General features: G+C 41.3%; 1 protein-coding gene across 10 annotated transcripts; it reads left to right on the forward strand.

Annotated features, from left to right (window-relative positions):
- The first annotated feature begins 32,993 nt into the window (after positions 1 to 32,993).
- Eya1 (EYA transcriptional coactivator and phosphatase 1) lies at positions 32,994 to 181,402 on the forward strand. Of its 10 annotated transcripts, none has more exons than XM_052717817.1 (18): positions 32,994 to 33,191; positions 39,906 to 39,955; positions 41,504 to 41,631; positions 63,125 to 63,202; positions 73,578 to 73,647; positions 73,973 to 74,118; positions 76,873 to 77,010; positions 93,802 to 93,884; positions 94,282 to 94,468; positions 118,272 to 118,411; positions 120,390 to 120,473; positions 140,505 to 140,594; positions 164,976 to 165,034; positions 165,148 to 165,308; positions 166,214 to 166,328; positions 166,434 to 166,555; positions 169,793 to 169,893; positions 179,416 to 181,402. In XM_052717817.1, exons 1-18 carry the CDS (start codon positions 33,105 to 33,107, stop codon positions 179,494 to 179,496), a joined length of 1,920 nt encoding a protein of 639 aa, XP_052573777.1. In that variant the 5' UTR covers positions 32,994 to 33,104; the 3' UTR covers positions 179,497 to 181,402. The 10 variants fall into 10 exon arrangements, with proteins under 10 accessions (XP_052573777.1, XP_052573779.1, XP_052573778.1 ...); XM_052717819.1 differs by having other exon boundaries at positions 76,888 to 77,010; XM_052717818.1 differs by having other exon boundaries at positions 73,976 to 74,118.
- Positions 181,403 to 288,358: the final 106,956 nt, after the last annotated feature.

A 288,358-nucleotide genomic window follows, 5' to 3' on the forward strand; every position in this document is an offset into this window, starting at 1 on the left:
CTCCAAGCCATGGTAACTCTTTAAGGCTCTTCCTCTAGAGTGGGGAGGATTTCTAGGATGCTGCCTTGTGGTTGCCCTTTTCTATCCAACTTTACTTTCTGCCATGCTCTTCCACAGTGCTTCCCCCAATAGCTTCTTCTAATGAACTTCCGTGTGCCAATCATCTCAGCTTACTTTTTAGGAACCCTAGCTTGTGACATCTAGCCTCACCTAAGAAGGAACAAAGTAAAAATGAGTTTTTTCTTGCTAAATTTTTTGAGGAATAAGACATTTCACTGGGGTTATTTATCTAAATGAAAATTCAAAATCAGTTACACACAAATGTGGCACAGTGTTGCGATTTTTTTTCCTTTACAGACAGGTTGCTTCTTGCATATACAATTTGTATTTCTGCTTCTATAGTCAGGAAATGACTCTTTTAAATTTTGTGACGCAGAAGCGATTGCTTTATGGTCAGCATATTCTAGTGCAATAAAAAATTGACATGCCAAATTTTGAGTGTAGGTGTTTATGGGTACTTTATCCTAGGGAAATGGACCATGTCTTTTGTTGAATTCCCAAAGGAGTACATTACCCAAAAGAGGTTAAGAACAATTGGTAAAAAGTAAAATGAGAAGCAGAGCTAGGATAATGTACCAAGCATATGGAAGTCATGCAAACGCATATTGGCATCACTAGTGCAGGTGACTGAGATGTTCCTGCCAGGGAAGCAGTCTCTGCATGGGCAGCACCTGGTGCTGCCCTCACCACACCACACACCAGTGCTGCTGACTTGAGAGGAGAATGCCAGGACTCCTTTTAAGAGATTTTATTTTAAAAGTTAATCTCTTTGATTTTTCTCTTCTTGATTCCACTCACTTTCTTAATTTCCAACCTATCATCTTCGTAACCACTCCCTGTTCATCTCAGTTCCTTCCTCCTCCTCCTTCTGGGGCCTTCTGAAAGCTCCATGAGCACTCGACCACTGGCTGGGCTCCCCAGTCCTTTCATGACTTCTTTCTTTTAAGACAGTGTCTTTTTAAGTTGCCAAGGCTATGCTTGAACTCACTGTAATCCAGGCAAACCTTGAGTTTGGAGTCTTCCTGCCTCTGTCTCCTAAGTGTCTGGGATTACAGCACCAATGTCATTCCTTCTCTCACTGTGAAGTCGACCGCGATTCCTGTACCTGTGATGTTGGCCTTGTACATTATCGATTTTCAACCTGTTTCAGCTACTTTACACCAATCCCTCTGACCCCCTCCAATTTAAATTTGAAGTCCCCTACCCGGGCAAACTGCCATGGTAGTATTCTGACAGGGCTTTGGATTGGGATAGTGGAAGTGAAGAAGAATTGGGATAGAGGAAATGCTGAAATCAAACTTGAACATCAGGTATAGCATTGTGATGGTAGATGTGCCTGTGAAGTTGTTTCTGTAGAGGTTTAAATTATGTGGGATGACCCCCTCTGAATGAGTATAGTACCATCCCATAGGTGAGCATCCCAGAGAGAATGAAAAGGGGAGAAGGAGGAAGCTAGCCGAATCTCAGCTTTCCCCAGAGCCTGCTTCTGGATCTGCTGAGATGTGTGGAGTACTCAGGTACATGCTCTGAAGCACTATAAAACTCCACCATGACTTGCCCACCATGATGAACGGCTTCCTCAGACCCTAAGCCACAATACCCCTTTCTCTCTAAGCTGCTTCTTGTCAGGCATCCATAGCAACAGAAAGATGACAAATACAGGCAGGGACCATGATGACAATTTGAAAAGATGCTGTTGGAGGTGGCCATTTAGGTGACTGGGCACTCGCCTGGAGAAGCTTAGCAGCTTGTTGAGGATGTTATCTCCTGTTCACCTTGTAATTATGGAATGCTTCAACTATAACAGTAAGCATCCATCTCTCTGTTACATTTAATAATGCTCTCAGTTCCTGATCAGGTTTCATCTCACATCACCTGTCTGCATATATGCCAGTATCGGTTTGGAAAGAATCTCAGACATCATATTATTTCATTCCTAAATATTTCAGTATGTATTAGTGAAAGTTAAATATACAAATATCATAGCACCATATAAATTTTGTACCTAAAATAAGTGAATTATTCCTGTATATAGTTAAATGACGTGTCCTGTGAATGCTAATTTCTACCATTTAGCATGAATATTATGTATTTCTTTCCAAAGGTTTTAATAATAAAGGTTCATGCTTTGAGATCTTTAGTATCTTTACAAATCTATGTTTGCTTCTGTTTCTCTTCTTTTTCTCAATTTCTGTTGCTTGTTTTTCTGTAGCTTTGTTGAGGAATAGTTGATGAACAGAAATGTAGGTGTAATTTGATGAGTTTGGACATACGCCCACACCACCAGTTGTTAGAGAAATTTAGTTCATAGTTCTACGGAAGTTTGCCACAGCCTGGGTCTTGTTAGCCATCCCTTTCTCTTGTCTGTCTCTCTGCCACACTTATTCTTGTATACTGTCATTGGACCTGGGGTTTCAAAAGAGGAAAACATAGTTTAAGAGTTGAGAAGGGGAAAACAGCTAAACTCAGCTGCTCTCATAGAAGGTTGCAGTGATCCAAGGGAAAAGATCTTACCATTTTGATAAATAGTTCTTTTCATAAAATGTATACAGAAAGCTTAGACATACTTATTAGATAGTAAAGAGGGAATACACTGATGATAGAAACTTAAGATAAATTAAAAATATAAAACTATATGAAGCAAAGAGTTGTAAGATTTTGAGAGTTGAGATTTAGTCCGTAGGTGGGCCTTGTTTACTTGCCATCCCAACATTCTACCACTGGATATCAGACAGAGCACTGGAGGAATTAAAACAGCAGCAGCAATAGGAATCACTGTCCCTACATTCAAGAGCCATCTGCTTTAGAAGACGGAGTCCACTATGTGAACCAGTAAGAGAATGAAGTGTTAGTCACAATTCCCCAGCATTCTGTACTGGGAACAGTATGGCTTGCCAGAAGGAAAGTTCCAGTCTTTAATTCTGATCGGCTCAAGTTGCGTTCACGAAGCAAAAACTACCTAGGAAGAGGGAATGGAGATAAGTTCATGGGCTAAGGAACCACTGCTCTAACTGTCATCTCCTGTTTTAAAAAGAAAAATAAGAAGAACTGGTCTGGAATGGCCAGAGAGGGAAACACAACGAAGCTGAAAGTTGAGGTGTTACAAGGGACAAATCTATGCCCATTTGCCTTTCTACAGTCCAGATGGGAACCACGTCAGTACCTATAGATTATTCTTATTTGTTGAATGGTCTGGGACCTACCGTAATTTGGGGGACTTGTAGTAGACATTGTTGAAGAGATGATGTCCTTGAGGTGACTGTGAATATGGGAAATGAGGTGAGGTGCCTCTCCTTTCATTATTCTATCAGGTTTACAAAGCAGTGGCATTGTTTGCTTGTTGGTGACAGGGTCTCGCTTTGTGGTCCTGCATAACCTGTCACCCAGATTCTCCTCACACTTTGGGTAATGCCCCTGCCTCAGCATCTCCAGTACTAGGATTATAGATATGAGCTACCCCACCCCATAGCCATAGCTTTTAAACGTTTCAAACAGCAACTTACAGCTTTAAATGCTTTCCATCGCAGTCAGTACAGGTGCACATGTATGTATGAATATCAGTACACTGGAGAAGGATGGTGTACTAATATCCAATTAAGAGTGATGTGGGAGCCCACAGAGGTTTCCCAGTAAGAACTTACTAAGGGTCAGAGAATCTGAGCCTGCTTTACCCAGCAGGGCTGCGTAAGGAGATGATTTGGCCACAGGTGTGTTTACCAGGTGTTTGGAAGGGTCTATACTTGGCTGTATGGTGTGCTTTGATCTTGCAAGGGAGAGGTCTTTTGCCTCTCCTCTTGGCATGTTATAAAAAGCCTTTTGAATAAACCTTCGAGGCTGTTGGGTATTGATCCAGGCCCTCCCGAAGTTATCCTATGTCTCTGTCTTTCTTCTCATCGCTATCTTTCTGTCTATCATTTCTTTTTTTTTTTTTTTTTTTTTATTGGTGCCGAAACCAGGCCGGGCGGTGGTGGCGCACGCCTTTAATCCCAGCACTTGGGAGGCAGAGCCAGGCGGATCTCTGTGAGTTCGAGGCCAGCCTGGTCTCCAAAGCGAGTTCCAGGAAAGGCGCAAAGCTACACAGAGAAACCCTGTCTCGAAAAACCAAAAAAAAAAAAAAAAAAAAAAAAAAAAAATGTCTATCATTTCTTAATTCCTCTCTCCTCTACCTAAAGACCTGTTCAAAAAGTGGGAGCAGTTCATTTCCCTCATTCCAAGACCAATTAAAAAGCTGTAACCAGAACTTACAAAATCATTATTCACATACTCTTTTTCCCCCTCTTTTGACAGGGGCTTCAACAAAATTATTTATTATTAACTTTTATACATTTTGATTAAAATACAATTACATCACTTTACCCCTTCCCTTTCCTCCCTCAAGTTCTTCTTAAGTCCTCTCCTTCCAACTCCTTCAGTGCCCCCGCTCTCTTCTTTCCTCCTTGTTACTGTTACATAAATGTGTGTGTATGTGTGTGCACAAATGTATAAATACAACTGCTCAGTTTGCTCTTGTTGTTCATGAACTCAGGGCTGGATGGCCACTTTGTGTTGGAAACCAATAAGAGGACTCTATAATATTAATTATCATCGTTATTGATTATTTGTTATTGTGTGCATGTGCCTCCATGTATATGACATGGCATGCACATGGAGATCCGTGGACAACTTTGTGGACTCTATTCTCTCCTTTCACTTTTATGTGTGGGTTCCAGAAATTGATCTAAGATCATCAAGCTTGCATGGCAAACGCCTTTACTCACTGAGACATCTCACCCATTTCCTGTGGGTTCTTTTTTTTTTTTTTTTGGTTTTTCGAGACAGGGTCTCTCTGTGTAGCTTTGCGCCTTTCCTGGAACTCACTTGGTAGTCCAGGCTGGCCTCGAACTCACAGAGATCCGCCTGGCTCTGCCTCCCGAGTGCTGGGATTAAAGGCGTGCGCCACCACCGCCCGGCCTCCTGTGGGGTTTTTTAATAATTATTTTCCAGGTATGTTTGAAACCTATCCTTACACTAGCATTTCTTGCTGTTTTAAATGGACAGTTCTGGTTAGGTTGCTTGCTTTCTTAAACATGGAAGATTCCTAAATTGAGCTGAAGTATAATGTGCCTTCATAAGTTAGATGCCTACTGCCACTTTCTATCTGAACTCCTGGGTCTTTCTCAGTCACCATGCTAGCTGACTATAGTAGCCTGTTCTCCAGAAAAATGCAGTTTCCAAAGGTCCTTATCAATTTATAGTAGTCTTGAGAACAGATGCATTTTTAAGACATGAAACAATTCAAAGCTATATAAAGAAAGTTCATTGCCTTCCCTCAACCTTCCACCATCCTCATCCTTTTGAAGAACCACAAGCACCTGCCTTGAAGCACACCACCACCCCTTCCTCCATCTGCATTATATGGCTTTGGTTTTGTTTACAAGTGCCATGGCAGCATTCTTTTCTGAACCGGAAAGGAGACTTCCCTCTTGTAGACATGGACCAAGCTAGTTCTTTTTGTTTGTTTCATTTTTTCAAGACAGGGTTTCTCTGTGTAACAGTTCTGGCTGTCCTGAAGCTCACTTTGTAGACCAGGGTGGCCTGAGATCACAGAGATATGCCTGCCTCTGCCTCCAAGCTCTCCAGGATTAAAGGTGTGCACCACCACGCCCAGCTCCTTCTTTTAGAAGCAGCATGCAATTGTTAACTCCATAATCAATCTGTTCTTTTTTCTATGGGCAGATGATCAAACAAATTCCATTTTTGCCATAATCAATGTGGTGCAATAAAAGGATTTCTCTACAAGCTAGTCCTTTTTAATTTCCATATGATATATTCTCAAAAGTGAGATTTGGGTCCCCGTGCATTATTTCAAACTCTGAAGTTGCTTTTAGTAAAAATATTTCCAATCCATTGTGTCAACTTTTACTCTGCAATGTCATTTGTGGGATTTTTTTTTTTTAACCCTTGTTGATACAGTTTCTCCACAGTTTCACTAGCTTCTAAGGTGTTTGTTGCCTCTTGAACATGCACGTGTGTGTGTGTGTGTGTGTGTGTGTGTGTGTGTGTGTGTGTAGGATTCTTTGGTTTACCAGTACTGATGCATTTCTTTGCATGTGTTTATTGGCTATTTGTATTCCTTCTTCTGCCAATTTCCTGATTGAACAATTTGAATAATTTTTTTTATCAGATTGCATGTCTTTTTCTAATCAATGTGTGTTTTGCTTGTTTGTGATTATTAACTCAGTTTGGATCAAATATTATTCCCACTCTATCATCTTTGACCTCAGCTAGGCTGTCTTTGCCATACCACAGTTTAAATCCTTAGTGTACTCCATTTTGTTTATCTTCTCATTTCTAGACTTGGGTTTCCTATTTGGCCTGGGGGGAAGAAAATCTCACCTACTCGAAGCTTGTACAAATGGCACCCTGGTATTCTTTTTAATATTTTTTAAGTCATCCATGCTTGAGTTGTTAATCCATCTGGAATTAATTTTTATAAGAGTATGCAAGCAAAATTTAGATCTGCTTCTTTCCATCCAATTTTGCTTGCATTGTTTATTAAATAAGCCCGGCTTTCTCCACAGAACTGAAATACCAGAGGTGTCATAAGTTAACATCTTTATTCATTTGGATTTATTTTGAGTCTTTTTCCATTTCTTTAATTTCTATAGCTGTTCCTATGGCAAAAGTAGGCTTAATTCATCTTCTAATAATTTCTTATTTAGAGAATAAATCTTTGCCTTGTCCTTCAATTCAGAATTCCAGAGAAAGCCATGTTTTCATGCCTTTAATCCCAGCACTCCAGAAGCTGAGGCAGGCAGATCTCTGAGTTCAAGGCCAGCCTGGTAAGTTCCAGGACAGCCAAGGCTACATAATGATATCCTGTCTCCAAAAGGAAAAACAAACAAACAAACAACAAAAACAAAGAACTTCACAGGGTCTTCTTTGCTTGTTTGCTTTGAGACCGTGTCTCACGCAGTTGAGGACAACCTTGAAGTTCTGATCTTCCTGCCTCTACCTCCCGAATCCTGGGGTGTCGGGCATGTGTTACAACACCTGGATTCAGGGGACAATCTTGAACATATTTTATTTCAAATAATCTCAGAAATCATTTTTGCCTATTTTTCTCATTACCCCTCACTTTCAAGACCATTTAGTTGGAATACATTTTATATATGTTAAATTTAAACTCTTAAAATAATTTTAGAATATTAATCTTTCCTACCTTTGAACACATTAATTTTATTAACATGTTTAGGTTTATAACATTTAACAACAGTTTGGCTTTTTAGTTTTTTGTTTGTTTGTTTATTGTTTTTTAATCTTCTGCATTTCAAGTTAAGTTCATTCTTAGGTATTATGTAGCTTTTGTTGTTGTGAAAAAAAATTCTTATTTAATCTGGGTTGACTCTTATCACTCACTTTCAGTTCCTGATGGCTTTACCATCTTTTCTTTGGAGAGATTAAGGATACCAGAGTCACAGGAAAAGCTGGTTGTCTCCCACTAAGACCTAGGAGTTTTATATATCACATCTTTATGACTTCTCACCCAAGAGGGAAGAGATATGGGCTGAAAAGACAGGAATTTGACTATCTGATGTACGCGATTCTCACATGGCACAATCCTATTGAGTGTGCAGACTTGGAGAGAACCTGTACCGGTGGACTGAGCAACGAAGCTGGGAGCAGAGACTGTCCCCAGTGTTTACTAGAGGACAATTCCCCAGTCACATTAGTGACACCCACTGTTCATCTTTGTGTTTCCTTGAGAGATCCTGATAATTTGACTCATATGAATGCTGAGATAAAGCAAATAACATAAGCAGAAAAAATGTATAATTCATGAAGGACTTGCCAAAAACTACCCAAAAAGCAATAGCAGCAGTAGTAGCAGCAACAGCAATTGTTCGTTAGTAAATATCAAGCCAGGATCTATCACCATGCCCACGTTAGACAAAACTAGTATCTGAACCTTTAGACTCATCCTAGGAGTTTTGTTCCATGGTTCTTCCCATTTAACAGATAAACAGACCATGAAGCGGTTACACAACTTGCTCAAGAAGCTGTGGAAAGGGGCAACACTTAAAATCCAAAGAACCTGTGTCCTTAATCACTGTTAAGGGAGAGCGCTTCCCAGAAACCCCAGGGAAAATGCTAATGTGTGTATGCTGCTGGAGCCCACAGGAAAATGTGTAGCATTGGGTGATTTTCATACTGGGAGAAAAGTATGAAAATAAAGTCATTGTAGTAGTGAGAAACCAAGTGAACAACAACAACAAAAATTACTGTTTTAACAGTAGTTTAAAAAGACTGATATTACAGAAAGAAAAAGCAGAACTCAACCCAGGGCTCATGAGATGGCTCACAGGGTAAGAGTGCTCACGGCATAAGCCCGAGGGTCTTAATTCAAATCCCCAGAACCCATGTATATGAAAAGATGTGTGTGGCCGTGTACCTGTAACCACAGTGCTGTGGTGGGTATCCACAAGAGGATCATGGGTGCTTGCTGACTGCTAGCATGGCTTCAGGTTTAGTGAGACTCTGTGTCAAGGAATACAGTGGAGAGGGTTAGGACAATACACCTTATGTCCTCTCCGCACATTTTCATATATATCATACACACCACACACATCTTTATATACACCGTACATGCTGCACACATATACCACACACACACATCTACATGCACACAGAACCCTGTCTCCAAAAGTGAATCTAAAATCCTCAAATTCTAGTAACCGTTTAGCAGGTGAGAAAGACAAAAAAGGAAATTTTAAAAGATTTCCATGGACAACTCATTTCCTGTTGTTTTTGACTATCATTTTCCTACTCAGTAACTAATGAAGTTTCTTTACCATAAGCTAGGCCAAGAAATACCTTCTCCTTCCATCTTCCCATCAAGTGTATGTGGCAGAGCTCCGGAATCCTAGTGACACTGAGTTCTGTGTTTCTGTTCAGTGTGACACTAATCAAAAGCAGAGACATCCTTTATGTGTGTCTGTGCTCCTGGGGATTGAACCCAGGGCCTCACACATGCTGGCAAGTTCCTTACCATAGAGCCGTGTCCACAATTCTTTTCTACTTTTTATTTTGAGAAAGGGTATCGCTGTTTTTTTCCAGGCTGCCTCTGGATTCACTCTGTAGCTCAGGCAGGCCTTGAACTTGCACTTTTCAACATAGGCCTCTCCCGGAACTGGACCTGCTGTTCTACACCACCAGACTGCGCTATATACAGTGTGGGATAATCTTATTCTCTCCAATTTATTTTTTAATTTTCTATTATTTATTTATTTATTTTTGGGTTTCTCTGTGTAATAGCCCTGGCTGTCCTGGAACTCACTTTGTAGACCAGGCTGGCATCAGACTCATTGAGATCCACCTGCTTCTGCCTCCTGAGTACTGGGATCAATGGTGTGTGCCACCACCACCCAGCTAAAAAATATTTTTATTATTGTATCTGTATGGTGTTTTGCCTGCATGTATGTCTGTGCACCATCTGAGTGCCTAGTGCCTGAAGAGGCCAGAAGAGGGTGTGGGGTCCTTTGGAACTGTATTTACAGACCATTGTGAGCTGCTTGTGGGTTCTGGGAATTGAACCCGGGTCCTCTGGAAGAGCAGCCAGTGCTCACCCGCTGAGCCATCGCTCCAACTTCTTTCTGATTCTTATTCCTCAGGAGCTGAGGTGGATGCCACCTGGTTAGTAGAATCATGGTTCCTGAAGATTTTTGGGCCACCTTCCTGTCTATATCAAACCACACCTTAACCAGCTAAGTAACTGGTCACCAGCACCGTCTAGCCCTTGAGAGCCCCAGGTTTCTGTCATATCACCATAGCCAGCTTTTGTGCTTATGAACTCTCCTCCACTTGCCACGGACCCTGGGTACAGGATGATGATGGCTCTTGTTACAGGTGATAGCAGTGTCATCCATCTCTTGGATATTTCTTCATGTTTCATTTACTAGATGACTCAGCTCTATGATCTCCGGAAATCACTGGCATCAGAATAAAGTAGAAATCATTCATTGTTTCAAGTCTGAAGAAACTCAGAAATGAAATCTCAGGTGTTTTCATTTCTAAGTGACCTTGGATACAATATGATAACTAGCCCAGGCTAGCGTCAGCCTCACTATGTAACTAAGATGACCTCGAGTTTCCAATTCTCTTGCCTCCACCCCCTGGGTTCTGGTATTATAGAAATACCCCAGAACATATGTTTGGAGATCCAACCCAGGACATTATGCACACTAGGCAAGCCCTGTACCAACTGAGCTACACCCACAGCCCCACTTCCTCCCTGATGCTATTGTTTTAAGGTAGCAAATCCTCACAACCACACTCTTTCTTCTTTGTGTTCTCCATTTTTGCCTGCACTTACCTAGCTGGCTTCAAATTATTCCATTCTATCAGATTGTGTCTTAATTTTTTACTTATTTGTGTGTGTGTGTGTGTGCGTGTGTGTGTGCGTGCGTGCGTGCATGTGTGTGTGTGTGTGTGTGTGTGTGTGTGTGTGTGTGTGTGTGTGTATGTGTATGTGTGCCTATGCTCAGACTGTGACACACATGATGGTCAGAGGACAAATTGCTGTGGTGCAGGGATCCATGTTTTCCCTTCCTCCACGTGATCCTGGGGGCAGCCTTGTTGACAAGCACTTTCCCATTGAGCCATCTCACCAGCCTGTGTTACACCCTTTCAGGCTCTGATTGGCTATTAGAGAATGAGCTCTGAGTTCAGATGTCGTGTTCTCATTCACCTGTATTCTCAGGACTTGTCACAACATGATTCTCTTCAGGAATGTAAAAACGCTCACTGACATGGACTGAAATAACTTCTCCTATTCGATCAACAAACGCCATGCTAAGAACCACTTCATGCAGCCGTGAGGCAGTATGATGATGCCAAGTGTCTGACTCCGTGTGAAAATACCTGTTTAGAGTTATCTTGTGAGTTCAGACTGTCCTAAGATTGCAGAGAGCAACAGCTCTTCCTTTTAAAAATTCCTTTTCCTTGGCTTCTCATCAACATTTCTTTACACTGTCTTGAGCAAACCCTTTCTTCCTCTCTACTTGGCATTCTCTAGAACACAAGTTCTTCTAGTTCCATTTCTGTGCTGTGATTGAAAAAAAATACCCGGACCCCCCCCCCCCCCAAAAAAAAAAAAAAAAACAGTGGGGAGGAAAGTGTTAATTTGGTTTAAAATTCTAGGTTATTTCCCCTCACTGTGGGGAAGCCACAGAGGCAGGAGTTGGAGCAAACTGGCACCACCACACCCACCATCAAGAGCAGAGAGAAGCAAATGCATCCACACTGCCAGCTTGGAATCGGCTCGCTTTCTTCACTCTTGGACAGTTCAGGGTCCAGCCTTGGCAACATCCACGCTGCCTGCTTGTACTTGGCTTGTACTTTACTCTTAGACAGTTCAGGGTCCAGCCTAGGCAACAGTGTCTTCCACAGTGGTTTGGGTCAATTAACAATCACAACAGCTCCCCGCCAAAATGCCCACCAGCCAACCTGATCTAGATGATTCTTTATTAGGACAGTCTTCCAAATCTCTTCAGTGTTGTGTTGTTTGCATTGACTGTTGAAAGTAAAGTAACCAGCACTCCAGTTACCTTAATGTCATTCTGATTTTTCTCCCAAATTTGTCTCGCAGTTGAAGTTTTAAATTTTATCTTATGTGTATGGGTGTTTGCCTGCATATATGCCCATGTACCATCTGCATGCCTGGTGCCTGCAAAGGCCAGAAGAGGGTGTTAGAGTCCCTGGAATGGGGGTTACTGAGTCACCACGTGGGTGCTGGGACTAATCCCGGATCTTCTGGCGGAGCAGTCAGTGCTCTTCACCAAAAGGACATCTCTCCAGGCCCTGTCTAGCAGCTGCATTTTAACCAGTGGGTAAATCAGTTTTCCCTCTTAATAAACGGTAGAAGCTGATTGTCTTTGGACAACCATTGCACCTGCTGGATAAGAAAAATGAATCAGCTGGGATAAGCTCACGTCTCACAAATGTTGTTTGCTTTAAGTCAGTTGTTCTCAACCTGTGGGTCACATACCAGATATTTGTATTATGAGTCATAGCAGTTGCAAAATTACAGTTATAAAGTAGCAATGAAAATAATTTTATGGTGGTGTGTGTGTGTGGGGGGTCACCACAACGTGAGGAACTGTATTAAAGGATCGCATCATTAGGAAGGTTGAGAACCACTGCTCTAGGCAGTGTTGGTCATGTCATCTTTAAAACATGAGTTGTAATTGCAATATTTGAAGATTAATCTTGTAATTGAAACATGGATTTCTGGCTTCTCTAAAAAACTATTAAGATCTAGAAACAACACAACTACAGACCTGTGTGACAACAACCAACTTGAGTCAAGCTACCAATGACACACTAAGCTGAGCTTGTGTGTCCCATGCATGGAAGCCTGGTGCTACTCCGTCTTATTCTCTTTTCCTATACTGCCTACACTGAAAGTCTTGCAATTTGCCTGTCATGGCCTCAGTGTTAACTCTGCTCTGGGAGACTGCTGGTCTGAAATGTAGAGGGGCATCTAGATTTTTTTCTCCAGTGTGAGATTCAAAAGATGATGTTATAAAATAAACATAAGAATCTGACTACAAAGCTAAACAAATTAAGAGAGCTGCTGCTCCCAGAAAACACAACTGCATTTCTAAGTGGTAGGAGCATGATAGAGTGAAGTGTATTTTCTACAAAACCAAATAGGAGACTGCTCTATAGCTACCTCAATGGTGCAAAGTTGAGGATACATTTTCAAAGCATTAAATGGGAGTTTATCCACCTGATCTCTATTAGTTCTAATAAGAACCACACCGCTATGTGCTTTGAACAGTTCTCCTAGATGTTGGCCTCTGAATGCTTAGGTAATCAGAAGTAAAATGCAGAGCTAAGCCTAGCCCACCAATATTATTCAATTATAGTGATTTCAAAATTTAATAACTACAGTGCAAATATACTTTGCTGGAAGTATATGTTAAGTAAAGTCAAATTAACTACCATGTTCTAAAAAGAGATTGATGAAAACATTGAAAAGCTTAAGGTTGAGTACCCAGCTGCTGCCACCTCTGTCAGTCTCAAGGTGCCCGTGTTCCTCATCTTCAGGACCTGTACATTACCCTAGCTTCCCAATCATGGGGTTGCAGTGAGCTTCCAGCAAGACTGCTTGTGGGAAGAGGGTGCATAACCCAAAGCATTTCAAAACTCCAGGTTTTGCTACTGGACCAATGGATGTTTGTAACATCTAAAACACACCTTTAAATTCTATTTGTCAACTCTTTTCTCCCCTTGTACATAATTTTCTCCCAATTCTAGTTGTCCATGATGGCTATAGAGAAAATCAATGTCATTTCTTTGAGGGTTAGAGGCAAGTGTTCTATCATGCTGAGGCCTGGGCTCACTTGTTCATCTGTATCTTCTTTTTGGCTGTTCCTGAGAATTATTAAATAACAATTCTTAATTTATTCCTTTTATGAGAAAGTGGATATTGGTGTTGTGTCCAGAAAACCATTAGCCTAGTAATTCCTCAATTACTAGGAGTAAGCTACACAAATCTTTTGGATTTTCCTTCTTCAAGTCTATTAGTGCAGCTGAAGTTTTTCTAATCCTGCGCAGCTCCCATGACCCTGCAGCCGCTTGGACCCAAGTAAACACAGTAATTAAAACTGCTCGGCCGTTAACTCAGGCTTACTACTGACTACCTCTTACATTTAAACGAACCCATTAATTCTTATTTATGTTTAGTCATGTGGCCTGGTACCTTTTCTCAGTTCTGCCTTCACATGTTGCTTCCTCTGTGTCTTACTGGTGACTCCTGACTGTGCCTTCCTCTTCCCAGAATTCTCCTCTCTGCTTGTCCCACCTATACTTCCTGCCTGGCTACTGGCCAATCAGTGTTTTATTTATTAACCAATCAGAGCAACACATTCACAGCATACAGAGCGATAGCCACAGCATTTTAGCATCTGGGTTGACAAAAGAAAGTGAAGTATCTGCTTAGAACTGTGTCACTGAACATCCCATTGGGACAACTATTAATTATCAAATCAAAGCACCACAATGTGCAAGCCTTACTGGCTAGAACATGGACTCTTGAGTCCAACTCACTTCATGCTCCAGAAGGCATGGCTTCCTGCAGAAAGGTTTCTAGGACTTGGTCTTTCCCTTTGTAAGACACAGAACTGTCCAAGAGTATCACTACTAAGAAGAGTTTAACGGTGGTATTTCTATCAGTTTCATTGATTTGCTTCTTAACTCAAGTTCTTGACAAGCAGATAGTTGGCTAGTCAGAGACTGAGAAGACAAAAGCAGATCATAGTACCTGCCTCTCTATCACAGGTGTCCAACCACTGACATTGACATGACATTGTCATCTACAAATGTATTAAGCTACACTTACACCTATTCTGGGATGTACACAGCTACAGGCTGGACACACCTGTTAGAGGGACCCTTTGCAATGGAAATAATGGGGAAATCTGCCAATACAGTGCAGGATGGGGTGTTCTACAATCCAAGTCCTTGTAGGGAACTGTGAAAACAGGAATACTGATGAGAGGCACCCCACCTTGGCCTTTGGTGGTCAGAGGAGAAATCTAAGGTAAGTCCCACCAGAAGGGGGTCCTAAAATAGTCCCCAAGTAAATGACAGTGAGGCCGGGAAGGGCTCAAGTCCACTGTGGATCTTACAATGCTTGAAGATGAGATGTTTGCATTCTTAAAGCTTTGTGAGAACGAGTACACGGGAGGCAGACACACTAATTTTAACTAAATGACAGCTGAAAAATCCTTTTCAATCAGTTGGGCTCTCATTGTAAGCCTAAGCTTATCTTTTCGAGTGGCTAGAAAACTGGGTGCTCTCCACAGAGCTGGAGAGGATGATGAGGGTGCAAAAACACTGAAAACTGTGGACACGTCTCTGAGACGAGTTTTTTTTTTTTGTTTGGTTTTTTTCGTTTTTGTTTTTTTTAAGTAACATAAAACTAGCAATAAAGGGCTCAATAACGTTTGCTAAGCAGAAGTTAGCATCCATGTTCTTTAAAATTTGAAATATTTTAAGCATTTGGAAAATTGGAAACAGCAATATAGTTAAAGCACGCATATGCATACCTATTTGTAAAGTGCATTATTTCATTCTCGTGGTTGCCAGCTCTCTCTCCCTCTCTGCGTCCTTCCTTCCTGTTCATTTCTTTTTCATTTTCTACATTCACATCTCTTTCCTCCCTTCTTACCTTCTCTCCTCCCTCTGTCCTCCCCAAACTGTAACACGGATGTGTGAAAGTATCTTTGTCTTTCCAAAATGTTTTCACGCTCTGAGGAGAGTAAGATTTCCTCTAGCTCTGAGTTTACCAACATTTGAAATTGTTGGAGATGACAATTTTTACCAAATCAGAGTTGAAATGATATGTCATGTTAGGCTGCCTTTTCTGAAACTAAGTCTCATTTTTTAAATTGTCTATGAAAGGCAGAATGTGCTCTTAAAAAACAATGTAACTAAAGATGACAGTCACATGATCCTATACAGAAGGGAAGTTAATTAAGCTAAAGCACACCTTCTCACTAATATTATGGTCTGGGGATTTTTTTTTAAAAAATCCCAATGCCCTATTCATGTGTCTGACATGCCATACCTATTTACTTTTTATCATTCTTCCAAAATGCATTCTGATGTCAATTTTCTACCTACCTAATAGTAAGAATCAAAGTTGTTTAGTTGTTCCAGAACATTTGCGAGACCTAGACATCACTGTAGATTTCAGGTGCCGTCAGTATCCTGAGTCATGGTTTAGCTCTTAGATTGAAGCGTGAAGCTGCTGGATTTTGAAAGTACAAACTGCAGAGTCACTGAATTCTGTCACTGAGGCAGCTCTTGAGATATGTAACCCAACTGTGTCAATTTGAAGAATCATTTATGAAACAAGCATATTAACCCTTTACTGGTCAAGGAGAATGCGCCATACACTTGAAACAGCGTTGCTTATCTGTTTCCTATTAGTGTGTGCCTTTGAAAGGGATAAATGGCAACATTAATGGAATAAAAAGAAATCCTTCCAGTATAAGGTAATATTGTGTGATGAAATATATCAGAAATGAATGCAACATTAAATGTAATATGCTAATAACATGCATGCTTCGTTTTGGGTATAACATGGGCAGTTGGGCCAACAAGGATTTTTGCTCTTTAAAATTTGGATGTCTCTTTAGGGAGGAAAACCCAGAGATACTTTTATGTCCTAAACTGATGTATATTTTAGCAACTTGTAATGCAAAGTAACTCAATATTCTACATAATGATTTGCTACCACTGTGTAAGTACAACTCTAATTTGGGATAATATAATTTTAATTATGAAAATAAAGCTTTTATCTACTTTCATCTGGTTTTCATTTCTTCATTTTTATTATAAGATCCTTTTATAAATATTATGTAATTCATCTGTGGTTCTACTAAAATGCCTAGTTTTACTCCAGCAAGTGGAAGATCAGATGGTAGGCTTAATATCTATGTGCTGTTTCTTCTCATCTTGTATGACATTAGTAAAAATCAGAACAGTTGAGATGTATAAAGAAAATGCAGATTCATAACATGATTAGCCTGATGTAAAACAAATTTTCAAGTGCCCCAGGCTTTAACGACATTAGTTTGGATCCGTGCCCATATTGTGTATACAAAGTACTTTTTATGTTTAGCAACCTAGAATCAACCTGCTAACTAAAATGCCAATAAATCCCCAAATGACTGACTGGAGGAGACAATTGTAAATAATGTATGGTGAACAGGGAGCAGAGAGCATAGAGGGATGTGAGGAGTATATTGCAACAGCCCTGCCTTCCTCTAGGAAAACTAGAAAAACGAACTTCTTTTTTTACATTTGGGTATATGTGAGCATGGTGCATGAATGCCATGGTGTGTGTATGATGATCAGAGATCCACTTTGGCAAGGCTGTTCTAGCTTTCCACCATGTGGGTCTCAAGAACCAAACTCAGATCTTCAGGTTTGACAGCAAATCCCTTCACTTGCTGAGCTGTCTCTTGCTCTGAGGACGAATTCTTCAAAGCAATGTTAGACATGCTTCTATGTCTGTGCATGATTGGCACACACACCTTCAGAGAGCCAGTCTTAAAGACAAGAGTCTAAGGGTCAATATGATGAGCTCCCTTTTCCTCCCTGTTTCTCCATTGCTGACCCGATTGCTCCTGTGCCACTGCATCTGTGTGCACGCATTTTCACAGGCATGTCTCTGCCTCCATTCTCCTGTTCTTTTCATTCTGCGTTTTCCTGATACTTTCACAACCTTCCACTTCCAGGCTTCCACAAAATCACAGAAGAAATTGAAGGATATTTCCTCTCACATGGGCATACAGAAGATTTAAGTGCACCTGTAGTCTAGAGTACAGGTGTGAGCAGGCTAAGGCAGATACTGAATTTCTCTCTGTGTGTGCATGTGTTTGTTTTTGTTTTTGTGTTTGTTTGTGTGTGTGTGTGTGAGTGCGTGCGTGCGTGCGCACACGCGTGTGTGCATGTGCTAAGGATATACCATGATCTTGTTTTCTGTTACTATGGTGTCTATCTGAAGGTTTACAGGACATTTCAAATGACAGAAACAGCACAAGTAAAGTCCCCCTGAGAAGCACACACATTCAAGTTGCTGCAGGCAGTCTAGAGCTGCTCCTACAGAAAGTCAAACTGGTGATCCCAAGGCCATAGGGGCAGGTGACAGGATCCAGGCTCTGGACAGCTTATTGGCTGTTACATGGATTTAGACTCTCTTGTCTTTGATGGTGATATGTTGTCGATCATTGAAGGGTTTGAAGTCCTGGTCAGAGGTGGACTGCATTGCAGTGTAGGAAGTCTAGGCTTCCCACAGTGTGGACTTAAATGCTGGGGTGTGAGGACTTCAGTGGCTTGAATGAAAGGTCCCTATGGTTCCTGTGCTTGAATACTTGGCCCCAGATGGTAGAACCGTAGGATTAGCTGTGACTGGGGGTGACTTTGAGGTTTTGAAAGACTCACACCATTCTCAGTGCCCACTCTTTCTCTCTCATCGTTGTGGATCAAGATGAGAGCTCTCTGCTGTCCCAGCCCCCATGCCTTTGCTCCACCGTCATGGGCTCTAACCCATGAAACCATAACCCAATTAAATGACTTTTTTAATATAAATTACCTTGGTCATGGTGTTTTATAACCACAACTAAAACCCTAATGAATACAATGACAAACTGGGTAAAGGAAGTAGTCAAGACAGGGTGACATGGAGCTCAGGAAACAGAGTCGTGACATCAGCTTTACCTGGCTTTGGCTCTGGATAAGCAAAGGAAGAATCAAGGAAAAGCTGAATGATTTTAGTTTGTGTTGTAGGGGATTACACCCTTAACTGGAACAGAAAAACCGAAGCAGATAGGGTCACAAATATGAATTAACTTTGGCACAAATAAAGTACGGGTGGCATGAAGAAGGAGTCAAAGTGTGAGTTTACTAAAGGAATGCTGAGCCAGAATCTGAAAGACAGTAGAACCCAGAAGTTCTGAGTGCAGAGACAATACAAAAACACTGAGTCATTTGCTGGGTTTGGAGAATGGCTGCACATTGCAGGGCTAGAAGCTGGTAAGGGTGGCATATGCTGAATCATCTAGGGTCATTTCAATATTCTGGGGGTCTGAAGCTCACCCTCAACTCTGTGAGGAAATCCGAAGTGAGAGATAGGATGAACCTGACATGCTGTAAAGTGGGCATGCTGTCGGAAGGTTGCATTTGAGGCTCAGGAGAGAAGATGTTTGTTAAAAAATGGCTTGTACCTATCGTACACAACTCAGATGTGAAATCAAAGCTAATTCTAATTTTCACAATTTATTGTATCCTATTTCTAAGAAGGCAGTAGCCAAACAAAAACTAACAACAAAATCACTTATTAATGCCTATTTCAAGGAAACACGTCTTCAGTGTAATGGTCCTCTTTGGGTTGAAATTCTAACATTTCTGGATTTTCTAGACCACTTTCCTTCATCTTTCTCCTCAGGATAACAGAGATTATTCCCAGAGGTTCAGGTGCACTCATCCTGTTCTTGGTCCATCCTTGTATCTGGGGTGATTGTGAGGTACTAGATGTTTTCTTTGACCCAATAAAAATGTCATTCTCCTGATCGACTATGGTGAGCCATCTGTGGAAGTCGACACAGGTGTGGCTCCCCTTGTACCAGCATCCTGCTGGTCCCAACAGCAGCCTCCAGGTTCATGTGACCAGTTTATGATGCTTTTGTTCTCACAGGTGGCCTTGACATCACCAAATTTCTTTGCATTTTTATGCTCCCAGTAGAGACCCAGAGATTTTCAGTTGTCTTCTCTTGACCATATCAGAGTGAATCTTTCACACCCTGAAGAAGACTTGCATACAGAGAAAGAAATTCCCACATTCACCTGTGTTTTGGTAAATAGTTGTTAACACCAAAGCTTTGAAGTCAATCTATGGAGTATTTTACTTAAAAATGTGGCTATTTTCACAAAATAATAAATTTTTACTTACTTAATTAGTATACTCCTGAATTGAAGGGATTCAATCTTCTTTCCACATTGAATTCTACTTATACAGTTCCAATTATAATAAACAAGTTCATGCCAAAAGGAAGCAGTAAACTTCCCAATATACTAAAATGTTGACAAAAGACACATAAAGGAATTAAATGATTATAAAAACATACTGCCTTACCTGTCCTCAGACCTCATTATTGATAACAAAATCTCCTTTTTCTCATTTGTTCCCTTCTTTCTTCCATTCATTCGTTTGTTTGTTTGTTTGTTTGAGACATGGTCTCTCTATGTAGCCCTACTGGAACACCCTGTGGAGACCCATGCTGGCATTGAACTCACAGAGATTGAGCTGCCTCTGCTACCCCATGCTGGGATTAAAGACGTGTGCCACCACACATGGCTTTTATTCATTTCTTTATATTTTATTGTGAATATAACCCACATACACATTTTAAACCTTATATCTTAATTTTTTGGAGGTTAAGTATGATTAATGATTAATGCGAAGCAGGGTTGTTAGCTCACTCTTGGTTACTAACTGTTTGGGTTGATACATGGGATCTAGTTCCATAGTTTAAAGAGAGATTCAAACTTGAACCCCTGATTTAGGATGGGGATCTATTTAGAGAAGTCCTTTTAAGGTCTCTCTGTGTGGTCCTGGCTGTCCTGGAGCTCACAATATATATACTATGCTGGCCTCAAACTCATAGAGATTTTCCTGTCTCTGCCTCTCAAGTGCTGGGATTAAAGATGTGTACTACTCTGCTGGCCTAAATCTTCCATTCTTCACCACATGCCCAAATTTCTCTTTTTAGCAACTAGTGTTACAAACTGAAAGGCATTTCAAATTTTCTTCCTGTCTTGGATTTTGAAGTGCCACAAGTTGGCCCTCAGGCTTTCCACATTCTAGATATGTGCTCTACCACCAAGCTGTACGTTCATTGCTCTCTGTGTGTCTTATTAAAACACCTAATGGGCTGGAGAGATGACTCAGAGGTTAAGGGCACTTGCTGCTCTTCTAGAGGTTCTGAGTTCAATTCCTAGAAACCACATAGTGGCTCACAACCTTCTGTATCTGGTTTCCTCTTCTGGCCTGCAGGCAGAACACTGTATACATAACAAATAAACCTTAGAAAGAAAGAAAGAGAGAGAGAGAGAAAGAAAGAAAGAAAGAAAGAAAGAAAGAAAGAAGAAAGAAAGAAAGAGAAGAAAGAAAGAAAGAAAACACTATCACTTTTTTCATCCTCTCCAGCCTAGCCTCTCAGCCTAGCCTTATATAGAAATATGATGGGGGTGTATGTGAGGAGGGATCATACTCATGCAAAACATGAAGAATGCCAGGGAGTGTTTCCATAGGATATAGCTCTATTGTGTGATAGACGGTGCTATGGTTATCTCATGCACAGTAACTGTGGCAGATGTGGAATGAGGTCATGTAGGAGACAATGGCTAAGAACGCCAGGGACTTAAAAAAAGATGGAGTCAGCAGAAGAAGACCAGCCGTCATAAAAGACTAATGTAGAAAAAGCATCAAAATGAAACAGAATGAATTAAAGGGAAGTTCCAGGAAGGATTTCCTGGTGAGAATATTCCAAAGAAAGAGTTAAGAGCAACTTAGATGTAATTAAAATTAAGATGGCAAAATTATGACATCAGAGGACAAATATCACATGACCTCACTTTCATGAGGTATTCAAAGGGGCCAAACTCACGGAAAGAGAAAGTAGAATGGTAGTTGCTAAGGGTTGAAAGGAGGGAAAAAGGAGGGGTAAGAGATTAATCAGTACATGTATAGAGTTTCGGTTTGGGAATATGGAAAACTCTGGAAATGGATGGTGGTGATTGTTCCATAAATGTACTTCATATGCTACTGAAGTACACACTTAAAATGGACAGGGTAACATTATGCACATTTTACCTTAAGAAATGCTGCAATAAAACAACAGGTAAGTAGAGCAGCAGGTCTATCCTGTGGCCAGGGACACACTGGTAACTTCTGTGAGCCTGGCATCCACGAAGTGGTCATTCTCAGCAGTTCAGTTCTGCAAACAGGCACCATTTTATTTGCTTATACATTTGTGGACTGGCTCAAATGAGAAAGGTTGCCTGTTTATACCCCTTGGGGTCTGTCCCAATTTCTGTCAAATGGTAACTGGATTTGCTTCTCAGATCTGGTCTTCTAGTGGGCTGACTGGGAGGCAGAATCTTCTACCACATGACTAGCTTGGGATCCGTGATAGTCTTGATTGCCAAGTTGAGTGGATCTGGAATCAACTAAAAAACAAACTACAGGGCACTCCCAGGAGGAATTTTTTTATTAGATTATGTGAAGTGGGACGACCCATCCTGCATGTGGAAGACATCTTACAGTGACAGATAAAAGGACATGGAAGTCCAGATAAAAGGACATGGATGAAGGATGATTTGCCTTTCTTTTTGCTTGCCCCCAATTTCGCTGGCAAGTTCACCTAGCCTGTTGTTACAACATTCCTTTGCCAATTTTATTTTTACTTATCTGTCAATAACCAATACCTACAAACATATTTTAAAATACACTATTGTTATTTTTACTTTATTCAAAGTTAATTTCACATCGTTTCATTTTTCAGATAATTCTATAAAAGTTATGATAGGGAAAAGTCTCCTACTTTGCTCCCTGTTTCCTCTCCTTCCTAGAGAGAACCATTTCCAGCTCCACTCTGTCCTTTGTTGACGTTCCATGTTTAAGTACGATCTATCAACTTGTTACAGAAGATGGTGTGTCTCTCCTTTGTTTTGCTCCCTCCCTAACACATGTGCAGATCAGCACTCCCGGCCTGTCATCTTCCAACACGGGTATCTGATAGCTTTTTCTAGATCAATTCTTGACATTTAAATGACTCCATCTGTATAGAAGCTCTTACAGCAGCACGTACTGTTCTGATTTTTTTCTAAAATAGTGTTTATTTAAGGTGTAGAGTGTAATGTTTTGATGAATATGTATCATTAATATTGTCAATCAAGTAACTTATTTACCACTTTTCATAATTACTTTTTGTGTCAAGTGTATTTAGTGTCTACACCTTAGCACATTTTTATTGTACAGCTATAGTCCATGCATAGTCCATTAAGTCTCTGGACTTATTCACCCTATTCCTTGCAGGTTTATGACCTCTAACTCATGTCTTCCATTGCAAATTGTGGACACCACTTTTCCACTGTTTCGTGCAGTATTTTCCTTTCTGTGTCTGGTTTACTTAGCTTATATTTCCCTCTTGGTTCATTTACATGATCACAAATAGCAGGTTCTCTTAAAGCTGAAAAATATTCTATTATGTATGTTTTACCCATATATACAGTACATGCATAATGGAATAGACATTCATTGTATCTCAAAGATAAAATATTAAATATCTACAAACATTACATGTCAAAAATAACATGTTAATGGGATATTGATGAGGAGAAACCTGTACACTTTGTTGGTGGAAATCTAACAAGGGGCTGGAGAGGTGGCTCAGGGGTTAATATTACTTATTGCTCTTGCCGACTACCCAGGCTTGGTTCCCAGTACCCATGTTGTGTCTCCCAACCACCTTTACCTCAAGTTCCAGGGGATCCAATGCCCTCTTCTGATCTCCATAGGCACCAGGCACACATGTGGTATATATAAATGCATGAAGTAAAAACACTCTTACACATGAAGTAAAATAAATAAATATTTTAAAAATGAATACAACCATAATGAAAAATCATCAAAGAGAGATTCCCTCAAAAAATTAAAATTATAGTTTCACTCTTAGATTTTAAAGAACTTCTGTACTGTTTTCCAAAACACCTGTTTCAATTAATAGTCAATCAACAGTGGCCAATGGGAACTTTCCTTTTGTCCACACTCTGGTTGACACTGCTTCTCTTGATTCTTTAATAGGCATTCTAACAAAACACACCTCATTGTGTGTTTGTGTGTGGGAGTGTGTGTGCACACACACATGTGTGTTGTCTGCATATGTTTATTCATGGATGCATGTGCAATGAGGCCATAAGAGGCCATTAGATATTCTACTAGGTCACTCTCCACCTTATTCCCTTGAAATAGGATCTCTCACTGAACCAGGAACTAGTCTAGTGGCCAGCAAACCCCAGTGATCTTCCTGTCTCCACCCCACATGGCAATGGAGTTATAGAATTGCGTAGCCACACCCAGATTTTTATGTAGGAGCTGGGGATTTGAACTCAGGTCTTCATGCTCACATAACAATCACTCTTGCCCAATGAACTACCTCCCCAGCTCCCTCACGGTGATTCTGATTAGCAGTTCCCTAATGTTGAACATCTTTTCCATATACTAGTTGGCCCTTTTTATGCATTCTTTAAAACAAAATGCTTCCTCAAATCCTTTGCCCATCTCTTAATTGGGTTATTTGGTTTGTTTAATTATTTAGTTTCTTACAAGCTTTGGATATTAGCCCTATATCTGATACATCATTTGTGAACATTTTTTTCCAAAGCACAGGCTGGCATTTTGTCTTATCATTTCCTTTGTAGCAATTGTTGGTTTACTGTGGTCCCACTAGATTTCTGCCTCTGTTTCTCCTCTGAGTGTCCTATACAGAACTACAGTGTTCAGACCAATGTCAGGAACTTCCCATCTTATTTTTCTTCTAGGACTTTTATGTTATATAATAGGCATATAATATTAGTTAGGCCTTTCGTCTATTTTGGGTTGATTTTTGTGAATATGGTCAGGTAAGGGTCCAGTTCCACTCATGAGGACTCAGGCTTCACTTCTCTCCACTTTAGATGACTCTGTCATTTGATTTCTAATTATCACAGAAGTTCTCTTCTTCTATTGGCTTCCCAAGAAAAAGATATGAGGGTAATGGTTGTTTTTGATGTACACATATCTGAAAATGGCTTTACTTTAAATGATTAATTTCCTAAGTTTAGTAGGTTATACAATTCTAGATGGGATTTTATTTTCTTAAGGAATCTGAAGTCATTGATCTCTTTAAACTTCTGGAACTACATGTGGCAGTTAAGAAATCTGGTTATGGTCTGCATTTTCCCTCCAGGATGCTGTCAGCTCTATTTTTCTCCCTTGGTGTTCTGAACATTTTCGATACCAGTTGCTGGTGCACGTCTGTCCCTGTCTGCTTTGCCTGGTACTCACGGAACTCCTCCACTCTGACACCATGTTCTAGAAAACATTTTAGAATCGTTGGATGAATTGTGTCCTTTGTTTCTCTCCTTTCTTCCTAAAGCTCCATTTATTTGGATGTTGAACCACCAGAAGTATACAGCGTTTCATTATCCTGCTTCATGTAATTCTTACCTCTTCTTGCGCTCATGGGAGACTGCCTCAGTTTATTTTGCCAACTTTATTAATTTCAACATTTCTGTTACCTTACATTTTATTTCTCATGGATCTTTTCCAGGCTTTCTTCTTCTACCTCCTCTTCCCTTTCCCACTCTTCCTCCTTCTCCTTCTCACAGCCCTTTCTTCTCATCTTCCTCCTCTTCCTCCTGAGTGATAGGGATGGGACCTAGGGTCTTGCACATACTAGACCAGTGTTCTACCACCATGCCACACCCAGCTCTTTGGATATTCTTCATTTTTTATTTTGTGCACATGCATGCATGTGTTGGGGACACTGTTGTTACTTTCTTCTAGTTTCATGACTGTGGTGTTTCCTCTCAGTTTTCTTAGGAATGATAATGGAAGTTATTTTGATTTTCTCAATATTTGCCTCGGTCTGCTCTCTGTTGCTATTCATTTGTTTTTTTTTTTTTTTTTGTTTTTTTTTTACGTCTTAGTAGAGGCTTTCTTTAAACTCCTACTTGTGTTTAATTGTATGCTTACATTAAAGTTGAATTATAAATATGGACCATGGTTTTTACTTTGGGTGATCTGGTGAAGTCCCTTACAGGAAATGGCTCCAGATCTAAGAGTCTCAAATACTTCCCTTAGTGAAGGTGAGTCCAGGCTCTTGCCTTAATGATCTAGATGGAGCTGACAGTTCTATGAGCCTTGATGGGGAGGTTAGGGCTAAAAGAAGTGGAAGTGGGTATCATAGCACTTGATGTATGAATGGCTTTTACCTGCTGTGGACATGGAACACTCAACATTCCCTATGGCTTCCCTTGCAGTTCATAGTCTGTTCATTCTACTAGCTGGTGTGTGTGTGTGTGTGTGTGTGTGTGTGTGTGTGTGTATCTAACTGTCTCTTACAATAATTTGTAGCCAATCCACATTTATAAACTTGGGTTTCACTTACAGAAGTTCTCAGTACCACCAGCTCCATGTGTGATGTGTAAGGTAGGATGAAGTGGGTTTGTTATGTGTTGAATTGCTTTCTTGTCATCTACCCCCATTATTAACTTTAGATCCAGCTTTCTTGACTCTGTTAAGTCAGTTACCAATGGTCTAATTTTTTTTCCTCACTTCTAAAATTTGCTACTCTTCTCTTGTTACTTGCCTTCTGTGTCCTTAAGAATGTATGCTTTAAAAACTCTTTACTGGTCTTTTCTTTGGTTTCTATAAGAAGCAAAACTAAATACTTTCGTTGAGTCAGATACTTGTCCATTTCTTTATACTCTTCTGTGTGGACATGAGATAATTTTCTTAATGAAAGGATTCTGTCTTCTGTGCTCACTGCTTCCTCTAGTGTCCCCAATACCTAGTAAATACTAGATAGATACTAAGTATTTACTGAGTCCTACTTGGTAGACCAGCTGACTTAATTGGTAAGACTTCAGGATGCCATTGAAACTACAAATTTGGAAGGCTGGAGAGATGGCTCAGTGATTAAGATCACTGACTCCTCCTCCAGAGGACCAAGGTTCAATTCCTAGCACCCACATGGCAGCTCACAACTGTCTGTAACTCCAGTTCCAGAGGACCCGACACCCACGGCAAAACACCAATAAACATAAAATAAAAATAACAAAGATATAGTATTTTAAAAAAGAAAATAAGCCGGGCGGTGGTGGCGCACGCCTTTAATCCCAGCACTCGGGAGGCAGAGCCAGGCGGATCTCTGTGAGTTCGAGGCCAGCCTGGGCTACCAAGTGAGTCCCAGGAAAGGCGCAAAGCTACAAGAGAAACCCTGTCTCGAAAAACCAAAAAAAAAAAAAAAAAAAAAAAAAAAAAAAAAAGAAAATAAAAGAAACTGCAGATTTTGACAATGACATCATTGTAAATAGTTCTATAATGAGGAGTTTCAGACAGTAAGAAATTGTATTCTTAACTCCGTCTTCACTCCGTTGCGTATCTATTTTTTAATTATTTATTTTATATGTATATCCATGTGCCTAAATGTATGCATGTGTGCCATGTGCCAGAGGTTATCAGTTTGCCTGCAACTGGAGTTACAACAGTTACGAGCTGCCTGATAAGTGTTCTGGGAACTGAACCTTGGTCCTCTGCAATAGTAGCAAGCACTTTTTATCACTGAGTTATATCTCCATGCCCTCATTACATTTCCACGTTAATTCTTCTGGATTGTTTTCATTAGGAACTTAAAAGGAAAATGAACTGATACTCGGAAGCTAGAGGGCTTTAGGAAGGCAGTGATAGTTAGAATTAGCATACAGTATTTGATGGATTTTTAAAAAATGAACTTAAATCTCTTGTTTTGATTTCGTTTTCCAAGCGCAACGACTTGGGCCTGATGCAGTTTCTTAATTTTCTTGGTCATCCATTTCTTATTGTTTGGATCACAAATTCCTAGTGCAGTTCAAATAAGTCAATTTGTTTCTTAGAAATGTTTAAATTCTGGTTTTGAATATGAGCATAAGCGATGATAATGGCCTAGCCAATTCAGCTCTTGAGTTTCCATAAGGGAAAAGTATAACACAGTGTGTGGGAGGGTGGTGGTGGATAGAAGTACAAGCAATTTAGAGACATGATTTTCACCTTTCCAAACTAGGGTTATGTTCCACCGAGAAGCAGTGTGTACTTGCTTTACTTCAGTTAAGTAGCATTTATTGAGCACCTACTACCTGCATCAATCCTGAAAACTCACCATGTCCTCTCTAGGCCTTCATTCTCATGCTGTTTTGGTAGGGGATGGGATCTAAACTTGCATTCATCAAACTTATACTTAGCTGGGTTAAAGGTTATAGATTTATAGATTGTAATATGTGATTGCTAACAAAAGGCAAAGAGAAAACTCACCCTAAAGTCAAAATTAAAACCCACTTCAGTCTTTAGGGTATTTGTTATAGTGTAGTAAGGACCCTTGAGCATAGGCACAAGTTGGTAATTTAATACAGCTTAGGAAAAGAGCTTGAAATAGTGGTAGTCATGACAAGAACATGGCAAGCTAGGGTGGGAGCCAGAGCTCCTGCATGCTGCTTTGAAGATGCACGAATATGCACTATGTCTCATCGAGAATATTTCTCCCCTTTTTTATGTGTAGGTCGTTCGGAGTTGCAAACAATGGTCAAAGCAACCTTCAGTATTAGAGACTGAGGGGGGAAGCGAGCGATTCGAAGTTCCTCCTCTTTAAGAGTCTTGGTTAATTAATTATGAATGCATTTATTTCTGGGGAGTGAAGTCATCTGTATTTGTTTTCATTTTTAGATTTATCAGATATAATTCTTCACAAACAAGATGAAGACAACAGTGATGGATTTTTCAATGTGAAATGTATAAACTCATGTATCTATGTACATTATCTTTTCTTCTTAGACTTCCTAACCTAACGGCTCGGGTATTTGGGCACTTTTGATCATGGTCATAAATTCCTCCTTTCTGGGTCTGTTTTGTTTTTGTCCTTCCTTGCTTCATCTCCTCCTTGGCCCCCTCCCTTCCCCACTCACCTCCTCCTTGGCTCCCTCCCTTCCCCACTCACCTCCTCTTTGGCCCCCTCCCTCCTCTGGCTGGCAGGGCAGACCATCCGCTCCTGCAAGGACAGGAAGGAAAGTGAATGGCATTCCCAGGGGGCCGGACTAATGGGGGTTGTGTGGATCTTTCAGCAGGGCTTGTCAATGAGGATCAGGCACTGGAGGGCTCTTCCACTGGCACTGTGACCCCTTGGTAAACTATTTGTTTTTCCTTGTATTGATTAAAAAAAACAAGCCACCAGCGCTAATTCCCTGTCAACCAGAGCCTTATTTTTAAGAATCTTCCACATTTTCAAATACCCAACTCAAAAGATTCCAGGTACTCCATCTTGTTTAATCTCTGAAATTCAGGTAAACCAAGCTACTGATATCTTTTCACAAAAAAATTAAAAATCCCCCAAAGAAGCAACCTGAACCACAAGTTCAAATAATCAGTAGAATACTTCAACTATGAAACCACCGAAAATAAGCCTTTTTGTTTGTTGTGGGGATCTAAAGACTGAAAAACATTTCACCTTATTTATACGTTAGATCTGGATGGGTCCTCTCCTCATTAGAGCGAATGCCAGCCATTGTTTTACTTAGGCAGTAATGTTGAGTCCACCTTTCCCCCCTTCTGTCCCAGCATGCTAAGATAAAATTCAAGACCCCAAGGCAACTTGATCCCTGCCAGTATGAATGCAGCTAGACTTTACAGTTGAGAGAAACCTCCAGGTTGTATACCTATGGACGTTACTTAATAAAAAAAATAGCTAGACTCGTGGTGCTTCTGGCTGTGTTTCCAATAGCTGTGTGATTGCCGCACTGGATTGAGTTACCAGGCCTTTGAATTGTGACCTTCTGTCTGAAAAAGCTTCAGAGGTTGCCCTTCATTTTCCTCGGATTTGGGAGACTGGCGGGGGGGGGGGGGGGGGGATTGTGAAGGCAGCCCTACGGGTTATTTTTTCCCATACCTGTCAGCTTCTTTATAAAATAATAAGAGTTTCTTGATTTTGAAGACTTAAAACCAACCTTCACAGGCCTTGGAAAGCCGGGAGTCCAGTTGAGTGTAATTATTTCCACAGTGAACGAATCAAGTGTTGTGTTTATCATGGAGTAGCCATTGCAGTCAAAGCACCCACCCTCACTGGATAACTGAAATTAAGGCGGGAAAAGGGGAAGGAGTCACAGTGGTAAAGCAAGCCACCCACAGGGGGGTCTGCAAGGCTCTTCCTTCAGTGTTCAGAAAAGTTTTGAGGATATCTATAATCCCGACTTGAGGAGGATAGTTCACCTCTTTTAATAAATGATGCCAAAACACCCGTGCTTCCTGATTTGCTGATTTCAAGTTTAAGGAGTCCTCATGTTTTCCCCCATTGGCCATTTAATGTATTTGTGTGTTTGAACCAGTGAGCTAATTTACAATATGTCTTTATGAATAATCTGATGCTATAGAGTGATGTTGTATGATATGTATGACTACTATCTAGCCATATATGTATAGCTGAAATTATACAAACACACACACACACACACAATTTTAATATAACACACATCTTTCTGGATCTATTAAGTTTATTGCATTTTACCTTGTTCCAGTATGATGACACAGTCAGAAACCAGCAGTGTCTCAGTGCTCCATCTACTGTTTAAAGGTGACTTTGATCAGCTACAAAAATGAGGCAAATTCCCGAACAAATAGTATGAGGAGAAAACCACCCATCTTATTAAAAATCAAGATTCAGGCAGACATGAGGTTCCCAGTCCAGTGCCCAGCGCACAGTCAGTGCTTGGTTTCCAGGCTGACCCTTCCTCCTTCTGTGAGCTGCTCATTGTTACTGAAGAATTTAAAAACTGAGAACTCAGCTGTAGTGAAACCTAGAAAACCCAAAGCAAAATTTGCAGATCCTCTTACATGTTATGGGAGGTGCTGACAAGATTGGTTTTGCCCATGGCTTAGAGAGAGAAAAAAAAAAATGTTGAAGAGGAGACACCCCCGGCCCCCGGGTTGCTTCATGTCAACAGAGATCCAGTCTACAGTGTGGAAAGGCAAAAGAGCTTGTTGCTGAGATTAAACATGTGCTTCCAAGAACAATTATTTACATATTTTTGACAGAAGGAAGAAAAACTAACTCTGTTTGCCATTTTGGAAAATCAGTTGATTTTGGAAGAGAAAATCTATTGTGTCATATTTTTCTTAAAGTGCCTATAACACCCGTACTCTTCCCTGAAGAAAAAATAATAATAATTGCCACTGCCCATGCTTTCTTTATCAATACCAAGAAGTGCTATCCAAAGTTCGTACTAAGAATAATAATTTTTTAAAAAAACATCCTATAGGCAGTCATCACGACATAAGATAACAAGTTTTCCTCTCTAAATAAATAAATGGTTATGATTCATACATAAAAACCAATGTACTTATTACGAGGTCAGGAAATGGGTTCTATTTTCATACTGTGTTGGTACCAAGACTATAATATTTATGAAAATAATTTTCCATGGTACAGTTAATAGTTAGTAATTGCCTCCTTAAATTCACTGTTAAAAGCTATTCATGTTGGAGTTTGAATGGAAAGCATTTAGCAAATGTTGGTAGACATTTTGCTTGGTGGATTTAATATCATTCTTAAAATAAATAGAGGATGTTTTTCTTGGTTGTGTTTCAACTGAAGGGTACTTGGGAGCAGGACCCTCATTGTACCGTTCATCCCAGTGGGGAAAGCACATGTCATGGAAGGGACCGGTCCATAGACCAGTGAGCATCACCACTTCAACTATTCAGTTACCACCCAAAGGGGTCCACAAACAAGCTACCACTGTAGAGCTATGGTGTGGAGCAGAAGAAAAAGAAACGTATCAGGAAGCAGGGGAATTTGGAGTATGATGTTTTGGAATATTTTCTTTCCCATCCCTACTTCCAACAGTTTGAATAGTGAAACATTCTCAGATATTGTTGATTTTAATCACGTGAGAGGATAATGACAGGGACTTTGATTTGGGAGAAAAGTGCTAATTATACTGTGAAACTCACTGACATTATTCTTGAGAAACAAGGGGCTCTTAAGAATTGTAGGTGCAGAGGAATTAGGGCTAGCCCTGAATGGCATGGATCCTTATCCATTCAGGGCTAACAAGAAGAGAGGGAAAACACATCTTTTCCTGGAAACTTCACGGCCCGTCAAGCACTTCGCTGTCATTCCTGGAAGAGAAGAGAGTCACTTAGTCTGCCTTGGCCTTTACTTTTTCAGCGTTTCTCATGTGGATGTATTGAATCAGCTGTTTACTCCTGTAGGTTGAGAAATATCTTCCTTTGTATTATTCCAAGGACTCTCTTGCATTTGACCTTGTCTAAGGACGTTGGTTGATTTTTGTGAGCACATCTTTATTTAAAATTCTCTCTTAATCTAAAAGTACTGGAAACATTTATGAAAATGATAGACTTCTCCTGTCTAACTGGGAGCATATCCAGTCAAGAGCTTCTCTGGCAGATAAAACCTGTTTGGTTTGAAAGATCTTTGCATCTCTGTTAGTGTGTTTAAACATCTCATTCAGGCTGACCTTTTCAGCCAGCTTTCTTCAGTTTTCTTGTAATCTGTATGGCTGACTTAGGAAACAGTTTAGTTCTTTGTGGTATGTGATCAAGTTATATAATTAGAGTTGATGAAAATTTCATAACATTACCTTTTGATTATTTAACATAGAATAACTTATTTTGGATTCAAGCTGTATATGGAGTAATTACTATATATTTGGAATATGGAGTTAGTAACCAGACAAAATTTATAGGTAAACATGTGATTGTTTTCAATACATCTAGTTTTGCTTTAGAAAAAGGAAACTATTTAAAAGTGGTAAATATGCACATGGCTATTTCTTTTAACCAGTGACTACGCTGTGTGTCACATAATTATGAGGTATGAGCTATATTATTTCCATTTGTGGTCACATTAAATTCATCATATCTTCCCTAATTTTATTCATAATTACACGCATCACTTCTCTGAAGGCATCTTGTTTGGTTATTTAAATAAAATTATTGAATTTCAATATAAAAGTGCATGTAATATGATAAATTTGACTGTAACATAGGCAAGTGACTTGTATGTAAAGCTGACACAGTATTTCTGCTGCTTTAACTTTGTGTAGTTTGCATATTCGCCAATATAATCTTCAATGGATCAGATGAATAGCATTTTAACCATGCATATCTAAAATAATTTTTAAACTATGGGAAGCATGAATACAGTAGCTGAACGTAAAGTTTCAACCAGGGGTTAAATTTTATGTTTTCGGAAGCCTAGTAATAAATCTGAGTGCAGAAGAAGTCACTGTCTGGGTGTCTGATGTCATAAATAGAATTAACGTAGCATTAGATTTTACCTAACTACGATAGAAAACTCCATTACAGACAGTTTTGGTTCCTGCACATGTACTTTGGTATGTTGAAGAACTGATATTCCTGGTCTGTGAGAGTGGAGTGTTGTAGGTGGGAACATAACTCTATTTCTGCTGCATATGTGAACAGATCCAATAGCAATCAACTGTTTTCTGACCTGGCTTCCCAAATATGGTAGATGCCTAGCCCATGATTCCTTGCTGGTACTACACAAGATGAAATCCTAGGTGAGTTAGCACTTTAAGCTGTCTCTTAGGTTTGACAAAGTGCTCTTTTGCAAGCAATTTAGACTGACATCCTTTCACGGGGGAGAAGAGAGAACGCCTGTATGGAATTTTGGTCCTTAGAAGCCTTTAGTTGGGTTTGGTTTGCATCATCGGAATGGTGCTTTCATTTACAAATTGGCAGAGCTAAGGTAAGACCCTATCTATAGTTGATGTGAAGTTACTGTGATTTTTAATGTTTTTTCATACTAAGGTTAGAGCTTAAAAGAAGGGATACAGTTTAAAAAAATAATAAAAAGAGCAAATAGAATAGTGATATTGGTAATGACAAAATGCTTTCTAAAAATGAGCGCAAAGACGTTTATTTCAGAGTGAATACTAGTTTGGATGCATTTGCACTTAAACTGTGGTAAAGGACCCACAAGGTATTAGCCCATACAAGGGAGTGCGTTTTTTCAAGATTCCAAGTCAGCATAATGGCTGAGGCCCTGACTTGGAAGTGGAGTGATTTTGTGCCTAAAATGTGGTTTCTTAACTGATGCTCAACTCCTAGGTGAGTGTAACAGCTTATCACTCATAGATTCTGAATTGGTTAAGGTTAGAATTTTTTTTTTTTAAAGGAAAAGCTGCAAAGCCAGTTCCAGACTAGATGAATCTCTCCTCAAGACTCATTGAAAAATGTTAATGGTGAAATATTATCTGGGTCCTATCCAAAGAACTGAAGCCTTTGCCCTGCTAACAATCCTCGCAGCAGAATCGTCAGTCAGGCTTTCGTTGTTAAGCTGCTAATAGCTAACACGTTTGCCCATTCTCTCTCTGCTTCATGGAAACAGCTTTTTTATCTTCTCCAGACCTGTTAGTAGGTAGGTACATTAGGAAGACGTGTGAAAAGTATCCGGTTCCCTAAGTTTCGGGACCTCAAAAAAAACAACAAAAAGTATTGGAAAAGTGTAAAAGATAACGTGAAACTACTCCCCAAAGATCTTAATTGGGAGCTACTGGCGCGGGAGGATGTGTGTGTGTTGACAGCGGTTCCCACAAGTTCTTCCCCCACAGCTGTTTATTCAGATAGCATGGGGCGCGTCATTTACATAATAAATTTTTTTTTTAAGCAGCAAGGTTGAGTCAGTCCAAGCTGCTCCTCTCAATTGTTGCATTTAAACCAATAAGGTTAGGACAAGAGAATAGCTGTGGTTTGCGTTGCAAAAACAAAACAAAACAAAAAGCCCCGAGGCTTCGTGGGCAGACCTACAAGGCTGCGCAAACAAATCGGGGGGGATGAGATTGTGCCGTTTCTTTGTCTAGGCGTCTCAGATGCTATCTGCCGCTGCCGTTCGCTGGGGCGCAAAGCCGTTCCCAAACAGACCGCGGCGAGCTGATGGCTCCGAGCTTGCGGCGAGGTAGCGAGTGTGCAGGGCCACTTCCGACTGGAAACCTTCCTGCGGCTGTGCGCGGTGGCAGGGTCCTTCCTGGGGAAGGCGATCGCGCTCAGTCGCTCGGCAGCCCGAGACTGCAGCAGCGCCCGGGTACTGTTCCCCGGAGCCGGGCAATCCCCGGCCTCCGCGCCCCGCTGCCAGCCGCGCCGCAGCGCTGCTGAGAGCGCCGGGTTCCCGCGTTCCTGCCCAGCAGCCAAACTATGTCAGGAATGGAGGTCTACTAACACAGAAAACTCAAGGAGCACACTAAGCCGGTGGAGGCAGCAGATGTGAGCGCTGTAAGTACAAGCTGGGTGTTTGAAAAATTGTAGTGACCAAGAACAGCTGTCCGGTGGGCAAAGCCCGAGATAACAGGAGCGCTTTTATTGATGTTTTGATTTGTTTCCAAAGAAAAAGCATTATGGCTTGGGGAAAATGATGACACTTTGTTCCTGGGACTTTAGTAGCCACGGGGTTCAGTCATAAAAGTGAAATCCTTACCCTCCAAATGATCTGAGCCATTAGGATCATTAAAGGATCATTACAAATTAACTACTTTTGTTATGATCTTTATAAATAAGTAGAATGCTGGGTAAGGTTCTCGAAGGGAGATTATTTCGTATCTTTTCTCATTTGCTGCACTAGTCCCAGAATATTATTGTGTGGTGTTGAGCAGAGTGTTGTATCCGTACACAAATGTATAGATACTTGAAGTATACACAGTGGCGTATATTACAAGCGCTAGGTTGATAAATGAGTATACATTCCTGATGGGAAACACAGCAGATGAACAACAGACTAACAACCATGTTTTCAAGAAAGAAGCCTTTTTTTCTTCCATAACCAATTTACCAAACACTGTATTAAACAGGCTCATCTTCAGTACGTGATGCAATAAACCTTTGCACCACCAGCCCTCCTTCATGTATTTGTCCCTCTCTGGCCCTTTATGTGATTTGAGTGCACTTGGGAGTTAAAACTCCAGATTTTGAAACTTTTGGATAGCTGTATAAAGGATTGCCCTTCAAAATCAGCATCTGAATTGCTAATGAGTCACAGGCTTATACTTCTTGAGGAGTCTGGAACATTTAAGCACAGAATTTGCAAGAATTCAATATGTTCTGAACTGTCATTGAGTTTAGACAAGTGTTTTTAAGTTTCATTTCTTAAGATGGTCAGTGGCAGTTGGGAGCCATGGTGTGGTTGGAGAGGTTTGCAGCTGCTTTTCTAATGTGTCCTTCGAAGAAGGTTTTGTTTCATGCTCTTGTGAGTCTTTCTCCTCACTGTTTAGGGTTTGGGGACACGCATACATGAATAGTCATGCCTTTATATGATCAAACATTTGATATTTGACTTTCTCGATGCCTGAGTTCTCCTAAGGCCCGAAGTGTTTAGTAAGTAAGCAAGCAGCCGTGGATTTCCAGCCTTTGAAAACTCTTTGTGGTGACAGACAGAGAAGTCTAATTGAGCCACCGTTCAGCTTTAGAGTGCCAAATGAAGTCAACCGCTCTGTGAGTTTCACAGGCATGATAAATGATTTTTGAAAAGGAAAATTTCCATCGGAGTGTGAAAATGTATTTCCTAAGAACACAATGGGAAGAAAAGAGACCCTTGCAGCAGGAACAAAATCTCTTTTATCAGATAACCAGAAATATTTCAGTCAACATTGTCAATGAATGCTAATTTTGAAAACAGTCCTTTCTCTTTAAAGCTGAAGATAGGAAGGATGTGTTTTAAATACTTGTTTGTTTTGGTATCAGAAGGATTATGTTTTCTGATTTTCCTTAAAGGAGATAATGCAAAAAGCAATATGGGATATTACATTAAGATAATCATCACTAGCATTTGAGCATTCAGTTTATGGAAGCTTTGATAAGGAAATGCAGTGCTAACATTTGACAAACATCTACTTCTCCCTGGAAGCTCTTTCCCACTTCAGGGTGAGGGTTTTGTTTTTCAGGCAAGGTTTACGTGGCACCACTGAGAGCTGGAAATGTGGATGGAGGAGCAATGTAGCGAGACCCTATTCTGTTTAAGAAGCAGACTTATGGTAACAGCACTTTTTCCCCCTCCCTAGAAAATGCATTCTGATTAGAAAATTACCATTGTCTTTCAAATTGGGGAGCACACAGGTTGATCTGTGTCAGACAAAACCAGCTTGCCTGCCAGCTCTACTTAGATAGAAGTTCAGTACTTTCACTTTGAAAATTTCTTTTTAGTTTGAAAAGAAAAAAGTTTTAAATTATAGTCATTTTATAAAAATTGCTTCTAGCAAGCGAAAAAGCCCGTGGAAAACCCATAATTTAGACAAGTACCTAGATTTTATTTGCTCTGTGCTGCTCAGATTTAGAATCCCTTTCCATTTACAGTTTACTTTTCACAGGACATTATTAACTTTCTGGCTTCATACATGATCTTCTGTCAGATGCTTTTGATTGGTAATTTAGCAAAGTATAATAAACAGTGCAAAAGTCATGAATTTTGCTCTGTATCCTGAGCTCTGTGGTAGGGAAAATGTGATAAAATGTGTACCTTAAGTCTTGTTTGATGATCTCTCAGAGCACGTTTGCCTTCTGGAAATAATTTCTGGGGTTGAAGAGCATGGTATTAACAGATTTAATGTGGCTATTCAATGGATTGACGAAGTACTATGTGAGGTTTAACAAAATGAGAGAGACAAATTGAACATCAACAAAAGTTACATCTGTGAAGAATTATAAATTTAATTAGAAAAAAGGCAAAGTTAAAAGACCTCATTAACTAATCAGAAGTCATAGTTACTAGTGTAGGAGTCTTGAATTTAAATTCCAAGGAACTCTGTTATCTTTTTTCTTTCTATTTTCACAAGTCTGGCAATATGCGCGTTCTATGAAGAGTTTTTTAAAAAGCATTAAAATGAATGACCTTCTTGTATGATGAGATGATCATTCATAATACAATGGGTACTAAATTTGTACTCCTGAGAGTATTGGAATTAAAAAATAGCAGATTAGAAGATGACAAGAATTACATTGACTTTACAGATAAAGCAAATAAGTAAACATACTGGTGGCTAGCAGAACTTTTTTAGAAACCACGAACTCCAGAACTTTCTTTTGAATGAAAAGAGCCTTCATTAATTATTTTTGAAACACATTGTGGTTTTAGAGCTTTAAATGCAAAAAACTTTCATAGACGTTGTCAAACATGAGCGGAAATTGCCAGCCATCAGAAATAGGTGTCCTTTTTAGATAAGCCATTGAGGGAGCAAGGACGTCTCCCGACTGTACTGTAATCTTGCACTGCACATAAAAAAACTAAAAGCATGTGAAGTGTAGCATTTTGTAAACTGTAACTAATTTCACTCACATCTGTGTCTAATTGTTGTCTGCATTCGCATTCTTGAGAGTAGATTTATTTTTCCTGGACCACGATGTGGGTTCAGCTGACCAGCCTAAGTGAGGATTAGTTGTTTTAAAGTTATTTTGATTAAAGAGTCATTTTTAAATACAGTAACACACAACACATGGTTTAAATAATCCTTGAGACACAAAAGAATATATCTGAAGTACACTTCATGAAAGGAAGATCGTGGGGACGGACTTTTAAAACCTGCTCTCTGAAAGTACAGTAGAAACTAGGCTGCCAGCAGGAAAGAAATACGTGGTTAAGTGGCATTTTTTTCCAATAAGGAAATGCGTTAGAATAATTCTTATTTGTCGGTTCTTTTTTATTATTATTATTACCAAGTTTGATTAAAAAACAAAACCAAAAACAAAACAAAACTGAGAAACGGTAGGTTTTAAACTTCAAATACAAAAACAATGAAGTTTTCAAAGAATACAATGAAATAAAAATTCTATTTCTGAGATTGCACTTTCTAGCTGATTTTGCAATGGGGATATATTTTAGCATCGCACAGTAAGTATGCTTTAACCTACTCTTACGTAATTAAGCCAAGAGAGTTCTTAAGATGAAGTCCGTTCTCACCTATAATTTATTCCAGGTGTGTAAAAGTAGGGGCATTTTATCCTTGAAATACATTGCTGCAGTTTCTAAAGGAAATCAATCTTGCGTGAGAACATTAATTAAAAAAAAAAACTGCAGAAACCTGTTATCAAATAATGGACATCTGCAGGCATTGAAGTTAGTAACTTCAGGTACTCAAATGTCTTACAACTTGGTTTTTGTTCTGCATGTAAAAAAAACAAAACAAAACAAAACAAAAAACGCATACCTAGAAGTTCCACGTAACATTATCCCAAGACGTTTAGACCGTCATGATGCTTTATTCTCGCTAGAAAGGTCGTGTTTCTTAATTTCATAAATCATAATTAAAAACTAGCAGGACTCAACAGAAGATGTTTAGGTGGATAACTTTAACGTCATTTGAGACGCTTCACTTCCCATCTGTGCGCTGCAGCCCTAACTGATGTCAGTTCAGGTTGAATGAAAATGCACATCAAAGATCTGGAATTCTGTGCCATTTTAAAAGTTAGGCAGAGTGCTCCTGCCTGCCTGCCTGCCCAAGCGTTGGTGGGAGCTTGCAAACCGACAGCAGCTGGGCTCACCTGAACCTCATTACCTGCTGGCCCTTCAAACTGCCTCTGAAGGGCAAATTAGTGAAGTTGGGCAGTGAAGTTACCCAGTTCAAATTTATCTGGAATCAAACCGAACATGCAGGCTGGCTGGGCTGGTGAATTAGAGTACTCAAATATGCATTGTACTTCAGTCTAAAAAATGGGACACACACACACACACACACACACACACACACACACACACACACACACACTTTCTTTCATGTTGTCCAGTGTAGCTGCATAAATACTCATTGGGTTTTAATTTGGCATAGTTTAAACAAGTACAGTGCTCAGTGCTGGGACTTTGGTTATGAAAACCTGCCTTTGCCTTGTGTCTTGAGCTGTACAGCATGGCCTGAAGTTGTTTCATTGACTCTTAAATGACAAATAGTAACTGGGAGAAAACCATCCCGATAAGGCTAGGAAGTGGTCAGGAGGCTAAGGGAGTGGGCGGGCGCTCTAGTTCAGCTGGCTAGAACAGAAGATGAAAGATCTGAGGATGCTGGGGGATTATTGCCTCAACTACTGCTGCTGTTAAACAGACTCATTTGTTAATAGCTATTTTTTTTTCCCTTCTTCCCAAGCACCTTTTCCAAGCTCTGGGGCGAGACTGCTTTGCATGTTGATTGGGGGAGGGGTAATCCCATTTGCAGCTGTCATAGGCCAGTGATGAATCACTAGCCCGTCATTTGACTGCCTGCCTTCCCCTCCTGACAAGGGGAGGAAGGAGGAGGACAGACCTGCAGGAGGAAACAACAGTTGAGCCCTCCACTTAAAGACACTATGCCTTTCCTGGCTGCCCCGGCCTCCTTTTTCTCTTTCGGTTAAAAGTGAGCGTTGTGGGACTCAGCCATGTGCTCTATGTAATTAAGAGCTGACACCGAAGCACACTTAACAACCACTTCTGCTTTTCTACCCCTGGCCACAGGTGCAAACACCCCACACCGGTTCCGATGTTGCTCCTTCCTCACGCTGCAGGTAAGGATTTTGTTGATAGTCAACATTTTTGTAGCTTACCTTTCTGTGACCCGGATCTATTTTTGTCTAGCATTTCTTAATTATTTCTATTAATAGCAACAGCCTTGGTTGGAAATGACTTAACAGTTTGTGTGTATGTGTGTGTGTGTGTGTGTGTGTGTGTGTGTGTGTGTGTGTGTACACGTGTACATGAGTGCCCTTGTAAAAAAATAATTAAGTGTACCAGAAAGGCATGTGAGACTTGGTTTGAGACAATTGCTCCCTGTTGTTAGGAAAACTGTGTGTGGAAGGACAAGTAGGAATTAGTGGATTTGAAATCAGTTCTTGTTTGAATTCAGATACTTGAGGAAGTAAAAATGGCTTATGGGAAGCTATTCTACATCTGATAACCCACAATCAATTTCAGTGTAGCCTATAAATTAAAATGACCCCAGGTAAGGTGAGGAGCAAATATCAGCATTATATATCTGTAACATTACTCCCCCTGGATTATTCATTTTTTAGAAAAAAATATGTAATTTTTAAAATATAGTGAATGTGCGTTAGGCATTACAGTTCGTGCTGTCAGCAAATGAAGCTGTATCTGAGCATCTAATTAGTGACTTTAAATAGGCCCCCTGTTCATGAATAAGAGTGGTAAATATCAGAAGTATCTGGTTCTGAACTTGTCTCTGAGTTGTGGCTGTTGTGCCTTCTACAGCAGAAGTAACTGGTGAACTTAAGGCCATCTGGGAGGCATTGAACTGCTTTTTATATGGTGAAAATGCAAAATTACAGCATGGCACAGAATTTTCTTCCCCCCCCCTAAGTGACAGCTGAGGCGCTCTGAAGGCTCATGGTCCCACAGACCCTCTGTGTGTCGGCCTTATCCTTTTTCAGTTGGCTACGGTGTATGTAATCCACAAAGCAAACAAGTGGGCCGACATCATGATGTTTTAATGCTGCATTTGTTTCAAGAGAAACAGAGGGACAATGAAGTCGTATGCCAGAGTAAACACATGCACCAGGACAATCTCACTCCCTGTCACCGGGCTGCAGGCTTCAAGTGCTTTATTTGGTTTGGAACCCATTAAATAACAATTGGGTGTTAAATTATAAAGGGAGGATTCAGTGCTAATTTATTAGATGAAACGGATTGCACAGAATAGTGATTTATTTCTGTTACACGTGTTTATGTATTTGCCTTTTCTTTTAGGAAAATAATGCTCCCGGGGATTGTTTTAATATAAAAATGACTTCGTGTTTTCTCCTGAATGTTAAAATAGATGTTGTCTGACAGTAGTTTGTGAATTCAATTATACAAGAAGGGGAAAGACTTTAAAAAACTGCATGTGACACTTTGGCTACCTAGGATGAGTGATGCCTTTAGTAGTACATGTGCTGAGAGGACTGAAGTCGGATGCAAGTTGAACTATTTCCAGTGTAAGAAGAGATACAATGGGACTTTTGTGCACGTGTGTTTCAAAGAAGGTGTCAAGTCATTAGCACATTAAATAGTGGTGTTATGAATTTGGTACATCTGTCAAACGCAAAGCTTCTTGTCTTTAGGTCTATGGAAATGCAGGATCTAACCAGCCCGCATAACCGACTGAGTGGTAGTAGCGAATCCCCCAGTGGTCCCAAACTCGATAGCTCTCATATAAATAGCACTTCCATGACTCCCAATGGCACGGAAGGTGAGTGTCTGTCTGTCTTGCTCTGCCCTTGTTTCTTCGACAGTGTGTGCCTTTTCACTGCTCGTGATCTCTGCCCTTAGAGTCACCAAACTCTTCCTTCTGTTTCTAAGGAATTTGACTTCATCCGTGGTCCCCATTAATTGGGAGTTGCAAATTCCTGGATTGTCACATTCCATAGACTGGTTTTATTTTAAGACATATATACATATACGTATTGAAGTATATACATGTGTATACACAAAATGCTTTTAACTTGGAATATATTTCTTTGTGTTGGTCTGCATGTTCCCGTCACATTATTATTTTGTATTGTTTTTCTGTATGACTACTGAAAATTTGGAATTATTTCATTTTATTTTCCATTTTGTTGGCAAATACAACCAAATTTTGAAAAATGTCAACATCAAACTGGATTACTTCGGATCAGCAAAGCAGTTTTGTGTCTAGTATTCCTGTGGCTTTGGCCACTATACTATAAACAAGAAGAGCCTAAAACTTGATACCTATAAAGTATGCAAGTCTGTTTGGCAAGTTTGTGTAACATTTATTCACTTTCTTGAAGAATGAGTAGTATACTTTAAACATAGCATCATAATTATTTTAATATAATTAGTACATATGAATGTTTATGTGAATTGTATGTAAATAGAAACATCTACTTCAATCCATGTATATTTCAATTTTAAACACAGAAGGCTATATGTATACATTACTGTTATGCACAGCCACTTAGGTGCTATGCATATTTTTATAACTCAGATGTATGGAAGGATACATTACATGTTGCATTACATTTATTTTGACCGAAGTCCATGGGAAAAATCTTCACTGATATTGTTGCTTATTTACATGTTACTAAGCCATAGGGTATTGATGGATTCATGAAATAAATATTATTGGAAGTTCAATGGATTATCCATGCTAGAATTCCATTCATAGACAAACCCTTTTCTCTCAATTCTCCAATCATAACAAACTTTTATCTCAGATTTAAAAAAAAACATAAGCATAATTGAGTTATGTACAATTTTTATCATTTTGGTGTAGTGTTTGAGAACATATCTGGGAAAGTCTTTTAAAACTTATAAAGCTATAAAATCCATATAAAAGGATAAAGCACAATTAATTATTTCAGATATAAGGTGTTTTGATGTTTCTACCAATAGTAATGATTTTGATGTACAACTGTTCTGTAGTTCTCTTTACAAGTAAATATATTCCTGTGTACTGTTTATGGAGAGTGGTTGTTGTCAGAAGGAGAAACTTTGGGCTGATTTAGCAACACGGTTAATCTCTGGAGAAAGCAGCTTTCCACTGGAAACTTCTATTCATGTCAATCATTAATCAAACTGAAATTTATGCAAAAGCCATTTTAATGTTTAAATAGAGAGTGTATACAGCTTGAACAGTAACAGCAAGTGATCAGTCCTGTCTCGTCTCTGGCTTGACTCTGTCTTCAGGTGGGAGCCTGTTAGCACAGACAAGGTCTGGAGACAGTCATACAGCTCACCGTAGGATCCTCCTCAGCTGGGCCCAGTAGATTGTCAGGGCGCTGGGCATTCAGTGAGAGGCTGTCCATACAAACCTGTTACTGTCAAGCTCAAAAAGAAAGCCACTTAAACAAGGAAGACGAAGCCTGTTAAACTATTTTAATTCATAAGATTTATTGATATAAGAAAAATGACAAAATAATAACATTTTATATATGTTAGAGTGAACAGGAGTAAGAGGTTTTCATCTTTCCAGGGGGTCGCTGACATGCCACCTCCTACAAGTAAGAGCCACCTACTGTTTAAGCAGAGTGCCTATATGTGTGAGGTGCTCCCTTGGATGGTTTTGTGTGAATGAGATGTGGTTTGATTTTAAAGAAAATGTGGAGCATCAACATATTTCTAAATACCTATGTCTCATCCATAGTCAGGAATATATTGTATATATATTTTGTAATATTTTTGTACAATTAAAATTAGCTTGAATAATAATATTCTAGATAATTTTGATAATTGCTTGAAACATTCAGTCTGTGAGACACTTAGAAAGTCATTTCCTTCCTTTCTTTCTCTCTCCCTCCTTTCCTCCCTCTTTCCTTCCTTTATTTCTTTTTTCTTCTTTGGTTTTCTGAGGCAGGGTTTCACTATGTAACTCTAGCTGTTCTGAAAGTCACTATGTAGACTAGGCTGGCCTTGAACTCAAAGATCCTTCTGCTTCTTGGCCTCCTGAGTGCTGGAATTAAAGGCATACATCACTACCCCTGATTCTTAGAAGTAATTTCTTATCCTTAAAAAAAAAAAGTTAATTGTACAGACTCTGGTGATGCACTACACCTCCACCATGAGGAAGATGGAGACAGGAGGATCAATCAGGAGTTCAAAGAGATCGTCAACCAGGGAAGTGAGTTCAAGGCCAGTGTGGACCACAGGAGATCCTTTCTCCATGGTAAAAACACCAAAACTCTTGACAGTTTTAGGTCTTGGAAATGAACTTTCAAGGTTCACTTTCGAAGGAGTACATAAGTATTCACTGAGTCCTCTTTTCAGGTTTGCTCAGTTTGCTTAAAGGCTATGGTGGGACACAATAGGATCAGAAGCCGAGCTAAAGGCTCACTAGACATTATTCAGAGCACTAAAGGAATATTTTTGTCAGTTTACTGGAAAATTTAGAGCATTTTTTTAGCCCAAAGCTTCAAATTATAGATGCAAATTTTCCTCATGATCTGTGTTATATGACTTTAGATCCAGATATATCAAAAAGTTCTAGATTATTCTTTGTGAATCAATTTATCATGCTCCTTTTCTGTTCCATCATATTCTTGTTTCATTTTTCTCAGCTACCACCAGAGGAATTGGGCTGAAAATTAGCAAATGTATTAACGTCTGGCAAGCTTCCCTGGGATATAGTCATTATAGATTTTCCTTTTCTTTCTTTGAGATATGATTTAGTTTGAAACCTGAAGTGTTTATCAATGAATTAGAGGACTGGGTAGGAAAAAAAAGAAATTCATTATAACTAGCCACTAAAATCATCACTTTTCTTCATTCTATAGCAAATACTTCAGTTCTCTGTACACACACACACACACACACAAACACATACCATGATAGATGTTTAAGTGACTTCCCAGCAGTCAGTTGAAAATAATCTCAGCTCAATTTAAATTAATCAAATGGCCAGAAAAACTTCCATACAGTTTACAGTTGGCTTTGACTGAAATTGGATTTTGGTTGAATTGGGTTGTCTTCTCTCACTCAGAGCCAGTTATTAAACTTCCTGCCACCACTTGTCCATATCACCGAGGCTAAGAAAACAGAAAATCTTCTGTATTAAAAAAACCCCATAGCTTCATCTTGAGAACAAACAAGAAGAAAATATAATGGAGAGGCAGAGGATATTAAGTTTCTTCTGAAGTCTGCTGCCAAATTATTCTAAGATTCCATGCTTGTAGGTTCTACACTCATAGACTAGTGCCTGTCTTCATGGTTCATCTCAGGGATAAAGACAGAAACACACCAAGCTCCAGCCTCAAGAGACTGTGCTTTTTAGTTTTCTAAACACAGTGTTCTTCGTTATAATAATTGAATATTGCATGTTGGAAAACGTTTAGCTCTTTGTATTTTTTTTAAGGCCAACATCTCTGGTTCTTGTTGCAAGTTGCTACTGGTGTTATCCAGTTTAGAAGTCTTTGAAATGTAGAACACAAGTAGGTAAACGTAGTTCATTAGTGACACTAGTGAAGACTTGACGGGCAGTGGGAAAGTGTTGTTGGGAGAGATGAGTTTCCAACAGAGTCAGTGAATATTTATTTCAGTTAGTGTTGAACAGGTTCATTCGGGAGACACTAGAGAATGTTTAAAAGCACCACCTATGCATGATCCTGAACATTTCCCCCTAGTCTTTTCAGTAGTCTTCTAAGGTACAACGGAATAGAAATTTCTTATGAAAGACATTAAAATATCACCTCCCTTCACTCTATAGCAAATACTCAGTTCTCTCCATGTGTACACACACACACACACACACACACACACACACACACACACTCACGCGATAGGTATTTAAGTGCAATAGTCCAAGTGAAAGTCGTCCCAGCTCAACTGAAATTAATTAGATGATCAGCAAAACTTCCATGCAGTTTGCAGTTGGCTGTGGCTGAATTTACATGGCTTGTCTGGTGTTATGTTAGAATATAATTTTGAAGAACTAAACTTTCGGGTAAAGTTAGCTGAATATCAAAGTGTCCAGTGTGAAAGAAAGGGGGGCTTTCTGGTGTGGGCATGTGCTCAGGCTTGTGTTGTGAAAGCCTTGTGTTGTATTCATGATGTGAGAAGTCCTAGCAAACTACTTTTCTTCTAGACCCAGAGCCAGAGCAACAAAAGGATTTTTATTTACACACCTAATTAGGGCCTTGTTTGCAAAGCAGGGATGTTTTCCCCCATCTTTGTTTTTTGTTTTTTTTTTTTTTGATTGTCTTAAATTCACAAGAGCTTGAGATGGATGAGTTCTATACTGCCAATTTGAGTGTTTATTTTTGGTTGTATGGGGCTGGGGAAGGAAGAAAAAAAAAAAAAGGAAGGGCTGAGTGAGGCTCAGAGCTGCAGTTCCCAGTTTCCTCCATTGCACTGTGCATTCAGATTCCAGCACAGGAAGCTTCTACTGAACCAGACACATGGGCTTAAATGATGTAAAAGCAGATGGAACTGGGATTCTCACTACCATCCATCTCAGGAATTCTACAGTAATTCAAATAGTAATTTCAAATTTGTGTATCAGATTTCCAAGATTGTGATCTTGAATTAGGTGGATAAATTGCCTGCATTTAAAATGTATTCAATTGTGTTTTGCATATTTCAGGGTGGTAGATTAATCCAATAACCCACATCTATATAACCAGAATCTATTTTAAAGTAGTTCTGTCATTTCCACAAAGCTTAGAACACTAGCAAATAATTGGAATTAGTTTTCTTCTCTGTATATGTCAGTAAAACGTAGTTCTGGCTGATGAGAGTATTTTTAAGGCATCTTGTTTACAGGAAGTCTTCTAACTCAAGTGAATGTGTTCCATTCGGGTTTGAAGCTGACCCTCACAGGCAATATTTGGGTATCTCTGCTTGAATATTCTGATGTCAATAGAAACATGTTAATCTAATTTCACCCTTGCTTACATTCTACACTTAATTCAGTTTCTGTGAGCTTAAGGGACACCATGAGGAAAAGCACTCCTAAAAACATTTTTAGAGTTTATTGATGGCCACAACATTGGCTTCTTAGAAATTCTTCTAAAGAAAAAGCTATGAAGGAATAAAATAATGAGTTAGAATTTAATATTTGCTATGTGTTATATACATGGAAATAATTCTCACATGTCTGTTAGTAATAAAAATAGCTGTTTAAGAACATTTTGTTGGTCATTGCACTGACTGTTCACCACATTTTTTTTAAATTAAATCTTCAGGAAATTCGTGGAGCTGGCCAGAAGGATGGCTAAGAGTGTGGGTTTGGATCCCAGTGGCATAGTGTGGGACAGATGAGCTACCATGACTCAGTTTCCCCATAGCAACAAATCTCACGTTAGGCTTGCCATGAGCATGTAATGTAAACCTTGTGACATATTTGGAACTTACTAAGCAAGAGCTTACTGTATCTATTAATATTAACTGCAAGACCATATGTAAATAATAGTCACTTCCATGCTATGATTTCTGTTCTACAAAGAAAGCTGTAAAAAGTTAAGCACCAAGTTTCAAGGCACATAACTTGTAGTGGGTATCAACTGGAATCTGTGCTGGTATTTGAAGAACTGCTGGCAGAATCCAATGCCTGGGCTTTGCATCACTGCATTTTTCTCTGAAGAGAATATATGACCTTTCTCATTTACTAATGTCTTTCTCAATGCCTTTCTCTGCGATGTTGGAGCCCTTAAACATGCTAGCACCTTCAGCATGGAGGATGTCATTCAGTAGTGAGCATCAGACTGCACACAAGTTGAGGGTGGAGACCTGCGATAGAAGATGGACTTCATGATAAGGATGACTGCTCAGGAGAGTTGTGTCTGCGATCTCATGTGTGGTTGTGGGAGAGTTCTTCTGTGTCTACACATGCCTAGCATGTTGCTTCAATTGCTTCACTCTGGGGGAATGGTCTCTAACTAGTTTTCAAAGCTTTCAACTTAATTACAATTCTGTCAGCCAGCCTCTGCTTGCTTTAAGCCTTTTGGAGATGAAAAGGCGATGTGAAACGACCCCTGCTTTTCATTACAATAGCCATTATTATATGCACGTTTGTGAAATTCAAAAAACATTTTTGCTACTGCTCAGAGTAATTATCTTCTACTTTGGGAAATATTTTTTCAGTGCATAGTGAAGTGGATGGTCCTGTGCCTTTTGGTGTTGAAAATCAGATGTGGACATATTTGTCAAGGATGTCACAGGAACAGCTACAAGTTATATGTGGTTGGAAGAGACAGAACGGTTTAGTTCAGAGAACTAATTGGGTGGCATGTGTGAACCAGTTGGAGGACAGTCTTTTTTCACCTGTCACCTGTTAATAAACCAGTTCTATTCTAGTAAGCCAGGGATTTGGATGCCTGTTACCGGGAGTATGCCCGGAGTTTCCAGGTACCTAGGCTTCTTATAGTTAGTGAGTAGATTTAGATTGCATATATTCAGACTGTGTTCAGTTCTTCAGCTGCTAGTAGAGAGTCAGAGCTCTGTGACATCTCTGTCCTGGTTTTCCTGTATGAGCAAAAGTGCATCTGCCCCCAAACATCTTGTCTTCTGGGAGAAAACTAAGTTTCCTTCAAGGAACACAGGTGAACTTTTAGGCAAATCCATACCTGTTTTAAGTAATTCCTGATTTCTTATAATGTTCAAGGATGCCTTGGTGGTGAACAGCATGTATGAAGTATGTGTACATGTGTGAATCTTGGAGAAACAGCCTAGAATACTTCTCCTCTCCTTGACTAATCCTGTGATACAAAAGAGAACAACCTACATGAAAATTTCCCTGGTACATAGGCAGGCTTCTGGGAATCTGGTGCCTGTGGTGTGACACTTTGCGTAGCCTTGGTGCAGTGGGAAGGGGCTTGGACCTGCCTAGGCTCAGTGTGCTGGGCTCTGCTGACTCCCCATGGGAGACCTTGATTTGGGGGATGTGGGGATGTGGGGTGTCTTGGGAGAAAGGGCTGGGGGTGGGAGGAGGGAAGAGGGGGGATCTGTGGGTGGTATGTGGAGAGAGTAGAAAATTTCTTAAAAAATAAAAATAAAAAAAAATTTCCCATTTTGCCATTTCTAGTTTGGGAAGGAATAAAGGTCACCTCTTTTCTAATTCTTTTGGTGACTGGTAGAATCCCCCTTTATGAAGAGAGACTCTAAGCTAGGAAAAGCTAGTTTAGGACCTCAAATGCTTATAAGTGAAAACTTAGTATGATTATGTTTGTGGCAATTTGCTGGATTTGCAGATTATTTTTTTAGTTTTATTTCATGCCTCCACTATCCATTACACACACACACACACACACACACACACACACACACACCAAAAAAAAAAAGTGGTGAGCTTATCCAGCATTCCAAGGAAGAGGGATGTTTAAGTAAGTACTCTCCACAATAGACATCAGAAACATTTTTTTCCTGTAAAATGAGACAAAATTCAAACTGTTTACCAATCTTACCATTGTACCTATCAATAATAAGAGAGATTTTAGAGGAAAAATTATGAACTAAATTGTCTGACTTCTTAACACTATGAGACTATTTTGATACCTGCTACATATTTAGTCATTTCATCCTCCAAATAATTTTGAAGATGAGGTTCTGCACCTGGTTTGAAAGCAGTTATGTGACCTATCTGCTCTCTTAGGGCACATGGACTGTGTTGGAGAGGAGATGCAGAAGCATACTGTGATTGCCTCAGACCTTAAGTTCCTGTTTCCTAAAACGGGGGCTTTGCCACAGCACTGCTCCCCTTACTAGGCGGAAAACCTCATTCTTGCTGACATTCTTTACTTGCCTGAAGGATTTTTTATATCACCTTATCTAAGATTATGGCCAGGATGAAAAGGTTATAATATCCACATATATTTCTCCTTTGCCCAGTGGAGCCCCTGGACTCCTTGAAGGCAGGACAGACTTGTTCACTGTCCTTGGCATCTGGCAGCTTTGGCAACAGGTATTTGTTGAATGAATGCCCTTGTTACTAAGTAAATCATGTAAATGAGGCATTACAGGAGTAGGGCAGCCATTCATATTCATTACAGGAGCAGGGCAGCCATTCATATTACTTATAACACATTAACTATCCAAGGAATTATTTAAAGCTTCATTTTCAGTGCTTTGGAAAGTACTCTTCACAGACCAGTTCACAAAGTGGTCATGTGCATGTGCTCTCCATCCAGTGAACAGCCACATGAGCATCCCTGGTAGCTTTTGATTTGAACTTCAGTAGCCAATCTGCACTTGACCCATAAGAACTTACTATTTCACAAGTAGAACTATTGGACTTTGAATTTTAGCAGTGATGAAGCAATTCCTACATAGTATGACAAAAGTGACGTAATGATAAGGCTGTTGGTATTAGCATCTTTAAAATATGCCCCCAAAAAATGGAAGCAAAAATTTTAAGATAGGGAATGACTAAAGGAGAACTAATACATCCACACTTCAGTCAGTGTAAAGAGCGTGCTATGTGTGACAATGTCTCTTGTGTGCAGTTGTGTATGCGTCTCTGTGTGTTGAGTATAGAACAGAGAGTATGGAGAGAGGAGACCAAAGTGACAGGCTGAGTGGGTGACGCAGGCTCTGGGTACCAGGCTCAGGACTTGGGCAGGTAAACAGAAGTGTTGTGACTGGGTCTGTGTTTTAAGCCATACACTTAAGTAGTGTGGGTGGTAAGAAAGGGCTCCAGAGGAGAAGTGGCGATGGTAATTTTCTTGAAGCCACGGCTCTTATTTATGTGGTGTTGTCTCAGCACCAACCTCAGGTTTGCCTTGGGAGGTAAGTAAGACAAGAGCAATACTAAAACTGAAGGAAAGTGCTGTTACATGATGGGAGAGCATGCCATTTACAGTCAGACCCACTGGGGCTCAGCGTCTCAGTTCAGCTGTTTATGTTCCATGTACCAAAGGTCGGTTTTCAGAAGCAGCAGAGCAGGCTAGAGGGGCCTTGAGGCCAGGCTGCCTCCACTGGAAGCTGGGCTCAGTCAGTCTCCAGCAGTCTAGTGGCAATACCTCCCGCCCTTTATTCAGGTCTGTGCAATCAAGATGGTAACAGGACCTACAGAGGGTACCTCCGGGATGGGTCAGTAGATTGAAAACAGTCTGACTTGCAGGCAGTGCTGCTGTCTATCGGCTGGTTTTGTTGCCTTCAAGCCTTCATTACATAATGAGGATTACCGATTTATTCTTGTTGATAGGACAATTAGCCTATGCAAAGCACTGAGAACAATTACCGGCATCTGCTGCATGCTGAAGACATAGTAGCTACTATGAAATAATGATGACTGTTGTGTTCTAAGGAAGCATGTCGAATGGAGCTGATACGGCAGTATCTCTCTCCATAGGGGGCAAGCATATTTGCCCCTGCTCTGGGCTCCTGATGCCACCTAACAGCTTTTGCAGGTACTCAAAGAGTCCTTGATGAACTCAATAATAGCACTTAGTTAATACTGAGTGTGAGTGAGGTGACTATGTGGGTGCTCCTGGGGCTCAGTAAAAGACAGGAAAGGGGTACTAATCATTTGGTGAGCTGATTGCATTTTGGGCAAATAAACCATTTTTCCATATTGATATGATTGAGGTTCTGAGTCTGAGCCAGCTCATCTGCTTCCAATCTTCAAACACTGGTTGATTTTTACCATCTGCTAATTTGCAACATATACTGATACACTTCTCCTTGGTGCCCTGGTATTGGTAGACTAGCCTGTTTAGTGCCACTCTCCAGTTATCTCAGTCTATATAGAGGAGTGGTCCAAGATGCAAAAACTCTACTTGGGGAACATTTGACTCTTCAGTAGATTTATAAAAGAGGAATTAATTGTAGCAGTGAGAAACTAGCTGTATGATCTCAGCTGTTACTAAACATCTTCAGGCTGTAAATTTCACATCTTTGAAAGGAAACAAGTAAAATACATGCCCTTTAAGCTTGTAAAGGAGCTGTTCCTTGCTTCCAAAGTGTTAGTACTTATTGGCCACACAAGAGGTACTTAACACATAGATAGAAACTGTGTAATAAATTATCACTCCTCTATTTTAAAAGCTACATATGCATTATTTATGTCAGAAATGGAAACTGCTGTTTTGCCAAATTCTTAGGATGGGTCTTTTTTTTTCTTTCTTTTTCTTTTCTTTCTTTTTTTTTTTTTAACCATTGTGCCATGTTTTTCTTATAACAAGCTAAAAATACTTAGCTTCCACTGTGGTTTCTAAAGGCTAGTATCTGTTAGGCACATTTAAAACCTGTACCCTTCAATATGGATAATTTTACTGAAGAGAAGAAAGAGGCATAAACAAACATGGATGCTAATGATGTGAATGATGAAATGTTTAGAAGAAATCTTTAACATATGCAACTTATTTGGGGATAAATGAAAAATGAGGCTTTTTTTGTTTTTGGGATTTTTTTTGTTTTTATTTTTGTATTTTTGAGAACAGATATAGAAAAGCATAATAGCCTTCTAGCTCAGTCACACAGCACAGCAGGAAAATGTAAATGAATGACCCCAAGTGGTAGGTTTACAGTGATTCATCCATTGGGCCTCCCGGCTTTTCTGCACCCGACAACTGTCATCATACAGTACTGGGACAGAAGGGGAACAAGCATAGTTTTTGTTTTTACTGTGCACAAAGCACTCTGAAGGAGTGTAGAAGTTGGACTGTGAAGAATATCAGCTGACCCCTGCCTTAAGGTCTAGCCCTAGCTCAAGGTCTGATTGAGAGAGATACAATTTCCAACCTTTTGGCAAAAAAAAAAAAAAAAAAAAAAAAAAAAAAAAAAAAAAAACCTAAAAGACAATGATATTGCAAAATAAATTTTGGAGACTAAGACCTTCAGCCCACGACTCTAGAGTTCCCTAGGAGCAGGAGAGGGAGTGCTGAAGGTGAGAAAATGATTTTAGTGTATAAAGCTTTGTATGTTTGTGTGTTTGGTAAGAACATTAGCAAGTCACACGTACAACATTTTCATATGTGAACATCTGCTACATTTGTTCAAATGCAAAGCGTTGTCATCCGTTTCACAGAGGTTTACTTTCTCCATCAACAGATTAGCAAGAAGCTATCATTGAGTTCTGAAATATTCTGGTGTCAGAAAGAAGGGCTTCACTCCCAAGGCTAGAAGCCACCTATGCAGACAAAAGAGCTCTTCAGCTTGCTAGGCTCTGGCCAAGCTTCAAGGAGGAGGTGGAATCCGAGCTGAGTTAGGAAATGGGTAGAAGTTGAATAGGTAGAGAAGAGCTGGAAGGCATGTGAAATGAGGGAGCGCTGTGAACAAAGGTAGGATAGTTTGGGGGACTGTGAGGAGACTGGTTGAGCTGAAGAAGGAACTGATAGGAGATAAGCTTAGGGGAGTCAAGTGAAGCCAAACTGTGGAGGACCCTGAGCATCAGGCTGAGGAATTTGAACTGCCTGGGCTGGTAGGAGAAGCCAGAGAATATTTTGAGAGAGGGACCAATACTGTGAAAGTGTTTCAGGTATTAATCTGGCACCATATCCGGGAGTATTTGGAATGAGAGGGAGTGAGCTCCAGGATAGTCTCAATCTGTTCAGATTTGCTGTGTTGGGAACCTGAGCCAGTGGGACAGCAGTGATAACTACAAAAACCAGCCAATTAGAGTTGTGAACAACCTTTCAAGGGAGTCTACATTTATTGTCTTATTTCTTTTCTAAAAGAGGGCCACAAACATGGGCTTCTGCATGAGTCACTGCGCGATGACACTCTAGCATGCTCTGCTTCCCGTGACTAACGGGTTTTGAAATCTCCTGCCGTCCTCCTTGACCAGGTGTGTTGGTTAGATTTTTATTACTATGACTAAGTGCCTGGCACAACTAGCTGAAAGGGAAGGAGATTATATTTTGGCTTACAGTTTCAAAGGTTTCATTTTGTGGTCAGCTGGCTGCATGTACCCGAACCCCAGGTGAGAGAAACCATCACTGTGGAAGGGGCAGGCCACAGCAAAATGATTCAGTTCATGGTGGTCAGGAGGCAGAGGAAAGGCCAAGTGAGGAGAAATACCTTTCCAGAGCAGACCTTTCTTCACCCATCTAGGCCCCACTTCCTGTCTTCCACCACCTCCCAATCATGCTGCAGTATTGTAAGTCTATCAAGGGACTGACTAAGGTGTTGATTGGGCAGAGTCTCTAGAATGCAATCTTTTCCCAGAAGCTCACCCACTAGCATCCACGTACTCAGTCCATGAGCCAATGGGAGACATTCTATACCATGTATACTCTCATGTTCAAGTTTGGTCAACATGATTTGCTTTTCATAAGGTTGTATAAGCTACTTTTAAAGAGTTAATATTTTTCTCCCCTCTTGGGAGACAGAGAAGATGACTTTAATATTTCGAGGATATCAAGTTGTAGTCCCAATCCGAATAAAGAGCAGCATCATTTTCTAAGTGAGAGTTAACCAGAAGCAAAGCACTGAGTTTATAGTTATATATACTTTTGATAAAAAAAAGTAACATGGCAGGTTAATGTAATGCAATGATGTGTTTTTAAAATCAAGCATATAAAAATGTAAATTTAGGAACATTTTCCACTTTCATTTACCATGTACCAATTTCACCTATTTTTCACCTCTTTTCATTTGGTGTCACTTGTTTCTTTTGGAACCATTTGGTACTGTTTTTAAAAAACATGTATTTTCACTTTAGCCTATGGTTTCAGAAAAAGACTCTTTAAATGGTTAAGTGATGTTATCATTGAATCTGAACCATTACACAGTTGTGCTTTTCCCTTTTTAATCTCTATAGCATAATTTCTGCCAAAGCTATGGTAATTTATTTGCCTGACTCCTTAGGAAGTCAGGAAGGGCACTCTCTAAACAAACAAAAACCCAAAGATAGGACTTGGTGATAATGAAACAATATTCATTTGGCAAATGCATTCAAAACGACACAAGTGTTTTCTGTGTGTCCTGCCCATGGGAGACTTTGGTGAAAGAAGCTGCATCTCAGTTCCTGCAGTGATAATTTGGGAGGGCTAAAAGCTGTCTGAGATTCCAGTGTATTTATAACTGCCTGAGCAGTGTGCCTAATGGTTTAAGTTCACTGAAACTCGTCTTCAGGAAGCATGCATCTCTGACCTTCTTTATCTGTTCCTTCTACACCTGCCTGGTTCTGTGAGCCAAACAGTGGCCTAAGTTATGTAAAGATAGAACAATTTAAAAATGCTTCTCCTGCTGTGAAAATAGTTATCATACATCAAGATGGGTAAGGCTCTGAAACATAAAATGGTGTAGAAGAGGATACATATGGAGATAAATAAATATTTTATATATATTCTAAATGTGTATATCTTCTATATATCATATACAATATAAATTTTATATTCTATATTTTATATATAGATTGAATATATATAATTTATTCTAAAGAAGGCACAGACACAGGTTTTGAAGTTCAAGGAGAAACAATTATGCCTGAGTAGTAGATTAAGGACAACACAGTAGTATTTTCAAACGAAACTTGGAGTATATAATTCAGCTTGGAAAACTTATACAATACTTACTGTGAGTGAGTAAGAGCCTGGCAAAGCTAGAGCTGGGAGGAAGTCATGGCTACTGTAGGGTAAGTGTCTGTATACAGGGACCCGTGGTACCTTTTTAGAGCACATAGATTACAGTGTCTCACAGAGTCAGGATGTTTCATAAGAGTCTAATGCATGATTATTAGGGAATAGAAACTTCATTCATGCCTATTGAGTACCCTCTAAAGACCTCAGTGCCAGAAGTATTATACAAACCTAGCCCACCAAAATATAAAATTGCCTACAGGTGTGAGAGTGGAGCTGCTGATCCAATCTTCCCAGTTTTATAAGAGGGAGAAGGTAATTAGGAAGGAGAGTGACCATGAAATTTAGAAGGTAAATGTAATAGATGACTGTGGTAGAAGTTAATACACATGATTTGTCAGCTTTCTGTCACTGTAACAAATATCTGAGGTAACTAGGTTATAAAGAACAAAGGTATGTTGTCTGTTTTCTGAGCCCATGAACAGGTAGACTCAATACCTCACCCCTCCGCCATTATTGGAGATAAAAGCCAGGATATTATGTAAACTAGGGAAGTGCTCTTTCAGTGTACCAGTGGGCTACATCATGGCTTTTCTCTTCCAGTGTACCAATGGGCTACATCATGGCATTTCTCTTCCAGTGTACCAGTGGGCTACTTCATGGCTTTTCAGATTCTGGTCAGGGGAAAGATATTTCATCATAACTAGAACATTTGGCACAAGAAAATCATTCATCTCATGGCTGGGACATTAAAAGAGATTAATAGTAGCATAAGTAAAAGTTTCACAACCTCCTGTAATATCACACTAAGGGACCATGTCTCCACACCAGCTTCTGAGGCATTCTTAAGACCCAAGCTACAGTGACCAGTAGTAGGATCTAAGGAATGAGGAGGCAGAAGGAGATAGCCAGGCTTTGTGACTAAAAATTATTTTATAAAACCTGAGCCCTTCAAAGGGAAATGGTGGTGATATGTTCGGTTAGGTTGAGTTTGACTTTAACCAGGTAACTGGTTTCTATGGCAACGTTGTGTGTGTGTGTGTGTGTGTGTGTGTGTGTGTGTGTGTGTGTGTGTGTATGTGTGTATATATATACATATATATATACAGAGATTTCGGGGCTGTCTATATAAAATCATTTTTAAAAGGCATGGTAAGGAAAATTATTGTGAAGAAAAATGCAGACAGGTGGGAAGGAGGTGAAATTGTAGAACCACAGGATAGACAAAGGCAAATGATCTGGGGGGAAAAAAAGGAAGAAAATACATTAGAAAAAAAGGAACTGTTGTTGTAGTAGGGTAACCAATGATTTAAAACAACTGTCAAGGAAAGGGGTTTCTTTAGAAGGATTAAAGAAAATGAAAACAGAGAGAAGTTTGAGCTAGGAAGTTGGAAAGGCCATCTAGGGCAGCAGCAGATACTAACCGGAGGTGCGGTAGATTAGAGAGGGAGTCTGCGATGAGACTAGAAAAACAGATACCCAGAAAACTTGAAGATTAAAGAAGACAGCTTGAGAAGAAACATCGTTGAGAGACAATTCATGAACATTTAAACAATTAGGAGAGGGGCTAGGGACAGAGCACATGGTAGCTTAGAGTCCAGTGCTCAGTTCTGAGTCCGGCAAACCAAACATTCAGGGAGTTCTGTCTGTGTCCCTGGGTACAAAAGAAGCAGCTTTGTGGGAAGTGAGCATCCTGCGAAACCAAGCAATGAGGTATCATCGTAAAGGATGCCCGGAAGAGATTCGAGGAATGAGGTAAAAGTAAGCCCTGACAGAGGAGGGGAAACTTCAACTGAACTTAATCTGCGGACATGTTTCAGGAAGAGGAAATATTAACACACTCTCAATATTCTCTATAAAATATTTGGTGAGGGCATATGGGTGGGACATGAGGTATGGTTTGGGAACTAAGCAAAGTGGGAAAGATTCCATGAAGATATTTCAGACACTTGACAAGAAATGGAAAACATCCTGTCCCATGATGGGATGGCTCAAGGGAATGAAAGAAGAAAGGGCCCTGTTGAAGTGGGATTCGTCAGCATGTTAACTGGTTCTGGTCTGTCATGTTCACTGCGTAGAACAGCTGGCTGAAAACAGCAATGAGAAGTTGCCCATCCTGTGATTCGAGATTGACAAAAAGACACTTGGGAACGTGAGACCACACAGCACATAGAGTGGAGACCAGACATGGCAGGCACTGGGTTCCACATCGGCCACATGAGGCTGATGAAGTTGGAGTTGGGGAGCAGACAGGGGTTTGGAAAGACTGAGGTTCTGATGAACGTTAAGAGTGAGTCTGGCAGAAGTGAAGAAATGAGGAAGATTAACGTGATGTTTCTTGGAGGTGATGCAGTTTTAGGCAGTGTCTTAGGGGGATCTCTTTATAGTCAAACTTGAACAAATAGAATTGAGAGAGGAAGGAATCACAGAGAGAAGCAGTCCCTGTGTGTCTGAGCTTATGCCAACCAAAGAACTGTGAGATGAGCTTAGATACTGTCCAGGGAGTAGGGAGGGGACTGACTGCTTCTCACCCAGCCTGCTGCCATTCAATGTCCACGTGCCTTTCTGGGCAAATTCATCATCGCACAGGCTGGCTCTCAGTCCAGCAAGCAGAGCTACCATTTGGGACTGAACTTGCTTTGCGGTTTTATTAATATATGGGAGAAGGATCACTCATCAAATGGATTGAGCACTTCTCTGATTGCCCTATAAGTCTGGAGATGTGTTTTCATGACCATAACATTTAAAGTTCATCCAGAAGTTGATGAACGTGGAATTAGGGTGCAAGGGGCTAGTTGGCTGATCATCACAGCTAATCTCCCCAGGCTGCAGTGGTCTGAAAGGCAAGTCTCCACTTACAGTATAGAAAGAGGCTTTCTTGTTTTCATGGATCAGCTTACTGTAAAGAATGCTAGAATTTCTACGTGTATTCTGAAATTTCTGGTCACTGCTGCCTCGTGCATCATCTTTCTCCTGCTGACCTGGTCCTTCAGAAAAAAGCATACGCTGATGATGGTAATAGCCAAGGCACTAATTGTCTTAATGTAATTGTGATTTAGTCCCGCCTTCTTGAGTTATTCCCAAGATGCCTTGCTTGATTTGATTTTGGCTTACCCTAGGTAAGGCCTCAGTGGTTGATTTTTCCCTTTAGAGTCTCTCATTTCTTTTGTAAGGATAAGCCTGACTTTAATGTGGAGCTTCTGATTGATTTTAACATTATTATCTGTACCTTAAAAAAATGCTTTTGGAGCCAGGGATGTAGGTTAGTGGCAGAATATTTTTCCAGCATGCAACTCAACCAGTGAAAATAAATATTCTGATTTCTCATTCTTCCAGAGATATTGTAAGGAGAGGATGAGTGATTATAAAATCATGGGCTCTGGACTTAGCTCATGGCTGAAATGGTGGGCCTGGTCCTAGTGCATGGCTGAAATGGTGAGCTCTGGTCTGGACCTAGCTCATGGCTGAAATGGTGGGTTCTGGACCTAGTGCATGGCTGAAAGGTAGGCTCTGGACCTAGCTCATGGCTGAAATGGTGAGCTCTGGTCTGGACCTAGCACATGGCTAAAATGGTGAGCTCTGGTCCTAGTGCATGGCTGAAATGGTGGGCTCTGGACCTAGCACATGGCTGAAAGGTAGTCTCTGGTCCTAGTGCATGGCTGAAATGGTGGGCCTGGTCCTAGTGCATGGCTGAAATGGTGGGCTCTGGATCTAGCACATGGCTGAAATGGTTATAATCTTAATTTATTTCATTCTCATCTGAGTATATAATACCCAGTAACAGATACCTTTATCCTAGGTTTATGTTCTTGGCAGTAAAGCTAGATTGAAGTGCCATTAGTAATAAGCTGTGACTTTTAACTCTGAATACCGCTGCTGGTGATGGTGGTGAACACTGTTTCAGCTCCTTCTTGATACCAGATCTTTCACATAACATTCTGTGAATCTCTATTTCTGTAACAAAGATAATTTAAAAACATGTGTAAAAAGATGATTAGGGCCAAGGAATTAAATTGTAGAAAGTTTAGCAGCGGGTGGTTAGATATTCTTACCTCAACACTGATGCTCAAAGGCGTTAATAGATGGAAATTTGTGGAACATCTGAAGGGTAGCAGTGGCACAGGACAGCTGAGATCTGGAGTGTGTGGTCACATGAAGGAATTTCTGAATGTCTTAAAGGACATCTATGAGAGACAGTTGCCCAGGGTGGGATGGCAGGCCAGAACCTGAAGCAGAAGGAAAGAAGAGACACAGGTGTGTCAGTAATAGAAAAAAAAAATACCTACTTTGTAGTAAACTGAGGTCATATGACAAGCAGAATGGTATGGGGGAGGTAATCCTGTAGTTAGAAAACATTGTTTATAGATTTTTGCCCTCTAGTCAGGAAGCGTAGATAGGAGAGCTGTTCTCAAATGTCACAGTACCTTCTAGAAAAAAAAAATCAGCATGTGGTACTTGAAAATCCAAAGCTTGGGAGAGGTATTTTGTTATGCCATTTGCAGCCTATTGCTGTGTATGATAATCCAGGTGAGATGGAGTGGGTCAGATTCCCATGGGCACATACTGCTTTTGTCTCTTTAATTCTTCAGTCAGTGTATAATTGGCCATAACAAAGCCAGAAATTGTTAGTTTTTTTTTTTTTAAGTTTTCCTTCGTGTGTGTGTGTGTGTGTCTGAACATGGGTTGTCTTTTCCTATCACTTTCCACATTGCATTTTGAGGCATGGTCTCTCACTAAGCCAGAAGCTCTCTGTTTAGGTTAGACCAGCTGGCTAGTGAGCCCTCAGAATCTACCTGTCTTCCCTCTCCTTTCAGCACTGAGGTTACAGGTGTATGCTGCCATGCCCAGTTTATGTGGTCCTGGAGATATGAACTCGGGTATTCTTACCTACACAGCAAGCCCCTTATCTGCCTTAGCCCCTCAGAGAATATCTTACATCATTAGGCCTCTGTTGATCAGAGTATTCAATTACAGGGCTGATATAATCATGCACATCCTGGTAGTTACTTCATGGACATCATCTCCCCTTTAACAGGGAGCCTTTTTAGAAACTGAATTTAGTGGGACTCTTTAGTTCTTAGTGTATAGATGGCTGTGTTTGAATAGTGCCAAAAGGCAATGATCTTGGGACCTAAGAGAGAATATCGTCTTCCCTTCCTTTCTTTCTTGCCTAGTTTTAATGGATTTCAGGAACAATTGAAGTTCCTGGTTGGGAGTGAGAGTTGCATTTGATTGAGTTGGATCATGCAGAGACGTAGATGTCAGGGGAATGGAGATAGAGGGGGTTTTGTTGTAGGTAAACTTTCTCAGAGTAACTGTATAGTTCAAGCTATAGAGTCACTGACCTTAGATTTGGCAGACTTAGAAGCAATTTGGACCAACAGCCTAGGCAGTGGAAGACTTCTTTCTTCATTTTTTCTTGATATCTGGGCAGGGGATTTCTACTTGAGCTCATCCAGGAAGCTCACTGGTCTGGAAGCTCTGAGGGTGGAACTGGCAGAGTCATACTTTCTAATCAAACCACAGATGGTCGCACCAAGCCTCAGCGGCCGCCTTCCAGCTCTAACTTTTTGCAAAGTGCTACTTACTTATTACCATTTCATCAAGCTTTGGTCACGGGGCTGGGAATAAAGGAACTCCCCAAATTAAATCCCAGTTTGGATGCTTCCTGGCCTCTCTGGTTTCAGTTTTTACACGTGAGAGAGACAACAAAGTGATGCCTGGCTAAGGAGTTTCGGAGACCTCGCAGACCTTCCCACATGCTGATAACATTCATGAAGAAGCTGACCCATAGTAGGCATTTTACATGGTCAGTCTTCATTTTACCACATTCCACCCTTTGGCTTAGCATATGGTGGTGGATCTGGAGTTGGGCATCCCACTAGTGGCCAGTCTAGAAAGTGGACTAGAACAATTGTCTGATTTAATGAGGGCATTGTGTCAGGTCTTTAAAGGAACATGAAGTATAATGTGGACATCTTAAGCATGAAACCCCTGTAGTTACTGTTGGCTTTCCTACAGCTGTGGCGATGTCGTGGTTACAAAGGGCAAGAACATTAGGTGGCCGGTGGCATGGGGGAGAAGGGAACGGCAGGCTTCTGTCGGAATGGATTAGCATCAGCTAAGACTTCTAACCCAAAACAACTGGCAGAAAAGTGAAAACTTGACTCAGAACTTTAGTCTCACTGTTGTGTGGTCTACATGAAAACAGTCAGGCAGAATGATTTCCATTAGTCTCGGTGTTTTGGGTTTTTTTTGTTTCTTTTTTGTTTTTTTTTTCTTTTCGCCTCAACTTTGTTTAGGAACCATCTAAGTAATTAATTTTTTTAAATGACTGTCTGATCCATCGACTTATAACGTTCATGTGAAAACCACTCGTCATATGTGTGTAACATGCTTAGGGCCAGGGCTTGGTCTGGATGAGTCCTCTGCCTGGTGTTTTGGAGAAATCAGTGACACTGAGACAGAAGAGCTATTTTCTCCATCATCTTCTCCCATTCCAGAATGTTCTTACTTTGAGGGAGGAACCTCTCTTCCTGAATACTCTATAGTCATAACCTTCACTTCAGGGAACACAGAGTTTCAGGTTGACTTTTGAGTATGCATTTCACCCCTGAAAACATGAAAATAGAGAAAAAGCCACCTTCATACATAGGTTAGGAGCATGCCAGTAATGGCACTCCAGAAAAGGGATTCCAAACCTAGGGAGGGGAAAGGCAGATGTTCTCAGTTCTGAAACATTGTGGCTTTGTTTGGTTGTATATAGTCATTGTGTCATTCTGTTAGAAGTAGGTTTAGTAAACATTCTATAACCTAAATCAGAATATTATTTCTCAACCCTAAGGAATTTTGTCAAAGATTATATATACATTTACAAATATATTATGTTTATGAATTTTTCTTCTCATACTATCTTTTGTCAATATTATTTTGAAATGAGAAAATTCCTTTTTTCTTCACTGTGCAAAAACATATTGATGAATTGGCCATATGAATGGCTTAGTGATAGGAGTTCATTAGCTTGAGGTTGTATCTGCACCATACTAGGTATCTAAGGAAGTGTGTGTGTGTGTGTGTGTGTGTGTGTGTGTGTGTGTGTGTGTGTGTGTAGTATGTATAAGCACATAATTGTTCTCAATCATCATAGAATCAGTTAGTCTTAAGGATGGCCACTTATTTCCTACTTCTTAAAACCCTTTTAAATCTTTCCTTCTGATTGCTTGGCTAAATAACAGATTTTTTAACAAGCACCAAGAAATAATTTCACATTGTATATTGTAAGTAATGTTTTCACTAATAAGTAAAGTAGTATATACTGAAAATGATTTTAATTAGTTTTGAAATTCTTCCTTTAAAGCAGTGGTTCTCAGCCTGTGGATCCGGGTCCCATATCAGATATCCTGCATGTCAGATATTTATACTATGATTCATGTAGCAGTAGCACAATCACAGTTATGAAGCAGCAATGGAATAATTGTATGGTTGGGGGTCACCACAACATGAGGAACTGTGTTAAAGGATCACAGCATTAGGAAGGTTGAGAACGGTGGCTCTGAAAGGTAATTTGTAACAGAAGGACTTTCTTACAGAAAAGAAACTTAACATGACAATTTTTCGAAAGAGAGTCTAGCAAGAAAATCTGACTTATATTCAAATGGAAAGATACTGTCTTATAAAATGATTTCTCAGCATTATTTAGGATGTTATATGTTCTCTCCTTTACCAATGACTGCTAACTCACTGTGTGATGATGTGTGCTTACTTTCGCAGTTAAAACAGAGCCAATGAGCGGCAGTGAAACAGCTTCAACAGCAGCAGACGGGTCCTTAGACAGTTTCTCAGGTTCAGGTAAGGAACGAATACTAGATTTTCCAATTCGCACTAAGCATTGTGTTTCCTACTTTATTATATGAGTCTATGTGTTTATGTAAATATATGAGTATTCACAAATACAAATGTAAATATAGCTCTCCTCCCAATCACAGACAAACAATTCTGGTGTTTGTAGTCCCTGTGAACTTTATACAAATAACGTTGGTGTCCAAAGGAGATAAAAGGACTTTTGTTCTTCATTCAACTAAATTACCTTTTATGCAAAGGATGTGTCTCCTTTTATTATTTGTATCATTTTTCCAATTATGCAAGTTTGCATCAGCAAAATGACTCTTCAAGACATCCTAAATAGACTTAGTTCCCCCAAACTTTACTCTGAAGGCCTATGTTGGGTTGACTCTGTTGAGCAATGTTATATTCATAGGTTTACATCACTCTCATATTAGTAGAGCCACTAGTAAATAGTACACATATCATGTCTGTCACAAGGAAAACACTCAGAAGAACTTAATGGTTGCAGTGGCTAACCATGAGACCCTTGCCATACACTTGACAAGCTACCCAGAGTGTTTTGTTTTATTGAAAAATGATTTCTATCAGAGACAATTCTTAAGTTGTATACTCTTGTTATATTGCCTACTGTGTTTTTGAGACCTATGTTTTAGAAGTGCTGTGCCTTCATAGATTTTTGATTGATGAGCTAGTTCTTAGAGTCACATATTTACAATTCACCGCAATGGAAAGGAATTATATGCACATATAAAATTAAGTATACATACACAATTTTGGCACTAATGATATTAGATGGAAGCAATAAAAATAAACAACAGAGCATATTATGTCTTATTCTTTCACAAAACATTAAATGGAATTTAGCTCATTCCGGGTAATGTGCTTTGTGCTATTGTAAATTCATAGGTGTAAGAAAATGGTCCCAGTTCAGGACGTAATGAGACAAACAAATGAAAAATTATCCCAGTACAGTTGGACAATAGCGGAGGGAAGACCTAAGATTGCAAGAGCACCCAGGCGGGCACCTAGTAGAGATCAGGCCAAGGCAGACTATTAGGAAAGATGTCCCAGATTAACACTCAGATTTAGGAAACAAATAGCAAAAAGTTCATGTGGAACCATGGAGGAGGACACTGACAGATTGGCTACTCTATGTGAGGAGACCATAGCCCAGAGGGCATGGAACGGTGGGAATTGACAATGGTCAGACATTCCTAATGGGTGCTGTGTGAGCAATGTGGATGTGCTACAAAGGGGTGGGTTCAGAGTCCAAGGACACCAACAAGATCTTCCTGGAGTTTATTTTAGCCTCTGTGCAATGGGAGACTTCAAAGGACAGGCTGATGCTTAGGTTCGTATTCAGTCACGGGTGCTAGGGCAGTGTATTTGAAGACACCTGAATTCAAGTGAGAGACCAGTTTAAAAGCTTTTGCACTAATTGGATTAAGAAATATTAAAGATGAGGCTGGAGAGATGGCTCAGCTGTTAAGAGCACCAGCTGCTCATTCAGAAGATCCAAGTTCAATTCCCAGTGCCCACATGGTGCCTCACAACTGTCTGTAACAGTTGTGTCAATGTAATTGTCAGGCCCAGGGGATCTGACACCCTCACACTGATGTATATGCAGGCAAAACACCAATGCACATAAAATAAAAAAAAAATACATTGTTTTAAAAAAGAAATCCTGAAGAGTCATTGTAAAATTCTGGCAATGGGAATGGGAAAATGAGGGATTCGATACATTTATGGAGCTTAAGTCATCCATGACCATTGGGCATTGGGTCAGTCAAGCAAGACAGAGAGAAATAGAGCTAGGCATGTGTAGAGCATGTTTGACACATCAACATAGGGAGTGTTGAATGAGATGTATGAGCTCCCTGAAGGTGCTAGGTAGATTAGGCACTAGAGCTCAGAAAGTTTGCAGATGGGAAGTTTGGAAGTATACAGGGTGGTAAAGTTAGTGGACTTTATTAAAGTTGAAGACATGACAATGGAAATAATTAGAGATGTAGAGATGAAGCAAGAATATTGAATTGGAAGTGAAAGCAGAGAATTTAAAGGAAACACTGTCTATATGGCAGATTCATTCATACACAGCCATTACTTATGTGTGTATGTATATACATGCATAAATACTTATGTGCAGTGTATATGTAGACACACAAATCTTAGTACTATGAAGTGAAAGGTAGGTTATATAAGAGTAATGTTCTTGGAAACCTGTGGTGAGGCACAGCTTTAGTTTCAACACTCAGAGACAGAGGCGGGTGGATCTCTGAGTTCAAGGCCAACCTGGTCTACAGAGTGAGTTCCAGGTCAGCCAGAGCTACACAGAGAAACCCTTTCTCAAAGAAGCAAAATAAAATAAAATAAAATAAAATAAAGTAATATCGTTAGTATAATCACACTTTTATTTTTAAAGAAAGGCAATTTCTTCGTTTGAATGTATTTCTTTGTGTATGGGAACAAGGGTGGTGTTTGTGTCTAAGTAGTGGGACAAATTTTGAATTTCATTTTTTTCTTTTTCTGCTATTGTTTATTGGGCACATGTATAGCACTTATAGATTTACAAAGTAGTATTTTTTAAAACACAGGTTAGATAGCATTTGCCACAGGGAGGAAACAAAATTTGAAGGGATTCTGTCCCATGATCGCCTTGCAGTCTTGACGCCTGTACCAGGCTATTCATCGTTTCTCAGTAAGGTAGCCCAGGAATAAGCGAGTCGTGAGTGCAGTCTACGTTTCCCCTGCAGTGTCTCAAAGAGGAGGTTAGTGATAGGCATATGAATGTGCAGAGCTGGAGGAGACTGGAGGAGACGCTGGGCAGAATAGGAAAGTACAGCAAGGCAGCTTCCAACTTAAAAAGTGGATAGACAGTGCGGTCACAGGTCCAAACAGAGCTAGAGCTCTTGAACTTGGAATATATGCCCATCGAGTGAGTTCTCCATTTACAGTGGTGGTTCTCAACCCGTGGGTCACCACCCCCACAGGGGTTGCATATCAGATGTTTATATTATAATTCATAACAGTAGCAAAATTAATGCTATAAAGTAGCAGGGCAATAATTTTGTGGTTGGGGGTCACTGCAGCTTGAGGGACAGTAATGAACTACAGCATTAGGAGGTTGAGAATCATGGCTTTAAAGGCTTAGCAACCTACATGAAGAGACATTTGGTTTGATCCAGAGTTATGAACTTGCCAGATAGGATGCAAGGGAAAGTCGAGGTAAAAGAATTGAGAGTATTTAAAAGGAGTAGCATAATTATTCATGTGTCCAACTCTCTCAATGGAGAAGATACAGCCCGACATCAAAGATGGAGGGAGCCCTGCATCTCGCAATGACGTTGGAAAAGATGTGAAATGAGAACAAGAGAATGAAAATTCTGGAAAGAAAAGAATCCCAACCCACCCCCAGTCTCCAAGCCAGTGAGATGCCACCACACAGTTCTATAGTTAGTTCTCCATACTTTCTTGCTTAGCCTTCGTCAGTACTTTAAAAATTATTTTTCATTATCTGTCTTCTTGTTTACTGTGTAGCTCTATGAGAACAGAGTTTCTTGGTATTATCCACACTTACATACCAGTAGCCATGATAATACTTAGTGCATTAGAGTTGCTCAATATATGTTGCCTAAATGAAGAAATGAAATGGCCAACGTTCTTGTGGTTTGAGACATGAAATGTGGTCTTGAGCCAGAGTAGAGATCCAGATAGAAAAAGAAGAGTTCCAGAATAATAATTTAGGAGCCCATTGGGAGATACTGTCAAATTCTAAAGCTTCTGCTCAGTGCAAGGAAGCATCTGGGAGGTTGTCATCATTGGAATGTTGGAGAGCTTTCATGAGCCCCAGAGAATGAACGGTTTTCCAGACCAGTAGAAAACAAATGCTTTGACGAAGCAATTTGTTGGGGTCTTTGTAATGCCTTGAGTCTCAGATACTTGGCAGCTGCTGCTTTGAAAAGACACATAGGAAAAACAGGTCCCTAGAAAGGGGCTGAGGGAAGCTGGAGGGATAGCCTGTTGAACCTAGAAACGATCTTATTTTCTACAGTCTCTATATGAGGAGAAAGAGGAAAGATGTGGGTGAGGGAGGGAGTGGGATGAGGGTCTAAAAAGCAGAACTCTGTGGAGACAAAGCTCTTTCATTCTCTCAGAAGATAGTCAACAAGGAGAAGGTGGCTTATGGCCACTCTGGTAGCGGTGGCAGGGTCACCCCTGTCTTATGAGGGGGGATTCTTTAGTGTCTTCCCTCCCACGCTCAGTGTGGGGACACTAGAGCAGACTGCTTAGTTTGCTGAGGCATGTGGGGGCCTTGAAAACTGCAAGGTTGTTCAGTGTGTTTGGAAACCATTGCGATGCTTCGCTCACTTACTCTTTACCAGTACAAAGTGATTCGTTAGTGTGAGCACACACATGCAATGAATTGTTGGTACTCATGCATGTATACTCACATCTAGGCCATGTTAGGAATGAAGGTCAGAGGACAGCTGTCAAGAGTCGAGTCTCTCCTTCGTCATGGGGTCCCAGGGGACACACTCAAGTATTTAGGCTTGGTAACAAGCACCCTTGTCACCATTATCTGCTAGCTCTCTGTCCAGCCCTGGCACAATTATTTTAGTCATTTAAAAATTTGAAGGGCCATAGAGATTGTAAACAATGTGTTTACAAGACCTCTGACTAACCTGCCAGTCCCCACCCCCACCCCCCACCCCCGAATCAAAATTTGTTGCTAGTTGTTAGTTAAGCACCTATTGATGGCATCAGTCATACACAGTCTAGTGTATCAGCAAATAGAAGCTACTTAACAGAAGAGGAAACATCATGAATGATCCATATGGCTTACTTATTAACTGGTTATGAAAAGATGTCACTTTGAAGGTCTGACTCTGAAGCAAAGAAAAGTGATCAGAATCAGCAGAAGAGTTGTGGAGGTTCTTTTTTTAGAGAGGGGCTCCTGTGGAGGGGGACGTCTGAGCACAGACCACCATGAAGGAAGGAATGAGTTTTGGTTGGGAACTTGGTACCTTGGTTGGCACTTCGGGTTTTTGCACGATCTAATTTTTATCCTTAAAGGATCATTTTTTGGGAGGCTGAGGAGCTAGCCCAGCGGTAAAGTCTTTGTCCCTTGAGCTGGAAAGCACGAATTAAGGTTTCTGTGCCCCTGTAAAACTTCAGGCATGCAATCTCAAAACATAATGTGGAGAAGGTACTGAGGAAGACCTAATGTTGGCCTCTAGCCTCCCCACATAAGTGTGTGTACTCATATATAGGCACACACACACACACACACACACACACACACACACACACACACACACACACACCATTGTATGGAAAAGGCTTTATGGGGACACGGTAGGATCAGGGAGTTCAGCATTTCCCTGACTGAGAAGCAAGTTGACTCGTTTCTCAAATCTTCCCAGAAAAGCCAAGGAGTTGAGAGTCATGTGCCAGGATCTTGTTAGGGGAAAATTGTGAAGAAGAGAAGGACTGTCTTGCAGTCTAATGCATTTCAGCAAGGGCTCTGGGCGACTCACAGGTCTCCCAGCCCTGGCATCCTGTCAAGTATTGTCACTGTTCAGGAGGAGCCATTGAAACAGAGGCATCCCTGTACCTCTGCCGATAGACTTCAGAACCTGGCTGCATAGCCCTTGCCAAATGATGTCTCTTCAGTGCAGACAGGAGAGGGGCCTTCTCTCATTGCCATGTCAGGGATTAGATCAGAGCAACGAATGAGTGGGGCTGAGACGCTGTCAGAGTTGAGCGTTTTGAATTATCTTGAAGAGGGGACTTACTGTACTTACCATTCAAGAGCATATGAGCATGAAGGGCAGAGAAGAGTGAAAACTCATGTCTGTATGTTTGATCTGACTGGCAGAGGTGTGTAGCCAGTATAACAGGGCTGCCTTATGGAGTCATGGACTGAGAACAGGGGACTCCTGAGTGTCCTCTTGATCTGCTTAGGGAATTCTCATACTTGAGGTTGATATTTACTCTGAATTCTCCGCCACGGCAAGATTTATGGAAGCCTCTTTAAATGATGTGGAAGAGAAAGAATGGAATACTCACAAGTGTGCTAACTGTGAAGGAGGTACGGGTTGTCTGTGTGTTTCCAGGTCCCTCTGATTCCTGTCATTTGGAGTTGGTGAATGGATAGGGTGATGAATGGATAGGGTGACTGTTGTATCTACCCTGATAACATAATCTTCCGTAATCTCACTTGCTCCAGGTCACTCTGGTCCCAGCACACTAAAATCAATTGCAGTTCCTCGATTGCTGTTGGAAAAAGTAGTTTAGGCAATTAAGGGAATTATATCTGGTATGCTATATGGCAGTTGGAAATATATAGTGATTTTAGGTGCACTCAATTATGGGAATAGCAGTAAGTCTTCATGGCTCTTTACTAGTTCATAGAGGATACACTTTTCTCCAATTTACAGAACAAAAATATCCCAAGTCAGGCTCATTATGTATAGCCTAGAATATCAGATCCACCCTTCAGTTCAGGTTTAAAACACACCTTGCTTATGACTGCAATTTCATTTTATTTTTTATACTTTGTGTGTGTGGGTTCATATGTACATATGTATGTATGTGGCCATACTTGTGTCAAACGCACATATGAAGATCAGAGGACAATTTGCTGGAGTAATTCTCCTTCTGTCACATGGTCCCCAGGGATTGAACTCAGGTCCTTGGATTTGGCACCCCCAGTCTAGCTACCAAGCTATTTCATAGGCCAATGATCTCATTCTGACTATAGAAGTATTACTTATTGACAACTTACCATGTGCTACATAGATCCTACCAGATGCTGAGGAGACAGACATGAGAAGTCTCCAGCACCTGAAATTCATAGTTTGCCGAGAAAAGTAATAGTTACACATGAAATTACGCTAGCCAGAATGCATTGTGCCTAATGGTGCTTTGTGGATATGTGCAATGTTCCAAGAAAGTGCAGAGAAAGAAGATAAAGTGAAGAAAAAGTGACAGTTTAGTCTCTGTGGTGCGAGGCTTGTCAAACAGAGGGAAGGAGAGTGTGATAAGACAGTGGGCCTATCCTGAAGAACACTCAAGACAAATGTAGCATGGATGATGTGTACAGGAGTCCTGAAGTGCAGGCGGGTTGCATTGTACCAGAAAAGGGAGTGTATGGAAGCCTCAGTCTCCTACATCCTCTTCCAAATAATTCAACAGTCATTCCTTGAATCGTGTGAGTGGCTACAAGACTGTGAGCTTTAGGATGGATATGAAGTGGAGATGAGGCGATTCTCTGGTGGCAGTGGGGAGGGAGGGTAGAGGGTGGAGCATGGCTGCTGCAGTCATCTCAGTGTGAGATGAGGAGGACTTGACGCAGGGCTGGAGTCCTGGATGAGGGATAGTGTAAGGGTGAGCCAGGTCAGCAGGCTGCTTTAGGATTTGGGATGAGTGAATGGAAGGAGGAACCAAGATGGTGACTGGGGTTTCTAGTTTCTATATAGGATGTCAGAGGAATGTATGTTTTGGTGGAATAACAGGCTACAGATTCAAAGGCCAGTGTGCCTGGGTTCCCTATTCCTCTGTATTTAAAGATGTTATTTCTATGTATCCTGAATACCTCATGTGTAAAACATGAGTAAAAAAACATGAGTCAAACCATGAAGCATTTTCCTGCATAGATGGCAGGCGATGTTGCTTATTGAGTAGAATTGAAAAACAAACAAACAAATGAATAAAACAGAAGCTGGGAGAGAGCTCATTTTGTACTGTGTACAAGAATGAAGAGGTGTGTTTGATCCTACAATCCATGTAAAAAAATCTGTGTGCTTGTAATCTTAATCTTGGAGAGATGGAGTTAAGTTGACCCCTGGGACGCGCCAGCCAGCCTGCCTAATCTAATCAGTGAGTTCCAAGCAAATCAGAGACCCTGTCTCACAAAATAAGGTGGTCAGCGCCTGAGAAGGGATGTTCAAGGTTAACCTCTAGCCTTTGCCTCCACACACACACCTGAACACATACATGCACCTGTATACACATGAACATGCACACATGTGTACACACATAAATACAGAGAGAAGGGCAAGGTTAGGGACAAACTTGGTGAGAATCAGAGAAAATCATTTATTTATAGAACACGATAGGAACCACTTCATGTGAATTATCTTAGTCCTCACAGGGCTCATAGGAGGCCTAGAAGCAAGCATTGCTGCAGTCACCATGTGGAAGCTGAGAGTGACTGACTCGAGACCACATGACTTGACTTTCCACATCCCGGAGCCCCCAGTTCTCATCACTTTCCTACGTCGACACACATACACTGCATATACTTTGAACACACGTTTCCCTGACTTACAGTGTGATAGACAATCCTAGAATCCCCCGTTGTTTTCTTTGTAAAAACATGGGTGGGTGCAACTTACTGAGATCATCATCTTTTCAAGACTTGTGACCCAGGAATTGAAAAACAGATCTACAGCTAGAAAAGAATGAAGGGGGGCGGGGGGGTGTCTCGTGGCTTCTGTCACCAGGTGTCATTTGCTTTACAAACAGTTGTTTTTAATTGCGATCGTCCAGAGGAGATAATTCTTTCTGCAGATATTGTCTACTTCGTCCTAGGCCTCTTTTTATGCTTAGAGAAGGGGAGTGGAAGGGCTTGTCCCCACAGGTGGCCTGGACAACTGTCAGGCAGCCCTCATAATCTAAGTGTGTTCTCAGCAATACTTCCCTTCTGGAAACTGAAGCATTTAACAAATCTCCCTGCAGGGAGGATAGGGCTTGTCTTTCCGTGATTGTTCCTGCGGCATCAGGCAAGGGCCTTGGGTCCAAGCAGATATGCAGTAAGTGCCCAAAGCTAGGGGAACATGAACCGGGTTGTCCTGCCATCTCTTTCCTGTGGATTCTCTCCCTCCTAAGGCGACACCAGTGGTGGAAATCTGGCAGTGTGAAAGGCTGGAATGGCCCCAGATCTCTTTGCAGTCCCTGGATTAGCTCTCATTGGTTTGAATGGAGAAAGACAGCCCCTCTCTTCTGAGAGTCTAAGCTCTCTTCTTCTCTCACTCTTCTCCCAAGTACCCACTGGGAAATGAAGTGTGACAAGTATAAATGCGTTCCTCGGCAAATGAGAAAACACATGGCTCTCTGAGTGTGTGGGACTTTGCCTAAGAGTGAGAGAGAAATACGGCTAATATGTAACAGAGCCTCTGAAAATACTGAGGATTAACGGAGGAAGAAAATAACCATGTTACATTCCATAATAAGTGCACCCAAACACCATGCATTGTAGCCAGGGGAAGATTGGGAAGTTTGAGGGAAAATATGTATTCACAAATAAATATATATAATGTTATTTATAAGTAAATTGTCCTACTTTTAACAGAAGCCAACGTTTTAAACCGTTATACTATTGAAAATGGGTTTTTGCTTTTTTAAATTTGAATGAGAGTCAAAGAGCATTTGATAGAAGCCTGGTGGATTTCTGAAACATCCAGAGTCAAGAAAATCTGATTAAAAGAAATTAAGTTTCGCTTGATTGCTAAACTGCTTCTTTAAAGAAAGAAAACAAAACAAAACATCATTTGCTTGAGCATCCCAGTTGAGTACATACATCTAAGAGAGCAAGAACACACAGCAGCCCAAGAACAAACAGGCTCGGTTTGCAACCTGAGACATTAAAGATCGTTGTAGGAATGCAGTTTCACTAAACAACATTGTTAAAGCGACACAGGCAAACGTGAATCGTTCCCATTTCCCTCACAGGAGAGATTAGGCCGTGTTCCTTTTTAGTTCGGGTTCCTGATGTATATAGACAATGGGCCAGAGGACCGTTCAGCTTCATACCTCTGTTTCAGCCTGGCTTTCCCAAGGAGGACAGCACTCCTCACCATCAAAGCTTTTCGACAAGTATTTAAGGCTGCATTTATAAGTATTTATGGCTGTGTCTATGTTTTTTTAAGAGTCTATTTAAAATTAGAACCACTCAATCAGTGCCTATACATTCCCTGTTTTTTAAAGGTTTATTTTATTTTATGTGTGTGGGTGTGTTGCCTGCACATGTCTGTACACCACGTGTGTACATTGCCTGAGGAGGTCATAATGAGGCATCAGCTCCCCTAGAAACTGAGGTTACAGGTGATTGTTAGCCAATAGGTGGGTGGGTGCAAGAGATCAAACCCAGGTCCTCTGGAAGAGCAGTCAGTGCTCTTATCTGGTGAACCACCTCTCCAGCCCTCTTTGACTTCCTATTAGGGAGACCATATAAAATCACTACGTCTATAGATCACAGAGGTCAAATACCTGACGTCTCCTATGGTGTTGGTGTAGTTTGTGACAGGCCAGTGTTTTTCTCATGTTCAGTATTCTCCTTGGGTTCCTAGCATCACTGTGTTTTCTTTTTCCTCAGCTCTCGGGAGCAGCAGCTTTAGTCCAAGACCAGCTCACCCATTCTCTCCACCACAGATTTATCCTTCCAAGTAAGATATATTTTCTCTTAATCAATACATGACTTTTCTAAGTAGACTTTACCTTGTTCCAAGTCATGTCTGTGCCCATATTACGTCTTAATTTAAGCAAAAAGTAATTTTTGTAGAAGCTTAATGAAATACAATATATGCAAATTTATTTTAATCACCACCTGGTAGCACTGACGTACTCTGAAGTGCTTTGTCAATGCTAGTGGCAAGTTTGACTATAAGATAGACTCTTTAGCTGGAATTTGTGTTGTAGTTGTTCATTTTGACCTTGCATGTTTCCATCTAATGCATGGGCTTTCTATTTTCTGTCATTCCTGACAACTAGCAGACCATACCCACATATTCTCCCTACCCCTTCCTCACAAACTATGGCTGCATATGGGCAAACACAGTTTACCACAGGAATGCAACAAGCCACAGCCTACGCCACGTACCCACAGCCGGGACAGCCCTATGGAATTTCCTCCTATGGTGAGTCATTGGACCATTATTCTTACGGTGTATTCTGGTGGGCCTGTGTTGTGGGTTTGAGTAGTACTTCAAGAGTGTTGCTGTTGGTCCACTTCCAAAATTGTTGTTCGCCTCTTGCTTGCAATTCTGTATAATTCTTGCTAGTGAGCTTTGTAAGGACAGTGAACTCTTACCTTGAGGTCAGAGGTGATGAACAGATTGCCTGGGTCTTAGGCCCCTTGCTCTCCTTTCTCCCTGCTTATATCTGAATTTGGCATCAGAGCACTTGACTCTGGAATCCAAAGTATTTTTGTGCATATTTGTGATAAAACTTCTATGAATGAAGGCTTTTGGGGTAAAGATCCATTTCCTGTTTATCAGATGCCTAGCTATGATTAGGGAAGTACATGCAGAATTCAGCAAACTCTTGCCCTAAACCTAGGGGTGGTTCCATGATCGAATTTCAGCTTTATCACCCATTAGGAAAAGTGATCTATATATCGCCTCCCGGACCGCACTTTGAAGACGCGGATCAGGAAGCATTCAAAGCTCGCATGCTATTTGTTCCTTCCCACCTGGAGATTATCTTTATCTTGGTGTAACTTAACTCAATTGTGATGGGGTCAATACCTGTAAATTAAAAAGAAATCCAGCCAAATCCCAAAGTTCTATTTACAGAAGACTACAAATCTCAAACTACCTTTTCTTCAATTGAGTTGTAATTGCAGTTTTTCAACCAATTAAATGGGAATAGAAGACTACTAAACTGGGCATTTTACTAAGGGGGAAAAAAAACCACAGAATGATCAAGAAAAAAGCATGTGAGTGTTTGTAGGAAAAGACTAGACTAGGTCCTTCTGTAGGTGAGATCGTCCTGGCAGCTGTTACATTAACAGTGTTGGTTGAATACTTCCCACCAAACACTGGAAGAACTGCGATTCTGTTGAAGTTTTTCACCCCTCAGAGAAGCTAGACAACTTTCTTCCATTTACTGCTGCCTCTGGACCTCAGAAATTTAGCTCCCTATTAGTTTATTTATAGAAATAAGGTCTAACTTACATTTAACTCCAGGTACTGTAGTTTTATTTCAAAACCATCAGAATTAAATGACACTTTCTTTAAGGGCCTGTGGCCCCAAGATTTCTACATAGAACTGTGAAAATAGGGGGAAAAAGAAAAAAATGGGCATAGATTTTCATAGTCAGAATAGCAGAGAGGACAAAAAAATCAAGAATTGGTTACGGCTTAGATTAGACCCATCACTCATCTGCTCACAGGTTTCTAGGAAAATGAGTTCTCTGCCTGTGGGTAGAGGTTTCGGAGGAAGGTGTGGCTCTCAATGTTTTCCACCTCTTCTTGCTTCCCCAGATCTGTTTTCACCATAGCAGTTCCCCATGCTGAGCCTCTAACGTGGTCCAGTGAGGGCTGGGGGGAGGGTCACGATGCCCTTGAGTGGAGAGAGAAGGGGGAAAGTCCCTACTGATGACACATGGGAATAAAGGGAGTTTCTGGAACTGTCCAGCCACCTGTCTAGGGCACGTGTGTTTCTAGGGATAATTTCCAGGTTTGAGCTGTTCACTGGCGAAATTACCTGTACATAGCACATCATATTTGTTTTGACATGTTAAGACTGTACTAAGTTTTCAATGTTAAGGTCATTGTGAAGTACTCAGAAATACTCAAGAAATTAATGTGGGCTTTCTCAGCCAAATCAGATTCTTCCACTGCCTTGGGATAATTACCTAACTTCATTCTACCCATGAAATTCCCCTAAAATGGAAATAAACAGCAAGACTACTGTGTATCCTAGATCTTAAAAGATATAATTTATCTTCAGTGAAAACCAAGATTATTGAAAAATGTGAATTCTCTTGGCAAGAATGTTTCTGTCTTCCCTCTGTGGGGATGAAGGTCAGTTGTTCATTTTTACGACTGCCTTTAATTACAATTAAGTGCAGAGGCCTACCTCAGTGTTGCCAAGTCCCAGTCTGGAATTAGTGAACCAGCCTGGTGCTTTGAGAAGTATTTGAGGACTACAAATAATCTTTCTGTAATCCTATAAGACATCAGCTTGTGTTTACAGATAATATAATTTCAAATGTACTTTAGCCTGCATGTAGAAGAATCACACTTGAATATTTGAAAACTAGTAATGATAAATGGGATGCCACTGGCCACTTCCCCACGTGTATAGATCACTCTGCTGTTTTAGAAGTCCAATTCTTTGACATTCTGCTTCCTTAATTCTGCCTTTCCAGAAAGATCTAGATCCTCGGGAGAAGGTTCCCCATTGTTTGTATCCTGTGTTACTTCCTTTAACTTCAAAATGTCCTGTGCATTAGCCTTAAAGTTGGGGGGAAAAGATGGAAATCCTAGAGACTCTGAGTAGTCAGGTCTCAGGGCAAAAGAGACTTAGAGACTTGGGAACAGTGTGTTAGTCTTTTATTAGGGTTGTTTCTGACTGACAGAATGACCTACTCTAGTCAAATAACAAAATGAATTATGGAAATGATATACCTCTAGAGTTCTACTTTCTAGAAAGTTGAATGCAGGAAAATCAGAGAGAATCATGTGAATAAATGTTCAACTTTATACTTTTTAGAAGAAAAATTGAACTTGTGGTTTATAGCATTCAACTGTAAGCATCCACACCCTGTCTTCCTGCAGATGAGTTGGGGAGCATTTGTGACTGGGCAGCTGTGGGAGTGTGTGCTTGTCTATATTTACCAGCTTCTGAGAATGAACAGGTAGATCAGCTCTCACTAACTGATTTAGGTGCATTGTGGGCAGGCATCAAGACGGAAGGTGGATTGTCACAGTCTCAGTCACCTGGACAGACGGGATTTCTCAGCTATGGCACCAGCTTTGGTACCCCTCAACCTGGACAGGCACCATACAGCTACCAGATGCAAGGTCTGTATACAGCCTCTCTTTGCTGCTTTCCTTCAACTGTTGGCTGTTCACTTCTAAAGCAAATGTAATATTCTCTTAGCTGCAAGTTGATGAGGGAAGTGAACTGGGCCCAGAGGCAGGACAACAACACATTAGATCTAAGATCCTTCACCTGCTGCCCTCTGGATCAGGATTTCCCTATTTATGTGAAGGAATTAGATGAAATGATCTATAAGGGTGTTATTTCAAATGTTCTAGTTTTATTTTTAATGCCAAAGTTTCTGCTTTTGTTGTATGTTACCACTTAGAAAAAGAGAATGAAGAGTAAGCGAAGTCAGCCACATAAGAGGCTGTGGTGTGGTGTGCAGAATGCCTGGATATAGTGTAACCAACCAACTTTCCTAAAAGGGATGTTCGGTTTCTTCATTTTGGTGATGGGTGGTGTTGGGGGACAGTGCACTCTGCTCTGCAAGTAGAGTATGTGATGTGTATTGTCTCAATGATCTACCAAAGACCAAATCAAATTTACACAGAGCCCATTGTAGCTGCCCCATGGAGCCCCAAGATAATGCTTCCAAGGACCAGTAGGTCTCTGTTGGAAACTGCAGACAAAACACAACATAGGTGAAATTCACAGCTCAGAGTTGGAGGCATCAGAGCCTTTTCCAGACTATGCAGTGCCACTTGTAATTAGCAGATTTTTACCAGGCAAATGCATCTGTAAAGTTCTGGAGAATATGTTTCACATAATTAAATATTTTTATGAGACTTTTTTTTAACCAAACATCAACTTCACAAACTATTTTTGGTTTTCTAAATGCCAAAACAGTTACATTGACTCCTCAGTCCTGCTTCTCGTCTGAAGGAACTCTTTTTATGATTTTCACTTTTTATCATTATTATGTGGTTATTCTGTTATCTGTTGAGGATAATTTAGAAAATATGGAGAAGCACAAAGATAATTTTAATCATGTAGTCCATACAATTCTTACCATTCTTTTCTGTGTACATGCACCACAGGCAATTATGTTGCATAATATTGTTTGGTCATGTGCCTATTTTAAGTAAGAAATATATTTTAAACATCTTTTTACACCAGTAAGTTATTTTCTAAAACATCATTGTAGTGGCTGTGTGGTATTCAGGGGTACTGTATTTAGCTACTCCCTGTTTGTTATTGGACATTTATAACAATGTTATGCATATCTTATTTGTATTTTTAATTATTTCTCCTGAAAAGTGAAAGTGTGGGATTTCTAGGCAAATTCTTTCATACTTTCTAAGAATTTCTTATGTATTTATATGTATAAGGATGTATTATAGGGAAGAGCACATGTTGGTGTTTGATATTAACTTTGATTTTTTTATATGTGTTTTTTAAAACTAAGGAGATAAGACTGTTTTCTTCTACTCACTGATATTATTCATCTTTATTCAGTGATTTGTTATATTCAGGTTCTTAACTTTTGTATACTATTTCATAAGCATATTTTTAATTTATGACTTTTTTATTTAGTTTTTACCGTATGTCAAGTTAAAATTCTATTGGTCGAGATCCACTAATTTTTCACATTTGTTTTTGCATTTGGTATAAAAAAAAGGCTTGAATTGTAAAGTTTTGATATGTTTAATGGCTACAGAATAAAACAGTCTTATAGCAGACAGGATTTATTGGTAGAAGGAAGCTACTTATACGCTAGATTCCAAAACTTTTAAGCTGTCTTGGAACAGGTTGTACACATACTGAATTTCAATTGAGTAGGGACAGGAGAACCAAGAGGTGATGGAGACACTTCATTGATGAATTTCACAGACCTGGGGCAATGGAAGACATCATGCAGCAAAGCTCTAGTTGCTCTCAGGATCTTGTTAAAGAGAGAGACAACCAAATCCGTGAAGCCACTGTAGATGCCTCCAGACTGTGAGGGAAATAAACAGGTACTATGAGGCTTCCACTGCCCACCAGGCATCTGAGCCTGGTGGAGCAGAAGCATTGTCAAAAGACAGGAGACAAACGGAATGCCCTCCGAGACAAAAAGAAAGCCAATGTGAGCCTCTAGCAAATTTTGTTTTAAGACAAATGATTCTTAAAAAAATATTTTATTGTATGTGTGTGGGTGTTTTGCCTGCACTACACACATGCCCAGTGCCCATGGGGTCAGCAAAAAGTGTGAGGTCCCCGAGAACTGTAGTTCTAGACAATTGTGAGTCACCATGTGGGTGCCTGGGTCCTCTGGCATTGTAACAAGTGCTCTCAACTGCTGAGCCATCTTTTCAGCCCAAGACAAATGGTTCTAAAATGAGTGTTTACATTCTTTTATATTTCACTCTTTTAGTCATATGTTGTTCACTGTGTTTTGCTTCATTGTCAACCTATAAAGGATTAGGGTAAGGATTAGGATCTGGCCTTGGACCTAGATCCTTTGAGAAATAGAGATTGAACATTTTTTTTTTTAAACCGGCATGCATGAGGAAAGAAATATTTGTACTGTCAGATGGTTTTGGGTTTTAGAGCATTTTCACACACATACATATATACACACACAAATATATGGAGAGATTGATCTTAGGAATGAGAAACCATACATGTTTAGACATGAAACTTAGTATGTTTACATGCATGTTTAAGCTCCAGGGATCTGCCTGTCCCTATCGTCATGAGTATTGGGATTATTCCATGTCTGGCTGGTTTTACACATGTGTCAGGGATCTTAACAGGTCTGTATGCTTGTGTAGCAAACACCCTAACCACTGAGCCATCTCAACCATGTTCAGATGCCATGTGACACCTGCCACTCCTCAGTGAGTTTCTAATGGTGGAGTCTGTTGACTCAGAAGCATCTTTTCTGGTTTCTTTCTTTCTTTTTTGATTGTATTTTGACATACAGCCTTACCATGTAGCCCAGGCTAGCCTCAGACTTGTCATGTAGTCAGGCTAGTCAAGAATTCCTAATCTTCCTGCCTCAGGTTGCCAAGTGCTGGGTTTACAGGCATGTGCCACCAGAACAAGCCTAAGTATCTTCTCAATACATTTTTTAAGTTTAAAAAATTATTTATGTGTCTAGGTGTATGTCTGTGTGAGGGTATGTCTGTATGTAGGGGGTGGTAATGTCTGCGTGAGGGTATGTACATATGTGTGTGAGTGGGTAATGTCTGTGTAAGGGTGTGTGTGGGGGGGTGTGGGGGTGTGGGTGTGTGGGGGTGGTAATGTCTGTGTGAGGGTATATATGTGTGTGGGTGACAATGTCTATGTGAGGATATGTACATATGTATGTGGGGGGTAATGTCTGGGTGAGGGCACATACTTATGTGTGTTGGGGGGGTAATGCCTATGTGAAGGTATGTAAGTATGTGTGTGTGTCAGGGGGTAATGTCTCTGTGAGGGTATTTACATATGTGTGTGGAGGTAATGTCTGTGTGAGGGTATGTACATGGGGGAGTTATGGCTGTGTGATGATATGTACATATGTTGGGGGGGCAATGCCTATGTGAGGTTATGCACTTATGTCTATGCAAGGAGGTATGCACATATGTGTGTGTGAGAGGGGGTATGTCTGTGTGAGGGTATGTACATATGTTTGTGTATGGGGGGGTACCCATGGAGTCCAGAAGAAGGCAACAGGAACCCTGGAACTTCCAAACATGGGTGCAGGAACCAAACTCAGGTCACGTACGAGAACAGGGATCGCTCTCAGCCACCGAGTCTTCTCGCCAATCCTGGTACACATCTTACAGTATTTTTTTTTTTTTTAACCATCTATAAAATAACTTCCAAAGTTCTTCAAATTGTATTAATTTATAATGAATAACATTGCTCCTTTGCTTAATTTCTTCTTGGGCTGGGGTATAGACCGGATGCTTGCTCAGTGTGTGCAAGACCTCAGGTTTAATTCCCAAATGGAAGAAAAATGTATCTGCCAGCTAGAAGATGGGTCAGAATGTAGTTTAGCAATCTCAGGCATTTTTTCTAGTTTTCTCCTTCAGGAGGAACTTTTCAATCTTTAAAATATAGGGTGGGTCCTGAGTTAGCTGCTAGGATGTCATTGTTACCAGGAAAAACACTTTGGTAGTTCAGATGACTCAAGCAAGCTGAGGTGTGGTCCATGCTTCCTCTAAGCACCCTGCTGTCAGACTTGAAGAGAACAGGTGCCCATCACCTCTCCCCACACTTTCAGACTCAGTGGGATAGTGTAAAGATGTTAAAGCTTTGACCCTGGCTGCAGAATATGGTTCTGGAGCTAGGCAGCCTCCTTATGGATCTAGCCCTGCCATCTGCCTCCATCCGTTATCTCAGGCACGTAAGAAATGGCACTTCTCATGGGCACAAAGTGAGGTAGCATTAAGATTTTATGTACACATTACTCTAACCCACATGGAGTTCATTGTGAGAAGTCTCATGGTGATTTCTTACTGTTTCCTCTGTGGTGGTGATCAAGTGATCAATATTTTAATTATTATTATGATCCAAATTTTGTGATAATTCTAGTTTATCACCTACCTCACCTACCTCATTTCCAAAGGGGTAGGGTGTTTATGTGCGTTTGTATGAGTAATATATCTTATGTAATATTTATTATGTGCACATGTATGTGAAGTATGATTAATATTTACTGTATACAATAAAATATATTTTCAATCTTTTTAACCAACAAAAATTCCAATAACCAGAAAGCACAGAAAAGAGGAAAATAAAGCAAAACAAAACCAGAGCTAAATCTAAGTAGTGTTTTAACACGAAGGGACAATGACTGCTAAGAAGAATCGGGGTTCTTTGTGCTTGATACAAAAGGGGTGCAGGGATAGGGTGAGTAAAAGTAACCAAGGGCAACGAAAAGCAACTTGGACGAGATGAAAGGTTGAGTTGGTGATGATGGTGATGGGTGTTGGTGAGTGAGAACTGCAGGAAACAGAAGAGCTGTTGGCAAAGGAATAACCAGACTTCTAGTTACCCTTGAAGTCACATTTCTACTTGGAGGGCAAGGAAGAAGTGGAAGGACAAGAAGAGAAGGTGGCAGTCATTTAAATATCAAATTGTTTATCATTCAGAAGCTTGGGGGGAGGTAGGTATGGGGGAGTATGCTTGTAATCCTGACTGGGGATGGTGAGGCAGGAGAATTGTCTTGTGTTCAAGGCTACAAAGTAGCAAGGCTCATTGTGTTGTATCAGTATCAAGACTCATTGTCAAGTAAACAAAGGAAAAAAGAGCTCAGGAAGAAAGTGGAGATGTAATATGCTCTGCTGTGTGGAAAACTTTGATGCTCACCCAACAGCATAAAATTGCAATGACATTCAGTGAGCCCTTTAGAACATCAAGGGCTGTTCTGATTACTTCACATACATCTCAACCTTCCCAACAACTCTGAACAACATCTTGCAGAGAGAAGACTGAAAGCCTGAAGAACATGTGAGCAATCATTTAACTAGTAAATTATGAGTAGCTTCTCAAGAATGGCTGCTTAAGGAGAATGGCATAGCACTGTCTAATCCTGCCATGTTGTCCACGTTCACAGGGGAGGCTTTTGTTGCCACATGACCTTAAAGATGGCTGTCGGCATTGCCTGTGTCTTCTGAAGGTGGAATTGGTCCCAGAAGCATGGTCACATGTTGCACATAACTAGCCATATAGCTAGTTGCTTTTTCTGCTCAGAATTCTGGAGAAATATTTTTAGAGAGCCCCTTTCTGAGCCATGTCTGTGTTTGAACCTTCCAGAGCTCCTGAATAACACATTCGTTAGGCAGTGTGTGGCCTTTATGCACTGTGGGGCCTGGCATGCTGGGACGGCCTTTCTAGGTGTCCTCATTTAGTCCATATTGTTCTTCCTGGACTCCCATGCTCTGACATTTGGTACTTCTGTCATGGCAGTGGCTTCAGGGACTCCAGCACTTGCTATTTCCAGCTATCAGATCATTGTTTTCTATGCATTTACCCTAGAATTCCATGAAATAATATCTCTGCATTTGGAAAACTCTGTTTTTTAACCTTTGCTACAAGATCACTAAAAAATTCTTTTCCCACTTTAATTATTTCTTTTGTGATTTTAGTGAAAGGTTAGAACCTTAAGTTCAACTGAGGAAGACAATAATGTTCATACTCTCAGTCACTGTAGAGTTCACCCTGAGAAAATGATACCTTTGCCTGTTCCTTCTGACCTCTTTCTGTTTGCCAGTGTTCCTTTATGCCTCTGGGAGAATATATTGAATGATCTGAGGAGGCTTTTCTCACACACAAACCTTTTGTAGATGAACAGGCTTGAAGGGTTGGCTGGGCATCGACAGGGGGCTGGACCCGCCAATGATTTTCAGACACACAAAACCAGTGCAAGTTAACGTGATGGAGACACACAAAACCAGTGCAAGTTAACGTGATGGAGACACACAAAACCAGTGCAAGTTAACTTGATGGAGACACACAAAACTAATGCAAGTTAACTTGTTGGAGACACACAAAACCAGTGCAAATTAACTTAATGGAGACACACAAAACCAGTGTGAGTTAACTTGATGGAGACTCACAAAAACAGTGCAAGTTAATATGATGGAGACACACAAAACCGGTGCAAGTTAACTTGATGGAAACACACAAAAACAATGCAAGTTAACTTGATGGAGACGCACAAAATCAATGCAAGTTAACTTGATGGAGGCTCAACTGTGAAGAAACCTACCTTTCCAAGACAGCTTACTTCTGTGTGTCATAGACAGTCGAAGGCAACAACATCTTTATTCATATTTTTATCCCCAGCACCTAGCATTAGTATGTCTAAAATACATACATTTTTGTTGGTAGTAGAGAGATCTATGGCTAAGTAAAAGTTAGAAGGTAGTATCCATAGACTCTGGTGATCATCATTTGGGGGGAATGAATTTGGAATTTCACATAGTAAATTTTCATTTAATTTATCATCATAGTATATATTTAAAGCAACCTGTGGATTTTCCGGGAAGGATGTCAGGATTATCATGGTAGAGGTGTAGAATGTCTCACTGGGAGCCCATCCCTCCCCAATAGCCATGATGTTATGGGGTATTCCTGTCCTTCTGCTCTTAGGGAAGGGGTTCAGATTGCCATGAGACGTGGGAGGGGCTACAATGAAGGAAACACTAAATCTAGAGTGTGCAGGAACTGTTTCTTTTCTTTGGATGCCCTTGCTTTGGTAAAGGATTTTAAGTTCTCATTTGTGAGCAGTGTTTTTCTGAGGTTCAGACTGGTGAGGAGAAACAATAGATCAGGGCAGAAGCATGCGGAAGAGCACACAGAAGGGCACAGGAGCCCACCTCTCTCCACTCGTCCTGTGTGCGGGGCTGCATAGGGTGGGGTGAGAACGTCTCTGCTGTAGAGCTCTTCAGATGTACACATGCATTGTCCCAGTTTACTAGTCACTTAGACACTCAGAGACAGCCTGCTAAACCTTTGCATTTCAACTTATTTGCTCTAGAAATGGTATTTTCCAAGGGGAATTCTTATCAAAGATACAGTTTTAGGAAAATACATAGCAAATCTTTAAAAAGAAAATCTGTTAAGGTTTTTGAGAACTGTGTGTCCTGGCTCGATCACACAATAACGTTATGGTTGGAACACAGCCCTATTTTTAATTTTCCCCTTAATTGCTTTAATTCCTTTGCCTGTCACCTCATACTTATTTTTAAGTTCTTGGTTTTTTTACATCTTTTTTTCCCCTAAGTTGCTTTTTTAAAAAGTAACATTCCATTTCAGCTCTTTTGGCATCTTGTGTTATTTCAAGTGTTGAAAATTATACGGAAATCCCTTGAAATCTAGGTTTAGCAATAATTTGTGACCTTTACCAATTTTATTGTCTGTATGAGTTGTTTTTAGTTAAAATATATAGAAATATATCAGGAAAGATGAATGGATTACAGCCTTTATTACCTAAGTAAAAACTTTTCTTTGAAAATAAACTGGAAGAAAAGGGAAACTTGGCCCATTAAGATCCATCTTCTATGAAGGAGGAGGCCTTGCTTTTCAATGGCCCATCTGGCTTTCTGAGGTTTCCCCCACGGGCCCGCGCTGACTTCTGCCATAGAAATCGTGCCCGATGATGGACATAGCCCATGGCAAAAAGGCCAGAGAAGGAAAGCAAATGGACTTCTGTGAAAACCCACGAGGGACAGACAGCATCCTGCTTGCTGAATAAATGCTAGAAAACATTTTAAAATGTGGGCAGGACAGACAGGCCCCTGCAGGTTCCAGCTTGCTTAGGTTGCCTGGGATTCCGGTTTTTAATGTGAGCCCTTGTTCTCTGTGAAACAGACCTTTGACCTATGTGTTACTTTTTTTTTTTCTTTTTTAAAGCTTTTTGAAGTTAGAAATGGGCAAAATTCTCCAGGTGAAATCACACACAAAACAGAAATAAACATAGGCTGTGTTCTTGTTAACTAAGAGGAAGTAGTAGAGACATTTTAATGCAAGTCTTTTTGAGGGATGGTGTGTTTTAAAGGTACAATCATTTTGCACCTATGGGACCAGGAGACCCAGACAAGGTCTCCCACAAGGACTGTTTCTTGTTTGCTATGGTTGACAAAGCTCCACCCATTCTCTGTAGGAGAAAGGACAATGGAGGAAGAAGCCAGAGCCTTGTGATGGACTATCCCTGGGTGACTTCTGTCATTTGCCAGCCTAATAGAACAGCAACAGTAAAGTCTTTTAGAAATGAATCAGTTTGATTTCAAATTTAGCTATTAAATTTCTTATATGTCATTTTCTCTGCTCTTGGGGTGTGTATGGTTTTTTTTTTTTTTGTAAACCAGAATTAATCCCAATATTTTGAATATCTGAGACCCTGTCACCATTATTAATTCAGACAACTGAAAGAGTTTGCATGGTAAATTGGAAAATAGTGAACCAGAACACAGCGATAATGGCCTTCCTCCATCTTCTGCATTTGCTGTGTGAAGATGAGTATCCTATGCATTTGGCAACTTTGGAAATAACTCAGGACAAAAAGTAGAAATCTGGAAACATAAACATACTAAAAAATATAAGATGTGGGGGAAGGGTAGTCTGAAGCAAAATCAAGCAAGGCTGGAAGGCATTACACTACCTAACTTGAGAATATACTGCAGAGCTATAATGACCAGGACAGCATGGTATGGGCATCAAGACCGTCATCAGTGAAACAGAACAGAAGTAAACAGTCAACTAATTTTCAACAAAAGTGATAAGAATAGATGTTAGAAAAGGATAGTCTTTTCCAGTAAGTGCTGAGGGAGAAATTGGTCATTCACATGTACAAGAATAAAGCTATGTTTCCTTCTCTCTCACTATATACAACAATAAACAAAGTGAAATACAAACATAGGTTACTATTACATTCTGAATTTGAAGACTTAAATATGCAAGCAGAACATATTTTCCTCAATACACTTGTGATATGCCTTCAGCATCTAACTTAACAGAGTAAATAGCCTCCTAGGCATTTATCTGAACCATAAGGTTGGTGTTCCACTATGCTGTCAATAGCTGAAACTGCAAACTCCGGCCTTCACATGCTCATGCACTCCACACAATTTGTGCATACATACAAATTACATGTAGATATACATGCAAAAGAAACATAGCTAATGAATTTAAGAAATCAGGCTCATGGAGCAAAGACTGGGAAGAACTTGCTCAAAACTGGTCTAGGGAAGAGATAAACAATAATATTAGTGAGCCAGGGTTCCCAGAACATAGTCAGTACACACAGGAATAGTCAAGGAAGGTTATTGAAAAGACAAAGATTATCTAGGCCTTGAAGAACAGGGAAAAATGAATGATGGGGAGAAACATTAATTGAGGGGAACAGGGCCACAGTAAGTTTTCAGAACAGTTTTGACCACATTCTGGATAATTAATAGAGTGGGCCATGCATGGAGAGCCTTGAGAAACATCTTAGATAAGATCTGTCCCAGCACCTTATCCCAACTCTACACCCTCAAGTCCAGCCCTCATATCCAGACTGAGATGCACATGTACACCTTTACATTTATTGTAGCTCCTTTACTCTTCCCAAGCTTTGGAAGGAGAATCACAGCATTTTGTGGGTCCTGCTTTAACAATATTGACATGTTGGACATTAGGATTCTAGGATTTTTCCGGTGCCATTTCTCTTCCTGTGATTTTTTTTCCTTTGAGAAGTGATCAAGAAACTTTCATTGTACACCTCCAGCTTCCCTTCCTGCTTCTCTTTGAAGCTTTCTTTTGCTCTCAACTCTTCCAGGGGTGGTAAAATGTGCTCCCTGCTCTTTCTGTGGAGTGCTGTACTTCTGTGCCAGCCTGCTTGGCCTTCAACCCCAAGTTGAGGCAGCCCCTGTCCAGGCTTCTGGTGTCTCCTCCAGCAATGCTAACCCATACTTTTCTCCATGGCCCTCAGGAGTTTGTGGAATGTTTAAGATGTGTTGATGGAGTAGAACTTGGTTTTGCAATAAGAGATATAATCTACTTATTCCATAAATAGTCTCAACATTAAAAAGAGATCAAGGGACAGGAAAATGTGTGTTCTTTGCAGATTTTTCTGACGGAAATGACATTTTTCAATGATTCTGAGCTAGGAAGGAGTCTTCATGACAAAGAAAGTATGGATTTTCACAGTAATAAACTCTTTTAGTAGATACAATTTTCTTAAACTATCCAGTAGAAGGTGTCCCCTCCACATCCTCCTGAAGTGTAACTTCACCAGAAGTCACTGAAAAGTCACCTAAGCCAACTTCTCCCAAACTCCTCAACTACGATGGGTTCTAAGAAAGGATTCTTTTCACCCTGGGTGACCTTCATGATTTTATGTGAAATAAAGACAGAAAACATTTCGCCATAGAACATCTCTGATACCTTTCACTCTCCCAGCAGCTCTGTGGAGTCTAGTGTAGAATTGATGCTGAAGTCTGCAGAGCAGCTATCATCCTGGGGCTTCCTGCTCTTTGTGATCTGTAGCTCAGCTCAGGCACAGCTGAACTCTGTACAGGCTGGTCCGATGGCTCAGTGCAGGTGCTTGCCGCCAACCCTCACCTGCGTTACATTCCTGGGATCCACCTGGCAGAAGACAACCAGTTCCTGCAAGTTGGACCTCCACATGTGCACTCTGGCACTCAGGTGTGCACATATGCACACATGATAAATATATACATACATAAATATGAAAAGAACCACCAGTGCCCCGCACAGGTTCTGCAAATGCTTGAAGAGTATGATTGCTTGCTTTGTGCATAAAGACAGTTAATCTTGGTTACATGTTTTTGAAACAGTTCCTAGAATATCTAGTGAATTTGGTGCTGAAACACGGTAGTAAAACTCAGATTCTGTGGAATTTTGGTAACATATAGGCTTTGAGGTTAGACAACAATAACCTTCTACCCTAACTGCTGGGATTTCTGGATCTGGGAGGGTCTCAAATAGGCACCTTTCAACAAGGTCTCCTGATCACTCAGAGGTCATTCACCAACTGTATTTTGATTGCAAAGGTTCAAATATATAAGAAAACACTCTTGCGACTCAGATAGTCAATGCACTATGGACATGAAGGCCTGCATGTTTAGAACTGAATGGCTTGATGAGATGCAGTCACACCTCTGCCACATCTCTTATAACTCCAAGGGTTTTCTGCATGTGTAAAATGAAATGTTACTATCTCCCTTATGGGTCTATCTGGAAAGGGTGATTAGGAACAAACTCTTGATTTGGGCATGTGCAGGATGAGTCCTCAGAGGGTTTGAAGTTCTGTATTTGCTGTTGTCACTTTCGTAGGACACCATGGGAAGTTTTCAATGAATTTCCAATTCCCCATAAATCCAGACAAAAATAAGAGGCAGAGGAATAGTAACTAGACTTTAAAGTCAGGCAGGCATCTGGTTGAAAGTCACTGTGACCCCGAGATCTGTAGTACCTTATCCTAACTATTATTTTATCTGAAAACTTAAAATATTAACCCTGCCAATATCAAGCTATGGACAAGAAAGATGGCTTAATAGTAAACCCAGCAGTAAAGATATTTGCTGTGAAGCCTGAAAACCTGAGTTCATTTCCTGGGTTCCATATAGTGGAAGGAGAGAACAGTCTCTCACAAATTGTTCTCCAATCTCTAATGTCCACATGCACATATGCACACACGAGCACGCGTGCGCACACACACACACACACACACACACACACACACACACACACACACACTCACACACTAAATGTAATAAAAACATCAGGTTGTGGCATGTAAATCATCTAACAGAAAAATGGGAGTTACATATTTTTCTTAAAAAAATGTTACTATATCTCTACATATGTTACTATCTGGATGTTTTATATGTAGGGTGTAGATACTCCTGTTTTTATAAACTCAAGCATGTGCATAACCTTTTATATACTCCCATCTCACAGTGAAAGGACTAACAAGTATAATTAGTACTTGTTTGTTTATAGATGGATTAGTAGAAATTAGCTTAAAATACTGATAGTAAGTCACGGATGTGATCATATGCATATACATATATACATGCTACAAAGACAGGCTCATTAATAGGTGAAAAAGTAGGTAGATAAATGAAAGACAGAATGATCTAGGCTTATGCAAACAGAGGAGGGAGAAAAACGAGGTAGGGGACTTTGTGAGGACATGGGTTTCTAGACCATGTGGAATTAAGTCTGATAGAAGGTGGCCAGTGTGTGACTACAGAAAGGAGGTGTGATGCCGAACGGCATTAGGAGAACCACATGGTGGCTCACCAGTTAGGCTGGAAAGAGCATCTGGGGAGTGGGGCTGGGACTGCTAGGAAGAGATCAAACAAGTACAGAAGATAAATAGGGACCAGACAGCTGAGGTCTAATAAATAAGCCCCACAAGGAGCTTGACTTTATCCTGGGGGCAACTGGGAGCCACTAACAGTTACGTTTCAAGTGGGGGGTGGTGACGGGATCTGCCATGCTCTTTAGAGGAGGAGTTTGCCACTTCCACAGGACAGCAGCAGAGCACTGGACCAGTGAAAGCAGCTAGCAGACAAGGCTGTGGCTGACAGCAAGTATTAGCAGCCTAGACTCGAAGCCACCCTATTTGCCCACGTTCTGTGAGAAGCCAGGTAGAGCAGCCCTGAGACCTCGCTTCTAGTAAAGCAAATATGGTCTGAGCCCCAGTCCCTAGGAGGTACACCTTTCCCTGAAGCAAGTGAGATCCTTTTGGAAGTTGCATTAAGTCCCTGAGGCCACTGGGGTGCCATTAAACTCCTGCTTCAGCACACTGAGTGGAATGGAATCTCAGCCTGCAAATGAGTATAACTGATGTTGGCTTCTAGCGAGTGTAGTCTTAGAAACAGCGTACGTCTGGAAAGTCACTTGGGTACCATTTGGAGTAGTGAACTGTGATTTACTTGGCCCTACCCTAGTGGCCTGTATATGCCAATATAGCTTCCATGGTCTTTTCTGCTTTGTTCCAGCAAATAACTTATGGAATGAAAATATCCATTTAAAAATATATTTTCTGTATCTTATTCATTTTCTTGGTGAGTGGGGATTATGGAGGTCAGTATTTATTGCCCAAAAATGTGTCATTTAACTGAAAGTAGCAAGTCATAACCTAAAAATGTACAGTTTAAATTAAAGCTACAGGTCATAACCCAATGTATTTTTTCTTATCGACTGTATATAATAGCTGAAGTTGAGTAAAGTGTACTTTTATACAGAAGAAACTTAGACTTATTTCAGAAGGAAATTTTAAGTGCTTAGTATTTTTATCTTTCTCTGCATATCACTGTCATTATTAATTATTTGTTCTCTGATGTACAAATATAGAAGGAATCCTACCCATGAGATTCGGTGTTTAAAAAGCACAGTAAGCTTTAATCCCAGCACTTGAGAAGCAGAAACAGATAGATCTCTGAGCCTGAGGCCAGTTTGGTCTACCTAGTGAGTTCCAAGCTAGCCAGGGCTATGTAGAGACAGACCCTGTCTCAGAAAAAAATAAAGCCATATAATCATCCTGATACCTCCTGTGTGGTCCCAGTGTATGTTATAACCATCCTTTTATTCCCATAGAATCATCAGTACGAACCCAATACTTACTGTTCAATGAGTATATGATTATCCTGTGCAAATGAACATTAACATTGATGCTTGTTTATTGAAACTGCAATGTTTGGAGTATTAATAGTGTGAAAGAGTTCCTTGGCCAGGAGAGGTGTTCTGGAAACTTAGAAGATGTACTATTCTAAAATATACAAAAGAAGAAACCACAAACATGAGTCTGTGTGATGAGTGCATTTGAAGCTACCTTAGGAAGGGTGGTCATTGTACTTTCTGAAATACTACTTCACACGATGTTTAAGAAGCTTCTTAAGCAGGATTTGAAGATGAGGAAATTATATTTTAGAGTAGGTAGGTGAGCTGTCCAGAGTCCAGACAATTCTTAATTTATGCATCAAACACTCTATTCTGGCCTGGGAGGTGGCTCTATCCATAAAGCACTCACCTAGCAAGCATGAGCTCCCGAGTTTGGATCCCCAGAACCCATGTAAAACATCAGCATGGTGGTGTGCTCTTCTAATCCCAGTGATGTTGAGACTGGAGGCCAAGAAAGAAGGAGGCCCCGGCTTGCTCGGCAGCCAGCCTGGCCTACCCAGCAAAGTTTCACTTCAGTGAGAGACCCTGCTTCGAACAAAATTGGAAGGTGCCTGAGGAATGACATTTGGGGTTGTCCTCTGACCTCTGTGCACATATATGCATGACTGCACATCCCCAAGTGACACCCCTACTGCTGTGTTTTCTGATTGTTAAGCCAATATTTAAATGTTCAGTAGCAAGTAAATAATAGGAGAAGCAACCACTGTGTGTTAGTCATGAATCCACTTGTAAGCAATGAGCTCGCATTGAAGACTGTGTGATCTGCCTACACATTTGGTGTTTAGCCCACTCATTTGCTATACAATGTATCCTCTCAAAATTGCCCTTTTTTTTGGTTTTTCGAGACAGGCTTTCTCTGCGTAGCTTTGTGCCTTTCCTGGATCTCGTTCTGTAGACCAGGCTGGCCTCGAACTCAATAGAGATCCACCTGCCTCTCTGCCTCCTGAGTGCTGGGATTAAAGATGTGCGCCACCACTGCCCCACTTATTTTTTATCCTAGAAACAAGACAGGTTCTGAGTACAAAATTTAGAAATGTACATTGGCTTCATAGATATACCATGACTGTGATTGACTGCTTCAGAGGAAACATCTTAAATTTTTTTAATATACCATGACTGTGATTGAATGCTTCAGAGAAAATTCTTAATTTAAAAAAAAAATCAGATATTATGTGTGCCTGTGTGAACCACAGCACACATGAGGAAGTAAGAAGACAAACTGCCTCTGTCAGGTCTGTCTTCTACCATGTGGTCCTGGGGACCGAACTCGGGTCATCAGCCTTAGCAGCAAGCCCCTTTACCTGCTGAGTCACTCCTGTAGCCCAATTTTTGTACTCCTTAACAATTTTAGGCTTTCTAAAGTATTAAAAAATTAAATAATTAAAAGTATTTTTGTTGTTCCATTTTGTACTTTCATAAAAGAACATGAAAACAAAAATCTCATGTCAACACCACCACTAGCAATCTTTATTCTGTTGCAGAGAGGCACCCCTGAAGGGTGGGGCAGCTCTGCTTTGTTGTTGGAAACAACACTGTAGAGCATCTTTGCTAATGAGCTTCCTACATAAACCCCTTATTTTTCCCTAGAGTAAAATGTTGGCAGTAAAATTCTGTGTATTGCAGTGTATATCACACATCTTAAACACACACACACAGCTGTTCATTTCTGAGCTTGATCATTTTTAGAAATTTAGAGATGCTTGCTAGTTAGACCATTGAGTCGTGTTTTTGTGTGGCACAGCTCAGTGGTAGCAAAATGAATGATGGAAGGGACGGACTCCGTGATGTGTGTGCACAGCGCCTGCTGTTCATTGACGGACAATGTGGACGGCCAACCAAGACAGGGCTGCTCTCAACCACACCTGTGGCAGAGAGATCTTCCTCTTTCAGCTTTGTATGAAGAATTTCAAGTGCTGCTGTTTATTCTCCCATGAAATAAAATAATGAGAGCCTGCTCAGAGGCCCATTATGAGAGCCCCATTAATAAGGACATCAGGGAGCATTTTAAGTCCTTGGAAGTAACTGCAATACAGTTTCTGAGCTATCAAGAACCTTAAGGTTCAACTAATATGATCACTTTATTTTATTTTATGGAGCGAGAACAAATATTTGTTAAAATTTGCTAAGGGAAAATAAGAAAGAACTCATGAGAGTGGAAAGGGCTCCAGGGAAGAAAATTCTCCAATTGTGTTTTGCATATTTCATGAAAAGACATGAAAACAGTGTGTTTTGTAGGCTAAAATGGAAAACTCATTGGCTGATATTTTCACACAAATGCATACCTTTGATCTTAGTTTTTTCTGAATTGCTTATGCACTCTGAAATTTAAACTTCTTTACTATAATATAGTACAATTGAAATGGTCAACCATTTTTTTTTAATATTTATTTTTTGAGTTTGTGCGTGTGACATGCGGCGGGGGGTGGGGGGGGAGGCAGAGGGGAGAGATTGCGAGAATGTGGCTTCCAGAGACCAGAGGCATTGGATCCCCTGAAGCTAGGGTTACTGATGTAGGAGCTGGGAACTGAATCTGGGTACTCAGGAAGAGCAGCACTAAGCCATTTCTCCATCCCTAAAAATGGCCAAATACAATGTTATTGATGACGGTGGATTACAGTGCGAAGATGGAGCTGATTCCACCCCTGCCTTATGGAAATGACGTTCTCCTACGTCACTGAGTATATCACTGAACAAGATGTCTTTCCACTCTGTTCCAGGTAGCAGTTTTACCACATCATCAGGATTATATGCAGGAAATAATTCACTCACCAATTCCTCTGGATTTAACAGTTCGCAGCAGGTAATTTAATTGAGAATTCAACTTCTGAAACATTTAAAAATACAATATGATTTTACATAAAGGACGGATTGTTTGTATTAAGCCATGAGAACTTTCTTAAGCTTTTTAAGCATTTTTTTTCTTTATACAATCTCTATCGCAGTCATTTATGTTGAGTCTTACAGTTTTCAGATGGGTTTCATTTTGTTTGTATTGGGGCATAGAATGGAAGCTATGAAGAATGTCTGTGACCTTACCTAAAGCTTGCTTGCAAATCTGAGCTCATGAGGGAATATGTACTTGCTTATATGAGTTCACAAAAGACATAGAAACACAAGCTTTTATGACTTTACTTTGCAATGTAGGAAATAAACAGTAGTGCTTTGATGGACGACTCTCTTGTGCTTTGATTTGGTAGGACTATCCATCTTACCCCGGCTTTGGCCAGGGTCAGTATGCCCAGTATTATAACAGCTCCCCGTATCCAGCACACTATATGACAAGCAGTAACGCCAGCCCAACAACACCATCGACCAACGCCACTTACCAACTCCAAGAACCACCTTCTGGCATCACAAGTCAGGCGGTCACAGACCCCACAGCAGGTAATCACGCGTTTTACTTAGTTCTGGCTCAATTCTTAGGCTCAACTGCAATTTTATGAGGTTATAAACTCAAGCAGTGGGTTGCGCCCTTTTGGAAAATTTTCATAAACACTTAACTACTTTGGACTGCGCAATCGTGGCACCACCTTTGTCATTGTTTATTGGTTTGAAATTTTTTTAATATAAGGTATGTAAACTTCTCAAACGTGAGAGATTTTATTAATTTATTTGACAATAATCTCAGTTTTCATGCTATAGTATACATAGCACATAGCCTTTAGAAATGTACTTAGAAATAACTACTTATTATTATTGATAACTAGATATGAGACTAATTTAATACCATATATGGAATATCCAAATAAATTATAGTATTTAGGATTTAACAGTTTTTATCATTACATAGTGTTTTCCATGATAGCAGTGCATTGCTGAAAGTTTTTTAAAAAATGAAAAATTTCAAATAACACCAAAGGGAAATTGTGTGGACCAAGAAGCCCGGCCCATCCTTCCCTCTCAGGGCATACTGTGGATTGTGTAACAGTGTGTTTTGTGTGGCCTTTTTCAGACTTCTGCCCAAGGCCTTGCAAACAAGTGCTTCCCCATCTGTGGCTCTTTTTCTCCTTCGTCTTTTCACTTCTTTCCCTGTACTGGTTTCTTCTTTGGGGGACAAATGACCCTCAGCATTATGTGTTCACCTTCCTCAATTAACCTTCTATTTCTGGTATTTTCTCTCAAACCTCTCACTCCATTGTCCTAACTTGTACAAATGTAGCCCCCTATTTCATGGATTATGAGCCCAGCTGTTATTCTCCCAAAGTAAGAGTTTGTTGCTGTAGACATACAGAAGAAATTCAAAGAATCCCTTCACTAAGTTTGGGGCACTAACTTGCCTTTCTTGCTACTCTGAATGAAAAAGAAACTTTAGTGGTTAAAAATTCATAACCATGTGAAAGAATTAGAATGATTTATGAAATATTACCTGGTGACTTTTGAGATAGAGATAAGTATTGAACTTAACAAATGTATACTTTTATCCAAATCATTTCGGTGTGATTCATTTTCTTCTGAATGATGGAGTCTATTGAGCTAAAGCCAGCATCCTGTAACCCTGGGAAGCTGTAGTGTAGCTTCTGCCTGGTATGTGTCACTAGCCTTTCTCTGTCGTTACATGCATGTGGTCCTCCTCTCAACCTCCAGGACAGCTGTTTTCACCTGGTTCATTGACTTCTTTGTTGGAGTGAACACAGAAAGATAACTGGCAAGGGTTTTTGTTCGTTTGTTTGTTTGTTTTGTTTGTGAAGGAAACATATAGAGATCCATTTGTTTTATACTGTGCATTTTTAAATAATATTTTTATTCTTTGAGAACTCAATGTATTTTTATCATATTTACCCCAAACCCTTCTCAGATTCATCTCCACCTCCCCATTCATCCAACCTCATATTCTCTACCATCTCTACCTTTGTCTGTATTTCCATCTCTTTAAGCCCTGCAAATACAATTTGTGTTGTCTGAATACTCTTGGGGTTGGGGCCTGCCTGGAGAGTGGTAGACCCACCAGGGTCCAGATCTTTAAAGCCGACTCTCCCTCTTCCAGTAACTATCCAATGCTAATGTTTCTCAGACAGGGATAGGGCTTTGTGCCCAATTTCCCCAACTCCATGATGGGATTTTTGTCTGGATGAAACTGTTCAGTCTTGTGCACACTGTCACAATTGCTGGGAGTTCCTCTGTGTAGTTGCCCTGTTGTGTCTGGAGAATACTATTTCCTTGGAGACATCCACTAATTCTGGCTTTCACAATCTTTCTGTCCCTCTTCTGCAATGACCCCTGAGTCTTTAGGAGAGGAATGTGATGCATAGGTCTCATTTAAAGCTGAACACTCTGTAGCTACTTATTCCTGATACCTTGACAATCTGGGGTACAAGTGTTTGTGTATATGTAAGTTTTTCACTCATTTGGGGTAAATACTTAGAAGTATGGTTCTGGATTATATGCAAAATTATGATGGGTTTTGGTAGAAACCATGAAACTGCTTTCTAAGATGACTACCATCTTGCTTTCTCACCAATGACATTCCAGTTGCTCCACATTCTAGTCAACATTCCATGTTGTTGATATTTTGGATTTTGGCCACAATCATAGATTTACTGTGGTATCTTGTTTTCATTTGCTATTCTCTAGTGGTATATGTTCCCATGTGGAACATGTTTTCATATGTACTGATCAGTACTGTTGTCTGCTTTTAAATCAGATTGTTTTCCTACTGTTTAAATAAGTCTTTATATGTTTTGGCTCCAAGCCTCATGATGCATACATATTTTACAAATGATTTTGTCTAGTACGTGGGTTTCTAGTGACAGTATTTTTCACAGAGAAAAATTTCACTCTTAATGAAATCTGCCTTACCAGTTTTTTTCATTAATCACCTTTGATATTGGATCAAAAATTTATTGCCAATCTCAAGATGGTTAAGAATGTCTCTTATGTTACTCCCTGTGTGGTTTGGAGCTTTGTATTTTACATTGAAGTAGTAATCAGAATTGGTTTTTGTGCAAGATGTCGCAAGACTGTAGATCCATTCTGTTTTACATGAGGAGTTCCAGTTGTCCTGGTATCACGTAAGAAGACTTTTCTCCCTTATACCGCATCTGCTCCTTTGATAGACATTAGCTGACTGACAAGAATTTCTGGGCTCTGTTTTCTGTTCCTCTGATGTCGATTCTCTCTTTCCAGTGTATGTTGTCTTGATCGCCATAGCTCATCAGTAGGTCCTCAAGCCAGAAAATGTCAGTTTTGTGACTTAACTCTTCTCCAAAATTATGTAGTCTTTTCAAAGCTTTTTGTCTCATTTAAACTTTAGAATCAGTTTGTCAATATTCATAAAGGAAATGTCTAGAGTAGTGGTTCTCAACCTTCCCAATGCTACGACCTTTTAATGCAGTTCCTCGCCGGGCGATGGTGGCGCACGCCTTTAATCCCAGCACTCGGGAGGCAGAGTCAGGCGGATCTCTGTGAGTTCGAGGCCAGCCTGGGCTACAGAGTGAGTTCCAGGAAAGGTGCAAAGCTACACAGAGAAACCCTGTCTCGAAAAAAAAACAAAACAAAACCAAAAAACAAAAAAATTAATGCAGTTCCTTATGGTGTGGTGACCCCCACCCAACCCAAACCATAAAATTATTTTCATTGCTACTCCATAGCTGTAATTTTGCTACTGTTATGAATCATAATGTAAATATTGGTGTTTTCTGATGGTCTTAGGGAACCTCTGTGAAAGGGTCATTTGACCACTGGAGGGGTCACAACCCACAGGTTGAGAACCACTGGTCTAGACTTTCACTTAGAATTATGTTGAATTTCTAGATCAACTTGGTACAAACTAGTGTTTTGACAATACTGTATCTTGTTATCCATGGGCCTGGCATATCTTGGGTTTCTTCCATCTGGATGCTGTACTTTCCCTCAAGCTGTTCCTGTAAATGTCCTCTCTCACTCCCCCTCCTTTCTCTACCTCTGTCCTGCTGACATAAATGATGGTGTGTGAGAGCAATAATCTTATTTGTCACTTTTTATGTCTTCACCCTGGTACGATGCCTTATTTCAGAAGTTGTTCTTTCCCCTCTTAAGGGAAGAGGATCATCCTTAAGTATTGACAAGGGGGACAGTTGTCATTTGTGAACAAAGAGTTTATTTCTTCCACCATACCTATGTATTTCTCAGTTTGCTTTTGATTAGCTAGACTTTCCAGTGTAGTGTTGAATAGGGGTGGGAAAGGAGTTGACTTCTTCCCGTCTTTATTGTAAAAGCAAAGCATATAGTTTCTCACTCTTTTAGTGTGAGGTTAATTGTATCATTTAAAAATATATTTGTATTATTTCTTTAACATTATATTTTGGTCATATTTAATCCCCACTAACTCCCCCCCATAACTTCACCCATAGTCACTTCACCTCTCCCTGCTGTAACTATGTTTTCTTTTTGAAAATAATCCATTGACTCCAATTAGTGCTGTTCTTATACTTCTGACTATGAGGCCATCCAGTGGAATATGGGCACTGTCAGTATCTTTAAATGGCCTTTAGCAAGAGAAGAACCTTCCCTTTGACTCTACTTTATCATGAGTGGGGCTATTGGGTTTTGTCAAGTGATTTTTTCCACATCTGTTGAAATGTTTGTAACTTTTCTTCTTTAGCATATTGATGTGATGGATTGCAGTTATTTCATTTTCCAATGATGACCCAACCTTGCATACCTATGATATTCCCACTTGGTCATATTGTATAATTCTTTATATACATTTTTGGACTTGGTTGCTGATACTTTCCTGAGAATCTCCACATTTATATTCATGAGAGATCCTTGTCTAGTTTTCATATCCTGTGATGTACTTGTCTGGTTTTAGTATTAGCATAATGCTGGCCTCATTGCCTAAGCTGGGAAGCATTCCTTCTGCATGTGTTTTCTAGATGAGTACAGAGAATCCAAATAGTTTGTTCATTAAATATTTGATAAAATTTACTAGTGAACTCATCTGGGTCTAGTGTTTTCTCTTTGGATCTGTAATTAATTCACTTATGAAGGTCTGTTTAAATTATCTGCTTTATGGGAGTTTCGGCAGATTGTTTTGCTCAAGGAATTGTTCCATTTCACCTAGTCTACCTAATTTGTGAGCGTAGGATTGTTTATAATATTACATTTTGTTTCTGTTTACTTTATTTTTTTGAGACATGTAGCCCCAGCTGACTCCAAACTCTTGACCCTTGCCTCAGCCTCAAGGGCAGTAACCATAGACATATGTACTCCTGACTCATGATATTTTTATTGTTACTTTAATAGCTGTAAAATGTCTAGTGATGATTTTCTTTCATTTGTGGTATTAGCAATCTGTGCATCTTCCCTGTTCATCAGGGTTAGTCGGGCTGTGTGACAAATTGTTAACTGACAGGTTAGTAGGGCTGTGTGACCAAATTGTTAACTGACCAGTTAGCCAGGCTGTGTGGCCAAATTATTAACTGACTGGTTATACTTTAGAAAAGGTGAGGCTGTTTGTTTCTTTCCTCCCCTTCATTTCTTTTTAAATTTCATTTACTTTCTCTTAAATTCTGTAACTTTCCTATTTTTTAATGTACTTTTGATTTGATTGGTGATTGAATGACTGATTTCAGGTCCTCTGTCAGAGTTAAGTTTCCATCTAAGTACTGTTTTGGGGTTCTTTTTTTAATTTATTTACTCTAAAATATGTTTATATAATCTTCCATTGAAACTCTTTCTTTCAGTGCATTTATAAGAAAGAAAAATCTGAGAATTTTGATAGTATATAATACTTTCACTAGCTACAATCACTCAATTATTCCTCTCATCAATTAAATGGCTTTCTAGCATTTGAGAAAGTGTGTTGCTCCTATAAAGAAGGGTATTCATAAAAAATTAGAATTCCATTATCTGTTTTTAAAAAAACTGCACTAAAATCAGCTCTGTATTTTCCTGTGCAATCCCAGACAGAAAGCAGTGTCAGAACCAAATCATGATGGTTTTTAACTTTAAAATGATAGCTAGCACTTGTTTTCAATTTCTATTTAAAAAGACTTTTTAGTAGCTCAAAATTTTTCTTCAGTGTTTAAAATGTAGAAAGATGGGAAAAGAACTTTTGAGGTGTTTCATCTATTGCTAGTAGCCAACTTAACATACCATCTCTTAGGCTTTGGGGTACAAATTGTACAATCTTGTACTAAACCCTTCAATTAGTGTAACCAAATATGTGTTTTCAAAAGAATGTATAAAAAGAATTTAGTAACTTGAAAGTGTTATCACAAAGGAACTTTTTAAATAAACTGACTTTTCTCAAAGGAGAATCTAAACTATTCTTTAGTATATGTATTCTTTAATATATATATTTTTCCCACATGAATCAGGTAGAATATGGATGTTCATTTGAAAGCCAGCTGCTATTCCCTGTTAAGTAATTTGTTTTGAAAATATACTTCTTGTCCCAAATCTCTCAGAAGAGTTCCTACTAATTATGGCAACTATCTTCATAAAAATACATAAGCAAATATACTCAAATGTAATTCATGAACTTAGAGTTTTAAGTCCATTATTACACACAGCCCATGGGTCCATTCTGTTTGTCCCCATCTTCCAGGTTTGTCTAATGTTTTTGATGAGTTGACTTGAAGTCAGAAGGTATTAGAGAGTCAATTTTAGTGCAATGGATCCTAAAGGCACATAGCTCTTTAATGTTCAATAAACATTGGGTAGTGAGCTAAGAATTTGTGGCTGAATTCTTAGGAAAGAAATCTTTACTTACAAGTCTTGTAATTTTTTTTTCTTTTTTACTGCTATCAAGCAAATCAGAGTGACAGAAAAGGGTGTGTGGTGAAAAACACATTTGAAGCTAATGTGAAATAAAAGCCAATTGTTTATTTATTAAGAGTGAATTTTACTATGAATATCTTAGAAATGCAAATTTTTTTTTAAAGAAATGGGTTGAACTCTCCCTTTTGCACTTACTGACCGCATGCAGACGAGTTAGTAGCTAAGGTGATGTGCAGGAACCTTGCCAATATTGAATTTCAAGCGACAGAGGAAAAATCAGTGTAAGAGGGAATTCAATATGCATGGGAAACCATTTGTTCCCTCTGCCTCTTTGATCCCTGCCAAGGCACAAGAAAGTAGAGCAAAGGACTTGAAAAACGGGACAGACCTTTGCAAAGCCCAGAACTCTGTGTGACAGGCTGAAAAGCTAAACTGCCAGACATCTCCCCATAAACGCAGGAGATGCAGGTCTGGTATCTAGGACTGAATATGCCTGAGAGTGCTGACTGTAGAAATCATACTGAGGTTTGCAATAGCATGCACCCCACTCCCTGCATGCCGGCCATGGCCTGAATGGTTGGAAAAATCTGCAGGCCATACTTGCTCATTTTTAAAGATGCCTGTAGACGTTGGAGAAGTTTGCAATTTGTTCAGCTCAAGAATAAACCATTCCAGTGAAACAATCTCCACTAACTTTTTTGGAGACATTTGTCAGCAAAACAAATGTTTGTATCTAAAATAGCCAGGCTATTAAGATGTGAGAAAGGGAAACAGATGTTTGTGAGGGCTTGTTGGATTTGTGTGTCTTGATGGCATTGGTTTTCTCCTCTCTGTTTCCCCAGAGGACATGCAATGTTACCCTTAATGAGACTATAAACTACAGGGAAATAAAGTCCACTTTTTGTTTTACAATGTCAAAATATAATAAAAATAATTTTATCATTTGCAAATTTTGCACATTGTTTCCAATTGAGTGTGGAAGGGGGTTGCTCGCGACCACCTGTATTAGGTGTGCACTTGGAGAGTGCAATATAAGAAGTGCAAATTCAGACGTAGAGAAATTATCCATTTCCTGACTCACTTTGATTTGTCTAAGTTTTTTCATGAGTTCACCAAGAGTCAGGACAGCTTACTGAATCACTTAGTACACTGGAATCCAAGGTATCATCCTCAGAATATTTATATGTAATATAAGTCTTGTATATTAATAATCCAAATAAAATCATATACTGTTAATCTAATTAAGTTAAACATCCCAAACACTCATTATTTCAGCTTCCTTCACAATGAATTTTGTATTTGAAATATCATAAAATGCTAAGCATCCTGCTGGACCAACACAGATCCATGTAAAGTGGGGTTGGTTAGTCAGAAGACATATGGTTATTTGTGTTCACCATCCTTCTGCTTCATTTAACTAGAATCAGATAGTTTAATAGCAGATTTGTCTGTTTGCTTTTTGAAGGGCTAACAAACAAACCTCTTGCATGCTAAGCAAATGTTCTACCATCAAACTAACCCTGATCCAAGTAAGTGGGCTTTGGATTAAGTGTTAAAGGTATGATTGGTAAGTTGATATCTAAACTTATAAACTCAGTTTGATGGATATTTTTTATTACTGAGCAGTAATGATGCATTAACATGTACAAAATGAGGAAAAACCCAGCAGTGTTTACAGAGAAGAGGGAGTCTCCCCTTACCTTCCGTGTCCTGGCCTGAGGTTGCTCTCACCAAATACAGATGGTCTTTTGCTCCCATCCTTCCGCATTCAATCTTTTTCTTTTTCTCTGAACAAATTATCTTAATTAATTCTCATCCAGCTGCATGAAATATGGACAGGGTAGACACTTGTCCAAGTTTCATAGATGAGAAAGCTAAGATGAAGTCAACGTCAGTGTGTCACACCAGCTCTAGACCCTTGGCTTCAAGCTGGTGCAAGAACACAATCAGTAAAGCATGCTGCTTCAGAGAGCAGCTGGGTCTGAGCACTCACATGGGAAGAAAAGGGAAAATATAAATGAAGAATCCTAAGAGGCTACAGCTATGTTACAGTTTCTTAAGTCATTCACAACACTCAGAAGAGACATCTACATTGGGGTATTCTGTTGAATTCTGTCAAAGGTTTGAATGAGCACCCACCCCCACAGAATAAGGCAGGCTTTAAGTTTCTGTGTGTTTTAGAGTCTCAGAGTTCTAAAATTAGTGTGTGGGTCACTTGCGGCCTCTTCCACTTCCTCAAGTGTGTCTCATTTCCTTCTTCTTATGCTACCCACCATATTTTGTGTAGGGAACAAATGGTCATCTCTATTATTTTCTTCCCTTTTCCTTCATCCTCAAGAGCCCCATTCCCCACCTTGCCCAACTGTATTTTTACTTTTAAAAATTTGATATCTCCAGGTCATGATTGATAAGCACTGAGTGTAGATATAACAAAGAATTCTATCAAGTAAAATGGAAGCCATCCATTTTAGGGTGAAAATGGAAATCTTAGCATCCTAATTCACTTTTCAACACTTTTGGAAATATTAACGATGCCTTCTGAAAGTTTGTCAAGTATCTTCTCCTAAAATTAAAATCAAGTTTCTTTAGGACCATTATTTAGGAAATTTTGCTGCTTCTCAATTCATACTACTGCTACTATTTAGGGGTACACTTTCCGATTATTTTATATTGGGTATACAGTTTTTCATCTGAATTAGAGGTTGAATTTGTGATCATCGATTGATTTGGACATCATATCTGCCATTTTTAGTGAGAAAGTAGATTCTGAGTTTCAAACTGATGGAAAATTATCTAGAGTACAGTTGTATTGTAAATCAACAACTCTCTTGTTATCTATAAACCCACTTCATGTATCTCACATGAAGTAGTTGGGCAGCTACTAACTATAAACCCAGGACTGTCTTCATAAATTCCTTTGTCTAAGGTCATCCATCAACTTATTGAATACATAAAAGGAATCTAGAAAGATTAAATTTTCAAAGCATCTCAGGCTGTCCTCATTGGAGTCTCCTGATACATCCTGAAGTGGCTGCCTTGGGAAACAGAGGGGCATGGCATGACCTTTCCCACACAGCTCAACCTTCTAGCAATAGAAATGGATATTCTGTTCTTGCAAAATCCCAAGGGAGAATAAGTTAGGAACATGAGTTGTAAGGTCTTGTTACAGAGATCTTTCTGCTTTTTGGGTTTCCTTCTATACTTCTAACATGATGATGGTCACTGAGAATGAATATAATATACCTTGCTTCCCTGACTATAATTATCTGAGTACCACTCTTTCTACCCACCTAACATCTCAGCCAGGAAATATCCCCAAATACCTCTTGGGCACTACACTCCCATGGAGTTCAATGTAGAGTAACTGAGCTGGTAGATGGGCACTTGGAGATGGTCTAACTGTCCCTGGGTTTGAACTCTGAGTCTCCCATTTACTCTTGGCAGGCCACGAGCAGTAGATGTTTGAGTTAAGACTAGTATAGTTTAAGCATCCCTTACATGAAATTATAGAAGCCAGAAGTGTTATGGACTTGACTTTTCAAAATGTTGAAATAGCTGCAAGTACATAATGAGAAATGGTGGGGATAGGCCATGTCTAAGTTGGTTTAATACGTTCCTTGTATACAGAGTCTAGAAGTGGCTTTAAATAATGTTTTAGTGTGCCTGAAATCCATCACATGAGGGTATAGGTGGTATTTTCCGTTTTGGGATCATGGTAAAAAATAAAATATCTTAGATATTTGGAATATTTTTCATCTTTTGGATTAAAATTCTCAACTTGGGTGCTCTTGTTTGTGATGAAATGTGACTGCACAGATGAAATGGACTGATTATCAAAGTATCTGGCATGTTCTAGACCCCCAGGTGTTCCCTTCCACTCATGTATCCAATGGGGATTTGTAAATGCTTGTGTGACAGATGCCATGGTCAGAGCTGGGGCTGACCATGTGTGGCAAGAAAAAGAAATTCTGAACTCAAGTCACCAATGAGTTCTCCTTGCTTGAAGTTCGTTAGTACTGTGCACAGTACTCTGGGGTTGTATCAGGGAAGCCCACAAAATGCTACTTATCTACACATAGAATGATGCTCAGGACTTGCAGCCAGCATCTGAACTGTAGGAGGAGAATGACAGACATTTTGAGCTTATCAACAAAGTGTTAGGTAGTGGGTAATGGCCATACTACAGAAAAGATGATGCTTTCTTTAGTCACTAGGGTGTGACTGAGGCGTTCATTTACCTAGAAGACCTCTGCTAGTGCCTGTGTGAAAGGGGCACATGGTCACCAAATACAAACAGAGAAGTCAAGGCAGCCCTTCACAGTGAATTCAATCAGTATTGATTGATCCTGGACTGCTGATTTACTATCTAACACCAGTCAAGAAGTTCACATGCCTTTAGTTGATTTCATACAAGAATTTATGGGAAGATTCTGCTTCTGACAACCTAAGTTGTCAAGATTTCTTTAAGTCTTCTATCTTTTCATTTTGTTTTGTGTGGGGGTGGGAGTTCATGGTGGGGTACATGCGTGAACGTATGTATGAGTACATGTGTGATGTGTGGAGACTAGAGGAGAACATTGGGTGTTCTGTTCGATACTATCCACTCTGTTCCCTTGAAACAGTGCCTGCCATTCTGAACCTGGAGCTAGACTCATGGCCACTGGTCCTCATCCCCTCTCCTCCCACAGCATGAGTGGCCAAGCTTTTCACATGGATGCTGGGATCTGAAATCAGGTCCTCACACTTCTGCAGTTAACGCTCTTATCACTGATCCCGCTCTCCAGTCCTAAGACTTATATTTTTTGATAAGGTAATATTCGCTGAAAATCTGAAAAAGAAAAAAAGAATGTAGTCAAGGCTTTATTGAAGTCCTTTTTTCTTTTTCTTTCTTTTATTTGCTTTTTTCTGCCTTCCTGTTTGCCAGGCTCTGATAAAGGGGAAAAAGGGATGAGGGCTCCATGTTTATATTTTCCTGGGAATAGTGTTATAGGTAGCTGTGAAGGTTGATGGCCTCTTGCCCTGGCGTCCCTGGGAATCCCAAGTACCTTTTGAGGAATATCATAGGCTCCCTTAGGCCTCTGGCTTTCTTCCTTGGACTCTTCAGGGCAATGCCATGTGATTTTCCTAAGAGAGTATAATTTGTCTCTCAGCATGGCTAACTTTAATGTCTCACTCAACCCAGAAACTAATAACTACATTGCAAATAACTGTTTAGAGCCAGTGAGATAACTCAGTGGATAAAGGCACCTGCTGCCAAGATTAACAATCTGAGTCCGATACCTAAGACCCACATTGTGGAAGGAGAGAACTAACTCCTTCAAGTTGTCCTCTGGCTTCCCATGTGCCATTGCCAGTACTGATCACAAACCCTTGGGCACAGAAACCTGTGTGGGCCCTATCCCCTGGCATCCTTTCCCTTTCCTTAAAAAAAAAGGAGGAGGTGGAGATGGCTCTGTCAGTACTGTCAGTAAAGTGCTTAGAATCCAAGAATGAGGACTTGGATTTGATCTTCCAGAGTCCAAGTGAAGAGCTGAGTGTGGTGATGCACACATGTAATCCTGGCACTCAGGTGCTGACTCTGGGGAGGTGGGATCAGGGTGATCGATCCCTGGTGCTCATAACAGGTAGATAGCTCTGAAAACAGAAGCCTGAGCTTAACCTCAGGCTTTCATGCACCTACACGCTTGGAACACACATTCATGGGGAAACGCACGTGCTCTAATATTTTAATAGGTAGGTTATTGTCAACCTTTCTTGGAAAAGTAGGGTGTTAATCACTCAGAAAGTAAAATTAAAAATAAAAATTAAAAGTGTTTTATTCAGCAATCACTGAGTTCTCTTTAAGCTCTTGAATTTGCATATTGACTTACAGCTGTGGGACTGAATACTGTCACCTCTTTGGATAATATGCACACAGACCAGTTAGAGTGTTGCTATATGTTAGTCAGCTTCCCGTCACTGTAACAGGCTACCTGAGAAAGATAAATGTATGAAGAGAAATGGTTTATTTGGACCCATAGTTTCAACAGTTGTCGTCTATGATGTGTTGGCTTTATTGCTGTGGGCCTGTGGAGAAGCAGTGCATCATGGGTGGTATGTATGGCGGGACAAAAAGCACTGTCTGAGGAAGCAAAGTGAAGGAGAAGAGGGATATAGTCCCACCATCTTCATTGAGGGCAGTGACCAAGACCCCATCCCCGGAAGGTTTGGTGATGCTGCAGATGTGGTTCGGTGGTCAAGCATTTGCCTAACATGCTTTAGGCTCTGGAATTGTTCCCCAGCACTGCAAAATACGAGAAAGCAAAACAGTTTTGACAGCTTCCCAGTAGTGCTACCCTGGGGACCAAGTCTTTAACAAATGGGACTCAGAAGACACTCAGTAGTCAAACCACAGCATCATTTACTGGTAGCCTTCCAAGAACAGATGCTGTTCCATCCTTTCTTCTTTATGGTCAGAGCCCCAAACCTCCTTAACTCAATACTTTATTTTTTTAAAGTGCATTGTCTATGGTAAAATGGATCCCAAATGTAAGAATGGAAGGATTTTCAATATAAATTTGCTTTATGTGTTACCCTACCCTACACTTCCTTCCTTAGTGCACTGTGAGGACTGTAGGATTTGCATGGGGTTGCTTTTCTCCTCCAGCCTCCTTTAGGGTTTTCCCTACAGCACGAGTTTCAGAAGTTGTTCCTCTAATGATCTCCCTGGATTCTGCTTCTGAGATAGATAACCATTACAATAAAAGACTATATTTCTCTTGAGATATACTTAATTGTGCTATTAAATTACATCACTCTGTTCCCTGGTCATAGAGAACATGAAAAGCACTGTTTCCTCTACAGAGAAATGTGAGGATTTGCAGATGTACTTCAAGGGGGCTGAGGATGCAACTCAGAGATAGAACACTGGCCTAGCATGTGTGAGGTCCTAAGCTTAATTGCTAGTACACTCCTCACCAAATAAAAAGAAAAGAGAGAGACTGAGACCAAGACAGAGTCAGAGAGAGATAGATACACAGAGAGAAAATTAGAGAGAGAGAGAGAGAGAGAGAGAGAGAGAGAGAGAGAGAGAGAGAGGTGCAACAGTATCTCATGAAAATGAGATCAAGCTCTCCTTACATTGAATATTCATTTGGGTTTTGTGGAAATAAAGAAATTACAAGGTCATTCCCTGACCTCAGAAAGATTTTATCAGTACAGAAGACAGCCATGTATTTGATGAACCTAAAAGAAGTTGAAATGTTGGAATGCAGCTCTAGAAGAAGAAACATGGTCATGAAGAGTGCCTGAACAGAGATTTCTCATTTCAAGTATTTGGAAGGAAAATAATAGAGAAGATGACATTTGTCCTCAGCGTTGAATGATGTCTGAATGAGAGACAGACAAAGCGTAGAGAGGAGGTAGAGGTTTCAAAGTAGCAAAATAGATCATTTATAAATGGGCTCCAGGACAGGGCATGTTGTCTATCAGAAAATGCCTGAATTTGAATTTCATCAAAGGATGCAAGTAGTTTGAACTAAGAGATCACATTATGATCGTCTTTACAAACAACACAGCCGAGCCCAAATTGATGACTTTGAAGAGTTAACATGAGAGCAACACAAAGGTGCTTGAGCAAAATACTTCCTTCCCTGCATCCACTATGTGATGTCTTCACAGTCGTATTGTCTCCAGTTTGCTGCTGAGGCAGTCGAGGAAGGACAACATCCAGATAATCCTCTGAATTACAGATGAGCAAGCCTGCTCTGGAATGTCCACAGGCTGTGATCTCTGTTTTATAGGTTGTGTTGTGCACTCTCAAAACAACTTGAACTAATCAGTTGTCCATGTTCTGCCCTTGGTTGATGTCCTGTCTGTGGCTCATGCTAGCACCTTTACCTTTTACTAACCAGAATCTATGAGGCTACTCACATACCTCTGACCAGTCTGGGGTGGAAGTAATCCTGAAGTTCAGAGAGAGACCTGGACTTCAGTCCTCCATTTCCCAACTCTAGCATAACCTCAAGGTCTCTGTCTAGCTCTATACTGTTGGAATCTGCCGAAGCAAGAGGGTGGAAGTGAACCAAATGTCTTTGCTGTCTCCTGTCAGATCCTCCTCAAATAGAATGAAGATACATCAAAGAGTGCTTACTTGGGACATACTTCTCAAGAAAAGGGTTAAATAGACCTTATGTGTGTGTTGGGGGGGGGGTTGTTATCAATGATGTGTATTTGCTGTGTGAACCATGGACGATTCCCCTACCAGGATGTTAAAATAATGTATTTGGGACCTCAGTAGCTTCTAGGCATAATTCTGGACCTGGAGACTTGATGGTATGCAAAATAAAGTAGTGGTTCTCAGGAGCTTCTGTTGGCCCAGGAAGACGGAGTAGATGATGAGCTGCAGTCACACAGGCCTGGAAAGATGAGCAGCTGGAGAAGGAATGTAGAGTCAGGGCAGGCAGCCTATCTGGGAAGACTTCCCTGACTAGGTGACTTTAGTGAAGGCCTGAAGTTGGAGAAGGAGCCACCTCAGTATCTGTGGAAGAGTGTTCTGGGGAAAGGCAGCAGCATGGGCCAAAGCCAGGAAGGAAGACTGCATGTGGTGGGTTCCAAAAGTGCCTGGAAGACCAGGGTGAAGGAGGAGAGAAGTAGGGGTGAGGAGAGGGAGGTAGAGAGTTCATTATAGAGAAGTAGGGGTGAGGAGAGGGAGGTAGAGAGTTCATTATAGAGTAGTGGGAGTAAAGAGAGGGAGGTAGAGAGTCCATTATAGAGAAGTAGGGGTGAGGAAAGGGAGGTAGAGAGTCCATTATAGAGCAGTAGGGGTGAGGAGAGGGAGGTTGAGAGTTCATTATAGAGTAGTAGGGGTGAGGAGAGGGAGGTAGAGAGTTCATTATAGAGTAGTAGGGGTGAGGAGAGAGAGGTAGAGAGTTCATTATAGAGTAGTAGGGGTGAGGAGAGGGAGGTAGAGAGTTCATTATAGTAGGTCTTGCATGGGAAGCATTTGGGAGAAGTTGTCACCTTCACAGATGAACAGAGACGGAGGCATAGGAGTAATCTAAAAAGTGAGCAGGGAAACAGAAATACATCAGCAGTATGGAGAAGCTCTTAGAGCCAATGCATCAGCCAGTCATTCCCCTAAGTCAGAGCACTAAATAGGGAGATAAAGAGGAGACATGGTGAACTGGGAAGTGCCAGGCCCTGAGGTCCACTGTCAGCACAGCCGTGACCCTGGCAGCCATTAAAAACAAACCAAAACAGATGAGGCTTCAACTCAGTGGGAAAACATGTTTCTGGTATGCATGAGGCTCTAGTTCAGTCCTCAACAAGCACTCACCGGCACAAGAACGACACGGGGAAACCATTTCCTTCCATTCCCCAAATTCCAAGAGCTACAGTTAGTGCAGCTGCCTCAGACTGATTTGTTTCCAAGGCCATTTTTACAAAAGCGTTTTATATTAAGGCCCTTTTAAAGAAGCATTTCAACATTGTTCCACTTTTATTAATTTCAAAAAGTGGGGGAGCCGACGCAATGTGTGCATGTGCGTTTGGGCTTCACTGTGAGCACTCTGCTTCCATGGTATTGAGTCACGAGAGAATTAAAGTATGGAGTGCAGGCCACCGCTGATATTTCTTTGGGGTTTTAAGAGTGATGGAAACTTTGGGTTTCAATTTTGACAGTCTCTGGCCACAGAGCGTGATTCCAGACAGCCTTTCCCCCACCTGCCTTATGGGAAAAGATGACCATTTCATGTAATGTCTAGCAATGAGGGACATCTGTCAGATTCAACAGGGAGTTCTTTTAGAGTCAGAGACAAGTTCTCAGTGTGAAAAGCCTCCAGGTTCTTTCCCAGATGCCTCTTCACCCCGGTTTTCTGCTTTCCTAATAGAGTGAGCAAGACAATTAGCCTTGAGGTTTTCTTTTCTCAGAAACGGTTCACTCATTACCTGGTGGCATTGGTGTGATTATCTGCTCCTTTAGTCTGGGCTTGTGCCCAAGATACAGATGACTATAAACAACAGGGTTAGGCCCAAGAATAGTATCCATCTTGCATCAGAGGCATTAGGTATGGAGTGTATACCAGGCTAGTCTTGGAGACATGAGAACACAATCTCACATGTGAGATGAGTGTCTGATGCCTATATCAGCCCCAGGGATGTTTGTGATCGGCTACATTAACTGCTGGGATGGAGACAGTGAGAGCAGCTGTAGAAGGGGCTATGTGAAGAAGTCGTCTAAGATGCAGCCCGGCGGTGGTGGCGCACGCCTTTAATCCCAGCACTCAGGAGGCAGAACCAGGCGGATCTCTGTGAGTTCGAGGCCAGCCTGGGCTACAGAGTGAATTCCAGGAAAGGCTCAAAGTTACATAGAGAAACCCTGTCTCGAAAAACCAAAGGAAAAAAAAAGTCTAAGATGTTTACCATCTGACTCTTTTAAGGAAAAATTTACTGACCCCTGTTTAGAGCATTAAAAAAAGAGGTAGGGGAAAGAATGAATATCAAAAGTATGAAAGCTGCTATAATTTGGATTAAGTGCCCCTTTGAGATCCACATACTGAAGACTACTGAAGACTTGCATTGGTTGCCAGTTGGAGGAAGAGTCTAGTGGAAGACAGTTGGGCCACCAGAAATGGGGATCGTAGTCTCTAGTCCCGTCCTGTTTCTTCTCTGCTTCCCACTCACCTTTAGGTAAATGGATTTCTGCCATCACCTGGTTCTCCCACATGGGCTGCCACAGCCACAGAACACCAGGGCCAAGACTGGTGGGTGGGAACTCCTTACGTGTCAAATGAACCTTTTCCTTTACCAAGTTATTACATTAGGTATTTTGTCCCAGTGCCGTGGAGATAACTGATAGTCTCCATGCCCCACAGTGGCCCATATCTGACAGTCCCAAGGGATAATTTCACTACTATTGAGAGAATTTCTGGGTAATTTTTATCATTGGTAGGTTTTGTCAGCCCACCCCTGAAATCAGATGCAGTACCACTTACTGTAGTGTAATCGAACTCACTCCACAGAACAATATTCAACTTAAACAGAAACATGTCCAAAAACCTAATATGATTCTTCTGTCCGGTATCATCTTCACTCTTTTGGAAGAACCAAGGGATCTGTCATGTTCCTTCTTATGAATTAGAGTTCCCAGGCCCCGCCTTCTTTCTTTTAGCCTTCCTTGGGAGCTTGGTTACTATCTGTTCGAATCTATTTTTTTTTTTTTTCTGGTGTTTAGATTTTGAGAGTCTTGAAGTTCATTACCTCTGTATCAACCACTATCTAGGATTTACTTCATTTCCAACGATATGATATATTTCAAGGTCCCAGACTCAAGCATGGTTTAGGAAAGTGCTGTATTATGTTCTTGTAATCTAAGCCTCAGGTTAGCCACAGCTACAACACAATAACCATGCCCTGTGTTCCCTCAATTCAGAAAGTCTTCCTGGGGATTTTACACGAAGTTCTTCACTTCAGCCTGTGAGCTGTCTTATCTTTCCATACAGATTTAGGGTCTAGCAGAGATCACAGGACCTCTAGACACAGTGCCATTGTCCTTATGATGAGAGCTTCCTCGGGTCATCACTGTGCTCTGCTTCGGGAGCAGTCTTTCCCTCACTCAGACCAGAAATGAGCAAGGAGGGGAGGCTTCTGTCCTCCATGAGCACAGAAGCCTTCAGGAACCTACAATTCTGCTTTTATAACTCGCACTGGTATATCCAGTGCTCAGGGCATCAAGTTAGAGCAGGGATCCCCTGCTTTTGTAAAATAAATGTGAACACTTATCCCTAGATCTCCAGGGAGCCAACCAGGTCTCCCTGCTGGGCAGCAAGATACCACGTAAATAAAGGCCTCCATGAAGGAAAACATGCTTTAAGGAAATCTCAGACTTGGAAGAATATCTTCAAATATGAAAAGAGAGTTATGGTAATCAATCAAAGGATGTTTATGACTTGGGCTTGTATAGTTCGTGGAAGAAAAATAATTTTAAACAAATATTCACAAATACTTCCAAGATATGCAAATTAAAAATAAATTTTAATTGGGCATGATGCCCAAATAGCAATGCCTTCTTTAAAATAGGGAAGCCTTTGTGCATGAATAAGACTACCTTGATCTAAATTGATATAAGCCTTTTGAAAATGATTTGGCATTGTGTAAAAGCAACAGGTGGCAAGTTGAGGAAGGCATGAGGTATTTGGCCAGCACATAGCAGGAAATAAACCAGAAGGCTGCACTTCCCCCAGGAGACTCTTTATTTGTATGTTAACTACACTATTGCAGGGAGACCAAGAGCTTACTGTCAGGAAAGTTTGGCCATGGTGCATCCAAAGATAAGAGATCTTCAAAGCTCAACAGTCCAGGCTCTGTCCTGCGTTTGGTAAGTCAGGAGACTAAGATCCGGGAAAAATGGAAGTCACATCCCTAAAATCAATCGATTAAATTAAGATGAATTGGTCAACACTGTAGCAGAGAAGTAAGAAAAGAATCCTATAGTTACTGGTAGCTCTATACTTCTTTCTAAGCTCTCACAGCATACAGAAAGACATCCCACAGCAAGTTATGACTTGTAGAGCTTAGAAAGAAGTATAGAGCTACCAGTAACTATAGGATTCTTGCCTCCTGTTTAATTTTCTGCCCTCTCAAGCCTACATTATTAGCATGTTTACTCAATATCTCTCACTATAAGTCTATGTTACTGTTGGATTCAGTCTTATTTTCTTGTCTCTTAGCTGATCTGAAGCTTTTGACCACTTTCCCTTCTTACAAACTCCTTCCTCTCTAACCCCCTTGGTTTCCCTTTTCACAACCCCACCACTGTTCTTTATCCGTCTTTTCTACATAGGCTGTGTTTCTTTACATTCCTTCCTTTACGTTAGTGTCAACTTTTTCACAGCTTTAGTGGCCTTCCTGGACTGTATGTGGATGCCTGCAGCTCGTTAAACTTGTTATTTCCAATGCTAATCTTGAGGTTCCCCTCTTCCCTATAATTCCTTCTTCCTAAATCAAATCTCATCCTTAGTATTCTAGTTTACCCAGTTGCCAAATCACAGGCATGAATATCATCCTTGACTTTTTCCATATCCACTTAGTTAGTGATTGTGCCTTTTGATGGTGACTCAGACCCACCACTGCTCTTATGGCACCACCTGTATCCAGATCACACTCTTCCCTTTTGTGACCTACTGAATCATCTGCTCCTTTGTCTCCTATTCTTGGGTATAACTTGTCTTCAGCCTCCTGCCATCCAGGAGCTAAAGCTTCCTTTCCTTGGCTGAATTCTTCACGCATTACTCCAGCTTCCTTGTTATGCCCTCTGTAGACCCAGATCATACTGCTTTGTTTGTTTCTTTCTTTCTTTTGTTGAATTTTTCTTTTCTTATCCCTGATATGCTCCTATCTGGAGCACATTTCAATTCTTTCTTTACTCATGCATCTATCCTGATTAGAGTTATGCGGATGTCCTTCAGGGCCTGAAGAATTCCACCTTTCCCAAGTCATAACTTGCTGTGGGATGTCTTTCTGTATGCTGTGAATATGTGTTACTCTGATTGCTTGATAAATAAAGCTGGCTGGCCTATAGCAAGGCAGCTTAGAGGTAGGCAGGAAATCCAGAAGAGAGACAGGAATAAGAAAGGCAGACACAGAGGAGACGCCATCCGCCGTCCAGGGAGCAGCATGTAATGGCACACAGGTAAAGCCATGGAACATGTGGTGACAAATAGATTAATAGAAATGGGTTAATTTAAGATATAAGAGCTAGATAGCAAGAAGCTTGAGCCATAGGCCATGACCATAAGTTTGTAAATATTATTAAGCCTCTGAGTGATTATTTTATAAGCAGCTGTGGGACTAGAGTGGGAGAGATTCGTCCTGATGGCAGGACTGGGCAGGACCAGAGAAACTTACAGCTACAATAACCTTTCCCTTTGATTTTATCCCCTGTGCTTGTTTATGAGTCAATGAATTTTCAGCCCTCAAAGGCAGAATTTTGGCCAGTGCAACCGTGAATTTTGGTTCCTTAGTGCTGCAGCTAGGCCTGTGAGCACACCATGGAACCAGTGTTTCTTAAGGGAAATGAACGTTCTTCAGAATATTTTCACACCCACATCTCAGTGTGGGTAAAGCCAAACAATTGGAGACGGTTTAAAGAAACATGAGCAGTGGGTGGATTAGAAGATTAAATTAGCTGAGTTGTTTTGCACAAGTAAGCAGGAAGAAGATGTTAGAATCAGTAAAGCTGGTTTACAGTTAAAAGCATTTAATTCCACCCCATAGAGCACAAAGGAAGAGATTTTAATAAAACTAGCTTGCATCAATTTTAATATTATCTCCCTCTTAATAAAGAGAGGTTTCTATGTTGTGAAAATATATATCTTAATATTTAAAGATGTCAAACTGTTAATCTTTTAAGATCATTTTTTCTCTACTAGAAAAAAGCCTCAAAGGCTTTTTTCCTGTTTTTTTTTTTGCATAATTTTGGTTTTTTTTTGTATAATTTTTTCCTGTTTTGCTCAGTGAACTCAATAAACTGTATCTAGCTATAGTTTATTTCCAAAATATGACAATATTTTTTGAATTTGTATTTTAAAAACACATATACACTAAAAAGATAAATTAGTGGATGGTAAAAATAAATCTATGGTAATAAAAACCTGTTAGATATTTTGTGGACAAAATAAAGCAGTCTAGAAGTCCATACAGAAGTTGCCACTTGACCAGACCCAGCACTAGATCAGCTCTTCTCAGGTAGGCTCTTCCCAAAGCTGGATGGTAGATCTTATAGTGAAGGACTTAGATTACAAAGTTCATCTGATGCCAACTCTGCAAAATGAATGCTTCATATTGAAGCCATGGTAGAGATTGGCATGTGTCTGATTTTAGATGAGGGCCACCCAGATTCCACACATTGTGTGATGTTTCTTAAAACGTAAGGATAAGATGTTTTCTTCAAAAGTACAACTTTGAATCAGTTTGACCCCTTAAAATATATTCATTTGGAATCCATTATTCTCTCTAAAATACAGAAAAGAAATGTTTGCTTAGAATGTCTTAAAGAAAGAGTGCAGATGCCTTTCCAGTCTGCCTTTGCAATAGAAGAATGTTAATGTTGACTTAGAGGATGATTAACTGCATATTAACTGTGAGTGTTTGTGTGTGTGTGTGTGTGTGTGTGTGTGTGTGTGTGTGTGTGCACAATACATATATATGTGCTTGCTCTTCCTCCTTCCTCCTTCCTCTCTGTCCCCTCCCTTACAGTGAATAGTCCCCTTTGTGCTGTCATGTCACGTGTTTTTAATCCCAGTTTTGCATATGATTGAAAGCATGCAAAAATTTGTCTTTCTAAGTCTGGATTAGTTCTCATGACTTGATAACTTCCAGTTTCAATTTTCCTGAAAATGACATAATTTTATCCTTTTTTATGTTTGAGTCTAACATTTCTGTGAAATGATTTAGTTCAAAAAAATGAATCCAAGCAACTAAACAGGCAGATGTGTTGAGTGGAATTGCTTTGGACTTTCTGATGAAAGCAAGTAAGTGACTGGCTTGTATGTCATCCTGGTGATTTGTAGGTGGGGGAGTCCCATGGCTAGTTTATATAGGATACTTACCAATTTGCTTGTGATGGAGGAGGACGTGCAAATCCCTCCCCTGAGGTCTGGGAATCTGTGAATTGTTAAGATTTAACAAGAAATGCAGAGCAGGTTCAAGAGCATTAGAAATGGAAATGACTTGCGGAAGTCTGCTGCCCAGTGTCCTCTCTCACAAAGCTTCAGAGCAACATTTGTCAGTTCGGAAGTCATGGTGGTTCTCATGTTTTGATCTCAGAGGAACTGTGGTAGAGCTAGGACTGAGAATGAGTAGAATTAGGACTGAAAATGAGGTGGAGTTTGAACTGAGGATGAGGTGGAGTTAGGATGAAGGATGTACCTGTAAAGGCTGCGAGGCCTTCCATTGCCCTTCCTAGTTTTCTGTCTGGTAATGTATGATCAACAAGATCATAGTGAGGAAGAAGTATTCATATTAAACAGAGAGATTCTCGTCCTTATCTAGTAAAGGAATGTGGCTCAGAGCCATGTGGGTTGAGCCATCCCAGGGCCATCTGAAACTTGGGTAGAGCAGAGATTATCTGATGGGACTACAGAAGAATAAGAGGTGAGAGTGAATCGTTTTATTCATTCTGGACACAGGATAAAAACCTTCCTCAAAGTCCAGAACTGTTCAACTCTTCCTTCCAGCCTTTTTGGAGTTGTTCTTTATTTTGTAGTTTCTATGTAATTTTTCCAGTGGTTTCTTTGAGTTAGCCAGATGAGTAATTTTAAAGTTACGCCTGGTGTTAGATGTTTGCTTCACAGAGATTAAGGCACAAGAAAAGCCCAAGTAGGTATTAGACCAAGGTGGGCTTTGTCTAAAAGCCTGCTCCCCTTATCAGTTCACACTCTTATTCTCCCATAAAATGAGGGACAGAGTGGTAATTTTAAATTTTGGAAAGAAAAATCTGTCCTGTGACTCAGATTTCCCTGCCCTGGGGCTGGTTGTCTTTTCATCTTTCTCCATAAACCAGAATCCTGTTTGTAGCTGGGGGAGCCACAGCTGAATCTAATGTCAGGCTCCCCAGGTGGCCAGGGGCCATTCATGGAATCAGAGAGAAACAGTACAGACCATTTGGGGAAGGAGCAGTGGACACACTGGGAAGGAGCAGTGGACACACTGGGAAGGAGCAGTGGACACACTGGGAAGGAACAGTGGAGACGTTAGGAAGGAGCAGTGGACACACTGGGAAGGAACAGTGGAGACGTTGGGAAGGAGCAGTGGACACACTGGGAAGGAGCAGTGGACACACTGGGAAGGAACAGTGGAGACGTTGGGAAGGAGCAGTGGACACACTGGGAAGGAACAGTGGAGACATTGGGAAGGAACAGTGGACACACTGGGAAGGAGCAGCGGACACACTGGGAAGGAGCAGCGGACATACTGGGAAGGAGCAGTGGACACACTGGGAAGGAGCAGTGGACACACTGGGAAGGAGCAGTGGAGACACTGGAAAGGGACAGTGGGCACACTGGGAAGGAGCAGTGGGCACACTGGGAAGGAGCAGTGGACACACTGGGAAGGAGCAGTGGACACACTGGGAAGGAACAGTGGACACACTGGGAAGGAGCAGTGGACACACTGGGAAGGAGCATTGGAGACATTGGGAAGGAACAGTGGACACACTGGGGAAAGAGCACCAGCTCATTACAGGGACCCCAGGGAAACAGACACAATGCAGTACAGCCTGCTGTCTCACACCCTTAGTTAAAGTTGGGTGGTTTCTGACCACACAGTACTTTCAAAGCAAGTCTTTTATTCTCGTATCTCTGCGCTATTTACTAATGCAAGTAAAAGGCAATGTAGGCTTTAAGCTAAATGGCATGTCTTTCCTCTTTACGGTTCCCTGTGAATTAAAATAGGGCTGTTCTTGGCACTACAGTGGTGGGACTTGAAAATTCTTCTTATGTTCCTACAGAGTACAGTACGATCCACAGCCCTTCAACGCCCATTAAAGATTCTGATTCTGATCGACTGCGTCGAGGTTCAGATGGGAAGTCACGTGGCCGAGGCAGAAGAAATAATAATCCCTCACCTCCTCCGGATTCTGATCTTGAGGTATGTCACTGCTCATACTCAAATAAAAAACCAGGTACCACATAGCTCATTAACAGCTCAAGAGAATTGTCCTGTGACATCAGCCAATACCCCAACACTTTGGTCATTGCTTGTTGTTCATATTAGCAAAGTAAAACATTTTTTTCTCTCTTTCATATTACCTGCCTATCATACATACTTTTCATAGTTGATATAATTTGCTAGGGGATATTTATGCTGTTGTTCGGCAGTACACGGGCTGTATACGGGCTGTATACGGGCTACACCATTGAGTGTCTTCCTGCTTTCTGTAATTGTTTACTTCGGTATTTTCTTTCATAGTGTCTACACAGTACAGCATCTATTTCTTTCTTCCTCAAGAAATATATTGGCCAGATGTGGTGACACACACCCGTAATCCTAGCACAGAGGGTGGGGATAGAGGTAGAAGGATCAAAAGTTGAAAGTCATTCTTAGCTCATGGTGAGTCTGAGGCCATCCAAGGCTCTGTGGCACTCTGTCTCACACAGAACAAAACACAAATCTGAACAAGCTTTGCAGTTCTGCATGAAAAAAATTGTACCATACTACTGTGTATAACTGGCATTTCAAATAAGCAAGTGCCATCCTTCAAGAGCTGAGTCAGTTCCACTTTGAAGCTAAAGACACATCTTTGTATATCGAGAAAGGGAGATCTGGAATGTTCTAAACCGAAATGGTAATCAGCTACTGAGACATGTTTTGGTGCAGTTCAAAAGCAAAAGCATTCAGCAAGAACTGTCAGGGTGGCAGATTTCAGTGCCTTGAAGCATTGCAATTAAGTTCCTGCTTTTTGCCAAAGTAAAATATGATGGTGGAAAACTTGATGATTTTGGCTGGAAAGATGAGGCTTTCCCAGCAGCGTCTACGTACATGAATATGTGCTGGTGTGAGGAGGAATGGGGAGAGAAGCAAGCTAGGGAGACTGCAGTATCTTGAAGAACTGTTTCAATGAACTCCAAATCCAGTTCAAAATACTCACTGAGTGTCTAAGTGTATGTGTGATGTGGCCGCTCAATTTTGAAAACTGAAAACACCTGATGAAGAATATATAGTCACCTCTCTGTATCCACAGGGGACAAGCTCGAGGACCCTCCTGTTGATACCCAAGTCCACAGGTGCTCTAGTCCTTCATATGCATCAGGCTGTTCACACATGCCCTGTGCAGCCCCCTGTTGGTTTTTGCTCATCTTGGGAGCTGAAGCTGAGGCCTGATGCATGCTAGGCAAGCTCTCTACCACTAAGCATTAGCTCACATCTCCCCACAGTTTAAACCATGTCGAGACTACTTACAATACCAATAAAGTGTAAAATATATATAGATGGCCTTTTCCTGGACCGTTTATAGAATAGTAAGTATACACGCGTTCAGTTGAGATACAGTTTGTTTTGCTAAGTAGCTCCATTGCTGGACTCAGAACTCAAATATGCTGAGAGCCAACTGTATAACCTGTCCTTCGGGTAACTGCCTAACCGCTAACATAAGGTGAATGGCCTAGGTGAAGCTTCAACTTCTGCATGAAATGTTTAATATTTAACTTGATTAGAGTAAATCATAAAAGTTATTTTTAACTCTTCTCATCTTCTGAGGTAAGGTCTCTTTTGAATGACTTTCAATTTCGGAACCTTCTCTCTCTCAAAACTTATAAACAGACTAGTTTCAACCCACTGGTCATCTCCTGGGAACTGAATTGAGATATTACTACAGGATAGGAAAAACATACATTCTTTTTTTCTATATTTATATTGACTTTGTGAATACACTTGTCCTCCTGTGTCTCATCAGAGACTAGACCTGAAGAGCTGGGTGATGCCCTTAGGAAGAGTTGCATTTGAAAAAGCACAAGTTCAGATTTTTCCTTTGTATGTCATTTCAAAACTACCATGTCATGTCAAAATTTACTGACAGCAGTGTTCCCAACCAGAGCAAAGGTGCATTGACTTTGTCCTTCCCTTGTAGAGAGTGTTCATCTGGGACTTGGACGAGACAATCATAGTTTTCCATTCCTTGCTCACGGGGTCCTATGCCAACAGATACGGGAGGGTGAGTACACAAAGCACCAGCTTTGAATTACTGTAGAGCAAATGTGCCAGAATTCACTTATTTACTTTTATCAAATGAATGGCATTTAACTTTAAGCAGTGCATTTAAGATGTAAAAAAGAGCATGATTTATTAGTGTGGCCAAATACACATGTAAGACAAACACATGTAAGTGGGGAAACACAGGTTATTTTTAAGTCTTACCAATGAGACAGATTTCATTCAATTCATGCTTATTTCAGATTCCAGTGAGAAAAGTGATGGGAGGATACTTAAAATATGTAAAAAGATAAGACCTTTTGGTTGTGCTTTTTCTACTGGCCCCGTCCTTTATTCTTAAAACATTGAGTGGGGCAAATATCACTTGCCATTGTCTGCAGTGATTAGCAGCGTTGGTATTTTGCTTTTAAAACATCTGCTGTGGATACTTTGATGTGACCCTTTGCTGTTGGGACTGAATTAATGTAAATGGTATGTAATAGTAAGCTTCTGAATGACAGTAGTATTAATACACATATATTAGAGTTATTTAATGTATATGGTATGGTATTTATTTTGATGAGTTGGTAAAGAATAATATCACATATTACCTCCTACTAGTATACTGGTTCTTGAGTTTTCTAAAACCTTAGAAATTATTTGCAGTGTGTTGCTTGTTGGTTTTAAAAGACTTTACCCATGTAAAACCTTGTAATTTGAACTGGTCATAAGTATTTCCTAAAATTACCCTGCATATATTTCTTATTTTTAATGGCTAAAGAAATAATGAGTCTTAGATCCTTGAAGCTAAGATTAGTTTGTGTCCCCCAAAATAAATTATTATATCAATGCAACAAGAGATTTATCAACATAAAAACAGATGCCGTAAAAGGTAATAAGCTTACATTATGAATATAACCATGTATTCATTTTTCAACAGATACTTATTTCAATAAACATACATTTAATCCCCAATGTTGACTTAAGTCTGGAGGTGAAACTGGGGCATTGTCTCCTAAGCTCCACAGTCCAGGTTTCCTAGTTATTAACAATAAAATCTTGGAGTGCTTGTGCATATACATGTGCACACACATTCTTATAAGATCCTGACTATTCCATCATTTGAGTTTGTATTCAGTAATACATGTGAAGCACCAGATAGCCCATCTATTGTTAAATAAGTTCTCTGTGAGAAGACAATGACAATTATGTCAAAAACTCATCAGTCCAAAAATTTTGAAAGGAAGGATTCAGTAATTTCAGTAAATTCCAGCAGGGTTATTGTTGGTGGTGTTTGTTTTTGCATTAGTATTATGACTATATCAAGCTCTATTTTAAAATGACTACATAAAAGCTAATTGTAATCTTCAAGTAGTTAGTAGAGCCTTAACAATCATCTTAACTAAGCCACAGGATGTCCCTACACTTTACTCCTAAATAAGAAAGCTGGGAGTTTCTGAACTCACAGAACTGTTGAGAAGAACAGCTGTTCACGCAGGCAGTGTTTGAAACCACACAGAAACGCACAAGCCTTTAGAAGCTCCCACAAGGGGCCACACTGATGCCCAGGGAAAGTGGCCACTGTTCTCAGAGCCACCAACAGGGCCAACTTAGAATAAAGCTCACACACCCTAGTGAGCTCCTGGTGGCCTGTGGCATAAATTGTTGATTTGCATGTGGAGTTCCCACCAAGCTTGGGACCATTGGCTTAAACTTTTTTTCTTTCAGATTCTCAGCAATCTAGAGGCAAAATGTTCTCTCAGTAATGCCCTACTCGTTAAAAGGTTTTTAAAAGTATCAGCCATTTGTATTTTGAGACTTCATCAAGTAGGATTCCATGTGTTTGCTTATTTACTGTTACTGTAGCAGGGCACATGATCTGTTGGGTTTTGTTGTTTTCCTCTCATATAACTTTCTAAAGTCAAATGTATACAGTTTATAGACTAGGGCTCTCTGATGGGTTCCTCTGTCACTCTACTCTTCATTGACACATTGATGGGGTTTATGGAGAACTTCAGGAAGTCCATTTTGTTTTTCAACTTTTTGCTTTTATTTGTTGTATGTGTGTACGTGTACAAGTGTACACACATGAATGTGAAGGTCATAGGACAACTTGTGGGAGTCAGTTCTCTCCATCCACCAGGTGGGATCCAAGGATAGAACTCAGGTCTCTAGGCTGGGTTCCAAATGCCTTTGACTCTAAATGCCTTTTACTTGTGGAGTAATCTTGTAGACACCAGCAGCCTGTTAGAGGAGAATCTTCCTGCAAGTTGCAATCTAACTTTGCATCCAAAGCCAGAATGGCCTCAGGTCACTGCGACCATCAGAAAAAGTTGTTTTAAGCAGCAGAAACACCAAGTGCAGGAGCATGGAAGGATTTGCTGTTTGAGGGATAACAGGGCTTGAGTGATAGTGTGGTGATGAAGATGGAACCTTTCTGCAGCAGATGTGGTCCAGGATGCCAGCTGAGTTCACAGGGCCTCCCAGCCATCTGCATGAAAGCTGATTTCACTGGAGGAAACAAGGGAAGTCATGGGGGATCTCAAGGGAGAAGGTCATTTACAGCTTTTCATCACTTTACACATGCATGGAGACTTAAAGGCAGGGAGCAAAGATAACTGGGTTTACTATCAGTGTAGAGAGAATGGTTGGATTCTGGTTGGATTGTGTTGTGAATAGGATATAGAAGTGACTTGGTTTGGGGCAGTATATAACAGGGAAGAGAGAAAGGTGATTTCTGGGTGGTGAGCAGCTGAGAGAATAGTCATGTTGTTTTGAAATAAGGATGAGCTGATTGTTAGTAAAGTCTGGGGATTTGGGTGTTAGGGCAATCTTAGTTTTGACACGCTTACTTGGACAAGCAAGAAGGCAGCTGGCAGATAAAGCCAGTGTCCTGAGAGAACTGGGCAGAGCTGGGGACCAGCTTTAACGTGAACATTGTGATGCTTAGGACAAGAAGCACCTCAGACCCTTGTCTGACTTCCTCCCAGACATTTGTCCAGCATCTGCTCTGTGCTGAACGCTATGACCAACCTGCTGTCCTTACTTAATATTATCCTCATTAAGGGACATTAGAATTGGGTAGAAGTTGTTCTCAAATCAGATAATCAATCCTTGAAAAATATGAGGCTTGTTCAGAATTCTTCTCCACAATGACAATAACCAAGCTGACTGGAATGGCTTGCATCCCTTTTGTTCTCCAGAGTCTGAAGGTAGCTTAGTGACAATCTGCCTCTTTTTGGAGTGCAGATTTACTTATGTTCTTGACCATTGTCAGGGAAGTATTTGGCTCCACCTTCCTCTACATGCATAGAAAGAAATGAATGCCTGACAATGTGGTAGCTGTTCTGTCTCTATGGCAACCAGATACTTGAGAAGTAGCTTAGTCACAGTAGCTTAGGCAACTCAATGAGTGGGCCATTCAGTAAGGGGATACGGGATCTGGTAGATATAATGCAAAATTAGGGCATGTTATAGCAGTATATAACCCCCTCCCAAGGTTTGAGAATATCCCACCTTCTATGTAACCCTAGCTATGGGAAGAAGGCATGCTGGGTATTAGACGGAAGTGTTGTTTTGTAACAAAGCGGGTGGGGACAAAAGGAGGGTGCTCTGTACAGCTAGCGAAGACAGAGGAAAGAGAGACCATATTAACAGGAATGTAGGGTCTGGGGGTGTTAGTGTCGGCAGGGTGTTTCTAGTCATCTGTACTCTAGCTGCTTTTGTTTATTGCATTTTGAAAAACTGTTTCCAAACTACATCCAAATTCCTGAATTTCACTAAAGAAAAATTAGTTTTTCCCCCATAGAATGTTCTTAAAACAGACAATATAATCCAGCTTTCAATATTGAATTATAACCCCCAAACTTAATAGTATTCAACTCACTATTGTATAGATGACTCAAGCAGGGTCCTTGCTCATGAGAAATTTCTGGGAGTATCTTCATCCAAGTGCCTTGATCCCTTCAACACTTCCTTTTTATTGTTACTTAGTACCCCTTTCTCCTGAAATTTTGGCTAGTGTGGATATTAAGAGGGTTACAACTCATTCATCATTTTATGAAAAAAACACAAAGCATTTTATGAAAAAAACACAGAACAGGAGAAAATGGCAGAAAGTTTGGCAGGTTGAATTGTGGGCCCTGTTCAAACTTCTTAACTCTTTAATACCCATTGAGATCAACAATGATGCCATAAAGCTCTTTTCCTAGGCTATTAGGCTGTTTCATTTGTTTTTCAAATTTGTTTGTTTTATTAGCTTGGCTTTGTTATTGTTGTTTTCAATAGAGTCTTATATAGCCCAGGTTGGCCTGAAACTACCAATGAATCCAATAGGCCCATTGAACTCCTTGATCTTCTTGCTTCCACCTCCTAAGTGCTGGGATTACGGGCATGCACCCCTATTCCTGGCTTGTTACCAGGGTTAATTTATAGATTAGGAATTGACATAATTTGAGATCATGCACAAAAAATATGTAAAACATAATATTATATCTGGCTTAAATTGTTTGATAAGTACATATGTTTGAATGGAGATGAGACTTTATTGTCAAAACCCAACTACAACAACAGCAGTAAACCCCTTGACTTAACTCAGAAAACAATAAAACTCTTGAATCTTGGCAAGGTTGCCAGTGAGTGATATGGCGACAGTGGCTTCAATCTCATGAATTGATAGTATGTGGTATGTCTTATGGTGTGATGGAAATGGGATATTTAAATTCAGATATATCTGTCTTAGTTCTAGGCTCTTGATCATGGGCAGATTATTTACTACAATTGAGAGTTAACTACTCATCCACAGAACGAACTACTTGGCTTATAGAATTGCTCTAACACTTACATTAAAGCTCGAATTGAGTAACACTATGTCTTATTAATAGCAAAAACCAATAGAAAGTAAAGCTGAACAAAAGAACACTTGCTGAACTTATAGCTGCCCTTGGAGTACTTGTCGAACATGCCCAGGTTCTGAGAGGCTCTCTGATGCCACTGTGACCTTACACTGTCTGAGCCTCTCTAGTGGGTGTGGTCACTTAGTGCCTGGAGTGGGAGACATGAGAACAGTTCTTCTAGCCCATTTCATCTGGATATTCTGGTAGGCCAATGATGATAGTTGTTCCTTCTTCCTTTGTTTGAGGGGACAATGCTAAACTCCCCAAAGGGTCTGGTTAGTGACAAGCATCATTTCTACTTTGGAACTAGAGTAGGGCCACAACCCTGTCATAACTACTGCACTCTCCCCTGTCACTGCTGGGGACAGTGGGGAAATAACCATGGCCATGTTCCAAGAAAGCCAGAGCTGTTCTTTCAGAATTGGAATTTACGCCATTACCATGTCTCACAGTTTTTCAACGTCTAGACCAGAGACTGACAGACCCTGCTCTGTAGACCAAACGTGTTCCACTGCCTGCTCTAGGGAGGATCCTTAAGCCAAGAGGCTTCTTTCATTTCTGTAAAGTATTATTTTTAAAACCAAAAACATAAAAACGTGTGCCAGAGATGATATTAGCCTAAAATACCGATTTTTCTGCCCCTAATGAGAAAGGTGGTCCCCACTTTATCTTCTGCTCTGAACTTTGGGCTGATTCTTCTTCCTCCTGCCTTTAGGGTATGGGAACCATGGCATCACTGTGGCTGACTGTGCAATCAAGCCATGTGAGCATTAGCTATCTGAATTTGGGGTCCTGGGAAGCTCAAGCTAGCAAATTCATTAGAGAAGATGCAATGTCATTTAGCAAATAGGCTTGCTATGTAATGGCACAACCACAATTCAATTTTTGTCTTTGACACATGATCTGATGTAGCCCAGGCTGGCCTCAAACTCACTGTATAACAGTTGAAGATGCCTTTAAATCTCCTCTTCCTCCTGAGTTGTGGAATCAGAGGTTTGGGCAATAGTGGAGACCTAACCCATGGCCTCCTGAATGCTTAGCAAGAATCTATCAGTGGTGCCACAACCCGGCTCCATGATCTACCTCGTAGTGAGCACACTGTTGAGTGTATATTCCAGGCTTTGCTTAAGCGAGGTTTGGGCACGCAGAGTTCAGTGAGTAGATATTTCTGGGATCCTTGTCATTGTCAGAGATCAGTCAAGAGGGAGAAAAAGCAGATCTGCATGAGTGAGACATTGGAGACAGGGCTAGAAGTAGCACACAGCCCTACTCTGACACCTCTCACTGTACACAGGGAGACAGAGACCATGACGTTAGTGAACAGGGAGCAGGCACAGCAGTAGTTCTCAACTCTGAACAATGAGTAAACCCGAAAGTCCTTTCCACATCCCCTGGGGGCTCTCACCACCCTAGTGGAGAGCACCAACCCCGTGTCTGGGGAGCTGGAAGATGTTCTGGTTGTATTCTTTATTTGTATGCCAATGTTAAGTTGGGTTAAAATGAGAAGATATTGTATGGCTCCAAATGCAATCTTTGTATGCAATCTTTGAATATAAAAACCTCAGCACAGACAAATGCAAAACATCGTTTTCTTGAACATCAAAGACATGCCCAGCTGTCTCTTCCTTTGTTTCCACCCTTGTCCTGAAGCCACTCTTTCCCTTTATTTATCAGCAACTTCCTCTTAACTCAGAACTATAGGCAAAATTATTGTAGACAAGGACACATGAACTGGCTGCCTTCATCAGTATATATAGCCTTGCTTTTATTGTTAGCCACTGTGAAATGGAAAGCAACTAACGAGCAAGAATCGCCACAGCTTCCTGCCATCATTGCCCATCTCCCTTTCCCTGAGACTTTAAAAAAAAAAAAAAAAACACCTTGGATCTCAGTCACTCTGCCCCCTTAATCATCCCATCTAAACTGAGAGCAATCCTGGAGATCACTGGAGAGCAATTCAAAGCTTCCAGAAATGTACTGATGGTAACTTCATGTCTGAGATCTATTATTTCTTTTTTTGGGTCCAGTGGATGGGATGGATGGGCATGTATGTTTTATTGGAACAGCAAAAATATATACAGAAAAAAGCATGTCTATAAAGCATGGAGGATCAACCTTGGAGAAAATGAATAGCAGAAAATGTATCAATTTGGGAATAAAACTGGTGCAACTTCATCCAACTTCTAGAACTTATGCTACTTTCATACTTTTTGATCCAGCTGTTTTCTTCATCTTTCAATGAAGGAATTTGGTAGGGAAAAATTATTCACCGAGGGAAGTGCATCTATTACCAGACAATACCAGGAATATAACATAGTTTTCACATTGGCCCATTGCCGTCAAAGATGAGCTGTGGGAAGAATTTAGTGCCAGGATCTTACACAGGGAGCATGGGGACCCCACGAGCAATATCACATACTGTACTGACACGATAGAAATGTTCAACTGAGATTAACATGATAGCAAAGGAGATCATTGTGTGGTGCTTAGGGTAGGAAGGAATTAAGGTCTAAACAGTGGCTGTAACACTAGGAAGGACAAAGAGATAGAGGGTGGTCACAAATGAGATCTTGATAGGTCCTTTGATTGGATTTGGTGGTGAGTCTTGCCCTTGGCATCTCGTGGGTCCAACTGTGGAGGCCAATTGGCTGGCTTCCCACTAGCGTTCTTCTTTTCCCTGCCTCTTTATACCACATCTTGGCACTTGTCCCATGTTTGGGATTCAATGAGTTTTCTCCACAGTTGAAATTACTCTTTGCAAAGGCGAAGGTCTTTCTCTTAATTCTCCTGTAGGGTATTATTTCCATGATGTTGAAAGGGCATCTCTTAAGTAAGGAGAGAATGAACCCAGGCTAGGGCCAGGTAAAGTGACCTGATTAGCACCATCATGGGGTTAGGTCTTCTGTGTTCAACTCAATCAGGCAATAGTTCAACCATGACTTGATTTTCATAGTTGTACAACTTCTCATGGATTATTTCCTAACTGACAACAGAACTGCATCCAACACTCCAAAGAGTATTCCACCCTAGCTACTCAGTGAGAGGGCCTTCCCACCCTGAACAAAGCCATCATTCCCTGGGTGCCTCTCAGGTAGAAAGAGGGAGCTCAGTGGAGACTTGAGTCTTAGAAGTAGAACATCCTACTTGAATAACATTTTTATAATGTTTTGTAAGAGAAATAACATTTCACAACATTTTTCTCTCGTCTCAGGTAAGTGAGCAATTTACAACGCTTATCCTCAATCTCTGCCCTGTGAACAACTAGCATGGAGCCTTAAAAATAAAACACTTTGGTACTCAGAGTGCCCATTCCTGTTCTTCAGCCTCTTTTCCTTCCAGAACAAAAGCTTCTGAATAGGGAGAATTTTTAAATGACAGCCAGGCCCTATTTGGGGATGTAATATAAGCATTCTAAATAAGGGATTGTTTAAGGGGCTTAAACCATTTTTTTTCTTTCATTTGATTGATATTCCCCGAAGATTTATGCTTGATTTGAACATACTTAGCAAGATTTCCACATTGAGCAACAAATCCTCATAAACCTGCCTGCATTGTTTGCCTCATGCCTCACTGGGCCTGTCAGTAATTGCTGCCTACCCAGCTTTGCTGCCCACACAAAACCAGTGCAAATAGCATCTAACGGCCTTAGTCTCACCTTCACGAATTTAAGATGTAAGGACCATATCCAGAGGACCTGCTTGTAGTTTCTCCAAGAGTTGAACTGCCTTGTAGAAGCTCTTTTTAAACTAAGATAAATAGCAACTTTAAAAGTATGCTATACTTTATTTTGTGGTCCAAAGAAATACAGCAATTGCTAGGAACTGGGCACAGCCTTGAGCTGAGGGATTAGTAGGAATACACATAGGAATGAGCTATACAATAGACATAATGTATTTAAAACATAATTATACATTGAAATGTAAACAGAAATAATGTGAAAAGCAAAACTTCAGTTTTTCAGTTTTGATTTTATTTAATTAACTTGCCATTTATTTGGTATGTTATTCTGGTTTTTAATTAAATATGGCCTGTAAGCCAGAGGTTCATCAGAACTGGAACAATTTTTCAGGTTACCCAAGCCATGAAAACTATTCATCAACGTTTTGGCACTATCTAAAGATGATAAATTTCTTATAATAAAGATCTTTATAATAAAACTGAAACAACTTTTGGACTGCATGAATCTACTGTGATATTTGGCCTTATTTATTAAATCAAACCTAAAAGTCTTGGAGTGTACCTTTTAAAATGCAATTGCATAGAAAGTTGTGATCACTTGCCAGAGAAATGTCTAGATTTAAGCTTTGTAGACAAAGGAGAAAAGATATTTTTCTGCCATACACAGAAACCTTCAGGATCCAATTTGTAAAAGCCAAAAAGAAAAACAGAGTTTCCTTCATGTTTCTGTCTTTTGTTGAGTCTCGAGGGGCAGCAAGCACTGAGCCGAGAGTTGATTTTTTTTTCTTTTGAGAAAACGAATAATAACAATTTTCTGAAGCAGCCCCAGTTCTGTGGGGGTTTGTGTTTATCACTGAAAATAGAGCATCATGTCAAGGGAAGCTGGTGAGGAGCAGTGCATTCTTCTTGCCTCGGCTGGCTGTTTGTGACCACTGTGTTCAATGTGCAGCTTTCCCGTCTCCAGCAGCAGAAAGGACATACATGGGCTTTGCTGAGACATCCCTATTTTTTATAGGTTACTCACTGTGCCTGATGAGTGTGCTTCCACTGTGCTGGGCATGTTGGAAGCTCTAGCAGCGAGAACCCAAACTGATCAAAGCCTCGTGGAAAAGATAGTTGGGAAGGGAGTGAGCCCTCGGGAGGTGCAGTGATTGCTCAGCAGTGTCTTGGGACATGTGGTGTGAACTGTATGATCTGCCAGGATGGTCCAGTTGCCTCTGGACCATCTCAGGGTCATGGAGATGCTGCTGCTCAATTTATAGAAAAATCATGTTTCCTTATGCAAGGCTATCAGTAAGACAAAGCACATGGATGCTTTGTGATTTCTTTAAAAAGCACTGAAATCTTTTCTTCCTGATCATTTCACCAAGCTGTACTCTGTATAGAGTGACCAAGCAACTCTGTGACATCATAGCTCAGCTGTACAGTCAGCACAACTGGAGAACTCCTGCTGGCCCCTTCCCTCAGGGTGAAAGCTAATCTTAAGGCTGTGGCATAAAACAGTGTAACTTGCTGCTAATGTCAAGGTAATTGGGGATGAGGACCTAACATCTTCAAACAGTGTGCTTATTGCCATGATAGTCAAGTTCAAATAATATGTGCAAACACTAGAATTTCATTAAATATGTAACTGCAGCCACGTTCAATATAAATGGGCAGAAATGTGAGGATAGCAGCAGGGAGTCGGACTTAGTCATCAGAACCAAGCAAGTCCTAAGTGACTACAAACCTAATGTCCTTTCCACCCCAGAGCTCCAGGAGAATTTAAAGTCCCATTACTATGTACTTGCTAGCCATTGCTAATAACCTATTGGGACTACCTAAACTTTAAGATTCCAGTGACAGAATTTGTCTGACTAGAAATAGTAGGTGGACCCAATATTTAGCCCTGTGCCATAGAGTAGCTCATTTATTTATGGTTAGTAATCATTAAAATATCCATGAGGTAAATCAGAAAATTGGACTGCATATAGGTGGCTTGCTCAAGGGCATAGATGAAACCTTCAGGGCTGTAGCCACTCTGGTACCAGAATGCACACCTCCCCATACCACCATTTCAAACTAACTAGTCTGAAAGACTAATGTCCTGAGCAGTTATAGGCACACAGCTACAATGTTTGCCCCCAAGGAGCTTCTTATAGTGGTTGCTGAGGGATGAATAAAGCTTCAACAGTCTGTCAATGGTGTGAGATGGAACCAGTGTCATCCTGCGTAACTAATGGTGAAGCTGCACAGTATCCCCGGGGCTAACAATGGCGAAGAGGTGTCCCTATGTTAGCCATGAAAGGTACTTCCTAGAAGCTGCAAGTGTTTGCATAGTGAGAAATCCCTTGTAATGGAGGTCAAATGATGACTCCGGTATTGTGGGTGTTGGGGAGGCACTCAGGATCTTTGGGAGCCTCGCATAAAAAGAACTAAATGCCAGAGGCCCTGGTGAGGCCTTCTCATGTTCCTGCAATTCCTTAATGACGCCAAGATGTATCCTCTGCACCTGGTCGCCATTGCAGCAGACATAGGTATTCCTCGGTTTCCAGGGAAGAACACTATGTGGTGAAACAAGCCAAGTGAGCACAGGCAGAGCAGACTTAGCTCCTGTGTTGTGCTAAGCCTCTCCCTTCTGGGTACAGACTACCCAAGTCCTAGCATGCTATTTTTTCATGAGGGTTTTGTAAATCTTTGTAAAGTGGTTTAGGTGATTTAATATTTTCAAGTCTTTTCAAGCCAACGTATCATCACCAAAGAGAAATCAATATCGTTCCTCATTCTGCCTGTTGTAGTTCTTAGAATTGAAGGCATTTTTCTAGACATCATGGGTAGTAGCCTGTTACCAGGCATAAGAATTCTATATGTTTTTCCTCGTTTCATGGATTGCCTTTTCCATTAAGTTCTTTGTGCCCTTGGAGGCATCTAAGGTTTTAATTTTAAGGATGCCAAATCTGTGTGTTTCCTTGTGTTGCCTGTTTGGTGTCACGTCGAGAAATCATTGCCGTATCCAACAATGTGAAGGTTTCCTTCTAAACAACTAAGAATTTAGCTCTCACATTTAGGTCTTTGGTTTATTTTGAGTTAATGTCTGTGTATGTGTTAAGATAAAGACCCAACTTCATTCTATTGCATGTGGCTATCCATTTGTAAAAAAAAAAAAAAAAAAAAAAAAAAAGACTATTGAATGGATTTAACACCCCTGCCACAAATAATTTAACTATCTATGCAAGGATTTATTTCTAGTCTTTCCTATTCCACTAGTGTTAAATTTCTATTTATTTTGAAAACACATTGCTTCATTTACTGTGGCTTTATAGTAAATATTAAAATTTAAAAGTGTAAGACCTCTAACTTTGTTGTTATTTTCAAAATTTTTTTAACTAAGTTCCCTTAAGGGTCCTTGTACATTTTAGGATGATTTGCTTTTTATTTCTACAAAAAGTAATGATTGATAGGGAGGGTACTAAATTTACAAATCACTGTGTATTAGCATCTTGATATTGTATCGTATATCTATGAACATGGGACATCTTTTTATGTATTTCTATCTTTTTTACTTAAAGTTTTTTTTTATTTTAATAATAACTTTCAGTTGATACTCCACAAGTGTTGTCTTTTTTTCCCTTGGTTTCTTCATGGCTAATTCCTTACTTTTATAGTTGTTATTGTAAATGATAAATGAAATTGTTTTCTTTTTTGTTTTTGTTTTTTAAGCCAGGGTTTCTCTGTGTGTAGTCCTGGCTGTCCTGGAACTCACTCTGTAGTCCAAGCTGGCCTCAAACTCACAGAGATCCACCTGGCTCTGCCTCCTGAGTGCTGGGATTAAAAGTGTGCACCACCACCGCCCAGCTGAAATTGTTTTCTTAATTTCTGTCCCAGATTGAAACACTACTGAATTTTGTGTTAGCTGTGAATCTTGAAACTGTGCCGACTTTATTATTTCTACGTTTTTCAGGCTATTTGGGCTATTCTACCCAAATATATATAACTAAGTCACTGCAAACAGGTCTTTTTACTTCTTCCTTTACAATCCTTGTCGAGTCACTCTGCTCAGGGCTTCCAGTGCTGTGTTACGTGGGCAGCCAAAGCAGCATCCTTGCCTTTTTGTTGATCCTAGAATGTTTCCAGACATTACCCGTTGGATGGAAAGCAGCTGTGGACATGAGGTCCATTACCACTAAGTTCAGGTCATTCTCTTCTACCCTTAGTTTGTAGAGTCTTTGTTCAATGTTTTCATTCATCTTTTTTTTTTTTTTTTTTTGCAGTTTACCCAGATTCTCTTGTTTTTCAACCTGTATGTTCTTATTAGGTCCTTTTTTAAATTTTCTTTTAAAAATCATGATTATTTCTATTGAAATAACCAGATTATTTGCCTTCTAAGTTTGGGTTTTCTTGACTCCATCTCTGTGGGATGTGTTCCTTCACCCCATGCATTTCTATAAACTGCTTTTCCTTTCCTCTCCCCCTCCTTCCTTCCCTTCTTCCCTTCTCCCTCCACCATTCCCTTCCTTTCTTCTTCCTTTAGGATTTCAATGCCATTTGCTTGGGTCTATCCCTCCAGTAAGAAATGCACATTTCTGGTTGCTGTGTTGAGGTCAGTTTTTGGCTTGGACAGTCTCTCCCAGCAGTCTATTATGGGATGTTCTTACTTAGGTTTTCTTTTCTTTTCTTTTCTTTTTGTTTTTTTTGGTTTTTCGAGACAGAGTCTCTCTGTAGACCAGGTTGGCCTCAAACTCACAGAGATCCGCCTGCCTCTGCCTCCCAAGTGCTGGGATTAAAAGGGTGTGCCACCACCGCCCAGCTTAGCTTTTCTAATAACTCTTTTAATAACCCCTTTTAATAACTGGTCACCCTCATGGATTCATAGGTGCCACATTCCTTTATGTCTTTCCAATGAGAAGAGTACCAGCAATATTTTCAAGGAGCAACTGTGCCTAATCTTTAAGTATGCTTGATAACTTGTAGCTACTTAGGAAGGTCTAGCCAGTGACCTATAGCACCTGAGTCTGACCATAGGCTTTTTGTAGAGGTAGTTACTTTACAAGTCTCCTTGTGAAAACAAGTATCCAGCAAAGATTTGTGCATCTACACACTAATCCTGATCAGGAAGAGACTGTTTACATTGGGGGAAATCATTAATGTTCCTGTGAGAGTTGGAGAATGGGATAACTTCATCTGTGCTCAGCTGGCTGCAACAATTAAAATTGCTATTTGTGGAAAAAATTATATACTTTTTGTTTTTGAATAATTGCCCAAAGATGTTAAACTCTTACCCTTTGATGAAGTGGCCCAATCCAAATGGCATATGCCTTCCATTGAGTTGTTAGAACACTAGATACTTGCTACAAATTTCCTGATTCTAGAAGATTCCAATTCTTTCTCTTGTTATTGTGCGACTTTGATATTATGTTGGTATTCTTAAAGAGACTCTATAAACTTATGTTTTGATCCTACTACCAATAGGACTTCTAGAGTTGTGCATTACTAATAATCTACAAGGAAAGGCTCATTTTGTAACTGTTCAAAAAGTTTCAAGGGTTCTACATTGAAAGTCCCTCAATAATTATTGCTGTAGTTGTATGTTACTACCAGCCATTTGTTAATGAGCCTAGGGAGAAGTGGATTCAACTAAAAGGTATATAAAACCACTACAAAGGAACCATGCTACTTGGCTATGCAAGCAAGCATTTTGTTGTTGTTGTTGTTGTTACTCTCTTTTTAAACTTGTTTTTCTAAATCAGCATATGCTGTGTTAGATATCCTTGTGATATTTTCAAGACATGTGATCACCTTTCACTACATCTCCCACCCTCTGTTACACCTGCTCCTTCCATGTAGCACTCCCAAATACTTTTCCTCTTTCACTTCTCATGTGTCTCCCCCCAACTCTTTATTACCTAATATTACCCCCTCTTAGTCTCCTTCAAGAACTATTTTTAAACTTTATCTACATGTCTATATACTTCTTTTTTTTTATTTTTTTGATGAACTCTTCTAGATTTCTTTGATACAACTTCTCCTCCTAAGTTCCTAGATCTTTAGGGTATTGAACACTATTGCCAGCATCCTGGAGTTGGGTCATCTTCATGCTGATTAACAGCTGTGTGCCCTCAAGTTTGGCTGACATCTTTTGGGAGAATCCATGGCAGTTCCTCCTAAGAGTGGTTATGCTGAATGTTCTCAATTTAACTTCCACTAAAGCCAGCTTTGTGTTGACCAGGCTCTTAAAAACACTCTAATCTCAAAAAAAAAAAGGGCATGTAAAGTTGTGTAAAAAATTTGTGGAAAATGCCTCAGTGTAATAACTACAATAAAATTGAACTCCCAATACCCTAAACATTACCATTAGCACTGGTGGGCGACCATGTTTCTCAGCTTTCTATTATTCTAACAAGACTAGTGGTTTTGGAAGCAGCCATTCAAGAATGATTAGCACTTTTGTTTTGGGTAGGGTAGCATATCATGGTAGGAAAATTTGGCAAAGCCAAGCCAGTCTTCATATGGCTGGTAAACTAAAAAGAGGGTCCCACTATCTACTTTGAATATATGGCTAACATAACTGGGGGACCTCCCTGTGGGACCAGCCTCTTGAAGGTTCCACTCTCTCTTTTCCAGTATACTATGTGTACGGATCAAGATTTTACCATATGACCTTAGAGAGCTTTTAAGTTCCAAACTATAGAAATGATTCCTTAACTTCTGTCTAATGAAATTCAGAGGATGAGCTTTCTTAGGACAGCTATTACTTTTTAAAAACCTGGGCTTCACATCCAGATCGAATGTGGAATATTGATGTATCTCTTGTGGCCATGGCCTGGAGTCCCATGTTTGGACTGCCACACAGCTGTGGCTATAATATTAATGGCAGAAATAACAGTGGTAGTAGATGATCTCAGCTGCTTACACTTTGTCAGATCTGGTCTAGAACTTCATCTGTATTTCCAAATTTAATTGGCAAATAAAATGGTTTTACTCTCACATTACTGCAGAGCCTAGTGGGGAAAAACAAATAGGAGATGCTGAGTCAGGCCTGGGGGAAACAGTGTTCAGGATAGGCATGAACTCACAGGTTGGTCAGAAAACAGAATATAATAATGTGGGGAAACTCTGGGGACAGAGCCCTTGACAGCAGTTCCTTTGCCTTGGTCATATGGTAAGAATTTTTAGCAGAACCACTGCATTGTTATTATGAGATAATTAAATATATCTAAACACATAATATATTCAAATTCACATACCATTTGTGTATTTGATTTTATATTTATTTGAACTGATATTTTTAAGCTACATTTACAGAAAAGATTAACTATATCCATTATAACAAATAAATACAGCCATAATAGAGTAGGTCTTCTCACTAGCTATCTTCTGAAGAAAGCACTTTGTGACAGAAACCACAAACAGGGCACACATTGGAGAAGAAAATACAAGTGAGACATGTGTTGGTCTTTTGTTTGGGATAGAATGTTTGGATATTTGGCTTGAAGAAGTGGGAGAAGAGTAGCTTAGGAGATAGACCCCAGTAATGCATACAACAGAAAAAAAGCCCATGGCTAGAGAAAAATCACAAAGCAAAGAAGTGGGGAAAGATGAGGATGGAAAGTCCAGGTTGAAGCATCAGGATGCTGTGATTGGCTTGTTGTCGGGATGGAGAGGCTATTTATCAAATGCTGCGGTTTGAGGTTATTAAGGTGCCACTCTTGTGAAGGGATACATCAGGTTTTGGAGACTATGATGAGCTTGATTTGGCACACATTGAGTTTCAGATGCTTTCTCCATCCCTGGAGAAGTGAACAATAGCTGATAGATTTGTGATCCTATAGTCAAGATCTTAAATATGATATGGTTGGGGCCAGGAGGGTCTTTGGGTCTCACGGTGGCCTGAATTGACTGCAGAATAGATGAGACCAGAGTCTCAAGGATGTTCCAAACGATGGATGATCAGATTCTAAGAGGATGCCCAGAAAGATGGATGATGTCCAGAGGGTAACCCCACTGGTAAGTGCCCATGGTGGTCAGATGGAAGCATTTGGTAATGAGTTTTTCTTCAAATGAGATGTTACTTTGAAAAGAGGGCAAAGTTCTGACTTTTTCACAAGTGGTGTCAGGGAAAGCAGTGCTTTAGAAAAGTCAAGAGCAGAGTGGAGAGCAGCAGCAAGTGCCCCAGATAGTCACGTGGAGCAATGGAAACATTCGGTAATAAGTTTTTCTTAAAATGAGATATTACTTTGAAAAGAGGGCAAAGCTCTAAATTTTTCATAACTGCAGCCCTGGAATCTGTTATTGCAAGAATAGACATATTTCAAGAAAAGTGAAATGAAGCCAAAGGCATGGTGATTTCCATGTCTCACTTTGGGTCCAAGAATGTGGAGAGTTTGTTTGTTTTGTTTCTTCTTCTGAATTTTCCAAAATAAGCCATCAAGCCAAGAGTAACTTATTAACTGCCCAGGATTAGCTCTCTTCACATTTTATTTACATCAGGCATGTTTAAAAAATAAAAGTATTAAAATAATATTTAGTATGATAGGAAAGTAAAATTTTTTATAATTCTAGCCGCTCGAAGTGTGTAGGCAAATCCATGCAGGCTGTCTGCCTGCCCTTTTGCTAATCTCCCTTGGGTGAAGCAGCTAGTGTGAGGCGTCTTTGCACTTGACAGGTCAGTTTCCACGCATAAATCTAGCACTTAAGGATGTCAGGGAGGAGGGACCTCCTAGGGCTCTGCTTTGCAAACTGTAAAGTGAGCATGGAAAACATCAGAGGATGCTCCAGGTAGCAAGAAATGTGTTTTGCCAAACTTGTATTTTATTTTTTTTATTTCTGTAACAGTTGAGAGGGTCTAAATACCGAGGCGGGAGAACTAGATCATGATTCTGTTTGTTTCTTTAGTGTGATTCTACTTAAAACATGTCCACAAATACTGCTCTCCACAGACCTCCTTCCTAGGCTAAATTTCCCCCCTCTTTGTTACTGCCAAAGTGTGTTTTCGCTGTAGGAAATGTTTCTGAAACAGCACCCTGAAGTGGCACGTGTAAAAACTATGAAAGAGTGACACTAACAACCAGCAAGCTGTTTCTGTAATTTATGAAGAAAAGTTAAAGTACACTACATATTCATAAACAACAGAGAAATCCTTTTGAAGCCCATGTAAATAAGCAACCATATCAAGAAGAAATAAGGCTTTTTTTTTTTTAAAAACAGCAGCAGTATTGTGGTACATGTATTTCACGGTTGGCAATTAAATAGATGTGGTAAGTCTCTACCCTCACCACATGAAAAGACTTGCTGGCAGGGTTCTGTGGCAAGTCAGGGTGTTTCCATTGGCGTGAAGCCTCTAGGGCAGTGGTTCTCAACCTGTGGGTCGAGACCCTTTGGGTTGCATGGCCCTTTTACGGAGGTTACTTATTAGATATCCTGCATACCAGATATTTACATTACGATTCATCACAGAAGCAAAATTACAGTTATGAAGTAGCAACAAAATAATTTTATGGTTGGGGGTCACCACAGCATGAGGAACTGTATTAAAGAGTCACAGGGTTAGGAAGGCTGAGAACCACTGCTCTCTGGTCTCTCTCTGTACATCTTAGACTGCTGTTCTGTCTTAGAAACAGCTGTTTGAACTGCCCTTGCTGATCAGTCCTGTTCCAGATATCTAAGTGTTAGCTTCTTCCAGGACATTTACTGGCAGAATCCTTGTGACAATTTTCTCTAAAACTAAGAGCACATGGGTTAGTTGTTTCTTTGTCTTACTTATTTGTAAACTGTTTTTAAATTCTTGTATATATGAAAACTTCCTTAGATATTAGGAGGTATCAAACAAGGACGAGGTAAGGAAGGAAACCAGCCTGAATGACCTAACTGGAAGTGTGTGGGTGTTGATTTCATTCCTCATCTCTTGGCTGTACAGTCACCTGCCTTTTTCCCACTGTCAATCAGCAGAACAATGGAGAGGCCAAGGATGCCATCCTTTCCTTATTTTCAGGCCCTCTTCTCTTCCATCTCTAAAAAGGTAGATAGTGGGTGGTGTTGGGGTGGAGCTAGTGAAGTGGGTGGAGCTGCTCTGCAGCCTCTGCTCAGCTGGTTGGCCTGTGAGGAGTGCAGAATTTGCTTCCTAACCCTCTATCCCAGCTTCCTTCTCTGCTTGATGTATAGAGATGGTGTGATTGTGGCGACCTGAGAGACAAGATTTGTATTGTTATTGTTACTCTCTTATTCTATGGAAGAGCCAAGGTTGGCCCTAGCTGGTCGGCCTAAGGCTCCCCTTCTACACTTGTTACAGCCTCCCAAAGCAGGGGTTGCTAGTTCTATGGCGGATACTCCAGGACATGATCAAAGCTGTGATCAAGTCTTGAGATCTGCAATAGAATGAGAAAACAGTACCGGAAGTGTGCATCATCCATGTTGGCCAGTAGTGATAGAAAGGAATGTTGTTTTCTTCGTGTTTTATGTTTTGACCCAAGATTCTGATGAGACACAGGGTGCATACACCCTGTCAGATGGGTGGGCTATCTGAAGGAATAAATGGCCTATTTACAATTCTCCTGTTAGGTCGATTCTGTGTTTATTCCTATTTTTTATTGTGATAATAAAATATAATTATATGATATTATAAGAAATTATTATTCTTTGGAAAAAATTAAAATACTATACATTATAAAGTGGTTATGGAGGTGCCAAGAAAAGCTTTTAAAACTGACTATATATTCCTTGTATACTTTCTAAGTGGGATTTTTTTTTCTTCTTAGCATAAATGATTGCAAACAGAAAGCATATTGGTTGCTGAATGTCATATATTAAAAATTCAGCATTATCAAAAAGAACAAAAGTATCCCCAACCCCCACCCCAAGCTCATCAATCCCAGTAGACATTATTAAGACAGAGGCATTAGGGAGCAGATGGAATGGCCGTGACTTGAAGCATTATAAAAAAGCTGCTGGGTCCTTTTGGCTTAGTGCTTCCTTCTGTATGGCACTGACTGTTTGGTCCCTGGATGTGTCACTGCGTTAGCCCCTAGTAGACAGCTCAGCCACCACTTCCTTTGTGGAGGAGACTTGAATCAGGCAGGTAGTCTGGATACAAGCAAAAAGATAGGGACTTACTGTCTAGAATAAGATTGTTGCTTGTTGCCTTTCTGAACGTAATCTAGACTATAGTTTCTGCTATTTGGACTCTAAGTGCAGACACTCTTCATGGATTGTGGCATAGATTTCCTCTATTCCATGTGTCTAACCTCATATCTTATCTTTGTAATACTGGGGGTGCAAGCTAGTTCTTTACGATGCCTAGTACCATAGTTGGAGCACCTTTCCTCCAGGAAGTCACTGAAGACTTCACGTGGGATAAATGATGGACAGTACAGGCAGCTGACTTCCAGCTCTCCTGGGGTGGCACGTAGTCCTCACCTCCCCTGTCACTGCCTCCCTTTGAAATGAGATGCTGCCTTTCTTACAACCTGAAGATCATACAAACCTGACCTGTAAACTTCTCCTTTTAGGATCCACCTACTTCTGTTTCCCTCGGGCTGCGAATGGAGGAGATGATCTTTAACTTGGCAGACACACATCTGTTTTTCAATGACCTGGAAGTAAGTTCTCATTGTTTTACATGCACTTTGTGGAACATATCTGAAGATTAGTGATTGGTTCTGAAATAATGATTGGATGCTGCTCTTTTAAACATATAATTGGAATATTGAGACAAAGTGCTTACAAGGCAATATGGTTCCCCTTTGTGGTATTTATTACATTTTAAAGTTGGATCCCACATGATTAAAATTTGATGACAAGATTCCTAAGTATCACATGTGATTCTCAGAGGCTGCCTGTACTGTCCCTACCCATCCCTTCCAGTGCTTTTCTGTCCAATCTGATTGTTGGGAGCCAGTTTGCATCAGACCTTCACTATTTGGGCTGCTAGGACTTCTCATCTCTTAACAGCAGCTGGTTTTATTGGGGGAAACATCCCTAAAATGGCTGGCTGACTATGAATGGATGGCGGCAGACACGATCTTAGCTGCATTCTTAACAAAGAAGGGTATTGTTTTCACCTATCTCCATTATGACAAAACACGGCTCTCACTCTGCTGCCCTCCTCCTTCACAGGGACGGTTGTTTATTTAACTCTCACTGCTAAGCAAGCTTGTGGTAGGGCTGCCAACAGGCATTAATCATCAAGTTGTTGCTTTGCTAGGCTTTATAAATGTATGTTATTTCAGACAGGAGAAGAATCTCAAAGATTCAAATAGAACTTTTACTGATCAAAGTTAATTGGCAGCAATTGGCCTTTAAATATTTCCTGATGTTTCCCTTCTCAAAATCAAGCAAAATGCACCTTATTTAATGGAGGAGCCAAAATCACTTGAAAAATGCCAGTGTGTGACAGATCTTAAATGCGGTTTGCTCAACATCTGTCCTGTATTTTGATTTCTTTTCATCTGCAATGAAACAACTCACAGGCGAATTGGCAGCTTCCAGTGCAATAAAATGATTTAAATGCACTTATTCCTCAGAGATATGGTTATTTTTATATGCAGAAGTAAAGTGCAGTTTTTATTTTTGCATTTTTAAGTGTTTGCTTTCCTCAAGGAAAAGGCATGTAATGCATTATGATTTTTTTTTTAAATGGGGGAAATTCTTTCTGAGTGACAACTTCAGAATTACCTTTATGGAAGCTGCATAATCAATACTTATTTTCAAAACTTGTTTCTGATTTGTGGTTGCATTTTACTTTGTGAGAAGGCAACACAAAAATTCCATATTTTACTAGCCTGTTAAAATTCTTTACCCGGATTTCCATTTGTCTCTAAGGACAAAGATTAGGCTGATATTTTATGCTCAATGCACCCTTGTCCATCTTATTGCTGTCCATCAGTGTTTGTAACATCCATTAAGATGTGACAAGCAATACTTTGCTATTAATTGAAAATTCTGGCTTGTTGAAAATGTTAAAGGCTGTGGCAAAAAGTGAGAAGAAAGTGATAATTTATGATATAATTTATTATGGTTTTTTTTATAAAAGCTTCCAAACTTGACTTTGATTTAATGCAGGTTTTTTTTTAATTTGTTCAATTTACATTATTTCCATTGAAATACAAAGAGAGACTGAAATGGCACTCAAATACCTTAAAAGTACATACTAAAGATTCTAATTTAAGAATGTGGGTGATGAAAAAATTTTAAATGGTCTTTGAAGCAATTGAAATGGCAGAATCTATTATTGTGTGCATGTTATTTCTTATTAGAAGTAAAGAGCAAAAGAGAATGAATACATAATTCAACCACATACATAAAATGATAATGGAAGTATTTTTAGGGTCCAGACCTGATGCAAGTAGCTTTTATGTTATTTTACTCAAGAATAACATGAATGTAACCACAAAAGTAGCTGTGAAAGATTCATTTCTCCTGTCTTTGGAAATTATTTTCTCTAGATTTGTGTAGCATTTTAAAACAAATTGGTTCTTACACTTTTGCAGACTTTACTTTTATAAGATTTTTAATTCAACAAACCTGGTATTGGTCACTGCAAACACAAGTTTCTTTGACTATAAAGAGTAAAAAATAGGAAAACCAAAATTATCTTCTCAAGCAACAGTAATGGGCAAATGCCTGATTTCACACACCCATTACAGTGTGTGTTGGCAGGTGACCCAGACATTTTAGTGCATTTAGACTACAGAATTTAGCTTTTGACCATCTGTGACACAAGGGATTTTAAGGAGTTTGACAATCTCTTGTTGGGCATAGAATATCATCTCTGAACTCAACTCTGGTTAGTGACATTTGCCTTTGCTTCCTTCTAAGATCTTAGCCTTTGGACAGCTGCCCCCCCACCACATTCTGTTTAGCTCATACTTGCTTAATAAGACAAAATGTGGGGGACGTCCGGTGATGTGTGTTGTATCCTCAAAGAATGTGCATACAGTGACTAGTAGGGTATGATTTTGAAGATTTAGGGTACAACTTTTAAAGGAATTCAAAAGTATCATCATGAACTCTAAAGATTAAAGGAGATAGTAATCCTATTTAGTTTCTAAAGTCTTGCCATCTCAGTGGCTTTTTAATTTAAAATATCGAAATCCATATTAATCCCATTGATGCATCAGGAAAGTAAATTTAAAAGAAAAAGTTTTGTTTTTTTGTGTCATTAAATTGTGTGATGTGTTGAGGAACAAGAACGATAGGAAGACGTAACAATCACGGGGTGTGATAATTTCCCTAGCCAAGACAGGCTGAAATATTAGGTACAAAGCACACCTCTGACACTCTGCTTCCCCACCTGACAGACGCCTCACATGTCACTTTACAGAAAGTCCCTACTTGCAATCTGATGGCGCTTATATGGAAGGGTTTTTTCTGGAAATGACACGATGAACCAGAATGTCTTTCAGCTTATTAAGAATGTGTGACTTTCTAACTAAATAGAGAAAAAAAAGCTCTTTGTGTTGGAGTTGTACCCAAAAGCTCTCTGCAAACAGTAACAGCAGCAGTAACACTGGGGCCTAAGCCATGTCCTGTGGGCTCCCCTGCTGGAGCTCTCCACATTTAAAAGGTGCAGATGCTATGGCTAAATAGAAACTCAGCTTCAGTTTGCCTTGGGCTTTCTCTTAGTGCTGTGTAATATCCACTGTCGTGGGGGCTGTCACACTAATGCATAGACTCAATGTGGTGGCCCTCAGGAGTAGGCAGAAACTGTCTTCATGTGTTACCCATGGGGAGATGAAGGCTGGGAGGTCATGGAAACCCTCCCCCATGTCTGTGGACAGAGCATGTGAGGTCATTCCCCCATGCTATTCATCTATGCAAGTTCCCTAGCACACTGTTTAGTTGGATGTCCTGGTTGGAATTTTTGTCAACCTGATGTAAGCCATGGTTGTCTAAGAAGAGGGAACTTAATTGAGAAAATGCCTCCAGAAGATTGGCCCAAGGGCAAGTCTGTGGAACATTTTCTTGATTATGACTGATATGGGAGAGCTCAGCTAGAGGTGGTGCCATCCCTGGACAAGTGGTCCTGGGTTATATAACACAACAGGTCGAACAAATGATGGAGAGCAAGCCAATAAGCAGCATTCCTCCATGGTCTCTGCTTCAGTTTCTGCCTTGAGTTCCTGCCATGACTTCCCTCAGTGATGGAGTGTGACTGGGAGTTGTAAATTGTAGGAAAGAAACTCTTTCTCCCTCCAAGTTACTTTTGGTCATTGGGTTTATAACAGCAATAGAAACTTACCTAAGACAGATGTGACAGTCTGGTTGACTTTCTGTTGTACACATGCCTAGCACAAAAACTTTGACTCTTGTCTAGGTCAGTTTGTCTAGAGTCTGTTTCTGCTTTTGTTTTTAATACCTATACTTATAGCCCTTGCTGTCACCCTCTTTTTTAAATAAAAGAAAGCATAGAGGCTCTGGCCTCACTAGTGTCTGGATTTGACAAATCAAACGCCAATGTGAGGAACTTGTGGATAGTGTCTGGAAACACTAGAGGATACCATGGAGATTTGTCTTGTAAAGAAATGTGTGTATGCCTTGGTTTAACTCAGCTTTTAAATGTGGTGTAAGTTTTATTATTCTAAAACTCAGGTTAGGTAGCAATTATCATAATATATCTTATTTAGACCTTTATTTATTATCTGGGAAAAATATCTTTCTTCAAACTGTCAGTCATAGCAGTGTTGAGTGATTTCAAATGATGCATGCTGTGCTGGTCTAGCATGTGCCTCCAAAAGCATGAAACATAGAAGTCGACTTTTTTGAGTTTGAGACATATGATTCAACCTAGAAAGTACTTTTTCCTCTATAAATAGAAGCTCTGGTGCTCAGCAACCAGCCTTGTGGATGCTGGGAGCCTTGGTTTTTAGCAGCCTGGGAAAAGGGCTGCTTAGGTGCCTATGAGGAAGGCATGTAGAAAGGAGCCAAGCTAGTTTCTGTGGTTAGTCAGTCCATGAGCCCGAAATAACTGTAGGAAAATGTGTGGGCAGGCCAAGTGATACACCCCAAACATGAATGTCCCACCACACTGCACACAAACATGTACGTACAACTTGTCGTTTTCAGCTCTGTACATAGACTTTGGGGTCTGCAGATAAATGTAAGGAACTACATCGTTTTAGCCCTGGTAAAATCCGTCATGATAGTCTTGTCCATGTTGATTAATTAAAGTTTTGTTAGGTTGAATTCCTGTGTGTAGTCTTAGAATGAAGCATTGATTCTTGTTTCCTTCTCCAGTGAGATTAATTGGTCTAGTCCATGTCTCTAGTTAAGATAAACACTCTCAGTTTTTTATGTTTTGTAATCAACAAATGATTGTTAACACAATGAATTGTATTAATTTTTTACTTTTTTATAACTAATGGACAACAAGAAGCTTTTATGTTATCCATTATTCTTACTAAAATATTATTGTTCTTTTTGTTTTGTTTTTGTTTTTCAAGACAGGGTTTCTTTGTGCAGCCTGTCCTGGATCTCACTCTGTAGACCAGGCTGGCTTAGAACTCACAGAGACCCACCTGCCTCTGCTGCACAAGTGCTGGGATTAAAGGCATGTGCCACCACTGCCAAGCATTATTTTATTGTTCTTATTTATTCATAATTTCTTGTAAGATTATGATCTTTATTTTACCTCAAATTTAAAATAGAAGTATGATGCTATATTCAAACGCTTTGATAATTTGATGTTCATTTGAAAAAAAAATTAAGAGTCAACATGAACAGTGGTTAACATAAGAGACATTTACTGGGCTAATGATGCAGAGGGCTTGTCTAGCATGAATGAGTCCATAGGTTCGAGCCCCAGCACTGCAGAATGAGATGGAGGGAGAGGGGACAAGGTGATAACATTTGTGGGAGGGGAACCCGGAAGTGAATCAGGAAGCAGCTGCAATGGTCAGGTGAGAAAACATTCTGAGAGAAGCATGGTAAGCTCAGTGGCCTTGTGGCAGGAAGGAGGCAAGACAACCACGTGGCTGGGACAGACAGGCACAGTCCATGGTACCTTACAGACTATGGTTTAGTGGGAAGCCACTGGAGACTTTTAAACATGGACTTGATAGAATAACATCATATTTTTTAAAAAGGAAAAAGCCTTCCTATTAAGTGAAGAACGAAGGCAGAGTACAGTGGAACCAATTAGAAACATTTGCAGCCAAAGGTGATGGTCTACCAGGCCCGAGGCTGTCACAGTTCCAACCCAGTGGAGAGTCGTGCGATTTCTAGTACATCTTGGTGGAGGTGCTGGTGGGAGCTGCTAGTGGCGAGGGCACAGACTCTCCAAGGGCTGCTGGGCTGTTTGTTTTGATTTGTTTTCTAACCTGAGTCTTAGTAGTGTGGGTCTGTATCTGAGGAAGAGGAAGATTAGATCTGGATGGTAAAGGGTGTGAGGTGTGTGGCAGGGGTGGTGTGGAGTCATGTCTTCTGTGGAAATTTAACTACCTGGTCAGCACTCATGTCAAGAGTTGGCAGCAAGACTTACAGGTTTCTCAGCAGAGAGAGGCACATTTGAAGGTATAGTTTGGGAAATTATGAAAGTCATGAGGATCAGGTGGTTTGTCCCATAGGGAGGAAAAAGCGTAAATTGAGAAAGGTGCCGAAGACTGAGTATTAGGCACCCTGCTGGTTCCAAACAGGAGCTCCAAAGAAAACTGAAAGGAATAGCCAGTGAGACACGCAGGCACTTAGGGCATCAAAAGACCTTTGGAATCAGGATTCAAGAACTTTCAAGAAGAGGAGGTGTTACTATGCCACACACTGCCAGAGGTATAAGATGAGCACAGAGTGATCCTGGTATGACTGGGATGTTGGCTGCTGCTGTCATGTGCTGTCTGGGGTATAAGATGAGCACACAGTGCTCCTGGTGTGACTGGGATGTTGGCTGCTGGTGGGTCTGATCAGCACTATTTCAGTTCAGCTTGTCTACATAGCCAGACTGCAAACCCTCCAGGGTTGGTTCTTCCTCTGCCTCTCATGTGCTTGGATGAGAAGTGAGCCATCCTGCCAGCACACTGTCCAGCATCTACGCGGGTGCTGAGGATTCGCCCTCTAATTCTCACAAGGGTTTTTACCCACTGAGCCATCTCCCCATCCTCCAACCTAGGTTTTAAGTAGAAGATAGTTAGGAACATGTGGATCTTCATGGGAATGACGCAGGACGAAGGAATAGGATGTAGCAAAGGAAGGGGGCTATGTCCAGAGGACCAGTCCCAGGACTGATCTTAGGGAAGGAAGAGTTAAGTCCCCACAGGTCCAGCTGGAGGCAGGATTCAACAAAGATAAGACAGGGTCTTTCTTGTTAAAAAAATTCTTACTACACCATTCTATGGTTTTTATTTTTGTGTCCTCTTCTGTAATCCAGTAGGAAATCCCTTGAGGCCAGAGACTGTTGGCTATCCATACTTGAGTGCTAAGCAATTTATACAAGATTCCTTACATACAAGGCTCTCTTTATTTTCCTTCCAAAATTTTCAGCCAGTGAGGACTAGTATTGTGTATGTGGTACCAGGAACTCATGGTGTCAGGCATAACAGGTAATCGCTCTGAAATTTAACCATATCCACAGCCCAGCACCACTATCTATAGTCTGAAAAGTTAAATTTTAAAAGCAAATGAAGATTCATCACAATCCGCAAAACAATTAACATTATCCAAAATCTTAAACTTTGAAATTATCCTTTTAAAAGTCACATCACAAAATCTTACTGTCAAAACTTAATTTATGTAGGAAGAGGTATGATGCCAAATGATAACCAGCATGGTTCTAGTTTAAGGTTTAAAAAGAAAAGAAGGTATGCATATAAAAATAAGACAAAAGGATTTCATTTATTAAAATATGAAAGATAAATAGTTTCCATATAACTGGTTTGTTTCTAGATAGTAGAATGACAGATAGTGGAATGACGTCATCTACCACAAGGCTCTTCTCCCTGCTGTACCACTGCCAGCAAAAATTTTTTTCCACCTGGCTCTGTCTCCCAAGTGCTGAGATTAAGGTGTGCACCACCACTGCCCGGCTGTTTGCTTTTTAAATCTTATTTCCTGTAGTTAATAGTTATTAGTATTAACACATTAGTGATACAAATTAATAGAATTCATTAGATATTTCCACACATGCATACAACATACAGGGAATGTATTCACCCATTCTTTTTTAGACTTCAACTTTTCCTCCTGACATTACAATATTTCCTGTGATAATATTGAATATAATCATGACTCTACTCACTTTTACTCAAAGACCTTGCTCATAAACCTATGGTTGATCTTACAGTTTCAGAGGTGCAAAGCCTGAATTTATTCACTCAGGAGGCCATCCTATACCTCACCTTCTCACCTATCAGACTTATAAGAAGGTTATACACTTCTTAGGGTCCATATGAGGGCTGTAGGAACTAACACCTGCAAAGTACATACACTGGGACTTGGCACCCAGGAAACACTGAGGAAGTCATAGGTGCTATTGTTGTCTATTGTTTTGGGTTTTTTGTTTTTTGTTTTTTGGGTTTTTTTTGTATGCAGAACACTGGGCTAGGCACTTGAGGCTAAGAGGGAGAAATAGAGGTTATTAACAAAGGAGCTAGAAATGAAGGGTATGAACCATACATGCTTTGCTGCCTAAAACTATCATATAGAATTCTAAAGAAACCATACCAGATATACCAAAAACACTGCCCATGGTCAATCTGCAAGTACCACTTACTCTAGGCCCACCACTGAGTCCTTCTCTTGCTCCAGCCGCATACATATCCTCCATCACAGTTGCGTGGGGAGGCTGGTGTACTGTTAGCAGTTAAATTGCTACTGTAGCTGGATTTCATCATCATAATGAAGATCTTGTCTTCATGGGAAAGGGTGTGTTTCTTTGTTTGGGCAGACAAATTCTCTGGCACATGTTGTCTTCAGAATTCATGTCTTGAAGGGTAGCTTGTGGAATTTGCTGGCAGTGGTACAGCAGGGAGAAGAGCCTTGTGGTAGATGAAGTCATTTAGTCAGGCAGACAGCCCTCCCTCTGGGTGTAGAGCCAGGACAGAAGGCCCAGTGGACTGGCTGGCTCAAGCTGCCAATGAGATAGGCGGGAGGGAGGGCATCAGACTTCAGGGAACGCCTTCTCAGGACAGTCAAATAGCATGGACTTTGATTCTCCACCAACACTATGAGTCCAAGCTTTGCAGTATCTGCAGTTTATACATGTGGATGATTGAAGCAGGATGGATTTGCCCAAAACCACTTGATTAAGTGAAGGGAAAGGTGTCATGGAACCCCAGGTTTTCTTTTTCAAATAGGTTTGCACCAATCTGTGTGGTAGATCACCAGGGTTACCCCAGGGGGAAGAGAAAACATGACAGGTTGGAGAGCTGTTTGGAAACCAGCTGTAGCATTTATAGGTACATGCAGCTCAGTAGGTAGGAATACTAGTTACTACTCTGCCTGACGAATGACGCAGCGACCCCAGGAGAACGAGCTAGCCTTGGAAGGAAGATCCTATGTTCAAGTTGGAAGTTTTGGATACGCAAGGCATTCATGACATGTTCAGCAAGCAGTGTGATGCACAGATCTAAGGCTCAGCAGAGAGCACCAGGCAGGAAGCATCACCCATGAAGGTGTTCGCGGTGTCCCAGAAACAGCACGGTGGAGGGGAAAAGAGAGTTCTTTCAAGGGAAGGTGCCTGCCCACAATTCTAGTTTGTCAACACAGAATCTGAATGTATTGAGAAAATTCCTGATTCAGGAACTCAAATGACATAGTTAGGCTAATTGGCCACTCTAGGTATCAATCAGTGTACGAGGCTGTAGCTAACCTGCCAGTGAGAGACTAGTTCTACTATGCCATGCTCGTGATTCTGTCGAGTGGGGCCACAGAAGGTGGGGTGCAAAACCTGAGGACAAAGAGAATGCTTAGAGAGGGAGATGCAGCTGTGCCCCCCCTTTCCACTGTGTTACCTTCACACTGTGGACTGACAAGCCCCAGAGAGCAACAGGGGTGGGGTGGAGTTCCGCAATCCTGACTGGGCACTGGACACGGGGCAGTACTCCTGAAGAGGAGAATTCTGACTGCTCTTGGGGAGAAAGATGACTTTTTCATAAGTGAGCTGCACCAAGGTCAGTTTGTTTCAAAATTCTGCAAAATTGTCCTGTTAGTGTCGCCTAAATCCAGTTTCTAGTTTAGACTTTTGATTCTGACAGGTGCTGAATGTCCATCAGTCTATGAGGAGCATGGGCACTTTGGAAAACCAGAGTGAACTCCACTGCCCCCCTAGGGAATTGGAGTAATAGAAAAAGGAATTCAGGCTCTCTCTCTCTCTCTCTCTCTCTCTCTCTCTCTCTCTCTCTCTCTCTCTCTCTCTCTCTCTCTCTCCTTTTTCTTCCTTAATATTGAATAGCACAAGAGAAGGTCTGTAACTCCAACTTCCCACAAATGTGTTTAAGCTGTGTCCCCAGGGGCTTCTCCCATTTCAGTGTGGCTACAATGGAGTCTCTATGTGGGCCCCGCTCAGTATTCTAACAGTGTCTCCAACGGGGGCTTTCTAACTCCTCAATTCTTCTCCCTGTTCATCGGCAGCTACTTTTTTGTGAGCAGGTGGAGGGCTGGGACCCGGGGAGAGGATGTTGCTTTTGAGCAGAGTTCTTGTGTCAACTCCTGTTGCCTTTTTGGACATAGTTGACCAAGAATTACCTTCTGAAGAGGCCTATTTTCACAAAGTTAAAGAAACATGTGTCTAAGACACCATCCCTTTTAGAGTTTTATGCCTCTATTAGTACAGCCTTACTGGACTTGAAGATGAAGGGTTTCTTTAAACAATAAGTAAAAGGAGCTTGGAAAACTAATCATTGAAGACAACGTGTTAGCATGTATGAAGAGCATGCCAAGGATTCATGAAACAGAAATCATTTTCATGTAGTAACCGGAATATTTGCTTGTAAACATTGGATAAATTATTTAAATTATAGGGGATTAAGATGAATAGCTCATACTTGCAATCATATTCCCTCCAAAGGGCTGTAAGCAGAAGCCCCCCTCTTAAAGTGGCCAAGGCCTTCTGGAAACTGTCAAGACATACTTTTCAAAAAATGCAGGGAAGATTTTGAAGTTTTATCCAGGTTGAAGTAAGAAACTAATTCTGTGGCACTGCCATTAGGGATAACAATTAAACAGATGAAGAGACTCCACTCTCAAGGAGTTTATAATGTGGTAGGGTTGGGGCTGAGGGTGCAAATAAGGCCTGTGTGTGTACTTAGAAAGACTACTCAGGGTTAGCAGGAAGAAGCAATGTTGAAAGGAGTGGGCTTTAGAAATAAATGTTGCAAGCCGAGGTATACTGTGAGCAAAACCAGATAGCTGGGTGGTTGTTAGCAGCTAGAAATACCTACAAAAGATAGGCGAAGGGTGAATGTTGCATGTCTGGTCATGGACATTACTGTCATCATCTACTTCAGCCTTATAGAGCGGTACCCGTGAGCCAAGAATTATCTTTAATACTCCGAATTAAGAAGAATCAACTTGTTTGCTATGCTGCCAACCTTTGCTTGGCTAAAAGAAACACAGAGTATGCACAAAATGAATGCTACACAGTAATTCAAAAGACACAGGCTGGACATAGTGGACAGCCTGTAATCCCAGCACTCAGGATGGAGAAACAAGGGGATAGAGAGTTCTAGGCCAATCTGGGTTATTAAAGAGAGCTTGTCTCAAAAAACCCGTAATAGAAATCATCATGAAGCTGGGCAGTGGTGGTGCACGCCTTTAATCCCAGCACTTGGGAGGCAGAGCCAAGTGGATCTCTGTGAGTTCGAGGCCTGCCTGGGTGAGTTCTAGGAAAGGCGCAAAGCTACACAGAGAAACCTTGTCTCGAAAAATGAAAAAAAAAAAAAAAGAAGAAGAAAGAAGGAAGGAAGGAAGGGAAAGAAAGAAAGAAAGAAAGAAAGAAAGAAAGAAGAAAGAGAGAGAGAGAGAGAAAGAAAGAAAGAAAGAAAGAAAGAAAGAAAGAAAGAAAGAAAGAAAGAGAAAGAAAGAAAGAAATCATGATAACTCAGTGGTAGATCACACAAAAGGCCCTGGGTTCAATCTCCTGTGTTAGGCAGCCACACACACATAGAGGCACATGCACAGACAGACAGACAGACCAAAACAGATAGAGACAGAGAGTAATATAGGTGATAATTGATATTATAGGTGTTGTCACATATTATTGAAGGATGGGGAGAATTCATCTTAACTAGGATTTACCTGCCTGTTTGCCCATGTCCTCCGAAATGTAAGCTTTATAACAACCACAAGCAATTTGGGGTCAATGGAGGAGTGAGTAGGAGGGTACAGTATGATGAAAGATGCTTACCAGTAATCATTTCTGACATGTGGATGGGGAGTTAGCTTCTTTTATACATTTTCCATGATTTTTCTGTGTGGGTTTATATCGTTTTACAATCAGACAGTAATTTCATTTTCACAAACTTTTATATACTAATGGTGGCATACAGTAGCTTTATCAGTTAGTTTCTGATTAGGTCTGCTTTCCTAACTCAACCTTGCCAGTCACCTGGAAGGTTATGTTCAGTGCTATCCACATGCTTGGTCCATGGTTAGGAAATACATAGGGAGAAAAAAATACAAGAAAAATGATGTGTTCCTCCACAGATATTATTAGATGGTAGGGCACCCCAAAGTTATCTGCAGATATCTCGTTATTGTCTGCTAAATGCAGAGTTTAAGAAGACTAGGAAGACCACACAACAGGGTCTCACCCATAGCTGGTGCTCAAGAATGGCAGTGACTGTTATTCAAAGGGTGAGTTACCCAGAGAACCTCGAAACTGCAGAAAGAAACCAATATAAGCTCAGATGAGGACTAGCCTGGAGGAAAGAGGGCGGAGAAAGATAGCATCATAACAAAATGTGGACGAGCCTGTCATCAGGGGAAGGAGAGGACTAAAAGTGGCAGGCAGGAGTGGACCATTCCTGACTGCCCAGGAGGGACAGGGTTGTGCCGGGAAGCTTCCGGTCACTGTAGAGGCCCCCAAAGGTCTGGCTGCATTGGAATACACTATTTCTAAATTTAATTTTTCTGATGCACCAACTGAGTGAGACAGAAGCAGAAGTATAGTGCATTGCTCCCCCAGCCCCCCAAGACTGTGTTCTGCATGTACAACGTGAAGGTGCAGCACAGAATGGGTCCAAAGATGGGCTATGCAAGTATCCTAGCACATTCCCTGGCAGAAAGCCATAGTGGCAACCACGTTTCTCTTCTGCCATTCTCCATTTCTATACAGATGGACCACCAGGGGTAGCATGTTACTTGTTTGTGTGATTTGTGGCTGGGATATAAAAAGGTGGCATGCAGAAAAAAGATAAATAAGTGAATTCAGAATGTGTCCTATATGTACTCTTAGTGATACTGTCATGGTTCACAGAGTATTATAAAAAGTCATGCTTTATTGATACATAATACAGTATTTTCCCTAATAATGTAAATACCCAAACATATCTGTGGCTCTAATTCTGGAGAATGGGAATATGTGTATGAACAAAGTTTGTCCTCAGTTTTCCTTTCAGGCTGTCAAGGAGCTCATGGGTCTCCTCATACTGGTGGGAATGGATCTGGTGGGGCAGGCAGCTCTCACCAAGTCCAAACGGAGCATGAATCCTTTACCCTCATCTAAGGACGGTATCTTCTAACAGAAGGCCCAGGCAGACTGGCGTGGGGTGGTGGGTCTCTAAGCCCACTGGTACTTGGAAGAGCAGATATTTTATGAGAATCCCCTCAGAGGGCCTCCCTGCCCTCAGGGTCCACTGACGAGAGGTGATGATGGGACCCTTCCGGCAACTCACAGGGAACCTTTTTCCCCTTTCAAGTGCCTGTGTCCGGTTCTGCATATTTTTCTTCCCGGAGTCAGTAATAATTCCGTGGCAGAGAACACTAGTTTAGGAATACTGTGTAAATCAGTTGACTAAGGGTACCCTGAGAGCCTCCTTATTCTGAACCACACAGTCTTTTAGACACAATTGAGTGTTTCTTACCACTATAAGCTTCTCTGGCTGCATAAGCTAACCGAAGTTGATAAACTAGCCTCTCTTCAACTTTCAAACTTCAAACTTCAACCTCACCCAATGAAAAGAAGGAAAATTACAGGAGAATATTTCTTTAACAATTGTATTGACGTATGGTTTTCGGTTAAAGGTGAATCTATGGCCACAAAGAGTGAATATGGCAACTTGCATTTGTTGCAAAGAACTAGAAAGCCTATAAACTTGCTGCAGGGAAAAGAATGCTCTTTAAAATGTCACCTGTTGTAGTCTTCAGCTTACTATTTTATGTATAAACAAAGCAAAAATGTCCTGTGTAAATTAAAGTGTCCCCGAAACACTTTGTAGATAAATTCATATGGGGCTCGTTTTCCTCAGGTGGTAACAGGGGTAAAAAGAAATGACTACAGAAAGAGATAAAAGGTCCCCTGGCCTGGGTGTTTTTCCAGACTCTGCCAGCAAGGCTGTGGCGTAAAGAATGATTCTTATGAGAAAGTGATTATTCACAGCAAGCCTCGAGTCGGTGTCACTGTGAAAAATTCCTCTCCTCCATACTCTCAGCAGGAATAATAGATCTAAAAGAAAGGGAACAGGAGTTACAAAGAACACTGTCTGCTGCCAGTGACAAATTATGTGTGCAAAAATGATGGGCAAGCCCATCACAAATCGACAGATCGGTTCTGCAGTAAATCAAAGGCTTGCCCTGAAGAGTGGTTGTGAGCTGACGTTCAGCAGTGGTATTTTCATTAAGCATGCACTGAATTCTCTGGTTGTAATGCTGTTGATAATAATTATTTTTTACTTTAACTTGGCCTTTTAGTCTTTCATCAACACACTTTAAATTATGTAATGTAGTGTAAAATGCATGCAATAGTGAATGATAAAATTGCATGTTATAATTTGAAATCAACTCAAACACTAACTCATCACCGTGCATTATAAAATGCCACAGCCTCTTATATTAATTAAATAATAAACAAGCTGTGTATGGTTATCAGCCTTTACATAGAACATCAGTGCTGTAGGCAGAACACACTGAAACACCTTGTGCTATTGTACAAAACAGATTAAACCATCAAGGGTGTATAGCCCAGAAGCAGAACACAAACTTAGCATGTTTGAAGCCCCCCAAAATTAATAAAAGATGGATCTTGCACCAAACTGTAAACATTCATTGAACTTTTAAAGAAAAAATATTTAAGTATTGATATCATTAGATCAAATGTAGCTGTATCATAACTGTCAATTAGATTAATCCATTAACATTAGAGACATAGCATGAAAATATTTTAAATAAGCCCACTTTGTCTTAAAAGTTTATTTTCAATTCTTTCTGGCTTATATTAAGCAAGACTTTTCACCCTAAGGTTGAGAGTGTGGATAAAGACAGATAGGTTTAATATAATCATGTGGTAAAGGAAGTATTCATGGTGAGAAGGAAGTCCAAACCAAGAGAGACTTACATTATTAAGACTATGCCTCCAAAAAGTCACGATCTTTGCATGATCCCTGTGTGACTTGGAAAGCCACACGCTGAAGTATTATTAAATTGACATCTTATTTTAATTAGCATATTTTAAGGGGATTAATATAAAAATATTAAAATTTTGAAATGTTTTCCCTTTTCTAGTTCTTAATAAGCATGGGTGTGCTGGCAGATTTTTTTGGATATTTTAATGATCATAAATATCTGTCCCAGTTACAGCATACACCTAGTATACAGCTTAAATGCTTCAACTTATCTTTTTCCTTAACTTGCCATCTGTAGGCACTTTCAGTAAATACCTTAATCTCTATGTATTTTATGGCTATTAGTATAAACAGATTGAGAACAAAATAGCAAACAGCTTACCTTTGTTAAAACTGCTATAAATCAAGTCTTGGGTTTCTAATACAAGAATCTAGGTTTCCTTCATAATGTAAACATGATTGAAACAAAAGTCCCCTCTCACTTAGGTAAGTCCCAAAGGATACATTTGACAAATACAGTCAAATGCTGTTTTAAAAGTGAGAAACAATACCAACAGAATGAGTGTCTTTCTACAGACTCAATAATGAATATTGCAGCAGCTATTTTCAGTTTCTGAGACTTGAAGTCTATTTGTTTTCTCATTGGCTTGTGTAGTTCCATCATCATTATATTCCTATCAAAACAGATAATGGATATCAAAATAGTGATTTCAAATATGCATTGAGGCCAATGGTATGCTGGGCAGATCATTTAGAGCAGGAATTTAAAGATCTGTTTTCTGGGTTTGTTTTTATTCTGTAACTTGCATGTCCCCAGATTCTCAAACATGGAGGTAAGTTTCAAAAGTCCCTTGTTCTTCATTGCCACTCCCCTAGCTGTAGGTCACATCCCAGGAAGCTTTGCAGAGGGACATCAGAAATCTATGGTTATCACTGGTGTGCCCACATAGATGACAGGTAGGTCCTACCAGCCAGTGCCAGCGAAGGGGCTTTGGATGTCATGTCTTCCGTGTCACCAGGCATTGGGCTTGTTCTGTGGCACCAAGTTAGGGAAGTACAGGTAACCCTAACGTCCCTTGTGTCTACTTGGATGTGCTAAGGGCTTAGGCACATGTCTGGAAAGCCTTCAGGATTGACTTAGTATCTCTAAATACACATCTCAACTGGGCACACTCCTTTTCACAGACAGGAGGAGGCAAGTAAGAAGTTGGTTCCTGTAAATAAACTTCTAGAGTGTAGGAGCTCAACCAGAGAAGCTAGACTTACATACAAAATCTAATGATGAGCTAATTAGAAGCAGGGTCCTTCACCTTTTCCACCTGTGAAGGGCTTGTTTCAGGGCCCCCTCTTTCCCTCCTTTGACTTTCTGAGTCATAGATGTTCTTGGGAGAGCAGACATCTGGGGTATGCATTTTACCTCCTTTTTCCAAAGAAGTTATCAAAATATCCAAGGAGTCAGAAATTACTCCCCAAAGTCACCATGGAATAATCACTCGATGAAAACTTGTCACTGGCATACTGACAACACTGGTCACCCTGAAAGGCCACTGTATGATTCAGAGTTTCTATGAAGACAGTTGTCAGCAGATCTGCAGGGATCTTGTTTTGTGGGGTTGCTTGTTCGGTTGTTTTTTAAAGTTAAGTACTACTGGTCATTTGGGAAAATCAGCTTGATGACGGTTGGTGTGAGCTTGTCTCTAATGCACTGCACTACGTAACACACGGAGTTTCATATTAAGAAACTTAAGGACTACTTTTCAGCAGCTTAGAGGTGATGAAGGTCTTGAGCAAGTGTCCGTATTGTTCTCTAGGGAGTTTCTATCTATGAATGGCATTGTCTGACGGAAGGTAAGAGAGGGCCACAGAAGCCAGGGGTTGTTTCCTCAGCCTTGGCCGTTCCCAGCAGGTCTCTGTAGGTATTGCTGGTGCCAAGACATAGTGAGTGACCCATGGGGCTGCAGAGATGGCTCAGCAGTTAAGACAACTTGTGGTCCTTGTAGACGATGCTGGTTCGGTTCCCAGACCCCACATGGCAGCTCACAATCATCTGTAATTTTAGTTCCAGGGGATCTGATGCCCTGTTCTGATCATTGCAGATACCAGGCACACTTGTGGTGCCCATCCACACTTGCAGGCAAGACTCATAAGCACAAGAGCAAAATAAATATTTTCTTTAAAAGAGGCAGTAACAATAGCTAGCCATCCCATGACCTCTTCCATTTCCATTCTGGACAGGAAGGTATTGAAACAATTAGAAGGCAAGGCAGTTGTCTGTTTTCTCATGGTAAGTTGGATCACTGACAAACACAATCAGGGTCCTAAGAATGTGGGCAGGGTAACTCGACGTCTCTAAAGACACACTTCTAACATTCTCATGTTGTTTCCATCTATAACTGCCTCAGCATCTTCTTCGAGCCTCTGTTTATTCAAGGGCTTCAGATTTACTCCAAGTTTGTGTTTCCAGGTTCATGGTCAGAGGTAGAGAGCATCAGTGTGCTGCCCGTGACGTCCATCTACTTGGCACTGAGAATAAGGCCCATTGTAACTGTCTTAATTCTCTTTATTAATTTTCCTAAACTAGCTTGAATCGTGCGGTGTTCTTTTACATAATTATGGTACAAGCAAAAGGCTTGGGGGAAAGAACAACCACTACAGTATCAAAGCAGAATAAATATTTGCAGAAATATTCTGCCATAAGTTAATATTTTGCATAAGGGGCCCTGTACAGAATCTGAGTTATTCCCGGGGCTTGATCCAAAAGAACAAGGCTGTGGCCCACCCCTAGACACCCAGAGATGATGACGGATCAGAAAAAGGTCAGCTGTAGATGCCATGCCAAGAATAAGACAGAAGGGACCAAAAAGGCAGAAAAACAGTGCCGCAAAGTCCTGAAAGCAAAAGCCCATCTGCCGATGACCGTGAGTTTCTAACTCACGTGGCGCTCTGCCAACTCCCCGCACCCGAGCTGTGTTCTGCAGCCTGGTGTGATGGCTGGTTTCCGCAGTCATCCATGTGAGCATTTTACAGCCTGGCTCTGTGAGTGTTAGAGGGCTACAGACCGAGGGCCAGCAGGGCATGCAGCTTGCTTGTTTTATTTCTCTCAGTCCTCTGTGAATCATAGTGAAGGAGCGTATGGAAGGAGACATTTGGGTCCTGGTTGTTAGTGTTTATCTGAAAGACAAGACGGAAGCCTGCCGGGTTAGTTAAGAGCTCATGGGCCCATCCCCACACCTAGACAGCTGCTGTCCACCTCATCTGCTCCTGCTGTTGAGACAGTAGCTTAACCTGTGTTCCTGGCCTTCATCTTTTTCCCACTCACAGTGTACTGGTGTCAATGTGACATGCTAAAGCCACACTCTTCACCACATACACTCATGCTCTGTATGCACTTTGTCACCTGGTAAAGACCTAGTAACGGTGTGTGAATGTGTCTCTTTCAAGGCAGTGAAGTCTCCACTGACATGTCACTCATTTAAGGGCCTGGTGTTGACATAAAGGGTTGGAGCTCACACTGGATGATGGAGGCTGCACACCCAAACTCTAGGCTAGAAGAAACAAACAAACAGGCACATACCCTGGGCCTATTTGTTACAGGCAGTGGAGGACACACTTCCCAGCTGGAGACCCCTAAGCTCCAAGCAACTGACAAGCCACAAAGAACCCTGGTCCAAACTGACAGTGGCGGTGCAATGTCTGGGTCCCATAAACTTGGGGAAGCCTGGAAAGATGATGGGAATTGAAGTCTCAGTGCCCTGAGCTTCTCAGAGTCCTCATTTCCCATCTATAAATTAGGTTAGAACTAAAAGCTCTTGAACCTTCTCCCACAAACACAAGCAAATGACCTCCCTGCCTTTTCAGGAATTCCACAAGAAATAGAAGTCAAGTAATCCTTATCCAAAATGTTTGGAACCATAAGTATTTGGGAATTTTTAATTTTTTCAAATTATAGAATATTTGTGTATGCATAGTGAGATAACCTAGGAATCTGACCTAACAGAAAATGTACTATTATTTCATGTGCACCCATTATACTTAGCCCAAAGGCAATGATATGCAGTATTTCGTCTGTGTTTTCACTGCGGACTCATTGCCTGAGAAGTATAGAATTTCCCACATGTGGCATCTTGGCTCAGAAAATTTAAGATTGTGGGACATTTTGGATTTGGGTTTTTTTTTTTCCTGGGGGTGATCAGCCTGCAGAGGAATTGTCTCTTAACGAAGAGGTTTGGCGTTATTGGGAAGGAGGGGTCTGCAAGGCACACAAAATGTCAAGGCAGAACACTCTGGTAACCAAGTATGGAGGAGTGGCCAATCCATGGTGCTTCACCACTTCTGGAACAGGAGGGACCAATCCTAGGATAGGAAGTGGCTGTGCTTTAGTGATGTTCAAATTTAGTAATTACTGTTCCATTTTCTTAGCAAAAGACAATCGTAGCTTTGCACTGGCCCCTATCTTCCTCAGGATTGTTTGTGCTATTTGGCTCTACGTGTGACTGGTTAGATTAAAATGTTAGTTATGGGCTGGCAAAATGTGTCAGCAGGTAAAGACACTTGCTGCCAAGCCCAGTGACCTGAGTTTGATTTCTGAGGCCCATATGATGGAAGGGGAGAGATGACTCCAAAAAGCTGTCCTCTGACCTCCACACATGTGCTGTGGCCTGTATCCATACACATATATCACATACACAGTAAAAGTGCATTTAAAAGTGGTTTTAAATGTTATAATTCTATATTCTGCTATCCAGTTGTTTTTCCCTTATGCAAAGTTTCTAGCTTAAAAGTCTTCAGCATAAATAGCATTTTCCTCCTCGCATATGATCTCTTTCCAACTCTACACCGATTCTGTGTAGATTTGGGGATCCAGAGAAACAGGGTTTCTTCACCAGTCTTTTCTCTTGCCTATCTGGGCTGCTGGCTTGGTCCATGGAGCCTTGTATGTCACAGAATGCCATCTGTAGTTTTTGAGAAAGAAAGTGAAGGCTTGCCCAATAATTGCCCCCTTCTCTGCCCACCCCAATGCTGTTAGAAGGACAAGGACTGGCAAGCCAGTCTAAGACCCTAAAAGTTGTCTTGTCCTGTTATCACAGTTCAAGGGACCCTTCCTAAAATACCACCCTTTATCTGCACATGAGAGTCCCGCTGTCATAAAACTAACCAAGCTAACATCAATTCCTCAGACCTCTGCAGTCTTAGCAGGAGGGGATTCATTTGGACTCCAGAGCTGCTCTTGCATTTACCACAGGTAGAATCAATCTGTCTTTGAAAGTTAGATCAGACCTTTTCCTGCCGCACCGTGAGTGCATTGAGAGCAACCCTGTCCACGGCTTCCGGGGCAGTGCTGTTTGCTGTGACCTCCATGCCCAGCGGCTCTCTGGGTTCTTTCTTCTGCCTCAGGGCTTTTGAACTTGCTGTTCCCTTTGCCTACAAGGTTCTTTTCTCTGAACTCACCTAGCATTGCGTGTCCCCCTTGGCTGGCTGTATGTGTCCTTAGCTTTCAGCCTTACCAGACGTACTAGGTGGTTGTTTGCCTGTCCTCTTGTTCCGTGGCTCCCCTACTAAGAGGCTAGTTGGTAGGATGAGGTTTTGTGTTGCATTCGCCATTATGTTTTCAGCACCAGAAGCAGTACTGGAAGGAAGCTGCTCTTCACAGACAATGGCTGCAGGAATGAGCACCAGCTTGGCAGCCAGCTCAGCTGGGCAGACGTACAGACTCTGTCCAGAGTCCTTGCAGTCACTAGCTCTGCGCAGCCCCCCCACCCCCCACCCCCCCACCCCAACCACTTGTAGTCACGGGGTCTCAGGCCAGAAAGTGGGAGTCTCTTCGCACTCTCCAGCCTCAGTGCTGCAGGTTAATTTGTAAAATAATGCCCACTTGGCCATGGTCCCCAGAAGTGTGAGTGCTGCCCCAGGACTTGCGTTCACCAGTGGTTTCAGCCCCTCACAGCCCATCACATAATTTCTGAAAGTTCACCTCAAAAGCACGTTGCCAGCGTGTTTGTTATGCTTGGGGAATAAAAGCTTACTTCCCCCTGGAATTCTGTGTGCCCTGCTCTCTGCAGCAAGCACCCAGCTTGAGTTTCTCAAGACCTACTTTTTTGGCACCTGGAAATGCATTTAGCTTCTCTTTTTGTCTCTCAAATCTACAGAATCCTTGTGGCTTTGAACTTTGTGTTGTTTCTTGGAGCCAGGGCTCATTCAACTTAAAACCAGGGGCTCTGAAAAGGAGCCCTGACCTCTTCCCTCCGTTATCTAGTTCTTTAAGGCAAATTTGGAAATTATAAAGCAAGCAAACCCAAATGACCGTGAACACCTAATGGATTTTTTCAAAATAATCCAAAGCTTCTGAAAGCCCTGAAAGACAGGGTGGCTTCTGAAAATGGAGAGAAGAAAGGTCCATCCTCTGGAACAGGAAATAAGAACGAAGGGAGGGAGGGCTTCCAGTCTGGTAGTAAACACATGTAGGACAGGCAACACATGGCATGTGTAGGGTACTGAAGTCTGGTAGTGATCTCCAGGTTTCTGAGAGTCTTTGAAACTTCTTTGTATTTTAATTTGTGTGTGTGTGTCCTTCTGAATGCTAAGGACCAACCGGGACTTCACACATGCTAAGAAAATGCTCTACAACTGAGATATACCCCCAGCTCCAGAAATCAAATGTTTGATAGGCAATCCAGAACACTTATGACCTTCCTCATTACTCACAAGTCCACAGTCTCAGGAATAAATGGATCCTTTTCGGGGACTCTATATACTTGAGCTTAAAGCACTGATAGATACCCTTTCCTGTTGTTCCCTAGACAGTAAGAAGCATTTTCATTCTCCAAGGTGCTACCTAGGCCCATTCAAAAACACTCTTGATTTTTAAAACTCTCCTTCCATTAAAATCATTTTACAAAATTCCCCTGATAGCAAGAATGCCATTGTCGCTGGGACCTTTGTTTTAACCAAGTCTACCTTGGAGAAAAATCTGCACTGCAGGTAAAAGCTTGAAGCTGTTGACTTTTGATTAGAGTTAAAAGACACTAAACAGGCCTTCTTCACCTGGGGGTCCAGCCTGGAACAATGAGATTTAAACACAGCTAGCAGGAGAAACAAAACACTGGGTGTGGGGAAACCATGGCAACAATGTGTCCTCAACTGTTTTGCTCACTTCTCAGTGGGTGGAAATTTAAAACAAAATCAGTTTACCACAGGCTTCCTTACACCCTGCTTTCCAAACAACTCTTCCCATCTTAGCTGGGGAACTCTCAGCCAGTTTTGATTCCTTGAAGTCAAACCCACCCACCCTCCATTTTTACACATCTTTAACTCGCTAATTCCTGACTTGCACAAGAAGAGAGAAAAGTTCTCTGAAGGCATTGAGGGTTTTCCTTATGCTGAAGAAGAAAAATTTAAAAACAACATAAAAGTTGCATTGCTTGCCGGGCGGTGGTGGCGCACGCCTTTAATCCCAGCACTCGGGAGGCAGAGCCAGGCGGATCTCTGTGAGTTTGAGGCCAGCCTGGTCTCCAAAGCGAGTTCCAGGAAAGGCGCAAAGCTACACAGAGAAACCCTGTCTCGAAAAACAAAAAAACAAACAAACAACATAAAAGTTGCATTGCTTGATAAAGTTCTGAAATTTCTTTTCCTGAGTCAGAAACCCTTTAAAGCTAGAATTATGTTGTTGGACACACAAATAGTTGTGCCGTCTTCCAGGTCTTCTGGACTAAGGCTGGAGTGTTAATGCTGAGAAGCAGCATGCCTGCTGTTCTCTGAGAATGACTCATTTTGCGAATGTTAAATTCAGTCAGTGTGGAGGGAAGGACTCTCAGCCCTGCTTTTCCTTTTTTCTTATCTGAGGTCAAAGACCTCAGGAGAGCCAGAGGAGGGTTACAAGGTCAAAGTCTTTTCCTCCTTGGAACTGGCTGCTTGCTGGGAGAGGGCTGCCTGCAAGAGAGAGGCTTTGGGGAGAGTTTGGGGGCGGGTCACATGTTTAATGCTGTGAAGGAACAGCTGGTTTGAATTTCTTTCCACTCTTGTCTGCTGCTGCCTTCCTCACAAACCCATGGAGAGGAGGGTTTGTCCAGAGGAGCCGGCAACATGAAGAACCTACCTTCTATTACTACGGTGCTTTTGTGGCGGAGCTGAATTTGCTCACTGGCGGAGAGACGCTAGAGTTAGTTAACTCTGTCTGAAACCTGCCAGAGCCTTTGTCTGGAGAACCCTTTCCTAATAATATTTTTTAACGAAAACGCTAATAGAAATGAGGATCCTAAGGTGCAGTGGGTTATATGGAGACTGAGTAAAATGGCAGGGATGTGACCAACCTATAAAAGCAAGGCAAGTGTGAGGATCGCTCGTTTCTATACTAGACACCTTCTCTACTTCTAAATCACTCATGCTGACAGAGGGCCACTTCTTCCCACAGCCACCACAGGGGCTGGCCATAGAGGAGGAGGAGGAGGCTCACTTGGTGTTTCTGTGTGAACAGGTGCAAAAACTGGGGACCTATGCAGCTGAGCTCCAGCCCATGACTGTGACTATATGTTCTGAGCGGTGCATGCGCCATGTCTGCTCACAATAGTGTTATTCTACAAAAACTAGTAAACCCGGTGCTTATGTATGTACCATGAATATGTAATGCTAGCAAAACAGTAAAAAGAACAGGAAAATGTTTGGGGAAAGCACACCATATGGCTTGATTATTTTTATTTAGTTTTGAATTCTTCCACGCTTTTTAAATCCTGAGCATGTGGATGCACGTGTATACACACACACACACTGAGAGAGAGAGAGAGAGAGAGAGAGAGAGAGAGAGAGAGAGAGAGAGAGAGAGAGAGAGAGAGGAGAGGGCAAGAAAGAGAGGAGAGAGAGAACAAGAGAAAGAGAAGGAAAGAGAGCAAGAGAAGGAGAGAGAGAGAGAGAGAGAGAGAGAGAGAGAGAGAGAGAGAGAGAGAGAGAGAGAGAGAGAGAGAGAGAGAATAAAACTCACATCTCTCAAATAAATAGTAAACCAGTAACAGATTTCTTGTCTGGGCTCCTCGGCACACTGGCCTCAGGCTCTGTTGGTGTGTGGCTCAGCAGCAATCAGAGGTCATAATATCATTGGCAGTTAGCATCAGGTTTAATTTTTCTAGCATGTTGCATTTACCAAAATGTCTGGTTTCAGTTAGACCAGGCACTCTGTGAATCAAGCTTTGAGCAGTATGGTGTGTTTAGGTACCTGAGGTTTATGGAACACACATGCTAATTGTTTTCAATCACTTTCCTTTCTAAACACAATAGTGTGTTTTCTAAAGCTGAGTAACAGTAGTCCTTGATGACATTGCTCATTTCTTATAGAAAGGGGCCCCAAATAGGTAAAATGTCAATTTAACAAGACTGCCACCTACTGATGGACACAGTTGAAAAGCATGCCAGTTAAGGTGTTTCTAAAATAACTGTTTTGTTTGTTTGTTTGTTTGTTTTAAAGGTGCTTCTTAAAAATTAACACACACCATTTAAATTGCATTTTAGGAATGTGACCAAGTCCATATAGATGATGTTTCATCAGATGACAATGGCCAGGACCTGAGGTGAGCACCTTGGTACACAGACTGACCATTCCTCTGTGAAGAGTTGAATTGTTCAGCTAATTAAGATGCATTTTCTGTCTGATTAACTCTGGGCTTTTCTTGACTCTAAATAGCACATACAACTTTGGGACAGATGGCTTTCCTGCTGCAGCCACCAGCGCTAATTTATGCCTGGCCACTGGTGTCCGAGGCGGTGTGGACTGGATGAGAAAGCTGGCCTTCCGCTACAGACGTGTAAAAGAAATCTACAACACCTACAAAAACAATGTGGGAGGCAAGTGGCTGATGGAGGCCTCTGCGGGCTGCCTTCAGATAGTCTAGATAAAATCCCCAAGGTGCCGCTCACTCTGGGGCTCACATTGTTGGGTATAACAGAAAAAGGACAGTTTCATCTAACTAAAAGTAAAATGAAATTCTACTACAGTTTTGTGACAAATATAAGACTAGAGCCAGCCGCCCTGGCTCCCTAATGCCATTGCCTGACCATCGGTGACCTGGGGTGAGTTCCTTGACCTTTCCCACACTCAGTGGTCCTTCCCAGAAAGCCTTGTTCACAATACAGGATGGGTTATAACTTCCACTCTTCCCAGCCCTGTGCTGTGTGTGTGAACCTGAGTCTTTTCAGTGTGTTCGCAGCAGTCTAAGTGGCTTGAGTATAAAGGAAATAAGAGTCAGGTAATCCAAGGCAAGGTGGATAGATGAGGCTGTTTCCAGGATGGCTGGATCTAGATGCTCAAGGGATATGGTGCCTCCCTCCGGCTAGGAGCCAGTCCTAGGTCGATCACCCACAGGAGGTGGCAGGATGATGCCCAGGAGTCAGGGCTTCTAATTTACCAGTTATTCTCTCAACTAGGGAGGGGAAAACATCACACCATAGAATCGGACAAAATTCCAAGACTCACTATCCCTAACCTGACCAAGGACACACACCCACCCTAGAGGCAGAAGGGACGCCAGCTCTACTCTTGGTCCATAGTTAGGGAGGGTCTATCAGAAGAAAGGGCGGTGGGAATGTCAGGACAGATGCGCCCTGCAAACTAAACACACATTTGCAACTGAATGACATCTGAAAACTTTCAGCTTAAGGACAGTGGTGGTCTCTGCGAAATGTTTTTTTCTCGATGGATCTGCATGGCCACATGGGTGAGCACGTGGGTCTCATGGGCCTTTTCCCCTCAGGTCTGCTCGGCCCAGCTAAGAGGGAAGCCTGGATCCAGCTGAGGGCCGAGATAGAAGCGCTCACAGACTCCTGGCTGACCCTGGCCCTGAAGGCCCTCTCCCTCATCCACTCCCGGTGAGGCGCCCGTGGGCATGGGTTGGGAAGTGGGCCTGGCTCAGGCTGTCTTATCTTGAAGACTTATTTGTCAACAGTCTTCCTTTCTTCTTCCTGCTCTCACAGGACGAACTGTGTGAATATTTTAGTAACGACGACCCAGCTCATCCCGGCGTTGGCGAAAGTCCTGCTGTATGGGTTAGGAATTGTGTTTCCAATAGAGAATATTTATAGTGCGACTAAAATAGGTGAGTTCTTCATGTCTGCAGCTAACCCTTTTTCCTGAGGCCAGTGTGAACGGGAGGGCGGTGAGTGAAACTTGTTCTCAGAATTCTTGATGTATCAGAAGAAGGGAGGAAGAATGGGAAATAGCAAATATAACCCGTGTAACCGAGTGGTAAAATGTTACTTTACTGGAAGGTGAAGACTGGGCATGTAAGGTACAAATGATTTAACATAAATTCTGAGCCACTGTATTTATTCTTTTAGATAACATCAACACAAACATTTTGTGAGCTGAAGCAAAAGTAATACGAACCCATACAAAGTGAACAGTTCATGATAGTTCTCTCTACTTTACTGAAAATGGGTTTTTGTTAGTTTTAGCTCAGTATGTGTAAAAATTGACCTCTCACTTTAATTCTGGGAAGACAGAAAAAGGAGGCTCCCCACAGGGAGAATACATAGTTGGGAGGGGCGTAAAGTCTGATAAGAAACACAGGATATAAACTAAGAAAAAAAAGGATGAGAAGTCCTGACTTGTCCTCAAGGGGAGCAAATAACTACCTACAATCCATTATGACAAAGAAATATGCAAATGAGCCTCCAGCAGGCTTGTCCTAGATGTGGAGAACATGTACTAGGCATTTTGCATGTTCATCTTTACATTTTACAAATGAGGAAACATAAGCACCCAGGCTTCAGTAGTTAGGGTAGATGGCTAAGAGCCAAGCCTCAGGTGGCTCTGTTCTGAAATGCTCTCCACAAGGAGATACCCTGCTAAGTGCCTGATGGTGTGCAGGACTGAGGAAGCTGTTGCGCCCAGCCAGGAGGGATCAGAGGTCAGTGTGAGTGGAAGTTAAAATGGCATTTGCTGGGTAGAGAAGGGCAAATAAGAGCGTTTATTAGCAGATATGCTAATGAAATCAAGGCAACAGAGAAATGCCATGTCAAGGGCCTTGTGATTGTCCCCGAGTGGCTACTGTGCAGTCCCCATGAAATGCTGAGGCTGGGGATCAGCCGCCAGCATACATTTGTGTCCTGCATCTTGCTGGAAGGCAGGAAGAGGATGGTGTCCTCACAGGTGGAAAGAAGGCTGTTTCTGACCGCTGACTCCACCTGAAGACAGAAGGGCAAAAGCAGATTCCCTCAAGTCCAACCCCGTCTCCCCAGGCTTTCAGTGCCCTGTATGTCTCCTTCCAAGCATTTGCGCAGTGATCACTGAATTCCTTATTTGTTTATAGTGTGAATTGCCCACCAGATTGCAATGTTCCTGGGGGCCTTTTGTCCCTCTCTGTCATCACAATTGCTCCAGTGCCCAGCGTTTGAATAAAAAGAAGCAAAGCCTATGTATGGAAGGAAGCTGACAGGCAGTGGGGTCAGCATGACCATGATTAACCAGGAAAGCGGGGTCTATCATGACAGGGATGAGTGCAGAGAGCCTAGGCAGATAAACCGACCACATTGGAAATCTGCCCATCTGAAGTCGAAGAACCACTCATGCTCTGTAAGCTAACACATTTTCTAAGAGAAAATAATAAAAGTCGAGATTGAAAGCCCTGGGATTATTGCTTCTTGTGTCATCCAATGAAGTCAATGTGGAGGTCACTCCAGGGAAGGGGCCAACTTCATTTTTTTAATATTTCATGTGGAAAAAAAACCTCTGTATAACCCAAGGTTTGCAATAAAGCCTGTAGGTGACAGTACACAAGCAAGACGTTTTCTTTTCTTTTTCCCACCAAACTTCACCCTTAAATAATCTTTAAGGGATTTGCGGGGTTTGTGGGAATGGGGTGTTAGCCCAGGGGAAGTTAGCCTAACCTGTGAGAAAGACCCTGGGTCTTATCCCTAACACTATAAGAAATAAAAAAGAACAAAGAAAAAACTGTTTACATTTTCATAGCCATCCATTGAACCTTCCATTCTGCACAAGTCAAACACAATACAGCTTTGCAAAACAGCTAATGATTTTCCCATCCGAGGAAAAATGCTTTTTGTCTATTTGTTTCTCAAAGTGATTTAACATTTCACAGTTTGGTGGAGAACTAAAGCATTGAAAGGCATCTTTGACTAAGGCTGGCTGTATTACATTTTGTCAGATGCAAACGAGAGATCTCAGTGCAAAATACAAATATAAAGCAGACATTTGTTTAAGCAAACAAGCAATTTGTTCATGTGTATATCTGATCCTCATTTGAAAGAGGTGCAGGCCCTGCTCAGCCATTCATGTCGGAGAACTGTAAACTGTCCCATTGTCCATTAAAATGACCTTATTGGCAGCTGAGACCTGGAACACCGATCTCTTCTGAGAAGAAACAATGCTGGCATTGGCTGCGGAGATGTGCTGACAGCAGAGCCGCCAGCCGAGCCCAGAGGAAGTCCTGACATGGGAAAGATAGCAGACAGATAACGGTGTTCTGTTACCTGTATCCTGCTTTGCCTCTAGGAAGGTGCTTGGCTGAGCAGGAGATGGCCGGGTGAAGTGGCCGCAGTCTTGAGTAGTACCCATGCCTGTGATACCTGACATTTACTTTAAGAGGATGGTCATGAGACATCTTTAAGCAAAGACAGTAGGCCTTGCGTGCTTTTCTATCCACCTGCAAGCGGAGAGAGAAGCCTATGCCAGTGTGTGATTTCTTTTGCTATACCGAATCCAAGTGGAGTGGTTGTTTTTATCACTCTCACTGGTCTTGTATTACATTCAGCTTGGTATAACAAGTTTTTAAGTCAAGTTAAAATAGGCTGCCATAATTGCATGCCTTTTAAGTCTCAGCTTGGAAGGAAAGAGTGTATTACTACAACTGGAGCCGGCACACACACACACACACACACACACACACACACACACACACACACACACACACTGCAATGTTTATGTCATAAGTTCTTTAGAAAAGAGTATTTCAGCCAGGGGTGTCCAACATTTTGGCATTGAGACATGGCATTGTCAAAGTTCATACTTAAGAATTGTGCAATGGTACAAAAAAAAAACCCTTAGGATTTAAGTTTGTGATTTTATGGCAGGCCACATTGATAGCTATCTTGGCATCGTGTGGCCCAGACCACCAATTTTCAAGAGTCAGCTAACATATTACTAAGGAATTCACAACCTTTACCACATCGTGTTGTCTTCTCATCTCTCAAGTGGTGAGACACGTTTCCCTGGGTGGGGTGGGGTGTAATTGGAAGCATGAACAAAGCTTCCCAGCATGGTCAAACTGGGCTACCCCACTGTTACACCTCTCTCCTTTGCTCCTACCCACTAGGAAAGGAGAGCTGTTTCGAGAGGATAATCCAAAGGTTTGGAAGGAAAGTGGTGTATGTTGTCATAGGAGATGGTGTGGAAGAAGAACAAGGGGCAAAAAAGGTAAGCCTCCCCCGCGGGTGCTGTGAGCAGCCTCAGTCCTCAAAATGGAGTCCTTTACATACAGGTGTTTTTCTACCACAGACTGTGAGATGTGGAGGATCGTAAACATGGAGAGGGCCAGCGTAGAACCCTACTGACATGAGTGAGCATTTCAAGTGGTGGTTGGTCAGGAAAGCAAGTGTAGCATTAGAGCCAACCTCCAGAACACAGTTGGCATCCATACTCTCCTTCTACCTTGCATACAGGAAAGACGTTGTCAGGTGGCTCCCATCTCGTTACCCATTCCTGGTGCAGCCTCACACCCTTTCAAGCATCACTTTAGAAAGATGTTTGCTTGTAGTCAAGCTGGCATGCAAAGATGGCATGAATTCACTGCCCTAGAAGACTTGCACCTTCTTTCTATCATAAGGACAACATCTGCCTTGCTTGAAGCACTGGAAAGGAGAAGGTGGCCATGACCATAAAAGCCACTTGAAGACATGCCCTGTGGCCCAATACTGGTGTCTTGGTTTCTGCATCTGTAATTTGAGCATTCCCTTAGCAGAAACTATCTCCTTTGGCATCTTGTTGCAGTTCTTAAAGGAGAGGAGCCCAATCCCTTACTCAACACTCAGGGTCTTTGCAATCTTTACAACTTGTCTTTCTGGTCTTTCCCCGTCCTTACCCAACACTGCAGTCACATTCATCTGGTGACTGGCTGTCTTAGTCCATTTTCTGTTACTATGGCAAAATGCTTGAGATTGGATCGTTTATAAGGAACAGATTGGTTTGGCTCAGTTCTGGAGGCTTGAACATTGAAGAGCATGGTGTCAGCATTGGATGAAGACCCTCTTGTTACGTCATAAAATAGCAGAGGACATCCTCTGTGGACACAGGGCAAGGTCTTTCTCCATCATTGTAGAAAGTCTATAATGTCACATTGCTCCTTTTTACACACACTGCCCACTCACATCATGAGCTCGATTTAACAGATCCTAATTACTGCCTCCAGTTCCCACCTTCCATTAATATCACCATAGAAAATTCCAGATGATTTCTAACATGTGACCTCTGGGAGACATATTCAAACATTAACACCTCTCTTTTGCCGTGCCAATTTACATTCCTCCAGAATATTTTTCCCAAATCCTCTGTCATTATCTGGCATGTTTCTCAAAACTCATGTCATACTTCTTTCATTTTTAGGATTTTTCTTTATAATAGTGCTCAATTATACTAGAACCGGAGATATTGTAGTGGAAATAGCTTGTTTGCCAATCCAGGTTACATATGACTTCCAGCTCTGCTGTCCATTTATTCTGTGACTTTGAACCACTTTCTTAAGCTTTCCATTTCATTTCACTCTGTCTCCCCAGTGGGGTTATCACAACACCTAGCTCCTTAGCCTCTCTGACCAAGTAGATCCACTAAGACATGTGGATCTTAATAAGACTTTGTGACTCTCACAAAGACAACAAATGACAACTAGGATTACACAAATAATTATGAATGTCTGCTTTGACAACAGTGATCTTGGGGTGGAGGTCTTTTGTTAGAGACTCTACCTTCAACTTTCTTATTTATCTCTAAATCTTGGTACAGTTATACTCTGTGTTTCTTCAAGGACATCTTATCCTGACATGAATAAAGCCCCTCCTTTCCCCACAAACTAATTCGTAGGAGTCTGTTTTCCCCACCATGATGGATACAACATATTCAGTTCTTTTGCCTTTTGTCTAGTCAGAAATGGCACACAAAGTTCCAGGTCTCAGATGTAGCACTGACTGTCAGGTGTGACATGTAGCAGCCTTTTCATAATCTCTGAAGATGGCTTCCTTCACCTCAAGTGACTCTGAATTCCAATAAGAGCACAGATACTGAAGATGCCACTGATGTGCTTGGCACTGGCCAAACCACACACACACTTGGCCTGCTAATGCTTGATAGGAGCCACAACTGTTGCTGGGTACATTTGTCGGCCTAGACTAAACTAGAGTTCCCCAAACTCAATCCTGGAAACTGAAGAAAAATGGTTGGTGGGAATCCAAACTCAAGTTGTCCACCTTGGAAAGTTTCTGGAATTTCCAGGACATCCCTACACAGAACCTCCCAATGGCCATAAGGGCGTGGGAGAAGAGTTGCCCCTTTGAGCAATGTGGCCCTCCTGAGCAATTCACTCTGCTGTGGCCCTAAGCCAGCTTTCCAACTGACCACTGAGCTGGGTCTTCCAAATTTTAATTTCAGGAGAAAGTTACCAGAGTGTGGCTTTCTGGTTTGTGTTTCACAGGAGGAGGGATGTAAATGTGTTCACATAAGATACAAAAGCAGGTAAAATCCCACTGTGGGCATGTCTCTTCCTAGGTCTTTCTGAGATGTTTCTGAGATGGGTAGATCTGGTGAGCACAGCATGGAAGGCAGGAACTCCTGGTCTGATGCAATAATTCAAAGGTGTTATAAGACTACATTTTCTGTCTTCGAAGGGCAGATAAAATTATCTCCACTATTTATCTTTGGACATGTTATTTTTTTATTTTACACCAAAAAGAAATTAGGTACCTACCGGCAATGAACATTCTCTTTAAATTTTTATGAATGGTCTTTACTTTGATTTTTGAGAGTGAATGAATGTATGTGGTAAGTGAGGTGGGGGAAGAAGCTCCTTGGACCTTGTGACCTGCTTACGTGTGTATAAAATTGCCAGCTTTCAGAAGGTTAGATTCTCATACCTTGCAAAACATTGGAAACCATGTGTAACAGACTACATAGCCTTTTCAAGACAGTGTTTGAGCTAGTTTTTAAAAGAAACTAATTTTTAAGTAGCAATTCTTCGTATATGAAAGAAGAGACAGGGACCTCAGAATTGGTGACATATGTGAGTATCTTTCAAGCTGAGTTGTACCCCGAAGCGAGGACTATTTAATAATTAACTTAAAGGGGGAAAAGAGTAGAAAGGCACAGTGTCGCTTGTAAGATAAACACATAGGCAAGGTCAAAGGAACGACGTGACTGGAAATGGCTACCCACACTGGGCCCAAGATCAGAGCCTGATTGGGAACATGGGGCACCGGCTCTAAAACTCCTTCCACAGCCCACCCCCATTTTCAGGTACTCCCCTCCAGTATCTCATTACCACTTCACAATGATGCTATAGAGAAGTGTCCTCTTTGACCCATTTGACAGAAAACAGACTCATTGGGGCCTGGTGACACATGCCTCTAACCCCAGTCCTCACGGGATGAAGCAGGAAAGTGGGAGCTCCAGGACAGCCTGGACTAGAGTAAGAGCCTATCTCAAAGAACCACAACCAAACCAAAAAAGAGAGAAAGAAAAAAAAAATGGCTGAATCAGATAGCAAGGTATTGACCAAACTGTGATTTGAAGCCAATGCTCCTTCAAACTATAAACTCATTCCAAGCGTGCTAATATTTCATTTTTAAAAAGTTATACGGCTTGTTAAGATTCCATGCTGGGTACATTTGTTTCTTCGTTGGGTGAGGTAGACACCTACACAGGTGTCTCCTTTCTCCTTGTTGTACACGGTGGTTGTTTTTTCACTTAGCTGTCTGTCCAGGCAGATGTTTGCATACAGGTATCTAGAGCTCGGTTCTGCCCATCCTACCCAGGGACAGCGTTCTCCCTCTAAACCACGCCATCATTCTGATATATTAGTTACCAAGTGGTTGAAAAAACTAAACAGAATTAGCAGCGAGCAAGCGCCCCTCCCTGGGAAGGTCTGCACATTTGAGCATTCACATCAAAATCATAACATGTTTGCCTTTCTTCAAAACCAATTTTAACGGCTTAGCTGGCTTCTCAGTTTTCTGTGTTCTTTTAAAAGTGCTGCTGCATTCTCTCTTCATCCCTGTAGAGAGATGTCTTTTATCTGCCTAAATCATATTCTTCGGCTAGAGAGGGCCCTTCAAATCCAGAAACCGGTAAGCTGTTGTCCAGGCGCCCCTTGCTGATTCTTCCATTAATGCAGCCAGATTTTCCTAAGTAATTCAGTCGAACTCCATAATTTGTATCATGAAAAGTACTTCCTTGGAAATGAAGATACAACTTGGCTTGATTGAGCTAATTAAGCACGGGTATAACTTTAAAAATCAGAATGATTAAATAGTGATATCTAGTTTTTATTGCTAGATTAATTTTTTTTGGAGACCCAGTTAAATCTTCAATGAGTAGTAGGTAAAAATGACAAGCACCCATTATTCTCTGTTCTGACCAAGATTTCATTTAAAAGCTGTCCCTTTTAAATGTGCACTCCAAAACCTGCTGAGATCCAAAATTAAACCGAGTACCTGGCCAGTAGTGCCTCATTTTAAACTCTGGAGAAAGCCACCTTTGTTGGAAAAGAGAAAAAAGAACACATTTGTAATATAATCTAATTCTTTGTTTTTTATTTAAGGGGGACACAGAGATTGGACACTATGTAGAGATTAGTTTATTATTGCAAAGTTGTTTGTTCACACTTAATTATCCCATCCTGCATGCTAGGTCTTGGCTCTCTTTGCCTAAAGCAACAGTCCTCAACCTGCAGGTCATGACCCTCTGGGTGTTGAAGGACCCTTTCTCAGGAGTTGCCTAACACCATCTGAAAACACAGAGATTTGCATTACAATTCTAAACAGCAGCAAAATTACAGTTATGATATAGCAACAAAAATAATTTTAAGGTTGGGGTCACCACAGCCTGAGAAACTGTATTAAAGGGTCGCAGCATTAGGAAGGGTGAGAACCACAGGCCTAAAAGGAAGCAGAGATACAAGGACTAAATGCGCAATGCTGGGCTGTGTCTTTACCGTGCGCTGTTAGAGTCATCAATCTTTTGAGGTCTCTTTATTTACAACTGCAGAATTATTTGAACCTCTGGATGCAAGCAGTCATGTGTGCACAGCTCAGATAGGCTTTATGTTTTTGAAACACAGATGGTAATTCCGCGTATTTTCTCTGCATTTCCTCTCTCACTGAGCAGTCTGTCCTGGCAGCTATCTGTACCAGAACACAGAGCGCTGCATCACTAATCCTTTAAGTGGCCATACCAGTGTGCTACCGTGTGGATGTGCTATTATGATTTTCCCAGCCCTTTGGGGGTTCTAGCGTTTAGTGCTACAAGTAGATCCTCAGTGAACATTCTGTGAGTACATTCTTGAAAGTGCAATATTTGTGCCAGCAAGGAAAGGCTCTTCTATTATAGGAGATTTTTATTAATGCATTTTTATTAATTGTGCAAACTTCAGTTTCCATGGGAACAGCCATGCACATGGCTTTTTTATATGATGGATGTCATGTGTGACCAGAAGGAGTAAATGTAGACTTTCAGAGGGAAGGAGATTTGAAGAGTTGTGCCAACAAGCAAGAAGAGCAGGAACGACATGTCATTGTGTTCCCCTTGGGACATACTCTGGTCTAAAGACTCCCAAGCCTATGCTCCTTTAGGCTTCGTTGCCCACTTCAGCTCCCCCTTGTTAGGGATGATGAGTATCTCCATTTCCATCAGACACATCCTGTCCCTCCCGGTGTCTGACCTCACCAAATGAATTCAGGTGTCCCTCAGGCACTGACCACTCCAATGCCGCTCTTTTCTGTGTGTCTCCTGCCCTGCATACTAAGGACAAGGCAGTTTTCTCTGTGAGGAGCTAGTCACACCTCCAAATCTCCCTTTCTCTGGCCCCTGAATAGTTTTAAGTCCCTCCTTCCCTTTGTTTTGAGGCATTCAGCAAATATTAGGCTCCCTTCCCATTCATTTACAAGATAAAAATCTAAACTCCTTCGTTATATTCTCAGAGCAGGCTCCCTGAAAAGCGTCCTTCCTTCTTAGTCTGTGTAATGAACAGACCATTCCAGCCTGTTGACATTCCAGGCTAATTACAGAAGATGCTTCCTGAACCCCTTTTATCTGGTCACCATCACCTTTGTGTATCCACCCAGGAGTCCCACCCTTGCCCATCCCCCCCATCTTCGTTCATTCTTCCAACTCTGGGTATCCCAGCTTGCTGCTGAGCCTCCCTGTCTTTGCAGTCATCATTTTTGTTCTTATTTTCACAATGCCTCACTTGTGATGAGATGGTCCAGTCGATCTGATCTGCCTTCTCGGCCCAGTGGTCCTGAGCCATGGGGGCATGCTCTTGTGTTATTGGTTCTCGCTGCAGCTACAGTGATCCGCGGGTAATGGCCTTTATTTTAACTCTAAACTTGGAAGCAACCACGAATCATTTACACTAACTAGTTCATTTACTGATAAACTGGAGCCCTGGGAAGATGGCGCCGTAAAGGAACCTCATTGGGTTAATGGGGAGGAGTTGAGCTCAGGCTTCTCCAAAGCCATGTGCTTCTCTTTTTTTCTTTTGGCACCCCTTTTTTTTGGTTTTATAGAAGAAATACTTATTGTGGATGCTGCATAGAGCCCCTCTGCTTCTATGAGGACAAAACTGCTCACCACAGCAGACATCACTATCCATTCTTCCTCTGAGCAGATGGTGCTGAGGCTGGAGATGATATTCTCAGTGCAGCTGTCTCTAGGATCTGTCAGCTTTCATCCAAAACCTTTGACAGGTTTATTCCCAGGAGCAGCTTCGATGCCCCTACACTGAGATGAGCTATCTTATACCACAGGTGTAGTTTTCAGGGTGCAGCTTGGTCTGGGTTTATTAATACTCTAAGGAGTAAAGTTCCTGGTATCTCAATGCTAGAAAACAATCTAACTCAGGACTCTGAATAATTCCTTCTTTTTAGATATTGTTATTTGAATTTAAAGCTAAGCAGTCTAAGTGTGCTCTCGCTGGCATCCAGTACACCCAGAGGTGATTTTGCAGCCTATAAATCAAAGTGCCTATTTTGCAACTTAACTTGTCAATGGAGTCACTGGATTTCTTTTTTTCAGTTCCCTTTTCAACGTCTCTGTCACTCATGTCATTCCTCACACCACAGTGTAGCAGTAGCTTTCAGATTTGAACTGATGGTAGTTGTATGTAAAGGGGACTTATCTGAGGCAAACACACTTCCCTCCAGAGCACTCAAGCTCCCACAAGTAGTTTATGTGTTTGAGAAGGTGGATGTTCTAAAGCTTCTGGCCGGCCATCTAAAGAGCCTTCAGCATGCTACTAGCCTCCTGAAGTACCTGTACGTAATAAGATGAATAGAGATGAGCAGCTGCTCTGGAGAATGGATCACTAACAGTAGCATAAAGAAGTGTCTGGAGAGAGGGCTCAGCACTTAAGAACACTTGCTCTCTTGCAGAGGACCTGAGTTTGATCCCCAGAATCCAAGTGAAATGGCTCACAATTGCCTGCAACCCGAGCTCCAGAGGACCCAGTACCCTTTTCTGGCCTCCAAGAGCGCCTGCACTTATATGCACACACCCACACATACACACATACAAAATTTAAAGTAAAACTTTCAAAAATAATAAGGTATGAAAAAACAAGTTAATTACAAAAACAAAGTTTATAAATATAGATACTATGGAGGCAGTTAAATCAACTACAGGTTGAAAATAATGAATAGCTTTCTTTAAAAAATTATGTATCTAAAATGAGTTAAAGATCCAGTGAGCATGCTGAATAGTACAAATTGTATATATGCATATTTTTGTATATACATATATCAAAATATAGTTATGCTTACAGTGGTTTATTGTTTAGTATTTTAATGTTAAGGGAAGAAGTGATTTATATTTATTTACATGGTTCTATAGTCTTAAAGTGTTCTACGATATGCAGGAATTCGTTCTATTAAGAAAAAGGAAGAAAGCTTTCTGTATGGCAGGTGATCAGTTCACCACCCTCCTCTGTGAATCGGTCACTCAAACTTTCCAGTATCTGCTATCAACAGGGAGAAACAGGGTTCTGTGTACATCGGCCTTGCCATGGTGCTGCGAGCTTGCAGCTACATAAAAAGGCCGCAAGGAACAAGGAGCAGAGCACGGTAGCATCTAAGCTTCAGACTTAGCCCAGCCCTGGTAGGAATCTTACTTTCGGTCCTTACCTGCTATCACTTAAACCTCTCTCTTCTCTTCCTTCCATAGTAGAATAATGATACTACCACTGAGTCACCTTATACACAGCCTGACAGAACAGCAGCCGATGCAGCAAAACTCACTATTGTCAATAAAGTGATTTAGAGTGTATGGGGCCTGTACCCTCTGGCTTTTCCAGCCAGCTGTATCTTTCTCCCACACCTAGTCAGTGTCAGTGAAGTTCTCCTTTATCTCCGTTATCTATGCCTCAAGCCGCAGAGCCATCTGGGTACCCTTCCAAATGGTCACCTCCCACACTCAGCTCAACTGTCCCTTTCTTCTTTGGGGTATTTCCCTAGTTCCCTACTCTATTAACACACTGAGGAATTCCTGCGTTTCACAGTCTGAGAGGGTGAGCTGGCACTGTCTATGTCTCAGACTCTTCTATTCCTAGACCATGGGCCCAGAAACACAAAAGATAATCTTTGTTGATTAAATAAATGAGCCATGGTACAGATTACAACCTAATAGTGCCAAGGGAGCTATCTCTATATCTGTGGAGATTTTAGGCATTCATTTCTGGACTATTCTCTTATTGACACGTAACAGAGATATATAGATGCCTGTCAGAAGACTGAGTCGGGAATGCTCAATATTAGAGTTAGAGAATGCAGGAAAAGACTTTAGCAGGTAATTTGAGCATATTAATAATATGAATATCATTTATAAATATATTAAATAATGTGTGCACCATTATATAACAGCTTCATGAGCTATATCAGACTACCTACAAATCTTTAAAATCCAGCTTCCGTGACAGATTTTCTACTTCTTATAAAATTTCCTCAAATTCTTCAGAACTATAGTTGTAAATCATACATCTGCCTCTAGATGATTGTGTGTGAGAGGAATCTGTTTTCCTGTGAAGAAAACAGAATGTTGCTCTCCAAGAAAGATCTTGCTGCCACGTAAATACTTCTTCAAATGCTTCTGAGCAGCAGTCTGCTCTAGCCTCCGTGGAAGGAGGTATACACCCTGTTTCCAGGACGACGGCTTTGTTCAGGGGTTCCCAGACACTTCTGTCTGAACTTGATCTGTGCCCTAATGGCTTAAACAACTGCAGACACACTCACACCAACCTTAGATGTGCATTTGCAGTTTTTTCCCACATGGAATAGTCATGAAGAAGAAAAGTTGCTCCATCTATGAGCAAGATTGTATTTAGAAAAAAATGTAAAATCCTGCCAACTAAGGAGAATGTTTCAACCCATGAAGTATAAGCTTTGTAAACTTTCAACATTGGCAACCACAAGGGACATATATCAAAGAGCACCGGTTTCTTTTCAGTGACTTTTATTTAAAGTTTGGAATTATCATTCAAGTCACAGTGGCATTCTAGTAGGGAGAAATGGATACTACTCTCACACCATTGTTCTCTGTGGTTTAAGTGTGTGTGACATGCGTGTGCTGGCTGGTGGTTTTTACAGTACTGAAATGGGGGTGAGCAGAGCAGTGTCTCTCTGAAGGAAATGGGAGGATTTATGTGGGTCAGGTTCTCTGTCCTTACCATATGTCTGCCCTCTGCAGCATGCTATGCCCTTCTGGAGGGTCTCCAGTCACTCGGACCTCATGGCCCTGCATCATGCCTTGGAATTAGAGTACCTGTAACAGCCTCATGCCAATTTGACACTGCGCAACTGCCCTGTGGCCAGAGACAATCCAGCAGGCCTCAGTCTTGTGTCAGTGCTGGACTGTGGAATGTACCAATTTCAACATATGGATGAATGACTGCTGTGGTCTTGACTGCTCCCCTCCAGGTTAATGGAGGACCATGTGTATTTCTTCAGAACAGCTGTTGACTCTAGTACTGTGAATCCAATGAAAATAAGCCATGAGAATGTTCTAGCACAGTGTGATGTGTCTTGGCTACATTAACTACATGGTTCAAACCTGTGAAGAAAAGACCTACAGACACTTTGGTTTTCAGCAAATGTGACATAAACAGCTTCTCCAACCCAGCAAACTTGATTCCACAACAGAGACTGAGATGTGTCTCCTGGACATCAGTGGAGGGATCCTCTCAAAGGTTTACTTTTTGGTGTCTCCTACCCAGGGCAATCTGTACGTTGCTACTTATTTATGAAAAGACTTTCAAGAAACAGATTTGCCGAAGTATAATTCACATACCGTATAATTCACCAAGACAGACTTCTCAGTATCAAACAGCTGAAAGGACAATAGTATAAGAAATAATCAATGAAAAGGCCTTTGCCTGACAATACAGCAAGTACTTTGAATTTTAGCACATTGCAAAGTAGTTTAAAGTATGTCTAATTTAAACATGTAAAATGTACATCACTGAGACAATCGTGTACAGAAAGAAGTTTTGGTGTAAATTTGTAATAATGGATGATTCTTTTACATTCTGTTTAGGGAAATGCTATTAGGAGGTAGAAATGCCTTCATAGGAAGCTTGGGCACAAACTCCTGCAGTGCCTTAGCTAAGTATTGGGTATAAATATTGTAGATAATGGATCTTTTTGATAATGTTATCTAAGACCAAAAGCATGAATGTCAAGTGTCAACAAGGATTTTATTTTCCCAATCTTTTATCCCATCAATTTTTCTAATTTTTTTTTAGTGTTGGTTAGAAGGGCCTTGATAAAAATAACACAGCAATTTCATAACTGAAAAAAATTTTAAAGTCTTCCGGCCCACCTCCCTTTCTCATTTCAACACTAATGTATTATATGTAACTACTTGGAAAAGAATGATTATTCGAATTCTTCATCCCACAGAAAGAATATAGATGATAGATATATTTTATTAATAAAATTAATTGGAGCCTAGCAGAGTTTTCATGTGCTCAGAATTATTATTGTGTCTGGGTTTTGTGTCTGGGTTTCTTATTTGTATCAAAGAGGACATTACCACATAGATGTGTCAGCAACACTTCCCGTCAGTCCCTCTGCTCAGTCTTTCCCTCCTCATTACCCACAGTGGGTGTGTCTGGCCATCATCACAAACACTAATGTTGCGATGTTGTTTTCTACTTATAACATGACAGACATAAATCTGGAGTGTGGGGGCTGATGACAAATGATCATGTTTGTCATGCTATAAGAAAGATTCTTCCAAAATGATGAATTTGTATGGGCAGGATTCTTTCTCATCTTGGACTTCGTGTTGCCATGAAATTATCCTTTGGATCAATTTTGTCTAATATTATTACTCTGGGTTTGACCTGGAGTAGCAGACAAACCACTCTACCCTTTCCTTTTCTAAAAGTCCATGTTGCTGCTAAAAATTAGTCATTGTGAATTCTCCAAATTGTTAAAGTGAATAATGGAATCCGTTTCCTGTCTCACCTGGCATAGACAGAAGTGGATGGTTTTTAAGCCTCTTCATTTGATGTTTCTGTACTCTGTGAAGACTAAAAAGACAGCTTTGATCTTGGCCTTACTGTAAAAGAAAAAAAAGGGGGGGGGGCTTTGTGTGTCCACAGTTGTGTACAGATTTTTTTCTTCATTAATTTTGTGTTTAAATTAATAAACTTGATTTGTGCGGGACTGTATGTTCCTTGAATGTCAGTATCATCTATCTGGTTTTGATTACATGGAGGAGCAGAATCTTGTTTGCATTAGAACCCTGCAGCCAGAGGAAGTCATAAGGACAACCTGGTGATGGCTTTATCAGTCCTTTAGGAACTGAACTGGAAGGCAACAGCTGGTTCTTTGATCATCACAGGGACTGGAGAATGGAAAAGCTCTTTATTTCCCCAGACCACCTCAACTGGATCCTCACTCAAATTTATCTATGATAGAACAGAATTAAACATAAATTATCTTGGATTGCAGAGCATAGATCTACCCACTTAAATACCTAAGGGAGAGCAATATGAGGCAGTTTCATCAAAAAAGAACACTCACAACATATATCTCTGTGATTTGCCAGATTAATCACTGACAGAGGGCTATAAAACTGTACAACTCACTTTCTCTTGAGAATTCAACCCGAGAAACACAACATTCATATATACGAATACATGACAACCAAACACACACAGTTGTCTGGCCCGTTCATCATCCCTGTGATGTAGATTTTTCACAGGCGCTCACTACACCAATTCACTTGAATAACTAGGTGTCCAATATGAAAGTGATGAGAGTCGAAGGGAAAATCTTTGAACAAGTAGAGGTGGGAAGTGATGGTATTATCAGGTCTTAGGTGAAGAAAGTATGAAGAATAGGCCAAGTGGGGGTTGTACACTCTGAAGACAAATTCTCTGCCACTTCTAACATGGCACCTCCAGCCCAACCATTTTAAGGGCTGCCCCCTGACCATTAGTTGAAGCTCAGATTTCTAGTAGTCCAGAGCCTCCAAATACAGCTTGTTCTTGCCTCTTAACATTACCTCTCTTTGCTGTAATGAACAGTCTTCTATACCTCTGGTTAGTACACAGACCAAGAATCCTACTTCATGTTTGGTCAGAACATTCAAGCATTCTAGCCTCAGTCCACCTGCACCACAGCTAGCCCTTTTTCATTGGCAAAGCTCTTTCCCCTAATACTACAAAGTGTTAGCTCCTTCTCTCGAATGTCTCCCCCACCTACCTCTGCCTTCATGGGCAGGCAGTTCAAAGTCTATGCCATAGACTCGCCATCCCATGTGGCACTGTGCTAGGCACTATGGGGCAAGATAACCTTGATCCAATAACTGACTTCATGGTAAAGCTGGTAGAAACAGATTGTGAATGAATTAGTGAGGGGGTAAGAATAAGATACAGTCAAGGTGGAAAGGCTCCTTGTGGAAACAAAGTTTATGGGTACTATTCTAAGTGAAGGAGGAGTCACTGAGGGGTAGACATGGGGATGTCACTGGATTTGGTTAATTATTGCAGTGATCATCCAGGCTGAGTAGAACATCGGCTGTAGTGAGGGTAGTGGAGAAAGAGAAGATGTGGCGGAAATGGTTATTAGGCCAAGGGAAGGCCATTGAGCAACGGTCTGATTAGAATGAGGATGATGGAAATCTGAAATCTGGGTTTTGTTTGTTGACATAACAATGGTCAGGCTGAATAAGATGTTACATGTAGGGAAAGTGAGTGAAATGTGTTCACCCACAGTGAAATGTGGGTGCACATGAGATAAAGAGGGTCATTATCTAAACCATTGTGAAACAGGGCATTCTAATGGTTTGCACACTGGATTCTGTGGGCTGCAATCCCAGCAGAGAAAAGCCAACTATTTAACCGAATTCTTGGTTGCCTAAGATTGGACTAACAATGAGCTGTTTCAAAGATTATAAGGGAAAACCAAGCTAATATTTACAAAGTATGAGACCACTGCCTAGCGGATTTTCTAATGTTACCTCCTATTATATGATGAGTTTGTATATACATTTTTTTCCTGCCCACATGAAGAATCAACTTCTCCAATACAGCAAGAACCCTATGGACATGCTCTGCATGGCTGGGTCTGGGCCTAGAAACAAGGTGAAAAACAGGCCCCTGCTCTTAAGCCTTTGGCTGGTGGATGTTAAAGAACTCACTGACATTCTAGAAAGGTCTCTGTGAGTGGTGCTAATGGAGACCAGCAGTAGGCTAGCCAAGGCTCCTACAACTCAAAGCATGAAGTTGGCCTGAGCAGAACTTGGCATAGAGGCAAGCCTGTCAGGCTATACTAGAAGAGTGATACAGCAGGCTAGACTGGGGAAGGGGTATAGCCAGCTGATAAAGGAGAACAAAACCCAGAACTAGAAGCCAGAAGCTTAAAGAATTGATGAGTAGCCAGGAAACAAAAGAGGCTAGGGTAAAATGTAGACTCAATGCTATTTAGAGGATCAAGACCACAGCCCCATCATGGGAGAAAGATTAGGAAAAATGAACAGAAACAATACTTAGGCTAGGAAAAGGCACTCTCGGCCCTTCTGGTGTGAACACTTCCCCAGATGGCTGCTTCCTTATGATGCTGGGGCCCAGAGCTGTCTAGTTTGGCTTGCTGTGCTGTGTAGATTATAAGACTTGTGTTAAATGCTTTACACTCAGGGGCTGCATCCTCCTCCCCATGGAAAGGTCACCATCAAATAAGGGAAAGTCATGACCTTAACACTCCCTGCTGGATCATGAAAATATCCTGAGCTGAGCTGTAAGGCCAGTCAAAGTTGGCTTTGTCACCTCGATGACCTGTCACTAACCACCAGGTTGAGTTAGAGTCCCTGTCCAGGCTTCAGGGCCTACATGAGCTCCTGTGCACTGTTAGTACACTTTCCAGTGTTTTCTGACTGTGTTTTGTCTTTAATTGAAAGTATTTTGTTCCTACAATATATTCTGGTCATACTCTCCTCTCCCCCGACTCCTCTCGGATCTTCCACCTGTCCCCAACTACTCAACTCCATGCTTTTTTCTCCCTCTTTAGAAAATAAGCAGGAAAAAAATGAATGAATGAATGAATGAATGAATGAATGAATAGAAAACACACAAGAAAAAAAGCATCCCCCAAAAAATCAGAAACCATAATATGCAAGCAAAAGACCACTAAAGTAAAAAATGCCCAAGTGAAGCAGTCTGGTACAAAATAAAATACCACTGAGTTCACTTTGTATTGGCCATCTACTTCTAGGAATGAGGCCTTCCAATAAGTGTGGCTAACATACCTAGTGAGACCTCACTGAAGAAAATTAATTTTCCCTTGTGAGTGGTTGTCAAGTGGAGAGGATGGGAGCCAGGCCTTTTTTTTTTTTTTCTTTTTAAACCCAGTGTCTCAATCCCAGGTCATTCTTTTGCTTTGAAATTTTTCTTCCAATCAACATTTACAAACGCAAGGTAAACAGACACATGTTTCCCAATGACATTTTACTTTGCTTTTCAAAACATTTGCATATGACATAGATGTTTCTCAATTCAAATCACTATAAAGGAGGCCATTTGCTTAACAGAACCTGGAGACAAGAGACACTGCTGGTCCACTTCAGATGCAGAAGGAATTTCCCTGCAGACACTGGCAGCATCAGTTACAACAGTCTAGCCGATCCATGCAGGGTCTTTTTCTGACCCGCAGAGCAGTGCATTCATAAGAGCACATCTTTCTTTTGGTGTCTCCCTGAGCATTTCCGGTCCCCTCCATTCTGGGCGATTATACAGACTGACAGGATGAGTTGCGGCAGGAGAAATGAAAGCGTTTGTAATTTAGGAAACCTCTGGCCCCGCTGACTGAAAGCAGGTTGTTTGTAAAAAGGAAATCCTGACCTCAGCTAACTGGCAAACTCTGTCAGAAGCAATGGAGGGAAGCGGAGGAGAAAGAACAGGACTGGGATTTTTATTGGCAACAGAAGAAAATGGATGCTCCGCCAAAGGAGGCGAGTTCCCCACTGGAGGACTAAGGCATCCCCAGCCCATGAATGTGGCTACACAAGAGTGAGGATCCGCTCCAAGAGCATGGCATAGTTACACCTGGGAGCTTACCACTCAGGACAATAGCTAGGTCCATCACCCTGCGGTGGGGTCCCTCCAATTCGCCTAGGTCAGAGTCCCTGCGCTGTGGGCAAGGCCTGGCTTACCTGCCCGGTCTTTATCCCAGCCTGACTCAAAGCACCGAGACTCCAGACCCAAGAGCTGTGAACTGGATGCTGCATTAGTTACTTTTCTCATTGTTGAAACAAAACACCCCAGGAAAGCCACTTAAGGAAGGAGGGGTTTGTTTTGGTTTACAGTTTGAGGGGAGTCAGGGTGGTAGGAGTGCGAGGCAGCTGCTCACACTGCATTCACAGTCAGGGAGCAGAGAAGGAGACGTACTGGGACTCCATTGACTTTTCTTTTAGTCAGCTGAGGCTCCAACCTGCGGAATCTCATGTCCTGCCTACACTTAAGGTGGATCTTCCCACTTCAATGAACTCAGTCTAGAAATACCCTCACAGACACCCAGAGGTGATTTTAGATGATGGGACTGCGCTGTGCCGTGTCTTTCTAGGAGCCCTTTCCTGACACCTGGTCCTCATCCTTGCCTCCATCTGCGTGCTCTCTACCCAGCAACTGGGCCCTGACCACGAAGCAGCCCCCGCAAAGGACAAAAGCCTCTGCACATTGAGTTCTGGTCTCCAGAGGTTCTCATCTTCTCTTGTGCTTTGGCAAATACCCCAGTTGAGCCTTGCCCATTTCACTAGTCTTATCTGTCTTGGGTCGTACTTGAACTGCAACTATTTGTTTGATCAGCGGCCAAGGAAGAGTTCTATTGATGGTCACCCGCCTGAAGAACAGGCCAGGATACTTTCTTTATTATTCCTTTCCAGTACATTCTACAAGGTGACATTCATGCTCCTGAAACCCTAATGATCCAACTCAACTTCCCCTACATGACTAAAGGAGTTCCTCTAAGGCAGTGGTTCTCAACCTTCCTGATACTGTGACCCTTTAACATATAGTTCCTCATGTTACGGTGACCCCAACCATAAAATTATTTTCATTGCCAATCCATAACTATAATTCTGCTACTGTTAAGAACCGTAATATAAATATCTGATATGCAGACGGTCTTAGGTGACCCCTGTGAAAGGGTCATTTGACCCCCAAAGAGGTCACAACCCATAGGCTGAGAACCACTGCCCTAAGGGGTCCTGTGCCCATGGTGTTAACAGGAATAATTGTGGTAAGAGGCAACTTGTGACGGGGACAGCACTGAATTTCAAGGAGGTGGGTGAACGTTGCGAAGAATTTTAATGTGTGATGGGAATCCTGAGAGCTCAGGAGTGAATGTGCCTGGGAGAACAAAATCTAGAGAGGCAATGGTTTGCTCGCTGGCCTATGTGAAAGAGAAACTGACGGGTCTCCAAGCCAACTCCCTGAGAGCCCCAGGAAATGGCCCCGGCTGAGTGGGAACCTCACTGGAAAGTCTTCCTTCCCAGTCACTCCCTCAAGCCTCTCTGTAGGCTTTGCTGCAATGTGACTGTTTCCCACACTCACTTTCCGTCAGTCGGCCACTGTCTCCACATCCATGCCGCTGGGTGTCCTTCCAAAGTTCTTACATGATCCTTGGGGTCCCCACCCTGACCCTCCGCTGGCATAGCAGTCTGAGGACACTCCTGCAGGATCCTGTTGGCTCCGGGGTTTGCTGCCTGATTTCCCCTGACACCCAGGTGCCCCCTCTCCGGACTTGTTAAGTGTTTGCTCCTCAAAGGTACTGGATGGTTCTCTGAAGTCCTGACTGCATCTGAATGTCACAGCCTTTGCGTGTGCTCTCTATAGAGAGGACTCTCTCCACTCTGGTATCCCCCAGCCTCCAGGATGCAGCCTAAGGACTGCACCCTGCATGTGCCTTTCTGGCCACTCCATGCAAGAGACGGCTGTCCCCAAGACCCCGGTACCCTTTAATCACAGAGCCCCTCTGTGAATTCCTTCCTCATGCTTAGATTGCCAGTTGCCCTGCTCTGGTTTGCCTCTTTGAAGGAGGAAAAAACAAAAAACAAAAACACTCCAGAAAGAGAAAGGATGTTGCTGCCATTGAATTCCCAGGGGCAATGCTGGGCATGCTAATACGTAAGCAAACAATGGACAGATAAGAGAAGATATTAGGAATTGAGAGTGCTGTGTATGTGGTGGTCATTTTCAGTGTTCATTGAAATAAAGCTTTGTATGGGAAGTGGAAGGATGGCTGAGGAGAGGGGAGAAAATCCAAAAAATTGATGGGACCTAGAGTCTGCTCTCAGAATCAGGAGCTGGGGTTTTATCTGTTATGATGAAGTCACCAAAGAATCTTAATCTGGGGGTTGACAGTCGGATGCATATTCATTTGATTTATGAGGGGGAAGTGGACCAGAATAGGAGCTTGCCAGACATGTGGGAGGTGGTAGTAATAATCCAAGCATGACATAAGAAGAGCTTGTCCAAGGGAAGCCCCCGGACGGAAAGGTGGAAGGAAGCCACACAGCAGGTGTGCCAGAGGCAGAGCTGGCCAGGGGAGGGGCAGGCAGCTAGGACCCTCTTAGGCTCCCTTACCTTTCCATTACTGGAAAGGAGCTGGGTGGATGTAGCCACATTCAGAGTTGCATATAATTAAGTCAGGTCCAATGGTGGGGGGAGGGCGGCAGGGGGTGTTCATTCTAAATTGTCTTCACTGTTCCCAACCTGGAGGGCTTTGCTGTCTGGAAGTAATTTAATATCTCATTGAATGTATGTGCTGTGGTGAAGTCTATGGGGGGAGGGTACAGCGGGGGGGGGGGCAGGAATTAAGCAGCTGAACTTCCCATATGGCTCCAGCAACCAGGCTGAAACGTTTTATATATAATTGAGGAAATGTCACTTTCCCATTTCAAATGGGGTGAAGAGGCTGGCGGAAAGAGGTTAGAAAGACTATAAACCCTCTACATGAAGACCTTTATTATCCATCCCCTCACCACTACTGAAGTCATAACAGGGGTAGACTCTGGCCCAGGCCCCACATCAGCCATCCTCAGACTGGGCCTAGGGCCACAGACACCTGACAGCATCCATTCTTTGCAAGTCTCAGGAACAGGGAGGGGTGTCCTGTCCTTCCAAGTGAGCCGAGAGGCTCCTGCACAGAGGGCCTCTTTGAACCTGTCCCTAGTGTTTGCTTACAAGCACAGAGCCTGCCTCAAACAGCAAAATGCGGAAGAAAAGAAACAAAGAGCAGAGAACTAAGAGAAATGCGCATGAAGGATTCCTCTAAACTTCCTTCAGCTCTAACACATAGGAGGCCTGGACAAGCACCTCGGGGTCACAAGGATCAAAGCCCCTCTGAGCCTGAGAACAGCCTCAGCTAGAAGCAGGGCGAGCAGAAGGGAGCCATGTGGCAGAACAGGAAGCCTGCTACCTCCTGGCCCTTCGGAAAGGCTGTCTGTCACCACCTCGATGCCCCATGTCTCCCACTGTAGGAACCTCTCACTGAGAAATCACCACAGGCCTCATCACCTAGCTCACTGAGTGGTTCAAAAACACCACAGCCTTTCCAGAACTTCCATTCTTCCCAAAGTAGTTAAAATGCAAGAGGGAGGAGGCCCCGCGGGTGGACAGGGCTCACACCCTTGCTGGAACGGACTTGTTTTGAAAAACTTCTGCCCTCAGGCTTGAAAGCGTTTCTTGGCCCAGTGGAATCAAGAGGTACCAAGACAGCCCCAGAACTGTTTCCAGCCCCTGACCTTGATATTTATTTGCAAAGCTTGACAGGAAATCGGCGCCGAGGGTTCCATGAAAAACAAAGGAAAATGCAGGAATCAGAAAAAACAACAGGCTGTTCCAAACAACCTCAAAAAGACAGACCTTGAAGATGTTCCTTCTCAAGCTGCCGGGAAAATAACTTCCCTTGACATGTAACCATGCAACATGTTCCGAAGACCTACTGTGTGCATGTTCCTGGGCTAGGGGCCAACATTCCTATTTACCACTGTGTGTGTGTGGGGGGGGCGTCATATGATACTGAGGAAAATGTGTCCCATAGGGGCTTGGCTGCTTCTGTGGTGTGCAGGAAGAGCAGGAGACGAAGTGCAGAAAGATGGCAAAGGTTATTTTGGGAAAACTCTTTGGACAACATGCCATTTAATCTGTATTTCAAAGAACAGGCAGAGTTTCATAGATGAGGAACGTAGGGGTGAGGAGAATAGATAATGTCTAAACAGTGTCAGAAATTGAGGCTTAAAGTGACTCTAAAAGCATGGCACTAGAAGACCCGCTAGTCATTGATAACTGGTTTTATTTCAGTTTCTATGTGAGAATCTTATAGCATAAAAAAACTTGTGTCATGCACACACACACCCAGACAGACAACAACCAAGGTTGGGAACTCAGATGCCTTGCTCTGCAAGTCTGATGACCTGAGTTCAATCCCCAGAACCCATATAAAGGTGGAAAGAGAGAAACAACTCCACAACCCCACCACCACTGCCGTCACCACACCACACATACAATTAATTAATCAGAAATTATGGATAGGGCTGTACAGAGTTGGCCCCACACCTCACTGGCTGCAACACTAGGGAGAACTGGTCCCGCCTCTCACTGGCCAAAGCACTGGAGAGAGAGGATCCTACCCCTCACCTGGGCAGCTCAGTAGAGTTGACCCTGTAGACAGGGATGCTGGTGAGCCGGCCCTGGGGATGAGAGGGACATAGCTGTTACAGCCTCCCTTGTCTGCAGTGTGGTGGCAGGGAAGATGCCCTTCCCCCTTCCCCCTACTACCTCCAGCAGGCAAGGGAATTGACCCTCCCCTTTACTAGCACCAACATTTGGGAAAGCAAGCCCTGCACCTTGCCTGGGCACCACAGTAGAGCTGGCCCTGAAGGTGTAGGTGTGGGAGAGCCAACCCTGAGGTTATGAAAGAAGGAGACCTGGCCCCAACCCTTGATCATCATTGCAAGAGATGAACCAGCCAGGGGAATGCTGGAGAGCCCACCCTGGTGAGACCTGGCAGGCTGAGGAACCCCTGTAACTACCCAGGCCCAGAACGGGGGTTATGAGTTGGCCCACCCCAACATCCACCCTACTTATGCTCTACTGGAGCACTGAAGGGGCTGGTTCTGCAGACCCAGAGCTTCAGGATCTCAATGACACAGGACAACAACAGGATATCCAAGAGGAGTCCCAGTGAGGGCCCAGCATCAATGGTGTAGCAGAAACCAGAGACCTCGATCCAGATCAGTGACTCTTTGCAATGAACACTTGCAAGTAAAGATATATGGATAAAATGGCTTACTGCATGGTTCACCGTGTCACACACTACAGCTTCCATGACGAGATTTTTCCTCTTAACTTTTTTTTTTAACTTTCTTTTTTTCTCTTCATTTTTTGGTGGGAAGGTTGTAAGGGCAGAGGATGGATATGAAGGGATGGAGAAACAAATGGGATTGAGATGTATGATGTAAAAGACACAAATAAAAAAATTAAAAAAAAATAGAAATTATGGATCAATTAATAAAAACATTCAGGTAATGAAAAATGTGTTTGTCTGGAATGTCTAGAAAAATTTCATGTAGAAACTGTTATATAAAGGTGGGATTTATTTAAAAACAGTTCTCATGTAGGCCAGGCCAACAATTGGCCGGTGCTAGAATTCCAGGCCTGCCCCATGACACCCAGGTCACTGGGGAGAACCAAGGCTTCTTGAATGCTAGGCAAGCCCTCCACCCACTGAGGTGGGTCTATCCGGAGGGTAGGAGAGTGAGGGGCAAGACGGCTCAGATGAAAAACTCATTCAGACACTAGAAAACTCATCTGGGTCGCTAGTGCTAAACTTGGCTACTATCAAAACGAACTTGAAGATTTCCTCCAAGTTGAGGGCTTTAAATGTCTATTTCTATTTCTATCCTGCAGCATAGATAGGTAGACCTTGAAACATGATGCTGTTAAATAAGTTGGACACATGAAAAGTTTATGATTCTACTATCAGTATGATATGAAGTCTTTACAATAGGCCATTTCCCAGATATATCTACTTAAAATTATTAGAATGCTTACACCCCTTTGTAATTTAAGTAAGACTGTCTGGAGCATGAATTATGTGAGGTGTTTTGTTTGGTTGTTGGGCTGGTTTGCTTTGTTGTTGTCAATATCAATTACTTTGAGGAGGTTGTTTGTGGTATTTTTTTATTGTTGTTAGATTTGTGCTCTCCACTTCATTCAGATGAGCACATAGCAATGTGAAAATAGCAACGTGAAAAGTCCTTCCCCACACCCATGCTGACTGGAAACCATTAAGAATTCAAGCCACTGGGTTCTTGTATTTCATAGGCAATAGCCTCAGTTACATCCATTGAAATCATCCTGGCTTCCACACGGTTTGGCTCTAACTCATTAATTGTCTAATGCTCATTTATAGTATTTGGATATAAGAGGACTGTCAGGAAGTTTCATGTTCCCCACAGGACACTGCCATGACCACCTTAGTGTATGTATAGCATATGGGGTATATGTCTTAACCATATCAGCCTGCATGATGCTTAACGTTCTACTTCTCGGCTTTAAAACTTTTAGTTGCCATGTATCTTTCCATTTTAGTTCTTAGATTATTTAATTTCTAACAGTTTCTCAGTGGTATCTTATACATAGAAACTGAGGGAGTTTGCAATATTTCCCTGTTATATATTCTGCTATAACAATCGCGCGCACACACACACACACACACACACACACACACACACACACACACACACACACATATATATATATATATACAAAAGTAGTTTTAAGTTGATTTTCTAGAAAAACAAAAGGAGGCAAACAAGTATTAATTATTGAAATGACAATTAAATTTTGACAAATGGGTCTGCAAGATTTTTACTAAGCTAGGTACAACAAGTGATATACATATGCAACCCAAGTATTCAGAGATGTTGAGGCAGGAGAATCACAAGTTTGAGAGTAGCCTAAGCTACACAGTCAGACCCTGTCACACACACAGGAAGATTTTGACTTCCATAAAAAATGTGGTGGAATCTGGAAGGCTTCTGCATTGTCTTACTTCCCATGCTGGTATAGAAGGCCTGAGGTGGGGTCCAGAGGTTTTTATTGTTGTAAAATGCTTAACATAGTTCTACTAGTTGCCAGCTTTTTTGGCACATTGATCTAAATATATGAGGTGAGATTTAAAACTACAAAATGCTATCAGCAAAAATCAAAGTCCCAAATGAATGGAAAGATGTACTATGTTCGTGAATTAGAACAGACGATGTTATACTCAAAGCTCCTCAAACTGATGCTGATTAAATTGTACTCCATAGAAACAGAAATAGCAAAGAGGATTGTGGAGATGACTCAGTTTGTAAAGTACATGCTGTGCAAGCATGGAAACCTGAGGTTCAGGTCCCAAGCACCCACATACAATTTAAGTACAGCAGTGTATACCTGTGATCCCAGTGCTGGGAAAGCTGAGACAGGAAGCAGCTCCCTGGCCAGCCAATCTACCCAATCAGTGAGCTCCAGGTTCAGAGAGAGACCTTGCCTCAAAAACTAAGAGGAAAGATATTGACATTTGACCTCTGGCTTCCATATGCATGTGTGTAGATGTACACACACTTGCATGCACACAGGAACACACACCCACATGAGCATGTACAGGTTCATACAACACACACACACACACACACACACACACACACACACACACACACACACACACACACACACTATACCACACACTAGTTCCTGAAAATAATGAAAGCTGGAACACTTATACACATAGCTACTGATGTTGAAACCAAAGCTACTACAATGAAAACAGTGTGATATTGACACTGGAACTGACCAGGGAAAAAAGGCCAACAGGAAAAAGAACAGAGAGAAGAGCTACACATACCCTGCCGCTTGATGAGGAGGAGGCAGGACCATAGAAAAAGGCCATAGTTTTAAACCAATGCTGTTTCAGCCAAATACCCATGGGGCGGGTATCAGCCCTGTTTCTCATCCATAATAACCCTGATTATGAATCCAAATGTAAAATAATGCAATACTAGGGAAATACACCCGGGAATATATCTCGACTTTCACAGATATTTCCTTAAGTGGACGCGATGAGTAAGCACTAATCACTTTAAAGATGAGTAATTAGATGATGCTGACAAAAAAGTACTCTGCTTATCAAAACACAAAATTTAGAGAGTAAAAGGGTAAAGTTATTGAGAAAAATATTCACAACACACATCTATCAAAGTTCTCAAAACAGAACATAGAAAGAAGTAGAAATCAAAGTGAAATAGACCAAAAAAATGTACCCAAGATTAAAAAATGGTTCAAAGGTTTGAACAGACATTTCATGTGCAACTAGGAGATGTTGGAACAAGGTGGGACCAAGCTCACTCTTTGGCTTCCCAGTTGCCATAGGGTCAAGCAGCCTCCTACACCATTCACTGCTACCATAATGTGCTGGGTCACCATGACCACAAAAAACAGAGCTAATTAAGGATGGAGTGAGGTCTCTGAATCTGTGAACCACAATGTTTTATTCCTCTTAAGCTGATTATCACAGGTATTTTGTCACTTACAGAACACTAACCAATACCATCAGAAATTAAAGTATACATGATTATATTCTTGCTTTTGTGGCACTTGGCCCTGATGGGGATCATCACAGTCATATCACAAAGACAGATACTTATTGACAAACATAGAGGTAGTGGGAGTATTAACCAATGTGTCATCCCACAGAGTGGGGACTTCTTCCTCTGTGCTACAAGAGAAATGCCTACCCAGAATTTAGCAAGCTAATTTGGTTTGGTTTAACTGCCTGAGTTCCCTCTCATCTCTAATGTCAAAGACAGCAAGCTCCATGCCTGTTAATCTATTACATCTCTAGCACATCACACACAACAGAACTAATAATACATTAAAGTGCATCTATGCAATGAAATACTGAGCACCCATAAGTCAGATGATATATACATATATATATATACACACACACACACATAAATACAGCATATATTAAAAAAGCAATGTATACATATCTATAGTAGAAAATTGGGATGAATAATACATTCACTCCTTTGTAAAGTGGGGTATTGGTTTCAAGATTGTCTGTATACCAGAATCCAGATAATTAAATTCCTTCTATAAATAGTATAGTCTTGCATGTAACTTTTGCCTCTCTAAAGTACTTACTGCTGTGGGATGTCTTTCTGTATGTGTTGCTCTCGTTGGTTGATAAATAAAGCTGTTTGGCCAATGGTGAGTCAGAATAAGGTTGGGCTGTACATTCAAACTGAAGACAGAGATGAAGAAGGGCGGAGTCAGGGAGAAGATGTGAGCCACTGCCAGGAGAAGCAAGATGTGAGAGAACAGATAACGCCATGAAGCCATGTGGCGAAACATAGATTAATAGAAATGAGTTTAATTAAGTTATAAGAGCTAGTTAATAATGAGCCTGAGCCATAGACCATGCAGTTTGTAATTAATGTAAGCCTCTGTGTGTTTATTTGGGACTGAGCAGCTGTGGGACACTGGGTGGGACACAGAAAAACTTCTAGCTACAACTTATAATGCCCAAGGCCAGGTAAATGCTTTGTAAATATGCCATATTCTTCTGATCAGTAAATGCCAAGAAAAATGTCAATCTGTACATATTTATAAATGATGATTATGTTTGGTACAATTTTGAACATTTTAATTTTTTGAATTGTTTTCTACCATTTTTTAATGAGCAATGATGGTTGACCCTGCCACATACATTTATAGATATTGTGGTGGTTTGAATGAGGATGACTCCATAGGCTCATTTATTTGAACTTTTGGTCCCCATGGTGGAAGTATTTGGGTAGGACAAGGAGATGTGGCCTTCTTGGAGAAGCTGTCACTGGGGGTGGGTTTTGAGTTTTTAAAAGCCCACATTGTTCACACTCTCTGCCCTGTGCTTGTGGCTGAGGTGTAAGCTCTCAGCTACTGCTCCAGAACTATGCCTGCCTGCCTGTTGCCATGATCCCCGCCATGATGGTCGTGGACTCTAATCCTCTGGAACTGTGAACCCCCATATTACATGCTTTCTTTTATAAGTTATTTTGATCATGGTATTGTATTATTACAGTAGAACAGTAACTAAGACAAATATATAGATAGGTACCCATATAACTTCATATATGTGTGCATTTATATCTATATTCACTGAATCAAAGAGGTATTAATCAATTAATTGAGAGAAAGGGTGTCATGTACCCTAAGATGGCCTTAAATTGACTAGGTAGCCAAAAGTAACTTTGAGCCTCTGACCGACTTATCTCTGTCTACCAAGTACTAGGATTATAGTCATGCATTACCATGCCCAATTAATGTAGAAATGGGATTGGACCCAGAGCTTCATTCATGCTAGGCATGCACTCTACCAACTGAGTTATATTCCAGCACCAGAGAACATTTTTAATGTATAAATAGACTTGTTGATTGACAGTTTAAATCAGCACCAACTCCAACATTCTTATTTATTCTATTAAACTAATTGCAGTGGTATTTTTAATGTTTAAATAAAGTATTTTTCTATTTTTTAACCATTGCCCTTGGCAAGATTCAGTTCAAATACAATGTCTTGTGTTCAGAGGTAATTTATTTCTTGATTCTGCATAATTTGAGTCCAAGAACAATCCAAAGTGTGCAAATGTTTTACTTCTGTGATTCCTGCTTTCCCTTCCAACTGCGCTGCCATTGGGCAGGCCAGCCTTCTGCAGGGGCAGCGTTCCTTAAATCCATCATTCCACTGTTCATTCCATTTGTACTTCCACATGCAGTCAGTGAATGCCCCTGATGTCCACACTAGACCCTGAGGCAGGATCTAGCTCTGTTCCCTGAAAACCTGAGCTAGAACCCAAGGCAGAGAGAAAGAAAGCATGCATTGCTGCCTACCCAAGATCCCCTACCGTTAGTTAGGGCACCCTAGACTCTCAGGAAGGCACACACGGCATATGACCAATAAAGAGCAGTATTTTCAATGTTCACTTCAAAGCAGTAATGCTCAGATTTCTACTACTACAACAAATTCCCGAACTCAACCTTCCATCCTTACAAATGATGTGAGCCCACAGCCTAGGAGGCTCAGTCCACACTTGCTCCGCTGTATCACTTCAGGTCTTCAGCACAAGGTGAACCAGGGAAACAAGAGACATGAAGGAGGATCCGAAGCACCCTGCACTTCCCTTAAAGGTACAGGCTCAATAACCTCACACCAGGATATACCTCTTCAAGGTTTTACCAGCTCCCAGTAGGGCCACTCTGGAGACAGAGTCTTTACCACATGGACCTGCGCAGGATAGTACTGATACAAAATATAACGAAGTGCAGGTGGCTCCAGTCACTTCTGGGACCCTGTGTGCAATGACAGTACACAGAATGACTCCTTTTCCTCTTTCCAGAGTATCTGAATATTTTTCCAATAATAAAAGTAAACTCTTATGGTAGAATCTCTGTGAAGTGTAGTAATATAAACAACTCAATGAATCCATGCATGACTTTCACATCTGAATGACCAACCACTCCTTAACATTTCAATAAATTTTTTATAAACCATTGTCTGATTTTTCTTACATATGTGAAATAAAACTCTACACCCAAAACATTGTACCCTGTTTTTTCCTGATGATTTATAAGTTTCTGACCATGTCCTTAAACATTTCCTGAATGTCTTGGTTTTGTGAAGGCAAAGCATGAAGGCCCATGCTATGAATACCCACTGGATACTTCCTGAGGACAGGAGCTGTAAGAGTGTGACAGCCAGCGCTGACTGTCAACTTGACAGGATCTGGATTTATCTAGGAGATAGAGCCCTGCCCACGTCTGTGAGGAAGTTTCTAGTCTGGGTTAATTGCGGTGGGAACATTCACTCTGAATGTTGGTGGCATCGCTCCATGGGCTGGGGTCTGGGACTGAAGAGGAAAGGAGAAGGCGAGCACCGTCATCCATCTCTCTGCTGCGTCCTGTGGATGCCCTGTGACCAGCTGCCTCCCACTCCTGATGCCGTGCCTTCCTTACCGTGAGGGCCTGAACTCTCAAACTGTGAGCCAAAATAAACCCATCCTTCCCCATGTGGTTTCTGTCAAGTGTGGTCACACCAATGAGAGTGTGACACAAAGAACTAGCGCTGGCAAATGCTGGCTTTCAAAGAGCCACACATGTGGTTCCTGTAGCTTTAGGAGATGAGTATTGCTATTAATTCTAAATACTCAGAATAAAAACAGTCCTCTGTTACTGTTTCCTAATCAAAGAGGGAGTGCAGGTTATCACTAGGGGATGAACTAGGAGTTGAACTCAAAGTCCACCCACATTCCTGCTCTATTCTCCTGCCTGCGTGAGTGGCTGGTCCCAGTGGACACCTGTTTACAAGCTACTGGCCCGGTATCCTCTCAGGTGCATTAGCCCTTCTGCTAATGCATGAAGCTCATCCCATGTTCACGTCCTCCTACCACTCTCATTCCCCAGCTTTTTATACACGAGAAAGTTAAGTCCAAAGAACACATAACATGCTTAAGCTCACATGAATTAGAAACATTCTTGAGTTTGAATCTAGGCTTCTGATCCCAGCCCCTAGTGCAACTGCTTATCTCTACTGAAGCACAATACAGTGTCAGTGCCAAGGTGAATGTCATTAATCTTTTCTTGTAAGAGATTTATTTATATTTGAGTTTTTCTTTTTAAGTCTTTGGACCTTTTTGAGTTAATTTTTATGTCTAGTGTAGACAAAATTCTAAACAGTCTTAGTAAATAAGAAACACAGAGCCAAAAAGAGGTAAATAGCCAAAGATATCAGAGAGTCACGACTACCTTACCTTACCACCTCACCGCCTGTCGCTTCCCCAGAGAGAGAGTTTCTTCCTGCCTGACTTGTGTTTTTATTGCCTTTCTGTTCTGCCTTCTCATTGGCGCTAAACCCAACCACATGACCTCCCCATCACTGCCTGTCTATACAGACCTCCAGGTCTCTATGGTTGGTACTGGCATTAAAGGCTTGTGTCACCATGCTTGGCTGGGTCCTTGACCACACAGAGACTCTGCCTGCCATGTGATCAGATTAAGGGCGTGTGCTACCACCGCCGGACTTGTGCTTAATGGCTCGCTTTTACCTCTGATCTCCAGGCAACTTTATTTATTAACATACAAATAAAGTCACATTTCAGCACAAATAAAATATGTAAGATGAAGGTATAACTTCATCCAAATGTGGGTATTCAGGTTCTCCAGTATCCTGGTTGGATTTGTCTGTTTTTGTCAGCTTAACAAAAACCTAGATGTGTCTGGGAAGAGAGAATCTCCAGTTGAAAAAAAAAATACTTCCATAAGTTTGGCCTGGAGGCAATCCTGTGGGGGCATTTTTTTTTTTTGATTAAGGAATAATGTGGGAGGTCTCAGTCCACTGTGGGTGGTGCCACCCCTCGGCTGGTGGTCCTGGATGACAGAAGAAAGCAGGCTGAGCAAGCCATGGGGAGCAAGCCCGTGAGAAGCATTTCCCCATGACTTACACTTCAGCTTCTGCCTCCAGGTTCCCACCTGGAGTTCATGCCTTGACTTCCCTCAACGGACTGTGACCTAAGATATGTAAGCCAAGTAAACATTTCTCTCTCCAAGTTGCTTTAGGATGTGATGTTTATTACAGCATTAGAAAAGCAGCTGATATACTCCACATCCTTAAGTGGTCTTAAAACCCTTGCTCCATAATCCAGTGACCATATGCGAGTTTATTTCTGGGTTTTCTGGTCTATCCCATTGGTTCACAGACTACCCTTATGCTACCCAGTGCCATGCTATTTTGATGACTCTCACTTTGAGGTAAGTTTTGAAACATCATTAACTTTGTTAGTCTTCTTCAAGATTACTTTAGATATTTATTGTTCCTTGAAAGGCCACATAAATTTTAAGAAGGATTTTTTTTCTGTATTTTTTGACCTTTCATTATTTTTATTTTCTCTAATATCTATTGTAAAAACATGTGGTTCTTGATAATTACAAAGAAAGATCAGTTACTTTCACATTTCTGCAGCAAAACACCCAACAGAAACAAGGGGAAAACTATTTACATTGGCTTGTGTTTTCCAAGGTCTCCACATCATCACTTGACATTATGCTTCTAAGACAAGGGCTAGCTGAGTTTCCTGGGAGCATATGGTACAGCAAGCAGTTCCTAGCATGGTGGGCAGGATGCAGAGTCAGAAAGATGGAAGTACAAGGTACATCCTTTTAGGACACCCTCCCAGCAGCCCACCTCCTTCAAGTAAGCCCACCTCCGCAAATGTCTTATTAGGAGACACATACAAAAATGTCATTGAAATTTTAAAGGACTTCATAACAAACACACTCAAATTAATTTGCTAATATGCTGCTAGTGTTGGAGGCTACCATTCTTCCCCTACTATGCTGCATGCATTTTAAAAATAGCCATTTGTATTTTATCCCCCACATAATCTACTACTGAGTTGTGTACTAGCCCGTACTTGGAACACACCTGTGGAGGAATCAGGGTAACTCAGTTATATACCAGCCAGTACTCAGAACACGCCCCAAGAGGAATCAGGGTAACCCAGTTATGTACTAGCTAGTTCTGTGAACACATCCCTAGAAGAATCAGGGTAGTGGCATCAGATCCTACAATCCTTGTCTGATAAGAACCAAGGCATCTTAAGAGCTGAAACAAAATGAACTGAAAATAAACAGACGTCTTTGATGAACAGACTAGGGATTTCTCGGCAAAGTAAAACAAACTTGAGTCTTGGTTGGCACATTTCAGCTGTTCCATGATTATGTAAGAGCTACAACGGACCCAAAATAAGAGCTGAAGATTTTCTCAACAGTTTAAACAAGTAGAGCCCTCCCCACCCACCGGCCTCCTTCAGCCAACTGTAGCTTAATAAAAATCTAAGGTTGACCATCAGGGCTAAGTGGTTTATTATTTCTAAGGCTATATTACCAGCTGCATACTTATTGTAACTGCTCATAACTGGACATGGTTTATTCTATTTATAGCATTTAATACTATTTTTTAAGTTTAAATAAACAGATTGAAGAATCAGAGTCTGCATAGCAATGTTTTTACATAATATAAAAGGTATGAAACACAACCTTTTCCTTCCTTCTGTGGGGTCTAATGAAACCACCAATTGTTTATTTTAGCACCAGACACCCTTGGCCTGCAGAGCACGGGAAAGACACAAGAAAATCTTGCTTTGATGTTTCCAGAGTTAACCCAAGAGGCCTTGTGGACCAAGATAGCAAAACTGCTCTTGCCAGTCCAGGGCTCTGTCTCCACAATGCCCACTCCCTGGGCAAACAGGACTCCTGGTTCACAAAGGAACAGGTCAGGCATGGTCCTGTGTGGGAACAGAAGGCATTTTATCTGGCCTGGGAGTGTTAACCTTTTATGGGACAGAGACTTCTCCAAAATCTGATAGAATCTGCCCCACCAACAACCAAATACAGACATACCTGCATAATAGTATGTGTGATTTCAGGGGTTCACAGACAAGAACCTGTGCCATTGCTAAGCCCCAGCTTTGTGTTATATTCTGTGCCAAGTGAATTCATGTGGTATGACATACATTAATGTGGTAATCGATAGATGTGTGACAGAGTAATACTGTTGCTGGTTTTAGTGCGTTTGCCATGAAAATAACCCCAGAGGTGGAACACCTAAGGATGGGGAAGAGACATGCCAGGACACAGTATAAAGAATTGAATATTGCCTAAAGAGAGGTCTAGCCCTATCTCAGCTTCCAGGAGGCAACCCATGTTATACTTGAGAGGAAAAGGAGAGGACCCTACAGTGGGAATTGACTGGTACAAGAGTAACTATGTGCTTAGAATTTCTAACACTGTGGTGGTTAATCTTTTAAAATGATGTGTGTGGATGTTTGTGTATGTGAGTGTGAGTTGAGGGCCCTGAGTACACATGTGAGGTCAGAAGAGAACCTTGGGTACCAATCTTTCTCTTCCACTTTGACCTAGGGTCTCTTTTCCGCTGCATGCGTCAGCCTGGCTGGCCTGTAAGCATCTGGGGATTCTCCTGTCTCGGCCTCTTACCTTACATAGGAGCACTAGGGTTGTACACGCACTATTGTGTTTGGCCGACTATAGGTTCTGGGGTCCTACACTCAGATCCTCATCTCCCTGATGAGTCTTACTCTGTCCCACCAGCCAGCTCCCAAATAATGACAAAGAGACTTCTTACTAATTATAAAAGCTTAGGCTTTTATGACAAACTAACTCACTAGCTCTTATAACAAACTAACCTGTTTTTAATTAAACTATATTTTACCACGTGGCTTTTTACCTTTCATTTTGTGTGTCCAACTCCCTCCATGTCTCATGCGTCTCCTTTGTGCCTCGATTATCTCCTCCTACTTCCTCTCTCTGCCTGGAATCCCACCTATACCTCCTGCCTAGCTATTGGCCATTCAGCTCTTTATTAAACCAATCACAGCAATATCTCTTCACATAGTATAAACATATCCCACAACATCTTCTCAGGCATGATGATTCATCCTGGATGCCTACTTGATGAAATTAAGACTTGTCTTGGAGACAAACCTCCAGGTATTTCCATAGAGGTTTAACTGGGTTGAGAGGAATGTGGGCGGCACCATTCGTGTGCCTGGGTCCTAGGCTGATCAAAATGGAGCAAGCAAGCTGGACACCAATATTCTTTTTTTTTTTTTTTTTTTTTTTTGTTTTTCGAGACAGGGTTTCTCTGTGTAGCTTTGCGCCTCTCCTGGAACTCACTTGGTAGCCCAGGCTGGCCTCGAACTCACAGAGATCTGCCTGGCTCTGCCTCCCGAGTGCTGGGATTAAAGGCGTGTGCCACCACCGCCCGGCTGGACACCAATATTCTACCTCACTCTGCTTCCTGACTGAAGTCCCATGTGACCAACTGCCACACATTCCAGCCACCTGGGAGACTGTATCCTGAAATCATGACCCAAAACAAACTCATCCTTCCTTAAGTTGCTTGGATCATGTTTTTTGTCATAGCAATAAGAAAATTAACTAACACTGTTATTTCTACCACATCAGTACGGGAGTCAGAGCAGCAGATTAGGTGGAAATCCTCAACCCTCTGAGCCTAAAGCACTCCTGAGGAGTCACCGTCACTGGTACATGGATAATGTATACTTAAAAGATTATGCTAAGAACTTGAAGTGGAAGCTGTGGTTCATGACTCTCAGGATGCTACTTTGAAGAACTCACAGTCCAGAAAAGAGAAAAGAAATATATACATCTGGAAATGTAAGAAAAGCAGAAGACAATGGAGACTACACAAAATCCCCCAAATAAATTGTTAGTTTTTGAACTGCAGGAAGAGACTCCACTCCCTTCTGAGATGAATAGAGGAAGTGCTAGGTCTAAAATGGCACAACTAGTGTTTAAGGTAATGTTAGCAGCCACATCATAATCATTACAAAGACATGCATCGACTTGGGATATGAGGACCTGCACCAGAGTCACACAAAGACAACCAAGACTAAAGGAAAGAGCCAGCAAGCATCTAACCCAAAGATGCTTGGGTTATAAATAACCCAGGGTTTGTTCATTTATTTATCTTTATCATGAGAAACAGTAATGGTGTGACCCAAGGATGAGGCTTATGCAAGACCATAGGGACACGGCTGACTGGTGATTCAAATCCAGGCCTGTTTGATGGAAGAAGGAGGAGGAGGAGGAGGAGGAGGAGGAGGAGGAGGAGGAGGAGGAGGAGGAGGAGGAGGAGAAGTCGTTTCAAGTGTAGGGACACAACACTAGACTGTGTGCAGTAGTCAGTAAGGTTAGGAGAGGAAAGCCTCAGCAAGACTCAGAGGCAACAGAAAACTTCAAATCAAGCCAGGTGTACAGGAGACAGGATTTAAAACATAACCTGTGCAAGGCATGCTGTGAGGAATTGCTTAATAATTTCACCAATATGCTCACATTGAATAAGTCTCCTTTCTCTGCTTTTCATGATTTTCATCTCTCTAATTGACATACTGGGGACAAGTAGCTGAGTCTAGCTTATTGGGACTGCCTGATCCAAGGCTTTGAGCCTAAAACTCTGATGACTGTATAACTGGGGTTCATGAAGTAGCTCCAGAAGCAGAGAAATGAAGCTGTGTGAGGAAGACTTAGACAAGAAGCTTAAATGACCCAAAAAAGTGACAGAGACACCCAGGACTGTGACCATTGACTGCTCTGGCCTACTAGCCTGACCTATCATTGAGAAGCCCTAAATCAGGAGCAAGGCTACAGCTTCTAAGAATCCATGCTGCTTGTGAGGAGACCTAGTTCTATGAGAACCGAATGGGCAAAAGAAGAAAGAAACGGTGCTGCTGGTTTGTAAGCATAGCCCCTTAAACCTTGAAATCTACCTCCCTCAGATCAGTAGACAGACATGCTCATGAAGACAGTAGTGACCTCGGCAAATTCAACAGTATCAAGTAAACAGAACACAGTTAAAGTGAGGGCTGGGAAGCTGGATCAGATGGCCTCCCCTACACATGAGATAGTTGTATTACCCAAAGACACCTCCTCATATGATGGGATACTCTCTACCCACTGCTGGCCATTGTGGAAGCACTATCCTCCAGTGGCTGCTGAGCTTCTATAATGCTACTAGTGGCTGCCCAACTGGACAGTGTGCTTCCAGAACAAGGAGCATATTCAAAGACATCTAGATAATACTCTGTAAGCAAACATGGCTCCAAACTGATTGGATAAAGAAGGTAAAAATCCATGAAAGGAAACTGGTGGGTTGGCTAAGACTGAGTGTTCACGATGCTGTTTCTAAATGTCATCATTTAGAAAGATATGGAATACTCAGAAAGATATGGAGTACTGGGCCAGATGGCAGAGGTAAGCCGGGGCTTTTGTGGCTATATGAAGTATCTTCTGCATTTCTTTTGCTCTTGCTACTACCCACACCCAGGCAAGGTACCAGCAGAGAATTCCAGCACTCCCTCCTGCCTGAGAGGAACCTGTACTTTCTGGACTTGTTCTGTGAAAAGAAATTTTAAAGCTGAAAACTCTGTCCTGGAGCATACCTAGATTAGCTAAGAGGCATGAACAGCAAAGCCTTGCCTCCTTGAGGAGATAACTGTGTACTGTTGTCTCCTTACTAGCAGCCTTCCCTTCTCCCACAGAGAGTCAAAGGCTGACTACAGGGCCCAGGAGAATTCTGGAAAGTGGAGGCTCACTGCCCAGTTCCTATGGTTCTACAACCCCTTCCTTCTGGAATAACTGGAGAAAGGCTACAGATGCATGACCTGCATTCCACACTAGTGCAGCTGCCCTCTGACGTTCTCCAAGGTGGCTTAGGATCAAACACCCAGGGAAACACAAGAAAACCGGAGAGAAGGAGCCAAACAGCACTAGAAGGAATGAGCCTGCTAAGAAACAGAGGCGAGCAAGATGAAAGGCAGAGACCGGAGATCACAGCCTCTTTGCATAACTACCTCCATGTTTCCTGTCTGTAGGTGGAGATAGAAGTCCTCAGGAGAGAGGACTTGGATTAAGAGATTTTTCAACCAAAGGTGCTGTGTGGCCTTATATGGGTCCTTGTATGAAGGAAACAATTGAAAGAAAGAATTCTGGGAATGATGGGAAAGGGAAGTACACTGGAGATTCATGATACTAAAGAGTGGTTATGTATATTTTTAAGAAAACGTCCATATTTTTTGAAGATTCCTACTAAGATGTAAACAAGTTCTAGAATTTGTTTTCATATATTTACCAAAAAGAGAGAGAAGCAAAGGAAAGAATAAGTAGAGGAAGGAAAAAGAGAAGTTAGGGAAAATGGAAAAGAAAGAAAATGGAATGGGACTCTACCACGAATGTACGATCCTCCTGCCTCTGTTTCCCGAATCCTGGACTGTAGGTGAGTGTCACCATGCCTGTTTAAATAGCCAGCATATCTACAGCCTTCCTAAACACATGACCATATTCAAAACCAAGCCTTCCCAAACATGCTCAAGTATGAACCACACAAGATGCTGGCTCCTAGTGGCAGTTACCTATAGGTATTACATATTCTCAAATCAATCACTTGACATTTTTACAACATCACAAAATCTACACCTTGACTCTAGCCTAAATCAACAACCAAACGCCAGCCAAGGCTGCATATATTACAGAAGCCTTGTAAATCAGCAGTTGCCTTTAGGCTCCAGGGGCCTCCAGATTTGACCAGCTGTTCAAAACAGTAAAATCTCATTAGTTCAATGTCCAACCACTCATCAGTTAGGCTCACTTCAAAGTTATAAGCACCCAGAATCCAAAGAAAGAATAACCAGGAAACTTCTGTATTTTTAAAGTTCATTAACAAGCTGAGAATTTGACTTCTTGTCAATAGGTAAAATAAAGTAGCATGGCATTAAAGGGGCTTTTCCCTTTAATTACCCACCCCCACCTCCCTCATCCCCGTCCTTTGCTTTTACAAGGAGACCTTTTTGTTTCCTCTGGTGAAAAGAATTGGTAGGATTCTGTGCCCCTATGATCAGGGGGAGAAATTTGATGTTAAAGCCATTTACTGGATGCCCTGAAATTCCACTTAGGCATCATGTTGACTGGAGCACCAGGATAATGGAAGAAGGCATTGAAGAACCTGATGGAAAAAGAGGAAAAATTCTTCATCAGCATTTTAATAAAATCAGAGAGCAACAGTCATCGAAGAGCATGAGTCACAAAGCGCTGATATGGTTCTTGGCAAGTGTGTTGGTCACCAAATCCACTCTGATGTCTATCAGATGGTGAATGACATGAGGGGCAGGGGGTGAGCATGTAGGGCTTTCTTTTGGAGTTTTCCTTTTCCTGGATTGGGATTGGGAGCTTTCACATCAGTCCAGTTTACATGCTGATCTTTGGTGAACGCCACATGCAGAAGATGGAACTGCCAATGTCTTCCCCCTTTGTCTGTGATCTTCACCCTCCCAAAGGAAGATTATAGAGATGTTTGGGATTGTGTGTATTAGATGGAGGGCTTATGGAAGCAGGGGAGTCATCAAAGGAACTAGTGAGGCAGTGGGTGGAAGGCATTTAGCTTGGCTGTGTCCCTCACTGTTGACCAGATAAGCAGTTCGACAATGCGTGGATGTCACTGTGCAAAGCCCACTAACGGAATAAACGCTGGAGCTGAGATTTAGAAAGGGGTATTGGACACATACCTGGCCACACCAAGAAATCCTTCCAGATGTGCTGTCATGCAGGCCCACACACAAACTGCTCCTGAGGCTCGTCTCAGCTCTTACTTCATACTATCAATGTACATGACACCTGGCAGATCTTGACTTTAAATAGGAAGAAAATAAGAGGGACACCGGACCCCTGGCATTGTTACTTTTGCATTGGAGGGGTAAGATCCACGTATCATTTGGGAAGCTTGGCAGTTACGATGCCTTTCTATTCAAATGAACACCATTTCTCGGTTTCACTAGACAAAGGTTGCTCAAAAATGTGACTGATTTTGTAGCTGTCTATATCATTTGTATAGGAATCCTGTTGTACTATAATAAGTGTCAGTAGATATTGCTTGGATGGATAAATGAGGTCGGTCTAGATTAACTTTTGTTGGCAAAAGTAAGTCCATTTGTTTTACAAGGTCAAGTATGGCCAAGTATGAATTTCTCTAAGACAAACCATTACTTTTCATCATGTTTCTCTCATGATGACACTTTATGTCCGCTAAGGATCGTACTGATTTGTTTGTCACGGGAATACTAAATCCAGTTGCCACGATAGAGCAAGCAATCCTGCCGAGCACATTCTGTGTTCTCTAAAGAAAGAACACGGAGCCCAGCACAGAAAGCCACCGTCGACAAAGTAAGCTGAAAGTTCCTGTAGAACAATCGGTGCTCACTGGCAAATTTTCCAAATTACTAGAATGGTTTTGGAAACCAGACCAGAGACAACATTCACGTATAAAACTCTGCCAGGTTCTCACATAAGCTTTTAACATTACCCTCCATATTTGAGACAGATGAAAGGGTAATTGGAGGCCTGTGGAAAATATGAGTAGTGGGGTTACAGATTCTTCTTTGCTTCTCACGTATCTTCCACATTCTAGAGGGGAAGGAAATGGCTTATGTAATGTCGTGCTAGTGTTGGATAGCTATTGTTTCCATGTTCCACTAATCACCTTAGGCAGGTCCTGGTGGAGATCCTGGCTTCTCAGCCCATGGAACCATGGAAGTCACAAGTACCTCATGGTTTTTTGTTGTTTTTTTTTTGTTCCCTTCTTCAAGTATCCAATCTGGACTGAGCACCACACATAGACACGTCCGAATCCCCTAGGTTCTTCTCTTCTAACTCAATGATGTGCTTAACAGGAAAAAGGAAATGAAACAAAACAAAAACGGGTTTCCGAAAGCCCTGGAGTTACGGGCCAGCTTAAAGTCCCCAAAGCCATGATTATATCCCTGGTAAAGGATCATCCAAAATAGAAGCCATCAGGAAAAAGACACATTAGGCCAAGTTATTCCTTGAAAGGGAATCCCAGCCTTGACCCAAGTAGCTCCAACCTGCCTCACAGCAGGAAAGGACACTGCCCCCCAGTGTGGGTCATGAATCTATCAAACCAAAATCCTATTACAGTGCCAACTCCCCAGCTTAGAAAGCTGAGAAGGGCTGAGCAGAATAGGAGGCATGTGGCTCCATACCCAAATGTGTCCTGAATTCTTCTAAGGAAATTTAACATTCAAATACTTTATGAAGCATGCTTCCAGACCAGCGCTGAACTCCAAACATGAGTTGAACTTATAGTTGTTTTTTATTTTTCCTGGCTGGCCTGCTTTCTTGTGGCTAACACTATATCATCATTCACTCTGTTGCTTCGTCATCTGGAGCCCGAATGATTAGCATCTTTATTTACACCCATTACCCTAAGTATACCTAGCTTTTCTGTCTCACCGTTGTCCCGGTTAATTGTGTCAATTTAACACAAGCCAGAGTTATCTGAGAAGAGGGATTCTCAATTGAGAACATGCCTCTATAAAATTGGTCTATAAGCAAGTCTATCATCCATCTACCAATAACTGGTGTGGGAGGGCCAAGCCAACCTCTGGGCTGATGGTATTTGTTGTATAAGAAAGCAGGCTGAATAAGCCATGAGAAGCAAGCCAGGAAGCAGCATTTTCCTATGGTCTCTGCTTCAGTTCCTGCCTCCAGGTTTTTGCCTTGAGTCCTTACTGACTTCCCTCAGTGATGGACTGTGACCTGAGAGTTGTAAACCAAAATAGTCCCCTTCCTCCCCAAGTTGCTTTTGGCCATGTGCTTTATGACAGCAAGAGAAGATGCATGTTGTGGTGGTTTGAATAAGAATGGCCCCATAAGCTCATATATTCAAATGCTTAGTCGTCAGGGAGTGACATTATTTGAAAAGGATTAGGAGGTGTGGCCTTATTGGAGGAAATGTGTCACTGGGGGGAAGGGTGGGCTTTGAGGTTTCAAAAGTCCAGGCCAGGCCCAGTCTCTCTCTGTCTCTGTCTTCCTGCTGCCTGAAGATCGGAATGTAGCTCTCAATACCAGAATGTAGCTTCTCCAGCACCAGAATGTCTGCTGCCAGGCTCCCCACCATAATGATAATGGACTAAACTTCTGAAACTGTAAGCCAGCCCCAGTTAAATGCTTTTCTTTATAAGAGTTGCCTTGGTCATGGTGTCTCTTCACAGCAGTACAACAGTGACTAAGACACATGTATGCAAAGCTCTGATATCTATTGTTCCTACTATCTTTTCGTCTACTACTTATAAATTTTCCTCTAAAAGTGTGTCAACACAGAACATTCACTCATGAAAAGCCCAAGACTGATGGTGAGAACTGGAACGTGGTCTGAGACCACTCAGACTCTAACTCAGAGCAGGAGAAAGTGAAAGGCATTCGGTGTCTAATTCTCTAAGTTTGTCATATTGACAAACACACAATATAAATAGCATTCCCTATCCTAGAGGTTTGTGTGAGCTTTGAAGTGGTAAGGGACATTAAATCCTACAACTTGTTCTGTTTGTTTATTGACTAAACTCGAAGAGCAAAACTATGTTGCACCCAGCATTCTGCCTTATTTAAATTTCTCATTAACGTAGCTGGGTACTTCCTTGATATATTTGGATTACATATTTAAATTGCTGTGTTTTCTTTGTCCTCTTGAAGAGTCACCTATGTATGGAACAGACAGCTGATCGTCTTAGGATATAGTGGTCCTTACGTGATTGGCCAAGTTTGACTTGCCGTTCTTAAATAGTTCTAAATAGTCAACATTCTTAGGCACCTATGGTGTGAAAGTTACCATGTCACATGCTTGCAGGGTAAATGCAAGCTTCTCCAGAATTCTTTTGCCCCTGAGGCATAGAGACTGTTAAAACAACTATGCAAGGCAGGGTAGCAGGAGCTCCACCCTGGAAGTGCAGAGAATGTTCCAACAGCCCAGAAAAATACGTAAAAGTAGAGGAAATCAGTTTCCTAAAAGTCATTTTAAAGGTAAAGAAGCAAGTTCAGGAGCATGTTACTGAATGGGTGTGTACCAAATCATGCAGTGTTTTTAAAAGATGTGTTACCATTCCTTACACAGAAGGGAAGTTCCCTAAGGGCAAGGAACACTTCTGTACACAGTAGGGTTTTTTCCTCTCTGATACCTAGGACAGTACCTGGAACGTGTTCAATAAATGTTTATTGAATGAATAACTATTAATAATGAATTTGGTCCTGGGGAGAATTCCAGGCAGTGGCACAGACAGCCGTTGATTACAGACACATTCTTTTGATTCCATTGTTTGGCAAATACAGAATTTTTCAGCTATGAAAAAATAAAGCAATCTGTTTCTTGTTCCATTTTCAAGTTTATTTTTATTTGAAACAAACTCCCTCACTCCTCCTCCGATTGTCCTCCTCCATGAACTGCCGGGCTGAGAGATAACAAGACTTGAGGTACAAACTTCCTTTTCTCACTCCATTTCCTCAGCAGCTTCCCAATTGAGTGGGGGCTTCCTTTGCAACTCCTCCAAAATGTGGGAATGTTTCCCTAGGGCTGCGCTGCTGAGGATTAACCACAGTTGGGAAAGCGTCAGGGGAGGTTTTGATGAAAGTCCCCGGGGGCCCACAAGGTATTAATGCAATGGAATGTGTAGGAAATCATGCAGCTTGGCTCCACTCTTCAGACTTACAAGGCTGTTTGGAAGTGACTGTTCTGCTCCCATTTCCAACAGATCACAGTCTGGTTCTATTCACAGCATGGGAAAAGGCTTCTGGGAAGAGAAGGGAAAACAAAGGCCTGGAACCTGCCTCACCTCAGTATCTGTGTCATCCCGGGGCAGAGCAACATGCAGATGTGGTAAATATCTAAATGAAAAGTGAGATCCGAAGAGACTGGGGGCAGATAAAAGACAGTGACCGGCCCTCCTTTTATGGAGACTACTTAGGCCTGAACTCTCCCTGCTGCCTTCCTCTCAGCCCCGTTTATAGATGTTAAACGCCAGAGAAGACCCTTTTATTTTTAAATAGGTTCTTAATGGAAAATTCATGTGAGAGGTGATTAAAGTTGTTAGGTCAAAGCTTGTGATCTCAAAAGTCGTTTTAATTAATGATCCTAACTCTTGCCCCACAAATGTGGAGTGTCAGAGAATGGTGTTTTCTTTAGCACTCTTAACAAAGTCATATTAATAATACCTTATTCAATGACATTTGGTCCTCTGCCTGTTCATATTATGAGTTATTGGCTACTCACTGTGCCCTAGGAAGGTCGTAAACCCAGTATTTTAATCTCCATATTACAGATAAAGCAATAAAGTCAGTATGAAAAGGCAGATGAAAGGAACTCCTAGACTTGCTGTCCTTGTGGAAGCCTGGGTTGAAATGGGGAATCCATGCGCAGGGAGAAGGAAGCCAAAAGAAAAACAGACTCACTCGAGTCTGATTTGCTGATTTCATAGAACTGGTAATTTATGATAGAGATTTCATATATGTTAGTTCCCTCAATCATGTCCTCAAAAGATACACGATCATCCTTCTCTCCAGAGGATTTCTCTCAATCAGAGAAAATGGGAACTTGGAAACTCCAAAAGGATGATCCCACCAGGTTAAAGTAGGTTACTTACCCACACTGTTATTCCTTCATCAGCACATATACTGAGACCTACTAGGTGTGAAGCAATATTCTGGGGCCTTCAGAAACATGATCACCCATAGCATTTACTGACTTAGCACACAGGTAGATGAATGGTCCTGGTATAGGCACATGTTGCCTGTACATGTTCCGACAGAGACTCCATGGGAATGGCCAGCTGGGTGTGTTTGAAGTGAATCACCAGGGCTTAAGCTCACAAGTGGAAAGAGCCTATATGTTTTGAGTACATCAAGCACTCCTCAAGTGTTTATAAGAGTCACTGCCAAGATCCTCCTGCACTGTGTAGTTGGAATCCAATGACTACATCCTGGAAGAACCACCCCCAGGCCTTCCAGCTAAGAATTTCTTAACTCAGTGTCCTGTTCTCAGCCCCCACTGTTAGAAAAAAGAAACCAGCAGTATAGCTGTGAGTGTTCGTATTGAATTATGGACATACATGTTTTGTCTGTAACCCAAAGAATCAAATGACCCTGATCTAAACTTAAATTGTTGACATATTGCTTTTATGTGAATTCATTTCGATTGATACTCAAAACACAAAAATTATACATATCTACAGGGCGCCATGTGCTGTGGCAATGCATGGTACATCATGTAATGTTTAAAGCCGAATAAACATCCTATCTTTTTAAATACTTGTCATTTCTATCTACTTTGCTTAAGAGTTAGTTGTGTTATATGGACCTGATTAGTTCCATGGCTTTGTGCAAGCCTGCCATTAGCTGCCTCTTAGGGAATTCTCAGAGTGCTATGCTACCACTCAAATATTTTTTTCTTTCTCTCTACCCTACTTTTTAAAAATGTTAATTGATTTGCTCCATGAAATCCCCTGTAAAATGGCCAGATGTTGTAAGAGAATCTTGATAGTATGGGAATTCAGCAGGAGACGCCAACAGTACAAAACGCTCCTCAGGTTTCTCCAGTTTTCAGTTGAAAAAAATGCAGCCTCCCACTTTCTGTGGGATTAAGAGGAATCTCCTGGATTTCACTGGTAGTGTCTAAAGAAAACTTGCCCACCACTTACTTGTGCCACTAAACGTATTAAGCTGAGGTTTCTAAACACAGAAATGACTCCAGAGTGTCAGCCAAGAGGCCCAGGTTAATTCTGAGCTCCATCACTGTCTAGCTGTGTGGCTCTGGACCACGCATACACTCTCTGAACCTCACTCTCAGCTATCAAGATGGATGTCTGACGTGGTGAGGATGCTCTACAATGCTGTAGGGAGAGGAATGTGTGGCGGTCTACTCAAGGGTGAAGGGGAACCCTGAGTTACCACATAGGGTGTGGAGGCAAAGATCTAGCATGTGCTCTGTTCAGGTTCCACAGGCCTCCTGCTACTACATCAGCTGAGCTACTATTTATGTGTGAATATGTCAATGGGATAGTTGATGTCCATAGGACCAGATTTTGAATATAGGATAAATTGTCTGGGAAAGTAAGACTGGTTAGGGGCCAGGTAGGGAGTCACTGAAGAACACCAGATGAGACAGACCCAGGAGGTCTGAGTTTAAAGCAGGTTTGAAGACATTTCTTGAAAGGTCAAAACTTTATGACTGGGAAAAAAAGATAGAGGCTGAGAAAGCCAAGGTATCCATGGAGACGGGTAATCTGTTGTTGTTTTGTTTTTGTTTATTTTTAATTTGAATACTCATTGGAGACATCTGGAGGGCTTTTTATGACAGGTTACTAGTTTCCACCCACCATACTTTTGGTGTAGGAAAGTTATTCAGGGCCTGGGAACCTGCTTTTTCATAGGAGCTGCTGCTGCTGCTCTGGAGACCACACTAAGAGAAGCATTGGTGTGAGACTCAGCGGGGTAAGAGGTCATCTAAAAGAGCTATAAGCTGATGTGCTAACTTCTGAGCATTCATGGTTCAAGGAACCCATGTGACATGTCACTTGTTTCCTTTATCTTCATCACTTCACAAGTGAAAGAATGTTAAGTAAATCCAGGCAACAATGAAGATAAAGAGGAATACATGGCCATGAATTCACTGTCTCGACTGTGAGTAACTTCAGAGGGTTGGTAATACCATCCATATGTAGGAATCTCTTGGGAAGAGAGAGGTAGCTCAGCATGTACTGCTCTTGCAGTGGGCCTGAGTTTGGTTCCTAGCCCCCACCCTGGGCAGGTTACAATGGCTTGTGACTTCAGCTCGGGGAATCTGATGCCCTCTTCTGGCCTCTATAAACACATGTGCACATACACACACAGAGATACACACACAAGTAAACCTTTCTTTAAAAAAAAACTCTAATAATTTGAGCGATAGGTATACAGCCTATACCTATGAGAACATGTGTGTTCTTAAGAGTACTGAAACAAACATTGAAGGAGAACCCATGGGGATACTGAAGGAAGAATTTCTGCACATAGAAGGAAGCTGAACTAGATGATCTCTTAATGCCTTTCTGACCTTACTCTATATTACAAAACTGTGACATAATTGAGGAGGAGACCAATGATAGAGTCGTGTGAAATTAAAACAAGGGATCTAATACTTGAATGGAACTACAGAGCCATCTAAAGTTTATTTCAGGGTGGGAAAGGGCAGCATAATTAAAATACAAGAGCTAAGACATTATGGGGGAAGTTTCATGAGCCAGGACACTGGGTAGATCACTTCTATGCCTTTCCTTATCTGCTGGTTAGAGTAGATGGACCATCTTTGTGCCAGCACACACAGCACAACAATTTTGTACACAGACACTCTGTCTTCCTCCTCATTAATCAGGACTTAATTCACCTTTATGAGGAAACAGAGTTCTTGTCGGTCAGAATGCTGTGTACAGCAAAAAGATCCCAATTCTAGCATCAGATGCATCAGAAAAAGACATGTATGTTCTAACCCTGGCATGGATGTCTCCTAATGGACTGTTTTCAACCAAGAAAGCTTATTATACATGGGCAACATTTGGCTGAGAAATGTTTCCTCAGTAAAGGAATTTGATGCCCTGATAGCAACAGAACATGGCTCTCTCAAGTTAGAAGACACTTTACCTCTGTGACTGGGTTAGAAAGGCCTTTGAAATACACAAAGGACTTCAAAAAAAGTCGGAGTGCAGGGCCTCAGGGAGTGCCGCTAGTTTAAATAACACATGAAAAGTATTTATGAGCCTTTTTTTATGAGGTGGTCAAAGAAAAGACCATCCAGCATGTAACATAAGACTGGCTGGAGAAGAAAACATTTTCAAACCACATTGGAGAGTTAAGCACGAATGGAATTTTATTTCAGTCTCTATTGCTTATTTAAATTAATGGCGTTTTCAGATGGGGCCTAAATGATAATGCAGATCAAGGTGAAGCTTGCCAGGAAGAAAATATAGTAGTCCATTATTCAAAGAATGTTTTTAGGTAATGTTGAAATAATGTGAAATATATAGGTTTAGTAAACAGGGGCTTCCTGGAAGAGGTATGTGGTTGTAACATGCCCAAGTCCATTTTGAATCCTTTGAGCTTAAAATTTTGCTCAAGTAAAGGCTTTAGAACGACTCTGTGTTCAGCAAATGGAGACTCGTCTATCATCAATAGGAACCAAACCACTGTACCTCGAGAATCTCACCAGGCTGTAGTGCAGGATGTGAGTGACTACATAAAGTTCTTATGTCACTTCTCAATTCTAACAACTGACCTCTCTGCAGAGCACATGCCTGAGCTCTCTTTCTCCAAAGTGGTAATGGGTCTGAGTTAATGTCCCCAGTCTCTCTCTGTGACAAAGAACATGCCCTGGTGTGTGACAGCTGACAAAGGTAGAGGCAGCCACAGAGTAGAAGAGACAACTGGCCCCTGGAGGCACGAAATTGGAGTCCTTGGCCTCACTAATTCCTTGTATTATAAGGAGCATCTGCCCAGTGAGTTGTATCAGTAACAAATTTTACCAGTAAAGTATTCCCTCAGGCCATCAGCCGACTGAGTTCTATAACTGTATCAGGAGTATTAATGTAGTCAGTCAATAAACGAATGCTAATTGCTCCTAGTCCTTCACTCATTTGTTCCACAATGCTGACTGAGCCCTGACTGTATCCTAGGCTGCCCTAGGGCACAACCAAACTTCCATAATTTCCCACCAAACTGCTTTTGGAGAACACAAACACAACACAATGTACCAAATCTACAGTTGGTCATTTCTGGATCTGAAAAGAAAGATCTTTTCTATTTAATAACTTAAAATAAAATCACCCAGGTCACTAACCAGCATTCCTCCCATGAAAACCCAAGTTTCAAGTTTAGAAGCATCAAGCCAAGTTACACATTTTATAAATCCCACACTTACTGATGGTACCACTGAATTCAACTTAGAGAAGGAAATAGAATCTTAGTTTTTCATCTTTTTATCTACACAATAGCTTTAAAATATTAGGGAGGTAAGGAAAACGGAAATCAGGATTAAGGAAATTTGGTTTTCAGTGAATTCAGTCCAACCATTATATCACTTTTCATTCCCATTCCTAGAACCAAACCAAATTTAGTATAAATTTCCTTTAAACCTCTACTTCCTTTTTTGCTTGCTCATCTGCCTTCCTCACCCCAAACTTTTAGTCTGTGGTGGACAGCGGAGCTATGAAAATGATAGATGCACACCAGCCATCTGCCTTCTCCCACTTCAAATCCAGTGCACGGAGCAGCTTGGCACACACATATCTCCCTCCCCTCTGGTGCCCTCCCTGTCCTCCAGTCCTCCTAGCCAGATGGAATAGTAGTTTACCAGCAGGAGGGAGCTTCCATCCTGTTACTGCCTCTGTGCAAGACCACTGGATACTCGAGAAGGAGGTGTCACCATTCACCATTCAGCAGTTGTCAAGCCCAACCTGAGGTAAATGATCACTTCTTCATCCTGGGGCCGGGAATAGGGTCATTTTGTAGTGCTTTCGTGAAGAGTGACTGGGGCAGAGGAGCCAGCATGACAATTTGGAAAGTGCAAATCTGCAGACATGAAGACTTCAGTCCCCAGAACCAATGTAAGAAAGCCAGGCATGGTGCACGCATCAATACAAGGGAGACAGAGACAGGTAATTTCACTAAAGAATGAAGTTCAGAATACACTCCGCCACACCACATGCGCACAAAATAAAAATAGAGAGGCTGACCCCACTTTATTCATAGGAGCCTTTGTCACACTGGCTTGAAGTCTCAGCAACTCGTGTAATAATTTATTCCAAAGTTCACTAGCCCAGTGCTACATGGTGGGAGGGGGCTTCAATATGATTGTGGAATTCCAGCCATGTTTGAAATGGAAGAACGTTTCTCACCAATCTAACCCACAGCTTGGCAAATGATTTTTGCAAATTTCCAGTGTGTTTGCTTTTTCCTCTACAACAAACGTATCTATACCCCAAAGCTGCTTGATTCATTGGAGATCACACTATGAGACACTGCTCGAATTCTTCATTTTTCTTTTTAACAGCTGGATCTAAGTGCTGCCTCAGTTTCTCTGTGAATATCGTGAATTACCTAGTTGTAACTCTATTCAGAATGTTCCAGAAGCTTAGAAGTCATACGTGTGAAATCTAACAGCATTGTTGCATGAGGCCACCCAAAGTGTGTCCTCACGGAGAGGTGATGAGAGTTATTTATGAAGCCAAGCTTCTAGCAGTACTGATTTGTGATTGTTGTGACTATGAAAAACACACTGTTGCTCTTGGCTGATGTGACAGCTAATTCTGGAACTATATTTATATACAATTTTTCCATCTAAAGATATTCCATAAGCAAAAGAATTGCAGTTCCTACTCTTAGCCACTGATTGGCCATAATTTAGACACTATATTCACACAATTCAGACTACACTGCAACATATTTCTTCTATGTGAGGACTGCACTAGATGCTAGAATACCTGGGTTTTACAGGTTTTACTCTGAGGCGTCCCAAGGCCTCTGAAAATAGAACCATCCCTGACGTTTCTATAATGAATTTTCAAAGAGAGACACTGAATCCCTCATTCAATCACTCACAATAGTTTTTTAATTCCAACTTTGGACCGGGCACCATTCTAGATCCTACAGAAAGAAAAAGTGATCACATTTCTGATATGTAAACATTTTGTCAGGATATCATCACAGTTTACCACATCCAAAAGGACCATCGGTTGCCTGGAGCCAACAACTATCCCTCTGTACTGATGCTGTCTAGACTAGACCTCCTGACATACACGGCATAGGAGGAATCATCCCTCATGTCTCCTAAGACATATTAACGCACAGCCTGATGACTTGGTGCTGTGGCATTGGAAGTGTCAGATGTGAAGATGGAGAACAGGCACTAACTAAGTGATGTCTCCATAGCACCTCTAAACATTCCCAGCAATCCATTGCCTCAAGCACACATGTCTATTCTAGTCTCGGGGCAGAGAATTTCGATAAGGCCAATGGGCATTTATTATGCTAAATACACCCACAAATATTCCTTAAAGTAATAAGGAGCTTAAGGCAGAAGGGTAATGATTTTAGTTAAATCTTATTTGTTATACTGTGGGGAAATGAAGAATTGTTTAAGAAATGCTGACTTGTAAAGTGACCATGTAATCACACCTGCCTGAGTTCTGATTCTAGCTATATGGCTCAGCACTTCAGCATCTCATACCAGCTTCCTAATTACTGAGGCTCAGCAAACTGGATGGTACACAGGTACCATGTCATAGTGCAATTATCATTTTTTTTATTTTAAAGGAGGTTTTAATTATATTATATATGTGGGGCAATGTATGTGTGATTACAGGTGCTAGCAGAGTCCAAAGGGTTATCAGAACTCCTGAAGCTGTAGTTACAGGTGGTTACAAACTTGACTGTGGCTGCTAGAAACTGAACTTGGGTCCTGTGCAAGAGCAGTACTCATTCTTAACTGCTGAGCCATCTCTCCAACCCCAAACCCATCAATTTTAGCAAGTTATATATGCTAATAAAATAGTGCATACAAATGTGTAGAAGGTAGGTAGCATGCCTATACAAATGTAACTAGCAAGCAGTATTACATTTTAAATCTATAGGTATAAAGGTAAGTATTTAGAAGGCAGTTTGTCCATTAGTAGAACAACAGCCATAAGTTATTCCTTGGGACCTCTGACCTCCCCAGGCACAGGCTTTTAACCAGCTTTCCAGAATTAGTCATGAATTACTGCCTGTGGGTTGGGTCTCAAATTTATAGATTCCCATTTTGATGGCTAACTTGAAGAAATCATTTGCAATACTTGCAATTAGAGAGTTATGCTAAATAATATTTAAAAAAAAAAAAAGACCTCATGCACAACGCCCTTATCCTCATGCTATTCTAAGTAAATGTTAAAAGAAACAGAGATGCTATGTCTGTCTTGGTGGCTAAGTAAAATTGAGGCTTCATAATGTTAGAAGTCTGCCCTTCTTCACTTACTGGTTCGAATTGTGTGTCTCCATGCCATGACTGGGAAGTAACATGGCATATCTGGGTCAGAGGTCTATAGTAGTAATAGAAAAATCTCCGTAATGACCAAACCTTTTGTTTTCATGCTGTGGTCGAATTTTGTGTGAAAGGTGTTGGCCCAAGAAGCCCAGTGAGGCTCCGGTTCTTTATTGTTACAGTTCTTCAACCCCAGATTGGACGTGCCATTAGATGAAGCTTTGAATCAGTTGCTTACCAAGTATGTTTGAAAAATGAAAAGGTTGTTTTACACTTCCTATGTATGTCTAATTTGTTGTTAAAAGGCAGGATTCCAAGCTCACAGAAAATGCAGTGTTTAGGGTGGCAGTTATAATACTGTGACTATTTCTCAAACCATAAATTGACATGTGGTCTGACAAGCATAAAGTGTACTTCTGAAGACAGTGGGATAGGATATTTGAAATCAGAACTGGAAAATTTGGGACATATGAAGGCTATAAATAGTGGGCAGAGACTGGGCTGTTTCCAACAGAGCTCAGTTCCTACTGAGAACCACATAATTAGCCAGCCCCCAGTTGTCATACATATAAATACTGGTACATATAAGAGGCAATTTAAACCAGCCTGGTAAACAAGCCATGCTTGTGCCAGAGACCTGCCTGGCACACATGCTCCTTGTTCTCAGAGCTCTGCGAATCCATGTGCAGAATAAGGCTGCCCTTGAGCAACTGACAATACAGCTTGGAAACAACACAAGCAGCCATTAGGGGCTAACCACACACATCTAGTACGGTATGTCCATTGATAACAAATGATGGGTTTAACTGGCATGTTCTCCTTCATGCAAAAAGAAGGTGGAATTATTTTACCTAGGAAGTTTTCAAATGTGCATGCTTCATCCTGGTGAGAGATTTTATCCTAATTGAGGGGGCCATAACAATATTCAGATTAGAAAAAGACAGAGGTGGTGCTGGGATGTAGCACAGTGGTAGAGCACTTGCCTAATTGAGGAGAGCTGATGTGGGGAGTAATCACAGGAGACATTTCACAGAACCTTCCTGTAGGAAGTTATATACTTTTTAAAATATCGACATTGTTGCTAGGAATAAAGTGCAACACCACTGAAAACTATACTAAGGACCAGGTTGTGACACTTCCAATATTGAATAGCAGTGAATAAGAACTGTGCAGGACACAAATACAACTTTATCAGAACAGGACAAGAACAATCCCATTGATGACCATTAGTCATAACTGGTGCATAACACAAATACAACTTTATCAGAACAGGACAAGAACAATCCCATTGATGACCATTAGTCATAACTGGTGAATAACAGATCATCCATTCTCTCTGGGTCTTACTGGCCACCATGGCCATCTCACCCTTCCCAGTAAGATCACAGACGTGAAAACCATTAAGAGAAATGTGCTCAACTTCATGAACTTTCCTTTGTACAGTCCCAAATTAAATCCACACCTTCTAACTTCAAACTGTATCCAGACACAGATATAACTCACAGGAGGAGGAAGGATATTCCCAGCAAGACCAGAATAGAAATTCCTCTCCCAGGCCAACTCTTCCTCACAATACAGGCATCATAAGCACTAAAGAATGTTCTAGAACAAGTTGAGATGACTGGGCCCCATCCTAGAATTTCTGATTTAGAGACCTGGTCTCAGTCTGAGGCTTTCTTATCCTGAAGACACCTTTTCACCCACACTGGCACTTCTATCATATACACAATCTACCAGAAACTTCGTGACATATGCACATGTATGTGGCCAAATTTCTACTCCTTTCTTTCTGTAAAAGGATTGGTAATTAACAACTATTGTTACTATTCAGCATGCATTGTTTGCTCAATGTAAACCCACCTCTGAGGATCATTAACAAGTGGCCAAATGGCCCCATTTCTTTAGTGGTTTTGGGAATTCTCCAAAATACCTCGAGACTTTTATAGATTACCAAATTAATCCCTGGACATTTTGTATTGAGTTGATGTCTAGGTGAAACATTCTTGGTTAATTATAACAGGTCAAATCAAACTCAGTCAAAACCAGACCCAGGATAGCCAAATTCTGAAAAGCTGGAGGGGAAGGCAGCAGGGACTGTGTGGGTGTCGTAATGTAAGCACTATGCAAAGACTACACAAACACAGCTCAAGTGGCGTTTGGTAAACAGACTGTGCAAACGTCAATGTATGGCTCGTACACTTTAACAGGAGAAACTTAGAGACTCGAAATCTCTACAAATGACTCCATGTAGGAAGGCAGACGAGATGAGAAAAACAGAGGGGTCCATTTCCAAAGGCTTCGTTTGGGATTGCTGCCCTGGAGATGAATATGAAAAGGAAATGAGACCGAAAGGTTCAAGTCTCATACTCTGGAATGAAGTGGCTCTCAGAAGCTACCTACTGTTTCATGTCTCAAATGCATCCAAAGAATGTCCTCTAAGGTGTTGATTTAGTTCGCCAACTCGGTCCTTGGAAAGAACATGGCAAACCATAGCTGATGTGTGGATGTCTCCACTCTGTTCAGAGACCGAAGTATCATCTTGTTATCTTCCTCACCATAGCTAAGTCACTGTGCTACTAAATGAGTTTCTTTCTATATTAGAACAGTGGCATTTACAGGTCAGCACCACAAATCAGAAAACTCTGCCAAAGGACCAAAGGATAATGTAGGGACATGACGTGGGCAGAAATGACTACTCATTCCTCACCAGGTTTTGTATGTATGTATGTGTGGGTACGTGTGTCTGTCCCCATAGAGAACAGATGTCAAGCCAGGTGTCCTTCCTCAAAAGCTGTTCACCTTGTTTTTTAAGGTAGTTTTTTTTGTTTGTTTGTTTTAGAACAATGGCCTGGAGATTATCAATTAGGCTAGGCTGGCTGACCAGGGACTCTTAGGCATTCTCCTGTCTCCACATCCCCAGCACTAAGACTGTAAATACACACCACCACTCCTGGCCTTTTACGTAGGTTCTGAGGGTAGACTTCAGGTCCTTATGCTTCCATTTTGCCAGTTGAGCTATCTCATCAGCCCACGTTTCCAAAGTTCTGAAAAAACAATTCATTCATTACTTTAATGTGTGTGTGTGGGGGGGGGCAGTGGAGAACACCACAAAATTAGAAAATTAAGGAACTGTAGGATTCTCCTTCTGGGAAAATTAATGAGAAATACATAGAAATGTTCATTTGCTGACCAAAAGCTCTTTCTGACTTGGCTTCAATGCCTCAAGTTCCCAACCTGAAAAAGTGGGCAAGAGAAAGATGGGAGTGTGGGTAGATGAGAGACACCACATCTGTCCTTTACTTACGCTCTAATTGCAAACTACCCACAGTTATTACATTCCGTTTTATGTGCTTTATATGAGTCAGATGCGGAATTCCCTGTGGTAGTGGTTGCTTTAACTCTCTAGAAACTTGAAGGGAACTTAGAACTAAAGAGAAACGAAAGCAATTGGCTTTAAGAATTAAATGTTTTGAATATTTCCCTTCCTGATTTGTGCTGTAGAGAAACGGAGCACAGTCTCTCATCAATGGAGTGCTTTCAAATGTATCATAATCACAAGCATGTGTAACACCATCAGTGAGGGTTAGATGTGCAATTAAATGCCGAATTACGCTCAAGGAGGCCGTGCATTCTGTTCTGTGTGACTTTACCCTCAGGAAAACACACAGTTGCCTTCTGACTCGATAATAGGTTCCTTGGAAAGAGTTAAGTACTCTGCAAGTACAATTGTGTGCCCAATTAGGGGTACAATTTCAAGGTCAAATCATGATGCTTAGCCTTGATATGTTGGCTACCTCTCCAGACCTTGGTACCAAACCACAGAAACTTGTTAAATTGATCCCTTCATCAAGCTGGAGCACCAAGAGAAATGTTAGATTTGTTGTCCTTTATCAACCTGAGAGATGACTGGGAAAGAAAGACTCAAACCTGTGCTGTCTTTCTTACGTCTTCCACGGGTTTTTAAATGTGTTCTTCGGGTATTAAATGATTGAAAATACTTTTCAGCTACTGCACTAGTGCTGTGGAGAAAGGTTAGTGGGGGTGGGCAATGAGAAAAGAAAAATAGGCACACTTCCTTTAAGTTTTTCCTTTCTGATGCAAATCCTACCAGGCCCCTTTTCAGCCCATTGAATAGAAATTTCAGGTTACCAAGATAGACCCATAGCTAGGACCCCACCAGGCATCTTCTGAAATCAGTATGAGGTAAGGTATTAGAGATTCTGTAGTTGGAAGTCACAGATTTTATTACATCATCCTTCCTTGTTATTACATCATCCTTAACATCCTTGTTAAGGTAGTCTGTCTCGGTGAGAGAGTCAGGTGCCAGCAGTTACACAGACTGGCACTGTGGGGCAGCCAAGGAGGGTGGGCAGCAGCGGCTAACAAGAGGAAGGGAAGACACTTTTGAAGAACCTGAACTGGAGATGGAAGGCTGTGGTGTGCTTTCCCGAGGTTAACTGAGAGCAAGGAACCGAGGAAGGGCTTGGGGTCATTAGACAACTGTACATTTAGGCATCACTGCTGGTTTCGCAAAGGATTTAGGGGAGCAAGCCAGGAGAAGAGTGGAGAAGAGATCAAACAGAATGTAGCAGCCATTGTACTTAGGAGGCAAGCATTCAGGAGAGTGTGGGAAAAAAGAACTGGAAAAAGTGAATACAAGGAAATAAAGATGCCCCACGGTCCAGCAGAGGGTGAAGTCCAGGAGCTCAGGGCTGGCTCAGAGAATGAGGAAGCGAGGTGAAGGTCCTGGGACCTCCCACTTCAACTTTTGCAGACAAACTACTATATGTCATCTGTTCGATTTTAGTCATTGATGTTGACACACAGAAGAAATTCAGCTGATTAAGGTAATGGTCAGGAGGGGGCCTGATGAGGAGCCCGGGATGCTGGACACCACTGCTGTGGACATTGGGCGTCTTTTAGCTGCCTTTGCAGATTCCAGCATCTGCAATGACGTGTAAGTGGTTTCAGCTGGAACACGGAACGGCTGGAAAAGGGTTCCTGTGGGTACAATGGGCCCCTGCCTTCCCGGTCTGTTTACTTTCCTCACTTTTGTTTTTGGTCCAGACTGCTACATTTCTACAGCCTCATTTGGAAAAAACAAACACACACACACACACACACACACACACACACACACACACACACACACACACAAAATAACAAGACTGCTTTAACAAGTCTTGCCTACTTCCTACTTGGCTTCTGAGCAGAAATTCCAGCTGATCTTTTGTGCCATACCACCATACCATGCCACACAGTGTGACATCTCACTGGCAGACCTGCTGGCATCTATCTCTCTGGTCCTGTTTCACCAACTCTATCCTTGTTCTCCAGAGGAGCTCTATGTGACACTGTCATGAGTCATGAGCAAAACAGTTGAAGTGGTGACATGGCAGTCAGAGTCTGGGGAGAAATGTGGTGGTCATGTACGAACACAAAGCACCAAGTATAGCTCCGAAGTGATCTGAACCAGTGCTGTGGGATTTATTCTTCTCATCAAAAAGATACAACCTTGGTATGTGGTACTGATAACACAACATGTCAGCAATCAATGAGCCTTCCTTAGGGTACATGGAATGGTATATGGTACTGATAACATGTCAGCAATCAAAGAGATTTTCTTAGGGTACTTAGAATTGTGCAGGACAACAGTAAATATGGATTTCTACTGATGACTTAAGGAGAGAAGGGACAGGCTGTGTAGTAGTGTGGTTTACATTATCAGTGAAGTACTAGGGAAAACCATTCTTAAAGGATCTACATAGCTGTAATTATTGGTTATTAATGGATCTAACGTATTTATATGACTTTCCCCAGACCAAACTGTTGAGTCACAATAGCTATAGAGCTTCCATTGTATTGAAGAAAATTTGCAGTTGAAGCTTCATTGATATTCTGGGGAATCCACCTCCCCAAGGACATGGAATGTTGAAGTGAGGGAATCTGCTGCCTAGGAAGACAGAGCCACAAAGAATTGGATTATCTCGGAACTTTCAGTATCTGATGAGTTGAAAAAGATCAAGACTTGTGTTCCTGTTGTGCATTGGACAGATACTTTGTAGGTTTGTTTTCGGTATTCACAGGCAGACACCAGTACTATTCTTGTCCACAGCATGCCATGGTTCCAATCTGTACCCCTTCCTTCTGGACCTCATCTCTCTCCCTGAATCACTCAGTCAGTTCCTGATGATCTCACACAGTATTTCCTCTTCATGGATACACCTTTCAGAATTATCTAAAACAGTCATTTGCCCAAAAACCTCAAAGCTTAAAGATTCCTTTCAACCTAATGATAACTGTAGTGACTGCTCACTGAGTTCTGGGTTTCAAGTTAAGGATAACTGTAGTGACTGCTCACTGAGTTCTGGGTTTCAATGCTTTACTTTGATGGCTGTCACTCTCATAACGATCATGTGAGGTGGGACACGTCATCTGGACTCTTCCCCTCAAGTAGTGTTCATGAGCAAATGTGTCCCATTTGAAAGCTAGAGGTCCCTCTTACCTCCCAGACTGCCTCCTTGAATAGAATAAACAAACAGCTGCAAATTGTTCTTTCCCTGGCATCCGAGACAGTCCAGATCCACACTCCACAGCTATTTCAGCTGGATCTCCGCAACTCTTTTTCTTTTCTTTTCTTTTGGTCGGAACAAATGACATGAAGTTCCTTCAATAGACCCAGATCCACCCTGGGGCTCAGCCTTGTATTCTGGTCCCCATCTCGCAGACAATTTCATCCCGTTTAAATTCTACCCACTAGTTTAAGGTGTGGAATGATAAAAAGTTACCCTTTCCACCACGCCTTCCTCAGAACACCCCTGCACCATTAACACATTTGATGTAAGTGACTTCTCCCCTCTCAGATCTCCCAATGGGCCATGATAGATTGACATGACATAGAATGGGCTCGACAACTGTTTTGAAGCTAGTGTTCTTTACTTTTTCATTTAATACTTGAAATGCAGGAGTTCTGCAGGGGCTGTCTCCAATTCTTTTACTGGCTTTGGGGATCCTACGCCTCATACTGGGTCATCTTGCCCAGCCTTCATACATGGGGAGGTGCTTAGTTTTACTGCAATTTGATAAGCTTTGTTTTGTTGATACTAATGGGAGACCTGCCCTTTCCTAAACAGAAATGGAGGGGGAGAAGGTTGGGGGTAGGTGGGAAAGAGGGGGGTAGGGAGAGGGACTGGGAGGAGATGGAGGGGGGTAAACTTTGGCCAGGATGTATAATAAATAAATTAATTTACTTGAAAAAATACAAGAGTTCTGATTCCTCATGTTATAGTATTGTTCACAGAATTCCCTCATTTAACCAATGGGAAAGAGTAGAACAGCTTGCCAGCAGCAGATATTCAAACGTCTACTGTTTTTCTGAGATGACTGACCATAAGCTCCTGGAGGAGGATTAGTCCCTGAGTATGCTTTCAGTTCTGTATCCAGTGCTGCAGCGTGTTGTCTAACGAACACATAATAAGCACGGTAGAGTCTCTGTGTGCCTTTCCGTAGCTCTGCTGCTGCAGCTTGTGTTTGAGCTGATGAAACTGCACTAAACATTTAATGTGGCAGCTACATGTGTCTGGGTTGTTTTTCTGTCTATTTAACCCACACGAGTTCGAGGCTGATAAAGCAATGATTAAAGGAAAGAAAAGATTTAAAACATACTTCCCACTTTCTGAACATGGGTGAAGGCAGGGCCACAATGTCCATGGACTGTGGTAACAGAAATGTCACTGAAGTAGCAGCAGGGATTGCAGTCAAAGTTTGTTTGGCATTTAAACTGGTATCTGTTATGGTCTGATTCTGCAATGTCCCCAACATAGTTTTGGACACCATGGCCCCCAACTGTGCCATATTGAAGGCTGTGGTGCTTTGAAAGAGTGTAACCTTGCTGGGGGAGGCAGGTTACTAGGGGTGGGTCTCTAAAGGTTACACCCACCCCAGGTTCAGCCGATTTGCTCTGCTTCCTGACCTGCTACCATGCCAGCACTGCTGGTTCATCTTCCTGCCACGTGGACAAGCTGCTCTGTCAATCCTTTCCCGTCACCATGGAGATGGAGGAAAGGCCATGTGAAGATGGGAACAATAAAAAAGCAACTATCAGCAACCCTTAGAGAGAAACCATTTCTCAGTCACCTTAACTTTAAGCAAGCTTGAACGCTTAGACTTCAGTATGGGGGCCAGGGGGAGAAAGAGAAATTCTGTTGTACCCGATCTGTGGTATTTTGCTGTGGAAGTCTCAGTAACTGATATATCTGAGACAGTATGTGATACAGGGTCTGCCTACTATGTGTTTCTTCTGAGGATCTGAGAGTCTCATAAGTTAACCAGATTTCAATTAACCTTCTAGAATCGTCTATGCCATCATGATCTACCTAAGCATCCATTCAGTTAGGAATCTGTCTTTTTGTCCTAGCATGACATTTCTGTGTCATTGGACACCAAAGGGATATATATGTAAGGGAGCCCTACAAAGCTGCACTTGAGCAAACAGGCTGGGAGAGCCCATCAGAGCACCTCACCAAGTCACACGGCATGGTTGCAGGCTCTGTCAGCCACCACACAGGACTGATTCTCTAGCTGGTCCACTGTTGGTAGTCAGTCTTCGTTATCAACTTGACTGAATTAAGAGTTGCTTAGGTAATTGGGAAAGCATACCTCTGGGTGTATTTGTGGTGACATTTCTAGAGACCATGAGAGGACTCTTACCTCACCAATGTATTGTACTCTTAATGGAGTCATAATATTATGGCATTATTAGAAAGTGGTGAAAAGATAAGGGACGAGACTAGGTTGAAGGAATGAGTCACTGGAGGCATGTCTTTACAGCTGTGTCATGCCCTGGCCTCTTTCTGTATCCCCTTTCCTCCACTTCCCATCTGAATAGATGTGAGATGGAATCACTGTATACTCCCACTTCCATGACATCCTGTCCAGGTGCAGGGGGCCAAGGGACAGTAGTCTGTACCCTCTGAAGACAGGAGCCATACTACACTGTCACAAACTCAAATGATTCTGTCAAGTATTTTGCCATAGCAGTTTAACAAGGGACTAAGATGCACAGCCAGAGCAGACGCCTTGCATCCCATACCCCTCAAAACCTGGATCAGCACCCCCTTTCCCAGTGCTCCATCAACACCATTGGACACATAGTTCAGAGCACAGTCCTTTAAACAGATCTGCCTCATTTCCACTGACTGGGGCATCGTTTTGTGAGCACATTCTCCCAGGAATCTAATAGACACCATGCCCCCATCATTACTTGATTTTGTGGTTCTAAACAGTGTCACCCCAAAGGAGCAATTTGGAAGTTAGTGGCTGTGGCTTTCAGGGTCTCGAAATAATTAGGCACATTACAGCCTTTGGTGAGCAGAGTGATAGATACGTGTCCTTTTGTGGCATCTGGGACATTGCTGCACAGTGGATAATTGCCCCTTACCCTACACAAGTTTCAGATGTCTGGCTTAATTTCATGGAGAAGAAAAACTTACACACACACTCAAAAATATATACCGACTCCCTACTATGCGCTAAGTGTTCTTTGGGGGATTCAGGATGAGTAACATTCTCTGCCTTCTGGCACTTATAGAAACATACTTAAATTTTCTGAGCCTGGAATCTAACTTGATTTTTAACAGACAGTACTTTGGGCTGTCTGAATATCCAGTGTTTTCCTGAAATGCAAACCACCATGCAAATCAAAGGAGTGTGGTGATTTTTATTCTGAGGTATTCCAAGAATCATTCTTTCTATCAGAAAGCCACATCACTAATTATATCAGTCCTCCGAACAGCCACACCACTAGTACAATGTGTCTATCCAATCCACGTTGATGGCTGTGGAATTGACAGGGTCTCCTGGACGAGTCCCACATTTCCACCACTGTGTTTTTCTCACACGCCCACATACAGGCACTTATATTCAGAAACAGGCATTGTAAACGTCCATTAGCTCCAGCTACCTTCCTATCTAATTTTTATACCTTATGGCTACTATTTTCTTTTTTTTTTTTAACATTTTTTTAAAGATTTATTTATTTATTATGTACACAGAAGAGGGTGCCAGATCTCATTACAGATGGTTGTGGGTACTGGGAATTGAACTCAGGACCTCTGGAAGAGCAGTCGGTGCTCTTAACCTCTGAGCCATCTCTCCAGCCCCGGCTGCTGTTTTCTAATGTGTGTGAGGCTGGCTATATTATCCACCAATCTCATTTGAAGGTGGAAAGTGAGATATAAAATTGTTTTTCTAACAAAGAGGGCTTCCTTTATTGGATAAATAATAATTCCATTGCTTAATTAAATACCTGACCTACTAGTCTTCAGTAGGGATCCTCTCTCAGGATGTTTAGTAAAACATAAAGGAGATGTTTCAAATCCCACTTTTGAAACCTAGGATCCCCATTAGAGTAGTGAATTTGAGGAACACTCTCTTCAGGAACTAGATCCACTGGAAGTCTCCCCACAAAGTATATGGTTATTTCTAGTGAAATAATGTGCAAAAAGTGAACTACACACACACACACACACACACACACACACACACACACACACACACACACACACCCCACTTTGATTTCAAGCTAAGTTAACATCCTGAAACTCTCATACACATCTACTTCGATGGAATAAATTATAAAAATACACCCAGTGATGACTTAATAAGTCAAACATCACAGGCTAACTCTTAAGATGTTTGGAAGATTTAAGTGTTTCATAGCTACATACAACAAGCTGCATAACCCTCTGCTGAGCCTTGGCAGACCCAGGACTGCTGGATCAGGCAGAGAACCCCATCCCCAGGAAGACATAGAACAATATTAAAGAGCAGCCTTGCCTCTGGCACTTACCATCTGACCTCCTGGAGGGAGTTGCATCAGCCAGGGTCTAACCAGACAAGAGAACCAGCCATAAGTACATACTATGAGACTTATTGAAAGGAGTTGCCATATGTGGCCACGGGGTTTGGTGAGGCAGTCCGAAATGCGTAGTGTAGGCCATTGGGAAGGGCAACCTGGAGGCCAGGGCATGACCTAAGCTGCTGTCCACAGGAAGAATTTCTTCCCTGTAGGCAAGTCTCAGATCTGACTGAATCATGCTACTATGGCTGGACACTGAATTCCCAGTGCCCCAGTGCTAGAAAGTGGCATCCGACAAGAGATGATGAGGTCATGATGGATCTGCTCTCATGAGTAGATGAATGCTTTCTCGAGATGGTGTGTGGATTACCATGAGGAGACTGTTACCCAAGGCAAGTGGATTTTTGATATGGCTCCCGTTTGCTCTCGTGTTCACTGGATCTCCCACCTTCCTTTGTGTGATGACCTGTGTCAAGGCCCTAGACAGTTGCTGCCATCTTGATGTTGACAGGCCAAGCCACCACAGCAGAACTAATTTTCTTTCTTTTATGAATTATTCAGTCTGTGGCACTATGTTAAAGCCATATAACACAGACAAAGACATAAGCTCACTCAGACTATGGATAATAATCCCTTATTAAGGTCAACTATTCACTATGCACATCTATGAAACACCTTTGCAACAACATACAGATGGTGTTTGGCTGAATCCCTGGGGACTACACCCTAAGCAAGCATACCAAAGAACAACCAATAGTCCACACTTGACCCATCTGATACCCTCACCTATTTCCTAGAGCAAACATTCTCCAAATAAGGACAACAATAAAATCACACTTCCCCCTTCCAATTTGGTAAACTCTTTCATTTCCTTTGTTATCTTATGCCTTCCATTCTGTGATACTAAGTTCACTACTATTAATATAGTTTAACTTGAAACAGAAGGTGAAAGAAAACAAGTGTTTTCATATATACATACTGATCATGGAACAAGGGATACTTTCTAAGTACTACAATTAATACTGTCCTCACCTGTGACAATAACAAAGCCCATTTGACATTGTCTCTAGAGGAACTACTAGCCACAAGCAGCCACAGCATTGGCATCATTACCAAGAAGCTGGTAATAGCACCAGGGTGAGGACTGTGAATCCAAAGAGAACAATTGTGAGGTTTTAGGAATAAAAAGAGAATTAAGAAGTAATGTAGCCAGCTATAGCCAGTGGTGGTGACACACCTTTATTCCCAGCATTTGGGAGTCACAGGCAGGCGAATCCCTGAGTTCAAGGCCAGCCTAGTCTGCAGTGCAAGTTCCAGGACAGCCAGACCTTCACAGAGAAACCCTGCCTTGAAAAACAAAATGAAACAAGGATTGAATGCAGAAGTGAGTGGTGTTAAAGTGGGAATTGCTGACAGCAATCTATAAATACTTGTCCTTATACCACAGATAAGTTTACTCCTTACCCTTACCAAGAAAACTTTTCTTTGCAACAGGCTCAGACCACTACAATATGCAGTTATGGAGCCCACTCCCAATGGACACATCTACAAGACACTCCTACCCTAAGGCTCAGGGAACATTGGAGAATAGGGGACAGAAGATTGTAGGAGCCTGAGGATCAAGGAGTTGGCTGTGAGATTGTGCCTCCTGGTAATGTCAGGAGCTACACCCATAAAGTCTCACCAGTATGTCTGGCCAAATGTGAGCGGAACAAGAAGGGTACCACTGGACAGGCCAGTCTGCAGGGGAAACAGCCCACGAGGCCTCAACCCCACATGAAGAACTCTGGACACCTAAGAAAAGCTGGGAGTGAGAGAGGTGGCCCTCCTGAGAGGAGAGCACACCAACTGATTGTGCCAAACATCCCTAAAAACAAACACACCAGGAACATTATACAGACTCAACGGGCTGCATTGTCTGCATCCAATAACAACTGACGAAAAAAGAGGTCATGAATTTGAAGGAGAGTGGGAAGGGGTACATGAAATGGTTTGGAGGGAGGAAAGGGAAGGGAGAAATGTGGTTATTAAAATACAATCTCAAAAAATAAACAAAATGGGAATAATTCATAAATGGCTGTTTCTTACAAAGGATGTAGGTTCTTGGACAGAGACTGAGTACTAGAAACATCCTGGTTCTTTTCAGAATGTGCATGCAAAGAGAAAGGCCTCCCTTCAGGGAGCAATGCTGGTTCTCATCTGTGAGACACCTACATTTCATCTTTATTGGTGAATAATGAGTTATGAGCAATGAGCCCTCTCTCCCTCTGCATTCCCCCCCCCAACAGCCAGCAGAGAGAACTCTGGGTAAAAACGCAGAGGGTCTGGGGATGATTTTTCAATATGAACTCTTTATTAGGAACCTGGATGACTGGAAATAAAAAGGACAAGTCCCACAGAAAGGAACACACAGAGATCCTGAGAGGCAGGAAGACCAAGAGACTGGGAAGGAATTGAAGCCTGGAGCTGGGTGATGTGTGGAATCAAGCCAGACAAGTAGACCCTCACATGGGAACGACCGAGGGTATGGACAGAACACATCAGAACTCCCACAATTCCCTGAAAAAAAAAAGGACTACTTTATTATATAAAACAAATTCAATTATAGCTGATTTTTCACATATTATGTGATTTTATATATTATCAATATATGATTATCTTAATTGCTACACATGTAATGATCTTAACTTTGTTTTGTTTTTCGTTTGTCTATTTGTTTGTTTTTCAAGACAGTGTTTCTCTGTGTAACAGCCCTAGCTGTCCTGGAACTCACTCTATAGACCATGCTGGCCTCGAACTCACAGGGATCCACCTGCCTCTGCCTCCCAAGTGCTGGGATTAAAGACATGTGCCACCATACTCAGCTCTTAATTTTTATAAAACAAAATATACTTTAGGAAAACCAGTTAGTATCAAAGTACTAGCTCCCTCTTAGTAGTGGGGGTAATGCTTAAATGGTTCTGTATTTTCTAGTTCCTGTGACAAGCATGCTGATTTTTTTCAGCCGTTTTCCACCAAACTGATGCTCGGTCCACAGAACAGCGCTGGCTATTTAAAACCTACTAATTTCGACTTCACATCTGCTCGTGAGCAACTCTCCATCCATTGTTTTCACTGCTCTATAAGCTCCAATTTCCTCCAGGGCCTTTGTTTGCCATTTAAATACAAGTACAGTGAATCAATGCATGAACAGCAATGCCAACATTTTCTTGTCTCCAGGTAGTAAGGGCACCAAGTGGGAAGGGCAGAGACTTGAGTTTCCTCTGGACTCTGCTAAAGAATTCACCGTGGGGTCTCTGCAAGACGCTTTCCATGCCACAGCCTGCCCGGCTATAAAAGGAGAGCCAAGAGCCAGACTGTCTCCCAAAGATCCCTCCAGGACTGCCATCCCACCGTTTCTGTACTCCTTGGGGAAGGAAAAGCAAGCAGGCTGAGCTGCGTCCTCATGGCCCCGTGAGAGAAATCACACCTTCTGCGAGCGCTTTCTCTCCGTTTCTCTATTTCACCTCACCCTCTCAGCCTACTTTCTCTTGACGGTCGTTTGGCAGTAAAATTTCTTTTTCACTTTCAACACTTGAGCAAATTCTGGCTGTTACTCACATACTTCAACTCTTATTGCTGTCTGCTTAGCTCTGGCACTCGCTGGGGGTGTAAATATTTCCTGTCTTCTCAATTGCAACCTCTTCCAGCAAACCTTCACCCCTTTCTTGCCGAGAGCTTGGCTAGCCTCTTGCCATAGTCCTTGCTGCTATTAATAAGTGCACGTGGAGCCACATCCAGGCTCCCACTTTTCTTGCGGATCTGAACGCCTCCAAATCTTAATGCAATCGTATCTCCTTTCAGAACTGCAGTCATTTGTCCTTGGCTCGATTTTTCCCAGAACTGACTGGCACAGGAAGCCTTTTTGGAAGGGCAGTTGGCACAAGGTTCCATTGGCAGGTTTGGGGGAATCATTTCAGCTACAATTTCATCTGCCAAGACTGTATTCCCTGGTGACCCAGTTTGAATTTTAAATTTCCATCAGGACCACCTGCCTGGTGTTAATTAGTTATGGTTTTGTATTTTATATGCAAACTTATTTTCCCATCCATGAGCTGGCACGGCCCCATTGGGCTTCTCCTCCGGTTCTGCACAAGCGGCTTCCTCAGCTGACCCAGAAACATGCTGTCGTCAGGGCGGAAAAGCAAGCACACAAGTCCCAGGATGGAGATGACCAGGGTCACGTTAACCCCAGCAAAGCCAGCTTGCCTCTGTGTTGGTACTCATTTTCTTGAGGATGTCGAGTTTATAATTTGGGGCAATTCTTTCTTACCCTATTCCTCATATGAGTACTGTCCTCTCTAGTAATCTATACAGAAGAGCCTTCAATATGGAACAAAACTATTGATTTTAATGCTGTTTTAGATGCCTATCATTTCCATTCATTTGTGGGATAATTACCAATTACTAGTTAGTAAATCTAATTGACTGAGATCCCTCACTTCATTTGGAACCAAGGGAAGAAATGACCTTTTCTGCTTGCATGAAAATATTCCTTTCTTCCAGTGGCATGAGCATGGCAGAAGACACGTTCTGACCAGATAACTTCCAAGACTATATCCTACAGTTTTTACTCAACTAATAGTAATAAGAATAAAATCCATTAAAATGATAGATAACACTTGCTCTCAAGAAAAAAACGAGTTGACATAGACATATAAATGAAACAGAGTATAAGAATCCAACTTTCCACCCCAAGTAAAACAAACTGAGTTTGAGGGAGTGGGTCCTCAGGCAGTGCCTGTCAAAGACAAGCTTGTGTCTGAAGGCACAACGTGGCTCTGATGTGTGTGGCTTCCCTGGATCCATGTGTAAAACCTTCTCCATCATTGTGATGTCAGGCTGCAGTCCTTAGAGGTGATTCTGTTATGAGGGTAGAACATTAATGAAGCAAAAGTGATTAGTGCCCTTAGAGACTCTACAGAAGAACCCAGAGCTCCTGCTGTTCCCCAGAATGCACCAAGACCTCCATCAGATGGAGGTGCTGACCGAACCTTGGCCTTCCAGCCTCCATCTTGTGAGTTTACACGTCTGCGGCTACTGAACTGTTTGGTTGGTAGTATTATTTCATTATGGCAGCTTAAATTAAGACAGGGCACTTTGCTTTTCCATCAGTTGACTTTCATATGATTTTAAAAGAACATTTGACTGAGATAGAAAAGTCAACCTGCTATTCTTCTCGTTTGTACATGGACTTGAGTTGTCCTGTCACATCTAGGGGAGTGACAAGAAGGGACAGACGTCTTTATAGACACGTTGCTGCTGTGTCTGTGGCCTAGACAGTCTGAGTTTACACCCTATCGTGCCAGGGTTTAAATCCAGGGCTAAAGTGGCTGAAAAGACAGGCTATGGAATTCCTTTTCCATCCTAATTTAATGGACAACTTTCTGGGTGCTAAGTACTAAATGGTTTTAGGAAATGATAGAAAACACCAGGAACTGGAGGGATTCTGTTTGCCTCTATAGACCTCCAAATAATGAGAGATTAGCTGGCAACAGGAAAAACCATTGACCAAGACAACCTGGCCTCCCGCACTGGGAATGCATGTAGGGCTTTCTCACTGAGAAAGCATTCAGATGAAGGTAGGAAAGAGGCTGTGATAAGTATGATTGCTCAGCTGTCGCCATGACAGATTGGAAAGAAATCTAGTTTGATGCCAGATGACAAACCCAAATGCACATTACCTAAAAGCAAATGTGTTACAGAAATAGCATAGACCATATTAGTTTTCATATACTATGTATACTAATTCATAATAGATATTTTAGACATTATGTATATTGAAAATTATATGTTCTTTCAAAGGTGATGATAGATTTTGCTAAGCAGTTTATCTATCTATCTATCTATCTGTCTATTTATTTATTTATTTATTTATTTATTTATTTATATTTTGCCTACATTATACTTGTGTGAGGGTGTCAGATCTTGGACTTACAGACAGACGTGTACTGAGAATTGAACCCAGGTCCTTTGGAAGAGCAGTCAGCGCTCTTAACTGCTGAGCCATTTCTCCAGCCCCTGCTAAGCAGTTCCTTTCTAAGCTGTAGCAGAAGCTGTGGGACTCGCCAGCACTTCCCACGGTGGTACTCTTCACCTGCAGATTCACATCCATCCCTTTGGTGACCTTTGGTGAGCTCTTTTTTTTTTTGAAAGCAATGCAGGAGAGACTAGGATGAGTGTATGGCTCTAATTTGATCATCTCCTTTCACTTGCTCAGTGTTCTCAGGGCAGAGGTTTACTGCTGCCTCTCACGACAAGTGATTAAACATCATTCCACGGCCATATGCCAGGTACAGTTGTCTGACACATCCAGTTTTGGGCTGTTCCTGCTCTTATGAGCTAAATCTTTTTGTCTTCTAGGCACTGGATGGATTTTCCCTTGATAGAGGAAATCGGCCTTCCATTAATTGCTGTTTTGCCATTAATTCTCTCCCTTAATCCCTTCATTCTCTAACCTACTGACTTCGAACACTTTATTCAAATTGATAATTTGTACATCCTTCATGTGTATAATTCAATTTCAACTCTGATTTCACAACTTTGAGATAAAAGGAGTCTGCCTTACTTCCAGCCAGGCATGGCAGCTCAAGCCTGGAGGTGGAAGCGCAAGTGACGTGCACTGAGACCAGCCTAGACTACATAGCAAGTTACAGGGCCTGTTTGTTTGTTTGTTTTTGTTTGTTTGTTTGGGTTGTTTGTTTGTTTCGGTTTTTCAAGACAGGGTTTCTCTGTGTAGCTTTGCGCCTTTCCTGGAACTCGCTTTGTAGACCAGGCTGGCCTCGAACTCACAGAGATCCACCTGCCTCTGCCTCCCGAGTGCTGGGATTAAAGGCGTGCGCCACCACTGCCCAACACGGCCTGTTTTTTTAAACCAAGTTCCAAAGAGTGGATAAACAGCAAGATGGAAGATATTACTGTTTAAAATTCAGCACATTCAATTTTCTCCAGGCATTAAAGCCCCCGACAGGTTATCTGATCCCAAGTGGTCATCCCTAAACACATAGGCATCTGAACAACACTAAAGGTGTATAAAAAAAAATGTAATTATAATAACTAAAAGTAAGAGCCCATGAGTTGAAAGGAAATAGGAGAGGACAGGAGTGGGGCTAAAGGATGGAGAGGGAGGGGCAGAGGGAGGGGGAAATGATGTAACTACAATAGCGATATGTGAACTTTTCAAAGTCTATTTAAAACCAAAGAAACTCTAAGCTACATAAGAAAAAGTTTCTCAACCTTAGTTGAAAGTTGATAAAGAAGGAATAGGAACTAGAGCGCATCATTTCAATGTGGCTCGTTATCTGTCAAAAGCTGTCATCGTAACTTCCATATTGTCAGCAGCGGGCAGGGGACAGCAGAAGAGGAAGGAAAGCATCATCGGCTGTCGACAGCAATTCTTCCTTAGCCTTAACTAGACCAGTGAGCCCAACACAAGCAGAAATGGGTGAAATCCTACCAAGCAGTAATCAGCACTGGAACTTAATACCTGGCAAGAGTCTGTGACTGGGACCCAAGCTTGACCCTAATGATGATTAAAGGGTAATTACTACAAGGGTTACTGATTTGAGCGCTGATGTTTATATTCCTGTAATTCTTCATCTGTTTTAGATAGTAACTCCCTCCAAGTTTCTAATTGTTAAATACTTGCATCTTCATAATGCAATTTGTATATCAAAATGAAAACTGAGTGTCGTTTTTGGTCTATCTTCACCACATTGAGGAAGACGTCCCAACCCTCATGCCGAGAATTCTTCACAGCACTGCACATACCCACTTTCCATGCAGGTAACACCTCCAGGGGCAGGAGGACCCCTGTGTCAACAGGTTCTACAGATGGGCATACAAAAGGAGCCAGAAGCCCAGAGTCCCGTAATGGAAATCACGGAAGGTAACAGACTTCCATTTTTATGGTTTAATATTAAGTTACTACTATCAAATGGGTATTAAGAATTGTTTTAAGAAATAATTATTTTTATCCTTTTTATCCATTGCAGATTTTTAAAGTATATATTCCTTGTTGATAATCAATGTTATCAATTATCAAAATAGCATCTCTTCGTGGGCTCAGCATGAACTAATTCAATGATCTTGAACCTCAGAACAGCTCAATGGAGGAACATATTTAGGTCAAAGGGTGCTTTTCCTTTAATATTACTTTCAATGAAACAAAGATTTGTATTGGTGAAATTATTAAGGCCACTCCATGTAGTTAAAAGGAGATTTATTTAATGGCGTAACTTACAAATGAAGGGATAGGTAGGTTGAAGGTTCTGGGAAAGATGCAGCGTAGTCAGCGGTGTTCTCTGGAGAACTCTCCTCGGTCTACCTCTAGTGTCTGGGTTCCCAGCAGCAAGAGAGCGTGGTGCTTCCCGATCTCGGGTCTTCAGGGCCCTCCCTTGGCCCTGCCTTGTAGGCGTGATAGTTACCGAAGCCTCAATGGGGGTTGGAACTTCCAGACCAAAGCTGGAATGGCTACCCAGTACAGATTTGCAACATTTTCAATGTTGTATATAGTTTTTTAAAGTAAAAAAAAAAAGTCAGAAGAATTACTGTGTTTTAAAATATCCCAAGAAGAGTTTGAAAACACAGTAATTTCTCAACATTAGAAAGTACATCTGACAGCAACTGTACATATCATCAGTGTAGAATATGACCATGTATGTGTAATGATTAGGTCAGGTAGCTACCATATTCATCACTTCAGACACATGTCATTCTTCTGTGTTGAGAATATGCAAAATCCCAGTTACTATTTCACAGTACACAATTATGTATTTTGAATGTTTTTTGATGCCAGTCAGTTGAGCAAAGTTGTCTTTGGTGGCCACTTCAGCTGGCCATGGCCGGTAGCCTCTCATCTGACTCTGTCCCTCCTACGGCTACTCTCCTCTCACTCATTCACGGAGTCGTTTTAAGAGCTGCCTGTGCCACTGACTAGGACAACTTAGATTGATAAACACCGGCAAGTGTTTGTTTGTAAGTCAAATTCTGAAATCCTCTGAGCACCTCAGTGAGACCAGAAGTACACAGTATCATGCCTGAGGTTGAGTACAGGCATTGTGTGCATCGTGTGCATAAAGACAGTCTATAAATTACCCGCAGACTGTGTGTACAAGGCACATGTATATGAAGTATGAGGGAATTTGTGTTTAAATTTGGATCTCAGCCCCAAGATTTTTAAGAAAAATAAAAATCAAACCATTCCTCATCTGGAGATTTTTGGATGAGAAGGTAACTACAGCAGCAGATGGCTGAAACAAAGGATTCCACAGCAGGCAAAAGTCATGTTTGCCTGAGAACTGCAGAGACAGAAGTATTAGTGTGGTCTAAGCACCAGTTAACTGTCAGACATTTTATAAGAAATTTTATCCAAATTAACTATGTCATATTGGATACATCAAAACCCTTGAGCACCTCAAATTCCACTCATCACCTACACAAAGTCTTAAACAGGCTTTAAGATTTGGCTTAAAATCTGGGCGATCTTGCATTATCAATAACAGTATTATCTACTTGTAACTGCAGTTTAACGCAAGCAGGGTCTTTCACCGTCTTTTTTAAAGCCTAGCTTTTAAAAAAGAGACACTGTGTCTCCAGATTATGAACTATAAAAAGCCCATTTTCCCTAATATTTTTTGATTAAAAATAAAACCATAATTTTAATCAGCTTTACTAGCAATCAAATAATTTTCCAGGAACCTGGCCCAAATGTTCTACCTAATATATACAATCTGCATGATCTCCATAAAAGTCCAAGTAATATGTTTTATGAATAAAAGATTGGTACAACATTTCTATAAAGCCAAAAGTATTTTTGTAAAAGTCACTGTCATTAGAATTCAGATTGTTTTTCAGCATTCCCTCAATAAATCCAGTGGGCTGGATTTATCTTTTTATGAAAGATATAAGAAAAAAATCTATTTGAGTGATCGTAAACTCACTGTGAAAGTACTTATGAGTGTCTTTTTTCCAATGAGAGTAGAGTAAAATAACTTTGAAATTTCAGGAATTTACAGAAATGGAAAGAAACTTGACCAAATTCAAATTTTCTCCAAAAAGAAAAAAAAGATTGGATGCCATTTTGAAACATATGTACCCAAGCCCCTAGCTGCTTGCCAGTCACCAAACCTCCCAAAATGTCATCCAAACTTGATTAAAGACAGGCTCCTCCAAACTCACTCTTTCAAATGTTCATAACAATACATTCTTTAATGTTGTTTGACAGAAGGGGTTCAAAGTCAAACTGAGGTGGAAGGTTGGAGCTGCTTGCTCTCTGTAGGGAAGAAGCCTTTCAGCTGAGCATTCTCACAGTAGCACACTATAGGTTACCACCTCAGCCCCCACCAACACACCCATCCGCAAAAGTCATGGCTGTTTCTTACTGTGTTCTTAATCATCTCATTAAACGAATGGTGTCAACACAAGTACTGCTCCTATAGTGTCATGCTGAACCCTAGAAACGCAGACCTGGAAACCCCAGTGACATCACAGAACATTTGACAAGGAGCAGAGCAGACACCCTAGAAATTTCACAACCTTAATAGGGCAGGGTGTTGTTGGATGACTTCAAGAGCCGCCGGCTGCCTGAAGACCATGCATGTCAGAAACAAGGTGCACAGGCCCTCCCAGATGTTCACAACTGGGAGTAAAGGACAGCATGTAAACAGCGCACTGAACTTAAGGAGCGTGCTGAATTTCTTGGAGTCCTTGAAGGGAGTTAATGCAGACATCGAAGGGTGACAGGTGAGACTGCTGAGCCTTGGAGGAGGAGGAGAGCATTTTAGAGGGACAAGGAGTCAAATGAGAAAGGAACCAGAATGAAGGAAAGTGGAGATCAAAGCAGCAATGTCGTCGTAAAAGGGAGACCCTCCCTCATCTTTGTTTTCTCAAGGCTGTCTGTAGTACATACAACCTTAAATCCTACCCTCCTGTCAAAGTAAAGCCTCATTGTCTAGTATCATAACTGTAATTTCTTTTTTCAGAGCAAAAGTTCCCTGAAACTCACAACAGGAGCTAGAGTCCTCTCAGCTCATGTTCCTCCAAAGTGATGTAAACCCCATGCACATTAAGGTCAATACTCCATTGTACCTGTGGAAACCAGTACGGTCATGAGGTTCATGATGTTCACCTACCATGAAAAGCAAAATCATTCCTTGTCTCTAAATAGGAGATGTTCCAGCTTCCTTGAAACTGACACACACAGGAGAGTCTAGTGAGACGTGAGCTCTTCTGGATAGGTGAGCTGTGGGAAAGCCCTGCATGAAGACTAGAACATGGAACTTCAGCCTCTGAGAGGGCCACAGAGCAGGTTAGTCACCTAGAGTACAAACACGTGACCCTTCCTGGAAAGAACTCTTCTTGGGACAGAAGGCTCAGGTGAGGAGCTGGGGGAGGGAGGCGTGGGGACTCCCAGACGAAGGGTGCTCTGGTTGTGACGGTTCTCCTCCAGCTCCTGGCCGCTCGTCTAACCACTTGCTCTCCTAGCTCCTCTGGCTCCTGTCTTTGCTTTTTTCCCTGCAGATTCCTTTTTACCCTGTTGCTGTAACAGATGAAAAAGGCCTCCCAGAGACGGTATCCTCAGATGGATCAGGGGATAGGAAACACATGGCAGCTTATTTTGTCTTTAACATTGTTAGAGGGAAAAAGTAGTACATCAAATGTGCCCTTTGGAAATAAGCTGTGTATGTATTTCATTCATAAATAAGCATCTTTGGTCGAAAAATTTGATTCTTTTCCCCTGCTATCAGCAGAGAAGAAACAATGCTCCCATATTTGAAGGGAAGAGACACTAGTGGCTGCCTCTTCATTCTGTTAAGGAATCTCAGTAGTATGAAAATGACAGCCATCCTTCCTAATTTCCAGGAAGCGGGGGAAATATGCACAAGACTTAACAAAGAGGTGAAGAAAGGGGAACTGGTAATTGATTGGTTTTTCTGGCTAGGGACTGAGACAATCAGCAGAAGGGCCACTGGCCAAACCTTCTTCCATGCTGGAAATGCTAAAAGCTCCACCCGAGTCAACTAATGCTGTGCTCTGAGGAATGGTGTCTTTGGGACAGATATGTTACCCATCAGCAGGCTTGATTCATCTGACAGCTCACTGTGGGCGAGTTAAAGGAGGCTTTGTGTATCTGCTTTCCAACAGAAACTGATGGCTAGGTGCGGGAAGGCTGAGCCTGCCCTGGGGCCCTGGGACCCTGGGACAGACATCCTACCCACGGACAGTGCGTGCACAGAGCAACACACGTGCAGCATTGCGTCCAATCGCAAGCCTTTGGGCAATTTCTCTGCGTTCTGGGTTTACTGAAGAGACGAGTGAGTGACTTAGACACAGGTTGGAAATTTGTGCCTGGAGCTTTGCTTTCACTTCCTGTTTTCCAGTTCAGCCAAGTCAGAACGGCCTTCCTTTAGCATACCATGGGTCTCATCATAAAGACAGCACTGTACTGAAAGGTAATTGAAAATTTAGCATAACAGTTAGGTCCCTATACAGCAAGCCTAGTCTACACAATGCTCATCATAAAGGCAGACAGCACTGTATCAAAAGGTAATTGAAAACTTAGCGTGACAGTTAGGTCATACAGCACACCTAGTTTACATAACACATTTTAGTGTCATCTGAATAAAATGGAACATTTGTTTGATTTTATTAGACATCTTAGCATGTGATACCAAAGGCCACTGGGCCATTAGGGAACAGCGACAGAGACAGGCCAGGCCAGGCCAGAAGGAGCAGTTCTGAAACCTTGGCATATCACTGTGAGCCCAAAGAGATGCAATCCAAGTCATCCCTTTGCAGGAATGGACTACTAGAACTAAGCAGGTGCCCAGAGGCCTCGCAGGGGCTCAGCTGTGTGTTGCCCTCTCATGCCTGCTGCACATCAAGGGTTGTAAAGACCCTGACAGGAGAAACCTCTCAGAGCAGTGGTTCTCAGCCTGTGGGTCATGACCCCTTCGGAGGTCAAGTGATCCTTTCACACTACGATTCATAACAGCAGCAAAATTACAGATATGAAGTAGCAATGAAAATAATTTTATATTTGGGGAGTCATCACAGCATGAGGAACTGTATTAAAAAGTCACAGCATTAGGAGAGTTGAGAACCACTGTCCTAGAGCCTTTGTTGACAAACCTCAGCATGGGCTAGATAAAGTCCTTCCAGAGTTTGCAGATATTTAAGGGGAAAAAAATGTAATACCCCATCCTAAGAACCATTGAAACTAACCAGTGTGTCAATCAAGACAAGATCTGTCTGCAATATCAAGGCCTGCAACGTTAATGACTTCATTTTTCCTCATTCTTTGTACCAGAGAGTGAGGAGAGAAACCTTAGGAAGCCACAGTCTTAGCCCAGTACTAAAACAGCAGCAAGGCGTCTCAGCCTGCTGTGCTGGGGACTAACCCTGCACCCAGGCTGCTGTCTTTTCCTGCCCCGGTCTCCTAGGTAACGAGTTGGGGGTGGGGCTTGGGGGGCAGAGGGAAAGGAAAGTTTCCACAGTGGTACATAGCATGGAGTCAGCCTGGCTGAATTTAATTTGCTGTGGCGGTGGGACAATACTGAAAGGGTGTCCTCCGTCCTAAGTCTTTCTGATTGTTGCTGAAGAGAAATTTGAGGAGAGTTTCTTTACAATGGCGCGCCTTTCACACAGCCGGCACTTTCGAGTCCCACCTGTACATCAGGGAACTCTAGAGGGATTTGCGGTCCCCACCTTTCTCTTTTATCTCTACCTCCTTCTCAGTTATTTGAAAATAAAAGTCTTCCTAATACGCACATGAGAAAGCAGCTTGGGTTGCTTTGCTCTGACAGCAGCATGCTAATTTTTGAACAATTTGCTCACTGAAATTCAATCTCCAGGAACCCGAGGCTCTGCTTTAAAAAGAAAAAAAAAAATCTCCATACTAATTTGTGGTCAAGAAGATGCAAAACTAGTGTAATATTAAATTTTTGGCATTTCCTTCATGCTACTCAACTAGATTAGATGCATGCCATATACACGAACAAATTAGGCTCTATGTGTTGTTTAATTTCCTTAAAGTTGTCTCTCTCTAAACACAAACATGAAGTATTTAACTTTTGTTCACGTGGTTGTATATTATAAAACAGTCCCACTATATCGGTCTGCATACGTATTATGTTTCTCCCTCTTTGTGTGTGTGTGTGTGTGTGTGTGTGTGTGTGTGTGTGTGTGTGTCGACTTTTAATTGAAGTCATTAAACGCTCTGGTTTTGGATCACAGAATCAAGATGTTTAAAGTTGTATCTATCTATAACATACATCTACAAATGAACTAGTCATAATTTAATAATGCTTATGATACAAACAGCTTTATGTCCAATTATACTGGCTTGGTTAATAAACTATAATATATCTATGTAACAAAGTGTAGCCACTGAGAGAGATAAGGTACATCAATATTCTTATGACCTGAAAGCATATTAAAGGAGCACCCCAAAGTACAAAGGAATAGATATAATATCCCATTTTTTTCATACCTGCCTGGGATAAGAAGGCTGTAAAAATTTAAGACTCATAGCCATGATTTGTCAGTAACTATATTGTGAGTAATTTTCACTTATCAGTCCCCAACATCCTTCCCAACCTCCCAATTTTACTAAAAATATATTGAAAATTGTTAATTCATCCACAGTAATTACTTTTTTAAACCAAAACCATACGAGATTTCCTACTAGTGACATGCCCATCCACAGAAAATACAAGCTTGGAATAAACTAACTGAAGCTTAGAGATGGGTTCTCGGCAGTGGCCAAGTGAGATCCGGGATGAGGTTGAGCTGAGCAAGAGGGAAGTAGGCAGCACTGCGCAGGAGATAGTTTGATTATGTAGATCTAATGCTCCCTTCAGTTCTATAGTCTCAGATAGCCCAAGGCAGTCCCTGGGTCACCTTCAGGGATAAGAGTCTAAAAACAACAGGGGGTGAAGGGTGTCCTGAATGGATTGTGCTCTCGGCCTAAAGAAATGCTGTTTATCAACAGCATGGACATTTTAACCAACTATTATGTGTTTAAAGTGTGCTATAGACTTCTTTTTCTAGAAATTTATAAGCACCATAAAACAATCACACAGTGGTTTTGATGAAATTATTTCTCAAAGTATTTTTATAAGGAATTATGTATCAAACACATAAGATAGAAGAGAAAGGAAGTTTTTTTAGGCATTTAAAAAATAAAGTGAAAGGAAAACAAAATTTAAATATACTGAGATAACTAGGATGAGATTATAATATCATAAAACATACAAAAGAAGCCCTAAAATTATACCTTAGTTTCTCAGTAGCAAATGCCATGGCTGAAGGATAGTCAATTATGACAATTCAGAATATTCCTCACATCTAGTTCAAAGCACAGTAGAAGCAGAGGGCAGAGGGCAAGTTGGTCTCTGGAAACTTAGTGAGGACCATGGCATGGTGTGAGAGACGGCCTTGGGGCCAGCCTGGGCATGTGCATGCATGCTTGCTGCAGCTGTTTCTTTTACTGGTCCACAAGCAGGTTGATGGGATGCTCCTTTTACCCCTCATATAAGCAACAGTTGGAGAGGGCAAGAATGAACACAGCATTCCACATTTGCAGTTCAACACTCTGGAGTAATCTTCAGATGAATATTTGCATGTAGAGACGACCCTTGTCCTTCCCTGGCTACACTTAGGATAATTTAGCTTTTCTGTGTTATGAAAGTGTACACACTCAGTAGAAACAACTGAACTTTCCCTAGATCAACGGCCTAGTGCAATGCTCTCTTGAAATGCCTAGTTGCTCCTCGTCCACCCAACAAGCCCAGGAGAAAACAACCCCCACCCTACAGTGATCCAAGTTAAGCTAGGCTGTGGAGTAGGCTGCCAGGATAACTTGTGTTTTCAATTTACAATGACAGCTTGATCATATAACCTCATCAATAAGCTGAGGGCCATCTCGTCAGAGATGTGTATGGACTCTAAGTTTTACATGTCCCAGTATTACTTCTGCTAACTGAAACTTTGAAAAGTGCGGTGTTGTAGTCAACTTGACATGCTATTCTCTAGTTCCAAATGAAAGCTGATATTTTGACTTTAGAGTTAAAAGCAGATCATGTATTATTTTAATATACTAGATTGATATCCTTTTCATCTGTGGCTTCATTTATCCATTCAGTTAGTTAATCAATTCAATAACCATATACTGAATGCCTACTAAATCCCACAGACTTGTTTATATACTAGAAAATCTAGTGAGTACAGCAGACTTGGCCACTGTAGTAACTTCATGTAAAAAGCAAGAAAATTTAGACCCCAATTTCTTGGTTTGGGGTCTATCCCGTGCATTATACAGGCAGCTTCAGGCCTCACCCTCTACATATATAAAGCAATTACACCAGTTGTGACAATCCAAGCTGTCTCCAGATGTTGTCAATCATCCTGTCAATCACTAATCATAGAGAGGTTAATCAGTTCTGAAAAGATCTAAAAAATGTTGAGAGAAAGTTCAAAAGAGAGTATCCTGGTTGTGGTGGCTTAGGATGCCTCCTGGAAGTGAACTTTAAAAGCAGTGAAGGACAGGCATATAAAAATGGGCACTCTGCAGAGGAATACTAACCTGGGCATGTCTACAGAGTGGCCAACCAGTTCCTTGAGGACAGTTTCCATCAAATTCTAAAACCCTGGATGCTTTCTTGAAAGTCCACGAAAAACAAAATCAGCCAGTACCAGCTAGGGTACCCCTTGCAGGGAAATTAAATCTTTTATTTTCCTTCCTAAGATTACAAAGCGGTCCCTTAGATAGAACCTGAGTTGAGTTTCAGTATATGCTACCCAGTTAGGTGTTGGGAATAGTAAATTGATGCAAAGACAGACCTATTACTAAGCATTTATTAAGACAAATGTTTTATTTAGAAAAGTAGCATTGGGCAAAGATTCCTTGCTTTCCTGTGTTTTAGTCAGGCTCCTGAATGGTCTAAGCATCTAGGTGATTTAAAAGCTGATTAATAAACAACCCCCTGTGATTCTGAAGTCTCTGCCCACCCCACAGCCTGTCTGTCCAGCATGAATTCTTTAGGTCAGTTTCATCAGAACTTCCCTTATACACACACACACACACACACACACTAGTACCTTACACAGTTCCTCTTCATAATTTTCTGTTCACTGACCCTCATCCTGCTCCTCCTTAGCTATAAATGAGTGTTTGCTCATACTCTGCTCAGGGATGAGCTTGCTCCCTAACTGAAAAAATACCATCACTGTGGCCCCTACAGTCATTTTGATGGTCCTGAATAAAGTCTTACTTACCACCCTTTAACAAGTGCTGTAAATATTTTCTTTCATGTACAAAACAGAACTTTCTGCAAAACTACTGTATCAGTGAAAATTACACCCATCAACTATTCCAATATGACAACAAATGTCACTAAAATGTTGTTTCTATTGCCATGAAATCAAGGACTTGGACAGCATGATTATCTAAATACTCTACTACCTTTTAGTATTTTATGAATTTAGATCTTGTAGTTAGCTTTAACTGTCAACTTGATATAGTCAAGAGTCAACTGGAAAGGGAGTCTCAATTGAGGAACTGGCCAGAAAAGATTGGCCTGTAGGCATGTCTGTGGGGATTGTCATGACTATTAGTTGACTTAGGAAGGCCCAGCCTACTCTGGGCAGTCTAGTCCCCTAGGTGGGTAGTTCTGAGCTGTGTAAGAAGGAACTGAGCATATGCTGGAAGGGAGCCATCCAGTAGCATTGCTCTATGATTTCTGTTGTACTTCTTTGGCCGGGAGTAGTTCTCTGGCTGGAGGTAATGTTGCATGAATAGCAAGCAGACCTGCCTTGTAGTCCTGCCCTGACTCCTCTCAGTGACAGACTGTGACCTGGACATGTAAATCAAACCAACTGTTGCTGTGGAATAAATAGCAACTGTCTTTTTCCTTCCATCTCCCCTCCCTTCTCCTTTTATCCTTTCATTTTACACATATGAGATAAAACACAAGATACTTGTTTTATTTTGCTCAACATGCCGTCTTCAAGTTCTATCCATTTCCCTACAAATAACATGATTTCATTATTCTTATGACTTAATAATACTCTTTTATATATACATGCTATATTTTCTTCTGTTGATTGATACCTAAGTTATTCTACATCTTATAAATCTGTATAAATAAAACACTGATTGGCCAGTAGCCAGACAGGAAGTATAGGCGGGACTAACAGAGAGGAGAATTGAGGGAACAGGAAGGCAGAGGGGGAGACTGCCTGCAGCCGCTGCCAGGACAAGGAAGATGTAAGGTACCAGTAAGCCACGAGCCACGTGGCAAAGTGTAGATTAATAGAAATGGGCTAAATATAAGAGTAAGAGCTAGACAATGATAGGCCTGAGCTAATGGCCAAGCAGTTTAAATAATATAAACGTCTGTATGTTTATTTTATAAGTGGGCTAAGGGACTGCCGGGACCTGGAGAGAAAACTCCAGCAACAAACTGTCTTCTCCTAAGTTGCTTTTGCTGTGATATTTGTCAAGCCACAGAAAGGCAACTAGAACAGATAAATAAATTCATTTTTTCCAATGGTAGCTCATGGATATTCTGTTTTTAAGAGCATATTTTTGTCATTAGAGCAGAATAAACAATTTTGTGAAAGTTCTTTGAAAGGATTACAGTGTTTAAAAATTTAGAAGAAATACAGAATCCAGTACATTTTTCCCTTCCGATGTGCTTTCCTTCTCTGGTTGATACACTAGCCAAAGCAGGGGCAGACATGACTTTGGCTTAAAGACCTGAAAAGATGCAGTATTTTCATCATCTCTAGTCTCTGCTTAGAGTCAAATAGTCTGACAGATATTCAACCAACAGAAGGCTAATATCTACAGCATGTAAAAAAAACTTTAAAAATTAGTAAAAAAATAAATAAGTAAAAAGTTGGCAATAAAAGTATAGGCAAATGATGTAATCACCCTTCAAAAAAGTACGAAGGGCCAATGAGTACATAAGGAGTTGTCCGACATCATTAGGTGTCATGGAAACATAAATCAGAACTACACTGATACTTCATTTCACTCCAGGCAGATGGCTATTACCAAAAACAACTAAACAATAAAATAAGCAAATAAATAAATGCTGGTGAGGATATGGAGAAAGAGATATCCTTATACACCATTGATGGGAATGCAAATTTGTGCTGTCACTATGGAAATCAGTTATGGGGATTTCTCAATAAATATACATAAAACTACCATGTGATTCAGATATACCCCTCCTGAATACATGTGTAAGGGAGATGAGCCAGCATAGGAAAGAAGTACCTACATGCCCATGTTTGTTGCATTGTTATTTATTAGGGCTAAGATGTAGAATAACTTAGGTATCAATCAACAGAAGAAAATATAGCATGTATATATAAAAGAGCATTATTAAGTCATAAGAATAATGAAATCATGTTATTTGTAGGGAAATGGATAGAACTTGAAGACAGCATGTTGAGCAAAATAAAACAAGTATCTTGTGTTTTATCTCATATGTGTAAAATGAAAGGATAAAAGGAGAAGGGAGGGGAGATGGAAGGAAAAAGACAGGAGGAACCTGAGAGTAGAGGACATTAGATATGGGAAGAGGAGGCCTGGGGGATGGAGAGGTAAGGCAAGTGAGGCAAACGAGAATGTAGATGAGATGATGATATGATATACAAATGTATGCAAACACAACAGTGAAACCCATTATTTTGCACAGTTAATAATTATAACAGTATAAAGTTGATGCCCATATAGGTTAATTTCTCAAAACCACAGATTGAATTTAGACAAGAGTTAAATCTACATCTACTCCAAGTTGAGGTGTTGCAGAGGTGAGACAACTGTTCCACAGCAGTGCATCCCTCAGGGGAGGAAGGTCCAGCAGGAAACTGTAGGAACTAAGAAATAGCATAGCAGCTCTGGATACTAGATAGAAATCAAAGTCCTCCAGGAACACCAGCTTCTACTTCATTAACAAAGAAAACACATGTAACTCCTCTAACCCTCAAATCACCAGTCAAGCATGGGAAATGGGACTGTTTTCCCATTCCATAATGCTCAGATGGAACACCCAGGGATCTTGTTGGAGGGTGGATTCTAACACTATAAGACAAGGCTAGGGTGGGGACTGAGAATTGGTACTTCTCAGAAGTTCCCTTAGGATGCTGCTGCTGATACTGTCTCAGAGCTGCAGACCATACCTAAATACCAAGGCCATAGACCACTGTTGCATAGACTGGTGAGTGAGCTGAATCCAAATGCAAGTTCCAGGACTTCATCTAAGATGCTAAGCCCTAGGTTTCCTTTAATGGTAAGAGTGCCAGGTCATTGATCCCAGGGTCTAATATTCTGGACTCAGATAACATGACCTAAAATCCTGGCTCCATTATTTCACAGCCGTAGAAAAGGACCTTGAGAAAGTTTCTCATCTTCTGTGAGCTTCAGTTTCCCTGTTCCTGAAAATGAGAATTTGCTGGGGCCTGGGGTGGTGGTACATGCTTTTAATTTCAGTACTCAGAAGTCAGAGGCACACAGGCCTCTATGAGTTCAAGGCAGGTCTGGTCTACAAAGCAAGTACCCAATCAGCCAGGACTAGAAATTGAGACCCTGCTAAAAAAAAAAATGAGCATACAATAAATCCCTCCTTGGATTGTCCTGAGGATCAACAAACAAGAGTATCTATGGGAAGCATCTACGATATTAAGGGGGCAGTTACTATAATGGCATCGAGGTAACTACAGTGATGCTTATTTAAATGGTGAGTAATGCAGACACAGAGGATTAACTCACTTATTCAAACCAGCTCTTCAAGCAAGATGTGAACCTAATCCAATGCCAAAGCCATGCTTCTTTTGCCATGCCAAATTTCACATGCCAAGCCGTAGCTAGCTCAGCCGCTTTATGGAAAACACCCAAGTCACTCTTTCTCTGTCCCTGCCCTGCTAGTCTGTCAGTCTCCTCCCCCAGGACTTTGACCTCAGTCACTTCCCCTACACACTGTGCCCCATTCCACAGGATCTTATTTCCAGGGCTTGACCTCCAGGGCTCGACCTCCAGGGCTCTCCATGGACCCTCTGGATCTCCTGGTCATGGCTTCCTAGGGCAGTGTGTCCCAGTCTGGTCACCCAGTGATAAAGGCTAAACTGACCTCTGTCCAACAAGAGAGCCTTGCACTTAAAGATGATAAATAGAAAACAAATGGCATCTAATTTTAAAGATGTATACACAAGTACCACTGATGTATTTGCATAGTACACAGGCTCTGTCTTTAGCATTCTTGTTTTTTCAGGAAAAAATTAAAAAAAAAAAACCTTGAGAGAATGTCAATCATGGCTGAAATATATCTAGGAGAGAAGATTCAAAATGGAATTATTTGCCCATTGTACTCTAAAACAAGGGAGGAGATACAAAATATATTATAGAGGTAAGGCAACCCCATAAAATACATGACAAGAAAAGCCACAGATTTACATTACTACTGCTCTGGCTGTAAAGCTATTTCTTGAGGGACTTAGACACTTTAAAATGTTGGAAAAACTCAAGATCCTAAATAAGCAAATTGTTTTAGCATTTCTGTTCCAAGCAATAACATTCAATGACTGCACAGAGATTATTTTCAATAGAGATTTTATGGGAAAACTCTAACTGGAAATAGAAGGAACACCCGAGCCATAAACATGACGTATCTCTTGTTGCACATGTTGGTGATGACATTGAATGAGATCTCCTAGCAAAAGAAGAGTTATGATGTGTGGTGTCAGCATAATAAAATCAGACTTCTCCCTCTTCAAGGTCAATCTTGAGCTTCATAAAGATGTACAGGATTTCATAGCCTGAAAACTATGTCAAAGGGACTGAGAACCAGATGGCGGGAGTTTTACAAAAAGAAAATAGAGCCGCATGCCCCTGCCTTAATTCAATGCAGCACAAATCATTGTCTGAAACTGCCCATTTCAAGTCTTTTAAAGAGTAAGTTCATAGACGTAAATTCTCTTGACTAATGTGTCCATACAGGGGAAAACACTCACACATGAGAGCTGAGCTGTCAACTTAAACAATCCCCACGGCTTGTTCTGTTTCTGTGTCAGTGTGGTCAACTTTATAAGGCTATTTATGTTACTTAAGCAGCTTTCAGACTCCATTTACATTTTTCTCCATTAGTACAAAAAGTAGAACACAGGATTTTAAAATGGAGTAGACAAAGGTTAAATAGAAAGAGGACATCTCAGCTGAGAGTTAGCTTTAGACTTCACCCCATACTGACTTACTTAAAATCCTGGATCAGTCATTTGCAAATTACTGTGACCCCAAAGAAGATATTAACTGAACTGTCAGTTTTCTCATCTATAAAATGAAGAGGACTATTGTCATCACTCAACAATGTAATGGATAAAAGATTTGTCAGGATAACTAATTCATACTCCATGCTCTTTTAACATGTATTTACATTGACTGTACACTACACATTTCTTTCCATTAAAATGTACATGTTAGAGTTTTTCAATGTCTCCACTTACTGAGAGTCATGCTGCCATCACTACAGCCTACTTTTGAACATTACAGGGATCTGGCTTGACAGGAAAATAATCATCTTGGTGGTAAACAACATTTTATTCACAGGTGACCTGGGCTCTTTTTCCAAACTGGATAGGAAAGAAACATAATTTTAAAAGTTAGGAAGTAGCATCTAATCTCTCCATCCAACCAGACCTCAAACTCCTTTTCCAGGGTCTATCCCAGTGACTCTCCCTCACTTCCTCATGCATGCACTCTCCCAACCCGTCAGATCTATCCTGGGTCTAGTTCCACATCTAGTACCCTAACATAGTCTGGCCATCCCTGCCCTCACTCTAGCCAACCTCTTGGCTTCCACCAGGACCCAACACAGCTGCAGGTCCCTTACATCTCCACCCAACTACCTTTTCCCCAGCATGACAGATTTAGCCTGAGTCCCCCATCTAGTGCCCCAGGCCAGACTGCCCTTCCATGCCTGCACCACAGCCAGTCCCTAAGCTTCTGTCAGGAACATCCCTAACTATCACATCACAGGCAACATTTCCACCCAGCCAGATCTACCCCCACACCCCAGGCTTGGACCAGAAGGCACATCCTATACGCTAGAGCAGTCTTCTCTTTCCACCTGACTTTATTCCACTCAAGGATTTCCAACTTCTAGGCCCAAGCTGCCTGCAAATTCTCTCGTCCACCTCAACTTGCACTGTCCATATCAGACTTAAACTAATAAAAGAAGTCCACATGCCCATATTATTGGTTGAAATATTAAGGCAACTCCACATAGTTAAAAGAGAGGTTTATTTTGTGGGGTAACTTGCAAGTAAAGGGATAGGTTACAGGGTCTGGGAAAGGTGAAGCACAGTCCAGCAGTGTTCTCTGGAGAACTCTGCTCGGTCTACCTCCAGTGTCCAGGATCCAGGAACCAAGAGCACTGGCACTTCTGGATCTCAGGTCTTAAGCGCTCCTGTCTCGGCCCTGCCTTGTAGGCGTGATGGTTACCAGAAGCCTCAATATGGGTAGAACTTCCAGGACAAAGCTGGAATAGCTACCCACTACATCTCTCCCCTTTGTCTAAATACGAAAGTTTTAACCTAATACAAAACTATATACAATAGGAATGATTATCAAACATTGTCCAGGAGGAATAAGGGATAATGACCTAGACAAGATGGAGCTACAACTAACACAAACAATATCAAACAAGAGACATATACTAAAATCCAGAGAAGTCTGGAACATGGGTAAATGACACATTACAGACATCATTCCAAAAGGTGTCCTATCCTGAAGAACCTAAATCTAATACTTAATATGTCTTTCTAAGATATCATATATATATATATATATATATATATATATATATATATATATATATATATATATACTAAGTTGTAACTATAACTGCTAGTCTTCAATCCCATCAAAGACCTGAGAAGGAATATAATGATACCTGAGAAATGGAAGATGGATGCAAGCAACTTTCGGGAGTCTTGTAAGAGTAGACAGAGATAGCTGGCAGCCTGGACAGTCACCTAATGTTTCTCAGCATTGTTGGTGCATTCAAATTGGCTACAGGTCTAGAGTATCTGACAGACCATTTTCAGAAGCAGGAATTCTGAAAGACCATCTTACCCTGTTATGGCAGAGTTCAGTAGTCACTTTTCCTTGTGTCCTGCTTGTCCAGAAAGGACAGCATTTGTACTGTCAGCAGTTGAGGCAAGGGCAGTTCTTTGCCCAGTAGGCCATTTTGTGCCAAGAAGACAAACTTCCAAATGGAAATGTCTTAGAAGCCCAACATTCTCTCGGGGTCAAATTGGTGCTGCCAGGAGTAATTGTGTCTCACGTCAACAGAATTCTAAGTTATTTAAATGCCATATTCTGTAGGTCCATGAAGTGTTTGAAGATTACCTGACCATCAGACCTATGTATCTGTAAATCTGGATAACCTAACTAACATAACTATAGAGATGACAAGCATAGGTGACTATAAATCTATAAGTCTTATCTACCGAAATAACCTAAGAACTAAGGCTTCATGTAAACAAGATAAACAGTCTGTAAGCAAATGTACAGTAAAAGGACAATGACTTCAAAATTGTGACAATACACAAAGTATCTTTAACAGAGGTAGGAATATATAGTGCAATATGACAATAATCCTAGATATATATCAATATACAAAATATCTTAAACAGAGATAGAACATACATACAGTAGGACAGATATAAATTTACATTTGTATCAATATACAAAATATTTCAAATAAGAGTAGAAATATATGTATATTACAACAAATATAGTTCTGTATTTGTATCAATATCCAAATTATTTTAAACAGGAATATAAAAATAGTTTACTTTTGTATCAATATACAAGAATCCATAACAGTGTAAATTATCTAAGACTGCTATTTTACTAAATTTGTTTACTAGTATATACAATAATCTACCATAATATCTTATACCTATCCATTGGAGGTGCTCCCTGGTTATATGGAACTCTGCAAGCGGGTTCAGGTGCCCACTAGCCGGGAAGGAGGAAGCAAGGGAAGGGAAGAAAAAGTTGGTCCCCAGGAGTGTGTGTGTGTGTGTGTGTGTGTGTGTGTGTGTGTGTGTGTGTGTGTGTATTTTACAGGAAAGAAGAGACAGGGAAGTGTGGTAAGTGTGGAAAGTGTGCCACAGCAGCCACGGAGGAAGCTGAGGGTAGAAGCCACCCAGGCCTTTGGAATATGCCTCATATGAGCACCAGATATTGGTTGAAATATTAAGGCAACTCCACGTAGTTAAAAGGGAGGTTTATTTTGTGGGGTAACTTACAAGTAAAGGGATAGGTTACAGGGTCTGGGAAAGGTGAAGCACAGTCCAGCAGTGTTCTCTGGAGAACTCTGCTCGGTCTACCTCCAGTGTCCAGGATCCAGGAACCAAGAGCACTGGAACTTCTGGATCTCAGGTCTTAAGCACTCCTGTCTCAGTCCTGCCGCATAGGTGTGATGGTTACTGGAAGCCTCGATGGGGGTAGTACTTCCAGGACAAAGCTGGAATAGCTACCCACTACACAATATGAAAGATCAAACCAGTGTCTTCTCTCCAAAACATCATTCCTGTAGAAATGTTTACCTATGAAAGTTACCTAGGTGAACTCCAGAACACAGAATTTAAAAGAGCAACCATAAATGTCATCAAAAGAATTCTAGGGTTTTACAAAAGACACAAAGAAACAGGTCAATGAAATTGAGGAGGAACATAGGAGGGGAAAAAAACCAAACCACCAGAGTGATGCCCAAGAAAACATAAATGTAAGGCTAATGGAATGACAAAGACCACCTAGGATATAAGAACAGAACTCAATCAGGAAAAAGAAACACTGAAGAGAACTCAAGATGAAAAGAAGATGGAATTGAAAAACCCACTAACTCCACTAGAAAACTCAAAGGAAAGTCTTGCAAGGACTTGAAGATACAGTAGAGAATCTGGACCAAATAAGCAAGGAATATGAAAAAAATTTAAAAATGTGGGACACAATGAAAAATCCAATTCTTCAAATTATAGGCACAGATGAGTGAGAAGAATCCCAGGTCAAAGGCATAGACCAGCTCTTCAATAAGATCATAGAAGAAAACTTCTCCAAACTAAGGAAAGACACATCCATACAGATACAAGAAGCACACAGAATACCAAATAGACAAGACCAGAAAAGAAAATCTTCATGTCATACCATAGTTAAAACACTAAGTATACATAACAAAGTAGATTGAAAGCTCCAAGAAAAAAAAACATATAAAGGAAAACCATTCAGAATAATAGCTGGCGTCTCAATGGAAACTTTGAAAACCGAAGAGCTTGGAGCAATGCATTCCAAGTCCTAAAAAACTGATGGCCAACCTAAACTAATATACCCAGCAAAATTATCTGCCATAATTAAAAGAGAAAGAAAACACTTTCCATTATATTAACAACCTAAAAAATGTATATCAACAATAAATACTAAAGAATATACAGGAAGAAATATTTTAGGCTGTAGAGAGGGAGCATAGCAGAGACAATGGACAGCAATAGGAAATCATAATTATTAAAACACAAAGTACCACTGAGAATGAAAACAACAATACCAAAACCCAACAACAACACAGTGACCCAAACTAACACACACACACACACACACACACACACACACACACACACACACACACACATTTCAATAATAACTTAAATATAAATGGTCCCAATTCTCCAATCAAAATATATAGGCTGACTGAATAGATAAAGAAACAAAATCCATCTGCCTGTTGTCTGCATGAAACACATCTTAGCTTTAAAGACTGATACTGCTGTAGAGGAAAAGTACTCTGATTCCAATGAAACCAGGAAGCAAGAAGGCATCACCATCCTAATATTTGACTTAAGACTTCAAAGTAAAACTAATCAGGAAAGATAAAGATAGAAAATTCATTCTATTCAAGGGAATAGTTAACCAAGAAGACATCACTAAACATATACAAAATAAACTCTGATGCATCCAATATCATTTAAAAAAATGTACTACTAGACTTAAAGACATAGATTAATATTAATTCACTAATAGCATCAATATCCTATTTCTCCAATACATGGTTCATGTAGACAAAAATGAAACAGAAAGACATTATACATCAAATAGACTTAATAGATAGCTACAGAATATTCCACCCAAACATTAAAATATATACATTCTACTCAACGGCACACAGAACCTTTTCTAAAACACATCACATCCTGGAAAACAAAACAAATATTTATAAATTCAAAAACATAGAAATAACTTTCTGTATCCAATATGACTACAATGCAATAAAACTTAAAATTAACAGCGAAGAAATTTCTAGTAAACATACAAATTTATGATGATTAAACAACTCATCACTGAATGGGTGAATGGATAAAATAAGAAATCATGAAATTTTTTAATTCTTGAAACTAAATAAAATTAAAAACACAGCAAAATCTCTGGGACACATTGATACTGTGAGGGAAATTGATAGTTCTCAGTGGCAACAATAAAAAAATTAGAAAGAGCACAAATAAATGACTTAATGAGGCAACTCAGAAGTTTGGAAAAACAAGAACAAACAAATCCAAACCCAACTAATATAAAAAACAATAAAACAATCAGAGAAACCAATAAATAGAAATAAAGAAAACAATACAAAGGATCTAAGAGCAGTTTTTCAAAAGACAAACAAGGTCTACAGAGCTTTGTCCAAAGTGAGCAAAAGAAAGAAAGAAGACCCAAAAATCTGAGTATTAGAGATGAACATGGAAACATTACAGTAAACACCAAAGAAATATAGAATACTAGACGGGAATAGTTAAAAAAAAACTTGTACTCCATTAAGCCAGAAAAATCTAAAAAAAAAAAAAAAATGGATAAATTTCTAGATTCAGCCAAAGCATTAAAATTAAACCAAGTTGTCAACAACCTATACAGACTCATAACAACTGAGGAGACTGAATAGTAATAAAAAGCCTGCTAACTTAATAACAATAATAAAATAAGTCCAGGGCCAGATGGAGTCACAGAATTCTACCAGACATTCAAAGAAGATATCCAGCCAATCCTTAAACTATCAGTAAACAACATCAACAACTAGAGAGGACCAGAGGGAGCACTCTCGAACTCCTTCTACAGAGCCACCATCACTTCAATACTCGAGCTAGGTAAAGACACAACGAAAAACTAAAATTATAGGTCTTCTTAGACAGAGTTTCTATCACTGTGATAAGACACCATGACCAAAAGGCAAGTTGGAGAGGAAAGGGTTTATTTGACTTACTCTTCCACATTGCTGTTCAGCATCAAAGGAAGTCAGGACAGGAACTGAAACAGGGCAGCATCCTAGAGGCAGGAGGCCATAGAGGGGTGCTGCTCATTGAATTATTTCCCATGGTTTACTCAACCTGCTTGCTTTCTTATAGAATCCAAGATCACCAGTCCAGGGATGGCACCACCCACAATGGGCTGGGCCCTCCCACATCAATCACTAATCAAGAAAATGCCCTGTAGCTGATTCTTACAGAGACATTTTCTCAGTTAAGTTTCCTTCCTTTCAAGTAACTCTAGTTTGGGTGTCAAGTTGATATAAGAGTATCCAGCTCAAGGCCAATATCCCTGATAAACACAGAGTCCAAAATGATTAACAAAATACTTGCAAACAGAATACAGACATTCATCAAAAGAGTATCCACCATGACCAAGTTGACTTTATTCCTGAAATGCAGGGATGGTTCAATATATGTAACTCAATAATTTAATAACCCATATAAGTGGACTTAATGATAAAAATCATATTATCATTTCATTAGATAGAGGAAAATACTCTTGATAAAAATCTCATATGCCTTCATGATAAAAAAAATCCTAGAGAATGTAGAGCTATAGGGAACATATCTCAACATAATTAAACCTACATATGAGAAATCCATAGCCAATATCATCCAAAATGGAGAAAAGTTTGAGGCAATCCTCTGGAGTCAGAAATGTGACAAGGATCCTCCTATACCCACTCCTTATCAATATTGTGCTCAAGCAGTGGAAGAAGCAATAAGGCAAGGCAGGGACATTAAAGACATACAAATAGAGACAGAAGAAGTCAAACTATCCCCATTTGCAGATGACATAATACTATACATTAAAGAATGCAAAATTCTACCAGAAAAGTCTAGAAATGATAAACAAATTCAGCAATGTGGCAAGGGACAGAATCAACTTGCACAAGTCCATAGCTTTTCTTTTTTATTTTAATTGATAATAGATTCTTCTCTCATATAATACATCCCAACCACAGTTTCTCCTTTCTCTACTTCTTATTTCCTCTTCCATATCCCCTCTCCCCCAGATCCATTCCCCCTCTATTTCCTCTTCAGAAAAGAGCAGCACTCCAAGAGACAATAGCCAAACAGGACAAAGCAAGATACAATAAGATCATATCAAGGCTGGACACAGCAACGCAATCGGAGGAAAAGAGTCTCAAGAGCAGGCAAAAGAGTCAGAGATACATCTGCTCCCATTGTTAGGAGTCCCACAAAAACACCAAGCTAACAGCCATAACATATCTGCAGAGGACCTGGTGCAGATTCATGCAGGCCCTGTGCTTGCCACTTCTATCTCTGTGAACCCCTATAAGCCATGCTTAGTTGATTCGGTGGGTCATGTTCTCCTGGTGTCCTCCTTCCCCTTTGACTCCTAAAATCTTTCCTCCCCCTCTTCTGTGGGGTCCTTGATCTCTGAAGGGAGGAACCAGATGGAGAGAGATCTCTAATTTAGACCCTATGCATAATGTCTGGCTGTGGATCTCTGTACCTGGTCCCATCTGCTACTGGAGGAAGCTTCTGGCACCTTGCACAAAAACTAACTCCAAATTAATCAAATACCTAATCTTTATATCAGAAACACTAACACTGCTAAAAGAAAACATAGGCAGTATCCTACATGATATAGATATAAGAAAGGACTTTCTGAATAGGACTCAATTTGCCCAAGAAATTTCTCCATTAATATAGTTGTGATGGTTTGAAGAGGAATGGTCCCATAGACTCATGGACTCATGTGTTTGAATGCTTGGCCCATAGGGAGCAGCAGTACTATTAGGAGGTGTGGCCTCATTGGAGGAGGCGTGGCCTTGTTGGAGGAAGTGTGTCTCTGTTAGGTGGGCTTTGAGATCTCAGATGCTCAAGCTTGGCCTAATGTCACTTTCACTTCTGCTGCCTGTGATCAACTCTCAGCTTTTTCTCCATCACCATGCTTGTTTGTACGTGGCCTTGTTTCCTACCATGATGATAATAGATTGAACCTCTGAAACTGTGAGCCATCCCCAATTAAATTTTTTCCTTTATAAGAGTTGCCATGGTCATGGTGTCTCTTCACAGCAATGGAAACCCTGACTAAAACAATACTTTAAACAAAACTTCTCATCTGGGCTGACAATGATCCCCCTAAGAGCCAAAGACCATCTAAAAAAATAAAAAAGGACAGGCATGAGAAGCCCTCCTTTGAGTTATTGGTCAGGTTGTCCAAGAGACTCCCAAAACATCAGGCTATTGCTATTGCCTTTGGTTGTCCCCTTAGAGGTGGAAGGTAAGTCCCCATTGCTGAAGACACTATGTACATCAGACAAAGGACCAGAGGACCTGAACTGGGACTGGCCTGAAAGCATCCTCCATAAGGGCTAGCTTTCATGCTAGCACAAGGTGCTGTGCAAGCTTCCAAAGGAAGGAGGCCACCAATAGTCCTATCAAGCTATGAAGTCTATGAACTACATCAATGGCCAGCAGAGCGTGATAACCAACCCTTAGGGTAGAGTAGTGGTACATATACCTATATACCTTGTTAATAACCAGTAGCTCTCTAATTGTACTGATGACCTGCTCAGCAAGAGGAAGACAATGTCTGTACTAAAAACATAGCCAACTACCCAGGACTGGTGAAGTAATGAATTTTACTACACCAGAATAAGCCATGATTACACTCAAAAGATTTGTCTTTATATCCATAGATAAATGTAGCCCTCACCCCTCATCAACAAAACCTCTCATTACAACAGACAGAGACCATTATAGAAAACCAAAACCAACCAAACTGCAGAGTTGTGGAGTCCAGTTCCAATAAATAAATCTAGAAAACAACTCCTACATCTAAGGCTCAGGAAACATTGCAGAAGTGGGGTTGGAAGGACTGTAATAGCCAGAGCCTCAGGGGTTTGTTGTGAGACTGTGTCTCCAAGAATGTCAGAAGCTATACATGAACGCCTAAACATGAGCTGAGCAGACATTGTACAGACTGAGCAGATTATATTTAAGAATATATGTATGTATACATATATATGTGCATGTAACAACAATTAATGAAAAATAAGTCATGGATCTTGAAAAAGTGTAGGACAGATACACAGGAGGACTTGTATGGAGCAAAGGGAAAAAATGATGTAATTATATTACAATCTCAAAAATACAAGAAAAAATGTAAAACAAATAATCAAATGGACAAAAACATATACAATCAGCCCACATATTTTCATGCTGGCTACTGATGGCCTAGATCAATGTGGTTCTCAACCTGTGGGTCTCGACCCCTTTGGAGTCACTTATCAGATATCTTGCATATCAGATATTTACATTATGATTCATAATAGTAGAAAACTTACAATAATGAAGTAGCAACAAAATTTTATGGGGTCACCAAGACATGAGGAACTGAATTAAAGTGTTGCAGCATTAGGAAGGTTGAGAACCACCTTTTTACTCATGTTTGACATGCTAATAGTTTTGAGAAGTCTCAGATCCATTCCAGTTGGCCACAGCCGACCTTCATCTAGCTTGGCATGTAAACCTTTCTCATGTCTCAGAGCACATCGATCCTTCAGTCTAGCTGTCTCCCAAGATTGGCATCCAAGTTCCTAGCAACCTGCACTCCTCGTCACCCTGAGCTTTCTGTTCTTTCCTTGAGTCTGTTGTCACCCTGTTCCTTTGGTGCTGAGCTCTCCTTCAACACTTCCAAGAATAGGAAACCAGTGTTCCTTACAATCACTCCCACTTCCCCACACCCATCCCTAAGCCCCACCCCACCCCACCCTTCACTCCACCAGTTCTAGACAACTAGTCGTCTCCTTTCTGCATTTCTGGATTTGTCTACTCTGGATTTTTTCACTTAAATTATAACATGTGACTACTTGGAAGATTTTCCAAGCTTAGCCTAGTTGTAAATTGTATCTGAACTTGATTTGAGCTGGAATATTCATCTTTTCTGCTCTTGGACACTGATGCTCTTAGTTCTCAAGCCTTGTTTCTTTCCTCCTAATTATGGATTATGACTAATAACTTTTCTGAACAGCCCCTTGGTCCTCAAGTCCTCACATTCAGACTTTATTGTACCAGATTTCCTAGGGCCTCCTACCCCTTCTTCATTTGTGGGACCATACAATCTTCATAATTGTGGTGCCACTCTCTAGACTATGTTCTGTTTCTTTAGAGAATCCTGACACCAAGTATTAGACTATTTTATCAACACTTGCTGCTAGTTTTCAAAGATGTAAATAAATGGAAAGACTTCTCCTGTTCATGAAGTAGAAGACTTCCTACCACAAAAGGAGCAGTACCCCTCAGTCTGGTCTAGAGAGTGAACAAACACTGTCAAATTCCCAGGAAGCTGCAAAGTGACCCCTAATCTGTAGGGAACTGCCCAGTAAAAGGACCAGTCACAGCAATCTTGAGAAAGCTCCGAGACTTCAAAGCTCACGATGGAACTATGCTTCACAACATAGTGTGATGCGGTTCTAAGGATCAATGGAATAGATCTGAGCTCAGGAGCATAACAGAATTTTAGGAGGAACTGGGGTTTTTTGCTTGTTTGTGTTTCTTTGTGTGTTTGATGTGCTTGCTGAGGTGCCAAGACAAATTTAACCTGGACAACTGGATATCTCCATGCCAAAGAAGCTAGACCCTTATCTCACACCTTATAAAAACATGTAAAATAACTCAAAATGAATCACAGACCTAAATACGATCACTGACTATGAAATGGGTGGAGGGAAATAAAATAGTAGTGAATATCCATGACTTTGGGGGTCGGAATGGTTCCTTAGGTACAACATCACTGTGGGAAATGGATGGGGAAAGTAGGTAAATCTGATGAAATATAGGTACTTAAACATTTGCACTTGAATGAATGCTCCCAAACAAGCCACAGAATGCAAGACATTTCCAAACTATGTCCTATTAAGACATTCGTATCTTAACAAAAGATGCCGAAACCACTAAATATCCACATGCACAAAATAAATCTGGATACTCCAGGGCCTGGAAATATGACCTCCATCTCCCCTCCTGGGCGCTTTGACAAAGCTAACACTTTAAAATTGACCTAAGACAGACAGGAGGAAAAAATACAATTTTAACTACAGACACATGCACAGAATAACACAAAAATGTAAGAATCAAAAATTAAATGGCTGTAGACCATCTGGCATTCTGAGCTAAAAAAAAAAAAAAAAAAAAAAAAAAAAAGAGGCTTCCCAGAAAGTTAGGAGGTAAATTACAGGAAGATCAGAGTGTTATACCGAGTCCCCCAAAGACCACCAAAAGACCAAATCTGATGCAAAAGAGCCTTTGTATTGTTGTGAGTTAACTCGGGACTCTCCATCCATTTGACACAGCAGCAGAGCAGGAGAGACCCCCAGTAGCAATGGGGCAGGGTTTTTAAAGCAAGAGGGGCTTGGGGGACTACAGACTACATAGGAACAGACTCAGGATTGGTTTATGTGAGTGGCAATGAAGTTAGTAACTTTTAATTGGCTAGGGTCTGTTGGGGGTTATAGTTGTCTATTTGGGGGCAAGCCTGGACAAGTCCCAGGCTTTGTCCTTGAGCTGCCATAGAGACTGGCTGGCCTAGCATGTACTGACTGTAGGAGCTGTGGTGGTTTTTAGCGGTGCTCTTATCCTTCGAGGAAAAGTCACGAAACACGACAGAATCCAGTAACAACTGTTTTATTAAGACAAGGAGAAAAGGATAGATGTGATCAGGCCTGCTGAAGGACACATGTGTGAAGGGGGCGGGGGAACACTGGGGGTGTCTTTTAAAGGCCAAGCTGCACCTGTGCACACAGGCCTACATGGCTATTCCATTCATGCGAGTAGATCACGTGGTTGTGCCGCACACTTTGCACAACCATGCAGCCACGGGGTCATGGGTCATGCAGGGCATATGACCCGGAAATGACTAGGTAGAAATGACTAAGTGTCCCGCTGGGCATGTGCGACCGTGGGGGCGTAGTGGGAATTCCTATCAAGCTGGCTCAGTGGCCCAGGCTCTGTGCGTCCTATCTCCCTGTCCCTGCTGGCAGGGGCATCAGTGATTGTCTTTTGTTCATGGCCCTCCCAGAAACTCCTTGCTCACGTCTCAGGAAGCTGAAATTGAGGCCTGATCTCTGAGAGAAGAGTGAGCAGCCTGTTACAGCATCTGCTGGGTCCTTTCAGAGAGAAGACAAGGAACGGTGGATAAACATTTCCTTGTTACAGGCTTGATCCAGTTCACGTTGGTTACTGCCACACCTGTCAGTCATCTTTTTCCCTTAAAATTCCCACCACAAAATCCAGCTACTCTGAACCTGCTAGAAGAGAAAGTAGGAAGTAGTCTTGAACGCATTGGCATAGGAGACTACTTCCTAAATAGAACACCAGTAGCACAGACTCTGAGACAAACAATCAATCAATGGGACCTCTTGAAACTGAGAAGCTTTTGTAGAGCAAAGGATACGGTCAACAAGGCAAAGCGACAGCCTACAGAATTGGAAAAGATCTTCACCAACCCCACATCTGACAGAGGACTGATATCCAGAATATATAAGGAATTCAAGAAATTAGACATCAAAATGCCCAACAGTCCAATTAAGAAATGGGCTATAGAGCTAAACAGAGAATTCTCAACAGAGGAAACTCAAATGGCCGAAAGACATTTAAGGAACTGCTCAACATCCCTAATCATCAGGGAAATGCAAATCAAAACAACTCTGAGATACCACCTTACGCCTGTCAGAATGGCTAAGATCAAAAACACTGAAGACACCTTATGCTGGAGAGGATGTGGAGCTAGGGGAACTCTCCTCCACTGCTGGTGGGAATGCAAGCTTGTACAACCACTTTGGAAATCAATATGGCGCTTTCTTAGAAAATTGGGAATCAATCTCCCCCAAGATCCAGCTATACCACTCTTGGGCATATACCCAAGAAATGCTCAACCACACCATAAGAGCACTTGTTCAGTTATGTTCATATCAGCATTGTTTGTAATAGCCAGAACATGGAAACAACCCAGATGCCCTTCAACTGAAGAATGGATAAACAAAATGTGGTACATATACACAATGGAATACTACTCAGCAGAGAAAAACAATGGCATCATGAGGTTTACAGACAAATGGATGGATCTAGAAAAAATCATCCTGAGTGAGGTAACCCAGACTCAGAAAGACAAACATGGTATGTACTCACTCATAGCAAGATACTAGACATGAAACAAGGATGACTTGTCTGCTACTCACATCACCAGGGAGGCTACCTGGAAAACAGGACCCCAAGAAAGACACAGGGATCACCCAATGACAGAGAAATGGAATGAGATCTACATGAACAGCCTGGACATGAGTGGCGGTAATGAAAGGCGAGGGTTGAGGGAAAGAGAGCTTGGGGGAGCGGGAGATCCCAGCTGGATCAACAACAGAGAGGGAGAACAAGGAATAGGAGACCATGGTAAATAAAGACCACATGAGAATAGGAAGAAGCAAAGTGCTAGAGAGGCCCACAGAAATCCACAAAGATACCCACACAACAGACTGCTGGCAGTGGTCGAGAGACAGCCTGAACTGACCTACTCTGGTGATGGGATGGCCAAACACCCTAATTGTTGTGCTAGAAACCTCATCCAACTACTGAGGGATCTGGATGCAGAGATCCATGACTAGTCCCCGGGTGGATCTCTGGGAGTCCAATTAGCGAGAATGAGGAGGGTTTATATGAGCGAGAATTGTTGAGACCAAGGTTGGATAAAGCACAGGGACAAATAGCCAAATGAATGGAAACACATGAACTATGAACCAATGGCTGAGGGGTCCCCACTGGATCAGGCCCTCTGAATGGATGAGACAGTTGATTGGCTTGATCTGTTTGGGAGGCATCCAGGCAGTGGGACCAGATCTTGTGCTCATTGCATGAGTTGGCTGTTTGAAACCTGGGGCCTATGCAGGATTGTTTGGCTCGGCCTGGGAGGAGGGGACTAGACCTACCTGGACTGAGTCTACCAGGTTGACCTCAGTCTGTGGGGAAGGCTTTGCCCTGGAGGAGATGGGAATGGGGGGGGGGGGGGTTGGGGGGAAGGTGAGGGGGACGGGAGGGGGGAGAACAAGGGAATCCGTGGCTGATATGTAGAACTGAATTGTATTGCAAAATAAATTAAAAAAAAAAAAAATTCCCACCACAATCCAGAAAACAGCTCTGATCTCTTAGGACACTTGAGATCTAAAGGACTCTTCTTTCTAGATGGCTTCTGTTTCTCTTCTCCCTCTCTTCCCACATAAATCATTTAAACAGTGATATTTGCTGAATGGAAGCCTGTACTTGAGTACTTAACAAAGTAAGCTTCAAGTTATTCTGGTGCTGCAGCCAGCACTCCTCACACTCTTCATGAAAGCCCCAGACACAGTTCTGTCTTCTCCAGAGCTCCTGGCTGGTACAGACTGGGCCACCATCTCAACTAAGGGACATCAAGTTACAGGTGAGAACGGTGTCTGTGTTTCAGCATGTTGGCATTTCATTCCCACGTGTGGACACCACAGGCAGGTCAGCAGGCCTCCCCCTTACACTTCTGTGGCCTTGTAGCACTCACCTGAGAGAGCAGGCTCCCGTGAGGCCTATCTTTGAGGCCTGTGTTCCCTGGAAGCCCACACAATGGAGATGTCAGGCAGCATGCTCAGCTCAGGGCATATCTGCACACTCTGTTCTCTGCACACTCTGGTCTCTATATACTCTTTTCTCTGTATACTCCGGTTTTTATGGAGTTTGTTTTTTATCTGAAATTCACCCTGCAGTTGGCATTTCACAAAATCCATCCTCTATCCTTTAATCAGGGAAAGCAGGAGCAACAGGAAAGTGGCAGGTGAGGAAACTGAAGAAGGATGCTGTGGGTCCAGCTGGCCCGAAGTTGCCAGGATGCTGGGAGGAGGGTGGCGCTGTTCTGGTGAAGGCATTTGGCTAGCATTTGTAGAGTAGGCTTCCAGGTTGAGTCTCAGAGATTTCCAAGCTGATCTTAAATGGCCACAGTAGCATGGAAAGTAGGGCTACCCATTCAAATTGGTGTACCCAGAGTCCCCCAAAGACCACCAAGAGACCAAATCTGATGCAGAAGCAAAGAGTCTTTGTATTGTTGTTAGTTAACTCAGGACTCTCCATCCGTCTGACACAGCAGCAGAGCAGGAGAGACCCTGAGTAGCAATGGGGCAGGGTTTTTAAAGCAAGGGGGACTTGGGGTCTACAGACTACATAGGAACAGACTCAGGATTGGTTTATGTGAGTGGCAATCATGCTAGTAACTTTTAATTGGCCAGGATTAGTTGAGGGTTACAGTTACCATTTTTGGGCAGGCCTGGATAAGTCCCAGGCTCTGTTTTTGAGCTGCCATGGAGGCTGGCTGGCCCATCATGTACTGATTGTGGGGGCTGACTCAGTGGCCAGGTTCTGTCCTTGATCAGCTATAGAGGTTGCCTGGCCCAGCACGTAGCTCTAAGTTGGTGAGGGGTCCCAGACAGTAAACAATTGGCTGAATCTTGAGCGGTCCGCGTACATGCAGAAAGGGAGCTACTGCAAGGACTATGTCTTTTGTTCATGGCCCTCCGAGAAATTGCTTGCTCAAGTCTCAGGAAACTGAAATTGAGGCCTGATCTCTGAGCAAAGACTGAGCAGCCTGTTATGGTGTCTGCTTGGTCCTTTCAAAATGAGAAGACAGAACAGTATTTTCAAAGTACAAATGGATGATTAATCTGCTGCCATTTTGTAGTCAGTTGCCAAAACACACTCTGATTTCTGAGTCAGAAAATGCCTTGCTCATTTCTGTGAGACCCATGCCTCTCTGGAGCCTGACCTATGGTAGAGTGTATTCAATTTTATGGTGGATTGTATGATATAAATAAGTGAAATTGTGTAAAAATTATTTAGTTGAGCACCAAAATCTTTGACATTTGTATGCTTGGCCACCTCACATCTGCAAACAACCACAAATGAACCGGTCTCTTACTGTGAGGTCCATTGGTTTGCTAGATTTCAACAGGCATTGCTGCAGAGCCCGTGTTTACTGTCTTTAGAGATTGGGAACACGATGAAGAAAGTGCCCTCTGAAGCCCTGCTCCCTAAGGTCATAGTAATAGCAATTGCTTTGAATGTATGTGTGACAAGATTGCACTATGTAGCCCCAGCTGGCCTGTAATTTACCATGTAGTCCAGGCTACCTTCAAAGTCGTGAGATCCATCTGCCTCTGGAACTCTGGGATTGAAGACATGTACCACTACATGTGGCCCATTTTACATTTTTTTTTAAAGTGCCCAGTGTATTTTAATCTTTTCTTAGGAAATGCAATACTGGATGAAGAGACTCTAACAAATTCTTCAAGCCTAGAAATAGCAGACTTTACTTTAAAAGGCTCACCTGTGTTCATTCTTCAACCCCTCCCTGCCACGTCAAGGAGCTGCTTAATGGAATGAAAGAGATGAGTTGGATGGCTACCCAGTGAGGGGGGAAGAGAACAGGGAGGGGGGAAGGAGGAGGAGGAGGAGGAGGAGGAGGAGGAGGAAGAGGAGGAGGAGGAGGAAGAGGAGGAGGAGGAGGAGGAGGAAGAGGAAGAGGAGGAGGAAGAGGAGGAGGAGGAGGAGGAGGAGGAGGAGGAGGAGGAGGAAGAAGAAGAAGAAGAAGAAGAAGAAGAAGAAGAAGAAGAAGAAGAAGAAGAAGAAGAAGAAGAAGAAGAAGCCATACTACCTATAGTTTCAGAAATCATCTCTCCTCATGGTGACATTATTTCCCTTGAAACTGTGTATTTATTGAACCTAGAAAAGTAGCCTGCAGAATGAACTACTGCTCACGCTAGGTGTTCAGTTCACCATGAGTTGTCATATCACTGTCCTCAGCTTGAACTTGTCTTTCCAAAGAGCCATTCATTGAAAAGGCCAGTTGACTTCTTTAAAGTGGATGCACAAGAGCTTTAAAGACATGCAACACATGAGAAGTATATGTCACTCCACATTTCCTGGAGTTCAATGCAGATGGCATTCTATTAAGAGGAAAACCCAATCACTTCCAAAGCAGAAAACAGCTTCTTAGAGAATATAAACTGATGCTCAGCACTCAAGCAAGATGAGAAAATACTATTCACAGACTAAGGGCATGTTGAGAATCCTGGGTGTTTCACACTGTGTTACTAGAACTTAAAGTTGACAGAGTCTCGAACTCTTCCCGTTACCATTCCCTTACATAAGCCTATGTCCATCACCAGCACTTGACTGCCACCCTCTCCCTTCCACAGACTTCTCAGCCTCAGCCTGCCAAGCTTGCCATTGGTTTGTCCTTGTCAATGTTAGCGTCTGAGCTAAAGAGTTAGCATACAAGACCCAACGTTGCTAAGGCAGGAACTGGTACTTCACCCACCTTCTCAGGCTTACCCTCCCCTCACCACGACAGGGATGATGTAACCGTCGCCAGGCAGGTGTAGACCTTCTCACAGCTGAGCCTCTTGCTCCTAAACCATCCCTTCTCTTCTAGCATGTTCAAATCCTTCCACAAGATAAAACAGAAGTCCTTACCTTCCACACAGTTTCCCACAGACTCTGCCTACCATTGTTTTCTCAGATGTGTCTTTTGTCTCCATATGAGCATTTTTCAGAGACACTGGTGCTGTTCCTTTTATTCTGTATATTTCACTTACTCCTAGGCTCTAGAGCACTGATTTTCAACCTTCCTATTTCTGCGACCCTTTAATCCAGTTCCTCACATTGCAGTGACCCCCAGCCATAAAATCATTTTGTTGCTACTTCACAACTGTAATTTTACTACTGTTATGAATTGTATTGTAAATATATGATATGTAGGATATCTGATATTTGACCCCACAAAGCGGTCCTGACCCACAAGAACCTCTGAGTTTACCACCAAATGCCCCATGCAATTTTGGAAATGATGTCTTTTCCCCAATAAGTTTTAGCCTCTGGCTAAAGGTCTTCTTCAGTATCTCATACAGACCTGGCTCACTGAGCTCCAGGAATGCTTCCTGACTGGCTAATCAATATATATCATCTTGTCTTTAAGCCCTTTGATCTTAAAATTCCACCACAAAACAATTGCCAAAATAGCTCACCTATTCCCCACCCCCTTTCCCTCCCTCTGCTCCTCAACACATTTTCATTATGTTAATAGGAAAAGGCCACAACTTCTAAAAACTTTACCCCTATTGAAAAGCCTAGGGTAATGGTTACAGTAACTATGCTCACCATCCTAGCCAGGATCCTAGGCCTCTTCCAACATGCTTCCCATGAAAGGGTGCATGCCAGTAAAATTTGGCCAGGCCCATTAGAAGAGGAAGTTGGAGGGAAGAGTTGAAAACTAGGACATTGACATTCCTGTAGTACACTACACACACACTTGCACACACACACACACACACACACACACACACACACACACACACACACAGAGAGAGAGAGAGAGAGAGAGAGAGAGAGAACATTATGAGACATAAATGAATACACTAAAAAGAGAATTTCCCATCAGGAAACCCCTCCAGAGCAATTCAGTGAGAAGTGAAAGAATGGGAACCATTAAAACAACAAAGAAAAAATAAGCCTGGTATCTTAAGGAAAGACTAATCACCGACAGGATTAAATAGCCTTCCTAGTTTGACTACATCCTTGTCAAAGGCAGTGACCAGCTTCCATTTGTCTCTGCACCAGACCCTGACCTGAATGTTGCTGGCAAAACATTTATAAACAAATACATTGCTGAAAGGTAAGCTAGACACACCTGCCTTGCTCATAACATACTGATATCTTGACACAGTTTTAGTGAGTTGTTTTAAAAGCCGTGATGTCACTCAAAAACATTTTCACATCTTGCTTGCTTCCTCATCAATGTTTTCTTTGTACCTTTAAACAATCAGTAAAATTACCTCTCTCTCTCTCTCTCTCTCTCTCTCTCTCTCTCTCTCTCTCTCTCTCTGTGTGTGTGTGTGTGTGTGTGTGTGTGTGTGTGTTTTACTGAAAAGCTATAATGCTCCCTATCACTTTTCCAAAAGAATCACATTCAGGCTAAATAACACAGTGTCCAACTTCTCAGCACTTATGAATGTCATGCAAGCATAGGGAAATAAGACATTGGCAATATCACAAATGAAATGCTGACTATTTAAATATAGTCAAATATCTATCATTTACACAAATGGATTCAAATTACTAACATATATTTGGATGTGGTCTTTCAGGTACATAATAAAATGTTAGCTGGTGTAAATACCAAGTCAATTTTAATAGACACTATTTGTATAGAGTCTGGATTGTGCTATCTGCTCAATACAAATCTCTTTAACTAATTAAAATGACAAAGTCACAGTGCATCCATTAAAGTAGCCCAAAAGAAGTGTTAGTAATATATCTCCCTTCATCAGATAAAGTGAAATACACATTTTCTTCTGAAAATATAGCATCAAATTTGAGTGTAGACTCCACATTGATCATCATGTTGACCAACCACTCTGTTTCCATTGAGTCAAGGAATCCATTTTAGTCTTGTCTGTGCCTGTGAATCTAACATCCTAACAAGATAACTGGATGTGCTAAATGTTATTTCCATGGCCCCAGTGAGTATGGTACAGATTATTTTTGACAATGTGACTCAATGGCATTCCCTTAACTCTAGCTACGTTCCACACTGAATATTAAGGGATCTCCCCAAAAGCTCATGTACTAAAAGCTTGGTCCCGCAGTTAGTGGTGCTATTGAGAAGTGATTGGGTCCGGACAACTTCAATCAATTAATCCATTGATGAGTTCAGAAATGAGTGGACAACAGAAGGCAGGAATATAAGGAAGAGAATGGGTCACTAGCAGCCTGCCTTTCAAAGGTATGTTGGTCCTCAGACCCTTCATAGTCTACTCAGCCATATGAGATGAACAACTCACCTCTTACCTCTGCTCCCCACCATGAAGTTCTGTTTTACTGGGATCCAGGAACAACAGAGCAAAGACCACACACTAAAGCTCCCCAAATTGCCAAGCAAAGCAAGCCTGTCCTCTTTCTAATTTATGTCGGGTATTTTTGTCACCACGATAGAAGACTAAGAAACAAAAGGTACCTGATCACACACTATTCTAAAATCATCATAGACTCATCTCATTTATAGATGGCTGGAGTAGGTTTTATTAGCCTGATGTTTTTAATATTCAAATTATAAAATTTTCCATATTTTCATCTTTATTCAACAAGTATTCTTTGGATAATAATTAGCTTTGTTGTACATCAATGTACATTTGCACTTGAACAGACATGGCACAAAGTGGCATGTATGAGACCAGAGTGTCTGTATTAAGCTTTGCTGATGCTGTCTAAAGTCTGTGTGACAATTACAGTCCTAACTGTCCATTAGGAAATGGCCATTCTGGTTTATTTTGAACAAACTGCTTTCCCATTCACCTATGTTCATTTGTGGAGGAACCACCCAGAGTGGGGATCATCTTGCAGCATCCAGATACTGATGTTTTCCTTGTGAGCAGACACACACGGTGCCGAGGGCAGGAATAATTAAAGGCACAGATAAACATGAAGTGACTGGGGAGAACAAAGTAAGTGTGGTCGTATTATTGGAAGACACTTCCATCAGCAAACAATGAAAACCAATATGGTACCCCCTTATGCTCCTCACCACGATAAGGAACCCAGGAGAGCTGAATCCAAGCCCTGAATAAAGCAGAAAGAAAGACAGGAAGGAAGATAAGAATGAAGGGGGAAGGAAGCGAAGAAGAAAGGGCCCAGTTCCCTGAAGTTAGTGACAGAGTGCTCTTCCTTTGTTTTGGCTTAGTCACAGTGTATTTTGCTGTAAGGTTCACTGTTAGCAGTGATAGATCTGTCTTTTTAGATTGATTGACAGTTTACCTATCTCTACTTTACATATAATTAAGTGTCTTTCACATACAAACTCTACCTACAAAGGAAGTCTGAAAAGGACTAATAAGAGCTCAGAATAATTTTCAATTTTGAGAAACATTGCTCTGGGTCTCATTAATAAAATCTGGAAACTAGCTGGGATTATACTATCTCCCTAATTTCACATATGTGTACATGTTATTTCAAATAGGAAGGTGATTAACATATTATATATACTTACAATCAAATGGTGGACATTACCCACAGTTGGGAAAACAGTTTGTGAGTCCATAATGATTTATCAAAGTTGGATGGTATGTGCTGTGTTTATGGAAGCTGCCCTATTAAAACAAGTGAAATGCCATTTGTATTCTTCTGTGTGAATTCCATATTGAAATTTTCAATATTGGAGACCAAGGTTTCAAAGGGAAATATAACTCTAATCTCTTCACAAATATAACTTATACAGTCATCTCCCAAAGTAGCTGATTCTCTCCAAAATCAGCAAAGTTTCATGTTTCTGAGTTTTTTATTCTCCAAATGAAGGCAATAAATGGTATTCCCATCTTTTAGGAAAATATGCAGCCATTGCCCAATTTTCTCTTTCTTCCACCCACTAATCACATAGGAGTTTTGTCCATTTTGCACTAATTACAATTAACTTCTGGACATTATTGAATTTTACAAATGAACACAAGGAAGTAACAACTAGGCTACAACATCACCTTCTACTCTGACATTTTAATAAGTAGATGTATTTTAATTATTTATGATATATCATAACATGCCAGTAAATGCTCTCTAATGCTTTTTGTAAAGGCAATGAAGTCTTGATAATTTTATAACTATCAGTCCTTGCTATTAAATTGTTCACTAGAAATGGAAAGTGATACCACTGATTGAATTATGAGAATTGGATCTCTAGATTAGCAAAGTTGGAGCCATCATAAGGTTACTATTTCTGTAACTAATTGTCCTAGGAAGAACTTCATTTCGTCCTGTGCTGATGTCATTTCTCTTGCATCCCTCCATATAATGACCTTCCTTTCTGAACATTTGTCATCACTAAAAGCCAAATGCCTATTTTATGTTTATTCCAGTGACTGGTATTTTGGGAAAAATACTAACTCTCAATCTGCCACTAATGGATTGGGTCACTTTGGGCAGCTAATTTCAATTTTCTAGGCTCTTGCCATTCAAAGTATAGATTGATGCTAGACTCTGGTTGGTGTCTGACATTGGGTACCCAAATCAGTGACTGTCATGTTGAGGAGAATAGCTGACCCTGACTCCTTGCTTACCCATCCATCCTCAGCCCCATGGTTGGGGAGTTCTTGCCTGTCTACCCTGATGCCCCTGGCTTGATCCTCTAGTTCCTTATCAGACTCTCTCACTCTTACCTGCCTTAATACGCTTCCATAACCTACACAACATTCATTCATTTTCTATTCTGGACCTTCCCTTCCTAATGAGGCCTTTCAGGACAAACACCCATTTTGGCCCCCATCTTGTAGAATAGGAAAAAGATCAGATGAAAAAAGAAAACACAGACACAGTGTGAGTTTTATTTAATTTATTCTTTACATTCAACTTCAAGACATTTAGAATAATGTATTGATAAGTAAAAATAAGATACAAAATTGCCTAAATGGAGATTTATTAGCATTTGGTTGAAAAACTAGTATTTAAATTAAAATCCAGTTGTTTGGATACACTAATATGATTTCAATTGTTTTCATAAATGCATGTAGCTAACATCTGCCACGGTGTGGCTTATGAATAGAGCCTTTACACCATTAGAATTACACACTGAAAAGGATGGCAAAGTATGATAGTTTACATTCAGTTTTGTATTTGTTCCTAATAGTAAACTTTCAAAATCAGGCCTTGCCTTAACTGCTTTTCTTGTTTCTGTAATAAAATGCCCAGACAAAAGCAATTTAAGGGAGAGCGTGTACACAGTTCAAGAAACAGCTGGCCATATTGCATCCACTGCCAGGCAGCAAGCTAAAAAATCAGTCTTTAAATGTTCAGGATTTAAATACTTACCTGTTTGACTCTAAATGGTCACTAAATTATATTCTAGAATCCTAAGTACTAAGAGTATGAACATGTCCTTTGGGATACAATTTTGTAGATGTTGACTTGTTTCAACTTCATGATTTCATGTATGAGGCTAGAGAGAAGTATTTTAAGGTCTAACTGCTAGTCAGTGACAAAGTGATGACAGTTCACAAAGCTGATGTAACAAGAGTTACATCTTTGGGAATCAACAGTTTGGTGCCAAAGTTATGAGCAAAATAAGAAAAAAATGGATTAATACTTGTTGACTTGTAGCTGTATGCATAATCCTCATTTTGCAAATAAGGAAAAAAACCATAGAGCTGATTTGGTAAGTTGATTCTCTGGGCTTTTCCCTTGTTTTGATCAGTGACTTATCTTAATCATTACAATCACCTTCTGTATCAGGCTTTTTCTTTTAGGGCCACCAACCAGCTCCCAAATCATGACAGAGAGACTTATTATTAGTTATGAATGTTGTGGGAGTCCATCAGAGTCCAGCTCCAACCCGCTCTCACCTTTTGAAGGGTTCTTTGGGGAGGAGAGAGGAATGAGGAAATGATAGATAGAAAGAGACGATAAGATAGAGACACAAGATAGCTTTGGGAGGGCCCTGGGTCAATACTCAGTCGCCCCAAGGTTTATTCCAAAGGGCTTTTTATCCACTACCCAGGGGAGAGGCAAAAGACCTCCCCCTTGCAAGATCAAAGCACAATGTACAGCCAAGTGTAGACCCTTCAGAACATCTGGTAACCACGCCCATAACCAAATCATCCCATAATGCAGCCCTGCTGGGCAAAGCAAGCTCAGATTCTCTGTCCTTGAGTAAGGTTTTACTAGGGAGCCTCTGCAGACACCCACAGAAGGCTCGGCCTAACTTAGGCTCATTTCTAGCTAGCTCTTTTAATGTAAATTGACCTGTTTCTCTTTATCTACCTTTTGCCTTGGGGCTTTTTACTTTTCTGTTCTTTTGTATATCTTACTTTCACTGCTTCTTGTGTCTGGCTGGCTGGTGGCTGCCTTGGTGTGTCCCTCATTCTCTCCTCTCTTCTTCTTCTCATTCCTTTTTTCTCTCTTCTCTCTCCTATTTAGTCTCTCTGCACAGCAGCCCGCCTATCCCTCTCTCCTGCCTAGCTATTGGCTGTTCAGTTATTTATTAGACTAATCAGGTGCCTTAGGCAGGCAAAGTAAAACAAATGCAACACATCTTTATACAATTAAACAATTGCAGCATAAATAAAAGTAGCATACCCTTACACAGTTAAAGTAATATTCCACAGCATAAACAAATGTAACGAATCTTTGCTTAGTTAAAACAATATTCTACAGCAACCTTCTTCTACTCCCTCGATACCTTATGCAATATGGAAGTAGTATGATCTCCATGGTGTCCATGGTCTAGTCATTTACTCTGTCATCCAAAAGATGGATTTTATTTAAATGTAGCATTGACATTTGACTTAGCTGGAGTGATAATACCTGGTGACACTGGAATGACAGCTTAAGAAGTATGACATGTATTCTAGACCTACAGTTTAGCTGCATTACCAATCCTTTAACAATTAGGATATAAGAAATTGGAAAATTCTTCTGGGAAGCTAAAGATCTCATAAGTGTAGCCAGTGACTCATGTACAAAGTTATTGCTCCCTAAAACTAAATTTTGAACTGTGTACTGAAGCATTTGATGCCCAAGAGATGAATATTCAATACGAATGTATGATTCCGGCCGGGCGGTGGTGGCGCACGCCTTTAATCCCAGCACTCGGGAGGCAGAGCCAGGTGGATCTCTGTGAGTTCGAGGCCAGCCTGGGCTACCAAGTGAGTCCCAGGAAAGGCGCAAAGCTACACAGAGAAACCCTGTCTCGAAAAACGAGAAAAAAAAAAAAACGAATGTATGATTCCAGTTGGCACCCAAATTATCCTTCCTTTGATCAAATTGGTTCTGCTTGGTCTTGGTTTAAAATTTGCTGGGGAAATTAGAATTGATCAGTTTAATTTCCAAAATTACCATACCATATAAGTTTGAAGGGTAGTGGTGGAATGGAGTTGACATTCCACAGCTGTGCTCACCAGACGTCCTCCTCTCGCAGTGAACCCATTTTACATACAGAGGGGTCCCCAGTGGCTGTGTCTGAATGTGCACACCGAGACATCCTCTAAAGACTTGGCTGACACCAGACGATGAGCTCGATGGATGATCTCCTAAAGTAACAACCCTGAAACACAAAGAATGGCGGAGCGGGGAGGGGAGTAAGGGAGAGACAGAGAAGAAATGAGAGAGAAATTGATTTTTACAATGTTCGTTTTTCTTACAACCAAAAATGTTAACTAATAGAGAAGTCTTGTTCCGTTTTTTCTTTTAAATGTTGTTGTTTTTTTTGGTTTTTCAAGACAGGTCTTTCACTCTGTAGTTTACACTGGCCTCAAATTCATGGTAATCCATCTATCATCCACACTTCTTGTTCCATTTTTAAAGAAAGTCTCTAACACTAAATTTTGCTATGCCAACTCTCTGGAATTCAGAAAATCATCCTCATTTCATAACAGGACATTCACTCACCACTAGCATTTTATATCGATCAGGAAAGAAGCCCACCTGGGCTCTGAGCTCGGGCCAAACTGGCAGCCAAGCTCATGCATGCCTTTGCTAACACCTCACTCCCAATATAAGGAAGTGGAGCTGGGTCCAGAAGTACCATCAAGGTACTTGACCATGAGGCACGTGGTTGGTATGTGAAGCCAGTATACACACCAAGCCTGTCGCAAGGTTGGAGCTAGCACCAAAGGAGCACAAGGAAGCAATGGCTCTTTGTGGCCTTTGAAGCATGATGTGAACTAATTACAAAATGACAAAATAAAAGAAGTCCACAATGTATGTGGACGATATATGAATTATAAATTTTGAATAAAATGTGATGGTATTTTTTTTTTTTTTTTGGTTTTTCGAGACAGGGTTTCTCTGTGTAGCTTTGCGCCTTTCCTGGGACTCACTTGGTAGCCCAAGCTGGCCACGAACTCACAGAGAGCCTGGCTCTGTCTCCCGAGTGCTGGGATTAAAGGCGTGCGCCACCACCGCCCGGCTGTGATGGTATTTTTAAGTACATACCAGAATCCTAATGAAACCATGCTGACACAAGTACAATTTTCCAATTAATAAAAGAACAGGTAATTACTGTATCAAAACAGCACATAAAAGGCTAGACTCTAGCAAGTTATACACAAATACACTGCTGTGGTGGTATTGTGTTCCCCAAAATATTGTGCACCCTAATAAACTTATCTGGGGTCAGAGAACAGAACAGCCACTAGATATAGAGGCCAGAAAATAGTGGCACTCACACCTTTAATCCTAGCATTCCAGAGGCAGAGATCTGCCTGGATCTCTGTGAGTTCAGAGCCACACTGGAAACAGCTAAGCATGGTGACTCACGTCTTTAATCCCAGGAACTGATGGCAGAAAACAGAAAGGTATTTAAGGTGTGAGGATGAGAAACTAGATGCTGGTTAAGCTTTCAGGCTTTTGAGAAGCAGTTCAGCTGAGATTCATTCTGGATGAGATCTCAGAGGCTTCCAGTCTGAGGAAACAGGATCAGCTGAGGAACTGGCAAGGTGAGGAAGCTGTGGCTTGTTCTGCTTCTCTGATCTTCCAGCATTCACCCCAATACCCGCTCCAGGTTTATTTTTATTAATAAGACCCTTTAAGATTCATGCTACACACTGCCAAGAACAGATGCTTCTCAAAATGCTGTTAAAACACTTTGCTCTCACCTCACTAAGGAATTTCTCTATGACTTTCTGCTCAGCATTAACTTTTTAAAGTACTTTCAGACACCTAGTGTCCTGGTAACCATGTGTCGAGGCCATGGCCTTATTAGCTCAAATTCTAAATCCGTGCGATTTAAGGATGTTTTATTATATGTAACATTTAATCCCGAATCCTATCCAAGTCAATTCTAGAATATAGCTAATGCCAAGAAACCAGGAAAAAGAATCACCTTTAAAATACATAAAATAGCATGTTCAAGAATACAGCAATATTCTCCAAGTACTACAGAAGTGTGTTGTTATTAAAGAAACAAACAGATAAAATTTGTAATTTATAAATAAACACAAAAACATTAGTGGTACCGACTGACTGTATGCCAGGTACTTAGAAGATTCTCTTCTTCTGACTACAGTCGTCAACAACACTGTGGCTCAAACCTGGGCCTTCATACTCGCTAAGCAATCACTTTACCCCCAAGCCACACCTTGAGGTCAGATTAGATTTAATTTTAAAATTTAATGTTCAAGTCTCGTATGAGCTCCATAGTTGTGTCTTCTGTTTTCTGTTTTTCACTGAAACAGACTCTAAACTCTTTAAGAAATTATGTTTCACACTCCCGCCTCCCTATATGACCTAACACTGTACTTTGTAAGCATCAGATTAGAATTAATATAAAAAGTCCTATTTCCCATCCGTATTTTACCTGCAGTACTTCTGGGAAAATATACCCAGAAAGACAAGGGACTAACGACTTGACTCCTGACCGACAGGCAGAAGTTACTTGGGGACAGCTGTTGTGTTCATGAGAGGAGCGTGTATGAACGAGAGGTAGCAGTACAAATTCCACCTGGATTTCTGCCTCATTCACACACCTTCGTTTTATACTGGTTAACTAGATAAAACATGTAAGTCAGGCAGAAAGTGACTCAATTTCAATTTTACTGTTTAACTGTATAAAACACGTAAGTCAGGCGGAAAGGAAGTCAACTTCAATTTTACCACTAAGTTTAATTTTCATTTGTACTCATATAAAATTATACTGCATTAACTAGTTGTTAATCGTGAACTCAATCAGCAGAGGTTGAAAGGCAAAGCAAAGCTAACCAATTCATTAGAGATACTTTAGGCTCATATTTGACCTATTCCTCAAGATTCTTTATTCAAAACTGATTTGCCTCAACTCTTCACCCCCTCTATCTGGAAGACGGCAGGCTCAAGGGTTCTCAGAGCTCAGTATATACGCACCCAAAAGTACACACCGCAAGTGAATCAAAGATGAGTGGATCGGAGAAGCTTCATCCCATCTAAATAGGGCCTCATCCCAGCTCTGCCGCTTTGAAGCCAGGAGCTCTGATGAAACCAGTGTTTGCTGGCTCCAAGTAACCGTGGGCATCTCTCTGACCCCACCAACAAGTAGTTCTAATAAGGAGGAAAAGGAACATAGTTACATCTATTCCCGCACCCCTGAGCACACACGTCAAACCTGACCTCCACACCTCCACCGGGAACTCTATATTAATATACTGTCTCTATTCTTTGTATACATTTCAGAGGAAGTAAGGTTTTTCATTGTAAGTCACTCTAGGACAGGAAGAAGGTGGGGTCAGAGTCTCTTGCTACTGCTGTTGTGTTGTGTGTTATGGAGAAGGGCATAAAGGAATTGCTACCCTAGGTAGTTTTTCACTAAAAGCAAGGTAGCAAAAATAAGTATTTATTCATCCATCCAATGGTATTTTAAACTAGTGGGGGTAAAAACCATCATCGTCCTAGTTATATATTTCAGTCCATTTCAGTGAAATCACCAAAGCTCAACACTTGTTTACAGTAAGTGTTACTGGACCAAAGGATCCTGTCTGATAAGGCATGAATTAAATCCACATAGCATGTTAAAGCAATTAAGTTTGATATTTTAACTAGGGTTATATAAAATCTCATAGTGTTTGGTCTCAGATACATACATTTTTTTAAAAAAGGATATTCCTTAGAAAAAGTCATTAAAAAGCCACGAATCTGATGCCGGGTGCCCATCCCAGCACCTGTGCCCCGACACCGCAAAAGAAGTCTACACGACACAAGGTGGGTGGCCGAGAGAATCCACAAGGCCACTTGGGTTGACCCCAATTACCTTTTATTGTAAATGGGCCACATGTCAAATTCCAAGATAAATTGGAAACATTTGATCCACCTCCTGTCCTGGATTCATTTTAGGAGTTCACTTTCCATTCTTTCGGATCCCTCATTTAGAACACTTTATCTTTGTGCTTTAAGGAAGAAACATACTTGCCTTTGTAGCCTGAAGAAGGCTGGACCGTTAAGAATGCATTGAAAAGAAGAGAATTTAACAGGCAGAGAACACTATATGAAATAACAGCAGAAAATGACCACACACAAAATTTAAGATTTTTTTTACACCATATATCCTCTGTACCAAGTTTCTTCATTGGAATATACATTCACTAGGGAGAAAAAAGAAGAAGAAAAAATTCATTATCATGTTCACCCATGACGGCTGCTTCAACAAATCTCCCTATTTTCCCAGGCAAATCCCTGCTACCTTCATGCAAACCAATACAAATAAATATCCCACACATGAAAAACAATACCCTGATGAGCCTTTGAGGTATATTTGGAATGATGCTTCCCTAAGATAGAATACTAAACCGCCTACAGGACTTTGATTTATTCAAAACTGAAAATAATATTAAACCAACATGATCCACAACCAAATAGATACTGCATGCATGACTCAGGACAATATGATTTTCATAAAACAATTTGGCATTAAAACTAAACAGCATAGCAAAATAGGATGTTCACACCCCATTCCCCTATCCGAAATTATCATGGATCTCAGCAACTCCATGCGTACCTCTAAGTTTTCAACACATATTACTGTCTGGGGAAGTTCCCTTTAAAGCAATGCTTTTGTCCTCAAATTAAGAATGAAATGAGATTTTTTTTTAGCATCTAAGTTGAAATGGTTTTATCAATTCCCAAAATGCCTCTACAATTAGAGAATTTGTCGGTATACAGTTTATTAAACATGTTTTCTCTTTTTGTTTTTTCTTTTCTGTGGTTTTTTTTTTCTGTTTTGGAGGCTTTTTCATGGACATTAGCCTGATTAATTGCCTTAAAACCATATGGCCACTTTTGCAGTCATCCACATATTACCAAGTCATTAGTTCTCAAATCAGAGCTCTCATTTCTGCTCTACAGATGACACAAACAGCCGCTTCCAGCAATGGGAAGATGACACAGAGGGGGAGAGAGAGGATAAGACAGCAATGTCAAGCTTAGTGAGGCCAAGAGGAGCTGGCTCTAATGGAGGCAAGGCAGAATGCTGCTCAGTTCCCGCTTGACCTCAGGTGCTACTTAATTTTGAATTTTGTGTCATGATCCTGCCAAAGTGATGAGAGGTAACTGTCAAGGTAATGACCTCAAATGCCCTTTGGGTGCCCTTGAGTCACTCCTGCTCTTATTCACTGGCTGCCTCCTCACTGTTCCATGCCAGTTCCCCTCACATGACCCCATCTCTTTTCCACTATGCATTTCTTCCCAGTTGGTCCTGTGTGTTGTATAAACCTACAAATGAGTCACCAGGTGTTGAGAAAACAGCTGAAAATGTAGAAAATGTAGAAACATTTCATTTACCTTAAAATGTGCGTGTGTGTGTGTGTGTGTGTGTGTGTGTGTGTGTGTGTGTGCACCTATGCATGCAACACAACCTTAATGGTCTTTCCACAGTAAAACACTAATAAGAATGAAACAAGATCCTCATAGTATCAGTGGTCATTAATGATGTATTCATTACCAAGATGTGTAAGTGTGAGATTGATGATGTATCTCGATACAAACCTCATTAAAATATTAAGTAACAGGCATGCATGATTAATTTATTTTCCTAAACAGCCTGGCACTTTTATTAAGAACGTGTTTCTGTGGAGGGTATCTTATTAAGCTGATAAAGAGGCTTTGGTCATATGAGTTCATCTGGATTGGTACTTTAAGAGGAAAACAAATGGAAATATTAATTTCATGAGAACAATGAAATAAACTGACCATCCTTAGGACATAGAAAAAAGTAAAGAATTGCTAAATTCCTATTTGTTTATTCAGCCAGTCATGATGATTTAAGTATGATCCAAAATACATAACACTATATATTTATACAAATATAAAATACATAAAAAGCCGTTTTCAGAAGCTTCATTGAGAGTAAGAACTGGCTCCTGCAGCAATTGTTACCATCTGAACCTCCATAATCAACCTCTCCATAGACCCAGAGTTGGCATTTGGGATTATCTACAGATGACAGTGTTATTGTGCACATAAGGATCTCCAAGGAGCTTCTCTTACATCCTGAACCTCAGAGGTAGATTCCATGCTAGGAAAACATTCCTTCAGTGGCCACATGAACCTTGAATTAGAAGCTCCTACTCTGAGGTACCTACCCATGGTACTGCAGCTTCCTGGCAGGTAACACCTGGCAATTGCACAAATGACCCCATGTTCTGGGTCATTCTTTATATAGCCATGAAATGAGGATCCCTAGCAGACTTACACTTGTAGCTGAAGTTTTCCTGGTCCTGCCCAGCTCCCATGGCCCTGTGACTGCTTTGACCCAAGTAAACACACAGAGGCTTATATTAATTAAAACTGCTCAGCCATTAGCTCAGGCTAACTATTGACTAGCTCTTACACTTAAATTAACCCATAATTCTTATTTATGTTTAGCCACGTGGCTCAGTACCTTTTCTCAGTTCTGCTTTCACATCTTGCTTCCTCTGTGTCTCGCTGGTGACTTCTGACTCTTCCCAGCATTCTCTTCTCAGCTTGTCCCACCTATACTTCCTGCCTGGCTACTGGCCAGTCAGCACTCTATTTATCAACCAATCAGAGCAACACATTCACAGCATACAGAGCAATATCCACAGCATACACTATGAAAAAGAATATTGCTTGGAATTAAATTAGTAAAATAATTCATAGTTAATTCAGTCATTATTGGAATATCCAAATTTTAAAAGCAATATGTATTTCTTTAAGATTAAGAGACAACTTGTTTAAAATATGAAATATGCTATTCCATTGTTTATAATAGACTTGATTCATGTATTATAGAAAAGTAGAGGTGTTGTGGAATATTATTTTAAGATGTGCTACATTCATTTATGCTATGGAATGTATGTTTAATGAAGCAAAGATGTGTTGCATTCTTTTATGCCACATTTGTTTAACTCTGTGAAGTTGTGTTACTTTGCCTGCCTAAACTGATTGGTCTAATAAAGAGCTGAACAGCCAAAAGCTAAGCAGAAGAGAGAGGACAGGTGGGGCTGGCAGGCAGAGAGAATAAATAGGAGAGGAGAAGAGGGAAGAGCAAGAAAAGGGGGAGAAAAGGATGTTAAGAGTCTGCCACCCAGCCACACAGCCAGCCATGGAATAAGAAGAAAAGAAAGATATATAGAACAGAGAAAGGTAAAAGCCCAGAGGCAAAAGGTAGACAGAATAATTTAAGAAAACCTGACTAGAAATAAGCCAAGTTAAGGCTGGGCATTCATAAGTAAGAGTAAGTCTCCTGTATTTGGGAGCTGAGTGGCAGGCCCCCAAAGAGCAAAAAAATGGGCAAAAATCATCTAGATAGGAGGAAATGGGAAAGATATAGAGAGAAGATAGAAGGGAAGAAGAAAAAGAAGAATAGGAATAAAGAGACAAAGAGGGAGGAAGGGAAAATGTAGAAGAAAATCCCAAATAAATTCCAGAGGGATACAGTCCTTAATGGTCTCTGTTTTCTTACGCAGAGTTGTGTTCAAACTGGTAAACCCGTGTATGAACATAAGCCATGAGAAGAGCAGAGGCTGTACTCCATTTAGTCCAAGCTCCAAATGCTGGGGCTACAGGTGTGAACTGCCACAGTCACCCCAGTGTCTTCCATGCATCTTTATAAACACACCTTCCAATGTTAATGGATGTCTAAAACAGAAATCTCATGCCTTTCTTCATTGCTATTTTGTGACAATCCCTTAGAAAAATAAACCCTGAAGTTCTCCCTCCATGATGACCCCTTGCAGTCTGCTTCAGTTCAGAATACAAGTGTGCTTATTAAGCTCCTGCTGTGCTCTGAGCAGCATTCTGAGGACCACATGGGTGAGAGAAGTAAGCGGGGTTCCTTATGAGCCATTTGGTAGGAAAGAGAAACAGTGGGTGGCTGAGGTCAACTGAAGCACTGGACACAGGAAACAGAATTATGGAAGAAGGAGGAGAGCAGGTTGGATCCAAGGTATGAAAGAACACATATATTTTGAGAGAAGAAATGGGAAGTTTCATTCAGCAAAGGAGAATTACCATCAGGATCTCCTCTCTCTCTCTCTCTCTCTCTCTCTCTCTCTCTCTCTCTCTCTCTCTCTCTCTTTCTCTCTCTCTCTCGTGTATGTCTGTATATGTGTGTCTGTGTGTATGGATGTACATGTCTGTGTGTATGTGTTGTGTATATTCATATTGCTGTTTGGTTGGATTTTGTCATTGTTTTCTTTTTCTTTTTAGTTGTTGTTACTGTGGTTCATTTAGAAGAAATATATTGAGGTCTGAACTTGCTTCCTATATTCAAACCTAACTGGCCTTCTTAGGCTTTGGGAGAATGGATGTTGGTGGGCATCCCTATGTAGAATGAAGTGAAATGAAACCAGAAGTGATGCTGGGAGGGAAGAAACCATGAGGGCTGATGGGAGAGTGGACAGAGGAGGCAGACAGAAGCACAACGTGGGTGGCAGCAACAGAAATGGGGAGGAAAGGGAGCAGAATGAGCCACTCACAGACACCGGCCCTCCTAACCTTGGCAGCGTCTCATGTGTGAGGGTACAAACAGTGCCCCGATTGTGAGCCCTAGGCTGGGGCAACCTGAACTGAGATATAGGGGGCTTTGAATAGATTTGGAGAGAATAATGCACAGTATGTTTAACCTAAGACTCCTCAGAGCACTCCGGTAGAAGTACGCTGGATGCTGAAGAGAGAGGCAGAAACTAGACATGCAAATCTAGAAGTCTTCCTATAGCTGAAGTCCTTGACAAGAATGAAATGCATTGAGGATGAGTTGTTTCTGAGAGAAATATGAGGACAGAGGGGAATGGGAAATTGACTATAGCCCAGGCCTCCTGTTAATCCTGGACACTGAGTACATTTATCCTCAGGTATCCAAATCATTCCTGTTTTCCCTCACAACTCATTCACACCTCAAACTCACCCTTCTTCTGTCATCACCCCATCTGACACAGATATTATTCAGACACCAAGAGATAGTGCTTACAAGTCACCTTGGAATTTTCTTTGTCCCCAAATCCTAGAAACCCTTCTCCCTGGAAGTACCTTCCATGGGGCACTCTTTTGCTGATTCTATCCCTGAATTCAGGTCTTCATTACATCTGACCAGAGCTGTTAGGACCCATCTCCAGTTGAGCTCAGCATTTCTGCCCCACTCCATCTCAACCTCACTTCTCAGTGGTATCTTTCTAAGAGGTTAAATGTATCCTGCCCCAGACCCACATTAAACCCTCTGATGACTAACTGTTCAAAACAACAATGATATCTTGTCAGAGCTTCCCACAGATGCCCTTGTCTACTGAATAAGTGCTGATGGTCCAAAACCACTTCTGTGAACCTGTCTGTGACGGTTAGTTTTAATTGTCCACTTGATATACCTATAATCAACTGGAAAGAGTCTCAGGGAAGAGTCATTCTCTCTCTGCTCTTGACTGCAGACGTAATATTGCAAGCTGTTAACCTGGAATTGTGAGTGAAAGTAAACTCTTTCTCCCCTTTGTCAGGATATTATTTTATCACAGTAACAGAAATAAAACTGAGATACTGTCTTTCTTCTTCTTAGTGCTCTCTGCAGAGCTCTGGCCCTATGGTGAAAATGCCATCTTCTAGGTCCACAGCAACTATAAGAACTCTTGAGTGTAGCTAAGGAATCCTTAGAGGAGTGCTTAAGAACAATTAGAAAAAGTGATGATGGGATTTTGAGAATAATGGCAGAAGGTAAAGACTGGGAGACCACAACCTAACATAATAATTGCCAAAATGTCTAATGTGCTACAAGAAAAGCCTACACCAGTCAACTCTCAACATCTTTCCAGATGTGTCTTAACACACTCCCTTGCTGCGTGCATTCAAGTCTAACTGGCTTGAACTGAAGAAACTTGACTGCTGTGGGATGGTCTGTATGTCAAGTGTGTTACTCCGATTGGTCAATAAATAAATCACTGATTGGCCAGTAACAAGGCAGGAAGTATAGGTGGGACAAGGAGGAGAATAAAGCTGGGAAGTGGAAGGCTGAGTGAGATGTGGCATGTGAAGATGCCGCCGGTAAGCCATGAGCCATGTGGCAAGGTATCAATTAATAGAAATGGATTAATTTAAGCTGTAAGAACAGTTAGCAAGAAGCCTGCCATGGCCATACAGTTTGTAAGCAATATAAGTCTCTGTGTTTACTTGGTTGGGTCTGAACGTCTGTGGGACTGGCAGGTGAGAGAGATTTGTCCTGACTGTGGGCCAGGCAGGAAAACTCTAGCTACAAATGGCGCCCAACATGTTAGCAAGAGTTTCGACCTAAAACCTGAGAAAAGATTCTAAAACGGAGCTAAAAACAGCTTCCTAATTGTCTCTCTCAAATGAGCGGCAGCTGCTGGTTTGAGCTACTTGTGGGTTCCTAGTGTGTGTGCTTGACCTGCCGCCATATGGCAGGAATGAGGCCTCTGCAAGTGGCACACTAAGCTTCTGGTGGATTTAGCCTTTGCTAGTACAAAACAAAAAAAAAAAAGAGGTTTCTGGGCTACACACTGCTTGGATAAAAGCATAGAGACCCATGATAGCTCCCAGAGCTGGTGGAAAACGTACCACCACCATATAGGGAAGCTGAGGTGGGCAGAGCCAGCAGCCACAGCTGCTGCAGTTTAAAGCAATAGATTCACAATAAGACAGATTCAGATGTAATAGTTTACAATGTGTGTAAAAGATACGTAGGCTTGAAAGAGACAAAAAAGGTGATATATACAGTTATATAAACAAATACATAGTTTTAAAAATTAAAGTCTTTAAAGAGACAGTAAAATTAATATAAAAAATTAAGCCACGTGAAGATGAATATCATACAGAGAATCTGGATTGTGTTGTCTTTGGGATTTTTAACTGCAGAAAAACATTTGATTGTAAAAGCTGTTGAATTATGCCAAAATGTATATTTTAAAGGTACCTTGACTTCAAAATTTGGATATAAGGATATGTTGCTTTGGAAAGGAGACTCTGCTTTTGTTCCCACAGAAAGCCAGAGGCTATGGATTTGTTCCAGATTAAGATACATTAGGTTTGACCAGTCAAGCCCCCCTGAAAGGTCTCCAATGACACCATGGCCCAGATGATCCAACATCCAGAACCGTTTCAAGACAACTGGTTCAGACGATACACCCTCATGGACTATTCCATAATCCTAAAATTTTCTTTGTGTCCCCATAAGATACAGCACCCTCCTCCAGCAGGAAGTAGTAAGAGAAGCTACGCCCAAATTCCCAAATTATATGTAATTTTACTTTGTTAAGGTTAAAACCTTCCTTTTTGAAAAAAAAAGGGGGGGGGGAGTGCTGTGGGATGTTCTGTATGGCAAATGTGTTGCTCTGATTGGTCAATAAATAAATCACTGATTGGCCAG

This window comes from Peromyscus californicus, unplaced genomic scaffold (assembly GCF_007827085.1).
Source record: "Peromyscus californicus insignis strain IS unplaced genomic scaffold, ASM782708v3 Scaffold_5__1_contigs__length_169319896, whole genome shotgun sequence".
In the NCBI taxonomy this organism is placed as follows: Eukaryota; Metazoa; Chordata; class Mammalia; order Rodentia; family Cricetidae; genus Peromyscus; species Peromyscus californicus.

Coding starts and splice junctions, on each gene's coding strand:
- Eya1 (XM_052717817.1), top strand. CDS start 33,105: ATGGAATTTTGGTCCTTAGAAGCCTTTAGTTGGGTTTGGTTTGCATCA. Junction 63,203..73,577: donor AGACAGTTTCTCAGGTTCAG/GTAAGGAACGAA, acceptor CTTTTTCCTCAG/CTCTCGGGAGCAGCAGCTTT. Junction 166,556..169,792: donor TTATAGTGCGACTAAAATAG/GTGAGTTCTTCA, acceptor CCTACCCACTAG/GAAAGGAGAGCTGTTTCGAG.